The sequence below is a fragment of the Protopterus annectens genome, chromosome 12.part0, assembly GCF_019279795.1.
Source record: "Protopterus annectens isolate FY-2018-M chromosome 12.part0, PAN1.0, whole genome shotgun sequence".
Classification (NCBI taxonomy): domain Eukaryota; kingdom Metazoa; phylum Chordata; order Ceratodontiformes; family Protopteridae; genus Protopterus; species Protopterus annectens.
In genome coordinates, this window is record NC_056746.1 from 645360617 (window position 1) to 645648974 (window position 288358).

At 39.6% G+C, this 288358-nt stretch overlaps 1 protein-coding gene across 1 annotated transcript; it reads right to left on the bottom strand.

Moving 5' to 3' along the window:
• Positions 1–47387: 47387 nt before the first annotated feature.
• On the bottom strand, positions 47388–237210 carry LOC122816204 (vomeronasal type-2 receptor 26-like). Its single transcript, XM_044088952.1, has 3 exons — positions 237016–237210; positions 193026–193149; positions 47388–48316 (listed from the first exon to the last, which is right to left on the bottom strand). Exons 1-3 carry the CDS (start codon positions 237208–237210, stop codon positions 47388–47390), a joined length of 1248 nt encoding a protein of 415 aa, XP_043944887.1.
• Positions 237211–288358: the final 51148 nt, after the last annotated feature.

The following is a 288358-nucleotide window of genomic DNA, read 5'->3' on the forward strand; positions in this document are numbered from 1 at the left end:
GACTGATTTAAGATCAGACCTCACTAGGGAAGGCTGCACACATGTGATGGTGCAGCAATCACCCATGTTAGTTAGCACTACATCCAGAATATTTGGGCCCCTTGTGGGAGTGCCAACCAACTGGTCCAGAGCACTGGAAATGATGAAGTCCAAGAACCTTTGGGCAAGTGTGTTAGCACACATATAATTTACCCAGTCTATGGATGGGTAGCTAAAGTCACCTAAAACTAGGGTGTTTGGTTGTATCTTGAGCGATTCCAGTAGATCCAAGTATGCAGTGTGGGTATCTTGGTTCATAGAGGGGGTTCTATAACTGGTAATAACTTAGATAGAGGTCATGCCTACCATCAATTGGACCTGGATTAGTTCAAGAGAATTGTTTTGTTTAACCAGTCTAGAGGTGTATTTATCTTTGATGAATATTGATACTCCACTTCTTTTAGTTACCGCACTTTCAGTTTGTGGTCTGAATGTGTGGAAGGCATTATAACCCGGTATGGCCGAAATGCTTTCTGGGGCCTTAAACCAAGTCTCTGTGACTGCACAGATGTCAACATCTAATAAGGTGAGGGCTGCTTCCAGTGAGTGCAGTTTTAGGTTTAGACTCCTAGCATTTAGCAGCATAACCTTAATGTTGCTTTTTGAGGATATTTTTACATTGGGAATTTTATTGTTGTGACATTGCCTAAAAAAGGCACTATGGGAGAGGCAAGAGCCTTAGCCAGTAACCGAAATCCCAGAGGTGACAGATGAAGACCATCTCTGGCAAAGAGGCATGGTCTATCTACCATCTCATCCTAGGCTGATAGGTACTGGATCCCCTTAGAATGACACCAGAAGCTAAGCCAATTGTTGAAGTCAATCATGTTTTGTTTGTATTGTGGTATCATCTTAGGTGAAGGTAGTATGCTGCTCAAGGCTAGGGACATACCTGCCTGAGACACATATTCAGAGAGCTCAGTCATGTCTTCTTATAGTCCAGTGAGGTATGTCTCAAGTCATTCACACCAACATGAACTATGATGGAATCATAACAGTACTTGTTGTGAAAAGACTTGAATGCATGTGTCATCTAGCGGATCCTGGTATCCAACAGACTGCTGACCATAACCTTCTCCTTGTCCAGCCTGGTGAGTGGGGCATCTGTGTGTTTCACTATAGAGTTGCCTATGACCAAAAATTTTGGTTTGGATGTGCTTTGCCTTAAGGGCTTGTTTGGTGAGGCACTTGTGCTTGTAGTTTCATGTCAAAGTCAAGTCAAAGTAAACTGTATTGTCATACAGATCAACAGAGAGGAAAAAGTGTGTATCACTGCATGAAATTTCAACACTCAGGCTCATACCATAAGAATGACAGTTTACAGAAGGAAGATAGATTAAATTAGTAATAATGTAAAATACTAAAAATAGAAATCAAAGTAAGATACTAAAATATATAAAGTAAAAAATAATTGAAAGCTTTTTAAACAGAAACAAAACAAATACAACAACAGGAACGGACTCAGTAGAAATATAATGATATATAATAAACAGTACTATAAATAAATAAAGAGGTACACATATAAAAAAAAACTTACCCACCACCAATATATGCCATAAACTTACAGTTTACAGTTTTCATAGGCAGATAGAGACATATAACGTGAGCTATGCAGAGAGTTATGTAAATAATGACATATTGCACATAAATAATGTTTTACCCATTTTGCAGGTTAGGCTATGGGTTTGTCGCTCAGCAGTCTGATAGCACGCGGGAAGAAGCTGTTATGGAATCTGGATGTCCTGCATCTAATGCTTCTGTAGCACTTCCTTGTTGGCAAGAGTTTGAACAGTCCATAAGCCGGATGGTGAACATCCCTCAATAGTTTTCAAACTCTACCATAGCATTTATTTGAATGTATGTCTTGTAGGGTTGAAGGTTGGAGCCCATGATTTTTGTGGCCTATTTAATGATCTTATCCAGTGCCTTCTGATCAGCTTGAGAGCAATTTCCATACCAGACAGCAATGTTGTTTGTCAGTAAGCTCTCAATCGTGGCTCTGTGGAAGGTAAGTAGGACCCATGGGAGGAGGTTAGCTCTATGACGTCTCCTAAGGAAGTGGAGACATTGTTGGGCTCTCTTTATCAGGTAGGAAGTATTTGTGGCCCAACTTAGGTCTTGTGAGATATGTACCCCTAGGAATTTGGTGCTATTTACTCCCTCCACTGTGGCACCATTGAAGATGATAGGGGTATGTGGCTTAATTTCCTTCCTAAAATCGATGATGATTTCCTTGGTTTTCCCAACATTTAGTGCTAATTTGTTGTCAGTGCATCAATGAACAAGTTAGTTCATCTCTTCCCTGTAGGCCGCCTCTTCTTCCTTCATGATAAGGCCGATTATTGTGGTGTCATCTGCAAATTTGATGAGTCTGTTTGACTGATACATAGCTGTGCAGTTACGTGTTAGAATTTTGAAAAGAAGTGGACTGAGCATGCAACCTTGTGGGACCCCAATCTTTAGGGTGATGCTGTTTGAGTGATGTTTTTCTGCTCAAACTATTTGTGGCCTTTCAGTCGAGGATCCAGTTGCATATTTTGTTTTCTATGCCTAGATTATTCAGCTTAGACAGCAGTTGTTGTAGAATTACCATATTGAAGGCAGAGCTGAAGTCTATAAAGACCATACATACGTAACAGTCCTTATTTTCTAGGAGGTCCAAGCTGTGATTAAGTGTTATGGCTATGGCATATGCAGTAGAATGATTTGGTCTGTATGCAAATTGTAAAGGATCAAATGTAGCAGTGTATTGAGTGCTGTAGGTACCATATTAGGTGTAGCATGTTTGTGTTTTGGAAGTCTCTGTTGTTTAGGTAAAGTTCTGGTGAGTACCTCTGCCTATGATGGTTTATGTTTGGAGAGCATGGTTTGTGCAGGAGGTGTAGTATGTGGGCTGACAACCTGTTCAGTGTCACTGTTCTCTGACTGAGAGAGCAAGGATTATGAATGAGAGCAAGGATTCCAAATTCATAGTGTATATGCATCTCTCACAAATTGAGCTTGAGTGTTTAGGAGTAGTGGGTTGTCAGTGTACATGAGGCAATTGCTACACTTCCTCAGGCTAAACATGTCAATCAGGCTGGCAGGAGAAATGGAGGAAAACTCACCATCCATAATACTAGGTGTAAACTTGCTTACTTTAATGAGGAATTATGTGGTTTAACTGGGGGGCTTAATGCTGGGTCTATACTCTTGGGGTTTTCAAGGGGTATGAGACTATTAGGGACTAGGAGATTTCAGTTAAAGTTGCAAATGTTGTAGAAAGCCCAGCTGAGTTGCTGTCCCAGTAGCTAAGTGCAATTTAAGGGAATCCTCAGATGGAACACGGGCAGCGTCTAAGGGAAAATAAATCTACTTTAGCTTTTGCGCCTATAACTGGCAATGGTTATCTCCACTGCATGGTGCTACACAAAGGTGTGCTACTCGCAAACAAATGCCTCTTATTGTTCAGGTAAAGATAGTAGAGCAGTGGCTGGTCGCCAAACTCTGCTCTGTGGAGCTGTGTTAAAACAGGTACAAGCCCATACAAATGCGGGGCTTATGTAGCAACTGTGAGAATCCTTTTTAAAACAAGTTAAGCAATTTTTAAACAAGCTGGCCAATGGAAATGCTCAATACTGAGCCTTATTCCAACAATCTCCAACTCAGATGGGTACTTTCTATGCTCTTCTGTCACAAGGGCGCAGGAGGCCCTCTTAATGTAAGATGGCTAGTTTTAGTGCTGAGATAATGCCAAACAGTCTAGAGTCAGCAAATCTGAATCTAGCCTATGCAATAAAATGCACAAGTACTAGAAAATACAAAGTACAGGAAAAACAGTCTCAAACATTTGAAATAGTGAAACAGCAAAACAGTTCAATTGGCTAAAAACAGTTAAAAGTAGGCATCAATTAAGTAATACACAATTTAAAAGTGCAGTACAGTGAATAAACATACTTATTTTTCTGTAGATTTTAAAGGATGCTTTGGATTTCATTTGAATTCACTCCAGAGATCAGAGAGAGCACAACAATCCTAGAGCAGCTCCTATAAACATAGTCAATATGTCATAGCTAAAGATTTTCCTGCATTATAGTATGCTGTGCTTAGAATGAAAGAGCTGTCCACGCAAGCTAAGGTGCTGACCAACATGACCATACCATAAAGGTAGGGATTATATACCTGGAAAAACTAGACCATGCAGCATGTCAGCTGCTATGCCCTGTGAATTTAGCCCCTGCCATGCTGCATACACTGGCATAGCCCTGCTGGTCCTATGCAGAGCAATAGTCACATTCTCCATATTCTGTCTGCACTTTCCCAAACAAGGCCTATGGTAGAGCTACTTATACATAGCATAACCAAGGCATACTACATTTATGACTGTTCTGTCTTGTGAGCTATATCATTCTTCTTGTCCTCTGTATGCTGACAGATGCCTATGATAATGCCACTGGATTGGCTGCAATTGCATCACACAGGCATGGGCATATGTTGACTGGTAGCTTTGGTACAGGTGGTTATGTTTTACCAAGTCCTTCCTTGCCATAAGATGCAGCAGCAGGGGCATCCTTCCCATGTTTTCCATAATCTCCATTGTACCCCAGCAGACCACCTGCATTGTACTCCCAGCTAATCAAGGTGGCATAGTTAATATCCATGGTTTTTTTTGTCCCTTGGGCCCAGTTCCTGCAGTTGCATCATATATTGTAGCATGCCTGGCCAGACATATTTTCTGCACTACTATTTTGTAACTAGCAAATATTTTGTAGTTCTTTAGTTGCTTGTATAGCCAATAATCATACATAGACCTGGCAATAATTTTTTGTGTGCCTCAGTCTTTCTTGATATTCCTCTTTTATATATTCATTTGTTGTGTATTGTTTTTTTTTTTTGCTGTATATTCATGTTACATTTTTATGCAGTGTCATTTACAACCATGTATGTGCTGTGGCAATGGTCACCATAATGTCACCCTACCCTGCCTTCTCCTGCCATGTCTCCATCTACTGCCATGGTTGCTTGTCCATACAGTGACATTAACCATCCAGTGAAGATTTATCTGAAGGGTTCTGTAGTGGCCTCTGGGCCTCAGGTGGTGTTTCACTGGGTGCATTGCTGGTAGGTCCACTATGGTACCCTGCAGGAGTTTGAGATAATAGTGACAGTTGTGGATGGACAGCTTGACATCTTTGTTGGCCACCTGAAGAGTCACACCACTGCCTGGCACTACCTAGTATGCCAACAGATGCAGACCCAGTGGAGAGGGCAACCACTGAAGGGACCCACTTCTGGCTGGATGCTACCCTGTGTAACAAGAAGGTTGGAACTCTTATTCTACCCTATACCCCATCATGGTGTTCCCTTTCTTTGTGTTTGACTTCCCTCTCCTGTTTATTGTTTGGTCCTCCCCATTACCAAATGCCCTCCTTCTGCCTATATGTGTTTCTGTATTGTATTCTTCCCATTTTTGTCAACACCTTCCTTGTTGGTCTTAGTCCATGTTCTCTGAATGTGTTTTGTCTGCTCCAGCTCCATCCCTGCACACTCTTTCCTTCATCCACCTTCCCATTACTTCCCTCACCATTTAAAAAAAAAGTAAATAAAGAATTGGACACAAATTCCACCACCCCCAAAAATATACAGTTTCTTCCCTAACCCCATACCCACTCTTTCTTTCTTTGTGTTCCTCTGCTTGCTTTTTCCTTTTCCCTTTTTCTTACTGTCATTTGCTGTCATTTCCCCTCCATTTAAGAGCATACAATTAAAAAGGACTTAGTTGGGAGGCCCCTTATGCATAGTCATGTACATGCTACATGCATGTTACTGCTATTCGAGGATCACTTGACTGCTTCTATATTTGCTGGCAGTGCCATTTGCATTAGTGGATTCCTTAATTAGTTGATCTCCATAGTTCTAATTGTTGATACAGAGTTTGCAGTGTTTCTGAAACCCAGAATGTATTTTGCAACCACATGACTTTTATTACAAAATATAGCAGCTAATTTTCTGCTAAAGTACTTAAGTATGTGGTAGCATATAAACTCTTAACTATATTTCAAAAAGTTTAGTGATTCAGATAAATCATGGCAGTTGCTTTATTTGCTAATACTCTGTAGATTCCTATTAGATTAAAATGTCTGTTTAATTCCTGATATTTGTAGTGTTCATAATATCTGTATGTGTCTCTTCTCTGTTTTGCATGTCACAAAGTGAGATACTGCCAGCACAGTTATTTGGAATTTTGTAACTAATTGTATGCCATTTGTGAATATCAACTTGATTTGTATAGAAATGTGACAAAAAGAGATATTGCCAGCACAGATGTCTGGAATTTTGTAACTGGCTAGGTGTCATTTGTGAATGTCAACATGCTTCAAGTAAGATAGTGTGTTACAGCCTTTTTAGAACTGTATGTTATGTGTATATCAAACTAGGTTTGTACAGACATGTGTGTTGAAAAGGGTTTGCAAAGTACAGAGCTTAAAGATATTTCCACAGTATAACCTACTGTAAAAAAAACAGAAATGTATATACACTATTGTAACTGTTTAGATGTATATATTTTAACAGGGGAGAGTAGAACACAGGAGGTTAACTTGCAAAACTTCAGAAAAATAGTTGAAATTAAATTACTTTATGGTTGGGCCATTAAAAACATGTTATCTTTCATTGTCAGTGTAGCAGGAGACATAATGTCTGTACTACAAACATTTTCTGTATTGTCTTTAAATGTGGAGGAATGTAAATTATGTTATGACTTCCACCATTTGCCAAAAGCTCTGAGGTCTATGTATTTTTGCAGGTGGATGCTAAACACTGCTAGATTTCAGCAGCAGCAGTTTTACCTGGGATAGAGTCAGATGACAAGAAATTATGTCATTCTGCAAGCTATCCCAACAGTAATATTTGACATATTAATTTAAGAACTCTCTGAGAGAGAGCTAGTATTCTGTATTTTGTCTTTGACCTGACAGCATCAAGATCCACTCACCACATCTGCCTTGCTTGCTCTGAAGTAAGTTATTAGGGTAGAGTAATTCTCTTATATACAGTCAGGAATATAGCAAAGCTTAGCTTAGATGTTTTTCTTTATTTATTTGAGACTGTCTTGCAATGTTGTTTTAAATATTTCCTGTGATTTTGAACTCTGATGTAACTGTAAGTATATACTGAGTATTTCTTGTTCTTTTTTCTATTATTAAGTATATTAAAAGCTTCCATTGTGGCTGGTCTGTCAAGCTCTGAGAGTACTTGCATATTTATTTGGTGACACTGTGTAGGCCACTCCTAATAGCATTGCTCTTGGTCAAACTACTATTTGTATTAACAGTAACATTACACAGTAAGATTGGTCACCCTTTGTTAAGGGCCTTAAAGTATTTGATAAGGATTGGCTGGTGGCAGGGGAAACTACCTTATAGTGTGGGCAGAAGGGGGCATAGATAGTAAACCTGTGCCAGTCTTTCCCAGTTGTGTATGCATAACTGAAACCTCAAATAGTGTGTGTGTCAGTAACTTGGGCAGGGACACAAAGCACTGGTTGGACAGAGAGGGTGCTGGAGGTCTTAGCATGGTCACTCAGCTAAGATATCAACTCTGTAGCTGTGCCAGTGGGGATTCTTATTGGGGATCTGGAGAAAGAGAGAGAATATAGCCTCGGACTGACTGTGGTCCCTGTGTGCTCTTAAGTGAAATTACACTTGATGTAGAGAGCTGCATCTGGAAATACTGTGTGTGTACATGTCATCCTCTGAATGTACGTCCCCCATTGGTGCCAGTGGTGAGGATTGAGGCTCCTTGATTACTGGGCCAGTGGTCGGTCATCACATGCGGTCATGGACCTTTAAGTGCCCAAATGCCTTCTGGATTAAGTATGTTACATGTTCTATGCTTGATGCTTTTTTAATTATATTTCAGTCTTTTATCTTGAAAAGTTTGCTTGAAATTATACTAATTAAAAGACTGATGGTAAAATAAAGATTATATGTATTTTTTTGTTCTGACAGTTAACCATCAGCTTGCCCCCCAGGTCCTGTCCTCATTACTGTGACTGGTGAGGAGATCAGTGATCCTCTTATAGCATCATTCTGCTGCCTGGAAGTTTTTTTTTAATTATTATTTTTATGACCTAACTTTTCACCTTCCCTCACACTTACCCTTAATGTGCTAGGACAAACATGAAATGAGGAGCACTTGTGTATCGTCCCACCTGTGCGAAAACTCAGCCAATATCCAGACTCCTTAGGACTATGCCTCTCTATGCATCTTCATTATCCACTGTAGATCTACTCTGCATGAGTGAATGCCACCCAGGATAGATGTGCCCATTCTTTTAATGCTGGAGCCTCAGACACCTGAGCTGCTAATCAAACCTGGTTTTCCTGGGCAGTAGTCAAAGTTTTATCTCTCTGCACAACAGAGTTAGAATAGAAAATATTGCAGTTTACTTGAATGTCCACTGTCTTTGAGTTCATAGATTATTATTTAAGGGTTATTTGCTTCCTGTAATTCACACTGAATTAATACAGGTTCATGCACATAGTTCTGTTGTGGAAAGATATTGAACCACATTTATCCCTATTTTCCAGGTACACTTTGTGCATTTCTTCTGCTCAGACCATTATGGTTGATTGTGTCTTGAGAGACTTCAAGAAGGCTAGCTTCTGTTTTTCTGAAGCTAGTCTTCTTGAAGTCTCTCAAGACACAATTTCATAAACAAAAAAAAAAATAAAATGAATGTTATTTGCTTAGATATTAACTGTGCATTTGATTCCGTGAAATGGGATTACCTTTGGCTTGCACTGGTGAAGTATGGATTTTCAAAAAATTTTACCTCACTAATAAGGTCTCTTTATGATAAATCTTCGGTGTACATAAAAATAGGATCCTGCTTGTTGGAGCCTATTACCATTACAAAACATAAAAAACAGGTTTGCCCACTTTCTCCTTTGTTATTCCCATTAGTAATAAAACCATTAGCAAATTTCATACGTGCAAACCCAAACATTCAAGGAATTCAACTAGATGCTGACCTTGAGTTAAAGATTCAGCTATTTGCAGATGACATTTTATTGGATCATAGGAGGTTACTAGGCTATTGGCCCTGAGGCCCTTATAAGCCTAGCCAAGAGTTTAGTCCATGTTTAGACAAATCAGCACCCAATGCCCCTGTCCAGCAGGGACATGGGTGGAATCCCAGGGGTATATTTTCTGTTTCCCATCCAGTTATCCAGTTTGCACTTAAAAAGGGGTAAAAAGGTTGTCTGCTTGATGTGGAGAGGCAGTCGATTCCATAGATGAGGGAGTCTCTGGGACACAAATCTGTCCCGCCAACAAGTTTTGTAGATGTCACAGACCAGGTTGAGGCCATGCATGTGGGTTACTTGAATGGAGTTTGACTTGCAGATATGCATCAGTCCATCAAGGTGGGGTCCATGATCACCTTGAATAACAGACAGAGGTCACCTCTGAGGAGTCTGTATAAAACTGATTAGAGAGATAGGGCTTTTAGGTTATCTGTGTATGGCAGATGTTTGAGGCCCTGGATTCTTCTGGTGAGGAATCTGTGGTCTCTCCAGCTGCTGCATGTGCTTTGCGAGGTACATGCCGAAAGGTGGTTGTACTCAGTAATGGGCCTTATAAGGGAAGAATACAGGGATGTTATGACCTCCTTGTCCCTGGATGAGATACCCTTACTTATGAGGTGGGCCATGTAGAAGGCTTTCCGTAGCACGGAAGCAACATGGTGGTCAAACGTCAGGCTGCTATCAACCTGGGTGCCCAAATCCATCACGACTGATTGAGTGCTTAGAACATTGTTATTAATGTGATAATTTGTGGGGACACCACTCTCCCCAAAGGGGATAATGATGCATTTTTTGGTATTCAACTTGAGGCCATGTTTCTGGCACCAGTCATTTGTCTGAGTGAGACCCTCTTGGAGGATGTCCACATCACTAAGGGAGTTTTGGCCTGCATGTTAGAAAAGTATATCCCAAATCACAGATGCCCCAAGACCGAACCCTGGTGTATGTCTCTTGTTACGGGTCTACTGCTTGAGGTGGCTACTCCTATCTTGACTACGTGGGTTCTATTAGTGAGCCAGCTTGTTACCCATCTGGTAACATATGGATTGATGTCTAGTTGAGAGAGTTTATCTAATATGCCCGAGTGGGGAATAGTGTGAAAGGCTTTGGCCGGGTCAAGTTAGGTGGTGTGCACCGCCTTCCCTTCGTCCATGGCTTTGGTGACTATCTCAAAGAAGTTGACCAAATTTAGCAGACACGACCTCCCCTTGACAAAGCCAGACTGTGTGGGATCAAGTATTTGGAGGTTGCCAATGTCCTTGTTAATGTGGTCCATGATAATCCATTCCATGGCCTTGCAGATCAGGCTAGTTAGTCTGATGGTCTATAATTCCCAGATCGGTGGACACTCCACTTTTGTGTAAAGGGATGACATTGGCTGTCCTCCACTCAGCTGGGATGAAGCCAGTACTCAGGCTTTCATTGAATAGGGTGCCTAATAGTGCTGCAAGTTCCTGCCTGAATTCACATTGGATGCAGCATGGGATGTTATCAGGTCCCATGGAGGCTGTATTTCTTGCCTTTGAGAGAGCAGTGATGACCTGTTCCCTAGATATAAGGGGAAGGGGACAGGTACTGGGAATGTCCTGATTTACTGATGGGGGACAGAGGGGTAAAGTTTTCACTGAATCTGTCAGCCAGCAAGTTTGCTACATCTACGTCATTTGTATATGTGGTGTCCTTGACCACCAGTTCTGAGCAGATCTGGGTTCTTCCTTTGAGATTGTGGACATATGTGAAGAAGGCCTTATGATTGCCTCTAGTGTTGACTTTAAAAGAAGATAACATGCTAAAATAACTATGGAAAGTAACAAAACAGTTTAAGAAGATTTCTGGACTATTATTTAATGAAAATAAAACCAATATGTTACTAATAAATATGAGCAAAGAAGCATTAAATAAAATATCATAAATATCTGTCTAGAAATGATACAATCAAATACTTAGGAGTTAAAATTACAAATGACATAGATACAACAGTGCAACTAAACTATAAAGAGATTTTGGATAATATCAAAGAACTCATACCAAAATGGAATAAGCTGTTTTTTTACCATTGAGGAAAGACTATATATATAATTAAAATGATTATATTCCCCAAAATTCTGTATTTTATACAAGCTTGCTCACTACCTCCACCTAAATCATATTGAAAAAATTTGAAGGGTTAATAATGAAATTCTTATAGTACCCTAAAAAACCTAGAGTTGCCCTAAGACATCATTTTGACAAATGGGAAGAAAGTGGAATAGGCTTACCAGATTTAGAAGGATATATACAATTGTCAGCTTTAAAAACAGTTTCTGTATGGTTAAACAAAGAATATACCTCCAAATGGAAACTAGTACATGAAAAATCTGGTTAAAAACCACTCATGATACAATAAATAAATAAGCATATGGAAATAGTACTGAATAGCTTACTTTGGTTATTGAAGGAATATATGGCAACAGGGAAACACAAAAATATAAATTCTAAATACATTATCAGTACCCTAATATGCACTTTATAAACAAAAATTTGGATATAAAAGCATGGTCTTTTGTCATATTCCCAATAGCATATACACAAAATAATATTATAACTCAGGACTCAGTAAAACACTTCGTAAGAATGGTCTAATTTACTGGCATCAGTTGATAAACACTAATAAAGTACTAATAATAGAGCAAATTATTAGTGAGTTTAACCTTGAAAATAACGTGGTTAACACTGTGGGGATTAAGACAGTTTTAAACCATCAGGCAATAATGAAGACATCTGTTAGGGAAAAGGTTCCTACGTTCATAGAGCAGTTAATAACACTGATGGAATTTCCCACAAATGGGAAAGGAAGTTTATCAGTATTGTACAAATTAAAGAAACAAGAGCACATAATAAACAAAATATATGCAAATACTATGAAACAGTTAATGGTAAAATGCCAGATGATAAAAATAAAAAAATATTTTTTACATCTTCAAAACTAACATTTTTATCACTGTATTGGCAACTTTTCACATGGCAATTTAGACATAGACCATACTTAACATCACACAAATTACAACTAATATATAATAAAGAAAATAGATGTTGGAGATGTAAATCACGATCAATAGCCAATTGGCAACACATGTTCTATGAATGTCATTTACTTAAACAGTATTGGGAAAGTATTAACTATTTGTTACAGGCACTGTTCACTGATAATTACCAACTTACAAAATCTCTAGTTTTGTTGAATAGATCTGTACCATCTTGTGTTCCAAGGCAAAAATGTGTAATTTTGTGGCCTCTCCTTGCTATTGCAAGGAAAAATATTACACAGAACTGAAAAGCTGTAACTCCTCCCAATTTTAAACATTTCAAGAACATGTGACTCACAAATACATCCTTTAAATACCTAATCCAATTCGACTAAAAATTATTCAATTAACATTTCAAATGGGTATATAGTTCGATGATGAAGCTACGTTAGTGAAAGCGCTTATCCGTCTGTTTTTCTACTGAATAAATTGTTACGTGAAACTTCAAGCAATCTGCTTTATTTGAATTTATACCTCGTTTTCGCACTTGTTTTTCTCTTATATACTGTTAATATTTACTTCTTCGCCACAAGTGCGTTAACTTGTCAGCAACCAGAGCACATTATATATTTAGTATTTCAAGAACATGGTTTTATCAGTCTCGCAGTTGGAATTGAAAACAATCAAGGAAAGAACAGAACAACCTACTTCCTTAAGCATTGCCTGGCAGAAAGTAAATTAAGTGTTGGAAATAGAAGACTGTAATAAATTATAATCTTATTCAAAGATACATTCAAGAAAATAAAGTTTTTCAAGTATAGATATTCTATATAAATAGTTGGTTTGTAATTTTTGTTTTTTAAATTGTTTCTCCACTTTAAGCTTTGACTATGTAAATATTTCTTTAATGTACATACTGTATATGTGTTTATGTTTCTGAAAATCAATAAAAATTTATTCAGTAAAAAAAAAGAAGGCCAGCTTCCTTTCTATACTCAGCCTTCCAGCTCAGATTATCTTATATACTGACACTAGTTACACCCTCCATATCAACATTCTTTCTCAACTCCAAACTACTAAGTACTGTGCACTGTCATCATTTCAGCAAATAAAAATTGGCTCTCTAGACACAGTGAAACCCATGAACTATGCCTTCTGACAGTATTTGCCTCTGTCTGCTACTTCAGAATCATCTGTCCCATCCAAAAAATCTAACAAGTAAAACATGAATAGGTAATCATGTTATGGGATATCTTCATGGGACAACCCCACTCAAATTTAGGAACAGTAGAGTGAACTGTGCTGTTTATAATCCATCAGTCACCCCTCAAGTATAGCACAACTCAGGTCATAGGAAAAGCAACAAGAAAACCTAGAGGGCTACATATATTCTGTTAAATATACATATATACATACAAATCTAGGACTGGATCAAAACTCATCTAATCAGAGGCATGGTTAAATATTAAATTAGTGACAATGGAGGTAGTGCTTGGATAAATTCACCTTACTGGAAACGATTAGCCAGTATAACCTTAAATAAGATTTACTGGATCTTTAATGAAACCATATTATGTGCTAACTCCAATATCAGCAACCATGCCAGATATTTCAAATTTCCTACAAAAGCGCCGACAAAATAAATTCTGCTTTTAGACTCATGTTTGATATATGTCCTGTCATTCATACTGGAAAATAGATGCCAGAAATGAACAGGGGAGATGTTCACATTTTTATAGCATCAACACAACCAAACACTTAGCAAGGGAAATGCTCATAAATATATTAGGGTTTGAAATACAGACGAGATAGATTCAATATACCGGTAGCTGAGTCCACCCTGTTTTAGTACTGATTACTGGAAAAAAAATTTCTTATAAATAAGAAAGCAAGAAAGAAAAAAAGAAAGGAAGAAGAGTAATTTATTAGGCCTACAAATTTACAAGCTTATCTCAGTAGATTTGCCACATCAAGATGGCAACTTTGCTTGGAAAGATCTGCTATTTCACCTGTAATAAGTACTGCCTTTAGTAGTAAGTCCATTGTTTCTTGGAAATTGTCACTAAAATTTATTAAGATGGTAAATAATTCTCAAATTTATGGAATGCAATATATGGTATATGTTGTTGCCAATGAGCCATTATGAAAAATGAACATTATACCCCCCTCTGTTTTAACATTTTGTATTAAATCACATTTTAACTATGACATATGTACATGTACATTAATAGAAAACAAAACAAACCACAGTAACAGTTTTCATCAGTATTTTCATATAGTATACATTTTAACAATTATAATTCCAGCATCACATAAATTGCTCAGTTCCTGCCTTCCCTTAAACCTCACTGCTCCTCCTCTTGAACAGTATTCTGCAGATATTGTTACCATAAAATCCATATATTTCTATGTAATTTGCTCTTTGCCTTTTTAAAGACCCTACCACCAATTCATGTGCCTCCCTTTCAATATTTAGTACTTCCATTACAATTGGGAAATATTTTGATTTCCATTTTCTAGTAACTGCTTTTTGTAGTAACACACTTAGAAGGCCTTACTGCGTGTAGACAGTTCAGATCTCATGTTTAAGCTCAAAAGTGTAATTTCCTTAGTTACAACAATTTGCATCCCAAACATTTCTGGCAAAGTACCCTGTAGGGTATTTTTATAATCTGCCATCTCATTACATTCCCCAAAAACATACTCTCAATTACCTCTCTCTTTCTCAACACACTTCCAACGTTTGCTGTCTATTAAGAAAAAGTTCTTTTTAGTCTTCTTGATGTATAAAAATAGCTGTGTAAACACTTTTAAGCAAAATCTTTAACTTTCTGGATTTTGTTGCATTCTTGGGAGCCATACATGTCCTCACATTGTTCCATTTTAAATTGTCTTCCAGTCTCTCTGTCTCTCCCATCTTTTCTAAATTCCTCTGATTGATTCTTATAGTTTTAAAGTAATATTTGGTATATCCTAATAATTATCCCTTTTCAACAGCAATTTCTGTTCAAGACTCAAATAGAAGCTTTACCAGAGCTATTTTTTCACGCACTGCTTTATCCCTTTCTCTTTGCCTATACTCTGTTAATAATCCCTGGTGGCAGAACCAAAAATATCAGCCAGCACAAACTCTACCAACTATTAATGAATACCACTGTGCTAATGTCTCACTGTCCCTGTACAGTCATGGACAATGATTAAACCTCCTAATGATAGTTTAAGAAATACTTTAATCCACAAACAAAAAAAATATGTCCAGTGTTTTTTAAACCGTCGTTGGAGGGTATCACAAACTGTAGACCTATAGCCATCCTACCCCCTCCCCCTGTCCAATGTTCTTGAAAAATGTATCCAGTCCCAGTTACTAACTTACATCACAGAAAAGAACCTCTTATCAAAATATGGACATGGCTTTTGGCCCCACCATAGCAGCACTACCATCCTTCTCAGCTTTATCAGCAAAGTAAACCTACAAAGGAATGCAGGCAATCCTTTATATGCTGTCTTTCTAAACCTTTCAAAAGCTTTTGATATGGTATCTCACCAAAAAGTAGTGCATAATTTAAAATGGCATAATTCATTCTTATTGTTCCTCCCTGCATCTGTGGAGTTCCCCATGGGTCCATCCTCAGCCCCCTAATTTTCAATATTTTTATAAATGATCTCCATTCAGCAGCAAAGCATGGCTTAATAGTCTTGTAAGTAGACGAGCTTACACTCATATGGTTAACCCATAACCTAGAAAAATTATTAGAAATAAACCAAGACTCTTTTTACTTCTGTAGAGATATAGCTTACAGACTCACAATTACTGCTAATCCCCCCCAGAAAAGTAAATTAATCATATTTGCTCCAAAGCAATTAGCATAACACAAACCCTTTTTAATATTACCTCAAATAACAATACAAAAACTGAACTGATGAAAACCTAAAATCTGATCTTCACACCAGACAGGTAAAAAAAATTGGCTCCCTGTTTAAAATTAAGCTTTATGTAACTGACATATCAAGAAAGCATATTGCATCAATGTATCTACCTCTGCCTGTTATACACTGCCCCTACTTTTACAAATTTACGTTCCTTGAAAGATCTACTGCAGCAATGCTATAATGTTGTTGTTGTTTGTCTTTCGGCTTTTCCCGGTAAGGGGTCGCCACAGCGGAACTCCGGTCCGCTAATGATCGGCGGTAGATTTTCACGAAACGCCGAGTTGCCAGCTTGACGCCCAACCTTCAACGAAGGCATGCCCATTTATGCACGCATGTCTTTCAAACACTACCCAACCGCGGGGGGGACATGCAGACTCCACACAGAAGGCACTCCCAAGCCCAGCCGAGAATTGAATGGGAGAACTTCTTGCTGTGAGGTAACAACGCTACCGCCGTACCACCGCGGCATAAATTTGCTGCTAACCAGCAGTGTAGATCATATCACTGTATAACACTAAAACAACTGGATTAGCTAGAGTTATCTCACTATCTGACTGTCTCACAGCTAGTCCTAACTCACAATCTCATGAATAAAAAATATCCCATTTTGTTTGTGTCTGTAATATTACCTAGGTATTGTTTATTGCTCAGAAACCCTTCAGTACCTTTCCTTTTGTTTAATTTCTACTTGTTTCCCTGCCACATATCAAGAAGATCCCATCATTTTTATTCAAACCTCACATTGTTTCAGAAAGGAATTTTCCTCAGCTTGCCTGTCTTAGGCTAGACATCATGAGGAAAGGGAGTGGGTAATACATAATCAAAAACACCCCCCCCCAGATGGAAGCACAGAAGAGCTGAGTCCCCAGGGCACCCTTAGGATACATGACTGGATCCAGCAATACCAGAGTAAGTCCAGGGGTGTGAGGAGGATACCTGGTAGACCTGACCCTAAAGTGGGGCACCAGAAGCTCGGCCGGTATATACGAGGTCCAAGGGGACCAAAAAATTATTTTAAAAAAGGTAGATAAATAAATAAGTTTTGTGCACAGTATTTGTGAATGATAACACCCAATGTGGCAGACCAATTCAGAAATGTATAAAATGACATGCTGCATAATAGTAAATGCTCAATTGTGGTGTACATCATAAGAGAGATGCTAAAATTAGCAACGACAGTAGTGCAGCAGGACATGTTATCAGCCACTCTCGGAGTCAGTACCTACAATTTTGCATTTTGCTGCCGTATATAACAGACAGCATCAGACATGCCATCAGAGTAGTAGACTGTTGACCATTTCAGTGTGAACAGGGAAACTGAAAGGGTCCTTAGCAAACTGTGTTGTTCACAAGTGGGATCGAAGATAATCCATCGTGAGCCCATTCAGGTGTATGTTGCTTCATCAAAAAAGCAACATATTGAACCTCAAATCATCGAGCACAAATGCTTGAAACATAATATAAAAAAAAAAAACACAAGTAAAGTAAACTCTTTTGGGGGGGGGTACCCCCAACAGTCCTTGCTTACTATGTATACTAACTGTGAGATTGCACTACAAAGGGTAAGGACAGTCTCCCATAATAATGAAAGATGGCATGTGCGGTCAGCTGATTTTTGATCACACATACAAGCTTTTATTTTGTCCGACAAAAGAAGTTTGATAAAATGAACATATACCTCCCATTTCTATAGATATTAAACTATGTGTATCTTAGCTACAGAAACCTTTTAGTTATCTGATGGAGATGTGAGGGATGTCACAGGTATCAGCCTTATTAATTCTACAGGAGGAAGTATGTTTGCTTCTCTAGGACTGCACAGGAAAGAAACATCATCTTGCTGACATTTTACAACAAATGCTATTTTGTTGAGGGCCTGGGAGGCAGAGAACACACATACATTGTCATCAAGGCCTCACGTGGTTTAGAGCAATTGCAATACATTAACTGGAAGGGCTTCTCCTCCAACTGCTAGGTGGTCTGTAATACCTAGGGCATTATTTATAATATTTCCATGAACCATACCACCAATTTTCATGATTCACACATTTGGCACATGTCTGACCTACACCAAGAGGTACCATGTAAGCAGACAGCAGGTCACATACATTTCTAGTTTGTGCATCTGTTGCCAAATACCCTAGAGAACTGGTTGCTAACCCATACCAGAAGTGGCCTGTAACATAATACATGTGGAAACATGGAGCAGGATGTTTGGCCTTTTGAAGTAATGCTTCCATTGCCAAGACATATCAGGATGGACACTGCAGTATAGTCCAGAAAGATTTTTGTTTGGCACGCAGTGCTGCACAACATAACATTGAACAGCAACTAAACATCTTGGCAGGGCCTCCCAACAGAACCATAACTAGCTCTTCTGGAGCACTGCACTGCAATTTCCCAAACTGGCACCACTTAACTAAAGATTGAAGAGCACAAAAAAGAGAATGCTCTTCTCCATTCCTGTAACTGTAGCAAGCTGCTTGTTAAACCTGATGCAGTCAGTTTGCTGCAGTTATACACACTCAATCAGCCTTTCAGCACTTTGGTTGGGCTGTACCTACAGCATCAGCATTCATTTATGATTCAGAAATCACTGCTGTACTGCACTCTCACACCGTCAGAACCCTTTCTGACAGCTTGTGCCTGGTGTAGCTGCCTCCTAGCCTTACCCTAATTATGGCTGTGCCTTCCACACCAGTTGTACCAGCAACAGAAGAGCAGGGTGCAGAGCAAAAGAAGGAAAGTACAGCAGTAGTACCATAGTATGATGTAGCACTAGCAAAGAAGTGGCATGTGGTCCATAACTATGATCCATGCAGAGCCACAGCTGGCTCACCCAGCATGCCCAGAGTTGTTTCCTGATCTGGCACCCCCTCTAGTCTAGTTGATGAGAAAAAAAGGTCTCCTACTGAGAAAAACTGCAGCAAACTACTTGCTATATTAAAAACAAACAGAGTCCTGCAAGTTATACTTACATCCTCACATTCAGAAATACCCATGTGGAAATGAATGCACTACAGACTGATCAATTGATCATGCTCATAACACCCCTTTGTCCTCACCCTAACTATGCATCTAGGTCCATGACACAGATGACACAGAACAAAATGATGCATGCATTATCACACTCAGGCTGTGCGGGGTAGTGCATCTGACATCAACATACATGCACAAGTTAGGGAGTGAGCAAGGGACAGTCATTGTCTCTTGCATGGGGACACAATGACAAGTGACTGCAGCAGTATGAAATTAGACATAGTGACAGGAAGTGAAAACATTTGCCACATACTCCTGGAGGTTTTGAGGAATAGAGATCATATCCTCCAGTGATTGAGTCAAACTGCCATAATGTGACTGTTGAAAGTATCCAGTGTAATTTCTCGCATTGTCAGGAACTGATGCAGTCTGTGGCAAGGAAGGAATAGATCTATGAGACTTTGCTCTTTCACCTTGAGGGTGTGTACCATGTACTGATCCTGATAAGTATCATTGCTCATGGACTGCACATTGCCCACAGGAGGGGTGACAGGCCGTGTACCGGCAATTGACAGAGAACATTGGAATTATGGAAATGTGCATGTATATTCTGATGAGGCATTCATTGATGTTGAACTGTAGGAACACCATTGTCTATACTGTGGATCTTGACCATGATTAGAGATGGTAGACTTTGTGCCCACAGGCAACAGAGATGTCATCTCATCAGTGGTCTATGTAGTCTGACTTGGAATGTTTTTTGTCCAGCAACCCTAAACATCCAGACCTTCCCACAACCATGGGAGGCATGGCCACTGGCAGTAGGCAAGGTGGCAATTAAAATGTGTGACATGGAGGCACCTATGGAGGCATCATTTGCCACCAGTATCCTTGACAGCATTCTGTGCTTTCAGCCCATGACACTGTGCAGGTGGTGGTCATCATTCTGCAAGATATGGAACACGTTCACAATCTCCACACTGCTATAAGCAGCAGACAGCTATGTTTTGATCACTGACCTGTACATCTGCTGGTTAATACCATGTGTAGCAGCCACATCTTGGAAGAACTTAGAGTCATGGAAGTGCAGATCTCTCCTATGTCTGTCTGATATGGTAGATACGTGCACCTCAAAGGTGGTGCACATTTTAGGTGCTTTTTGCAACAGGGACACAAGTGGAGTCTGTGAGGGACTCTCAGATGAGATTGCTTGCTTGACCTGTATCTTATAGGAGCCTCTATAACAGTGCCTGTAGCTTATTCCTCCCCTGTAATGTTGCTGTCAGTGCCCCTTTGTCATTCAGATCATACTACTTCCATGTTGCCATCATCACCAACCACATGTACCCTGCTGATGTCAGAACTGTATTGACCTGTTGTGCTAGGATGTCTGTCAGTGGAATCTGTGAAAACAGGATGATACTCAATATAATTGTCTGTTCACACACATATTCCTTACAACCCTGTATGGCTTGCTTAGTACTACACAATAAAATACAGCAATAACATGTCTTGGCAGACATATTTTTATTATTCAGTTTGTTGTGACTGCCGATCAGAAAGAACAGATGTGCATGTGGGCCTTAATCAATAATTCCCTTCAGACATGCATTGGAGTGTATTATACTGCACTTGTACTGTAAAAGACATCGCTAACCTAGTGCTTCCATTGGTGGTCAGTACCCTCCTTGCTTCCACAGCTAAGCTCCCTCCCAGGTATGAGGAAGCTCTTCCTCTTGTAAACAGTGAAACCAAAAACTCCCGTTTCAGTAATCCACTTCAGTATCAGTGGTCCATCCCCTGTAGTGGACCTGTTTGTCTCAATGTCCCATACATTTTATTTTACATGGTGCATTAACTTATTAACATACAGTTTGTACAGACTGCCCTTTTATGACTACCTATATCAGTGAGATTCTGCCTCGTCCCTTGCCAAATCTTGTCCTGATAATTCTTGTCTGTGGTCATCTTTACCCAACAGGTTTTTGCCATGTTTGTAGAGGGCATGCACTACCACTTCATTCTCCTGGTTAGTAAACCTTCTAGTTGTTGCCTATCACCAGAGGCCATGCCAGTACTTGCATACCTGGGAGAAAACCTGTCAGTCAGTGGGTGTGCATGGTACACTGTGGGATGCACATACCTATGACCAAAGACTCTGTTTATGCTCCTATTTTTCAAATGCAGTTAGTGCTATGCATAACATTCTTCCAGTTAAACAATGTAGCCACACCTCAGCATATATCTCTGAACCACAGTCTACCTGTGGACTGTGATAGTTGCCCCCATCCCCATAGCACAGGAAAATGGTGCAGTGTGCCATGTCAGTGTTCTAGGTTCCCAATTATAGGTACATCACTAAATTTGCTTTATTGCATATGATATCTGCCACGAGGTTTCATGTTCTTGTTGCATTTTTTTTACTAGACGGGACTTCTTCCTTAACTCTTTAAAGCTGCAAGTCTACAGAAGTTTTACTGAAATGTGTCTGTTCCACAGTTGTTGCACAAAATAGTGCTGGTGCTTTGTATTGCACTATAAAGACTAATTAGTGAGTCAGCTGTGCTAATGAAGACATTTAGTATGACTTTTTCTGAATCGTTGCCATAGAGCATTGCATGACCCAAACATGCTGGTGATAGAAATGCACATCACATTGACCATGAAGCATATAATCAGTATGTACATGCATATAGTGCATGTATGCCTGTGGCACCATGATGCAGTGTGGTATCTGCAGTCAGCACTGTGATGCAGTGCTAAGGATATACAGTGTCACCACTCTGCAGCACTATGTTGTGCAACTCTTGATCCACAAGTATGAGTCTGTGTGTATGGAGCTACCATTTTGCTCCCCAGATGGACCTGAGTGAGTGACTATGGCTACATCAGACATTGTGGAATGTATGACTGTAATATGCTGTTCCAGAGAGAGCAGAAAGTTTTCTGTTTTCCTGTACAGGAATTTTAAGGAGTGCCTGCTGAGCCAGTATAATGGACCATTGTGGAAGGTGGATGCCTGGCATAAGCTTATCAGGATGACGAGTGATGACAGTGGTACCACACGGTCTGTTGAGCAATGCTGGCACTGGTACAGTGACCTGAGGGGCCAAAAGGCTTGCCTCTCCATACAGGGATGATGCTTTCTTTTCTGGAGGTGACCAGAAGGGAATCACTTGTGCCCAACGTGGCTGCTTCTCTGGAGGGAGTGTGCAGGCTCATCTTCTGAAAGTGGACAGGAGGGGTTGGCCCTGGTGTCCTGGCACCAGTTACAGAGGCTGGTGGCTGCTGAGGTAAGTGGATCATCTCATTAGGGCCATATTACCATCTTTAATGTCTTTAATGAAATTTACATTGTTTGCCAATGACATCATAATCATTATCATCTTATATAATGCCATTCCTGATCAGGGTTTTGTCTTCCTGAAGGAGTTTTTGGTACTGTATTTCCTGATCAACTGGATGTGAGTGGATGGAAAGGTAGTGCTAGTCATTCCCATGATATATTTAGAGGTTCTTGGAAAAAAAATGTTTGCCTACTGTACTCCCTTACTGAGCAGCTCACTACCTACCAGAAGATAGCATACAACTTAGAATCATCTTCTTCGGACATCCTGTAATGTTTTGAAAACGTTTATAATAATAACAAAGACAACTTTTTGTCAATATTTAAAGAAAACTCCACCATAAAACTAGAACAAGATATATATTTTATCATATATTGAGGTTCTGTGTACTGCTAATGTACCTCAATCACACTATGTCATACTATAATTTAATTTCTTCTACTGCAGAATAGCCATCTTGGAAACAGCCATAATAACATGATTTTATTTTTCAGTCTAGTACTGTAGAATTTCTTGTCCTTAGACAATGGATGCAAATCCTCCATCATAGGATTTACGAAGTTCTTAACAGCACCTGCTCATATAAACGGCTTTGTTTATGTTTCAAAGGTCATAAGGTATGAGGTGAGATGATATGCAGTTGATAGTGAGTGTTACATAGCTAGCTATTGAATCGTTAGCCATGCTTTTGGAACATAACTCCCTGGATACCAGACCTCTTTTGATGACACTACACATTGATCTGAACTCATGCGTTTATGTGTCTTTGCCTTTGGTTTGCAAATTTATGTCTTTGAAGGTGGCACAGCAATTAGCATTGCTGCCTTACAATGCATGGTTCTCCAGTTCATTTCATATGTCCTCCCTATGTCTTCATATATTTTCAGCAGCTGCTACATCTTCCTAGCACAAGATGTGCCTTAGGTGAACTGGCGATGCTACCGATTGCTGTAGGTGTGACTAATTGAGTGCATTAGTTAGTTAATATGTGTGTGCATACTTTGATAGGCAGGCATCCTATCCAGGAATAATTTCTCTGCCTTATGTAAATTAAGTATCAATATACTGTATGGCTTTCTGTAATCCTGAAATTGATAAAGCTGGCATCAGAGAATGAATGTTACATCAGAATTCCATGTGTTATTGAAAACTAATGACTTTGTTTCAGCTTCATTTTAGTAAAGTGAATCATTTTTCAGTTTGGTCGTAGCCGCAAAGTCCCATTTTGGTACAGTCTGCTAACCAGCTCTTTATATTCAGACAGAAAAAAAAAGAATCTTAATTGTAGAATATCATAGTTCTACTTTAGATGGAGATAACATGTCTTCCAGTTATGCTCACAAAAATGTATTTAACCCTTTTGGTCTTGCCAAAATACCATATTTTTCCCATTAGAATTGTAAGTGGCCCTGGTAGGCCAAGGCCTTGAAGATGGCGACCACTGTGTCTTCAGAATCTATGCATGTAGAGTCAGCATCTTTGTAACTAGGGGAATTCAAGCACTCTAGGACAGACAACTGCTGAGCCGTTTGAGAAAGTGATGATGAGAAGCTAGTGACAGCTCCCAAAACACACAAAACCAAACCATAACCACTTAAAGGAACAATGAGAATAATCTGAAACCACTGATACCACACACTGTAGTGTTTGTAGCATAAAAGGTGGCATACTTAGCCTTAGTGCAGAAGGCTGGGGCTTCTACTCCCACTCCATGTAGATGGATTGCTGATACTGCAGTGCACTTTAAGGGGGGAGATGTTTGGAGATTGTTTATAGTTGGTGGATGGCCTCATGATTAAGGTTTTACCACACACACACACACACACACACACACACACACACACACACACACACACACACACACACACACACACACAAGGTACAGGGTTTCATTCTCACATTCGGACATTTTTGGAGTTGGGGGTTGGCATAACAGTTACTTTGTCCTCCCCAATATTTTTGGCTTTATTCAGAATTCTTGCAGTAGAGGTTGATAAATAAGTGCTAAGCCCCTGTTTCATGATAGCAACACAGTATCTAACTAAAAAGATGCAGGATAGGACTCAGTGAGCAGAAACTTTGCATATGGCTGTTTATATCCAAGTGGGTATCCTACAGAAGGAATAAGTTCCTGAATGCTTGTTTTGTCAACTGCCATTCATATGCAATGTAAAGTCCTCACGTTTTTGGAAACTCCTGGAATAAGGTCTATATTACGAACTTGAACAGTCAAATTGCCGAGTACAAAAGGATCGACACATATACATCGATCTACTACTTCACTGAAATGCTTAAACACTGAAAATCATAACATCGAACCATCATAGCTGGCTAACACCACCTTCCTGGCTTCGCAGTGAATATGTAAAGTAAAAGATGTGATATCCAGATATATAAAGAAAAATGTAGATGCCTGTGCCTAAACGTTAAGCCACTATATGAATGGGGTACCTATTAAAGATGTGAGATGCAGATTTCCACACAAAAGGACAATGTCCTGAATAGCAAGTTCTTTCTCGGGATCTGGAACTTGAAAGTTTTATTGCACAGGATGAAATGGGTTGTGATTCTAGGTAGCTTTATGTCTGTTGTGCAGATCAAGTCCATTCACTTCAGAAGTCACAGAAGTAACTGAAGTGTGAACATTTTGAATTTTCTGTACACAATGTGTTAATTGTTTCTCTAAGCCAAAGGCAGTATAAAAATCAACAGTTTTTTTGGTGACCTTGAAGAACCTTCTGGACATATGTGTTCTGCATACCTTTGAGAATCTGTCCTGGAATGTGAAACAGTCAGCACACGGCATACAGATATATGAACCAAATGTTTATAATAAGATTCTCCTTAAAGTGGGGTGAAGTCAAACTAAGTTGGAATCTGTGGCTGACCACTATCTTGATGCAGAGAAGCTGGCATGGAAAAACTTCTAAATAATTAATTGACTTCTCAGGGGTAGTTTTCTTTGACTAATTTGTGTCTTTCGGCTTTTCCCGGTTAGGGGTTGCCACAGCGGAACTCCAGTCCGCTAATGATTGGCAGTAGATTTTTACGTGCTGGCTTGCCGGGCCTAACGCATAACCTTCAACAAAGGAACGCCCATTCACACATGTCGCCACACAGAAGACGCTCTAACTGAGAATCGAACGGGCAACGTCTAACTGTGAGGCAACAATGCTACCGCAGCACCACCACCTGCTGGTTCTTTATTTTTTGCTACTCTTCTGGTCAGTGGCTGCTTTCAACTGGTTGGAGGATTAAAACAGTTGCTTCTTCTTACCCTTGTAAATGGTTTTAGAACCTAGAGTAGCTGGCTTTTTGGTTTTAAAAAGTTGGTGGAGAGAAGAAGCGTTTTGTCCTTTATCTTTGAGATGTTTAAGGATTTTCTGAACCTGTTCAGCAGAGCAATGACTGGGAAATTCTTCAGCTATTTATGGGCACAAACTGCTTGGAGGCATAAAGCTGTATATGTCTCCTCAACTCAGTTCCTGATGCCACAGACTTGATCTGATCATTCACAGTGTCAGACACTAACTTTAATGATTTAGAGTAGGCATTACTATTCATATATCCATGTAGGTTTTGGAGAAGATTTTTCTTTATGTCTAATTTATTAAATGTCTGTCAGTTAGTGAAGAGGACTAAAGCTCTAATGAGCTACTTCCTGTGCCAAGGGTACAGGGTTTGAATCTTTCCATTTTCATTTGTCCTTCAGCAAATCACTTAAGCAGACAATATTTGGGGGCAACTGGAGATTTGGGCTAACCTCCTTAATGGTCTCCTGAGCTGCATATCAAGTAACTACCTACAAACCTAAAAGTTTCATTTAGGGTTCGCTGATTCTTTTGAAGATTGTCCCAGTGCCTCTGAAGGTGAAAATTCTGTCTGACATGCCAAGCAGAGGGACTGAGAGTCGAAGTGGCATATGCCTCTTTGCCTCATATCAATTTGCTTCCCTATTTGAGGCAGGTGAATAAATAAGTAAGTTGACCCTGTGAACAATCAGCAGTCATAGTCACAATAGGTTATGTCACTGACTGCTAGTACAAAAAGAAATAACCTTCCAGAGATGACTGTTTCTTGTCTGACCTATAAATCATGGCTGGGAACCTATCTCAGAATTTCAATGCAGATTTAAGTGGAGAAGTGCTATTCAGGTAAAAGTGGAGGGATTGGGTTCTGGGATTTCTAAATAATCAGCCATTTTCTACGAACATTTGTCAACAGTGGAATCTTGGAATCTTATCAGCTCACTGGCCTTACTAAAAGGTCATCAAACATCAGGTCATTTGACTAAGGGTGAGGTATTTTTTCTTGAGGAGGATACAGTGTAGCTGCAGAAACTTTGTTGAGGTTTTGCACTCTCTTTCTTATGGCTGTGTATGTACATTGTATACAGAAGCTTTCTTAGGTACAGCCAAGGGCATGCACCCCAGGGAGGCACTAAGTTAACATTCTTGATGTTTTTGAAAGCAGAGCTAATTTTGTGAACCATTGTTTGGGTCAGACTAGCCTTGGCCCGCGTCATTTCCAAGAACTCCACCTGGAACATCAAAGCTGCTCAGAAGATCTGGAGAGAGCCATGGAAGACATTTATACAAGTGTTTGGCTGTGCTCCAGACCCTGTGTAGGCATCAAGCAGCTATAGCCATCAGATAATTCCACAATGACTAAGCCTAATAAGGTGAAAGGGACCAGGGAATTTTGTACACATTGGTTTGGCTGATAAGGCAGACTGTTCCTCCAGTCATGAGGAAGCTTTTTGCCAAGCCATCAAAGGACTGCATGTACTGGCACTCAGCTTTGCTAGCACAAGTGTTGACAAAGGCTGCCTGCCCAGTGTGCTCTTTTTGTGACAAGTCTTTTTGTAAGGTGTTGTGATGGGGAAATGACTGGCGTTTACCTTCATCTCTTGAAAGGACATTCTTTGACTTGTGTTGATGGTGTTCCCCTGAATGAGAATGATGCTGCTTCTTTTTTAGTGAAGAGCTCAGAAGAGATCACAAGGTCTCTTCTTCCCCTGGACGTCTTAGAATAAGCTAGGGTTGGCATGGATCTTAAGGGCATCCTGAGGGGGCTTTTGCTGCTTAGGGAGGGTATTTATGGCCTACTCGTATTTCTTTGCCTCCTTCATATCCCTGCATTCATTGACAGTGTTTGAAGGCTCCTCACCTCTGTGGACCACTCCTTCCGTCAGGGAGGAGACTCTGACAAGCAGTCTCCCACCCAGATGGGCACACCCCTCCCTCCTTGCCAGAACCTCAGACACCCAAGCCACTAATCAATGCCAGGTCACTTAGGCCATATGTGAGGCCATAGAACTGGCCTTAGAAGAGATCTTTCGTAATAGTACAGTGGATATAAAAAGTGTACACACCCCTGTTAAAATGCTTTTTTGTGATATAAATAAAATGAGACCACAATAAATAATTTCAAAACTTTTCCCACCTTTAATGTGACTTATAACCTGTACAATTCAACATTATAAACTGCATTTCTGTGAATTTGTGCAGACCTGATATAGCAGAAAGCTAAATTCTCCTGACTGTGAGCAGAATTGTAATCTTTTCCCATCTGATATTCCAAAATTATAAGTACACTTTTTGCAACTCAGTTTGCACTGTGCTGTGTTCATATATTTGCTTTATTATTTATACATTTGCTGTATTGTTTCTGTCCTTTGTTGTTGTCTGCACTTTGTTTCTCAGGGTAGCTCAGAAGCTAGTTTCTGGTGGGGGTTGTTGAGCCAGCCCATCCTAGCTGTTAGTCATTGCCTGAGGTGTATTTTCTGTTGTACTTCCAGGAGAAGGTCAACACTTGCATCACACCACATGGAACACATAGCCCTCCAGAACACACACAAGCACTGCCTTCACATAAATACACAAACCACACACCCATCTTCGAGGAGGCTCGCAATAAAAATCTACCCAAACAGCAGAGACCTCCAAGGCAGAAACACACTCAACCACCACAACACTAATGATGAAACACAACTCTCGTAAACAGTGTGCCACTCAGCCAAAGCCCTTAAGGCATAACAGCGTGTCCAACACACTAGTCATAGGCGACTCAATAGTGAGGCGCACTGATGTCCCACTCACTAAGTTGAATAAGGAGAAAGTAGCAGTCAGCTGCCTGTCAGGTGCCAGGATCTGCCACATACCGCACACACTCAGGTCTCTCGACAACAGGTACAAATATGACTCTGTCATTGTACATGTGGGTGTGAATGACCTGAGATGTACCTTTCTGGACTACATGAAAAGAGACATGGAGGAGCTCTTGGATTATGTAGCCCAGGCGGGTATGACCCTAGCCCTGAGCAGCATCCTACCATCACCCACAATTATACCACAGTACAAGCAGAAAATTATTGATTTCAACAATTGGCTAAGTTTCTGGTGTCATTCTAAGGGATCCAGTATCTGTCTGCCTGGGATGACATGATTGACAGACCTCGATGCTTTGCCAGAGATGGTCTACCTCTGTCACCCCTGGGCTTCCGGATACTGGCCAAGGATCTTTCCACCCCTATAGTGCCTTTTTAGGCAGTGTTCCAAAGACCAAATTACCATTGTAACAGCTACAAACAAATGCAATCTGAGGGTCATGTTGCTCAGTGCTAGAAGTCAAAATCTCAAAATGCACTCGCTCGACGCACTCCTTAAAATGGAGAACATCAACATTTGTGCTGTAACAGAGACCCGGTTCAAGGCAGCAGAAAACTCTACACCAATAGTCAACTCCTCCCTGGTTATATCAGACCACAAACTAATCATCTTGGAAATCCACAGCCCCCCCACACCACCATGAAAACTTCTTCAAAGCTAACTTTGGGCTCCTAAAAACAGAGGTGGCTAACTTCACTGCACTCATTCAAATGGAGAGTAGTTGCATGACCACCGAATCATACACCATTGCACTGTATAGACACGTACACAAATGCATGATCTCGCCATACCCAATAGAACCAAGATGCTGTCCTCCAAAAAAAAGGAAGGCAATCTGGTGGTTCCCTGCCATAAACAAACTCTATAACAGAAGGAAGAAACTGATGCTGAATAAGGTGAAGTCCCAAGACTGGAAAAACTCCTTTATCAGCCTCAACAAAAAGTTGAGATCCATCATCACATCCTCTAAAGCTAGCTATGAAAACAGAATTGCAGCAGATAGTAAAGACAACCGCAAGGCCTTCTATAGTTATGTAAAGAATCTCTATGGCAATACCCAGATTTGCTCTGGGCTACTGCACAATGGTACCTCCTATACTGAACCAACAGATATTGCCAATATACTGGCCGACAGATTCAGTGCCAACTTTACCTCCCCCCACAAGAACCAATCACAATACCAGTAGATTGCCATGCACCCAGTATTACTGCTGCACAGGTTAAAACATCACTGTCCAGGGCCAAGAATACAGCTTCTATGGGACCTGACAATATTCCTGGCTGTGTTCTACATGAACTACAGAGTGAACTGGCACCTCACCTGTGTGCCCTGTTCAATCAAAGCCTCACCTTAGGCTTTGTACCTACCAAATGACGCACTGCTACAGTCATCCCTCTCCGCAAAAGAGGAGTGACTACAGACCCTGGGAACTATTGTCCCGTTAGCCTGACGAGTATGATATGCAAAGCCATGGAATGCATCATCATGGACCTAATAAACAAGGATATTGGGAATCTCCAAATTCTGGATCCCACACAGTTTGGTTTTGTGAAGGGTAGATCATGCCTGCTCAACTTGGCCGACTTCTTTGAGTCAGTCGCCAGAGCTGTGGATGAAGGCAAGGTGGTTCATACAGGCTACCTTGATCTGGCCAAGGCCTTTGATACCATTCCCCACTCAGGAATCATAGAAAAAACTCACTAAGCTAGGCATCAACCCCTGCCTTCGCCCACAATGATACCACAGTATAAGGACAGAATGATTGACTTCAGCAATTGGCTAAGCTTCTGGTGTCATTCAAAGGGGATTCAGTATCTGTCTGCCTGGGACGACATGATTGACAGACCACGATGCTTTGCCAGAGATGGTCTGCACCTGTTGCCCCTGGGATTCAGGATATTGGCTAAGGCTCTTGCCACCCTTATAGTGCCTTTTTAGGCAAAGTTCAAAGGACAAAACCACCACCGCAACAGGTACAAGCATGAAAAATCTGAAGGTAATGCTACTCAATGCTAGAAGTCTAAACCTTAAAATACACTCTCTCAAGGCACTCCTAAAAATGGAGAACATCGATATTTGTGCAGTAAGTGAGACCTGGTTCAAGGCTCCAGAGATCACCCCTGAAATACCAGGCTACAACTCTAACCACACTTTTCGGCCACCAAACCAGGACCAAAACACTGAAGGTGGAGGAGTGTCCATATTCACAAAGGATATTCACACCTCTAGGCTAGTTGCCCAAAAGCAATGCATCTGAAATTCTACAGGTGCAACTAACACTAAGTAAGACTGCAATCCAAATTGTAGCTTGCTACAGATCCCCCACCATACCCCAAGATTCTCACTACACTTTTCTAAACGTACTGGAAAATATTAAGATACAACCAAACACCCTCATACTGGGTGATTTCAACTACCCTGCCATTAACTGGGAAAACTACTCATGTACCAACACCTTTGCCCAGTGGTTCTTGGAATTCATAAATTCCAATGCCCTGGATCAGCTAATCCATAGTCCCACCAGGGGCTCCAATATCCTAGACCAGGTCATTACCAACATGGGAAATCGATGCTCCACACCTATGGTCATCCCCTCAGGTCTAATCATAAGCTAATCACCCTTGACATCCACATCCCTCTCCCACCCCCAAGGAAATTTCCGTAAAAAACTTCTCCAAAGCCAACTTCATGCTACTCAAGTCAGAAGTGACAAACTTCATGACATCCATGCAGATGGGAAATGAAAGTTCGACTGCTGAATCCTACACTAAGGCACTGTATGAGCACATCCACTTGTGCATGAATCGTGCCATCTCAAATAGAACCAAGATGCTCTCTTCCAAAAAAAGGAAGCCAATCTGGTGGTCCCCTGCCATAAACAAACTTTACAACAAAAGGAAGAAACTGTTGCAGAAAAGAGGAAAATCCCAGGATGCAAAAAACTCTGTTACCAACCTCAGTAAGAAGCTGAGATTCCTCATAAAATCCTCCAAAGCTAGTTACAAAAATAAAATTGCCAAAGATTCCAAAGACAACCACAAGGCATTCTATAGCTATTATTATATATTATATAACATATTATATATATTGCTATTTGTAAGAAATGTTCCTCATTTTATATTGGGAAGAGTGAGAGGAAGCTCAAGCAAAGAATTTATGAGCACCTATATGATGTCAGAGTGAATAACGAGAAAAATGCACTATGTAAACACTCTATGAAATGTGAAACCTCAGGTTATCAATTTTTGTGTTGGAGGTAGTTCCCACTAACCCTAGTGGGGGTATGTGGGAAACCCTCATCGAATACAGGGAATTATATTGGCAATTATTATTGGATGCAAGTAGAAACCTTGGACTTAATGACATGGTGTCCCTAGCACCAGTGTTGAAATTAAGAGCTGCAAAGATTTAATACTATGTTTCAAAACCACCTTAAGTATGGCTTTGTGAAATTATTAGATTTGATCATACATTTTTTAATACAATGTACTTTTTATATTTGCAAGAGTTTTTAAAATATATTTTTTATATATACATTCTACATAATTCTATTTATGATCTACTGCAAAAATTGCCTGTGATACCAATTCACATCACTAGATGGTGCAACACATTAGATTATAATGGGTTATATATTAAGTAGTCAGTACAGGATTTAATCTAATTTTTAATAAAATGTTTTTTTAACAATAATATATATACATATATATTTTCCAACAACTGTTATTGAGCAAACTGAATTTATTTGTTCAATTGACAAAGTATATTTATGAATTTTATAACTTACTAGAAGAAACTTGCATTGTACAAAATGTATATTTATTTCTTTAAGTATCAATCATTGTTCTAAACAGCTTGGGTCATGATTGGGTAGTTTGAATGTTGATGTGGACTGAAAAATATATAAAAGACATGTTTTTTTTAACAATGGTTGTTATTACTGAGGAAGTTGAAGACGAAAACGTTTTATCTGTGAACGTTATTGCTTGTTCTACTTGTTGGCATTTTTAAGGAGAATAAACTTTTGCATCTACTCATCTGGACCGGATTTATTTGTGCCTGGAATCGGTGGTGGTTATTTGGTTATCAGTTTATTTTTTCCACTACTTGCTCACGTCTTGGTTTACCATTCTATAGCTATGTCAAGAATCTAAATGGCAATGCTCAGATATGCTCTGAGCTACAACAGAATGGCATTAAATAGACTGATCCCAAGGATATTGCCAATATCCTGGCAGATAGATTCAGTGCCAACTTCACCCCCCCCACCCCCTAAAGGGCCCATTTCAATACTGAAAGATTGCCAAATTCCAGTAATAATGGCCACACAGATAAAAATTGCACTCTCCAAAGCTAAGAATACAGCATCCATGGGACCAGACGACATCCCAGGCTGTTTACTACATGAACTACAAAATGAACTGGCACCTCACCTAAGTGTCATGTTTAATCATAGCCACACCTCAGGCTTCGTGCCCACTGAGTGGCACACAGCTACAGTTATTCCACTCCACAAGGGGGGATCCACCTTGGATCCTGGGAACTACCACCCCATTAGTCTGATAAGCCTGATCTGCAAGGCCATGAAATGTATTATCATGGAACTTATGAACAAAGACATTGACAACCTTCAAACACTGGACCCCACCCAGTTTGGGTTCGTGATGGGCCGATCTTATCTCCTGAACCTGATTGACTTCTTTGAATCAGTCTCCAGAGCTGTGGATGAGGGTAAGGCAGTCCACACAGGCTATCTGGACCTCGCCAAGGCCTTCGACACCATCCCCCACTCTGGAATCATAGATAAACCTACTAAGCTGGGCATTAATCCCTACGTCACTTGATGGGTTGCCAACTGGCTTACTGACAGAACCACACTGTAAAAATAGCCAACTCAAAATCCAGCTCCAGACAAGTGACAAGTGGAGTACCTCAGGGTTCAGTCCTGGGACTGCTCTTGTTTGGCATGTACTTCTCTGAAGTGCATGCCAATACTAAGGGACTCTGGCTAACAAAGTTCACAGATGACTGCAAACTGGGAGCTATTATTGAATCCCCAAATTATGTGGATATTCTACAAAAGGGCCTTACAGAAACAGATGCTTGGTGCCAGAGCCATGGGCTCAAGCTCAATGCCAAGAAATGTACAGTTATCCCCTTTGGGAAAAAAACATGTACCCGTGAATTACCACATAGGTGGCAGTACACTAAACACCAAAAGTGTGATAAGAGACTTAGGGACACAGGTGGACAGTGGTCTCACCTTCGATAACCACATCATCACAACAGTCAGGAAATTCTTCCATATGGCACACCTCATCACTAAGGGCTTTTCATCCAGAAAAAAGGAGGTCATTGTCCCACTATACTCATCCCTCATTAGACCCATTATAGAATACAGAAATACCTCACTAAAAGAATCACAGGCCTAAAGCAGATGCCCTATGCTGACCGTCTAAAAAAACTCCAGCTATACTCTGTCGCATATCATCTACTCAGAGGCAATCTCTGCTTAACATACAAGGCCATGTCAAACCCAGACCTGTTGGACATGCTGCACTTAAAGAAATCCCAATCCCTCTGAGCCACATGCTCCAGGGATCTAAACCTTGTCATCACAATGAACAAATCATGTTGGAGGGATAGGTTCCTGACCCAGAGACTCCCCAGACTCTGGAATAGACTGCCATACATGTCAAGCAGAGCAACTCTTTGCCCCTCTTCAAAAGGAACCTTGACGATTGGATGGGAGATAGGAAATTCACCCCGGGGACCACCTCAGTCACCCTGCTAGACAGGGGTCCAGGGAAGTAAATATTGTACATGAAGAAATAACCAGGGAATTGTTATGGCTAGGCTTGTATAGGCCCTAGGGCCTATAGCCTAGTACTAACCTATGAACCTATATCACTAGGTGGGTTCGAAACTGACTCACAGATAGAACCCACAGTGTGAAAGTAGCTGACTCCAAGTCAGACTGCCGACCAATCACGAGTGGAGTCCCACAGGGTTTGGTCCCGGGACCTCTCCTGTTTGGTATCTACTTCTCTAAAGTCCAGGCCAACACAAAGGGACTCTGGCTGACAAAGTTCCCAGGCGATTGCAAGCTGGAAGCTATTATTAACTCTACAAGTGATGCTGACATCCTACAGAAAGGCCTCACTGAGACCAACGACGGCCTTAAGCTCAATGCTAAAAAATGTGTCGTCATCCTCTTTAGGAAAAACTCGGTTCCCATGAATTACCACATCAATGGTAGTCCACTGAACACAGAAGGTGTTATAAGAGATGTGGGAACACAGGTTGACAGCAACCTCTCTTTTGATCACCACATTGCCACTGTGGTCAGAAAGTCCTTCTATGTGGCACATCTCATTACTAAGAGTTTTGCATCCAGAAAGAAAGAGGTCATTGTCTCCCTCTACTCTTCCCTCATTAGGGCAATCATCGAGTACAATGTCCCATTTGGCATGTACCTCACTAGTCACCTGCAGCAACTGGAGAGGCCACAAAAGTACCTCACAAAGAGGATCCTAGGCCTTAAACACTTGTTCTTTATGGACAGACTCAAAAAACTCTGACTATTCCCTGTCTCATATCGCCTACTTAGAGATGATCTCTGCTTGACTTACAAAGCCATGTCTGACCCAGCTCTGTTAGAAATGTTACATCTAAAGAAATCCCAATCCCTCCACATCACATGGTCCAGAGACCTCAGCCTCATTATCACAATCAACAGAACGTGCTGGAGAGACAGGTTCATAACCCAGAGACTGACCATGCTATGGAATAGACTTCCTATACATGTCAAGCAGAGCACCTCGCTGACCCTCTTCAAGAGAAATCTTGATGAGTGGATAGGAAATAGAAAATTCACCCCTTGGATAACTCCAGTGGCTTTACTGGACAGAGGCACAGGGAACTAAGGTTGGGTGGCACGATGCCAGGGTAATCCTATGGGCTAGGCTTGTAAAGGCCCCAGTGCAATTAGCCTAGTACACACCTATGAACCTATTATTTGTGCAGAACTGATATAGCAGAGAACTAAATTCTCCTGACTATGAGCAGAGTTGGAATCTTTTCCCATCTGATATTCCAAACTGATAAGTACACTTTTTTGCAACTCAGTTTGCACTGTGCTGTATTTATATATTTGCTTTATTAGTTATATATTTGCTGTATTGTTTCTGTCCTTTGCTGTTGTCTGCACTTTGTTTCTCAGAGTAGCTCAGAAGCTAGTTTCAGATGGTGGTTGTTGAACCAGCCCATCTTAGCTGTTAGTCATCGCCTGAGGTGTATTTTCTGTGTTGTACTTCCATTACAAACTGCATTTCTGTGAATTTGTGCAGAGCTGATATAGCAGAGAGCTAAATTCCCCTAACTGTGAGCAGAATTGGAATCTTTTCCCATCTGATATCCCAAACTGATAGCTACACTTTTTGCAACTCAGTTTGCACTGTGCTGTATTTATATATTTGCTTTATTATTTATATATTTGCTGTATTGTTTCTGTCCTTTGTTGTTGTCTGCACTGTTCCTAAAGTTCAATTTGCTCACCCCTGCTGTAAATCTGATCTTGGTCACTGCTCCCAGTCCAATCTCATTTGATCACTCAACATAGTGCAGTGAGATTATTTGGGCAGGAGTACCCCCTTGCTTCTTTGACTTCTGTTTCCTCCTTCTCCCCTGAAAAAAATTGTACACTTTATTCATCTGCTTTTACTGTAATTGTGTTCTTCATACTTCATTACCGTAGTTTTGCTGTGTACTCATAAGTGTTTGAGTGCTTTTATTCTGCTGCATTTAATACTGCTTATTAATAGCCTAATTACATTTATATGCTATTCTAAGCATTTTAAGCTTTGGTCTTAGCACTTGTGCTTCAGACGAGTTACTTTACATTTAAGAAGGTTCTTGTGGTCTATGTTCTTGTGGACAAACCCTTAACAAAACCTCTCTCCATAAATTCCTGCACACCATTGCTAGAATCTCCTTGTGTTCTGACTGTGTGTGCTTCTCAAACAATCCGGAAATATAGAGCTGATATTTTTGGCACTTTTTAACTGCTCAGAGTTCTGCACTGTCTTAATTTTGCTTGGCTGAAGTATTTATATATTTGGTGGCATTGTTTACTGATACTCTAAGTGCCTCCATTTTTATTTTTTTCCTAATTTACTGCTTTCTGCACTTGTTTTTAGTCGTGAATTTATTTAAACTGTATTTGCTTTTATATTGCTACACACTCAAGTGTGCTAGCTTGCACTGCATTTGAATTGTTTTTACTGCTATTTTAGGTGCACAAAAAAGGTCTAAGCCTCTTTCCCGCCTTTCCTGTAACTAGTCTAGTCCAGATACAGATTTGCTGTATCCAGGACTGTTTGTAAGCTTCTGAGCCCTCCCAAGCCTTTCTGTGGTGAAGGGAAGCCTTCTAGCTTATCAGTGGGAGTGGTAAGCACTAGGTAGCCTATCTACCACAAGAGGAGTGGTTTCTGGCCCAGAAATTCTAGTTTATTGGATGTTTGGACAGTTTTTCCATCCCTTTCAACTTTCTGGTTTAAAAGCCCACATTTGCACAGGTTTGCACTTGTTTAAGCTCAGTGGATCCAATTTTGGCATCAGGAAGTGCCTCCATTTTGATTTTTTCCTAATTTACTGCTTTCTGCACTTGTTTTTAGTAATTTTTCAAATCTAATTGCATTTATTTAAACTGTATTTGCTTTAATATTGCTACACACTCAAGTGTGCTAGCTTGCACTGCATTTGAATTGTTTTTACTGCTGTTTTAGCTGCTTTTCCGTAAAAAAAAAAACGAAAAAACAAAACAAAACAACTTTTCCTGTAACTAGTCTAGTCCAGATACAGATTTGCTGTATCCAGGACTGTTTGTAAGGTTCTGAGCCCCCCCCCCCCAAGCTTTCTGTGTTGAAGGGAAGTCTCCTTAGCTAATCAGTGGGAGTAGTAAGCACTAGGTAGCCTGTCTACCACAAGAGGAGTGGTTTCTGGCCCAGAAATTTTAGTTTATTGGCCGTTTGGGCAGTTTTTCCACCTATTTCAGCTTTCTAGTTTAAAAGCCTGCATTTGCGCGGGTTTGCACTTGTTTAAGCTCCGCAGATCCAGTTTTGGCATCCTGCAGACTGCAAGAGCATCAGGAAGGAGAAAGAGATACTCTAAGTGCCTCCATTTTAATTTTTTCCTAATTTACTGCTTTCTACACTTGTTTTTAGTCACTTTTTAATTTAATTGCATTTATTTAAACTGTATTTGCTTTAATATTGCTACACACTCAAGTGTACTAGCTTGCACTGCATTTGAATTGTTTTACTGCTGTTTTAGCTGCTTTTCTGTAAAAAACAAACAAACAAAAAAAATTCTAAGCTTGTTTCCCGCCTTTCCTGTAACTAGTCTAGTCCAGATACAGATGTGCTGTATCCAGGACTGTTTGAAAGTTTCTGAGTCCCCCCAAACCTTTCTATGTTGGAGGGAAGCCTTCTAGCTTATCAGTAGGAGTAGTAAGCACTAGGTAGCCTATCTACCACAAGAGGAGTGGTTTCTGGCCCAGAGATTGTGGTTTATTGGCCGTTTGGGCAGTTTTTCCATCCCTTTTAACTTTCGGGTTTAAAAGGCCGCATTTGCATGGGTTTGCGCTTGTTTAAGCTCTGTGCAGTGGCGCCAAGCTGAGGTAAACTATTACTGATGCCAGAAAGTCTGCTCTTCATTTTTTTCCTTAGATCTTGCTAGTTCTTTCTCTCTCTCTTGCACTTCAAATAGCTTAATCACTTTGCACTTCAACAGGTTTTTGTAGCAATTATTGTAGCACACCTAAATGCTATCAGTACTAGTCATTCTTCATAGAAATAGCTCCAGTACTTATGACCACCTCTCCTGGCATGATTAAAGGGCAGTTCCTGTGCTTTCTCCTATTAACCTGGTACACTTGGGCATTCTGAGGCAGTGTAGCAACTGCCTTATGTACACAGACAACCCTCTCCTCTTACCTCCCTACACTCAGACTTGTGAGAAATGCACTTATATCACCTAATCGGAAGCTATGCACTCTCAAGGCAAGACCGGACTAGCTGGTCAAGAGGAGAAGGTCAACACCTGCACCACACCACATGGAACACATAGCCCTCCTGAACACCCACCATCACAGCTCTCACATAAAAACACAAACCACGCACCCACCTTTGCGGAGGCTCTCAATAGAAATTTACCCAAACAGCAGAGACCTCCAAGACAAAAATGCACTTGACCACCACAAAACAATACAAACCACAGGACACATAGCTCACCTCCACAGTGTGCTCCTCAACCCAAGCCTGTAAGACTAAACACCTTGCCCAATACACTAATCATATGTGACTCAATAGTGAGGCACACAGATGTCCCACTCACTAGGTTGAATAAGGAGAAGGTAACAGTCAGCTGTCTATCAGGTGCCAGAATCTGACACATAACACATGCACTCAGGTCACTCCACAACAAGTAGAGGTATGACTCTGTCATTGCCTATTTGGGTGTGAATGACCTGAGATGCACCTCCCTGGACAACATGAAAAGAGACATGGTGGAACTCTCAGGTTATGTGGCCCAGGCAGGTATGACCCTAGCCCTGAGTAGCATCCTACCATCACCCAGAATTATACCACAGTACAAACAAAAAAATTATTGACTTCAACAATTGGCTAAGTTTCTGGTGTCATTCTAAGGGGATCCAGTATCTGTCTGCTTGGGATGACAAGATTGACAGACCTCGATGCTTTGCCAAAGATGGTCTGCATCTGTCACCCCCTGGGTTTCCAGGTACTGGCTAAGGCTCTTGCCACCCCTATAGTGTCTTTTTTAGGCGGTGTTCCAAACACCAAATTACCACTGTAACAGCTATAAATAAATGCAATCGGAGGGTCATGCTGCTTAACGCTAAAAGTCTAAATTTCAGGTTGCACTCACTCTAAGCACTCCTCAAAATGGAGAACATCAACAAATGTGCTGTAATGGAGACCTGGTTTAAAGCGGCAGAAAGAACACCTGCACTACCAGTCTATAACTCATTCCACACCTTTCGGCCCCAAAACATGGACCGAAGCTCCAATGGCAGTGGTGTCTACATATTCATAAAGGATATGCACACCTCCAGACTAGTAGCCCAGCATAATGCATCTGAGATACTTCAGGTACAACTAACATTGGGTAAGACGGCGATCCAGGTCATAGTCTGCTATAGGTCCCCAACTATGTCCCTAGACTCTCACTCAATGTTCCTAAGCACCCTGGACTCTATCAAGGTCCAACCCAACACTCTCATACTGGGAGACTTCAACTACCCCTCCATCAATTGGGAAAACTACTCAAGCACCAATACACTGGCCCAACGTTTCCTGGAATTTATCATTTCCAATGCCCTGGACCAGCTCATTCTGACCCCCACCAGAGGAAGCAACATCCTTGACCTGGTTATTACTAACATGGGTGACTGTTGCTCTACACTAATAGTCAATCCCTCCCTGGTCAGATCCGACCATAAACTAATCACCATGGAAATCCACATATCACCCACAGCCCCCACAAAGGTAATCACCTTGAAAAACGTCCCCAAAACTGACTTTGGGCTCCTAAATAGCTGCATGACTGCCAAATCATGCACCAATGCACTGTACGAACATGTACATAAATGCATGGAACTAGCCATACCCAACAGAACCAAGATGCTGTCCTCCACAGAAAGGAAGCCAATCTGGTGGTTCCCTGCCATTAATAAACTTTACAACAGAAGGAAGAAACAGTTTCAGAAAAAGGTGAAGTCCCAAGACTGGAAAAACTCCCTTATTAGCCTCAACAAAAAGTTACGATCCCTCATCAAATCCTCCAAAGCCAGCTATGAAGGCAGAATTGAAGCAGATACTAAAAACAGTCACAAAGCCTTCTATAGTTATATCAAGAACCTCCATGGCAATACCTAGATTTGCTCTGAGTTACTGCACAATGGTACCTCCTATACTGAGCCAACAGATATTGCCAACATACTTGTCGACAGATTCAGTACCAACTTTACCCCCCCCCCCCCATAAAGGACCAATCACAATACAGTAAGAATGCCAGGCACCCAGCATTTCTGCAGCACAGGTTAAAGCTGCACTGTCCAGGGCCAAGAATACAGCTTCCATGGGACCCAATAATATCCCTGGCTGTGTTCTACATGAACTACAAAGTGAAATGGCACCACATCTGTGTGCCTTGTTCAGTCACAGCCTCACCTCAGGCTTTGTCCCTACAGAATGGTGCACTGCTACAGTCATCTCTGTCCATAAAGGGGGAACAACTACAGACCCTGGGGATTATTGCCCCATTTGCCTGACGAGTCTGATATGTAAAGCTATGGAGCGCATCATCATCATCATGGATCTAATTAACAAAAATTTAGGAAATCACCAAACTCTAGGCTCCACACAATTTGGCTTTGTGAAAGGGCGATCATGCCTGCTCAACCTGACTTCTTTGAGTCAGTCACCAGGTCTGTGGATGAAGGTAAGGCAATGCATACAACCTACCTCAATCTGGACAAGGCCTTTGATACCATTCCTCACTCGAGAATTATTGATAAACTCACCAAACTAGGCATCAACCTTTATATCACTAGGGGGGTTGCAAACTGGCTCACAGATAGAACACACAGTGTGAAAGTAGCAGACTCCAAGTCAGACTGCCGACCAGTCACAGGTGGAGTCCCACAGGGATCGGTCCTGGGTCCTCTCCTGTTTGGCATCTACTTCACAGAACTCCAGGCCAACACAAAGGGACTCTGGCTAACCAAGTTCGCAGATGACTGCAAGCTGGAAGTGATTATTAACTCCCCAAGTGATGCAGACATCCTACAGAAAGGCGTCACTGAGACTAATAACTGGTGTCAAAACCATGGCCTTAAGCTTAACGCCAAAAAATGCGCCATCATCCGTTTGGTAAAAACTCAGTTCCCACTAATTACCACAGTGATGTGAGCCCACTGAACAATGAAGGCATTATAAGAGATCTGGGGTTGCTGGTTGACAGCAACTTCTCCTTCAACCACCACATTGCCACTGTGGTCAGAAAGTCCTTTTATGTGGCACATCTCATTACCAAGGGTTTTGCATTCAGGAAGAAAGATGTCATCGTCTCTCTCTACTCTTCCCTCATTAGACTAATCGTCGAGTATAATGCCCCATTTGGCATGTACCTCACTAGACACCTGCAATAGCTGGAGAGGCCACAAAAGTACCTCATGAAGAGGATCCTAGGCATTAAACACATGTCCTACACGGACACACTCAAAAGACTCCAGCTCTTCTCTGTCTCATATCACCTACTTAGAGGAAATTTCTGCTTGACTTACAAAACCATGTCTGATCCAGCTCTGTTATAAATTCTACATCTAAAGAAATCCCAATCCCTCTGCACCACATGCTCCAGAGACCTCAACCTCATTACCACAATCAACAGAACATGCTGGAGGGGCAAATTCAACACCCAGAGACTGCCCATGCTCTGGAATAGACTTCCCATACATGTCAAGCAGAGCACCTCACTGTCCCTCTTCAAGAGAAATGTTGATGAGTGGATGGGTAATAGAAAGTTCACCCCAGGAATCACTCCAGTGGCTCTACTTGATAGAGGCACTGGGAATTAATGTTGGGTGGCACGATGCCAGGGCACTGCTATGGGCTAGGCTTGTAAAGGCTCCAGGGCTATTAGCCTAGTACACACCTATGAAACTATGAAAAACAAACAAATCTGTTAGGAGAAAAATATAAAAAATAAAAAACGTACAAAAAACTGGTTGCATAAGTGTGCACACCCTTAAATTAATACTTTGTTAAAGCACCTTTTGATTTAATTACAGCATTCAGTCTTCTTGGGTAGGAGTCTATCAGCATGGCACATCTTGATTTGACAATATTTGTCCACTCTTCCTTGCAAAAGCACTCAAAATCTGTCAGATTGCGAGGGCATCTCTTGTGCACAGCCCTCTTCAGGTCACTCCACAGATTTTCTATTGATGATTTAGGTCTGGGCTCTGGCTGGGCCATTCCAAAACTTAAATTTTCTTCTGGTGAAGCCATTCTTTTGTTGATTTGGATGTATGTTTGGGGTCATTGTCATGTTGAAAGGTGAAATTCCTCTTCATCTTCAGCTTTCTAGCAGACGTCTGAAGGTTTTGGGCCAAAGGTGACTGGTATTTGGAACTGTTCATAATTCCTTCCACCTTGACTAAAGCCCCAGTTACACCTGAAGCAACCCCAAAGCATGATACTGCACCACCATGCTTCACCATGGGGATGGTGCTCTTTTGGTGATGCGAAGTGTTGTTTTTGTGCCAAACGTACCTTTTGAAATTGTGGCCAAAAAGTTCAGCCTTGGTCTCATCAGACCATAACACATTTTCCCTCATGCTTTTGGGAGACATGATGTATTGTTTTGCAAATTTTAGTCAGGCCTGGATGTTTTTCTTTGTAAGAAAAGGCTTCTGTCTTGCAGCCTCCCTACCCCATAGTCCAGATATATGGAGAATATGGGAGATTATTGTCACATGTAGTACACAACCAGTACTTGCCAGAAATTCCTGCAGCTCCTTCAGTGTTGCTTTAGGTCTCTTGGCAGCCTCCTTGACCAGTTTTCCTCTTGTCTTTTCATCAGTTTTGGAGGTCATCCAGTTATTTGCAACATCACTGTTGTCCCATATTTTTCCACTTTTTGATGACTGTCTTCACTGTGTTCTATGGTATATCCAATGCTGTGGACATTTTTTTGTACTCTTTTCCTGACTGATACCTTTCAACAATGAGATCACTTTGATGCTTTGTAAGCTCTCTGCGAACCATGGCTTTTGCTGTAGCAGGAACCTGAGTAAATGTCAGGAAAAGCCTACTAGGACAGCTGAACTTTATTTGGGGTTGATCAGGGTCTCTTTAAATGATGGCAGGTGTGTAGCCAAGAAGACTGAATGCTTTAATTAAATCAAAAGGTGCTTCAACAAAGTATTAGTTTAAGGGTGTGCACACTTATGCAATGAGCTTATTGTACGTTTTTTATTTTTTATATTTTATATTTTTCCCCTAACAGATTTGTTTGTTTTTCAATTGAATTGTACAGGTTATGGGTCACATTAAAGGTGGGAAAGGTTTTGAAATGATTTATTGTGATCTCATTTTTTATCACAAAACCCTGGCATTTTAACAGTGGTGTGTACACTTTTTATATCCACTGTATTTCTTCTTTTAATTGCAGCTGATGATTGCTTACTAAGCAGCAGAGGAAATCAACAAACAGTGAACCTGATCATTACCTAATAGCTTTAGTCTACTATTCCATACAACATAGTCATACAACACAAATAAATCTCACACAGCTTTAAAATGTTCTATTCCATACAACATAGTCATACAACACAAATAAATCTCACACAGCTTTAAAATGTTCTATTCCATACAACATAGTCATACAACACAATAAATCTCACACAGCTTTAAAATGTTCTATTCCATACAACATAGTCATACAAAACAAATAAATCTCACACAGCTTTAAAATGTTCTATTCCATACAACATAGTCATACAACACAATAAATCTCACACAGCTTTAAAATGTTCTATTCCATACAACATAGTCATACAAAACAAATAAATCTCACACAGCTTTAAAATGTTCTATTCCATACAACATAGTCATACAAAACAAATAAATCTCACACAGCTTTAAAATGTTCTATTCCATACAACATAGTCATACAAAACAAATAAATCTCACACAGCTTTAAAATGTTCTTCTCTCAGACAGTAAATGCATAGCAAGTGCATATTTTCTGCAGCTTGGTACTGTTTGTATGACTAATATAGGGATTCTTTCATGTCTTCTTTCTTGATAACACCAAATATCAGTAAAAATGTCCTGTGCTCTTGAAGAGTATACAAACTTGAGATCGACAAATTATGTGAATTCAGACGAGACAACAGTTATTAGAAAACACCATTTGATTACCCTTTTAGCTAAAAAATTATCTTCAATTCTAAGGCCATGAAGGACATACAGAAGTCTATTTTGAGGGTGTAACAGACATATTACTGTCAAAATCCCTTTAAGAAGTGGCCAAATAACAGTGAATATTTGGCAGAAGGTCTCCATCTGGTGGCTAAAGAATAGTTCTACAATAAATTATCATGAAGGCAGGGAACTCAAACAGCATGTTGCCATGTCAGTACAATATTCCATTCAGTTTTATTCTACAAAGCTGGAAAGTAAACTTGACAACTTTTCGGCCAGAAGGTAAATGGAGGCAGCACAATCCTTGCATTGTATAGTTTTAAAACTAAAAAGACAAAGGCACACTGCAACAATCATGTCATTTAGCGCATGACAAATTGAGAAGTATTGCACTGATGTGTACATTTGAAATTACTGTAAATTAGAAAGTAAATGTCTACATTTTTAAAATATAATTTTTACACAGCTGTGTACAGCTTTATAAGTAAACAAGACAGCTGTATGCTACAAGAATATGTTTGTTCACAATGTACATCTTTAAGACTCTTAAGTATACTGTTATGTACAAAAAAGGTAATTAATATACGTGTGTATTTTAATTATTTTGTGATGCACTCAATAGAAAGGCATAGTTTTTCATAATTCCAAAATGAAAACAGTAATCCATTATGAATTAAAAAAAAGTTATTTGGCACGCATATTGCTAAACAGCTAGAATTCTATTAACATATATATTTTTAGATCTTGTTTTATTAACAAATAAATCAAGGTATCACATATTTTGTATTTGTGTTTTTTTTTCTCAAGACGTGCACATTTTTCATTTCTTTGTAGATTTTATTACAAAATAGAATATACAGTAAAGTACATGAAAATGTCAGATGTATTTCCCCCATGCTGTTTAAACATATAAACTACAGTTCTCCCTATGAATGGCAAGTGCCCAAGATGCCAACCACTAATTCATTGTTCACAAATGATTGACAGCAAAACCCCAGAAAAAAAAAATATCTGTATAACATTTAAACAATGTTCTTGCAGGGGGCAAGACCCTGCTACCCATGTGGAATATGGCAGGCTTTACTTCTCATTTCCCTAGTTGCATAAACGTGGGGAATGTGGAAGTACCCTGAAATGGTGAACAACAGAAAATATGCCTCCTGAATCATGCAGACTAAGTAAAACATTGAACTGTATTTGTATTACTGAATCAGAACACCATAAAAACACACAGTGCTGGGAATATAACTTAGGACTATACAAAATTTAAAACAACAGGACAGCATGTGGTAGCTGACATTATAATGCCTTCTAGGTGTTAGAGAATAAATATTCAAACCAATATAAATAGAAATAGAATAAAATGTTTCTACCATATAATGCCATACAGTACCTAGCATACAATATCTATCATAGAGTACTTTAGGTAGATAAAACTGCCAGTAGGTTACTTTGAAGTAGATGATGCAGGTGTAAAATTGCATTTAGAATAACTGTTGTCTGTCAGCTCCAAAGATTGGTTTGAAATACTGCTAGACAATGAAAACAGGAACCACAATAAATTGTTTAGTAAATAAATAATTTGAATAATTAATTTGTAGCAAGTATTAAAGCAGTTGCTACAATGTATGATTTGTAACTTCACACATTAAAGAAAAATATAAATGATAAACATTGCGCATTTTTGTCTTTTTTAAGAAGTAATTTTATAGCAGATGAAAATAGAGACACAAGGTTATATCAGTTAAACTTCTAGGAAAGGAGTGAACCACAAGCTTGGTATTCATATCCATGTACCATACTGCTAATACGTTGTTGGTAGCATCTTGTACTGCTGGATTTAACCAGACACACACACATCTCCATGGTGCCAAAGATGACTGCCAGTGATTCCTCTATAGGTGGTTGAGGTGAAATTCATTGAGCATCAGTAGTTAGAAGAAAAAAAAATGAGTAGCACAACTTCAGTCAGCATTTCCCACAAGAAATCATTGCCGATGTGATTTCTAAGAGTGCTCTGGCAATGATTCATTTGTTTGGATATATCACCCTTCTTCGAGTTGGTACGACTTTGGAGTTGATATGAATATATATATATATATATATATATATATATATATATATATATATGTTTGTGTGTATGTGGCAGGGAGGGGCTTGTCTTCCACTATAGGGGTATGGAGGGCTCCCCCTGCAAAAATGTGTAAAGTTCCTATTTCACCCTTCTGTCTTTCTGTCTTTTAGACATTATTTTTTGGCATTTCAGCTCCTCAGCATAGTGGAACTTGACATTTCATAGCTGAACCAACTGCCAATGCTGGCATCTTCCTTCAAATGCCCACTAATACCACAGCTTTTGTGTGATCTGCAGCATACTTGGTGCTACTCATATATTTCTGTTGACCTGATTTAGAAAACCATTTTTTCTTGCCCATTATTTAGAATTATCAAGTTCTATTTTCTGAAACTTTGCAAAACATTTCTTGTTATATGAATGAAAATTTTCAGATTGAATAGTTACCTTCATTTAAAAAAAAAACATAATCACCTCCAGAAGAATTCACAGTACTTTGCTAGATTATTAACTCTAGTAGCAATCTGTAAAGATAAATGGTAAATGCTGCATCATCTTTTGACAGTATGTTCATATACATGATTTTCATGTACTAATGTTTAAAATATTTTTTTAATAATAGCTTATTAGTTTTCTATTATATCATGCAGTAACACCCGTAAAACAAAAAATATGTGAACCAGTGATACAGTGTTAGCAACAAATGCATTTTCTTGGAATTCCAGGAGTATCAGTACAAGAGCAGCTTATTAATGCAGTCAAATTACTTTAATTGTTTTTGCATGCCTTTTCCCCATGAGATATTCCTTAACATTCATTTCTGGCCGCAGCAAGATAATATAGCATTTGGGAATGAATATACAGACAAGAAGACCATTACTAGATGATAGTATGGCAAATATCTCAACTGTAGCCATGTACTTTCCCTGTGTGCTAAGGTAGGCAGGGATGAATGACAGCCACACACTGCCAAACGCAATCATACTGAAGGTGATGTACTTAGTCTCACTAAAACTGTCTGGAAGGTTTCTAGACAAAAAGGCTAATACAAAGCTTATACTGGCAAGAATCCCCATGTATCCCAGAATGCACCAGAATACAACACCTGAGCCATCAGTACACTGAAGTATAATTTTTTCTTTCTGTAATTTCATATTACTTTCTACAAAAGGAGGAGCAATACCAAGCCATGTGACAGAAATTATGACTTGAATGAAAGTGCATATTAAGACTATGGTGCTGGGTAGAACTGAACCAACACCAACAAACTTCTTTAGCCTGCTGTTTGGTTTTATAGCTTTAAAGGCAATAACCACAACTGTTGTTTTGGCCAACACACAGGAGATACACAAAGCAAAGACTATAGCAAAGGTTTGCTGTCCAAGCATGCATGTCATTTGCGTTGGGCGTCCAATGAAGATGAATGAACAAAGAGCGCACATAATGAGAGCTAAAAGGAGGATGTAGCTGATTTCACGGTTGTTGACTTTAACAATCGTTGTATCTCTGTATCTGATAAAAGTAACTAAGATACCAGTAGGGAGCAGCGCACTTATAATGGTTGCAGCAGATAATGCAGCACCCAAGGGCTCTTCATATGAGAGGAACTCAATATGCTTCTTTATGCATCGATCATGCTTTTCGTCAGTCCATTCATCATCTGCACATGTCAGGCACGAAGCTGAATCTTAAAAATAAAACACTTTTTTTAAAATTCTGAGACAGGCATTTGGGTATAAATTTCATGTATTGCCTCACAGTGACATATACTTTTAAATTTGCTTCTTGATTTAGCAATCATAAACAGACATCCTTGAGTTCTGACTCTCCAAACATTTTGACTGTATCATTCACAGGTTTGTTACTAGCCAAATTCATATGATTCTGTACTGTAATAACTAGCAATGTGAAACCTGTATGTATAATAGAATATTGAGTTCTACTTTAATGAGCCCCCAAATAATGTCAATTAACTATCTAATGCTCAAAATATCAAAAGCCAGCTGAAGAAACATCAGAACTGTATCATTTCATTAGGTGCCCCCATCCCCCCAGCCACCAACATGAGGAATCTGCCAATCTATTACCTGTTGAGATTACACAAATGTAGAGAAAGGGAAATTATTTAAAAGCAAATGTTGCCTTTTCCTTTACTTCAAGTAGCCCAACCTTAGAAACACAATGTAAGTTCAATGGGTGATAATTTCCCTGTTAATAAAATGTAACATTGGCATTACAAGTGTTCATTTATAGCTACACAATGCTTTAAGTCTTGGCAAAATGAGTTATGACAAATGTTGTAGTGTTCCTATGTGAAGTAAATCAACAGGGTTTCTGATAGCACATAAGGCCTGCTTGGATAGGAAGCAACTTCAGCTTAAAGAATATCTCATTTCTGTCTGCCCTTATAATTGCTATATGTCTTTCTCATGCATTACTGAATCCCATCATTGTAGTGCTCCTAGAACATTTTCAAAATAATGATCCAGTCATTATTACCCTTTTGTGGAAAAATAATTTCTTGTATCTCCACGTATTTCTTCACCTTGTATTATCCATCTGAGTCTTTGTGTTTTTTTGTTTAAAATTTGTTTGACCCCCCTACCTCCACCATTAATCATCCATCGTTTTCTCCTTCCTTAACTGACTAGTTCCTTCCTCCTTACATGTCATACTACATCTTGCATCTGGGGCAGAGTTTTTTTTTGTGCAAGTGTACAAGTCAGATAGGGATGTCCCGCTCCTAACTGGGGAAAGAGCACACAGTGATGCCCTATGCATGCCCCATATGTGTCATATGCATGCTTTTGTATTTTTGACTGGAAGGTAGTCTGCTACAACAGGGTTGTCAAACTTATTTACCCAAGTGGGCCACATTTCATCAGAGTATACAGTACGCGGGCCAGGTCGAGACCACTTATTATGGAAGTAATTTAATAAAAATAATGATTATGATAATAATAATAAAGAAAGGTTAATTTAGCCAAGAAAATCACACTGATTGCCTTAATTCCTGGTACAACTGCTCCTAGAAACTTGCCCCCTCTTGGCCTGCACAAGTGCATTAGTGTTTGGCATTAAGGATTGAGCAGTGGCTACCTTCAGTGTTGAGTTGAGATGGTCATCAGTAAGTTGAGACCTTAGTCGAGACTTGTTCAAGATCATCACAGAAAAGAGGTGTTCACAGACATAAGTACTACCAAACATTGACATAATCTTTGAGGCCAAACATTTACTTTGGAGATATGTTGGCCCAACATACTGATAAAATGTGCCAATATCAACACTTGTAAAGTTATCCTTCAACTCTGAATTACACTGGAGCTCAATTAGTTCTAACTGAAACTGTTCTGGTACCTCATCAGCACTAAGAGAAAGGGTTGTGGAAAATAGAAAAAATCGTTCTCAAGGTTTTTAAAGTCTGCATATCTTTCTCTGAACTCATTAACTTGGAAGTCTTGGTGTAGTACTTTTTAGTGTTGATATCACCATCAAACTCAGGTGCATCTTGCAGGGACGTCAGAGCTGGAAAGTGTGCAGTATTACTTGCTGCTAGTTGGCATTCAAAAAGTTTAAGCTTCAACTCAAAGGCACGAATAGAGTCATAAATCTGTCACCAATTTATTGCAACCTTGCAGCCTTGTATTCAGGTAATGCAAGTGTTCTGCCATACCTGCCATGAAAGCTAGATCTTGAACCCATTCATTGTCTATCATTTCATTCCTTACTTTCTCATGCACAAACCTCTGTATGTCACTTCTTAATTCATAAAAGAGCTTCAGCACAACTCCTCAGCGTGACCAATGAGCATCGGTGTGATATGGCAGACTATGAGTGTGAATTTACTCCAATAAGCTGTTGAATTGTCTGTGGTTCAGATCTCACGCACAAATGAAGTTCACTGCCTTAATAACAACATCCATGATATGCTCCATCTTTAATAATGTTTTACTACAAAGCACTTCTCTGCAAGAGTGTCTGCAGGATTTTTTGCAAGGGGGTGCAAACCCAGAGGCTACAGCTCTAGGAGATATCTGTTTACATATGGATAACCAAGAGCTCCTGCTATATTTCACAATGTAGTACAGAAACCGATGCCGTCTCTGTGGATTTATAGTGTTATGGAATAAGACCTCAGTGGAACTGTAATACTGAACTTGTTCATGTAAAAATTATAAAGTTTCTGGGTAACTGTAATTTTTAAAAACAAAAACTGAATGTACTATATTGTTATAAGTTTAGGCCTATGACTCCTATGCTGCACAGACCAAAGATCAGAGTATAGCTCTGAACTAACCATGGATCAGAGCCGGATCAAGGTCAAATGGAGCCTTAGGCAAGGTATTTGATCAGGGCTCCCCAGTTATCATAAACACTGTTCAAAATGGTCAGCATGCATACTGTTTTCTGCTTTACTTCTGCAATGATTACAGATATCTGGATTTAATTTAAAACTTTTATTTCAAATTTTGTTTCACAAACACTGATAGACATTTACTAAACAAAGCAATACAGTCTCACAATGAAAACAAACTTAGTATTAAAACTTATATGCTCTTGAAACACAACTGAAACAGCATTGAAACCTACATTCAAAGAAAATGTATCTGGTCAGTGGTGGATTAAGGTTACCTTTGGGCTCTTTTCAAATTATAGGCCCCTTGCACACATTTTTAAGACCATGCAAGCATGCAAGAGTTCTTTGGTTCACCTTCCCAGTTGTATTAAATTATATCCCTTGTATAATACAGCACCAATTGTTAGAGTGTGTTTTATAGTTTTGAATATTTTTCCAGTAAGCAATGAAACAAGACATAAACCAATAATGACAAAACTGCCCAAGTGGCAAGAGTTCAATGATAAAAGGCCACTCAAACTTCTGTCTTTACAATCCACCAATTTCAGTCAGTATGCAAAATCTCTGCAGAAGTAAAAGAAATCTGAATAATTCCACATTAAAGAGATCTGTAACTATAGGGTGAATGAAAACAGATCATACAAGCATTATCATCTTTTTGCTGTACATCAAGCACTACAGAAAATTGCAATTATCTGATTTCCTTCTATTTACTTTAATAGCTAACTAATTTTTTTATAGCAGTATTATACTTTCTCCCTTCTCTGAGTACGTTTCTACCATTTTTCTGCCCACATATTTTACCACAGATTAGGAGATGTGAGATTTGAAGCTCCACTGTGAAATCAGATAATGTACTGTATGGAAAGCTTATTGTAAGATATGATGCAGGCTTGTCTTTGTTATATATAGACAATGAATGTATTTCTACAGTTCTGCAAAGGTAGCTTCTGCTAGGTAGTCATGCTTCTGCTAGAGAATGCATTTTATTTAAAGAAACAATGATATTTATTTGACTAGTAACAGCAAAACTGTTTCTCAGGTTGAGAGACACCTCCCTCCCTCTTTTACACACACACACACACACACACACACACACACACACACACACACACACACACACACACACACACCTACCTACCCCCTTCTTACTTACACACTAACACACTTACCTCTCACTTGTCGGTTCATGGTCTGCGTTTCAAATGTCTTCCAGCATTCAAATTTTGCGTGCGCAGAAGACAAAGATGTAAACATCAGGTCGCACAGACGCAGAAAATGAAAACAGGTTGCACATACCTTTTGCTTCTGTGCAACTGGGCAATTTTCTTAAAGAAGAACGCCCTTAAAACATTTTTTTTAATAATTAAAAAATAAATAAATAAATCTCCCAGCCAGTGCAAAATACAGGGGGGGGGTGCAAGTGCATCCCCTTGCACCTGCCTGCGGGCACCCATGCTTCTCTGTGAATTATGTAATGGACACAGTGAAATTGATGGTCTGAATTCATAGCTAGTAGTTTTTCCTTTAACTTTGTTGCCACACCAGCTTTTCTACCAGCCATTTCAGGTGCTCCATCTGTATCCAGACTCTCAGATTTTGTCCACTCTACAACTATTTTAACTAGTGCACATACCAAACTCACAAATATATCATCCCCTTTGTTGTTCCCTTCATTGGTACCAGTTCCACAAATTCTTCAGTTACCTGCATATTGTCATTTACACCATGTATATAAACTGCAAGTTGTGCTGTGTCACTTACATCCGTACTTTCATCAATTGCTATAGAACAGAGTGATCGGAGTGAGTGAGTGAGTGAGTGAATGCATGTATTCATACACGGATAGTTTGAAATGTTGACAGGATGAGTGTGTGATGAGCTGTGGTTTCGTATAAGGTTGCTCGGCTGGTAGCCCTGCTGTGTACAAGAGGGCAGGCTGACTCTGGAACTGGAAAGATGGGTGTGCCATGGGCTGTGGCACTGTGGCAAGCCATGTGTTTGACTCCCCTGTGCTACAACTCTCCCATTGCTGCAGTTAAGCAGCACACATGTAGCAATGGTATCACCTTTCCACTGTCCACTAATAGGTGCTCAGCTATGACAAAATCTGCTCCCTCCCAAAGGTAGGAGAGCTAGTGACTGCTACTCACTTCCCTAATTCCTTTACTGAACAAGACCACTGCTCATACTTTAGTCTTTTCAGCCACAGTCAGGTTTCTGTCCTCCTTTGCCACTACATCTGGTTTGAGTCCTCTTGTTTCTGTGCTTGTCTTATTTTACAATATAATACTTACTTGGATTCTGTGAATTGCTATTAGACACTTAAGTACTTTTGTAATGCCCTCTTTCTACCTACTTCCTTCAAGACTATACATATGCAACTTCTTCAGATCTACATTTATCATCTTCTGGTGAAAACTGTGAGCCATGTTTTTGTTCCTCTGAACTACCCGTATGTGTGTATATGTGTGAAGTGATAAAGTCACCAAAACTGAACACGTATTCTAATAGGGTCTGACCTTCTGTATGCCTGTAAAGAGGGAAAATGAGTAGTCAGCCTGAATTGCCTGAGGGACAGTTGGGATGGCAGTGCTGTGCATCTGTATTGCCCTTCTTTCTGTTGAGCAGGGTTGATGAATTAGTGACATTTACATGAATTCCACAAGTTGACTAGGAGTAATGATGGCATAATATTCTAATTATGCATGGGATGCATTGTATTGCATGCTTTCTGGGATGAGAAGGCTAAAAACATGAGGGCAGAGAATTCTTCATGATGCACTTAAACCTGTAGAATCCAGCTTTTTGATAGCGCAGAAAATCTACCTACTGTCAATAAGGTAAAATCCTGTGCCAGCACAGGACTTTTCCCACAGTGATGAATAAGAGTATGTTGGGCCCAGGGCTGTTTTCAAACATAGGCTTGGTACATGCATTTTTAGGACCAAGCATAAATGCATGTGTTCATTTGAGCCTGACCATCCTCATGTATTAGGTTATGGAATTAATAAATAAGGATGTAGGTCAACTGCAAACTGTCGACCCAAGCCAGTTCAGATTTGTTAAGGGTAGATACTGCCTACTTAACCTTGCTGACTTCTTTGAGAAGGTTGCTGAAGCAATGGAGGAGGGCAAATCAGTACACACCACATACCTAGACCTTGCAAAGGCATTCAACACCATCCCACACTCAGATATCATGTATAACTCTCCCAGATCAATGTAAATCCTTATATAACTGATTGTAACTGATTTTATCTCCCCTTCTTGGCTAAATTAGCATTAGCTATATTTAGCCATTTTAGACCTTTTCTTTTTGACTGCATTTCTTCATCAATTTAGGATTGTCTTCCTTGTTCTGTATTTTCTAATATTTATTAAACATTCATATTTTTCTTTAAAACTTCTCATTTAAGAACCACATTGATTCTATTTCTTTTTAGTTTCATATATGTTTCAAAAAAGGCCTTCTGTGATGGTGGTTTTATGTAATTCAGGTGTCCTCCCAGACTACATTCATGACTACTTGCTAGAGTTGCGGTCCTGAAGTCCAAATCTCTCACATCTGATGTAGTCAATCTTCATTCATTCTTGACTGATGGGTTCGGTTCTGACCTCTCGGAACCGACTCGGCCATTATACATAGCTTGTGCCAGCCAAAAACTCTCGAGCTAAGGCTCTACCCACAATGCCTTTCTCCCCATTACCTCAGATCTCATTTGCGGTATAGAAAATTGGATGCATCAGCCAATGCTCTCAGCTAAGTGCTTCAGATTTCTTCTTTTCTAAAAATGTTTGGTTAAAAATTTTTCCTAGATAGTTTTGCGACATTGTTGTTGAGTGAGTGATTGTTTTTCTGACGATTTCTACCCACTCCTTTTTACCTTTCCGTAACTCTTATTACCATCATTGGTAACAGGCCTCCTCCCTTCTACTAATACCTTTGGTAATCTCTTATGCTATTGTTGGTATCCTCTTTTCCCTTTTTCTTCCTTTATCTGTTTGGGTATTTTCTCTATACCATTGTTGGCATATCCAAAAAAAACAAAAAACATTTCCTTTCCTTTCCTTCCACTCTGTTATGTGAGAGTGTGTACGTGTGTAGACTGGTGGCCTAACTAACTTTTTCAGTATGGCAGAGAAGCAAAAGGGGACATCTGGATTCAAGCAATGTCAAGACTGTAGCTGAAAGATGCCCAATTCTCATGGGCAACTTTTCTGCATGGACTGTTTAGGTGTCCCTCACCTAGACTTGACTTGTACTATTTGTCAGGGCTGTAGTGCCCGTACTTTAGCAGAGAGGTGCAAAAAGCTTATTTTGAAAGATGTATTGAAATGTCCTTTTACTAAAGCCTTATCTAAGGTGGAGACTTTAAAATTTCCTAAACCTGATGTAAAGAAAAGAAGCCACTCTGTGCCAACCTCCGCTACGGCACATGAAAAAAAAGTCACAAAAAAAACAGGTTCTGATGGTTTCTTAGGAACCTGTCAGAAAAATATGTATTAATGTATGTGTTTAGTGCTTATTAGAAGCTAAAAGGGTTAACACATTTCATTCTATTTTATGTACAGCTTAGTTTTGTATGAAACTACAAGATGCTTTCTGAAACTGCAAGATGCTCTCTGACCTAGTATTTGCTAGCACAGCAAAATTCATGTTTATGCCTTTTGGAAATTTACTGAGAAGCAGGTGATTATCTGCTAGGTCAGGAAAATAATGAATAGAACAATACTGTTTTCTTTAACGTTATTGAACTTGAACAATCAGCTCTGTTCATGTTATGAGAACATGCACAGCTGCAGAAAAAGATAGATACAGCTGAACAAAGACTGCTTGAAGAAATGTACTATAATCTGTGCTTGCTTTGTTCTCGAATTAGTCATAGTACCTTGAATGGTAACATCATATAGTGAGAAGTTGTATCTAACCGGTGGTCTCCAAGGCCACGTTGTTTTTCTTAGGAAGTTTTTTTCATAAACTTGATAGTGTCAGCAGAAAATCATGGACAAACAGCTGCTATGAAATAATATTGTAAGAACTTGTGATTTGTTACGTCAGCTTAGTAGGCAATGTCTTGTAAGAAATGTATAAGAATGGCTTCACTTCCTGATTCTAGTTGGGCAAACTCTGTATTAGCATGTTTTTGTCTCCTTGCTGCAAGATTAAAGTGCCTTCACCTGAACCTGCTGTGTGTTGATCTTTTTGAAGTAGTTTTTTCCTTTGACAGATTGGTCCTTCGGACCGGAAACTCTCACTTTGCCTCAGGTCAGATGGGCCAGGTGGCATGAAACCATATGGGGAAGAGAGCACATCGGTTCTTCTGCTCTGAAAGACCACCGACTGAATTGTCATTCAAAAGAGGCCAGCCACTGTTCTGATCTGCGACTGGAGGATGAGTTAACATTTTTTCCTCGAACCAGACGATCAATCACGGAGGCTCAGGTAAGGTGAGATTTACCTTTTTCTGTTTTAGATCAGGGACTCAATGTGCATTGTCTGTCAGGAGATTTGTCTTGTACAAGTCAGGGACAGGAAGATTGCAGTCTTGTCATAGATCAGGGAAACAGAATAGGTAGGCAGTTATTCTAGATAAATTGTGAAAAAGAGAAATCGTGGTACCACATAAAAATAAGAAGGGTTATGTAACATTTTTAACAGTTAGAACAAAATGGGAAATAGGTGCACAAAAAATCCCAAGATCCGCCGTTAACTGAAGATGCAAAATATATGCAATTACAGCGTGACGACAATGTTAGGTACTATACAAAATGGGTTAATAAATATGCATTTGATGGCAAATTAGAAAAATCCTCACTTATTAAACTTGTCAAACAGCTTAAAACTGACGCAAAAGGTCAGGTAGAAAAGCAATGTCAATTAGGCATTCCTCAGGCACACAGGTGGAATGAGGAAGCAAACCGTAGGGAACAAAAGAGTAATAATTCAAAAGCAATGTTTCTAGATAAAGAGGACAATAATTTGGTAATAACATCAGCCCCTCCGCCCCCTCCACTTCCCTTACCAGAATATGAAGTGAGTGGACAAGCTGGTCCACCTCCGCTATACCCGGCTGTTCCCGTGAAGCCAAGACCGTTTGTCAGAGATCCCGTCGAGACTAGGTCTCGAACACGTAACTTAAGAGGGGATATTGAGTTATATCAAATGAACAAAAATTCACGAGCTATGAGTGAAGAAGAGATATGTCCGCTCATAGAAGTACCAAATCCTCAGGCAGGACAGGAAGAGCTGGACCCAACTCTCCTGGTATATAGACCATGGACACCGGAAGACATCCGAAAAGCCACAGTGGGAATTCCCCATCCAAAAGTTAATTTTAGAAAATTCTTAGAGGACTTACAGGGCATGAGGTTAAGTTATCATTTAAATGGAGAAGAAGTAGAAAAAGTAGTTAGACAAATCGTAGGTCCAGATTGGCACATGATCAGTGGCAACTGGAATCCCCATGACGCAGAACACAAGCCACTCCCACATAGCAACACAGAGCTGGATAACAGAGTAAAAGGTCTTACAGACCGAATCTCTGAGAAATGGAAGCCTAGGGCAGACTGGACCTGCATTAATCAATGCATCCAACAAGAAGGTGAAACTGTTGACATATATTATGCTAGATTATTAGAGTGTTTTAATAACCATTGTGGATTGCAGGTACCTGAAGACCAAACACATGATTCCCCGTATGAGCAGCAGCTAAAGAATGCATTTTTAAAAGTCAGTATTTTGCCTATAAGCAGCTTTATTACAAAGCACATGGTAGACCATCGTACAAGTAGATTACAGTCACTACTTGAATATGCTAGACATGCCGAAAGGCATTTTAACAGTAAAAAGAAAACGAAAGCCCAAGTATTTTCTGTAGAAGATGGAGCAGAAGTTTATGTAGTACAGTCCAGAAAAAAGGGTAAGAAAAATGCCCAGGGAAACAAACAATCTGATAAGCGATCAGAGGAGTTTGAAGAGAGAAAGAAAAGGGGTGAATGTTTTAAGTGCGGAAAAAAAGGGACATTTAGCAAGGGATTGCAAACAAAACAAGAAGGTAGCCATGGAAGATAAGGAGGGTGAGGACTGACTTTATGATAGTCAAGAATCACTAGAATGGAATAACCAAGACAAGACAAATGCAAGTGTGATAGAGGGAGTAGAGAATGTGACAGAAGAAATAGAGGAAGTGCAAGAAATCTCAGATAGTGAAGAAAGTGAAATTTTAGACTTAGCATTATTGAGCCTAGAGCTCTACTTAGCAGATACGAAACCGGAAGTTACACTTCTGGTAGAGGGGAGGGAAGTTAAATTTCTGTGTGACTCAGGGGCATCGCGGACCCTGATACATCCTTCCAAATTACCAGAAAATTCAGAATCACTCGATTACATATTAGTGAAAGCAGCTAATGGACAGCTGTATCGGGAGCCACTCTCCCATAACATTGCAATAACTGACCCTGTTTCAGGGATGACTCAGAAAAGCAAAATTGTTGTTTCTGCAAAATGCCCAGTAAACCTTTTGGGCAGAGATCTTATGCAGATATTTGGCATAGCAGTAGTTCCAACTATGCAGGGTATGGAAGCACAGCGACAAATGGATGCTTTTGTAGTGCGACCCGAGGGGTAAACATTTTATTGGTACAGCCAGGACTTGGTCACGACTGGTTCAGGAGCAGTAACCGAAGAGCTGATGAATGTAGCCATCAGTAAGTCCCCCTCCCTTGACACTGATAAACAGCATTTGTTGTACTGTACTCTGTATCATTGTAGCACACCAGGACCTGATAAGGAATATGAGCAAGAACTGTTTAGAAACCATGCAAACAGATTAGTATTACGTAATCTGTACTGGGACACAGAAGGGAACAGTGTAATTAGCTGTTCATTGCCCCAAGAATTCTTTGCACTTTATAAATCTAATCGATTACCACATGTTAGTTTGACTAAGGACAAAAATGTGAAATGGGCAGACCTAGGAAAAAAAGTCACAAAGTGGGAAAAACAGACAGAGTTAGAACTGTTAGAACAAGGAGTACAGAAGCAGAGGTTAAATTGGATAACACAGACACACCCAACTGTACACTTGCAGTCTAGCAAGGACAGCTGATTAGCACTCTTACTAGAAGAGGAAAAGAATGCCTTACGGAGCATACCAGAAACTCTCTGGTCAACAGGGAAATCAGATGTAGGACTCATTCGTACAGCAGGACCAGTTACTATCATGCCAAAATCAGCATTTAGACCACAGAAGAGACAGTATCCCTTAAGGAAAGATGCAGAAGTAGGAATCAAACCTATAATAGCAGCTGTACTTAAGGAAGGAGTACTGGTAGAATCTCCCGATTCACCATGCAACACACCCTTATTTCCTGTCAGGAAAGCAAATGGAGAATGGCGTATGGTCCAAGATTTATAAGCTGTAAATGATGCAGTAATACCTAGAGCACCTACGGTGCCAGATCCACACACCCTATTGAATGATTTGAAGCCTCAACAGAAGTATTTTTCTGTGGTAGATATTAGCAATGCATTCTTTTCGACACCAATACACCCTGACAGCCAACATTAGTTTGCATTCACATTTCAGGGGAAAAAGTATACATACACGCGACTACCACAGGGATATTGTGAAAGTCCAAGAATATTCTCACAAGAGATGGCAAGCAACTTGGCAGGATTTAGCCCACCGAGAGGCAGTCAGATTTTACTTTATGTAGACGACATCCTGCTGGCAGCCCCCACCCAGCAAGAATGCAGAGAAGATACCATAGCATTATTAAATTTTTTAGCCACTCAAGGACATAAAGTAAACAAGAACAAGTTGCAGCTTTGGAGAAAGCAGGTTAAATACCTGGGATATGTAATATCCAAAGAAGGCAGAACATTAGATGAAGATAGGAAAATAGCAATTTTACAAGCACCCAAACCGACTACCAAGAAGGAAATGATGTCCTTCCTGAGTACGACTAATTTCTGTCGGAGTTGGATTCCAAGCTATGCCTTGGAGTCTGCTCCACTGACCAACCTGATATACAAGAAGCCTATGGCAGCACAAGATTTATTACAATGGACACCAGAAGCAGAATCAGCTTTCTGCAAACTAAAACAATTGATAGCATCCTCATTAGTTTTAGGATTACCAAACTATCATAAACGCTTTTTCCAAACTGTAGATTGTAAGCAAGGTTATATGACATCAGTGTTAATACAGCAACATGGGGACAAACAACACCCCATAGCTTACTATTCATCACAGCTGGACCCAGTGGCGCGATCCTTGCCCCACTGTGTACAAACAGTAGTTGCAGCTGCAATGGCAGTACAGGCTTCAGCCTCAGTAGTGTTGTTCCACCCACTCACATTGAGAGTGCCTCATGCAGTCACGATTATTTTACTGCAAGAAAAAGTAGCATATCTTTCTCCTGCTAGACATCTTTCCTGTATGACTATACTGTTGAGCCAACCTCATATGACAAGTGAACGATGTACAACTTTGAATCCGTCTACCTTGCTCCTAACTCCTGCGGATGGCACACCACACAGCTGCCTGCAGGAGATTGAGCAAAAGACACCGCCTAGAAAAGATCTAATGGATGTTCCCTTGGATGATGCCGAGGTGACATATTACGTGGACGGCTCATGCAGAAGGGGTCCTACAGGGCAGAACCTAGTAGGGTATGCAGTAGTTTCTGATACTGAGATTTTAGAAGCAAAGTCTTTACCACACAACTTATCTGCACAAGCAGCAGAATTGATTGCCTTGACACGGGCATGTACCTTGGCAAAGGTTAAATGTGTAAACATTTTTACTGATAGCCAGTATGCTTTTTCTACTGTACATGTTTTTGCGCAACAGTGGAAGAATAGAGGAATGATAACACCTACTGGCAAACCGATTAATCATGCGTAGTTTATTTTAGATTTGTTAGAATCTATTCAGTTGCCTCAGAAAGTAGCTATTTGTAAATGCATAGCTCATACCAAACAACAGGATAGGATTTCAAAAGTAATGCGAGAGCTGATACAGCTGAAAAGCAGGCAGCTTCAGCTTCAGAAATATTTCTTTTGAGTGAGGAATTACAACCTTCTGAGATTTTAGATTTAGAAATGTTGAAAACAATGCAGACACTTACTACGAAAGTAGAAAAAATGAAATGGATAAAACGAGGAGCAATTCTTGAGAAAGGGCTGTACATCTCCAAAGAAGGAAAACCGATTTTGACGTCTAATTTGTATAGATTTGCAGCTTTGTTGAGCCATGGGCAGTGCCATGTCTCAACAGGGGGGATGGTACAGTTAGTGACTCGAGTGTTCACAGCATATGGATTTATAAACTACACTAAAAATTTTTGTGCGGCATGTCATGTTTGTAATAAACATGCACAAGGGGCATTGAAGCCTAAGCAAGGGAGTTTCCCTGCACCACCATACCCATTCCATACTATCTGTATGGATTTCATAGAACTGAACAAATGCAAAAATAAGTATTGTCTTGTCATTATAGATATGTTTTCTAAATGGGTGGAAGCTTTTCTGACCAAAAATCCAGATGCTGCTACTGTTGCAAAAGTCCTTGTTAGAGAAATTATTCCTAGATTTGGCACACTGGAAAAGATCTACAGTGACAATGGCACACACTTTGTAAATCAAACTATACAACAGTTGAGCTGATATTTCGGAATTTCCTTGAAAAAACATTGTGCGTATCATCCACAATCTGCAGGACTAGTAGAAAGGCATAATGAGGTTTTGAAAAGTAAACTTAGGAAGTTAATTAGTGAGACACAAAAGAATTTGGTGTACTGCCAACCTATGGCACTTTTGAGCATGAGAACTGTTCTAAATGCAAAGGGGTTAACTCCTTTTGAAAAATTATTTGGGAGGGCATATTATATACCTCAGTGGAAACCTCTCATGCCTGCAGACCAGGAGGCTGACAGTTCACTCGCAGAATATATGAGACGACTTCTAAGTAATAAACAACTTTTGCAGTTAAATTCTGTTTCAGATAAAGAACAAACCAGACCATCGGAAGCAGCAGTAGTCCCAGGCACGTGGGTCTGGGTGAAAGTCATCAAGAAGAAAAATTGGACGTCACTGAAGTGGGAAGGGCCATACCAAGTGCTACTGTCAACACCCACTGCAGTCAAGATCGCAGAGCGAGCATCCTGGATTCATTTGACACACTGTAAACTGGTTAAAAACTTTGAACTGGACAAAAAACTTGTTACTGTTACACAACAAGAACAAAATGACCAGATATGGAGGAAATAGGAATGCAGAACAACCTCAGAAGTATTGCATAATCATTCTGTTAACTATACTGATAACAATAATCTTTTTGCTGTGGCCTTTCCTTTTTCCAGCCACACACACACACAGCCAGCATTACTCATAGACTGGCATCCAAACTTTAACACTTACCAAGTGATCAAACGTGTATGCTGAGACTTTTAATGTTTCAAATTGTTGGGTTTGTACAGCTATACCAACAGCATACGGGGGATTATTAATGACTGCTGTTCCCCCTAGGGGTCAATGAGACCTGGGAAAATTTGATTTTTGATACTACGACTGTGAAATCACAAGACAAAATAGCATTGTACCCAACTGTTACACAAAAGGGAATTGTATGTTTTTACAAAAATGATACTGTTCAGGTGGGTTGGAGCAATTGTAATGTGACTGTTCCTTACAAATGTTATACCAAAGCTAATAATGCAGGTTCTATTTGTGATACAAACTATGACTCATTTCTTGAATCAATGCACAAAACAGTTAATGAAGTACAACATAATCCTGTTCTTTTTAAGAAACTATCTATCATTGATAGAAAAATGTTTCATGCAGGGCAAGTACATATTAATACTAAAGTAGAGGATTGTTATTTTGTGTGTGGGAAAAAAACATACAAATGGTTACCTGAGAATTGGTCCAGCAGTTGTTTTTTGGGTTACCTGGTTCTGGTCATATGACACACTGCAGTTTTGCCTCAGGGAAGAATTTGAAATGTCAGAGAGGTCATCAATAAACCTGAGAATCCAGTGGGACGAATGGAAGCAGGCTGGAGAAACCATAACTTTATGAAAAACAAAGATAAACTGACACACATGGACTTGAGTGACACTATTATATCGTGGGCAGGTATAGTCCCTGCATATGGCTTAGTAAAATCGATTTGGGAGCTGAGAAAACTGTCCAAACTTCTCAAAGTAATGAGCAATGCAACTTTTTCTGCCCTGAAATTAGTGACTGATGAACTGAATGTTATGAGAACTGTGGTGCTTCAAAACCGCAAGGCTCTCGACTTCACCCTAGCGGCGAAAGGCGGTACTTGCGCTTTAATAAAAGAGGAGTGCTGTTTGTATATTCCTGACAACCAGCATGAGATAGATGACCACCTTGAGGTAATTCAGCAAGAGTCAGCCATGATCAAATCAGGCCCAAACCCACTGACGGATTTTTTTCCAGAATTTGTTTGGGGGGGGTGGGGTACTATCCTAATGAACATCCTGATTGACATTTGTGAGGGATTACTCCTATTAGGAGTGTGTGTTTGTTGTGGTATTCCCTGCATAAAAAGATTAATTATAGATTTTATAGACACGTCAGTTTCTGAGACTTTGTATAAAAGTACCGAAATTGAAGAACTGTTGAAAAATGAAACGCTTTCATAAGTTTAAACCGAATGACTCTCTTAACTGCAAATTCTGAATGAAAGAGGTTAGGAGAAGAAGCAAACTGTTTATGCTTTTGAAAATAGAATAAAAAGTATTAACAGGGGGTAAATGTCAGAAAAATATGTATTAATGTATGTGTTATTAGAAGCTAAAAGGGTTAACACATTTCATTCTATTTTATGTACAGCTTAGTTTTGTATAAAACTACAAGATGCTTTCTGAAACTGCAAGATGCTCTCTGACCTAGTATTTGCTAGCACAGCAAAATTCATGTTTACGCCTTTTGGAAATTTACTGAGAAACAGGTGATTATCTGCTAGGTCAGGAAAATAATGAATAGAACAATACTGTTTTCTATAATGTTATTGAACTTGAACAATCAGCTGTGTTCGTGTTATGAGAACATGCACAGCTGCAGAAAAAGATAGATACAGTTGAACAAAGACTTCTTGAAGAAATGTACTATAATCTGTGCTTGCTTTGTGCTCGAATTAGCCATAGAACCTTGAATGGTAACATCATATAGTGAGAAGTATCTAACCGGTGGTCTCCAACATTGTTTTTCTTAGGAAGATTTTTTCATAAACTTGATAGTGTCAGCAGAAAATCATGGACAAACAGCTGCTATGAAATAATATTGTAAGAACTTGTGATTTGTTACATCAGCTTAGTAGACAATGACTTGTAAGAAATGTATAAGAATGGCTTCACTTCCTGATTCTAGTTAGACAAACTCTGTATTAGCACGTTTTTGTCTCCTTGCTGCAAGATTAAAGTGCCTTAACCTGAACCTGCCGTGTGTTGATCTTTTTGAAGTAGTTTTTTCCTTTGACAGAACCAAAAGCCAAAGTATTGAAACTGGTAGTATCATCACCTTCAGCACTGAAAACAATTAAGTCCTCATCGGTGCCATCAATCATTGAACTGTCTCAGCCTAAAACCTCTTCAGCACTGACCATTACTTCGGCACCGGCGAACTCTTTGGCACCAACAATAGTTTTTGTTCAACCTCCACTGTCCTGTCATTCAGTTCCACAATCCACTTCCATACAACAGCCTATGGTACCAAAAGTCGATCTGCCAGTTATTCCCAGGACTAGATATTCCCCTTCAGTGGACCCCTTGGGGTCAACAACTGAGCCCCTTTTTGGATAGCCCCGAGTCCCCTTCAGGACTGTCAATCCTTTCCTAAAGGAGTTTATCAGAATTGGACTTAGATTAGTGGATTCGCTTTTGGCAGCCAGAGGCCTCCCTGCACCATCATAAATCTTTCTTTCACTCAGGGCTGAGGCTTATTCTCCAAAGACTTCACCAGTTTATCCTCCTTCAACCTCGTTTTAAGGTTTGGAGCTCCCCACTTTGATGTTCCTGGTGCCAGTTACCTCAGTGCCAATTGTGGATCTTATCTTGGTGCCAGTGGTCTTCAGCTCCTTTGGATCCATTGCACCCCTAGGACTGTGATTTGGCTGTCAGTTCTGAGTTCCTTTGACCAGTTCCGGTTGTTTCCATGATGCTGTCTATGGCTCTCAGGGCCATGGCAGTTTCGAGCCCTCTTTAGGTTGTGGCTCATTGAAGTGAGGTGTGACCCCGACTCTGAGGCTGTCTTTCTCGGTTCTGGGCTCCCATCCCTCTTCGGGTGGGTCTGCCTTCCAAATTATGGTGAGAACTTTGGTCTCATCAGGCTCTCAGCTGATTCCATCCTTGTTGACATGCCACATTTTTGTTTCCTCTGGTTGGCAGCTGTCACAATCTGCTATGTCAGGACAGCAGGCACAAGAGCTGCAAGACACCCTCTTTGGAGTCCTTCTCTGAACCTCCCCCTGTGGAGCCACCCCATAAGAGGAAGCACCTGCATTCTCCAGAAGAATCTTTCACTGAAGACACAGATTATGATGAAGGGGAAGGGTCCCCATGGTCACCCCCGGAAGATGTCTCTTTTGGAGAGATCCTGGAAATATTAAAACAGAGAGGTGATTGGAAGCCCTCAAACCCATCCTCTGAGGAATCTGTGTTCTTGCAAACTTTTCATGCCTGGTCTTCTACTTCTTGGGTGACCCTGCGCACTGACAACCTAGTTAAGTTGATAGTCCAGTGAGTGTGGAAGGCTCCTGACTCTATACAGCCTATTCCCCTGAGACCAGATAAGATTATTTCAGCCCCCGAGGATCAGCCCCTGTGGTTTAAGGTTCTAGCAGCGGATGCCATGGTGGTGGCAGTGGCCACCAAAGAGGAACTCACCAATGAGACTTCAACTATCCATCCTCCTAACCGAAAGTCTCGGATGATGGATAGATTTGGAAAGTGGGTTTTTGCTTCATTGACCTTCGCCAGTCTGTCCTTGAACTTCTTGGCATACTTTACTAGACTCCAATGGGATATGATAACTGAGTTTTCAGACACCCTTGCAGGAGCAGTATCTGACAAGGTTTGAGATAAAGTAGCCTCTCAACTTGCCACCCTGGAGTTGATCTCAAATTTGTCCATGCGGCTTATTGCTTATACAGCTGAGGGGAGGTCTACAGCAGCGGGTACAGGCATTGCTTTTAGGCGTCACACCTGGATGGGCTTGTGTGATTTCACAGAAGCTGTTAAGTCTTCCTTTATTAATGCTCCCATTGATGGTATTTCCTTGTTTGGCCCAAAATTCAAAGACACACTAGCCAGATGTGAAAAAGACCTTTCTGCTGTGGGTGTTTGTTTTCCCACTCCACAACGACCTTACTCCAGAAATATGAGGAGTGGAAAAATGTGGTTCAAGAAAACCCAAATGCCTTTTCGGAACACATGTGGCAAGGATTCCTCTGGAGCAGAGTGGGAATTCTTCTGGAAGATGCCCCTCCTGTGGCAGAGGGGCACCGTGTAACCAGACCTCCTGAGATTCCTTTCCTGGACAACTCCATTAGCGCTCCTGAATGGAGGCCCAATTGCTTACCTCTGGAAGCAGTCAGGGGAAGGTTCTCTCTGCACCATTCAGTTTGGATTACAATAACTCCAAAACAAACTCGGAACCAAAGACAATCTCTTAATCACCAAAACCGAATTCAAGAAAACACTGCAGCTCCAGGAAAAGTTTTATTATACAGATAGATTTAGCACTTTTGTCTAGCTCATTCACAAACTTCTTCAGAGTCAATTAATCAATACAACCACCCCCTATTTATCTAATTCACTAAGAGCCACATGACAAAATTATGTTAATACAAATCCATAAAGACTATACATTTGTTTAAAATCATGAAACACGGTCAAAAAATAATAATAAAAAGACTTTCAACTAATAATAACATTAATTAAACTTTGTAAGACAAAAGTCTTAAAATACTACCTAATGAAATTTGTTCATTAAGACCTGGTGGCATACATGCATTTAGCTTAAGTTGCCACATAGTTTCCTTCCATTCTATCAAATCAACCCATGGTCCCCCTTGCAAATTTTGGCTCCCTATTACGCTGTCGCAGACGCAGGTTGTCGAATGCATCTTTGCCAAACTGAGAAGCGCGAAAAGGTAAAATAGCAAAGCGGCTTTTCAGTGAATTCTTTCCTTGGGAAAGAATTAGTTTGGCCACTTTGCCTTTTCGGCACTGTAGTGCGATCTTGGAGTTGGTATATTTAAGTAGTGGGGGGTGGGGGGCAAAGCTCCCCACATTATTTAATGTTTTACAGTTTTTTTTTTGTTTCGGAACAACGATTTTTTCCCTTGGAAAAAAATCGCTGTTCTGAAGTTTCGATGTTGTAAGCTTTCGCTTACATGTGTAAGTGTATGTGTAGTTCACTCTTCTGAGCATGCAATATCATAATATAGACGCACAAATTTTTATATACCACATACAACCCGAAAAACGAAAAACGAAAAACCATGATCTGGATACTTCTCCTAATGTTTATATAATGAGTTGTTTGTCTGTTTTTTCCTAATATCGAACATATGCTCATAAATACGCTCCTTGAATTTGCGCTGAGTCTTCCGTACATAAAAACTGTCCTACTCCTTACACTTAGCTAAATCAATAATACCTATAGGTTCTTAGGTAGGTACTAGGCTATCGACCCAAGGGCCTAAGTAAGCCTAGCCAACAAGGTTCCCTGGCTTACGCCACACAAGAAAGTTAATTTACTGTGCCCCTGTTGAGCAGAGCCACAGAAGTGATCCTCGGGGTGTATTTCCTATTTCCCATCCACTCATCAAGATTTTTCTTGAAGAGTGTTAATGAGGAACTTTGCTTGACATAGATGGGTAGCTTGTTCCAGAGTATAGGAAGTCTCTGGGACAGGAATCTATCCCTCCAACATGTCCTGTTTATTGTGGTGACAAGGTTTAGGTCCCTAGAGCGTGTAGCTCGGAGGGATTGGGATTTCTTTAGGTGTAGCATGTCCAACAGCTCTGGTTTTAACATAGCTTTATATGTTAGGCAGAGATCTCCTCGGAGTAGGCAATATGCTACAGAGTAAAGCTTGTGTTTTTTGTGACGGTCAGTGCAGGGCATCAGTTTGAGGCCAGTAATCCTCTTTTTGAGGTACTTCTGTGGCCTTTCCAGCTGCTGCAGATGTCTTGTGAGGTACATTCCAAAAGAGGTATTGTACTCTATAATGGGTTTAATGAGTGCTGAGTAGAGGGGAACAATGACATCTCTTTTCGTGGATGAGAACCCTTTTGTGATGAGGTGTACCACATAGAAGGATTTCCTGACTGCTGTGGCGATTTGATTATCAAAGGAGACAATACTGTCCACCTGGGTCCAAAGGTCTCTTATCACACATTCGGCATTAAGTAAGCTGCCGTTTATGTGGTAGTTCATGGCTACAGAGTTTCTATCAAAGGGGATGACAATGCACTTTTTGGCATTGAGCTTGAGGCCATGCCTCTGACACCAGGCATCTGTCTCAGTGAGGCCCTTCTGTAGGATGTCCACATCATTTGGGGACTCGACTATGGCTCCTAGTTTGCAGTCATCTGCAAACTTCATTAGCCAGAGGCCTTCTGTGTTAGCCTGTACTTCAGAGAAGTAGATACCAAACAGGAGAGGTCCCAGGACTGAACCCTGTGGTACTCCACTTGTCACTGGTTTGAAGTCAGATTTGGAGTCTGCAACTTTTACAGTGCAGGTTCTGTCAGTGAGCCAGTTGGCAACCTATCTTGTGACATAGGGATTTATACCTAGTTTAGTGAGTTTAGCTATAAATCCAGAATGGGGGATGGGGTTGAAAGCCTTGATAGGTCAAGATAGGTTGTGTGAATCACCTTACCCTTGTCTACGGCTTTGGTGACTGCCCCAAAGAAGTCGATCAGGTTCAGAAGGCATGATTTGCCTTTCACAAACCTGATCTGGGTAGAGTCCAGAGTCTGGAGGTTACCAATGTCTTTGTTTATGAGTTCCATGATGATACGTTCCATGGCCTTGCAGACCAGGCTCATCAGGCTAATAGGGCGATCATTCCCAGGATTCATAGGATCAGAGTTGGCTCCCCCTTTGTGGAGTGGGATAACTGTTGCTGTGTGCAATTCAGTGGTCACAAAGCCTGACATGAAATTATGATTGCACATGGTGTTTAGGTGTGGATCCAGTTCGTTCTGAAGTTCATGTAAAACGCAGTCTGGGATGTTGTCCGGTCCCATGGATGCTGTGTTTTGCATTTTAGAGAGTGCAGCTTTTACTTGCATAGATGTGATTGCAGGGACTGTGCATTCTTCCTGTATAGATATGGGTCCTTTAGGGGGTGAAAGGGGGATAAGCTGGCTTTGGAGGATCTTATAAGGGATCTCAGCTTATAACTGAGGCTGACTAGGGAGCTTCTAGACTCATGGGATTTTACTCTCTTTTGCAACAGTTTCTTCCTTCTGTTGTAGAGTTTGTTTATGGCAGGGGACCACCAGATTGGCTTCCTTTTTTTGGAGGATAGCGTCTTGGTTCTGTTTGGGATAGCATGATCCATGCACTCGTATAAGTGCTTATAGAGTGAATTTGTGTAGGATTCAGCAGTCGTAACTGTATTGTCCATCTGCATGGGTGTCATGAAGTTCTCCACTTCATGTACAGTGAAAATAAGCATGTATCATCTGATTGTTAATTTTAATTTTATCCACCTCCTTCAGATATGTACAGTGGTTACAACAGCCACATTTAAATGTGCCAGGCCTTTTGTTAGATAATAAAACAGATTTTGTGCTACTCTCTAGTAAATTTTTCAAGGTTCTACCTTTTGTGTAGACCATTCTCGGTCTTACCTCAAAAAGATCACTCAAACCATCAAAACATTGGAAAACTTTTCAATTTTTATCTAAGATCCTGTAAATAAATTCATGTTCAACAGTGTAAGTGGTGATAAATGAACATATATAATTACACGTAGGGTTTACTCAAGTATTCTCAGTTGAATCAGATTCCCCAGTTAAGATAATTGGTGTTAGTTCTCTGTTGTTTCCTTTCCTATTAACTTCAGAATACATTTTCCTCACCAATTCTAATGGGTACTGTCGAACTCTAAACATTTCCATCAACTTATCAGCTTCCAGTTCAAAAACCAAATTGTTGACACTATTCTAATTAACCTGACTAATTGGCTTTTGATGATGCCCCTTTGTTGATGCTGCGGGTGAGAACTATTATAATGCAGCAAACTATTAGAATGGGTGTGCTTTCCACATATATATATATATATATATATGTGTGTGTGTGTGTGTGTGTGTGTGTGTATATACTGGTCAGAATAGCTTGCTTAATAACAGTCTTACTTACAAAAAACGTCTAATTTATTAATTTTATCTACTTTGAAAACATAAGTACATTTCAAGCAGAAGTTGTAGAATTTAAATATTCAATGAATCTGTGGGCTTTAAGTTCGTTAGCCTCCCAAGCTATATCTTACATATAGCTGCCATGGGGCTGGTTCAAAAATGTACTCATTTTCCCATTGTAGCATGAAAATGTTAGCAAATACGGGGGCACAACATGCCCCCATAGCTATACTTTTCTTTTGCTGATATTATTGCCCATCTATGTACACAAAATTATAACACAGCACGATCTCTAAAAAAGGTGACAACTCATTAATATCATTGTTGTCAAGGACACCAATTTCAGACAAAAATCATGGAACATTTCCAAGTCCTGAGTGCGTGGTATTACATTAAATACATTCACTACATCTATTGTCATGAATGCCAGGTTGGCTGAATACTTAAGGTTCTCTTTGCACCATTCAGCCTGGATTACAATAACCTCAAACACCTGGGTGCAGAAAATAATTACCAGAAGTTACAATTTATTTATTATTATTTTTTTATTTATTTAACATTTGTTGACCGGGAAAGTCTGACTAGGTTCCACAGAACCTGTTTTCAGCGGAGGCCTAAGGAGAAAATGCTCCAGAAAATAATTACCAGTAGTTACCATATTCCCTTCAGTCTATGCCCAAAGTCCCAAAAATGAATCCCCAATGTTCCCACCAGTGAGAGGGATCTAGCAGCACTAGAGATTCAAAAGGTGCTTCAAAAAAGAGTCATCCAAGTAGACCCACCAGACCAAATAGGATCTGGATTTTACTCAAGATTCTTTTTAGTGCCAAAAAGACAGGAGACTTGAGGCCAATCTTGGATCTCAGCCTACTGCACAAATTTGTAGAACAGACAAAATTCTGGATGGTCATAGTTCAGTCAATCTTTCCCTTTCTAGAGAAGGATGATTAGATGTGCTCTATAGATCTTCAGGATGTATATTACCACATAAAAATGGACAAAAGCTCTAGAAGATATCACCACTTTTGGCTAGGAGTAGTAGCCAACACATGGTTAAGAAAGCGAGACAGTCACAAGATCACATACAAGAGTAGCCAACATGCAACTCAGGTAGACTTCCTCCTAGTAAGGAAAAGGCACTGGGGTAGAATCCATGATTGCAAAGTCATCCCCAGTGAAACAGTTGGTTCACAGCATAAACCAGTAGTTGCCACAATCAGCTGCAAGCAGTGGTCAGAGAAGGCTCTAAGGTCAACAGAGACCAGGCTGAAGACCTGGAAGTTGACTGGAGAGAAAGTACAGCAGTTCAAGGAATTACTCAGGGCTCTAACACCCCAAGAAGAGGAGGAAATAGGTGGAGTTGAAGAAGAGTGGCAGCGCCTAAAACAGCATGTGTTAGGACTACAGAAAAGATATGTGGCCAAGCCAGGTATGGAAATATGGTACATAAGGAAAGCTGGTGGTGGAATGCAAAAGTGCAGGAAGTAATCAAAAGAAAGAAGGAGTGCAGGAAGAAGTGGGAGATTGAAAAGACTGACCAAGCTAGGAAGGACTACTGGTTGGCTAACAAAGAAACTAAGAAAGAAGTTGCAATAGCAAAGAATAGGGCATCAGAGGCACTCTATCAGCTTCTGGAAAGTGACTCAGTAAGGGGTACAAAGAAACTATACCAGGTTGCAAGGCAAAGACAGAAAGATAAAGAAGATAGTCAGACACCCTTCATAAGGGATTCCAGCAACAACCTGGTTACTAGCCCACAGGACATCAAAGGCAGATGGAAGGAGTATTTCCAGCAGCTTCTGAATGAAGAAAACCCCACAGAAGCAGTACTGCACTAGAAACAGCCTACAATGAGAGTAGAAGAGGAGCCCAGCTTAGAAGAAGTAAGAGCAGCACTTAGGAAAATGAAGTCAGGGAAAGCAGCAGGCTCAGATGAGGTCACAGCAGATATGATAAAGATGCTGGGTGAGTTAGGGGAGAAATGGCTCCTGAGGGTACTAATTGCAGTGTGGAGAGAAAGGCATATTCCAGATGACTGGAGAATAAGCATACTCATGCCAGTGTACAAGAACAAAGGGGACATCCACAACTGTGGACAGTACAGAGGCATCAAACCCCTACCACATTGCATGAAAGTTCTGGAGAGGGTGATTGATAAACGGATACGCAGAATAGTAGAATGTAAGATGGGAGATGAACAGTTCAGATTCAGATCAAGATGCAGCACAACTGACCCCATGTTTGCATTGAGACAGATACTTGAGAAGAAACTAGAGAAGAGGAGAGAGTCAAACTGGGCTTTCCTAGACTTGGAGAAAGCATATGACAAGGTCCCAAAAAAGCTGATATGGGCAGTACTGCGGTGGTTTGAAGTCCCAGAAACATTGGTAGAATTAGTACAGGCTATGTACAAGGACCCAGTGACTCAAGTACAAACAGTGTTTGGCCTCACTGAGGGGTTCCCAGTGGGAGTGGGTATACACCAGGGTTCAGCTCTGAGCCCACTGCTGTTCATACTGGTAATGGACTACATCAGCAAACAGGTTAGAGGGGTCAGAGCAACAAAGCTGCTGTATGCAGATGATGTGGCAGTACAGGCAGACTCTGATCTAGAACTTCAGCAAAGGATAGGAGAATGGAATGCAAATCTGAAGACACATGGGATGAAACTAAGCACAGATAAGACAGTGGTAATGGCAGCAGATTGGGGAAATTAGAAGAAGCTGAGAATAGAGATAGATGGGAACATAGTGGAACAGGTAAACAGCTTCAAGTATCTGGGACGGGTGGTTGAGGAGAAGGGTAGTCTGAATGAAGAGATCAAAGCTAGAATCAGAGGGGCTGCAGCCAACTGGCATAGAGTATCAGGTGTAGTATATGACAGAAGAATGCCAAAGAAGCTGAAAAGTAAGGTGTACAAGACAGTGGTGCGACCAATACTACTGTATGGTACAGAAACCTGGGCAGTAAAGGCAGAACAGTTGAAGAAGCTAGAGGTGATGGAACTTAAGTGCCTGAGAAAGGTGGTAGGATGCACACTGCGGAATAGACGAAGAAATGAGGACATAAGAGCAGAAGCCAAAGTAGCTCCAATTGCAAAAGTAGCTCCAATTGCAGAAAAGATCAAAGAAAACAGATTACGATGGTATGGGCACATGTGTAGAAAAGCAGAAGACAATCTGGTGAGGGAGATTTGGGACAGACAGAAAGAAGGTAAGAGGAAGTGAGAGCATCCAGCAAAGAGGTGGATGGATTGTGTGAAAGAAGATCTGTGACAGTCAGGCATGAGTGTTGAAGAAGGCAGGAGAGTGGCACTGAATCGAGAGAGTTGGCAACAGTTAATACGATACCCCCACCCCATGTAAATGGGAAAAAGGGGATGATGATGATGATGATGATGATGATGATTTGGTCTAATCATATACCCCAGGATGTTCACCAAATGCATGGCAGTCATAGCAGCTCATTTGAGACTACAGAGATTCTGCATGTTTCCATATCTAGACAACTGGCTCCTTACCGCTCCCTCCAGACATCTACTGCTTTAAGCCATAGACTTTGCTCTACATCTTGCTGAGACACTAGGCATTTCAGTCAACAAAGAAAAGTCACAACTGACTCCCACACAGGATCTTGAGTTCATTGGAACAATCTTAAATACAGTATCCTGTGTAGCCTCCCTTCCTATCCACAGGCTGTTGAAACTCAGACCACAACTTCAGGTAATCATTTCCTAAAACAAAGTTGCTGCTCATCTGATCCATGGCAGCAACAATAACATTAGTTCCCCTAGTGAGGTATCACATGAGGCTGCTTCAATGGCTCTTGGTGTCACAATAGTCACTTCTAATGCACCCCATGTCCCATCCAGTCTTGATAACAAATCACTGGAAAAAGGATTTATCTTGGTGGATGAAGCCAGAAGAGATTCTATGGGGTTTTCCTTTTCTCCCTCTCAGCCCAAGGCCGGAGTGACCACAGATGCTTCCCAGATAGAGGGAGGGGGCATTTTCTGGGAAAGACTGTTAAAGGCACTTGGTCCCCGCAACAGGCCAGTTTGCACATCAATGTCCTAGAATTGAGGGCAGTGCTTTTAGTGTTGCAAGCATTCCAGGCTGCCCTTCCTTCGGGGACAATTGCAATCCAGTCAGACAACATGTCCGTAGTCTGGTATATCAACAAACAAGGGGGAACCAAGTCCTACACTCTATGTTGGGAAGCTCTAAGGATTTGGCAATGGGCAATTGCTTCCAACCTCTTTCTCATAGCAATGCATATCCCGGGGAACTCCACCATGATTGCCGACAAACTGAGCAGATGTAGCTTCTTGCCTCATGAGTGATTTCTCAATTCCAATGTAGCGAAGAAGATCTTTCATCAATGGGGTCAGCTTTGCTGTGACCTGTTTGCTTCTCCTATAAGCCACAAATGCAGCAACTACTTTGCCCTCATCCCCCCTTTCTGGGAATCCCTGAGAGACACACTTCATCTTGATTGGCCCCTGGGACTCCTGTATGTCTTTCTCCCAATTCCACTGATCCCTCAGTTTCTGAGGAAATCCCAATGGTTGAGAAGCAAAGCGATTCTCATTGCACCATACTGGCCCCTTCAAGTCTGGTTTCTCTTTCATTGGCCTCATCTGGTTCACCGCCCGTAGACTCTGACCCAGCTCCGGACCTACTGTCTCACCCTCAGGGTCTGGTGCTTCCTAATCTTCAAAATCTCAAGCTGATGGCTTAGTTTCTCCAATTCTAGTAATTGCTAGGCAGAATAACTTGTCCTCTCCAGTGTAAAAGATACTTCTGGCCTCCCATAAACCATCCACCCGAAGCTTTATCTTGGCAAATGGAAAAGAATTTCAGTTTGGGCATGTACAAATCACATAAACCCTTTCCTGGCATCAGTTGACAAGGTCCTGGAATATTTAGCTACCTTATTGGAAATGGGGGCCTCTACGTCTACAATGAAGGTTCATTTGGCTGCCATTTCAAATTTTCATAACGGTTTTGATGACCATTCCTTGCTCATTGTCTATGCAAAATTTTTCTTAAAGGTGCTCTGCATTTAAAAGCCCCTTTTAAAGACCTTTTAGTGCCATGAGATTTGATCTTAATCTTACAATGTCTAGTTTGACAGCCCTTTGAGCCAGCAGCTGCTTGCAACCCTGTGTTCTTATCTTGGAAGACACTCTTTCCAGTAGCTATCATGTCTGCTAGGAGAATTTTGGAGTTACAGGCTTTATGTGTGAATAATCCATACATCGTTTTTCACAAAGAAAGAGTATTACTCAGAACCAGTCCCACCCACCTACCTTCCCAAAGTGGTATCAGAGTCTAATATTATCCAGTCCATAGACTTACTGGTTTTCTTCCCAAAATTTACAAACAAAGGAGAGCACTGTTTACACTTGTTAGATGTCTACAGACAATTACGTTTTTTACTTGGACAGAATGAAATCTTCTTGAAAATCAGATCAACTATTTCTATCATTTTCAGGATCCAGATTTGGCAAGCCTATGTCAAAGGTCACCTTGTCAAAATGGCTAATAGACTGCATTACCTTTATATACAACCAAAATATACTCAAGTTATCAACTACAGTTATTCTACAAGATCTGTTTCCACTTCAGCTGTCTTCCATTCCAGAGCTTCTATGGAAGACTTATGTACAGCTGCAACTTGGGCTACTCCACATACCTTTATCACTCATTACAAGTTAGACATGGTCTCCAGGGGAAGAGCATCCTTTGGTTCTATGGTGCTCAGTAATATCCTTCCGTAGGGCCTCCCAAGATATAAAGTAGCTAGGGACTCTGTCCCATCTGTCAAGAATGAATTAAGATTGACAACATCAGATAAAGAAGTTATGTTCTTACCATAGTGTTCCATCTGTGTTGTTGATCTTCATTCATTGTTGACATCACACCCTCCTGCCCCTCCAAAAAAGACTCCTGGAGGTTTGGACCTAGTCCTGGGACGTTACAGGGTTATACCTTAGACAGGGCTTCTGTATTCTCTTAACTACTAGGCAAACTCAATATGAGGTAATGGGGAGAGAGGCATTGTGGGTAGAGCCTTAGCTCGAGAGTTTTTGGCTGGAGTAAACTATGTATAATGACCAAGTCGGTTCTGAGAGGTCGGAACAGAACCCATCAGTGAAGAATGAGTGAAGATTGACAACACAGATGGAACGTTATGGTAAGAACATAACTTATTTTTTTAATTACTTGTTTCTGCAGATTTTGATGGATAGTACTTATAAATATGCACTGATTTCTGTTGTGTAGCATTTGATGTGTATCTGTGTCTTTAAGTGAGCTGACGCTGGATTCTTATAAAAACAAGTTATAAGAAGAGTATTGCAAGCTAATATAAGCTAAAAAATATACCATAGTCCAAATGCTGATATTGTACAGAAAGGTACTAATTATTGAATATATAACTGTAAGTGCTATTAATCACAAAGAATGCGTCTGTAAGCAGAGTCTGCTGGTAATATTAAAAATATTCTTTTGCTGAATAATTGAATCTGCCTTGTTACTGGAGATATATGAAGGAACAGTTTTGCCTGCATGAAACTTAGGTGGTAAGAACTGTACTTATGATACACTATGGACCATGAGAAGTATAACTTCAATGTATATACTTTAGAATATTATTTAAATAGTTTGCAGTATGTCATTAAAAGGTAATGCCTCAGAGTAGGCAATATGATTTGGAACCTCTATAGCTTGTCAGAGTGCATATAAGCTCATGATTCGTTCAAGAGCCTATGATGGGAGATGCCTCTATACCTGCTACAAAGCTTCACTGTAATTTTTCTAAAGTTATTAAGAGTAAAAATTACTGCATTTTATAAAATTAATTTATAGCAAGGTATTTTGGATGTTAAAGGATGTTTACTAAAATGTTATAAGAAGTATTAATTCCCATTGAGGGTAAATAAGTAGCATTAAAAAACTAACATGAGACTAGTTAATAGTGAATTATGAACGCATATATCCAATGAGAAGACTTTAGTCAAATTGTGTGCTGAAATGTATGAGTGATAAGAGGTTCTGTCTGTCTATTTTCATTAAATTCACTGAGACACGAAAGCAGTTTAAGGCGAGATATTTATTGTTCAGAATAGAATGGCAGCAAACTTAGATTACACATAGTGTAAAATTAGGAGAAATCTGACTAACATGGCAGATTTAACTACAGACTTGAAGTACATAAAACAAAATATTGGCCAGTCTTCTGGAATATTCTTTCCAGTTATATATAATTCACATCTTTAAGTGAAAGCAGAATTCTGCAATCATATTGTAGACTGACATATGCTGAAAACAGTGATGCAACTATAATATTGTGTTTATACACAATGGCACTAAATATCCTCAAGAATGTAACTGCAAGGACTGATAGTATAAAGAACAGAGTTCTACACCGAGTCCACTGGTAACAAGAAGGAACAGCATGTGCTGAATAACTAATATAGGAAGGAATAGCTACTAGAGACACATAAAATGAGCAGCTCAAACTTTATGAAAATTAGGAGGTCTACATAATCCACACAAAGGTTTCAGTTTAATAAAATTCTGAATATTTATCCATAAAGTGTTTGATGAGTCATGATTTCTAACATATCTATGTAATGCAGTGTTGCGCAGTGATCACTTGTTTGCAAAATGGTTGCTTACTTTTTGATGAGGTATTTTCATTTAAGTCCTGTTTGAAAACATCAAGTCCAGGACTATTCTTTCTTGTATAAGTTTTTACAGATCTAAGGTCTGCTCCTTAAAGGGTATCACGACCAATCTTGTTCTGTTCTTATATTTGGTTAAAGCCACTGGACTCCGGTCATCAGACACATGGGGATGGAGAGAAGCTTGCCCCATGTAAAATGCTTTTTATTAGTGGCACAATTGCTTGTAAAGTGTCTAGCCTCAGTACATGCATTACAAGAATGTGTGTACTTAAGCTGCCATGTATGAGTTGTGACTTAACTAGTGGGATGCAGTGCAGTCTCTGATGAGCTGAGGGAATGTAATGCATCCATAAAAACATTCCCAAATACAAATTATAGTGAATGAGAACATATTAAATGAGGTATCTCTCACTTTAGGGTATGCTGTGTTACACCTGTATGTGAGTATGTGGCTTGCATCACTGAGGGCTGAGTCCTGCCTAATGTTGCTTACTGTCTAACAGGCTACTGCTGTAGTCAGCATGTTTAGCTGCCTCTGTGGCCTTCTGATGAGTATGTTTTTACTTAACAAGATACTAGCTTTAATGAATACTTGCCTTCAGTGTGTGAGACATCCTGACAGCCTTCTTTGTTCAGTTAAATAATAAACCTTACATTTATACTGTACATATATCTCTAGACAGTATGTTATTGCAGTTTCAGCATTTTAGATATTTCATAGTTTTTTATTTCAAAATTCAATATCTGTGTGACACTAAAGTCTTCTGATAACTCAGCGTCTTTAGACAAATACCTGTGAGGATTTTTGTCTGGTGTCACAGCTCCAGTTCTCAACTGTACACTGTCATGATTATATATGCATTGTTTGTATCAGTCTTGGGAAACTCCATCTCTTCAGTGGTCTAGATCAACACTCTGGAAGTGTTCAGTATCTCTTAGACACAGGATATTTTCTTAGAAATTTGATGTTCCTTCAACACTCTGGAAGTGTTCAGTATCTCTTAGACACAGGATATTTTCTTAGAAATTTGATGTTCCTTCAGTACTTCTGATCATCTTTAGTCATCAGTATGACCTGGTCTGTTCTGAAGTTTTCATGAACATCACTGAGTCCACATCTGATTTAGGTACATGTCCACTATTTAGCCTAGTTTTGTTTTGGCACTTATTTCACAGAAATACTTCCGCTCATATTGCATTTCTTTCTGTTCTTTCTTTATATTTTTGCATTATCTTTGCTTTCAATAGTTAAACATGACTACTAAATTGGTTTAAGTCTTCTTTCATTTGATATTTTGCTGGGAACACTCCCATGCCATCCAATAGTATGGTTCAAAGGTCCTACAGACCCACACAGAAATAATTTCTTTCTTCTCTATCCTTTTAATCATCAGTGTCACTGTTTTAATAATTCTTTCCACATTATTAAATGTGGATATCTTGGTTTTAAAGTTATGCTGTCTGTTCAGCCCTTCACACATTACTGAAATTCTCCAGAAGAAAATAATAGGTAATTAATGCAAAAATTGGTCTAAAACGCACTATTACTGAACTGGAATATGCTCCCTCTCACAGCAGTGCCACATCCAAATACTGAGTAGTAATATACTGTTAAGTATTTTGTCTCACTTATGAATTAGTATATTCGAAGTTTTAACTAGTTCTGTCAACAAAATCGTTGCCCACAATAAGCAACAGAGCATATGATTGCCTAATTTCAAACACTGTTTATGTTGTTCAAGCACATGCAGATTTCCCCAGTACTTGTGTATCTCATTAAAACTAAATTAGTCAAGTCAGAACATACCTTGATTAAAAAACGCTTAGGTCTAAAAATAAAAAGGCCAAATATGAAAATCTATGTAACAGTGCATAATAAAATGGAATTCGTAACAATTGTTGCTATATACTGTTAGTAACTGTTTGACTATTAAAATAAACAGTATAAGACAATTGCAGTGAAAAAGTTTCTTTGCAGGTGACAAGCCCCCCACTGCACCCACCTCCACATTGTTCTCACTGTTTATTTATTGTCAAGGTTGTGCCAATTTAGAGAAAGTATAAAGGTAGATTCATAAGTTCACATATAAGTACTAGGCTAGCTGCCCTTGTGTAGACCATTTTAAGCCTAGCTGATTTCCTTTTTGATGCTTGAATAAACCTGTCTCATTTGGTGTTTGATTGGCCTTGCCCATCCCTTGGTTAACAATTATATATTACACCTAGTGAAAATAACTGGGATCATACTATATATATAATTTGAGGGGACCCACGTGTGGTTAAAACATTTAGGAGCTTCCTCTGTCCATTAGTAGTACAGGGGGCAGTCCTGGTATACGTTTTCTATTATTTGTCTTTAGATCCAAGTTGTGCTTGAATACGGACAGAAATAAACTTTGTTTTAAGTAGATGTTGAATCTGTTCCAGAGCAATAGTATCCTCTGTGAGATATACCTGTCCCTACAAATTGTTCTGTGGATCTTACAGAAAAGGTTTAGATCACTAGACTGGTTTATGATGCCATTCAACTTGCTGATGTGCATTAGGTCCATCAGTACTGGGTCAGAAGATGCTTTGTATGCCAACAGGTCACCACTTAACAGTCTGTAGGATACTGTGTATAGTGACAGGACTTTGAGCCAGTCCTTGTAGGACACATTGTTTAGGCCTTGTATCCTTTCTCTATGGGCATTCCAGTTGTTGCATGTTTCTGAACAAATATATGACAAAGGAGGAAGTGTACTCAATCACTGACCTAATGACGGCCCAGTAAAATGGGACAATGATATCTCTAGATCTAGATGCAGTCCATTTGTTTATAAACTGTGCAATATAGAAAGATGTTCTTATGAAAGTGGACAAATGTTGACCAAAAGTTAGGTCACTGTCCAAATAAGTTGCCATATCCCAAACAACTGGGTCATCTCTTTGGGGCATACTGTCAATGTGGTCATTCCCTGGGGTTTATGACTTCCCAAGGGATACAATAATGCATTTTTGGCATTTAGTTTTAGTTCATGATTCTAGCACCAGCTATTTGTTTGGGACAAGCTTTCCTGCAGGATAGCAAAGTCATTTGGGGATTCAGTGACTGCTCCCAGCTTGCAGTCATCTGCAAACTTAGTCAACCAGAGCCCTTTGGTATTGGCTTTTAATTCAGTGAAGCAGATACCAAACAGGAGAGGTTCCAGCACCAAACCTTGTAGACTCCATTGGTGACTGATCTCTTTGTGAAGGTGGCTTCCCCATTTTGATCTACTGCATCATATCTGTGAGCCAGTTGGCAATCCAGTGGCTGTCATAATGGATTATTTCCAGTTTATTTAGATTTTCTACTGTGCCTGAGTGGGAGATTTAGTCAGAAGCTTTGGCCAGTTTGAGGTATGTGGTGTATACTGTTTTATTTTCATCCATTGCTTTGGTGACCTTTTCAAAAAAGTCCACCAAGTTGAGTAACCATGACCTGCTGTTGATGAATCCATACTGAGATAGGGTCAGTGTTTGGAGGTTCCCTTTGTCCTTTTTAATTAGTTTCATGTTAAGTCTTTTTATGGTCTTGCATATGAGGCTGGTCAGACTGTAATTATCTAGGTCTATAGAAGGTCCTCCCTTATGCAGTGGTATAACAGTAGCTGGTCTTCATTCACTTGTTACAAAACCTATATGGTGGCTGAGGTTGAACAGTGTTGTTAGGGAATGGCTAAATCATGCTTCATGGTGTTTACGGTGTATTCTAGGATATTGTCAGAATCTGTCAATGCAGTATTTTTAACTTTTGATAGTGTTTTAAGACTTTGTCTTTTGTGGTAGCTGAAGGCAAGTTTATTTCAGGTATATCTCATGGAGAGACAGAGGGGGGGGATAGTGGGGTAAAGTCTGAGAAGAATTTATCAACCAGTAGGTTTATTATATCTTCAGCCTCAGTAAAGGTAACATTGTTCACAATCAGCTGACTGCATTGTTTTGTTGTGCTTCTGAGATTACAAACATAACTAACAATGGCCTTGTGAATGTCTTTGCTTTGGGTAGCTATATTAGTCTCAAACAGCCTCTATCAGTCTCAGAATTCTTCTTCTACTTTTGGTCAAAATTCTCTTCCTTGTATTGTAACTCTTGTTAATGTTATGGTTCTACTCTTTTTTCCCTTCAGGTTTGTCCTCTGCTTGTTTCTACAGGGTATAGCTGAAATTTGTGCAGCTGTTTACATGCTGATATAGTGTTTACTACTTTATTAGGATCTGCTAATAAAAAGTAGTCCATTCTCCAGAGTTGCTTGACCTCATAATTACAATAAATAAATAGTAAGCATGGGAGACATAGCTTTTCACTAACAGGAAGGCTACTACAAAGTATTTTATGTTTACATTATATGGATATTGGTAACAGTACAATACAACTTTATTATGCCATTATTTTTGTTTTTCAGAGTTACAAAACTATCTATCTATGTAAACAAATAAACCTGCCATGGAGAGGTATGAACCACATTTTTTAAGAAAACAAATAATGGTAAGTGATTTCATCCTCACAGTTAATTGGCCTTCATCAGACAAAAAATGTAATTAAGTTAAAACTAATAAAACACTTCACAAAATCACAAGTTAAAACTCAACCAGCCACATTGCAGTTAAACACATTTCATTGATTGTGACCTTTTTGCCTTACATTCCAGATGAATGTAAATTGCTTCATTTAAGCTTGAAAACCTATCTGCTTTTAATAAAATCTATAAAATAATTCACTTCTATCAAGGGACAAAACGACATCCTCACCCTAAATCTATGTGTAGCTTGCTCCAATCCATAAGACATACATTTTTTTATAATTTTGGCACACCCTAGAATGTCTACACAGATGTTATACACATCGTTTCTCTTAATACTGTTTATATTCTCAGCTGTTCTTTGAGTCAATCTCCTGCTAATCCTGCCTACATCAAAAGCTGGATTTCTCCCACAGGTGGCCCCATATACCACATTTTCTCTAATACAAGTTTATCTCTGACTGTTTCTAAATGTATCACCTAACATAGAATTCTCATAGGTCAACCAATCCCCTATATAGCTGCACAATGTACATGCCTTACAAGGATATAACCCTCTGCCTTTAACAACAGCAACCTCAGGGCCAACCAGACCATTCACTTATACTAAAATTCTACCCCCTTTCTAACAAAATCTACATATTATCACAACTGTAATGATAAAAACGGGTATATTACAATCTTTCACATTAATATTATCATTGCACATAAGACGCTTCCATTTGTAATATTTTTTATACTGTGATCCTCATTGCAAAACTGGATAGCAATTTTATAGCAATATTCTTAACTATTGCATCCTCAACCTGCATCTATATCTATAAGGGTTAAAACAGGGACATATTTACTTTCTCTGTCCAAAACCACATTACATAAAATCTGTTTAACCTCATAATGATGGGTAACCCTGGGATAAAATAAAAAATACCATTTAATACACTTACATTTTCCAAAAGTCCCTGTTTGTCACTACAAATTCTTAACATTCTAATAGTATATCCCTCTATTATATTCCACTTCAGATTTTTGGGATGATTGCTATCAAAATGCAAACATTTCTACCTATGTAATCTAGAGGTTTGTTGTCATGTAATTACATTCTAAAAGACTGCTATGTCCAAAAACTGAATGGAGGGCTGTGAAAATCACATAGAACATTACAAATATTTAGAATTGTTATTATGTAAAATGCTAATAATTCTGACTCTACCCTTACAAATTAAAAGAAAATAAGAACGTAAAAATAAGTGAATATATAAGTGCTAAAACACTTTCACATACAAGCTATTCTTCGCAAGAAAACAAAAATAAATTTGTAAATGTTGGAGCTACGCTTGCCCCATGGGTACTCCTTGTTACTTGCTTAAAATGCCTATAAAAATTCAAAAAAATATTTTTTCCAGTGCTAATAAAAGAAAATCTCTCACAGTGTCAGTATAATACTCAGTTAACAAGTCATTATTGCTTAAAACCTCGCCAACTAGTACTACATCATCTTCTTGTGGCGACTGAAGATTTCATTTGTTGACTTATCAAAATATTTGGCCAGTTCAACTTTTAGGATTTACCTTTCAGTGAAACACATTTCTTTAAAGTTGTTTTCAGCAAGATACACCAAGATCTCCTTTTTATCTGCACGTTGATCAATTCATGTTATTAATTCATTTTTAAAACAATTTATTGAAAATTTACATACAAGGCAAACACATTAACATAATAAAACAATTGTGGACCTAGTATCTGCATCAATAGTTGCTATAAATATTACTAAAATGTATTAAATAGCTATGTACTGGTTATGTTAATATTTTTCTTTTTATGAGCTCGAGTCTTATCCAGTAATTATATTCTTTGGTTATTCTGTTTGTTTTCATCTTAATAGCAGATATGCATTTATTTATGTTTTTATACATAACAGTGACAGTATTTATAAATTCTGTAAATGAAGGTGTAATCTCATTTTGTCAGTCATCTTCTCTAAGAATTGTTAATAAGCCCCAGAGAAGTCATAATTGAGAATTTGGTACACATGTGGAAAGTGGAGCATCAAAAAACACCAAGTATTTAGTTAATATGAATTTAGCAGACCACAGTGCTTGCATGAAACATTATTTTTCCCATTAAAGGTAGTAGAATTTTGCAATCATAAACATATGGTGCCAACCTGCTTTGCTCAAGGATTTGTACCTACAACAACCGATACCTTCTTTTTGTGTATAGGGAGAGGGAGAAAGAATAAATGCAAATTTTTTTAAGAAAATAATCTCTAAAATAAAGATGGTGTCGTTTTTTTTTTTTTTTTTTGAGGATATTAAAATCATTTTATCAATTGCAGTTAAAAATGAGCCATTCATTTGAAGAACATAATCAATCATATTGCCCCTTGCCTTATAGGTGTATAGTATTTTGGGTAAAAATAGCTATTTTAATTAAAATCAACCCATCTTCCAATGAAATGAATAACTTATTTAATTTATTATAATTATATTATCGTATGGTCTAAACTATTTTTGTAACACATTATTGTTTTTTTATAGTGACTTGTAAGAAATGGTTCATAGATTAGTACTAAGCTAACTGCCCTTGCAAGCCATTTTAAGCCTAGCCAATTATCCCTTGTGAGACTCAAACCCTGCACCTTGTGTTTGTAAGGCAAACACCTTAACTCTTAGGCCACCCTCTCAACCCATAGCAACTCTTAAATATTTAATCTGTTTACTATCCTATTTAAATTCACTATTAGTTTCCATCAAATAATTTAACACTTTGCTAATTAAGAAGGTGGTTTATTCTGAGACCTGACATCAATTCAAAATATATTAATGATTTTTTTATATTTATTAGCAAAAAGTCAATATTACCTATTGTTAACAGTATATCATCATCATTCAGCAAATAACTGGATTTTGGAAGTACATTGACAATTTATTTTAAATTGTACTATATTAAGTTTTATGGAATTGGCTTGAGGCTCAATAGCCAAAGCAAATAATAGAAAAGACAAGAGACAACATTCCTGGGCATTCATTAAAGGACCTAGCAGGGTGCTGCTCACACAGTGTGGCATTTTGTCATTCAGAGACATTTTGACCACAATGAGGAAGGATCTCATTGTCAGCTAATTTGCATGTCTCTGAATCACAGTTACTATCACAGCATGCAGATCATTGCTGATGTGCACATCACAGTTGTTAACCACTGTGGACACATCATGTAGGCATAGGAATCACCTCTCAGTCACTTTCCAATACACACTCATGTACACATTCAACACAGTCTCCGCACCCGTCCTAAGTTGTCTGCTGTTACCCTCTCTAGTGGTTCCTCCAACTCCTAATGCCAGTACTAGTTGATGTGCTGTTAAGGCCTGAGAATTTAGAGTACTCTCTGGTGTTTAGTGCTATCCCCACCATTCATCTCAATGAGAGTTTAAGTGTCATTATGACATGAGTGTAGTGTGCCTAATGGCAAGTGCTTCCCCTACCCCCCATACCCCATGACAGTTTAAGTGCCATTATGACACACGTGCAGTATGTCTTGTGGCTAGTGTTTCCCTCCATCACAAATCCTCATCTTCATGTTGGTGCCATTAAGGCACATTAGTAGTGTTTCCGGTGGCCAGTACTGCCCCCCCAATCCTAATCCTTCTGCTATGTTCGATATTGATACTGTGACATGGTGGAGCCAGCATTGTTGTTCTACATATCCATGTCCTGAATTACTCAGTGTGTAGATACCTTCCTGGAGATTGTTCCATTAGAAGAAGAGCACATTATCCACCAAACTGCTTCATTAGCATACAGCATGCCTGCAAAGCTAGCCCTATGCATGTCTTCATGTTAGCGTACCATGCAGCACATTGTTAGAGCTGTTCCTGAATTCAAAAATGTTACCACAATGATGATGGACACATTGCATTATCTTTATGAATTCCCCCCTTGTTTCATGCCCTTGCTTATTTTTATTGACTGTGAAATAAAAGATCCTAGTTTAACACATAAAAATACATTTTGATAAAGATGATTAATAAAAACTGTAAAATTAATTGGAAATCTCTATATTTCTAATACTTTATATTATTATAAGAGGAAGACCAGTTTACTTAATCAAAGGCTTTATCTAGGTCCAGTCTAATTATAGATAGTTCTTGTTTATTGTTGTTAACATAATCAAAGTAATTGTTTATTTGGTATTATCCTGGGTCTACCTATTTAATATAAAGCCAGTTTGGTTTTTCTTTTTTAATGTAGGTAGTATTTTTTAATCTGTTGACAAGAATTAACATAATAATTATCAACATTCAGTAATGACAGAGGTCTTTAAGAAGAGATGAATCTTTATCCTGTTTTTACATGTGAGAAATTATTGCATATTTCCGTGAAGGAAGAACATTAGCTGTAGTTTTAATTTTTGTGAATGTTTTCTGTAAAAGAAATAAAACATTGTGAAGTAAAGTCTTATATGGTTATGAAATGATACCATCATTACCTGGATCTTAAATTTCCTTCTACCTTTTATTTGTTTCTATGTTTCTATTATATTTTCTGTTTTACTTATTTACTGCAAAAATAATATTTGCATATTTTTATTTTAAAAAGGCCTCAGATAATGTGTCATTTTCTGCACTGCTACTTTGTGTATTAATTTTCTCATGGTGTTTTTTAAAAGAGTCCACGATTTCTTCCATGTCCATATATATCCTATTACCAGGGGAAGATATATACTGTTGAGGTGATTATTTTTTATGATCATTTTGGATCTAACATTGATTCATTTCTGATATCTACTTTATCTATTTAAGATTAAGGGACCTAGGGCTTATCCTGTCAAACAAATGGCATGAATTGGAGAACTAGCCCTAAACAGGATATAGCAGTTTAATATCAGCATTTTGTAAATCAGGTATTCCTTCAGGTTTTCCAAAGATAGTATAATGTATTACATCTGATGGTTCCTCAGTGTCCAGTTAAATATCAATTGTTTTTCTTCAAATATGTGCTGTATCACAGCATTAATGTTCTGTACGGTGCATAGAGTCATTCCGAACTTAAGTAAACAGGTCTTGTTTCCTTCTGGTGCTTATAGATGTTCATTGTTCAAATATCACTTTTTATTATTTAACTGCAGTGATGTCTAGTATTTTATGCCTTTTCATAAACTGATTCAGTTCATTGCAATGCTTGCAATAGTTTCTAGAAGTAAGCATAACATTACCTTGCCTTAGGATCTGTATCATATCAGTTGCAATTTATTTTGTAACATGTACAAAACATTTCATGGTTATTTTTTCTGGGCACTTTCATCTTCTAGTTTTCTTTATTGTTCTGTCTAACATTTAGTACTGGAAATTTTTTTTTGTACATGTATTTTGCTTGCTGTTTAGCAACTTTGGTAATTTTTAAAACTATCTAATGCTTTTTCCAAAGTCAAGCCTTAATAGCAGCCTTTCTTTGAATTTTCAGTAGTCAAATATCACATACCAATCAGTAGGGCAGATTCAATAAATCCTACACAGTCTACTTACCCTGTGGGACAGTAGCGCACTGTTTTGGATTCAGTAAGCAGCTCTACATGGTGTGTAGATCCGCGCAAACAGTGTAAACACCATGGCATGCTAATTACAGCATAAGCAGCTGAAGTGTATGCTAATCAACCAATCCAAGATGGAGGAACTATTCAACAAGCTATAAAGCAACCATGTAGACTCAGTGCTGTTTTCCCTGTGAATTCCAAAACCTATTGGAATACAGCCATGGAAAGGAGTCTACACAGAAAGAATGTTAGGGGATGTTGTTGCTTTAATTCATGTGTATGTGCAACAGTCTGTAGTCTGTGCTGCTGCTGCTAATAGACTATGGCCAAGAAGGAGAAGAGTTTTCAGATCCTGTTTAATTTATCACAGTCTGCATGACATGGAAATTGTAGAGCAGTGCAGAATGGATACAGACACACTACAGGAACTCTGCAACCTCTGTTGTCTTCAACTCAGACCCAGGGCAAACTGAGGGGAACCCATACTAGTGGAGATGAAGGTATTTAGCTGTACGAACCTTTCAGAGACCAACAGAGGGCATGCTGGGTATGTCACAGGCATCAGCATCCAGGATCCTCCATCAATACCTAAATTCTATGTTCCAATATGCCAGTGAGCACATATATTTTCTCTGTATTACTGAGGACAGGGTCACAAATATGCAGGAGTTATACCCTTTAGCACACTACCCTGAAGTACTGAGTGCCATCGATTGTACATATACAGAAATTAAGGCACCACCTGAGGAACAGGGAAGGCTCTACATAAATAGAAAGGGCTTCCACTCTATTAATTGCCAAGTCATGTGTGATGCCAAGGGAATCATCTTGAACATGTGTGCTGGCAACCCTGGCAGTTACCACAACTCACATATCTGGCACGCCTCCCATCTGTATCAGATGTTCACTAAGGGGGATATCCCACAGGGTCATTTACTGGGAGATGCAGTACAGTGACTGATGACATACATCATAAATGCACACGTATCCACTGAAGAATGTCATAATGAGGAACATGCTCAATCCAGAAATATCAAAGAGTGTATGTTTAGGCTGCTGAAGTTGAGGTTCTGGTGCCCAGATACATCTGTGGGATCCCTGCAGTACAATCCATGCAAATGTACTGAAATATTCACTGTCTGTGCCATACTACACAACATCATCATGAGAGAGTCGCTTCAGCAGGATCAACAAGGGAAAGGAGCACACATTCCACCACCAATGCAAGGTCACCACAGCCACATGCAGGTGAGGAGTCAGAGGGTGATCCAGCAGCTGCTGTTGTTGTAGGCAGATGTAGGCATGTTCAATATGCCCTCTCATTGAGTAAGAGGGAATGCATAGCATACTCACTCACCACCTAAGGGGCTGAAACCTTTATCCTATGCACAAACATATAGTAACATTGATGCCAGGCAATGCTCACAACCTTAACCTTCCCATGTACTGGCTGTGTACTGCTAGCATCAGACAGAGTCAGTCCTGAACTAAAACTGTTATAATTGCTGGATTACAAGGTAAGTGTTGAACCTAAGTGTACTGTGTAATAATACGGATGAATGTCATATCCTTGCATGTTGTTACCTGGTAATGTAAGCAAGTAAAATGTGGGTGATTTATGCAGAAATGACTTTAACATGTGACAGCAGAGACCTATGTGATCACATGTGTCCTCTATCGAGTAGTAGGCCTCAGGCATGAAAGATTCACACATTCATACCTCTCAAAAGTACTAATGGTGACCGAATGTCCTCAGTTTAGTATCATACTTTTGTACTGGAAAATCATTACAGACAGAAGTTAGAAAGTAATGAGACACATTTCAGCTTCAGACTTCACAACCCTCAGAAGATTATTAAAAATACTGACCCAAAAAAATGTTTGATTCAATCAACTAACTTTCTAAGACCAAAATATGTCAAAGGAACAATTAGCAAAACAGCATCACAAACGTAGATATACTAAGCACTAAGTCAGCTATGCATCCTGAGCATCAGACACAAATGTTATGTATCTTTGAATCCAAAGTTTAGAAAACAAGGAAATGGCACAGTTATCATCACTTGCACAGGGTGTTTTGTGTGTGTGTGTGTGTGTGGGGGGGGGGGGGGGCTAGGCTGACAAAAAAGGTCAGTCAGGGTGTATGAGGAAGAAAGAGAAGCAGGCAGACAGTCTGATAAATTAACAAATGTCCAGTGAGACAAAATGAGCTTTAAACTTCACGGCTGAACCATGTAACTGTTGTGTGTCTGTCTATATGGGTCCTCCAGGTGAAACTGGTATGTGAGTGTCTGCATGAACAAAACCAAGCTCTGTGCTAGCTCTGCTTCTTGGTATTTTGGACAGGTATGAGCAGTGCATGGTAGAGGTGGCAGTTCATTGTTGTCATACCTGATCACGAGAACTGGCTCTGCCACTGGCATGTCCATGCGCACAGTCAGATGCACTGCTGCTACCTTAAAGTGACTCATGTCTGCTGGATGAGCTCCCCTCATGAGGGAGCACAGAACCATAGGATCATAGGAAGTTATTAGGCTATTGGCTCTAAGGCCCTTACAAGCCTAGCCAAGAATTTAACCCATGTTCTGACAAGTTAGCAGCCGATGCCCCTGTCCAGCAGGGACACAGGTGGAATCCCAGGGGTGTTTTCTGTTCCCCATCCAGTTATCCAGGTTGTGCTTAAAAATGGATAATGAGGTACTCTGCTTGACGTGGAGAGGGAATCTATTCCACAGAAGGGGACACAAATCTGTCTCGCCAACAAGTTCTATTGATGTCACAGACCAGGTTGAGGTCTCGTGTGCGGGTTACTCGAGTGGAGCTTGACTTGCAGATATGCAGCGGTCCCATCAAGGCAGGGTCTGAGATTGCTTTGTAAGCCAGACAGAAGTCATTTCTGAGGAATCTGTATGAGACTGAGTAGAGGGACAGGGCTTTTAGCCTATCTGTGTAGGGTAGATGTTTGTGGCCCTGGATTCTCCTGGTGAGGAACCTCTGTAATCTCTCCAGCTGTTGCATTTGCTTTGTGAGGTACATGTCAAAAGGGGCATTGTACTCAATAATGGGTCGTATAAGGGAAGAATACAAGTATGTTATGACCTCCCTGTCCCTTGATGGTATGCCCTTCATAATGAGGTGGGCCATGTAGAAAGCTTTCCGTACAATGGAGGCAATATGGTGGTCAAAAGTCAGGTTGTTGTCAACCTGGTTGCCCAAGTCCCTCACGACTGTTTGCATGCTTAGGACCTTGTTATTAATGTGATAATTTGTGAGGACGTCACTCTCCTCAAAGGGGATGATAATGCCTTTTTTGACATTCAGTTTGAGGCCATGTTTTTGGCTCGAGTCATTTGTTTGGGTGAGGCGCTCTTGGAGGATGTTCATATCACTATGGGAATGGATGACAGCACCCAGCTTGCCGTCATCTGCAAACTTGCTCAGCCATAACCCACTGGTTTTGGCTTACACCTCAGAAAAGTATATCCTAAACAACAGAGGCCCCAAGACTGATCCCTGGGGTATGCCACTTGTTATGGGTCTACTGTTTGAGGTGGCTTCCCCTATTTTGACCAGGTTGGTTCTATCAGTGAGGCAGTTTGCTACCCATGTGGTAACATACAGATTGATGCCAAGTTGAGATAGTTTATCTGTTATACTCGAGTGGGGAATAGTATCAAAGGTTTTAGCCATGTCAAGGTAGGCGGTGTGCACCATCTTCCCCTCGTTCATGGCTTTAGTGACTGTTTCAAGGAAGCCAACCAAATTTAACAGACATGACCTCCCCTTGATGAAGTCAAACTGTGTGGGATCAAGTGTTTGGAGGTTGCCAATGTCCTTGTTAATGAGGTCCATGATAATCCATTCCATGGCCTTGCAGATCAGGCTAGTTAGGCTGATGGGTCTGTAATTTCCTAGATTGGTGAATGTTCCACCTTTGTGCATAGGGATGACAGTAGCTGTCCTGCACTTGACTGGGATGAAGCTGGTACTCAGGCGTTGGTTGAATAGGGTGCCTAATGGTGTTGCAAGTTCCTGCCTGAGTTCATGTAGGATGCATCCTGGGATGTTATCGGGTCCTGTCACAAAAGGAGATACTGCCGGCCCAGCTAGCTGGAATTTTGTAAATAATTATATGTCATTTGTGAATATTAACATGATTTAAATAGAAGTGTAATAAAATGGAGATACTGCCACCACAGCTGTCTGTAATTTTGTAAATGGTTATGTGGCATTTGTGAATGTCAACATGCTTCATGTAAGATGTTTGTGTTATAGATGTATTAAAACTGTATGCCCTATTGTACAGATGTGTGCTGAAGAGATATTTTGTAAATTACTGAGTAGAAATGTATATACGCTATTGTAACTGTTTAGATGTGTATATTTTAACAATGGAAACTGCAACACAAGAAGTTGCCTTCAGAAGAATAGTTTAGATTGAATTACTTTATGGCTGGGCCATAAAAAGAGATGTTATATTTCAGTTTCAGTGCAACAGGAGACATAATGTCTAGAACTAGAAGATGTTCTTGTATTTCACTGTTGCAGTCATCACATTTGGGTTATCCCTGCCAGGGTAGCCCTCGGCCAGCCCAAATACCAGAGACTTAGTATGTCTGCATTGTTTGCTGTCGCTTGAGGACTGATGTCAGGTTGTCAATGGTATAAAGTAAGGCAGCCAACGTCATTACATCAGTCTTTCTTGTCATAGAGTCCAAAGCAGAAGCAGTTCACATGAGTGCCGGTCGGCCGCTACCCGAATTTTCATTTCCGAATTGAAGTTGAAGTCTTAAAGCTAAGTATCTTGTTGGGGATTCTTTTTTCTTGCACTAACTGATGTTAGAAAAAGTTAATAATTGTCTCGCCTGTGGAAAGCAAATACCACACCGAGACTTCCACTCTTACTGTGTCAATTGTCTAAGCCCAGACCACGATGTCCCCCATTGTCACTTCTGTGCTTTGTTTAACACCAGAACTATCCATCGTTGGGCCCTTATTGTAGCCAGATATTTTCGTTTACAGTCCTCGAATTCCGATATGGCTTTGGTAAACCATCTGACAGCAGATCTTCTGAAAAAACATAAAGATAAAGACAGAGACAGACTGCACAGGTCCAAACCTACCAATGACGCTTCCGTTAAGCAAGTCATCAGACCTCTGGTACTCATTGAGGCACTTTTGCAGCCCCTGATGCCCGATTCAGTTGATTTACAAGCCGCTACTGAGACCCTTTTGGAGTCCGATATGCTGCAAAACTCTTCTTCGTCAAAAGATCCTGCAGTTGTCTCTACCTTGGATGGGTCCAGAGTCACTAAGCGTGCACTGGCTTCCGAGGAAGTCCTTCACACCACTGAATCTTGACACAAACTGATGTCTTCTTTTGCGACTACCATTCTTTTGAAAACAACCTTGTTCCTTAGGCCCTGGGTTTGAAGCACACCCAAGAAACCGACTACCCACTCTCAGGTGCCTGCTACCTTGCCTTAGTCTCAAATGCTTAAAATGGCAGAAGACGTTATCATGCTGATCAGGGGAAGCCAAGCTACCCCCTCAAAAAGGAAAAAAAGATCTGTCCCCAGTAGTTTTGTCTGAACAAGAGTCAAATTAATCTGATGCATCTGACTATGAAGACATGCAACCCCTCTCCACTTATGAGGATTCTGATGCAGAGGAATCCATTCCTTCAGCCTCTCCCCCAGAGGACTTTTCCTTTGGAGAAACTCTGCATACTTTAAGGGAGCATTTCCAATGGGAGAATCAGGACTACCCTTGGTCTAAAAAGAGACTCAGAGAATTCATAGACCTTCTGCAACACAGACCCTTGGCCATCACCCCAGTCCTGGATGTGGTGGATGATGTTTTCCTTGAATCAAGCTTGACTCTTGACACCCTTCCTCCTGCTCCCAGAAAACCAGACAGGTACTACAGAGACCCTGACTCACACAAATATCTTTTTTTTTTAATCCTACAGCTAACCCTGAGGTCATTTCTCAAGGGCCTAAAGGGATTAAAGCAATTTCTGCTAAGAATCCCACTCCCTCAGACAGGGATTCCCGAGCATTGGACAGATGGGGTATAAAAGTATACATCTCAGCTATACTTGCTACCAGGGCACTAAATTGTCAGCTCCATATGCTTAAATATCAGCAACATACTTTGGAACTCCTTAAACAAAAAAATGTCTACCTTTCCTGCTTGCGCAGAATCTGAAGATTTACAAGACTTAATGCATTCTTCAAGTCAAGTAACTAAACATACTTTACACTGTGGTTTTGATGCCCTAGAAGCTTCTTGCAGGGCAGCAGTCACTGGATCTGTCATTAGAAGACATGCATGGCTTAAGGAACAACCCCTGCCAGACCATGTCAAATCTAAATTGTTGGATGCCCCCTTGCACAAAGATAACTTATTTGGCACTAAGGCAGAAGAGGTCTTAAAAAAGATGGAAGAAAAAGCAAAATCTATGCAAACAGTTAAAGATTTCTTACAGGTCCGGCCCCCTAGGTTCAGCAGGCTAAGGCATTGTCCATCAAAGCACTGGTCCTGTCCTGCTCTGAGTAAGCAGGCCCAGCCTAGGCCCCATGGAAGCAGACCCCCCTCCAGACTGCAGCCTCAGGGAATGCAGAGATCTAAGCAGTGGACTACCTCCACTTCTAAACCAGGGAGTTCTAAGCCACCCCCTTATGGAAAGAACTCACAATGATTCACCTCCTCCTGACCTCCCCTCTGCCCACCTCCACCTGACCCTAGGAGGAAAACTCTCCTTTCATTCAAGCACCTGGGCCACCATTACCAAGGACCAATGGGTTCTGAACATTGTGTCTTAGGGATACAAATTCTCCTTCCACACCATTCCAACCCCAAAAGGGTTCCCAGATCTACCACCAAATCAGTGGGTAGAGGCTCAAAAGCAAATCCATTCCCCGCTCTCTTTGAGGGTAGTACAGCACATTCCTGCAGAACAGATAGGCCAAGGCTTCTACTCCAGACTTTTTCCCACAACAAGGGACTGCCCTTCTCCCCATACCCCGCCACCCAGACCATAACCACAGATGCATCAGACTATGCTTGGGGCGCACACCTGGATGGCAGGTGCATACAGGGCCAATGGAGTCCACAGCAAATCCCTCTGCACATCAGTCTATAAGAGATGATGGCTATACAGCATGCCTTGATAGCTTCCAAACCCCTTCTCTCTCCAGGGGTTCTCCTGAAGAAATGGGGAACCCCAAAGGTCAACCTCTTTGCCTCCCACACCAACCATTAGCTCAGCAAATTCTGCACCAGGGAGCATCATTGCATGGCTTGGAAAGTGGATGCTCTGTCCTTCCCCTGGGTCATCCTCTCGGCCTGTGCCTTTCCTTCCCTTCCTGTTATCCCCAGGGTACTGCTCAAAATAAAGAAGAAAAAAACAAGGACCATTCTTATAGCTCCAGACTGGCCCTGACAGTGCTGGTACCCCTTGCTGCACAGCCTATCTCCACTGCCTCTATGGCATCTTCCTCAGATTACAAACCTACTAACCCATAGGGAAGGGGAATTCATGCATCCCCAATTGCAGACACTCAATTTGGCAGGTTGGCTTATTCCCTAACCCTGAACCAATCTGCCATCCTCAGTAAACTGTTTCTGGATGTTATCCTTGAGGCCAGATGCCCTAGCACCAGAAAGTCTTATGCAGATAAATGGAAAAGGTTCTGCACCTGGATCCAGGCTAAGGGGGCCAATATGGCACAGCCCTCCATCCTTCTCATCCTGGACTACTTAGCTAACCTACTACACAGTGGTCTCTCTTTCTCCTCTATAAAAATTCATGCCTCTATTATTTCTGCTCACTTTCCTAGTGAGCAGCCCCTTTTCTCACACCCTTTGATCAAACAGTTACTCAGAGAGGCTAGCAATTTGAGGCCCCCCAAGAAGCACACCAACACTGGCTTGGGACCTTAACTTTGTCTTGGAAAAGCTCACCCTGCCTCCTTTTGAACCAGCTTATTCTGCAGAGCTAAAATTTCTCTCCTGGAAGACAGCCTTCCTTCTGGCCATCACTTCAGCCAAAAGAGTCTCTGAGCTGCAAGCACTCATGGCCGTGGAACCCTTCCTCATCTTCCATGCACACCGGGTATCCCTCAGAACTAACCCATCCTTTATGCCCAAGGTGGTGCCCAGTGTGGCTCTCAATCAATCCATTCATTTGCCCACTTTCTTTCCTAATCCCCAGAACAAGGGGTAAAGGAGTCTCCACTCTCTAGATGTGCACAGACATCTCAGATACTATCTGGACAGGACTAAATCCTTCAGAAAGTCTGATCAATTGCTGGTTAGCTTTGCTACAGGTGCAGAAGGCAAAGCCACCTCCAAGCAAACAATTTCCAAATGGATAGCACACTGCATCCATTTCTGCTACAAACAGCATGGTATGCCTCCCCCCAAGGGGGTCAGGACACACTCCACCAGAGCAGTCTCCACCTCTACAGCTTTCCTCAAAGGAGTCCCCACCAGGGACATCCTGGAGGTTGCCACCTGGACATCTGTTCACACTTTCACCAAGCATTACCACCTGTCTCTTTTCTCCAAATCCAGGGCAGGGTTTGCCTCTGCAGTCTTGCAGGGCATCCTTAGCCAGCCCCTAACTTCCTTGATTACCTCCACCCATTTGTTCAGCTTTGGGAATCTACCCAAATGTGATGACTGCAACTGTGAAACATAAAGAACATAGTACAGTTGTGCACACTTACCATAAATGTAGATGTTCAAGTGTATTCACTGTTGCAGTCCTGGTTTCCCTCCCTCCATCCCCCTTTTTTCTCTTTCTCCTTTGGTTACCTTCCTTCCTTGTTATTTTCCTTTCCTTACAAGGGACATATTGGTATTTATTTTACACTGGTGGGGCTCTTCCACCAGAATATGGCCTCCTACTTTGGGGGCTCCTGACAGGTTAGGGCAAGGAAAACTGATGTAATGGCATTGGCTGCCTTACTTCATACTACTGAGGACCTGATGTCAGTCCTCAAGCGACAGCAACCAATGCAGAAATACTAAGTCTCTGGTATTCCGGATGGCCGAGGGGAACCCTGGCAGGGATAACCCAAATGTGATGACTGCAACAGTGAATACACTCAAACATCTACATTTATGGTAAGTGTACACAACTGTACTTTTTTTGTATTGTCTTTAAATGTGGAGGAATGTATATTATTTTACGACTTCCACCATTTGCCAAAAGATCTGAGGTCTATGTATTTTCACAGGTAGATGCTGAATGCTACCAGCTGCATCACTGGAGGTTTTCACCTGGGATAGAGTCAGATGACAAGAAGTGATGTTATCCTGCAACCTATCCCAGCAGTAATATTTGGGATATTAATGTAAGAACTCTCTGAGAGAGACTGGGTATTCTGTATGTTGTCTTTGACCTGATAAGAACATCCACTCACCACATCTGTCTTGTTGCTCTGTAAGTATGTTAACTAGGGTATAGTAATTATCTTAGATTCAGTCAGGAATATAGTGAAGTATAGTTTAGATGTTTTCTTTATTTATTTGAGACTGTCCTCAGATGTTTTAAATATTTCATGTGATTTTTGAACTGTGATGTAACTGTGATTATATACTGAGTGTTTTTTTGTTCTTTTATTATTTATTGTTAAATATATTTAAATATTTCAATGCCGCTGATATTTGTGACACATATTTAAGTTCTGAGAGTACTTGCATATTTGTTTGGTAACACTGTGTATGCCACTCCTAATAGCCTTGCTCTTGGTCAAACTACCATTTGTATTGATAGTAACATTACACAGTAAGATTGGACACCCTTTGTTAAGGACCTTGAAGTAGCTGATAAGGACATGGCTGGTGGCAGTGATAACTATCCTATAGTCTGGGCAGTAGGGTCATAGCTAGCAAACCTGTCCCAGCCTTTCCCAAGTGTGTGTGTGTGTGTGTGTGTGTGTGTGTGTGTGTGTGTGTGTGCGTGCATGTGTGTGTGTGTGTGTGCGTGTGTGTGTGTGTGTGTGTGTGTGTGTGTGTGTGTGTGTGTGTGTGTGTGTAAATCAAACCTCAAAGTGTGCGTGTGTTAACTACATGGGTAGGGACAAGAAGCACTGGTTGGACAGAGAGGGTGCTAGAGGTCTTGGTTTGGCCACTCAGCTGGGATCTCAACTCTATAGCTGCGCCAGTGGGGAGTCTTATTGGGGATCTGGAGAAAGAGGGAGAAACCAGCCCCAGAATGACTCTGGTCTCTATGTGCTCTTAAGGGAAGTTGCACTTGATGCAGAGAGCTGAATATGGAAATACTGTATGTGTACCTTTCATCCTCCCAATGTATGCCCCCCACTGTTGCCAGTGGTGAGGATTGAGGCTCCTTGATTACTGGGTCAGTGGTGGGGCATCACAGGTCCCATGGATGCTGTGTTTTTTGCCTTTGAGAGGGCAGTGATGACTTGCTCCCTAGAGATAAGGGAAGGGGGCAGGTGCTGGGGATGTCCTGATTTACTGATGGGGGGCAAAGGGGTGATGTTTTCACTGAATCTGTCTGCCCTGCGTATGTGGTGCCCTTTACCACCAGTTTTGAGCAGATCTGAATGCTTCCTTTGAGATTATGGACATATGTGAAGAAGGCCTTATGATTGTCTTTCGTAGATGTGGTCAGTTTGGACTCGAAGTTTGCTCTGGAGGATTTTACTAGTGCTATTATTTGCTTGTTCAGGCTAAGGAGAGATGACTTCCAATTTGGCATCTGCTTCTTCTTAGTCCTGGACAGCATTTTTTTCATTTTATTGTAGAGTTTATTTATTGCAGGTGTCCATCAGACAAGTTTACTCTTCCTTGAGAAGGAAGATTTTGTCCTGTCGGGTATTCGTGATTTCATGCAGCTATATAAATGCTTATATAGTACTTTGTTGTCAGTTTGAACATTTGTGCCAGTTCCTACAGAGGAGGAGGGGACTAAGAAGCTGTTTATACCTTCCCTCAGGAAGTTGAAATCAGCTTTGGCAAAGTTTTTTTGCTTGATTCTATGACCTGCCATGTCTGGATGTGGACACCTCAACCACTGACAGAGCAGTGGAAGAAGTGCCACTATGGTAGCATGATCAGGCACATCCATATTGGCTAACATTAGATGATGTGGCTGACCTAGACTCAAAAGGATGCCATCCCCCTTCCAGCAGATGTTCCATCACAGGCACTGCACATTCCAAAATGTCATTCATCCGACCCATTGATTCAGCAACATGGCGGAGGCAGCCACACATGGCAGCCTATGCCACATCTACACCCCTAAGCATTTCTCTAGAGAACCTATAGGAACATGCCTGTGCCTCCATGATGGCTCTAAACATATGTCAAGTGGCACAGGAAGACACACCTGCATCAGGTGGAGGATGGACAGCAGACCTCCTCTGAATACCCCTTACAACCCTCCTGTGTGGCATCTCTCTCACACTTTGTCTACAGCCAGAGTCAACAGGCACTGAAGCCACAGTAACCACACTTCCCTGATCGAGTGTCTCCACCTGTCCAATATCTGAGGGCTTACTGGAATGTTTTTTTTTTTAACATTTGCTAACCGGGAAAGTCTGACTTGGAATGAAGCTAATTTTCAGCAGAGGTCCAGGGAGAAATGCTCAAGATGCATGTCTTTGTAACATGGGAGGAAACCGGAGCAATTGGAGGAAATCCAGATGAATGCAGAGAGGACATGCAGACTCTGCACAGAAGGCACCCCAGCCAAGAATTCAAAATGGAAAACCTCTTGTTGTGAGGTGACAATACTACCATTGCACCACTGCACCATGACATAGGACAACTGGCTGTGTTAGATGGAATTACAAAGGATGGCTGAATATCAACCTCAGTGTCAGATTTAACTTCTGCACCTCCTGACTGTGCCTCTGTTTGGTCACCATCATCATCGGAGTCTGCCGATACCCTGACATCAGGTGGTAAGAGTCCTACACTTCCAATGTCAGGATCACTGTGATAATAAGCAACAAACATAGGAAAGAAATTAATAGCTACACTACTGCAGTCAAATTTATGCTAACAAACTAACAGTGATGCCACTACTATAGACAGTACAGCAGATACACAACAATCCTGACACCCACATAACACATATGGATAAAATATATATTTCTTTGAACTGCTTTTTACTACTGACAAAAAGAATTTGGCTTAGCATGTACAGATGATGATATGCTTCCCATGGATGATGGTCCTGGAAGACGTTAAACAAAAGATAAGGACACCATCATCACAATTAACAGTAATACAGAGGGTTACATTTTTTTGCCCTTTATGGCGTTCATTGACGATACATCTGATGTTGTCAAGCTTCATTTATCCTTGACCTTTGGGACTCACTTCCAATTCTCGGAACCAGGTCGGCCGTTATAACAGCTCATGCAAGCCAAAACCTCTTGAGCTAAGTCTTTTCCCAGAATACCCCTCTCCAGATTACCTCAGATCCTGTTTGCCACTCTTGTCGCAAGACATGTCAGCCAGATTCTGTCAGCTAAGTAAAAAATTTCTTCATAGTTCTTTTTCAACAAAATCCTATTTTCATATATATATATATATATATATATATATATATATATATATATGTGTGTGTGCATGTGTGTGTGTGTGTGTGTGTGTGTGTGTGTGTGTGTGTGTGCGTGTGTATATATATATATATATATATATATATATATATATATATATATATATATATATGGTTTAGTATTTCTCTACCTTTTTTCCTTACTTGTTTTATGCTATCCCTCTTCTTTGACACTTTGGTGTTCTCCCCTACCATTATTGGTAGTTTTTACTCATTTTTTCATACCTACTATCTCCCTTTAATTTCTGTGAGTGAGTGTGCTTTTTCCTACCTATTGGTAGTCTCTTTCTACCATTGTTGGTAGTATTTTCCTTCTCCCTATCTTTTTGGTAGTTCTGGCCTACCATTGCTGGTAGCTGTTCCATTTCTCTGTCTGTGTGTGCATCTCCTTTGCTGTTGGTTGGTTATTGCTTTTCCATTTTAGTATGGTGGATAAATCTAAAGGGACCAAAGGATTTAAATTGTGTCAGGATTGTGGTAGGAAGATGTTCAACTCAGATAGGCATTCTTCTTGAGTCTACTGTTTGGGCCCGTTGCACTTACAACAAGATTATTCAGTTTGTCAAGCGTTCAGTAACCGGGCACTTGTAGAACCCAAAAACAAGTAGATTCTGAAAAGTTTGATTAAGTCTTCATTTGAAGAAGCTCTGTTCAAGACTTACATTTCCTCACCTTCATCTCCTTCTTCTTCTAAATTGGATAATGGACAGAAGAGGAGTCATTCGGTGCCAACATCCTTCTTGGCTCCGGCAGCCAAGAAACACAGATTTTTGGCTCCCACACCTACTGCAGAAGCAAACCCTAAAATTAAGAAACTTTCAGAACCAACTTCTTCGGCTCCATCTGCCTTAACTGCCTTGGCACCACAGGTCTCAGTGCCACCCATTTAGGTACTGACAACTTTAGCTTCCCTGTCGGTACCAGCTCCACCTGTAACTTGACCAGAAATTTTGGAACCAATATTTACCTCGGTTTCAAAACTGAATATTACCAATGTACCCAGGACAAGATATTCCCGTTATATGGACCCCTTTGTGGGACAGCTCCCTAGTTCATTCCAAGAAAGACCAGAGTGCCCCTCAGGCTTCTCTGTCCATTCCTCCAGGAGTTTGACTGAAATCAATGTTGTGAGGTTGGTGGATCAGCTCCTAGTATCTAGGGGTCTTTCTTTCTCTTCCTGGGCCCCACTCCCTTCTGGAGATGGGGCTTTCTCTCTCAGGACTCCACCAAATGTTCCTCCTCTATCCTTCTCTGAGGGCTTAGAGCTTACAACTCTGATTCATCTGGTTCCAGCTGCTCTGGTACTGACAGCCTTTACCCCTTCAATTCCAGGAACTGCCTTGAGTTCTTTGATTCCATCGGAACAGACAAACTCCCGGGGCCATGGCTCAGCTACCAGATCTGAGGGTCCTGGATCAGCTCCAGTTTTTTATTCTGGGTTGTCCTTGAATCTTGGAGCTTCAGCTGATGTGGTCTCTGCCTTGGCTCCCGCTTTGAGGGTAAGTTTCTTGGAGCAGGGTGGGACCACGGTTCCAAGGTTGTCCTTCTTGGTTCTGGGCTGTCATCCCTCTTCAGGAGGACATGCCTTCCAAGTTATGGAGAGGGCACTGGCCTCTGCAGGTTCTCTGCTGGACCCTCCTGTATTAGAGTATTACCTCGGGACTCCCTCTTGCCCAGAGCTGCCACCAACCTACACAACAGGCAGAAAGCACCAAAGCTGCAGGATACCCCCGTGCAGGGCCCCTCTTCTTCTGAGTCCTCCTCAGAGATTCCCACTGAGGAGACACCCTGGGAGAAAGATGCGTAAGTGGAAATACTTAGATTCCCCAGAAGACATGGACTTTGATGATGGGAAGGGTTCCCATGGTCACCCCCTGAAGATGTCTCCTTTAGAGTCATTTTAGAAATTCTGAAACAGAGGTGTAACTGTAAGCCCAAAGACACTACCTCTGGGGAGTAAGCCTTTGGTGTTCACCCATCTACTTCTTGTGTGTCTCCTCCTGCTGACAACCTTATTAAATTGATCATGCAGCAGGCCTGGAAGGCCCCTGACTCCATACAGCCAATCCACAGGAGACTGGACAACTTTCTTTCATCACCAGAAGACCACCAACACTGAGCTAAGGGGTTAGCAGTAGATGCCATGGTGGTTGTGGCAGCCACAAAGAAAGAACTTGCAGAAGAAAGTTCCACTGTTCATCCCCCTAATTGAGAGTCCAGGGTGATGAACAGATTCAGAAAGCAAGTGTATGCATCATCAACCTTCACTTTAAGGCCCTTGAATTTTATGGCACATTTTACTAGGCTTCAGAGGGATCTGATCAACTAGTTATCAGATACCCTACAGGAGCTGTATCTGAAAAGGTCCAAGATAAAGTGGCTTCCCAGCGGGCTACTCTGGAGTCTATTTTCACTCATCCATGAGGCTCATTTCGCCTGCAGCTGAAGAGATGACTAGGGCAGTGGGATCTGGTGTTGCCATAAGGTGACACACTTGAATGCGCTTGTGTGAGTTTGTGGAGCCATTTAAGTCTTCTTTCATCAATGCTCCTTTTGACAGATCTTCCTTTTTTGGCCCCAAAGTCAGAGAAACATTAGCCAGGTGTGAGAAAGATAGAAAGACCCTATTTGCAGTGGGCATACATTTTTTTCTGCTTCCCAACGGTCCTAGTCTAGGTACCAGAGAAGCAGGAAGATGTGGTTCAAAATCTCCCAAGGGCCTTTTCAGGACACACATGGAAGTAGCTCCCCTCAGGACAGAGGGGGAAACTCCAATTGGAGACACTGACACTGCAGCAAAGGTGACCCGCAAAATCAGGGTTCCAGAGATTTTTTCTCTGGGAAACCCTACAAGTGCTCCTGAAAGGAGGCCCAATTGCATACCTCTGGAAGCAGTTGAGGGAAGATTCTCTTTGCACATGAGAGCCTGACAACAAATAACTTTAGATACTTGGGTGCAAAGGATCATTGCCAGAGGTTAAAACATCCCCTTTATTCTCAATCCAATTTAAAGAAGAGGACTTCCCAATGTTCCACCCAATCAGAGGGATCAAGCAGCTCTGGAAATTCAAAAGCTGCTAGAAAAAAAGAGTCATCTAAGAAGTCCCATCAGAACAGATAGGATCCGGATCTCCAAAAAAATGGGGTTGCCATGGGGTACCCCTGTGGTGGGAGCTTTGCCAATTGTGTTAAAGGATTTATCAAAGAACATGTATACATCACAAATCTTCAGAAAGAAAACATATTCTAACTCTTTTTTACATTTTAGTAGCTCCCACCCCCTGCATGTGAAAAGGCATAGTTAAGGGTCAAATGGTGAGAGCTGCTAGAATGATTTCTTTGGAACATGATTTCATTAATGAATGTGAGACATTGAGGGACATGTTCATCAAAAGAGATTACCCTATGACAGTAGCTGATGAGATTTTATTTGAAGTTAGAAATAAGAGCTATAATGGTTGGTTTAAACCTATTTTGAATGTTAATTCAGTTATTCCATCAGTGATTTGTGATGACCTTGATAACAGAACAACACAAGAACTTTTTAGTGACCCAGTATTAAATAATAATGGTGAGCCTGAGCCATTTCACTTAAAACCTATTACCACTTTTTCTCTAGATTCATATTTTTTGAAAGATATCATAGAGAACCTTTGGTTTATGTTGATGGAAGACCCTGCTATTTGTTCTAAAGTACCAGAGAAATTGAAAATAATTTTTAGGAGGGGCAGGAATTTGAAAAACATCTTGAAGAATAAGTTACAAATCCTCCTCTTTTTTCTGGTATGTGGAAATGTGGAAAATGTAACTTTTATAAATTTATGGCTGTTACAAAGACATTTTCCATTAACAATGGCACATTTAAAATTAGGGAGAAATTTAACTGTAACATTGTTGGTGTTGTTTATGTTGCACAGTGTCAGAAATGCCCCGGTTTCTATATTGGTAAAACCGAGAGGCATTTCAGACAGAGTGTGTATGAGCATCAAGGCAGCATCAACAAAAAGAACCTTAATAATGCTTTAGCAAAGCATGTGGTTGACTACCCAGAACATCATTTTTTGTATTACATTATAAATCAAGTTAAAAAGGGAGTTTGTGGAGGACCATGGCAGCTTTTACTGGAAGAGAGGGAACTACGTTGGCAGTTCAGTTTGAATGCCTTTGTGTACCCGGGTCTTAATGACACTTGTATAAAATGTGTCTTGAAAATGAAATCATTAGATAGATGAGGACACAAAATATATATACACATATGGGTATATATTAAACATATGTATTATTTATTTAATGTATGCTTGAAACATTTTTAAGTGTATGTTTATTATTGCATTCAAAATGGAACTGTTGATAAATATTAACAAATGTTTTTAGGGTGTTTTGTACCATTAACTAGTTAAAAAGTGACATAATGAGGGAGTATCTTATATATTTTAATATTTGTAAATGTGATTTTGCCTGATGAAGTTCACTTACTTATAGTGTATGAAAGCGCTTACATAAAAAGTTTTTGTTGGAGTACACCTTTGCCTTTGTTGTTTTTTTAGTTTGTTTGTGTTTTAGGTTTTTACAGTTTGAGATATGGCAAGTGGGTGCTCCAATTCTTTGTCATTATTCTCTCAAGAGAATGCAAATACTCCTACTGAGGTGAACACCGTGGGAGATTTAACTCTTTTAATACAACAATCGACTTCCAGAGTGGATGCCTTAACTAATAAAATTGACCGTTTTAACTCCCTTCCTTGTGGGCAAGAGAGAGCTGAAGCTAATTTAAGGGTTACTGCAGTTACTTCTCCAGGCTTGTCATCATCTTCAATTTGTTCGAGGCATGAGAACTGTCGTTGTTCCACTATTGTATCTAACCCTCCAAGAGGTAGAAACGAACTAGGTATTCCTTTAGAGGTGAGGGATCTTAACATTACTACTCCCTCCCTCATTGATTGCCTAAATTAAGTCATTTCCCTTGATGTTGGTCCTACTGGTAGTACAGTGGGGTCACAGGTTTCAGTATCTAACATTACCATTGTTGACAATTTAAAAACATTTGACAGTAAACTCTTTAAGTTTAAAAAGCTGTGACTTGAAGTGTCTTATCTAAATGAATGTGTTAGATTAAGCCTCATTCCTAAGGGCCTTCGACAATGGAAATATCTGGTTGGCCTTATCTGCAATTCTTCCTTACACAAGGAATTACTTCAATTATTTGACAAGCAAAATTGTGATTTCCTTAATGCGCTCATTAGGTATTATAATGAGCAAATGGAACAACTGAAAATGAAACTTTTGGTGCTTGAAGAAAACGTCAAAAAAGACATGGATTTTTTGCGGTATAAATACGAGTTTAACCGTATCTTTTCTAGCATTGATAACACAATTAATAAATTAAAAGAAAATAAAAGGAAGAAAATGGAAAGGGATAGGCGGGATTACGCCAACAGCACTGCCTATCCCCTTCCCACTGTTGCTAACACTCGAACGGCCGTGGACCAATCCACGTCCTCTGACGAGTGAGAGGATGGGTTTCTTGATGCTGATTCAGCTGACAACCAGGACATTCCCTCTAACAGCAAGCAGGGTAACGAAAATGATTTCAGCAGCAATAATGGGGTGAGATGAAGTGAAAGGTTGAATCAGAAGAATATGAAAAGTAGCAAACAGGTTTTTCAGGTTGGCCAGCAGGGAAATTGGCAGAGCATACCGAGAGGACGTCAACCCAACCAACCCAATGGTCAGAAGAAGAGGAACAAGTGGTGTTGCTGATTCCCAGCGACTATTTGATTTCTAATTCTCCAGGAGGAACTTTACCAGAATTACAGATTTTAAGTAACTCTACTAAAGATTTTAACATTTACAATTACACTAACTTTGAACCACCTGCTGAACTAATTGAGTTCCTTGCTAGTTTGTTCCTACAAAAAGGGCAGACTTAGCTGGAACCTTACTGGACCTGAAATTATTTATTTGTAAGTTAAACCTTCATATTTTGTTTAGTAATTTGAATAATTTCAGTAATGACTTTAGGGTTTCGAGTGTTATTAATCCCCCTTTGCATAATGTGTTGGCAGCATTTGAAAAAATATGTGAGGTTAACATCAGAATGGCTTTAAGTAACCAGCTTCCTGTGTTTGCTAAACCCAATGTTTCACCTGCTGAGAATGATATGTTGGAGCTATTAAGGTCACAAAATATACGAATTCTAAAGCCTGACAAGGTTGGAGGTTTGATCTTTATTGACAACAACAATTATGAGAAAAAGATTTTACAAATTTTAGAAACAAACACCTACCAGAAGGTTTCTTTGAATGAGTTTAATGGGGCTGTATGTAAAGTACATTTTTTAATTAATGAGCTATATATTGAAAATAGAATCAATATGGATATGTTAAACTATCTAGTTATGATTTCTCCTGTTACCCCGGTAATGTTTGGCTTACCCAAAATCCATAAAAATGTGGCAAATCCACCTTTTTGCCCCATTGTCGATAGCAGAAAATGTATGACATATGGGTGTGCAAAAGTAGTAGAATGTAAATTGAAAAAACATCTAAAAACAGAGGTACAAATATGCCGTGATTCTTGGGACTTTTTGGACTCATTGAACAGGGTCCGATTTGATGGAAACTTTAATTTCCTAACAGTTGATGCCAAGGATTTGTATTCTGTGATTCCCCAGATTTTGGGCATCAATTGGGTTAGGGAATTTTTGACTTACAAGGGGGTATGCAGTGATGAGATAGATTTAATCGAGTATTTGCTGGACATAGTGTTGTCCAACAACTATCTCATTTTCAAAGATGAATATTATCTCCAAAAAAAACGGGGTTGCCATGGGGTCCCCTGTGGCGGGAGCTTTTCCAATTGTGTTATGGCGTGGTGGGAACATGAAATACTTTTTGAATTTAAACCATTTAAAGAAAAAGTAGTGTGGTATACCCGGTTTTTGGATGACATTTATAAAATTCTGGATGGTGGTTATGGGACAGCTCTGGAATTGGTTGATTTCATATCTAACTCTACTTTCTTTCTTAGCTATACTTTTGATTTTAACAGCCAGGTTATTTCTTACTTGGAAGTTCTGTTAAGAAAGGATTTATCAAAGAACATGTATACATCACAAATCTTCTGAAAGAAAACACATTCTAACTCTTTTTTACATTTTAGTAGCTCCCGCCCCCTGCATATGAAAAGGGGCATAATTAAGGGTCAAATGGTGAGAGCTGCTAGAATGATTTCTTTGGAACATGATTTCATTAATGAATGTGAGACATTGAGGGACATGTTCATCAAAAGAGATTACCCTGTGACAGTAGTCGAGATTTTATTTGAAGTTACAAATAAGAGCTATAATGGTTGGTTTGACCTATTTTGAATGTTAATTCAGTTATTCCATCAGTGATTTGTGATGACCTTGATAACAGAACAACACAAGAAATTTTTGGTGACCCAGTATTAAATAATAATGGTGAGCACATTTAAAAGTAGGGAGAAATTTAACTGTAACAGTATTGGTGTTGTTTATGTTGCACAGTGTCAGAAATGCTTTCTATATTGGTAAAACCGAGAGGCATTTCAGACAGAGAGTGTATGAGCATCAATGCAGCACCAACAAAAAGAACCCTAATGATGCTTTAGCAAAGCATGTGGTTGACTACCCAGAACATCATTTTTTGTATTACATTATAGATCAAGTTAAAAAGGGAGTTTGTGGAGGACCATGGCAGCTTTTACTGGAAGAGAGGGAACTACATTGGCAATTCAGGTTGAATGCCTTTGTGTATCCGGGTCTTAATGACACTTGTTGTATAAAATGTGTCTTGAAAATGAAATCATTAGATAGATGAGGACACAATATATATATATATATATATATATATATATATATATATATATATATGTCAAAAAAAACCTTCAGCTACAGCAAGCAGAAATAATAGTTCATCCAACTGGAAAATCAAATTCTTCTCTGTCGATTAATCCACAAATAAATCGAAAAGCTTAAACTGTAAAAACTTTATTCAGAGCAATGGACCAACATAAGCGCTTTCACGGATTCAACCGCTTCATCAGACGTAACGTTACGTCTGATGAAGTGGTTGAATCCGTGAAAGCACTTACGTTGGTCCATTGCTCTGAATAAAGTTTTTACAGTTTAAGCTTTTCGATTTATTTGTGGATTAATCGACAGAGAAGAATTTGATTTTCCAGTTGGATGAACTATTATTTCTGCTTGCTGTAGCTGAAGGGTTTTTTTGACAAAAATTTCTTGGGTATTGCGTGTGTGTATATATATATATATATATATATATATATATATATATATATATATATATATATATATATATATGCACACACACACACATATGGGTATATATTAAAAATATGTATATATTATTTATTTAATGTATGCTTGAAACATTTTTAAGTCTATGTTGATTATTATTGCATTCAAAATGGAACTGTTGATAAATAAGAAGCTATGTACTTACCATAATGTTCCATCTGTGTTATTGATATTCATTTATCCTTGAAACCCCACCATCCTTCCCCCTTCTGCAGACTCTTTGGAAGTTCAGATGCTTGTCCTACTTATTTTATCAGATATGACCTTGGGCATAGCCTCTTCAAACCTATTTTGCTATTCTTCTGTCTTATTGTATAGCTGCAAACTTGATCTGAGGTAATCTGGAGAGGAATATTCTGGGTAGAGACTTAGCTCTAGAGTTTTTGGCTTGCACGAGCTGTTATAATGGCTGAGCCAGTTCCAAGAATTGGAACCGAATCCCAAAGGTCAATGATAAATGAAAATCGACAACTCAGATGGAACATTATGGTAAGTACATAATTTCTTTTTTTAACAAGAACTTTGATGACAAATGCAACCTAAGCCCATGTGTATTCAATAAGAATGTGTTGTTAACTATATCAATCTACACCTTGCCCCAAAAAGAATTGATTGTTAAACAGAACTTGTGTATTGCTGTCAGTATTCTACTATACAAGAGTATTTAACAATTGAGATACATAAGCCTACCTGGAAGCTCCTCCTGGAACATACTTGTTCTCCCTGAAACAGTAGCACCAGTGTCAATTACCTGCTGTTCTACACTTTCCAGGGAGTTGTTTGGATCCCTGACAGTGGACAGGAACTCATCATTTGCTGTTAGTGGTGGCTGTGTAGCAGGTCCCCCAGTATCCATCTGATCATGGGCCACTGCAGCTTCTCCACTCTATGTAGATGAAATCATGTCAGTGGCCCTATGGATCACCTGATCATATATCCTGCTGCATTCACATCAGCAACTATCTGATGCCAAATTTGCATTCTGACTGACATATCTCCACACCCCCTTTAAAGCAGAAAGGTACCATATTACCTAAATGCTTCCACAATTACCTAATTCTCAGGGTCAGTGAATGGGGGGGGGGTTTGGGGGATTGGGATGTCTGGGTGCTATAGTGCTTGGTGACCTAAAACACAGCAGAAGGATAATACACATAAGTATCACATAAATAAAAGTCCTATTTCCAGATAACACATAAAAAGGAAAATGCTTTATTTTACCCACTGGAGAAACATAAAACTGTCAAGATATTGAAATATAAAAAAGGAATTATGTGGTTGTAACATATTACAATCACACACAAAGCAAGGTTGGATCCAAAACAAGGATAGCAACAATAGCAAAACATCTTTTTTGTGCCAAAAAAGAAATGCAACTTTTCACCCCAAAAAGAACAGCTAAATAACACATTTTGCTAACAAACCATTAGTGAAATGCTAAAAGTGTTATCGAATGAACTGTCCCTTTAATATGTGTACAGATTTAACCAAGAACATTCCATTTCAAGCTATTGCCTTCATGTCTACCTGTGGCCAGCATTCACCTAGAGGTGTGTATTGTCCATCCTAGAAGGCTAACACATCTGTGTCATTGACAGTATAGGAGATATGCATTTTACAGAAATAAAAATAGAAGAGTGTATACAGAAACACAGTTTTAACATTAGCACTTGTGATGACAGTTAATAAGGCAGTGCATCTAAAAAAGTCAAATACCCTGACAAACATGGCCATGCCATCAGTGCACTTCTAAGAAATGCATACAGATAAAAGTAGCATTTGCTAATACTTCTGTATATATTAAAATATTTTTCTTAATGACATTTCAACATATGCAGTATATAGCTGAAAAAGCATACCTTATCTAGGTCAGTAGTCTTCTATGGAGATATATCTCAAAATAATATCCTCTTCTGTGTTATCCACATAAACAAATCTCCCCATTTTCAGGTTCCCTAGCTACACTGTTCCCTTTTTATAGTGTAGATTCAGGGCTATGAGCACAGTGAAAATGCAAATGAGGCGTGAACTCTAATATTAGAGTTGCTGAATCCCAATTACTTGGCTCCATGTATCAGATGTAAATGTAGATGCACTCCCTCAGTGTTTGATGTTAATAGATTGCAACTGTGAATGATTACTGGTAGGGAGAAGGAAAACACAACAGCAATTCAGACTGCCCTACCTTCAGTGTGTGTGTCAGCCTGGTTAGACTTACAAAGTGTAAATGTAATTGTATCAAGGTTTTAAATGTAAGTAAGCAGCACACATTTCACAGTTTTTGTTCAGTAACATCCAAACTCCCCTTCATTTGTTGACAACTGTATATTATTGCCATTTAATATCCTAACACATTTTTGGGACAATGATACCAAATGCCTTACAAAGTGCACGTCTCAGATTACTGCTCAGATAACACACAAATAAGCAACAAATGCTGAGAGAAAAGCCAGAGCTTCATTTCTGAAGCAGTAGTCATAAATGGTTTTGTGATCACCCAGTGCACTTCATCTGAAAGTAATACATGCACAAACAACTGTCATATGTTTTGTTAGTACTGTGGATGATGTTGAAGTTGGTTGTATGCAGTATGATTTCAGTTCCCTGCTGCAAAGCTGTTTGTGTGGCAAAGAGAGATAAGACACCCTTACTGTGTTCTCAAGGTTCATTGAGGTGAGAGTTCAAATCCAGACCTGTGTAAATATATTGGAGAATAGTGTAGGCACCACTTCAATGATCTACAAAGGTGCAATAGGTATAAACTCAACCAGTGGCTGACTGAGTTTCAAGTGATTACATCCCACAGTTGTATAAGTATGCTAATAATGAGAATGTTTAATACATAGAAATCTAAATATAGGCAAGACTGGTATGCATAATGCCCTTCTGTTCTTGTCTTTTCTTCTCACAATTAATGCCAAAATTGAGTTGAATTGACAGGCTCATGCTGTACGTCTAGAGAGACTGAGTGAAGCAAGTGGTATGTATGCAGCACACCAGAAGTATTATTGTAGTTTTAAAAGTTAATGATAGATTTTTTTTGTATTCTATACATAGTAGCAAAGTAAGCATGCATATCCTAACTGTAAAAGCAAATATGCATGCATAAGTCTGTAGCACAACCCACCTTTAGGAGTCAAGTGTAAGACTGTAGTCAGAGGTTCAAATACAATGAGTAGCAACTGTACAGTACTGCATTTCCTTCATAATATTATATAAATTAAACTCTATACAAGTGGCATAACTGACCTGCTGTTAACTGTATTCAGTATACTTGGACCAATCATATATGCAATATATGCACATTGCAAAGATTACTTTGAACAATCTGTAATTATAGTTTGTAGGATGTATACTTAAATATAATAGTTTAGATAAAATAGTTGTATAATTATGATAGTGCATTGTATGTCACATATGATGGCACTAATTTTATTTCTTTTCTATCTCATCCCAACCCTTATCTCTTCTTTTATTTTCTATTATGTGTCATCAAAATGACTACATGCCATCCATCTGTAACAAATCACTAAATGCTACACAGCACAGTGAGGTAAGCCACTGCCAGTGGGTCAGCCTGCTCTTGCTCCATTGGCTCCAGCACTGATGCACAGCACATCTGGGACCCAACCTGGCACCACTGTCTCTGATGCCCTGCAACACCTGCATCCTCAGATAGCACTGCCCCAGCAGCTGGTGTTGTGGTACTCTCTGGGAGTAGTGGTGGAGGTAGGTATTTCATCACCCACCAGGAAATGACAGGGTTGGTGTGTAGTGTTGTGCACCGCACCATTGGTGTACACCTATGCTGAATGGAGAGGCTGCTCTATCTCATGGTCCATAGAAGAAGAAGACTTCAAGAACTTCAGCAGCCAGCAGAGTAAGGGGACAGTGATGACAGTCCTGTGGGCGAGGACTAGATTCTCATTGTCTCCATGTTTGATGGGCATGAGCTTGCATTGTCCCCTCCCTCATCCCAGTCATGGTGTCTCCAAACTTTTGTGTCCCTCTGTCCCTGTGTATTGTCTTGTCTGTTTGCATTTGATTCCTCACCTATCCAACTTACCTGACCCAGAAATACTAACATCCCTTACCCAGCATTCCTCTTTTACTGAATTAAAAAAAGGGCACCTGTCCCACAAAAAATATTGTCCCATACATAGCTTTCCATTTTGCACACCTGTCTTCTTGACACACTCAGTTTGGTCAAATTGGCTATACAACATGATTGCATTGTTATCACCCCTCATTGTGGAGGTGGCAATCCAAATTCAGCTAATATTCTCTACATATTTTCAGATTACACTGTTAAAGAAAAGGATAAATGTGCTTCTTTCCTACCTCCCTCCTGCACATTTCTGTATTTTTTCCCTTTGTTCTTCCCCCTGCTTACTCCCCATTTCCCCATTTTCCTAGCTATCTCATTTTAACACCTATAAGCTAGTCAAAAAATATAATCACACACAACACACATAAGCACCAAGAAAACCAATGAAGCCCTTTACATTTTTGCCTCTGTGTTTGCACAGAGTTTGGCATCATACACCACTGCCAAGGGATGATGAACAGCTCTTCAGTGGTGCAGTTTACCTTCATGCAATGCTGCTTAAACATCCTGTGCTAAGGTAAAACTCAGTAACACACTCTGAATTTAATATAAAGAATAATTTCATTGCCTTATCACTGTTTATTTAAAAGTATTACATACACCTGGATTCAAACCCATTATCATAAGGCTCAAAAAGAAATGTGTCAATGCATTTACACCTCCTGCCACAGTCCGCTAAGCAGCAGGTGTGTTTTGTACACTCATTATTAACTCTCATAATTTTAGCAATGAGCCTCATGTTTGCATAATGCTTAACTACGTGCAAACAGGGAAAACAGTAGAGACGTGTATCCCGCATGCACAAACACTTTGCCAGCCACTATACAAATCTGCTGCCCACTGTTGTACTATGCAAAGTAAATGATAACAAATATTAGTTTTGTTTACTGTCCATTTAGTCTTCATGCCATGAAATTACATATGGAAACATAAAAAAATGAAGACCGTATCTAAGAATATGCCACATATTTACAATGCAGCCATGTATTACCTCCCCCCCATGCACTACAGCCCTGGTCTCTCAGTATTTGTTGATAAATATGTCAACTACACTGCATAAATTGATAGCAAATGTGTGATATACCATGCACATCTTTAGAATGAGAGTGCTTATTCAGATTTTCAAATACTTGTAGTAATGTGGACACCTGTTTGCATATAGTTTGTAAAACTGTCTCTTAAACTATACCTGCACATTGGAACACAACCACCACTTACTACTGATTGCACACACATCAGCCTGTTAACATGCAGAACTTGAACTATCTTGACACTTGCACTAGCCTACACATCCATTCCATGCAGGCCTCACAATATCTTCTCTCCAGCATCCATTGTTGACGTCATCCACTATAAGCTGGCCTGCAGCCTTGTGAAAATCTGACTTGTGCCGTGGTCCCTGAGTAAAGTCCTGAGTTCTCTAGTCTGTGTACTCAGGTAGGGATTCTGTTCTAACTGCAGACAACTGTGAAGTATGTGTGAGTGTGTGTCTCTCTAGCCAGAAGAATATAAGTATGTATCTGACAGTTACCACTCCAAGTCCATGGTTCGACAGTATTTTGACACCTGCGGAAGCCTATAAATCTATTTCATGCAGGCCTCACAACATCTTCTCTCCAGCATCCAGTGCTGATGTCATCCACTATAAGTTAGCCTGCAGCCTTTTAAAAGTCAGACTTGTGCTGTGGCACTTACATAAAGTCCTGAGTTCTCTAATCTATGTACTTAGAAAGGTAGGAATTCTGTTCTCAACTGCAGTTAACTGGGAGATGTGTATGTGTCTATCTAGCCAGACAAGCATAAGTGTGTATCCAACAATTACTGCTCCAATTCCATGGTTTGACAGTATTTTGACACTTTTACAAGCCTACATGCCCATTTCATGCAGGCCTCCCAACATTTTCTCTCCAACATCAAGTGCTGATGTCATCCACTATAAGTTTGCCTGCAGTGCTTGCATTAAGTCCTGAGTTCTCTAGTCTGTGTACTTGGTTGGATAGGTAGGGGTTTTGTTCTCACTGCAGTCAACTTAGAGGTGTGCTTGCATGTGTGTGTCTCTCTCTATCTGGCCAGAAGAGCATAAGTGTGTATCTGGCAGTTACCACTCCAGTTCCTTGATTTGACAGTATATTGACACTTGCACAAGCCTACACATCCATTTCATGCAGGCCTTCCAACATCTTCTCTCTAACATTCAGTGCTGATGTCATCCACTATAAGCTGGCCTGCAGCCTTGTAAAAGTCAAATTTGTACAGTGGAGCTTGCATAAAATCCTGAGTTCTCTAGACACTGCTATTATCATTTTCTCCTCACTAGACACTGCTGATGTTATCACCTATAAACTGTTGTCTGACACTCTCCAAGTCAGATTTGATCTGTGGCACTTGTATTAAATACAGAGTTCTCTAGTCAGTGTACTTAAATAGGCAGGGGTTCTGTTTCTGTTGCAGTCAACTGGTGTGTGTGTGTTTGTGCATTTGCTTGACATTAGAGAGAGAACTTTACAACAGCATGTGGGACACTGCTATTACCATTTTCTCTGCACCAGACTCTGCTGATGTCATCAGCTATAACTGATTACAGATCTGCGCTATTCCCATCAGGGCAGGGTTAGACACTGTAGGCCTGGCACAAGTCATGTCATCTTATATGATACAGATTACAGTGACAGGTCTTTCGGTCTATCCACAGACATCATGGCATGGTTTCTAGGCCCTGTATTTTCTTGGTAAGAAACCCCTGTGATCTCTCCAGCTGTTGCAGGTGTCTGGTGAGGTACATACAAAAGGGAGAATTATACTCTGTTAGTGTTCTGATGAGGTTTAAGTACAGTGCTGTTATATCATCCTCAGATCTGGATATGATGGCCTGACTTTTGAGGTGCACAACGTAGCCTTTCCATCCCACTGTTGACACTTGGTGGTCAAAGTTCAGATTACTATCTACATGTGTTCCCAGGTATTATACCACTAGGTTTCAGCATAGGAGGAGTATTATTGATGCTGTAATTAGCAGGGAATTCCACTTTGCAGAAGGCCAGAATAATGACACATTTTTGCATTTATGTGTAGACCATGTGGCTTTGTCACTAATCATTTGTCTGTGTTAGCCCATCCTGTAGTATGTTATCATCATTGGTGGACTCAATGATTACACCCAATATGCAAGAATCAGCAAACTTAGTAAGCCAAAGGCCATATACTATAGCCTGGACTGTGAAGAAATAGATTCCAAACAGTAAAGGGCCAAGCACAGATCCTTGGGGTGTGCCAGTGGTGACAGCTCTACTGGTAGAGTTTTATACATCAACTTTCACAGTATGTGCTCTGTCAGTGAACCAGTTGGTTAACCATGTAGTGATCCCAAAAAAGTAGAAAAGAAGAAGAAACCAGGTACAGAATATGAAACATCTCCATTTATTCCAGTAAAAGATGAGCGCTTTCATTTTAAACAATGTTAAAACTTCATCAGCATAGAGGTTTCATATTCGGTACTTGGTTTCTTTTTTTTGGATTTCATAGTTTGTTTTGTTAACCATCTAGTGATGTAGGGGTTAATACCCAACTGGGATAGTTTTGCAATAATACCTGAGTTGGGGATTGTGTCTATTCCCAGTCCAGATCAAGACAGGCAGTATGCATTGTCTTACCTTCATCCGGGCCTATCACACAGAATCAGTGGGCTGTGACAACATCCCAGATCACCTATAGCATGACTCATAACATACACCTACCTGACACAGTTGGATACACACTTCAACACACCCTCTACATGGACTAAGTTCCTATAGATGGGTGTACATCAACATGCATCCATCTGAGTTTTGGGGGGGGGGCAGCACATGATGCATGCATGTATAGACACATTCTGACTCTTCTTATCTGTGAGGAAGACCAACATGTCATCGTGGACCTTTTATAAATGGACACCAGTAATATCCCAGGTGTGTGTAACAGACATGTCTGAGTTGTTAATGATGCATCCATGTCTGTTACATCTGTTAGATGTCCTCAAAGAGGTCATTAAGGGCATGCATGATGACAACACTATCATCCTGTGAAACTTGACCAGGCCAAAGGATTTGATGCAAATCCACACAGAGGTATTCACCCAACACTGTCAGATGTGGCCATTAACACCTATATCACTAAGTGGGTAGACCAGTGGATCACATATGTGGGATCTAAATATGTTGAAATGTGTGAAGTGACCTATATCTCGGGTCCAGTGATCAGGTCCATACATCAGGGCTGTCTACTAGGCCCTTTCCTGTCCATTACTTAAGTCACAGATATCACAAATGACATACACATCCTGTGTCCAAATAGCTGCCTGAAAAACTACAGATTGTGGGCAATCATTGACTCCAACTGTAATATTAGTATAATTCAGACAGTATCAACACAAACCAAAGATTGCTGCCAAAGCCATGACAACACGAGATAAAAAAAAAAGCAGGAGGGATTATTTACATTATGAAAACAAACACACAACCCAGTTATAATGTAGGCATTACACCCTATACGTAGGCCAACTGGTATGTGACCTGTGGTCTTGGGTCGATGCTATGTGGAACATCCACCAGCATGTGTCCATAGTGCTGACTACTCCCTTGTATGTAACACAACTGCTGAGTATGTGAAGGGCATCCACTAATTCACAGCCTTCATCACAATAATAACTGAGTACAATGTACCCTTCTTCATGTACCTCCCTACATATCTTCCATGATGTGAAACTGAAGTGTACCACCTTTGCCACAGTGAATTGTCACACATATTATTGGCTATACCTAGGTATTCTTTTTGTTGCATAAACATTACTGTCTGATGACACAAAATGCTCATCAAGTTGTTACACCAGATGCATGTGTGATACCTGTTCTGGTGATGCACACAGTACATACACAGCTGTTTGGCAACATGGGTTACATTTGTGACAGTCTGGAGTGTGCCATATATATCTGCCATGCACACTAGTCAACTAGCATGTAGTGATCCTAATGTCACATACAAGTATAGCAGTGTCCCTCCTAACACATCCAGCAGATGTTATGGTGTCAAGACGGTGTGCTTGATTACCCTCATAGATTGCTCACATGTCATAATAATTGTACAAGTGTGTTTGTGTAGAACCATCTATGATCACTCGGAGTGACATATGTTGTGTCAGAGACATGGGATTACTGATGGTATTATTCTGATATTGTGCATGCTTCTATTACTGTTGTCCATGAGCCTGCGACTGTGTCCCAATTGTCAGAGACCTCTGCTGGCACTGCACTCATATTCAGGCAAATCAGTTTGCACAGCTTCACAATATCCACCCATCCACACTTGTATATAATATCCTTGACAGATGTCCTCTGCATTGTTCATGTCAGGATGCTTATCTCACAAAGACATCTTCTCCATTGTTATGTCACCTTATGTGACAGTCACATAATACACATTTTCACTGTGCAGTCCCTACTGTACTATATTGATATGTGTTTAGTGTTCCTGCTACAACTGTCTTTGACATGCCCTCTTCTGCTGTACATTAGGATGTTTCACCTGTCCTCTTTCCCTGTGTTCATTCCTACATTTCATCTGTGTGTCCCTACTCAATACACACACTTCCCTTAACTGTTTGTTTAAATGGCAGTCCATCTACCCTTACAGACCATTTACACACCTTTTGTACAGAATGCCTGGAATGGGATTTCACAATACTCTGCACTGTATACACTGTCATGTACTGTGTTTTGACCATATACATTACTATATGTTATATCCTGGTAATCATTGTAGCATTCTGCTCAATCCCACTAACCCAGTTTGCTCTATTGTAAACATGCTCGCTATCTGTATTGCTTTATATGGCCATGAAACCATGCTTATTTATATTTAAAATGCATCGAGCAGCATGGATATGTAATTAGTGCTGCTGCTCACCATGCAAACATGTAAAGTCTGTGTAGGCTTTGAGCTAAGCCTACACGGAGTTTATTGAATTCCACAGAGTATCTTATTTGCAATTCTTTCAAAACACAATCTTAACACCATTGTGATCTTCCCCTAGATTTCCCCTAGATTTAATAAAATCTGTGTAGGCATAGTGTGGAGCTTACATGGAATGTTACCATGTCCGTATACACGGTTCCCTCTCGGCAGCACTCCATGCATATTAATCATGGAGTGTTGTGGATGGAGAGCCATAGAACATGATTATTGAATCAGTGTACGGAGTGTAGCACTAACTTTGTCCGCAGATGAATAAGACACTCCCAGCACTGTTTAATAGTAGTAGTCCCAATTTTATTTTTAGGCATTTTTTTTTGCTTAAAAAAGCATGTTTGCACAGCACGGAGTGCAGCAATGCTGAGCGGCACCCGAGACACCAGGCATCTAAAACTTGAAACCGGATAGATGCAATTATTTATGTAAAGGTCACATTTAAGCATAGCTGAGCAGTTTGCGTGGTGCGGCAAGGTAGCTCAGAGGTATATGTAAAGGTATAGCAAAATTTCACATATCCATGTAGCTAAATGGGTAGAGTTATGGCCTCATGTGAGTAGGTGAAGGGTTTTAAAACATGGAAAAGCAAGTAAATATTTATTTGCGAAATACAAATTATGCAAATTATTTTTAAATACTGGCCTGCTGTGCTAAGCTAACAAACTAATGGCTGGAAATGTTTATGCACTGCTCGGCTATGCTTGGCTGATTTGCACACTCCTAAGCATTGCCAAGCATTTAGTGTATTCCAGTTTTTGCACCCCTTAGCTCAGCTGTGCTGGTTTGTATGGTGGTAAGTGACACACCGCATTTTTAAATATTGCCTAATGGTGTGTAAGGGTGAGAAAACAGGCTATATTAAGCCCAATAGGTGGGAATACCATTGGAGTTCTGTCTCTGAAGGATACTGTGGCAGGTGTTGGAGTGGGTTCACACTTTTGGATGTAATGTTGGGGCATTCAAACATCCAGGGTCATGGTCGGACTCCTTCTCAAAAACCATGATGACTGACCGATGCAGGGAGGTTACCAGGGCTCAGAGTGCAAGCTGGAGGCCAAAGACCAGCTGGCAAGGGGCCTCACCAGTGCAACTGGTATCCCCCACACAGATGAGCAGTGTTGCCACCATCATGATGACCTGAAAAGATGGAAAGGGGCTCACTTGGACACCTGGGTCCAAGAATTCAGGGCAGGGAATGTCCCACATGTATGTAAGTACTTTTACCATTGTTTCACCAATATCTAATCTTGAATGTCTACTAAACTGGTATGCATAATGGTGCACTTCTCTCCCAACAGCTGCAGAGGAGAGGGCTCGCAACATCGTGGCGCATGCCGGGTGCTTGGCCAGGTTGCACCATGAGTGTGGTGAGTACAGATGTATTTTGTTGTCTATAGTCAAATAAGCAAGAAAGAGTAAAACATTAACTGTGATTAGGTATATACAGTAAAGACTGCATTGCAATGAATGTGGACTTACACCTGTACTGCTAGAAGTAATACTGCCAACTGTAATGCCATAAGCAGGGAAGACTAAAGCATTAACCGCAATAAAGTATATGCAATAAAATTTGTAGTGCACTGACTGTGGAATTACAGCTGCATTGCAACACCTGCATAATGACAACTGTTGTGCAATAAAAACTTGAAACTATATTAGTAACTGCATGAAGGTATCTCTTATAAAGTCTGTTGTTCAATAAGTGTGGAATTAGGGCTGTTTTGCAAGAAATCAATCATGACAAATGTTCTGCAGTAAAACACAAAATAATATCAGTACCTTCATGAAGGTATATCTAATAAAGTCTGTTGTGCAATACATGTAGAGTCAGAGCTGTTTTGTAAGAAATGAAGTATGACAACTGTTCTGCAATGACACATGAACCAATAGGAATAACACCAAGGTAAATTGTGTACATCAGGATTGTCTTGTTTTCACCAGTGCATGTCAGCTACTTGCATCCAGGCTGTGAGGTACAGTGCTGCAGTCAGATATAACAGTGTAATAGCTGTAGACTGCAAATAATAACTAATAATCAGATACTGTTTGTTGACTTCACAGATATTTCAACACACTAACAATACATTCTGTACACCTGCATTTTATATAGTAATGTTTAGGTTACCTAGTATCTCTGTCATGCTTGAATTTCATGCACGTGTGTTCAACTGTCACTGCAGTCTAGTATAAAAGTGTACTACTATTACCAGTTCATATTTTGGTACTAGGTGAGCTCTAGGCAAATATCAGTCAGTCAGCAATCAGCAATGACTCAGAAGCTCAGTTTTCTAAATACTCTGTATGAAGTACTTTTTGCCACACAGACCAGGGTTCAAATCCAGTGCTATGTAGCACTAAATATTACAGTATCAACCATGTAATGTTTACAGATATTCTCTCCACAGGCACTACAGGTTGGGTGAGGTAGCCCATATTATGAGTAAATTATTGTGTGTTTACATGTCACGGACTGTTACAGTCATTACCAGGAATGTAAAGATACAGCATAAAATAAAGGAAATACGTATAACAATAATAAAATAAAATAAAAGAAATAAAATGTGTAAACTTTGGTATGGCTGCATGCCTTGAGTGTCTGTTAAAGGTTGCTGCAGTCAGTTAATACAGTTGATGCGGATATCCTCTGCAGTCACTGCTATTGGGTTCAATCCCCATGCCTGCCAAGCAAGGCATGATAGTTGTTTACTCTCTGTACTGTACACATACATATCTCTCAAGTGTCATGCTGTCATGGAATGTAATTACTAGTGTGTAATCCCTCTGTCACAGATGCATTATCGACATGATTATGCAAATAGCAAAGTAACACTACATCAGCGCACAGTACACCTTGGTAGTTATATAGGTACACCTGATGTGCAAGTGTTCTGTGTAGTTGTATACCTTCAGTTGTTACTACTTGGCCCATACTGCCCCATGCAGAGAACTTGAGAGATACCATGCTACAGCAGCTATAGGGCATGTTTACACATAAAAAAGGACAGCCCTGTAGAGTAGATAGCAGTACTGTTGCCAGCTGTATAGCCTGTAATGGTATTAATGGACTGTATTTCTCTCTCTCCCCACCCCTTATCTTTATATATTTATTATTGTTATTCATTGGTTATGGTTTGCTATTAACATATTTTGTTCCATAAACTTTATTTGGGGCATGTCTTTTATTATTGTTATGTATTAAAATGGTTGCATATTAACATATCTTGTTGAATTACCTATTCTGTTGGCCTTATGCCATAACTAACTTTTATTGGCATGCTGTTAATATACTGACTGTTCTGTTAGTTATTGTTGTGTTTCACATAATATGCATTGAAATGTAATGGGATTATTTCCAGTGTTCTGGCATGCTGTTATTAATAACGGTTTTGTTCATAACTAACCTATATGTATGCTTTACCGCCATAACCACAGCACATCAGGGTACTGTCCTGCTGATCTGCCTACTGTACCTCAGCCAGCCATGGCACTGGGTCCTAGCATGTCTTTGACCCAAGTTGGTGGTGCCCCCTTTGCTGACCCTGCACCACCTTCAGGTGGAACTGCCTCAGGGGATGGGGCCCATCCCCCCGGGAGCAGTGGCTAAGGGGTGGTAGTCACCCAGGATCAACTACTGGCCATGGTGCGCAGGATGTTTCATAGGAGCTATGAACGTCACCTGCGCCAGATTGAGGGCAGACTGACAACCTAGTGCAGCTAACTGGCCCCGGTGCCCAGCCTACAGCACAGCCACCTTCAGGGCAGTGAAGTAGCAGTGTCAACTTCCTATGGATGGGGATGTGAGTCACACTGCTGCTATCTGGAGGCACATGCATTTAAGATTCCATAAGACCCACCCCATGCAAGGTGTTTGCCTCCCTCATCTGTCACACACCACCCCTGTCTGTTGTCCTGTCTGTCTGCAGTTGCATCCTGACCTACCCAACTTACCTCCCTACATGTACCTTGCATCCCTTCCTCAACATTCTACTCTGTCCTTATTAAAAAAAAGCACCTGTCCCACAAAAAAAAAAATCGTCCCATACATATATCTCCATTTTACACGTGTCCACTGGACGCAACTAATTTGGTCCAATTGGCTTGTCGACACATTTATGTTGTCCTCACCCCTCTGTCTGGGGTTTGAAAGTCCAAATTCATCCACAAAATTTGTTGAAATGCACATCTGTTGCTGTACAAGAAATGAAAAGCTATGGTTCTTTCCTACACACTTCCTTCACATCCCCACCTGCCTATCACTGTGTTTTTCCCCTGCTTGTTCCCATTTCACCACTGTCCCATCACCCTATTTTTATTTTCTTTATAATTTTTAGTGCAGGGTTGTTTGGAGCTAAGCGGAGCGCTGCTATGGGGTACAACAAGCTGCACCATGCAAATCCACTTAAATGAGCTTTAATGTACCTTAATGATCTGATGTGTTTCTCACAGTATTAGGCACAATTACAAAATAATCACTCCTGCCATGTTTCAAACCCAGGCCCCTGTCAATTGCAGCATACTGCACTAACCCACTACACCACACAGACCTTAATTAAAACGGGTGTTTTCAGCAAAACATACTGATTGTCACTGACAGACTGAAATTGAACCTATGGGAAAATGGGAGTGTACCTGGGACTCTGATGCCAAAATACACCAGTAGACAGCCAAATAAATAATAATGGCAGTATGTGAGGCCTGGGATAGCAGGTAAATGTTCCCTTTTATGTACAACATCTTTAAACACACCTACTAAGGCTTCAATACATATGTTCAGCTGGGAACCTGCTGCAGAACAACTGCCTGTGAAAGTCATGCACATACTGATGGATGCAGGCAATGTGTGTCACAGCTGTATGTCTGCACATGTATCTGGCAAATACAATAGTTGCAGCACTGACTCAGTAGCTGAGTCTATTAAATGCCTTCCATGCAGTACATTTGCCACACACAGTCCTTGGTTCAAATCCAGTGTGTTGCACTTCAGTTACATTGTTGTGAAGACAGCAAGTAATGACTGAGTCATGCAATATTATTCTCCATAGGTTACTGCTACTGAATTATCCTCCACCCAGTTTTGCAAGTCAAAGGCCTGTAGGTGGGGGCACACTGCTCATATTCATACAGCCTGCGTATATGTTGCCTACTACTCTGTTATTGGCACTGTTGCATAACAGATGTACCTAAAACACATGCCTCGACTTGACTGTAAAGGGTACCCTCACCCTGGCTCTGCTATAATGACAGAGCTGCCACTGCTGCCACAGTTACATGTACAGCTTGATGGCCTCAAAAGTGTTACACTCCCCCTATGTGTCCTAGCCTGCATCAGCAGCTGCAGCCTCGAACATACCCAGCTATATGTTAAGGTACCTACTACAGAATGACCATATCTCCCAACCCCCTATAACACATCCATACATAAAGGGGGGGCAAAGGCCCAGAGATAAGACATGTTTAATAGTTTGCCCCTACAAAGATAGTAAGTAGAATAGGTGCTAATGCACTAGCATGCATATTCTAATGGGTATGAAGTGTAACACTCACATGTCTCACTCCCCTTACTGACCTCAACCCACATTGTTTGCCAGTGAACTGCCAGATGACCACAATGTCATGGGACACTGGCCAAACATATGAGGCAAATCTGTGCACATATTTCATACATCTCTACAGTGGTACATATTTGTGTTTACCTTCTGTGATGCTGTAATCTCCACACCTCAGTAATATCCATCTCAAAAACTAAAGGGCCAAGGCCTACATGAAAGGCTTATATATTGCACTGTGGTGCCATTTCATTGGCTAATGATAGTGCAGTTCAGCTGTTTAGGATGCAGTTAGCAATTCTAAGCCAGAGATTGGTGCAGATGCAATAACCTGTTAATGAGCATTACCTACAAAAGGCAAGCAACTGCTGATGGGAAGCAGGCCTGTATGTTGTTTTATTCATGCAGACAGTGTATGTGCAAAGCGTTTGCAGGGGAACACTTCAAAAAAAGAATATATCACTCTACCAGGAATGTACTAGATTTCCACATAAAATGGGATGCAGATGGCAGGATGGAAGTATGGGGAAAAGGGATTACAACAGTAGGCTTGTATTAGATCTATGATATTGACATGTCAGTTATACTGTGCTGTCCAACACCTACAGGCATGCCTCTCTACTGTCCCTGCTTTGAATCATATCTCTGCTCTGTCCCTGTCAGTAACTCCTACAATAGTCGGCTGTTGTAGTAAAGATGGTGGATTGCACTTAAGACATAGTGACACTAAGTAAGGATGTACACTCCTGTAACGTCAAATGATGTACTGTAATTCACCTCCTCTCAGTCTGCCAGAGTCACACATAAATAGTTCTAACATTGTACAAGTGTCTCTGAGTGTCTCCGATGTCTTCTGGCTAAGTCCCTGTGTCGTGGACATTTATCCCTGTTTGGTTGAGAGCTATGCCTAACATACCTCTCAGTCTGCTACAGTAAGAAATCGTGACAAAGCCATAATTAGTGTTGGGACAAAGGCCGTGGCAGAATATACATATTGGCCATACAACATAATAATGTGAATAGACTAACAGATATTACTGTAGCATAAGTGTTGTCTGAGAGGTCTGACATGACAGTCAGATTCTGTTTCACTATTCTGATAGCAACCATCAATGATTGGACAACCATTTGTCAGACATCCACAAGTTTGTGCAAAAAGGGCCACATCTACGAGGCAAACATGTTGACATTCTGCAAACATCTGTATAGCTGAGAAGTATGATGCTTACAGGGAACATATACTACAGCAGGTTTGCATTGCTTTCTGTCATTGTGGCACAGTGATGTTGCTGGACTGTCCACATATAGTTGTTTTAATAGCACACTGCTATTTGTCTGACAGTGGCTGTATGATATATTAGTGGTGATTTGCCTGTAGGGGACACACCACAGTATGTTGCAGTGATGGGTGTAAAGACATACAGCGGAATCGGTCATGGCACACAGGGACATTACCCAGTATTCCTACTATCTTGGTGATAGCCACACATGTAGTTAGTTGTCAGACTGTGGGGTATGACATGTGAGGGAGCAATGGATAGTGCAGGCCATTATGTGTGTGTAGGGTCTGTATATAGTGGACATCCACATATCTGGTCCTGTAATGTTTCCCACTTGTTGTCTTGCAGGAGCAATGTACCAATGGAGACATCCACCATTTTCATCTGCAGAGAATAATGCTATACTGGATGCCCTCAGACTCCACCATCACATCTTGCTTTCCAGGGGTCAACACAATCATGAACAACGGCCAGCCTTGTGGGACGATCATGTGAGGGCTGTTAATCAGTTTGGCCAACAGGACAGGACCTATGAGCAGGTCCAACACTGGGCCATAGATATGATCAATGCTGCACATCAAAGGGCAGCTGCTGTTGCCAGGGATCATGCTGCCACCTGTGGAGGTACTATAACAGAACATCCACTCTTGGCCACAGAGGAATTCCTGGTGAACCTAGGATCAATGAACAGCTCCCAGGCATCCATCACGTCATGTATTCTGGAACTCGGTGCCATAGTGTCCGCATCACAGGAGCATCCAGGTAAGCTTACTGTATTCATCAGTATAATACTGTATCAGTCATTGTGGCAGGCTCTACATACCATTACATGGGTGTACAGGTCTATCTGGTTTGGTGTGTGGGTTTGGCATGTACGCACAGTTGTGCACATATACTCAGAATGTCAGCAATATAGCAGGTATCACATTAGCTACTGTACATCTGGATATACACACATATCACATTGTAACACTGCAACGTTTGATGTTGCTGACAATAACTTTCCCTCACCTTTTTATAGGCCCGTCATGGGTGGCCAGAGTCCATGGTTCTGTATCTGGAATGTGTGATACTATTGCTTTATGGATCATATATACCCTATGAAAGTTAAGAGCTGCCATTTTGCCTTTGCACAACTGTTGTGCTTAGCCAGAGTAGAATAGTTGTGTATTCCATTTCGGAGCAGTTAACTACAGTGCATAGCTTAGAGAATGACAGATGTGTATTTGTACAAACATTAACATGTTTGCACTTATAGTTTTGGGCAACTATGCAGCCTGCTATACATGAGGCAATTACTCCAAGATGCCCATTCAAACACAATAGGTGTTGGTATATACCTGAGGCAGTGATACTACAACTGGCAAATCATTCTCAAGATAGGTGTACTGGGTTTTATGTGTAGTTCTATCAGATACACTGTCATATTGCATATCTTACAGGTGTATTGCACTGGAAACCTTATGTGGATATAGGTGATGTGCATGTTCTACAGGGCCTGACTTGTCTATGTATGTAGTTGTGAGTTTGTGTGTTGGGCATGGGATAAGAGATGAAAAAATGTAGAACATGTAATGCAGTTGTGGATCCTCATCTTTATGAGTCTGTGTAGATTACCATACATAATAGTGCAGGTGGTAATGTACTGCTTTTGTCTTGCTTCTCACAGATGAACAGGGGGGTTGGAGTCTATCCCCCCACAACCTGATGTCAGGGTCTTATCAGACTCTGATGATGACGGTGACCATAGTGAGGCACAGGTGGGGTTGTCAGTGGCTGAATCTGTCCCAGAGGTTGACATCCCGCTTCTGCCCCCATTGTCCCCACATGCAGTCAGCATGCCCACACATACCCAGTCATCAAAGGCCACAGATATTGGACAGTCAAAGGGTGGTGACATAGTACAGGATAGTGTGAGAACTATGGTGTCAGTGAGTGTGCACACTGGCCATAGCCAGAGAGCTGGTGAGGTCCCACACAGGCAGATTGACAGGAGTGCTCGAAGGAGGACTGCTGCTCATCCACCTCCTGTTGCAGGTATCACATCATGGGTCACTCGCCGCATGTTTTGGGCTGTCATGGAGACACAGGCATGTTCTGAATTCAACACCAGATGGATGCTTAGGGTTATGGAAGCAACACAGTCTGACATCCATGACTGCCTCCACTGCATTGGTGATGCCCTGGATCATTTCACTGATGTAGTGGACAGACAGTGGGCTGAGACAGTGTCTATCTCTCAGCGTGCATTGTCTGTGCTGGAGCATCTGGTTGGAGTTGGGCATTGGACACTTAGACTTAGGCCAGCAACACCATCTGCTGAGAGTCCACGTGGCTGTGCACACTCATGCTCCCATAGTGGCAGTACCTCCAGCGCTGCAGAGGGAAGTGTGCTGTCCACACCACAATGTGGCAGGCCATGGGCACGTAGTCCAGGGTGGTCCCATGGGGGATACATGCCCAGCAGACAGCAGCCACCCTCAGGTACTAGCACCCCATCTGACTTTGAGCATGATGGTGCCGGTGCTACTCCTAGTGAATCTAGTTCCCATGTTCATGGCCAGAGATGGTGAACTGTCCATTCTACCATATATGGTCCACAGCTGTCAACCATTCACACATGTAGGGCTAGCACTGAGCTTGACTGTGTACACACACACACACACACACACACACACACACACACACACACACACACACACACACTCCAGCACCACTGTCACATGCAGGTCACCAACAGACACACACGGAACCTCTCCATGGCCCATCTAACCAGCACCCCTTCCTGACTCACACACATGCTGTCAACTGTTTGGCACAGCCTAGGCCTCTGGCACAACCCACACCACACCCAGTGCATGTGATGATACCTGTGACACATCCCTGCCATCCATGCCATCAATGCAAGGATCTGCATATATGTGTCTGATGCACAGGGTGACTACATAACTTTACATGTATTTGTGTAGTGCAGTTGTGTTATGGCATGGCAGTTGTTGTGGGCCACGACAGGTACTGCATAATGGCATGTGTTATGACTACACATCAGACATTGTGTATCTTTGTTGCCTGATGGTACACTGGTGGTAGAGTTACAGAATGACAGGTGTGTCATGGACCTATGTATATTTTTGTCCCAGGAGTCTGAGCGGTTTGACTATGGACATATGGTGGCAATACAGCAGCACAGGATGGTAAGGCAGCACAGTAGAGTTATGACATCAGCATGGTATGCCATTATATGTGCATGGCTCCCTAGGTGCATATGTGTAGAATAGTGCATCAGGGGCAATGGGCACATTCTGAGTCATCATGCTTTCATATCCTTTGACACACTCTACTACCCTTGATACATGTCACCTGGGTATTCTGCACATACAAATATAGATGGTGGCAGACATCAGTTATGCTTATGTAGAGTGGGCAATTTAAGCCCAGCAGCTAGTCACCGAGCCATAAAATGCATAACCAATGTACAGGGGTACACTACATGGGCATATCTCTAGTGGTGCAAGGGGACTTATCTACCCACACACAAGTTGGATGCTGTGAGATTAGAACCCCTACCTATCTAGTAGTTCACACTATAGCTCTCAGAACTTATCGCATGCACCATGCTGTTTATCTGATATTACACTGTCAGCCAGTGCTCATAAGGTGGATGACATCAGTAGGCCTTGTAAAGGCAGCCAGTGTTGAGGCCAGCAGCTAGTCACTGGACATAAAATGCAAAACCACTGCACAGAGATTGCCCATACAGGCTTGTCTGAAGTGCTGCATGGGGATATATTTACACACACACACACACACACACACACACACACACACACACACACACACACACACACACGCACACACACACACACTCACATAAACACACACAATTGGATGATGTGAGATTAGAACTCCTATCTATCTACTCATACATATTGTAGGTTACAGTACTTATTGCATGTGCCACAGAGTTTATTTGTTGTTACATTGTCAGCCAGTGCTCTTAAGGTGGATGACATCCACAGGACTTGTAGAGGAGGGAATTAGAGGCCAGCAGCCAGTCAAAGGGCCATAAAATGCATACCACTGCATCATGGATACAGCCCATATGGGAATATCCATAGTGCTGTGAGGGGATATATCCACACACACACACACACACACACACACACACACACACACACACACACACACACACACTTGGATGATGTGAGATTAGAACTCCTACCTATTATTACACACTACAGCTCACAGTACCCATCACACATGCCACAGGTTATGTCTGTTGTATATGTTGATGCAGGCACAGTACTTGTGGAGTATGCTAAGTGGCCTTGTGTTAGCATGTGTGACCTGCAGAGTGATACTGCTTGGTACTGTTATTGTATCTAGTGTCATATGGGTGGGATACCTGGTAATATCCCTGCTATGTGTGTACACTTAGCAGTCTGGCCATATGTGGCTGTTTGCAGTTTGATAGGCAGACATGTGGCCAGGGACAATGTGGCATATCCAAGGCATGTGTTGCACCTGTTGTCCATTACACCACCTGCGTACCTCTGCCTGTCTACAGGGTGAGAGTCCACAGATACAGGGGTCTGTGGGTGAGTGGATTATGTACTGTTGCAGCCTTGGTCTGGTGCCATCGGACAGCTGTTGTGATGTATATGTGTAGATAACCCCAACATTCTGAGGTATGTTGAGACATTTGTACATCCCCGCCCATATCTATAGGTTCATAGGTTCATAGGTTCATAGGTTCATACTAGGCTATCTGCCCAAGGGCATTTATAAGCCTAGCCCATAGTTATGTGGCTTTCACCACCCCTTTAGTTTGAATAAAAACTATGCCTATCATTTTGCTGTGCCTCTGTCAAGCAGTGACACTGAAGTAATCCCTGGGGTATATCTGCAATCCCCCATCCATTGGTCAAGATTCCTCTTGAACAAGGCCAGAGAGGTGCTCTGCCTCACATGTACCGGGATTTTGTTCCACAGCATAGGGAGTCTCTGGGTGATGAATCTGTCCCTCCAGCACGTTCTATTTATAACCGTGTCAAGGTTTAAGTCTCCGCCCTTGTGGTTCTGAGGGATCTAGATTTTTGAGGTGAAGCATATTCATCAAATCTGGGTTTGACATGGCCTTATATGTCAGGCACAGGTCACCTCTGAGCAAGCGGTATGAGACTGAATAGAGCTGGAGTTCTTTCAGTCGGGCAGCATAAGACATATTTTTGAGACCCTTTATCCTTTTGGTGAGGAACTTTTGGGGCCTTTCAAGCTGCAGCAGGTGTCTGGTCAGATACATTCCGAATGGGGCATTGTACTCAATCATAAGTCTAATGAGTGATGAGTACAGGGCGACGATGACCTCCCTTGATCTAGATGTGAATACCTTCATGATCAGGTGGGCGATATAGAATGTTTTCCTAACTACTTTAGCAACATGAGTGTCAAGCGAAGGCTACTGTCAACCTGGGTCCCCAGATCCCTGATGACTTTTTCTGTGCTCAGTGGATTGCCACCTATATGGTAGCTAGGGGTAACCTTGTTTTTCCCGAAGGGTATGACTATGCATTTTTTGGTGTTTAACTTCAGGCCATGGCTCTGGCACCAGTTATCCGTTTCTGTGAGGCCCTTCTGGAGGATATCTGTGTCAGATGTGTTTTCGACTATGGCGCCCAGTTTGCAGTCATCTGCAAACTTTGTCAGCCATAACCCTCCTGTGTTTGCTTGTACTTCAGAAAAGTAGATGCCGAACAAGAGTGGACCCAGGACTGAGCCCTGTGGGACACCACTTGTAACAGGTTTTGAGTCTGACATGGCTCCAGTAACTCTGACCCTGTGGGTTCTGTCACTTAGCCAGTTTGCAACCCATCTTGTGATGTATGGGTTTACATTCAAGCTGATGAGTTTTTCGATGATACCTGAGTGGGGTATTGTGTCGAAGGCCTTTGCCAGGTCGAGGTAGGCTGTATGGACTGCCTTTCCCTCATCAATGGCCTTGGTGACTGTCTCGAAAAAGTCAACCAAGTTTAAGAGGCAGGATCTGCCTTTGACAAAGCCAAACTGGGTTGGATCCAAAGTCTGCAAGTTCCTTATGTCTTTATTTATGAGTTCCATTATGATCCTCTCCATGGCTTTGCAGATAAGGCTTGTCAAGCTAATGGGGCAGTAATTTCCAGGGTCTGTGGAGGCACCGCCCTTATGAAGTGGGACCACAGCCGTGCGCCACTCCTTGGGTACGTATCCTGAGGTGAGGCTAAGATTAAACAGCTGTCCTAACTGTGGGTTTAATTCCTCGTTGAGTTCGTGAAGCACACAGCCGGGGACACCATCCGGTCCCGTGGATGCTGTGTTTTTTGCCTTAGTGAGGGCAGTTCTCACCTGGGCGTTGGAGATGTTTGGGGGGCTACAATCCTCTGGAATAGATATCTCTCCTTTGGGGAGGGGAGAAGTTTGCACTGAACCTGTCAGCCAGTATGTTGGCAATGTGTGTAGGTTCAGTAATTTTCACATCATTTTGAACTAATTCTGAGCATATCTGGGAGTTTTCTCCTAGGTTTCTAACATAGCTAAAGAAGGCCTTATGATTGTCTTTAGAGTCCTTGGCGATTTTTCTCTCAAAATTTGCCTTGGATGATTTTATGAGAGCTCTTAGTTTTTTACTTATAATGCTCAAAGGTGTCTTACCTTTCAAGGATTTTGCTCTATCTTGTAGTAGCTTCCTCCTTTTGTTGTAGAGCTTGTTTATGGCTGGGGTCCACCAGACTGGACGCTTGCCTTTGGTACAGAGAGTCTTAGTTTTGTTTGGGATTGCCTGATCCATGCAGTCCTGTAGGTGCTGGTAGAAGGCATTTGTAAGTGATTCAGCTGTTTGAGTAATGTTTACCACTGGCTCAGGGGCCTTAAAGGAGACCACACTAGTTTTTAGAAGTGTGAAATCGGCTTTTGAGAAGTTTTTCACTGTGGTCTTTTTTGTTTCAGGTGGGGGCGGGATGAGGACCTCCAGCGAGATTAGTTTATGATCTGATCTCACCAGTGAGAGGTATACTTCCAGTGTTGAACATTTTGATCCCATGTTCGTGATGATGAGATCAAGTATGTTTTCTCCTCTTGTGGGGATGGTGACTAGTTGTTCCATGGCATTTGAGTTTATGAACTCCAGGAATCTTTGGTTTAGAGTGTTTGGGCTTGAGTAGTGTTCCCAGTCTATATTAGGGTAGTTGAAGTCACCTAGTATGATGGTGTTTGGAGATACATTTATCCCCTCCAATGTTTTCAGGAAGGCCATGTGAGGTTCCTGAGTTTGAGAGGGTGGCCTGTAACATGCTACAAATTGCAGAGCAGTCTTGCCTATGGTTAATTGCACCTGGATGGTCTCCGATGCATTGTGCGTTGCCACCAACCTTGAGGTGTGGGTGTCCTTTATGAATATGGACACCCCCTCCTTCTTGGTGTTGTCCGGATTTTGGGGCGGGCATGATATGAGGTGAAACCTGTTAGTGCTGGGGTGCTCTCAGGAGCCTTGAACCAGGTTTCTGTCACAGCACAGACATCGATGTTCTCCATATTGAGAAGGGCCTCGAGTGCGTGCATCTTGAGATTGAGACTTCTGGCATTGAGCAGCATTACCCTTAGTTTTTTCCTTTTGGTGTTCTAGGGTGGTAGGTTTAGAATTTGAGCCTTGCCTAAAAAGGCAATATGGGGTGGCAAGAGCCTTTGCCAATATCCGGAAGCCCAGGGTGACAGGTGCAAGCCGTCCCTTGCGAAGCAGCATGGCTTGTCCAGCATGTCATCCCAGGCAGACAGACATTGGATCCCCTTTGAATGACACCAGAATTTAAGCCAGTTATTAAAGCTGATCATCTTATCACTGTATTGTGGCATCATTCTAGGTGAAGGTAGGATACTGCTCAAGGTCAGGGTCATACCTGCCTGGGCTACATAATCAGAGAGCTCCTCGATGTCCCTTTTCATGTAGTCCAAGGAGGTACGTCTCAGGTCGTTGACACCAGAGTGGACACTGACTGAGTCGTACTTGTACCTGCTGTTGAGAGACCTGAGTGCTTGCGTTATGTGGCGGATTCTAGCGCCCGACAGGCAGCTTACTGTGACCTTCTCTTTACTCAGTCTGGTGAGCGGGACGTCAGTGTGTCTGACTATGGAATCACCAATGACAAGTGTGTCTGGCATTTTGTTTGGCCTTAAGGGCTGTGACTGTTTGACACTCTGACTGTGTGGTCTATGTGTTGCATGTGTTGGGTCGTGAGGTGGTAGTTGTTTGGGTGTCTGCTTTGGTGGCCTCTGCTGTTTTGGTAAATTTTTGATCAGAGCCTCCGAGTATGTCTTTGTGTGAGTATGTGTATGATTTGAAGTTGTGATGGTACCATGTGTGACTGGGTATGTATTGTGTGTGGTTACCTTCTCCTCCTGTCTGGTCTTGCCATTCCTATGTTGAGAGAGCTCAGCCTCCAGTTTGGCCGTATAGTTGCATCTCTCGCATGTATTTGTGTTTTGTGGGAGAAGGAGAGGATTGTCTGTGTACATGAGGCAATTGTAACATTGCCTCAATATTCCCAGGTTCACCAGTTGAGCTGGAGAGGACACTAGCAACTGATCCCTCGACATACTAGAAGTAGTAGATAAAGAGACTTTCAAAGGACTCCGGGGGAAGTGGGTTTTAGGCTGGTGGGGTACTATCAATAATAAGAGTGCTTTATCAAGGTGCAAGTACTGTAGGAGTAAGTGCTAGGCTTTACAGATAGAGAATAGTCTACTTGGGAATCAAGTAGAGATGAACTTTTCAGTTATAGGATATGCTGGTTAGATCAGCAGTACAGCTCAAGGAAGGTAGTTCTAAGGGAAAATTTGAAGAGTGGAATTTAGATGGCCCGAATAGTTTAACCTTGTTTAACCGCCGTGTATAACAGGGATGTCTCCTTAAATGTAGTTGTGTGTATAAGTAATGTAAATGTGTTATGTAGACATATGTGCGGAGTCTATGTATCATTGTATTTTATAAAGATATATATACATCTTGTTATTATACATATATGTGCCACATACTGATAGAGACACTAATCAAATGTGAGGGGATAGGGAGAGACAGATATGTATATGTAGATGTATATATGTACAGACATATTAGCACATTGCAGGTCACTGGGCGGTAGAGGCAACAGACCTGGGCTCAAGTTAGCTAAGTGTAGGAGCATGCCCAGTGTGATTTCCAGTATTTACAAGGTGATTCCAGGCCAGAGTTACCTGCACTCCCGTCCGGGATTATTGTGTGCTGCAGGCCATTGACTGCTGCACCTGTTACCACAACACTGCAGTTTCTTGATATTGTGCAAAGCATTCTCCAGCTGTTTGCTGACCTTAATATGTGACTCATACTTCAGATCTGTACAGAGCTTCATAGACTGTCCAGTCTTTGCCTCATATTTTTGGCTTTTTTCACATAGCATTGTGGTTTTCTGGCAAATTAGTGGAAAATCAGTGAAGATTGAAGTAAATAAATAATGACAGGTATTTGAGTTTCAGACTCCATGCACATCAGGAGAGTTATGTTAATGTAGGACCTGTTATTCTATTGACATTCTACGGTTGTAGGAGCAAATATTTAAAACCTGTCCCAATTTGTGGGCCTTGGTCCCACTTTTATTCATTTTATTTGGCTAGATTTCCTGCTCTAAGAGGTTGAGAGGTATGATATGACTGGGGTACATAACAAAACACCACTCACAGGGTGACAGTCTGCATACCTCTTCCTGTATATGTCTTTGCAGAATGTCCAGCATTTCACCCCATATGTCTGCTTTGTTGCTCATACATTTGTGGTTTTCCAGTACTGTACTGTAACAATGGTCACTGAATTGCTGTACCTACGGACACATTTAAGTGATGGCCTTTACATCCTGCAGCTAATCTGATCCATTGCAGCCTACTCTTATGCTAGCCACCTGCTAGGTTACTCAGAGTGTCTATAATGTCTGTCTGTAGGTATGGTCCTTTGTGCCCCCATTCACTCTGGCTTTGTCCAGCTTTCTTGCAGTAACATATTGAGGGGTTATGGCAGTCTGTGGGACTACCACCATATGAATACCTCACATGCAAACGATGTTGGATGTTGCCAGATTCGAACCATCATCACCATCACATATACTATTGTCCCTGGCCCAGTGAACCACAACAGCCACCAGACAGGGAGGTTTCATTCCTCACACTATCAACATGATAGAGGAATTGTCTGGTCTGCTAGTATATCATTGCAGACTTACTCTTACAGACGTTGTATGGGAACACTGATGTGTTTGGGGTGGGGGATGACCAGCCTATGCTCTGCTGGCATAGACAGTCATGTAACTGTCCTGTGACCCCACTATTTGTCATCTCCCTGGAATAATGTTGTGGAGCTTCCAGCCATGTGGTCTAATGGATATTATGGGGCACATACTAGTGAACAGAGTATCTATTGTCCCAAGTGGCTGTTAGATCTGTACAAGTAGCCCAGTAGCCTACTATAGATCTCTGCAAGAAGCCCAGTAGCACACTATATATAGCCCACTATATTCTCTTGCATACGTGTGGCAGGTCCGTACATATGCTACCATATTACAGTACCCTTTACAAGTGATGCACAGCAGAGTGACTTAGCTTGCGAATGCCACAGTTGACAGACCTGTAGTTCATGACTGACTCTGTCTGATGCATGCAGTCCACAGCCAATACATGGTGAGGTACAAGTTGTGTGGGCTGGCTTGCATCATTTTTACTACTTTGCATGAGAGTCTGAGTAAGGTGTCAGTCCCTAGGGCCCTAGGTTGTCAATGCATGTGCTATGTGTTGTCTCTTGCCTAAGGCCAGGGCATATTCAGCACACCTACATCTGCTTTCAGGGACAGCCTCAGGGGGTTCCTCCTCCGAGTCCCCTTGTGGGTGTGGCTGTGGCTATCTAGACAGTGGTGGGGGGCTGTGGATCCCTTCCCTTTGCTGATCCTGCTGCAGCTGTTTCCACAGGATCATATTGTGTAGCACGGCACATACCGTGAACATCTGTGCACATGTTTCTGAAGAGTACTGCAAGGCTCCACAAGATATATCGAGGCACTGGAGCAGTATCTTCAACAGCCCAAACACACACTCTATGTTGTTCCTGGTTTGTGCGTGTGCCTCATTATGGCATTCTTTGGTGGGGGTATGTGCATTTCTGATGCGTGTCATCATTCACGGTTCCAGTGTGTAGCCAGCATCCCCAAGTAAATTGCCATGTGGGATGTCACCCCTAGCAAACATCTGGTAGAGCTGTGATGTGTGCCAGATATGGGAGTCATGATAGCTGCCAGGGTTGCCAGCACACACATTCATGATAATGCCCTGGGCATTGCACATGACCTGTGAGTTGATGGAGCGGTACCCCTTGTGGTTGACATAGATTCTATCCTCTTCACTGGGTGGTACATTGATGTGTACATGAGTGCAGTCTATGGCACCCAGTACCTCAGGGTAGTATGCTACATGGTAGAAGAGTCTCATACTGCTGGCCCTCCCCTCAGGGGTGTGGAGAATATAAATGATCTCACCGGCATGTGGCAGCATGGCATCAAGGAACTGGTGGAGAACCCTGGAAGCAGATGTCTGCGAAACCCCCATCATGTCTCCAGTTGGTCTTTGGAAAGTACCTGTAGCTAGTATCCTAAGGGCTACACATATCTTTGTTTCCACTGGGATGGGTTCCCCTCTGTTGGCTCTGAGTCTGGGTTGAGGTCGGCAGAGCTCAGTGAGTTCTTGTAGTATGTCTGTCCACCCTGTAGCGCCCTACAGTCTTCAGCTCATGTAGCTCCTGGTAGGTTACCCTGGGCCTGAACACTCTTCTCCTTCTCAGTCTAGGCCTATGGTCAGCATCAACAGCAGCTGCACTGACCTCAGCATCTAGCACATACATATGTAGCAGACCTGCAGCAGCTCCTAGCATTCTGTAGGTTAAAATTCCCAAGACTGTACTCCACTGGTGCAGAGTATGGGGGGAAATCAGACTGTATACTTTATTTTATTTTATTTTATTTATTTTACATTTGTTAACCGGGCTAGTCCAACTGGATACATGTCCATTTTCAGTGGAGGCCCGAGGAGAAAAGCTCCACTAACTACTACTTAACAAGTTAATGAAAACATATACAGAATTATGCGATAAAAAGAAACATTTGCTTAAAATATCATCCAGAATGTATATACACAAGAGTACAATATGAGACTTAGCAGGTGAGTTAGATTAGATAATTTTACTCGGTTACAGTATTACTGCATTATATTGAGAAGTAGAGTTAGATTATGATAGATCGAGATGAAAACCTGAAAGAGGAGAAGGAATATTACAGAGAGGTAACTCATAGATCGAGATGAAACCTGACAGAGGAGAAGGAATATTACAGAGAGGTAACTCATACAAAGAAGTGGAAGTAATACATGCACATAGAAAGAAGGTAAATGGAGAGTGAGAGGGATAGGTAGAGGAAAGGAGTGGGAGTTTGAGTTTAGTCGGGGTTAAAGCATGGACATATCCAGTGATTTTTAAGATAAATTCTAAGTTTTTGTTTGAACAAAGCAGGGGTAGGCATTGAAGTAAGTTCAATAGGAAGTTGATTCCAGTGTTTCCCAATGGCGTTAGAAAAGGAGTCACCAGCAAGGTTGTTGGATTTAGTTAAAGTTACTAGGAGTTTGCTAGAGGAGCAAGTGAATTCAGGTTAGAGTAAGGGGTAAGAAGTTTGGAAAGTGCAGGTGTGTTGTTAGGTTGATAGAAGGCTTTTTGGACAAAGGAAAGTTGGGAAAGAAGCAACATATTTTCTAGTTCTAGCCAGTGAAGTTTCTGAAGGTTCAGACAGTGGTGAGTTCTGAAAGGAGTGCCAGTTGCAAATCTGGCAATGCTATTATATGTGTTAGTCAGTTTAGAGAGATTGTTTTTCTTCAGGTTAGTGAAAATTGATGAGGCATAGAGAAGAGTTGAAATAAGGTGAGAGTGGGCAAGGGTAACTTTGGCTGTGGGGGTTAAGAATGTTTTAATTCTGTAGAGGGAGCCCAATTTTTTGTTTACAGTTTTAATGGTATTATTAATGTGACAATCATAGGTAAGGTTGTTATCAATCATGACACCTAGTAGTTTGGTAGTAGAGTCGGCTGATATGAGGGTGCCATTAATAGATAAGATGGAGAAGTCTAATGTGGGGGACCTAGTAGTAGGTTTAAAGAGGAGGAGTTTTGTTTTTTTAGCATTTAAAAGTAGGCAGCGTTTTAAGAACCATGCTTCTACTGTGTGGAATACATTTTGAGTAATAGTTTGAAGCTCAGGTATGGTTTTAGCTGAGCAAATAAGAGTGGAGTCATCCGCATATTGTATACATGTAGCTTGGGGAATAGCTACTTGTAGGTCATTTATAAAAAGGGAGAAAAGGAGGGTCCAAGAATAGAGCCTTGAGGGACACCAAGAGAAATTGGGAGAAGAGAGGAAAGTTTGTTATCCCAGAGGACTGCCTGTTTTCTGTTAGTGAGATAGGAAGTGAACCAATGGATAGCCTTCGGTTGTAAAGCAAGAGATTCCAGGATTTTTATGAGGAGGGGGTGGTTGACCATGTCAAAGGCTTTGGACAGATCGATAAAGAGGGCTGAAGATAGAATATTATTGTTGCGGTTTGTGTTTATAAAGTCAGTAAAGGAAAGGAGAGCAGTGGTGGTACTGTGAAAAGGCCTAAAGCCGTGTTGACAGGGAGTAAGAATTTTATTTTTAGTTAAGTGATTCATTAGCTGGTAGTGAACACATTTTTCCATGATTTTTGCTAGGGGAGACAGGAGGGCTATAGTTCTGTAGTTAGAGAATTCATTGGAGTTTCCTCCTTTATGTAGGGGTATAATGTGTGAGATTTTCCAGATGTCAGGTATAGTTCCTTCATTAATAGTTCTGTTGATAAGGATAGAAATGGGATAGGCTATTTTCTTAGCAGCTTTTTGGAGGAATTCAGATGGAAGTTGGTCAGCAGAAAGGGTACATGGTTTAAGTTTTTGGAGGCATTTTTGGATGAAGGTGGTGGAGATGGGTTGTATTATAAAGGTTGGTTGATTAGAAGATGCAAGATCAGGGATGCTAGAATTGTCAATGGGAAGGTTGGAGGCCAGTGAATTGATAGTATTAGTAAAGAAGGAGTTGAAAGCATTGGCAGTTTCATGGGAAGAATTATTATTGGACCCAGAGGGAGAGGGAGTGGTAGTCTATCCGGGGTGAAGAAGTCTATTTAAGGTAGACCAGAATTTTTGGGGATTATTGTAATTTGCTTGTTGGAGGTTACTATAGTAGTTTTTTTTGTCAGAAAGAATAGCTTTTTTGGTACTGTTTCTTAGGTGTCTGAAGGTCAGTTGATCTGAGGGAGATTTACTAGTTCTCCATTTTATCCAGGATTTGTTTCTGAGTAACATTTTTTGTCTTGTTTCCTTAGATAGCCAGGGGGCAGGTTTAGTTTTGACTCTGATAGTTCGTTTTGGTGCATGATTGTCAAGGATTGATAAAAATGTGGTATTAAAAAATTGAACAGCTTCTTCTAGAGGAAGAGTTTCTAGAGGTTTCCAGTTACAGGCATTTAGTTCAGTGTTAAATAGGATAGGGTTAAAATATTTATTACTACGAGAAGTTCTGATGGTGGGGGCATTAGTAGTGGTGTTCTTCTTTCTTATGATATAGATCAAGTTGTGATCACTAATGTCATCTGGCAAAGTGCCAGTTTGATATTGTAGTTGTGGTTTATTGACAAGAATCCAATCTAGTATGCTTTCTTTGTTGTTAGGTTTGTTAATCCTAGTGGGGTGTTTATTGTTTGTGTAAAGCCATGGAGATTAATAAGAGAGAGTGGGTTGTTAGTATTGACTGAGAACCAATCAAGGTTGAAGTCTCCAAGTATTACAGTTTCTTGTGGGTAGGTGGATGAAGCCCAGCTAAGGATATTTTCTATAATTAAGGAGTTATTTCCAGGAGGTAGATAGATACAGATAATATAGATGGCTTTATTTGGGTTCAGTTGTAGTTTTGATATAAGGAGTTCAGTCTTGGTGTTCTCCAGGGGGGTATAGGGTACTAAGGATAAATTTAGATCAGACTTAAATAGGAGTGCTACTCCCCCACCTTTGCGGGTATTGCGGTCCAGTCTCAGAATGTTGTAACCTGGCGGAATGATTTCAGTATCTTTAGTGAGGGGTTTTAACCAGGTTTCAGTTAAACATAGGATGTCAAAAGAGTAATAATCAAGAAGGGAGTGCAGATGGGTGACTTTGTTGTTAACACTTCTGATATTAAGGTGTCCTATGAGTAAGGTATTTGCATTAGAGGTTGGTAATGGAAGGGATGAGTTAGAAATGGTAGGTGTGGCTTCAGAGGAAATAATAGAGGGTCCTGGGTTAGGATGTATATCACCATCTATCAGGGTAGAGGGGTAGTATTTTAAGTGGTGTTTACTGGTAAATAACAGTAAATATTTTAGTTTTCTTAGCATGAGATTATTGGGTTTAAAATGGGATAGTCTGTGGTATTTAGCTAAGAGGTAGGAAGAGGTAAATGTAATGTTAGAATGTGTGAAATTTGAGGTTGTTAAATTTGAAGCAGTTTGTTTGGAAGAAGTTTTAAAGTGATAATTATACTTTATTTCATAAGAGGTCAGGAGATAGGGTAGTATGAGTACTAGAAAAGAGATAGACAGGGGTAGTAGCTTAGCTGGACTTTGTTTAATTATATAGGCCATGGATGGCGTTGTGTAAGTTTTAGAGGACATGTTGCGGAGGGGATAAAAGGAACTACCAGGCCCAAGATAGGATATAAGTATAGCAGAAGTTAACGAAATGTGGAAGAAGGAGCTAGAGTATAAGTCAAGGTGTAGGAGGGAGGGGAGATAAGAGGGAAAGGGAGTAAGGTAGTTACTAGTGGGCGGAGATTAACAAATTAGGACAGAGGTTTGGATAGGTGTGTTTGTGTAGGGGGTGTGGTAAGTGAAGTATAAGGGTAGGGGTACGTGGGGTGGGTGGGATAAGGGGGTAGGGAGGGGAGCGAAGCGGGGCAGAAACAGTTAGAGTAGAGAGAGCGTAGCCAATCAGTTCAGCAGAGGAGCTGAAACACTACGTAGATAGGAAAGTAGGAATAGGAGCTTAGTGAGATAAATGATAGCTAGATATGCAGGTGAAAAGCATAGAAGGAACAGGTAAGTATACAAAAAAAAGGTACAAGTATTATACAGGGAAGAAATAAAAAAAAAGGTATGCTGAGGGAAAAGAAAGAGGGGTTAGAAAGATAGAATACAGTCAGGATTCAGTCACGTAGTGTGAGTAGGAGGAAACAGAAGGAGATACAGCAGCCAAGAGTGTGCAAGATGGGAAAAGAGAGATTGAAAAGGATGAAGGAAATCAGGACAACCTAGAGAAAGGTGAGGGTAGCGGACACAGGTGACTCTAGTCAGGCAGGAGCATGAGGGAGTATGACACCTGGCTAGATATGAGTGGAGAGGGAGAAAAGTTACTATTACAACGCTAGCAAGCAGGGGAGAGTAAGCAACCTTAGGTGGTTCCACGTAGGTGCTGCACACGATAGGGTTGTAATAAATTACAGTATAAACAAAAATGGACATACAGCAAAAACCACTTTTCTGCTTTGACAATAGGACCAGCAGATGAGAGGTAGTTAAGGTGCTTCCTGGGTGCCGACACAAAAGGCCTGTATTGTAGCTTCAGGGAGACCACTGAATACGTCAGCAGGGAGGGGACAACCCAAATGAGGAGCACTAGGCTTCGAAGCTAATATATATAGTGCTCTGCTGTAGGTGTAGCCTGTGTGATTGGCTACCTGTGATGCATTCCACTTGCCAAGTACATCATTAAAGGGTTTAATGACCCTAGTTTAAGTGAAACAGGGCTCATCAGTAATTAATATATCATTGGGTTTCTCAGCCAATTTTTTTTTTTTGAGAGCCTTCATTGCTGAGCACTGCAGCATGCCACACAAACTACGCTGCATAGACAAACAAGGCTTAGCAGTGAGCGGACACTCCCCCATGGAAGGTCACACTCAGCACAGCTGCACACCATGCAAACATGCTCAAACACACTGAAACATGTGCCTCGAAGGTAAACAAAGCTTAGCAGTCACTGGACACCCCCCACTGAGTAGAGAAGCATGCCACCCAAACTGGTGCTGCTGAGCTCCAATGAGCTTAAAAGTTTGTGGTTACACCCCCTTTTGATGTCAGCTACCTCTTCTATGGACACCAATACCATTCTGTCCCAACATGGATGGGATCTGTGGACACAGATACCCATTTGTGCTATTCATTAATCCCATCTCATTTGCATACAGATCCATGCACAGTACCTGGAAACTACACAGTTTCAGCCCTGCCTTGTTAGCAACCATAGCAGTCTTACATTGTACATACCCCACACAGGGTCCTGTAATGCATTACTTTTACATACTCACAATTTTTGGTTTTTACAATCTTTTTATATTTTGTTTCTGTAACGGCATGTTTGAACACGGTGGTGTACCACGCAAACATACCCAGGGTATTAAAAAAATTAAATTTTACATTACATTATTTTCCATATGGTTCTGGACACACACTGGTTAGTTTTGCACATATCTGTGTCCTCTATACTACTTCTGCCACTGTAAGTACACTTTTAAAGCCCCTGGTGTCATTTTTACATCCTGTACACAGAGTTTTTCTGTGTACATTATGGACACTAACACTGGGTCTGCACGACTGCCTATCTGCATGTTGGATCACTCTACATGCCTCATTTGCATGCATTTCACCTGCTTATGAACTTTTGTGTTCACACACACACATACACACCTCAGCTCCTTTTACTGGATCGCACTTCTGATTACTTTCTTGTAAGCAGTGTGCCACTATGCCTACATGGAAAATAAGACCATGTAGGCTTTAGTAAATTCCTCCCCATATCTTTACTCTAGTTACATAATGCATACTAGTTTTGTCACCTTGCACACAAGTAAAACATCTATATATGTTATTTAACATTTTCTTTTTGTTACAGTAAACCACACGCTTCAGAATTATCGTATTTAAATAAATTGTGTGCTCATATTTATTAAAACAAGAAGTACTTTGCACTTCTAATGCTTCTATTCTTATTAACTGAAAAAAGTAATTTTTTTCCATGTAAATTTCTCCTGTTACTTATAATAGTGCCTTGCAACGTGGATTCTTTAGTGGGAACAACTCAGAAGTTCCGTTCTACCAGCTTTTAGTTTTGGTGTGTTCTTGTTGTAGCTTACTCAGTACAAACTATTATGATGAAGAGTTTGTGTATAAATATATCTATACATTATTTTCTATTTCATTTTTGGCCTCCTGTTTTATAATTTTATTTATTTATTTTTGGGAAGCATACTGTAGAGTTTTGTTTAACAAAATAATGTCAGCTATACTATCTTGAATGTAGTTTCCATGCTTAGTTTTAATAAATTAGATTTTTTAGTGGGTAATCCTTCAGTGTTGGTAACATTTCAGATGTTCCATTTTGTATTGTGTACAGAGTTTGGTTTAGTGGTGTTTCTTTTTGCACATACACTTTTTTGCTACCCATAATAATCAATGATAAAGGTGTAATTAAATGTGTATAAACTGGAGGCCATCCTCTTTTTTTACACAGATATTTGTAAGCAGCACCAACTCATCCATGCCTCCACATGGTCACACTAAACCAACATATGCTTATGCTTTAAAAACTCACTTTGCAAACCTCCAAAGATAAGTACTAAAGAGCTTTGGAATCTACCGACACAACTCCACCATACCAGGCTGAAGACTGCAAACCCTCAATGCCACTAAGTCTGTGCATCCAAGTAGAAATGTCCTAGCACTCAATAGGCTAGACAAAGGCAGGGTAGCAATTAGTTACCTCTAGCTACCTCAACTGCACTGGTTTTACTGCCTAGGTTTCTGTGTCATATGGTGGTAATGGTCACATCACTGTCTTGCACACCTTACTTTTCAGCTTCTTTGACATTCTTCTGTCATATACCACTCCTGACACTCTGTGCCATTTGGTTGCAGCCCCTCTGATTCTAACTTTGACCTCCTCATTCAGCGTTCCCTTCTCCTCAACCAACCCTCCCAGATACTTGAAGCTGTCAACCTTTTCAACTATTTTCCCTTATTTCTGAATTCTCATCTTCTTCTGATTTCCCTGATTTGCTTCCATTACAACGGTCTTATCTGTATTACATTTTGTCCCGCATGCCTTCAGTTTTGTATTCCATTCCACAGTTTTTTATTCCATTCTCCTATCCCTTGCTGAAGTTTTTACTCAGAGTTTGCCTGCAATGCCACATTGTCTGCATATAGTAACTTTATTGATCTGTCCTCACTAACCTGTTTGCTAATGTAGCAGTATGAACAACAGTGGAATCAGAGCTGAATCCTGATGTACACCCATTCTTACTGGAAAACCCTCTATCGAGTACAATGCCCCATTCGGGATGTATCTCACCCGACATCTGCAGCAATTGGAGAGACCCCAAAAGTTCCTCACCAAAAGGATAAAGGGACTCCAAAATCTGTCATATGCTGCCAGATTGAAGAAACTCCAGCTCTATTCAGTCGCATACCGCCTGCTCAGAGGTGACATGTGCCTGACATACAAGGCCATGTCCAACCCGGAATTAATGGACATGCTCCACCTCAAAAAATCCAAATCCACCAAAACCATTAGAGCAAGCGACTTAAACCTTAGCACGGATATAAATAGGACGTGCTGGAGGGATAGATTTATCACTCAGAGACTCCCTATGCTGTGGAATAAAATCCCGGTCCATGTGAGGCAGAGCACCTCGCTGACTCTGTTCAAGAGAAATCTAGACCTGTGGATGGGAGATCGTAGGTTTACCCCAGGAATCATCTCTGTGTCACTGCTGGACAGAGGCACAACAAACTAATGGGCACAGTATTTTTTCATATAAGGGGTGGCGTAAGCCACAATAATTTGGGCTAGGCTTATAAATGCCTTAGGGCAGATAGCCTAGTATAAACCTATGAACCTATGAACCTATGAGCCTGAACACTCTTTATACTTGAGTGATTGGGTCCTTGTACAGAGCCTGCACCAGTTCTACCAATGTTTCTGGGACTTTAAACTACCACAAGACTACCTAAATCAGCTTTCTTAGGACCTTCCTTCTGCCTTTGATTTCCTATGGACTGGTGGTGATTAGGTTGTTGCTGGCATCCCTTATGAAGGGTGTCTGACTGTCTTCTTTATCTTTCTGTTTTTGCCTTGCAACCTGATAGAGTTTATTTGTGCACTCTACTAAGTCAATTTCCAAAAGCTGGTAGAATGCCTTTGATGCCTTGTTCTTTGCTACTGCAACTCTTATGTTAGCTTCTTTGTTAACCAATCACTATTCCTTATTTGCCTGATCCATCTTTTCTATCTTTCAGTTTTTCATGCACTCCTTTATTTTGATGACTTCTGCATTCCCCCACTGACTTTCCTTATGTACCTTATTTCTGTACCTGGCTCAACCGCATAACTGTTCTATAGTCCTTACACATGCTTTTATGAGGAATTGCCATTCTTCTTCAACTCCACCTATTTCTTCTTCTTCTTGATGTAGTAAAGCCCTGTGTTATTCCTTGAACTCTTGAGCTTTTTCTCCAGTCAACTTCCAAGTCTTTAGCATATTCTCTGTTGACCCAGAGATTTCTCTGACCACTACTTAAAGCTGGTTGTGGCAACCAGTGGTTTATGCTGTGGGAATATTTGTTTCACTGGTGATAACTTTGCAGTCACTGGTTCTACTTCAGTGTCTTTTCCTTACTAGAAGGAAGTCTACTTGAGTTGCCTGTTGGCCTCTCTTGTATGTGATCTTATGAAAGTTTCCCTTGCTGAACCATGTGTGGTCAGCATCAAGCCCTTGGCCAGACAGAAGTCTGGAATGGCCTCTCCTTTTTATTCTATTGCCCCATACATGTAGACCCGGGCAGTTCTCATACCTTGCTCTTTCTGTCCCAATATGTGTGCATTCAGGTCACCCATTATTAATATCAGTTCATGTTGTACTGCTTTATCTAGTAGGTCCTGCAACTGCTGCCTGAATGCACTTTTTTCTCTTCACTATCATAACTCTGCTGTGGGACATAGGCTGAGATTATGAATATTGCCCTAACCTTACATTGGAGTCTGATTGCCATGAGCCTATCCCTAATTCTGATGACACCTCTCATCGTCTTCTGAAGCCTCTTCCTCAAGACAATTCCCACATCATTTCTAGTCTGTCCTCATTCTGAGTAGTAGACTATGGATCCCAAGCCAAGTGGCTTTGCTGCACTGCCTTCCATCTTGTTTCTTGGATACACAGAATGTCCAGCTTCCGCCTTACCATCATGGTTTCTACTTTCAAGCTGCGTCCTGTCAGTGAGCCTACATTTAATGCTGAAATTCTTATTTCATGTTTTATAGTTTCATAGTTTCATAGTATAGTACTAGGCTATCTGCCCTGGGACATTTGTAAGCCTAGCCATAGTGATGTGGCTTTTGCCACCCCATGAAATGGTACAAAAATGTACAGAATAAATCTAGAATACTGTGCCTCTGTCTAGTAGTTGACACAATGAAGGTCCCCTTATATAATAGAGTTAGTTTACTGTGCCCCTGTCTAGCAGTGACACAGATGTGACCCCTGGGGTAAACTTACGATCTCCCATCCACTCATCAAGATTTCTCTTGAAGAGAGTCAGTGAGGGGCTCTGCCTAATACGAACTGGGATCCTGTTCCAAAGCATGGGAAGCCTCTGGGTTATGAATCTATCCCTCCAGCATGTCCTATTCATACTTGTGCGAGGTTTAAGTCTTTAGCTCTCGTGGTCCTGATGGATTTGGATTTTTGAGGTGGAGCATGTCCATCAGATCCTGATTGGACATGGCCTTGTACGTCAGGCAGAGATCACCTCTGAGCAGGCGGTATGCTACTGAATAGAGCTGAAGTTTCTTTAGCCTGGCAGAATAAGGCATATGTTGGAGACCCTTGATCCTTTTGGTGAGGTACTTTTGTGGTCTCTCCAGCTGTTGCAAATGCCGGGTGAGGTACATACCAAATGGGGCATTGTACTCAATCATGGGTCTGATAAGGGAGGGATATAGGGGTACAATGACATCCTTGGATCTGGATGTGAATCCCTTCATGATGAGGTGTGCAAGGTAGAATGTTTTTCTAACCACTTTGGCAACGTGGGTGTCAAATGAGAGGTCGCTGTCTACTTGGGTCCCTAGGTCTCTGATTACTTTTTCTGTACTCAGTGGGTTGCTGTCTGTGTGATAATTTGTGGGTACTTTGTTTTTTCCAAAAGGGATGACTATACATTTTTGGCATTTAGTTTAAGGCCGTGACTACGGCACCAGTTGTCCATTTCAGTGAGGCCTTTTTGTAGGATGTGTGTGTCTGCTGGTGTATCGACTATGGCGCCTAGTTTGCAGTCATCTGCAAACTTTGTCAGCCACAGCCCTCCCATGTTTGCTTTAACATCTGAGAAATAAATGCCGAACAAGAGGGGTCCCAGGACAGATCCCTGTGGGACACCACTTGTGACTGGCTTTGAGTCTGACATTGCTCCAGCAATTTTAACTTTATGGGTTCTGTCCTTTAGCCAGTTTGCAACCCATCTAGTGACATAAGGGTTTACTTTTAAGCTGTTTAGCTTATCTATGATGCCTGAGTGGGGTATTGTGTCAAAGGCCTTAGCCAAGTCCAGGTATGCTGTATGGACTGCTTTGCCCTCATCAATGGCTCTAGTGACTGTTTCGAAAAAGTCAACCAGGTTTAAAAGGCAGGATCTGCCCTTTACAAAGCCGAACTGGGTGGGGTCAAGTGTCTGTAGGTCCCCTATGTCTCTCTTTATGAGTTCCATAATGATTCTTTCCATAGCTTTGCAGACCAGGCTAGTTAAGCTTATGGGGTGGTAGTTTCCAGGGTCTGTAGAGGCACCCTCCTTGTGGAGTGGGACCACTGTTGCTGTACGCCAGTGTTCAGGTACATATCCCGAAATAAGGCTAAGGTTAAATAGCATTTTTATGTGTGGGTTTAGCTCCTCTTGGAGTTCACGTAACACGCACCCCGGGATACCGTCAGGTCCCATTGATGCTGTGTTTTTTGCTTTGTTTAGGGCGGTTCTCACTTGGACATCTGAGATGACAGGGAGATTACATTCAGCTGGGATAAGTATTTCTTCTTTTGGGGGTGAAGGAGGGGAGAAATTTGCACTGAACCTGTCAGCCAGAATGTTAGCAATATCTGTGGGTTCAGTGTATTTTTTGTTGTTGTGAACCAACTCTGAGCATATCTGAGGGTTTCCGACCAGGTTTCTAACATAGCTGAAGAAGGCTTTGTGGTTATCTTTAGTGTCCTTAGTGATTTTTCTCTCAAAGTTTGCCTTGGGTGTTTTATGAGAGAATGTAGTTTTCTGCTAATGTTGATCAGAGATGTCTTCCCTTCATGGGATTTCGCTCTGACGTGCAGTAGCTTCCTTCTTTTTATACAATTTGTTTATGGCTGAGGTCCACCAGACAGGACGCTTACATTTGATGGAGAGGGACTTGGATTTGTTTGGGATTGCATGATCCATGCATTCTTGGAGATGTCCATAGAAAGCATTTGTGAAGGATTCGGCATTGTGGGATGTGGTATCCACTGGCACAGTGGGCTTAAAGGATACCATCTCAGTTTTAAGAAGAGTGAAGTCTGCTTTTGAGAAGTTTTTCACTGTGGTCTTTTGTGCTGGGGGTGGAGGTGGGATATGTATATCCAGGGTGATTAGTTTGTGGTCAGATCTCACTAGTGAGGGGTATACTTCTGGTGTGGAGCATTTTGTCCCCATGTTTGTGATGATCAGGTCTAGTATATTATCTCCCCTAGTGGGAGAGGTGACTCGTTGTTCCAGTGCATTTGAATTTATGAATTCCAGGAACCTTTGGGCTAGGGTATTAGGGCTAGAATAATGTACCCAATCTGTGTTTGGGTAGTTGAAGTCTCCCAGTATGATGGTATTTTGTGATACATTCATATCCTCCAATGTCTTCAGGAAGGCTGAGTGGGGTTCTTGAGATTGGGAGGGTGGTCTGTAACATGCTACCAGTTGTATAGCAGTTTTGCCTATGGTTAGTTGCACCTGTATGGTCTCTGATGCTTCATGTGTTGCTACTAACCTGGAGGTGTGGGTGTCCTTTATGAATATGGACACTCCCCCCCCCCTTGTGGTTCGGCCCGGGTTTTGGGGCCGAAAAGCATGATACGAGGTATAGCCTGGTAGCGCTGGGGTGCTCTCAGGAGCCTTGAACCAGGTTTCAGTTACTGCACAGACGTCGATGTTCTCCATGCTGAGGAGTGCATCAAGTGCCTGCATCTTGAGATTTAGACTTCTGGCATTGAGCAGCATTACCCTTAGTTTTTTCCATTTTGTTTTCTAAGGAGGTGGGTTTGTCTTTTGAGCCTTGCCTAAAAAAGGCACTATGGGGTGGCAAGAGCCTTAGCCAATATCCGGAAGCCCAGTGGTGACAGGTGTAAGCCATCCCTTGCGAAGCAGCATGGCTTGTCCAACATATCATCCCAGGCAGACAGATATTGGATCCCCTTAGAATGACACCAGTACTTGAGCCAATTGTTAAAGCTGATCATCTTGTCTTTGTATTGTGGTATCATTCTTGGTGAGGGCAAGATGCTGCTCAGGGTCAGGGTCATACAAGCCTGGGCTACATAATCGGAGAGCTCCTCTATGTCTCTTTTCATGTAGTCCAGGGAGGTACATCTCAGGTCATTCACACCAGCATGGACAATGACGGAGTCATATTTGTACTTGCTTTGGAGTGACCTGAGTGTGTGTGTTATGTGGCAGATCCTAGCTCCCGATAGACAGCTCACAGTCACCTTCTCCTTGTTCAGCCTGGTCAGTGGGACATCAGTGTGTCTGACTATGGAGTCACCTATTACTAGTGTATCAGGCAAGGTGTTTGGCCTTAAGGGCTGCGATTGGTCGACACACTGATTTATTGAAGTATGTGTTGCATGTGTTTTGTTTTGAGGTGGTGGATTTTTGGATGTCTGCTTTGGGAGCCTCTGTTGTTTTGGTAAGTTTTTTATTAGAGCCTCCGAGTATGTATTTGTGTTTTTATGTGTTTGGTTTGCAGTTGTGGTAGGTCTATGTGGGACTGGGATTGTTGTGTGTGTGGTTGCCATCTCCTCCTGTCTGGCCATGTTTAGCCAATTGATTAGTTTTACATCCAGGTTTTGCTCAACAGAGCTATCCTAGGTAACCCAAGGTGGGCAAATGGACAATAGCCAGCCAGTAGCTTATTGACCCAGGGATGCTGGCCTTTATGGTGGGCACACACTAGCCAATAACAGCACATATGCCTATTAGCATAGTCCCTGGTGTAAGTCAGAGCAGGCCATTAACCCACTTACAAATTCCCATGCCCATTTTTTGTGGACATTAGTCAGTGTAACAAATTGCCTGGATTTAGCCTTTACACGATTCAGTGGCTAGCTCTGACATGGTGCACAAACAGTAGGCGATACATGTTCTATCTATGGGATAATGCGCACCATGGTTGATGCCCAAAGCTGTTGGTCAGTATAACTGCTTCTCATATAGGGCACCATCTACAGTTTGTGCTGATGCCCACAAATCCATTTTTTGGTGAGTTTGAGATGAAAACACTCAGCACGTATTTGGGAGGTGGGGTGAACCACAAAGAGACACAGGGAAAACATGCAAACTCCATACAGATATTGACCGGAGATCAGGATCAAATCTTGTACCTTGTGCATGGAAGGCAACAACGGTAACCATTATGCCACTTGATGTCAATCACCATGACTCCAAATATATTGTTAATATACTTGAAGATAAATTTAGTGCCACCCACAATACAGAAAGCCAGTGAATTTCCACAGACTCCCAAGTCTTATTAAAGAACATGTAGTATCTACATGAGCCCCAGTAATATACGTTGCTGCTTAATTAACAGCACCAAACATGCCCTGTCTTAACCCCTATTAAAACTGTTCATCTTAAGCATAGTCACAGGCTATGTTCCAGAATTATGGAAAATGTCTGTTGTTATTCCACTTGATCAAGGGAGAGCCTCTTCATATCCCAGAAACTATATAATTATCAGCCTAAAAATCCTAATTAGTAAGTCATGGGACTTATTATATTTAATTTCTTAAGTGCTGCTATAAACAATCTTATTGCCCTAGACCCACAACAATATGTTTTATCCAAAGGGAGGTCATGTCTGTTTAATTTAATAAACTTCTTCAAAAAAGTTAGAGAAGCTGTAGATACTAGCCATGCAGAGAGCAGAGTGTACCTAAATGTGGCCATGGCCTTTGAGACTATTCCCCAAGGTGGAATTGTAAATAAGCTTGAAGGCCTAAAGGTAGATGCTTATGTTGTAATTTGTGTAGCAAACTGGCCGACAGATAGAACTCATGTAAACATAGCAGGTGCCACTTCAGAAAGCAAAAACTGACTAGTGGTATTCCTCAGGATTCAGTGCTAGGACCCCTTTTGTTTGGCATCTACTTCTTACATTTCCAAGCCACTAACCCTGACATATATCAACTAAATTTGCCAATTACTGTGTTGTCATTCACTCAACATTTGATATCATGTTACTGCATCAGTGACTGAACCATAATAATCAGTGATGCATTAGAAACAGATGTAAATTAAATGCAAATAACTGTATCACTGTTATCTTTGGTAAACAAATCTCAACAGCATCTTACAATATAGATAACACTTCTCTCTAGACTGATATGGTTATTAGAGAGCTTGATACCATTGCAGATAACTCCGTATCATTTCACAATCATATCTTTCTACCTAGATTAATCAATAAAGTTATCTCATCCAGGTCAAAATAAGTTATCATTCCTCTAGGCTCTGCCCTGTTCAGACCAATTGTCTAATATAAAAACTTTAATATGTATCTATCCATACACATCACACAGATATTACAATCTTAGGTGTTCCTTGGTAAAAGGATCGCAAGACTAAAGACCATCAGCTGCTGCAACAAGCTTGAAACTCTGTCCTTATATTCTGTGTATCATAGACTCCTGCAGTGTGATTTATGTCAAGCATTCCTTGCTGTTAAAGGCCTAACCTTCTTCGACCTTCCACATCTCCATAAAACAAATGCCTCCAAAAAATGCTCAAGCTAATGACTAGAATCTCCATCAACAAATAAATATGATAAATGGGAAGGAGAGGAATTATTACGCAGCACTTCCTCCATCTTTGGAATAACCTTCCATCCTTCCATTACATGTAAAATAGAGTGATACCTTCACTTAAAGGATAGTGCTTGTTACGTCTGTAGCAAGTAGCCTGCTGAAGTTTCAAATCTTGATGACCGGATGGTTGCTCATTAAAATCATCCATGGCCTGACTTGTTTTGCCATTCTAAAGGCAAGAGGTACCCTGTCAGGGTGAGTATGGGCAAGGTCATTCTGACCTGTGATCTGACTCTTCCTTGTAAACTGTATGAATAATCATTTTCCTTTTTTGCCAATAAAATGTATTGTTTTACATTTCAACCAGCTGCTACTTTACTCTATTTGTGCAAAAATGGAATTACTGATACCATGTTGTACCTTTCTGCTATGAAAAATTAATTGAAGTTGTTAAATGACTAAGAGGCTGCTGTTTGATCTAGCATGCCTGGTTACTTTGACAATCCACTGCTGATTAACTACTTTCATGCCTTGCATGCAGTATTAATGTTACTGTACATGAGATTTCCTGTCAAACTCTTGTTAAAATATTTAGGCCAAACTTAAGACTGCAGACTTGGCAGCCATTAAAAAGACCTGAAAGATTAAAAAACACATATCTTTTCCATATCATTTTTCTTTGTATCTTGCTTGTACAGCAACTTTGATTCATCTTATAGGTTCATAGGTTAGTACTAGGCTAACTGCCCTTTTGGGCCATTTGAAGCTTAGCCATTTACCCCATGTGAGAATCAAACCCTGTACTTTGTGTCTTTAAGGTAAACACCTTAACCATTATGTCATCCTCCCACCCCTATCTCTCAGCTGTTTCTATGTACTTGTCTTCCTTTTTGTGTCCCTTTATATTCTTCATCCTTTGAACAAAGCTCTTTCTCTCTCTCTCTTTCTCGGTGCTTCTCTCACTGCTATGTATACACCAACTCTACATTATTTATATCTTACTGAGTTAGCTTTTTATGTTTGTAACTGTGTATGAGCCTCTCAAGTCCAACAGAAAATTCTGTAGTACATATAGTTATGCCTTATGGCTACATTTTTTTACCTGGTGTTCCATAGACCTTTATTAAATCACTGAATATTAAAGTTCATTGTATTCATGATTTTTTTTTTTTAATTTTTGCTTTTATACTGCCTTATCCCTGCAGCCTCCAGCACCACAGTGGTTCCCCAGTGCAATCAGACACAAGTCTGGGTGAGACGTGGTCTCTTCTTCCATTAATTGAATCAACAATTAATCACTCTTTCCATCATTTCTGAATGGTATAACTAGCAGCTTTCTCTCCCATTATAGAAGTGTTTGCAAAGGAGTCCCTGTATCTGCCCACTCAGTGTCTTCTGTCATGGTTCAAGGGTTTAAGGCTTTGAGCTGTCATTTCTGTGGTACATGGTTTAATTCCCCAGTCCTTATTTGCTTACTGTGTGACCTTGAGCAAGCCACTTAACTAGACATTGCTATGAGGTCACCCCTGAAAATGGATTGTGTGTACAGTGGGCCTATGTGGTTAACCAATCAGCATTAATATTATTATTATTACTGTATTTCTCTATTTCATGTTTGCTTTTTTTCCCCATTCTTACAACCAGAAAAAATGGATCTCAATGCCAATATTCTCTTTTTTCAATTTTCATTGATAAACTGTAACAACCCAAATTTTAGAGAATAAATTCCCTTCCTCAATGAATATAAAAATAAAAGGGCGTAACCCATTCTTTTATACAAGACACATGCTTCTAGTAACAAATCACATATGCTTCCATATAAAATTTAAGCAGAATACTTACAAATTTAAAGCAATAGCTTTAGTAAAACTTAAGAACATATCTTGCAATTCATTCCTTGTAAATATAAAGCAGAAGCATCAAAAACCTTAAAACTTCCCATTAATACTTTAGAAAATAACAAAAATCTCAAAAAAATACAAATAACACAATATTACATCAGTCTCATTTGTATACTTTTTAGAATAGGTTTCAGGCTGACAGGTATATTCAGACCTGGCTCCTTGTCAGCCTGTACCTTTAATATCCATTTATTTTCCACAACTTCTGTTTCATTCAGAATATCACCTCCGCTTGCTTTAAGAGAATTTTTTGTATAACCCTAAATTTAAATTTGTGTAACACACCATTCTCTTTCACATGTCTGAACAACAAATTGGTCATAACTCCTCTTCTTATTTCTGAAAGATGTTCCAAAATCCTTTCCTTCAACTTCCTATTGCATTTCCCTACATATAAACTCATACAACCACTACAGACAGCTTGATAAACAATATTTTGAGTATTGCATGTAGAGAAACAAATTCATAAAGTCTTTTACTTATGGAATGTTCAAAAGTATTGTCCATTAATAAGTGCTTACAGAAAGAACAATTATAGCATGGTATAGTTCCTTTTTCTTAACCTCTTTACATTCAGTATTATTGACATTTATTTCTTTATAACACATACTTTGCTTAAGGTTGTGACAGTTCTTATAAGCAAACTTTGGAGTCGTATCTATAAAACTATTCAACTCTGGCAATGCACTTAATATACTCCAATTATTTCTTATTATGCTGCTTATAACATCAGTATTGGTACTGTAGTGTGTCATATACCTCACCTTATTATTTATTGTTTTATTTATTACTTGACCTTAAATGCTGTGGATACAGAAAGTATGGTTTAACTAGCCCCTCCATTTCTTTAATAACGTAATCTGACATCTCATTCAGAAGGGACTTCTCATAGTTCCTAGCCTGAAATTCTTATCTTACTACAGTCAGGTGATTATCAAATAACTCTGAACCTGTAGTAAGTCTACTAACTCTAAGAAACTGACTTTTGACAATACCCTTAAATACATGTTTATGGTGCATACTTCTATGAGGAAACTTATTTGCCTGAATTTCTGTTTTAAAAATATTAGTAGAAAGTATGTCATTATATTTCTTTATCATTATATCTAAAAAAAATTAATTTCTGTCTTAGAATATTTCAATTTAAATTTCAGAAAATCAGTTGTACTGTCCAAAAAAAAGGACATATTCTAATAGGTTTAATTCATCCCCTTTCCAAATGAAAAATATGTCATTAACAAAACATTTGTAAAACAGAACATTCTTACTGTAATTACTGAAAAGATCAAAGCTATACATATTCTCCCTCTGATTCAGTACTATATTAGCGTAGGTATTTGCCACTGATATTCCCATCGCTACAACCAGTATTTGATGGTAGCAACATTTACATGCTTAGACTACTTATACAGGAAGGAAGACTGAGACAACTTGTCTTTTATTGGAGATAGTTCTAACCAGTAATGCCTTTTTATTTGAACAGCAATTCTACCATCAAATATTGTATGATACTTCAGAAAACTGACATACACTTTTAGATATGAGAAATCTAAGAAGGCCATTTTTAATAGCTGAGTATTTTGTATCGCCCATTCAGTACTGTGTTAAAATTAAGTGATTGCAGTGGAATGTATGTGTTGAAAGTCCCTTTACCCATTTTCCTTTGTGTTGTAGAATGTCAAGCAAGTTGCCTTTAGTCAGATCTTAAATCTCCTGCTTGCATGTAGCAATGAAAAAGTTGTCAAAGTTGAGGTTTAGAGTCCCTGTAGAATAATTTGGAACATGATTCAGTTGTATATAAACTGAACTAATTTTCCAGTGGTGTATACCTGGATGAGACCTCTGCTGGAAATTTAGGAGTAACACTGAATGTATTGGTAAATCTATTATAAACAATCTGTTGTAAACTAGTTTGAAAAAAAAACACAATATAAAAGTTTTGTTTTGCAATAGTACTTTGCCATACTTTCTTTTAGTCATGGCAGCAAGGTGCTGTCTGACTCTATAAAGCATATCTGTTCCATCTTTGATATAGATAACAATGTATGTTACCTGAAAAACATGCTTTGGTCACTGTGTACTCAGAGATATTTTATGGTATCAATATCTTCAAGTATATCTGTACAAATAAAGGTAGCTGTTTTAGGGCTGATTACTTTGAGGCTGAAGAGCTTGGTATCGGTCTTCCCTGAATTCAGGCCTAGGCCACTGTCCTGAAACTGCTTTAGCAGACATGTGATGCCATTCTGCATCTCCGATTGGAAAGCATTCAGCAAGTTATACTGTTAATATATTGTGTCTCGTGCTTTTTCACAGTATTGTCACAAATGATTGGCTACACAGAGGGTAGGAGAGGGTTCATTACTGAGGCCTGTATAAATCCCTTTAAAAACATTAACAGGTAAGTAAACATTTATTTTTTCAGGACAGACTGTTAACCATTTTAAACAAGACTTGTCAGTCTTGTCTTTGGCTAAATAAAAGTGAGTGTGGAGTAGTGGCAAATATTTTAGGTACATCTAAGACCATTGTCATAACTCTAACCCTATCAGCATTTGAGATTACCCTGTCATTTAAAATGACCAGTGGATTAATCATGCCTTGGACCAACTCTGAAACCATTTTGAACATCTGATAACACAAGCTGTTGGAATCAAATAATTAAAGATCTGATTATGACTTATTTTCCTAAGACTTTAACTAACAAAGTGGATAAAGTCTACAGCTGCTCCTTGTTATGGTAGATTGGGATCTTTGTAAATGGATAGTATATAACATGTCTCCAAATAGAGTGGACATTTGGCTTCTACTGTGATAAGTCATCAGGCAAATTTTGCTATAAATTCAGTAACAAGATGAAGAAATTTTGGATTAAGACCATCACTAGAGTGTGAGCCTGTAGAAATTCCTTTTACAATTTTCCAGCCAATTTTTGACTTGTTTTATTTATTTCAATAATTATGTGCCTAAAGCTATGCTTTTTATTTAAAAACTGATATATAAAAATAAAACTGAATAACATGATGTTCATCATAAAAACTGCAGAGTGGTTGAGAATGAATTAACTAAAACTAATTTCAATAACTAAAAAAGTCTTTCTAAGGACTTAAAAAACAGCTCTTCTAAAGGATGGTATCAAAGGGACTTTTGGAAGGAGACCTTGCAATCACATACTCATGTCATGAGGTCTTGAGATAGATCCTAAGAACCATTAACAACCTATTACCTGAAAATCATAAAGGTCTAACTAGGAGATCTTGCAAACAGAGAGGACCTAGATTGTGTAGAGCTTGAAAGGTTAACAACAAGATTTTATACACTGTCCTGGCATGCCTGGAAAACTAGTGCAGAACTCTCAGCACATGGTAATGTGGCAGGTGTGAAGAACTCCAGAGAAAAGCCTGACTAGATAGATCTGCAGTCACAGCAGGCCACAGGGTGAAAGCCTGAAGTAAAGGGCATTGCAGAAACCTATGGAGGGGGATACTAGACTATGGATTACCATTGCAAAGTTTATAACTGGAATATTATGCTTGATCTGAGATATATTTTTCAGATAGAAATAAGATCTGTAGACAACAGTTGATACCCTTATTCAACAGAGTATTTGCTAGGATCACTCGCTGATCTTGCACAATAGAAACACTCCATATAATTGAACGTTCATAATTTTGAATGAGTTTAACATCAGCAGGAGTGATCAAAACTCATTTGATTGCTTCTGCTGGTGCTAAATCCATGCAAGATTGTGCACAGTATGGATCAGGGAATATGCCTTTTTCCCAACTGTAGAGTAGTCTTGGAGTTGGTGTATATATAATTGGCAGGGGACATGGGGATGCAAGTGGGCTTGCCCCCTGCAAAAAACATAAAAAGCATAAAAAACATAAATGTTTTGTTTTGTCAGTGTTTTAGCTTTCGATCTTTTAGGATCAATTGTCAGCCATTCTATATTTATGCACTTCAGTGTTTAGAAGTACATCCTGCACAACATATGCAAATTCAAAACAATTCTCATGTTAGAAAAAAATAAAATAAAATAAGAAACAGCATGCAAAGGATGATGGGTAATGTGTGCCAGCATTACATTTGTCATTGCTGGGATGAGTATAAGTCACATAAGAGTTATCCACTGAAGAATGTAGTCTGGCAAGTTTTTAAGAGTAGAAGAATCTTGCACAGCTAGCTGAAAAGTGACAGCTCTAGTTGGATGTCTTCATACCAGCATTAGTAGTTAATACCTTTGCCATAAATGACTTTTTGAAGCAGTAGCACACAGACTGCATAACACAGTGGAGCCAGGTTCTCTTTGAGTAGAGGAACCAGGCAGTGGTGTCATCTTTTTTATTTGATTATATTTAGAACCTTTGGCAAAGAAAACCACGGACTCAGAAAAATATAATTGGTATTGTAGTGAGGAAAAATTAGCTTTATTTGCAGATTATATTATTTTATACCCGATAAAACCAGGAAAAGGCATTTCAGTGTTGTGGAACATTCTAAGACAGTTTCAAGCCTTTTTGGGATACAAAATTAATGAAGATAAAACAAAGGCAGTAGCTGTAAATTATGTACCCACACAAGAATTGATTCAGCAATACCCATATTTATGGGAACACGAGAAAATGAAATTCTTAAGAGTACGGATTAAAAAGTATTCTGTTTTGGCAGCTAAGGATATGTGGGAAGAGACTAAATGAAAGATAATACAAAAACTGAGAAATCACAAGCTCTGTTTTATGGATATGGATATGGATATCAAGATACAAGCAGTGAAAATGTTTTTATTCCCTTTAGTTTTATACACAGGTCAGGCATATGTTTATCAACTATAGGAGAAGTTGTGGATAGCAATTAATAAAGAGTTGAAGGATTTTATCTGGGAGGAGAACCGGGCAATAGTCAAGTGCAATAAGTTGATCATGTAATAGAAGAAGGTGGTTTGGGATTATTTGATTTGAAGGGGTATTTCAAAGCTTTACCAGAAAGGCTCATCCAGACTCTGCTACACTTTGCTGTGAAGGAAAGGTTAGTTTGCTGTTATTTTTTTGTATTTCTGTATTGCCTTTCTATATTTTGAATACTGTAGTTTGTTTTCTTTACCTTGTGTTTTGCTTGCATTCTGTTTTAACAGCATATTAAAACTTCAAAAGAGACCACAGCTCTCTCTGTTCTGAGTCAGGCAGAATTTTTCCCTCCCTGCCACCCATTTAAGTTGTCTTGTTAAATACCACTGTCTTTCTAGTTGCCCGCCTCTTATGTTAATCTGACCATATATCTCATTTCTCTCTACTTTCACTGGCTTATGTGAGTAATCACAAAACCATCACTTTTGAAATCCCACCCCTTCAATTATTTAAATTTATTGGCCATCCTACAGTATTTCATACTACCGAAATACAAAAGTAACCACCCCTTTCAGTCCATCTTGCTGTTTTAAAAATAGTAACTCTCCACTAAACCTTAACTTTTTAAACAGGTAAAACTCAAGTTACCTACTTTCATATCTAACTTCTCTAGTGCACACTGCAGAGTGCATTCTTTTCAATCTTACCTTTAAGCATCCCTGTTACTAGCACTTTCTCTAATACCTAAAAAGATCATCTCTACTTGACTCCAAGTAGACTTTTCTCTATCTGTTAAACCTAGCACTTGCTCCTACAGTACTTATTACCTTGATACGACACTCTTATAGATAGCACCCCAAAAAGGCAAACCCCATTTCTCGGTCACCCACGTCCCCGGCATCTCTTTTAAAGTTCCTTTGTCTAGTCCTTCTAGCATGTCGAGGGATCAGTTGCTAGTGTCCTCTCCTTCTCAGCTGGTGAACCTGGGAATATTGAGGCAATGTTACAATTGCCTCATGTACACAGACAACCCTCTCCTCCTCCCACAAAACACAAATACATGCGAGAGATGCAACTATACGGCCAAACTGGAGGCTGAGCTCTCTCAACATAGGACTGGCAAGACCAGTCAGGAGGAGAAGGTTACCACACACACTATAGACCCAGTCTCACATAGTACCATCACAACCTCAAATCATACACATAAACACACAAAGACATACTCGGCTCTGATCAAAAATCTACCAAAACAGCAGAGGCCACCAAAGCAGACACCCAAACAACCACCACCTCAGAACACAACACCTGCAACACATAGACCTCACAGTCAGAGTGTCAAACAGTCACAGCCCTTAAGGCCAAACACAATGCCAGACACACTAGTCATTGGTGACTCCATAGTCAGACACACTGACATCCCGCTCACCAGACTGAGTAAGGAGAAGGTCACAGTAAGCTGCCTGTCGGGCGCTAGAATCCGCCACATAACACAAGCACTCAGGTCTCTCAACAGCAGGTACAAATACGACTCAGTCATTGTCCACGCTGGTGTAAGCGACCTGAGGCGTACCTCCTTGGACTACATGAAAAGAGACATTGAGGAGCTCTCTGATTATGTAGCCCAGGCAGGTATGACCCTGACCTTGAGCAGTATCCTACCTTCACCAAGAATGATGCCACAATACAGAGATAAGATGATCAGCTTTAACAATTGGCTTAAACTCTGGTGTCATTCAAAGGGGATCAATGTCTGTCTGCCTGGGATGACATGCTGGACAAGCCACGCTGCTTCGCAAGGGACGGCTTGCACCTGTCACCCTGGGATTCCGGATATTAGCAAAGGCTCTTGCCACCCCATAGTGCCTTTTTAGGCAAGGCTCAAATTCTAAACCTACCACCCTAGAACACAAAAAGGAAAAAACTAAGGGTAATGCTGCTCAATGCCAGAAGTCTAAATCTCAAAATGCACGCACTCGAGGCCCTTCTCAGTATGGAGAACATTGATGTCTGTGCAGTGACAGAAACCTGGTTCAAGGCTCCTGAGAGCACCCCAGCACTATCAGGTTTTACCTCTTATCATGCGTTCCGGCCCCAAAATCCGGACAATACCAAGAAAGGAGGGGTATCCATATTCATCAAGGACACCCACACCTCAAGACTGGTGGCAACGCACGATGCATCGGAGACCATCCAGGTGCAATTAACCATAGGCAAGACTGCTCTGCAAATTGTAGCATGTTACAGGCCACCCTCACAAACTCAGGAACCTCACATGGCCTTCCTGAAAACACTAGAGGGATAAATGTATCACCAAACACCATCATACTAGGTGACTTCAATTACCCTAATATAGACTGGGAACACTACTCAAGCCCAAACACCCTAGCCCAAAAGTTCCTGGAATTCATAAACTCAAATGCCATGGAACAACTAGTCACCATCCCACAAGAGGAGAAAACATACTTGATCTCATCATCACGAACATGGGAGCACAATGTTCAACACTGGAAGTATACCCCTCACTGGTGAGATCAGATCACAAACTAATCTCGCTGGAGGTCCTCATCCCACCCCACCTGAAATAAAAAGACCACAGTAAAGAACTTCTCGAAAGCCGACTTCACACTTCTAAAGACTAGTGTGGTCTCCTTTAAGGCCCCGAGCGGCGGAAAACAGTACTCAAGCCGCTGAATCACTTACAAATGCCTTCTACCAGCACCTGCAGGACTGCATGGATAAGGCAATCCCAAGCAAAACAAAGACTCTTTGTACCAAAGGCAAGCGTCCAGTCTGGTGGACCCCAGCCATAAACAAACTCTACAACAAAAGGAGGAAGCTACTACAAGATAGAGCAAAATCCTTAAAAGGTAAGACACCCTTGATCACTATAAGTAAAAACTAAGAGCTCTCATAAAATGATCCAAAGCAAATTTTGAGAGAAAAATAGCTAAAGACTCAAAAGACAATCATAAGGCCTTCTTTAGCTATGTTAGAAACCTGGTGGATAACTCCCAGATATGCTCAGAACTAGTTCAAAATGATGTGAAGATTACTGATCCTACAGACATTGCCAACATACTGGCTGGCAGGTTCAGTGCAAACTTCTCCCCTCCCCAAAAGGAGAGATATCTATACCAAGCGATTGCAGCCCCCAAACATCTCCAACGCCCAAGTGAGAACTGCTCTCTCCAAAGCAAAAAACACAGCATCCATGGGACCTGATGGTGTCCCCGGCTGTGTGCTCCACGAACTCAACGAGGAATTAAACCCACAGCTAGGACAGCTGTTTAATCATAGTCTTACCTCTGGATACGCACTCCAGGGGTGGCGCACTGCAACTGTGGTCCCACTTCACAAAGGCGGTGCCTCCACCGACCCTGGAAATTACCGGCCCATTAGCTTGACAAGCCTTATCTGCAAAGCCATGGAGAGGATCATAATGGACCTCATAAATAAAGACATAGGGAATTTGCAGACTTTGGATCCATCCCAGTTTGGCTTTGTCAAAGGCAGATCATGCCTTCTAAACTTGGTTGACTTTTTCAAAACAGTCACCAAAGCCATTGATGAGGAAAGGCAGTCCATACAGCCTACCTCGATCTGGCGAAGGCCTTGATACAATACCCCACTTGGGTATCATTGAAAAACTCATCAGCTTAAATGTTAACCCATACATCACAAGATGGGTTGCAAACTGGCTGAGTGACAGAACCCACAGGGTCAGAGTTGCTGGCGCCATGTCAGACTCAAAGCCTGTCACAAGTGGTGTACCACAGGGCTCAGTCCTGGGCCCACTCTTGTTTGGCATCTACTTTTCAAGTACAAGCAAACACAGGAGGGTTATGGCTGACAAAGTTTGCAGATGACTGCAAACTGGGCCATAGTAGAAAACACATCTGACACAGATATCCTTCAGAAGGGTCTCACAGAAACGGATAACTGGTGCCAGAGCCATGGCCTAAAGTTAAATGCCAAAAAAAATGCATAGTCATACCCTTCGGGAAAAACAAGGTTACCCCTAGCTACCAAATAGGTGGCAATCCACTGAGCACAGAAGAAGTTATCAGGGACCTGGGAACCCAGGTTGATAGTAGTCTGTCATTCGACACCCATGTAGCTAAAGTAGTTAGGAAGACCTTCTACATTGCCCACCTTATCATGAAGGGATTCTCATCTAGATCAAGGGAGGTCATAGTCTCCCTATACTCATCACTCATCAGACCAATGATTGAGTACAATGCCCCATTCGGAATGTATCTGACCCGACACTTGTAGCAGCTGGAGAGGCCACAAAAGTTCCTCACCAAAAGGATAAAGGGTCTCAAACATCTGTCCTATGCTGCCCGACTGAAAGAACTCCAGCTCTATTCAGTCGTATAGCGCTTGCTCAGAGATGACCTTTGCCTAACATACAAGGCCATGTCAAACCCAGATTTGATGAATATGCTTCACCTCAAAAAATCTAGATCCGTCAGAGCCACAAGGGCGGGAGACTTAAACCTCGACACAGCTATTAATAGGATGTGCTGGAGGGATAGATTCATCACCCAAAGACTCCCTATGCTGTGGAATAAAATCCCGGTATATGTGAGGCAGAGCACCTCGCTGGTCTTGTTCAAGAAAAATCTTGACCAATGGATGGGAGATCGCAGATATACCCCAGGAATTACCTCAGTGTCACTGCTCGACAGAGGCACAGCAAAATAATGGGTATAGTTCCCCATACTAAAGGGGTGGCGTAAGCCACAAAACTATGGGCTAGGCTTGTAAATGCCCTCGGGCAGATAGCCTAGTATGAACCTATGAACCTATGAACCTACACAGTTAAGTTTCCTATACACAGCACAAGGAGAAAGCTATAATTCCAAGTTAATTCCAAGTGGAAAGGACTGATGATGAAATGGGAGGGGGGATCAAGAAACAAGGAGAGTCTGGGATTTTGGATGCAGTTACTTAAGGAGAATAACAATAGCCATACAGAATATCATATTCATAAAGTAACAGAAAGTATTCTAAGAACTAAGAAACAATGAGCTGGAAGAAGCAGCTTTTGCCAATGGGGATAACTGCAGTTAAGGGTACAGAGAATAGGTAAGAGGGGGGCTGGAATTTACTGGAGAAAACCAGCAAAGGAACCAAAGTATTGGGAGCAAATAATTAGAGAAGGAAATGTAATCGAATTGGAAGAGGCCAATAATTCACTGGAACTGCAGGGTAGAGACTGCCTTCCATATCAAGGACTGATAGCAGATTACAGGCAAAGAGAAATCAATAGGGGATCCTAAGCAAAAGACCAGCAATGGTAGAATTTTTAGTAGAATCTAGAACACAAGCTGATGTTAAAAAGGGATAATTAGTAGGGCATATAACATATTACATGGTAACTATAGGAATCAATCAGAGGAGGTTAGAAAGGATTATGAAGAGAGATCGGATTAGCAATTCACAAAGAAACAGTCAGGGGATATATGTATGGCTCCCAAATATGCAACAAAGTCTAGAAGATTTAGGATATTTGGTTGGAACTGTTTGCACAGGTATTTTTATACCCCAAGCAGACTCCAAAGAATTTTTCCTCAGGTAGATTGCAAGTATTTTTGGTGTGTGTTAGATCAGGGGTTTTCATTGTACAGTAGTTATTAGGCATTAGACAGGCATAAAGAATAAAACAGGCCTAGAAATTATGTTTTATTTATGCATATATTTTAGAAAGCAGAAACAAAGAATCTTCCACTGAATGTTGACCTTGCTGAAGGAACAGTTTGTCAAGGGAAGATTGCAGAGAGCACTTGTTATGTTCTTTTCTCAAGGAAAGAATCAAGAGATAAGTTAAGCTAAAATAAGACGTAGCCTAAGGTTCAAGGATTAGGGGATAGATGTAGTCAATAGAGGAAAATTACTGAAAAAGAGAATATAGTATGCTATGTTCAGGATAGCAGAGCAGTTAAGGTTAGTATGTTCATTTGACCTGTTACTTTAGAGAATATGTCTAACACTTGAGCATGAGTACAAAAAACAGGTCATCTAGAGACTATGTCAGTTTATGTTGTTCAGGACAATCAGAATGATGTACAGCAACTTGAATTGTTTATCAGAACTGTTCATGGAGACAGTATTTCAGATATTGTGAACATCTAATAAAACCTTATTAAATAAACTACGGTGTTTGGAGAATTCATGCTGAACAGTGCATAAGACTTGGTTCATAAGGGAGAGACTGACACCTATTGAGCCACGAGCTTGGGCAATTAGGACTTTTATTTCTCAGTCTCATGGCTACAGTGTTTCCAGCTAATTATGGTAAAGTACCTTCATATCTAATCTTACAATGGTGCCCAACGTGGGGCTCAAACCTACATTCTCCACAGACTTTCATGTTTCTAGACTGATGTCATAAAGGTCAAAAAGCAACAAAAATGTTATAAGATAACAGACTTATTTGTAGCAAGCTTATTACATTACTCAGTCATTAGTTAAGGGAAAAGTAGCAGAATTATTTTTAGTTACAGGCTTATTATTTAAATGATAGATAGTAATAGTAATAGTGAAGGCATTGTACATTTCAGCCAAATCTCAAAATACTTCACATTATTAAGTCATTAGTTAAGGGTAAAGTAACAGAATTATTTTTACAGGCTTATTATAATTATTCAATGCACTCAAGGCATAACAGGGCAGGCTTAATATGTTAATTAGTTTACAGATTACAGTGCACGTTTACAGATTGCAGTGCACTTTACATTACTCAGGAATTAAGGACACTAACAGACAATGCAAAGGTATAGACTTAAAATACAGAAAACATAGGTTTTAGTAAACAATTTATAGCTCATAAATATTCATAAAAGTTAAAAAAGGTAAGTACCTTGGGTAATTAGGACTTTCATTTCTCAGTCTCATGGCATACAGTGTTTCCAGCTAACTATGGTAAAGTACCTTCATATCTAATCTTACAGTGTGATAGGGAATAAAGGCATAATTGGGAACATATTTTTGGAAGTCTAATGAGCTGGTAGACTTTAAAAATTCCCTGCAGACTTCTCTAACAGAAATACTGGATGAGCAAATATGGGTAACAAAATAAATAATTTTTTTTGAGCTGTGATATAGAATCAGAATTGCCTAGACATAGTAAGGACTTGCTGAGTTGAATTTTGGTGACTGCCAAAAAAGAAATTACTTGAAAATGGAAATCAAGTCTAAGCCAACTGTACTAGAAGTAATGACTATAGTAACAGAGATAAAACAACTGGAAGTGGGATCTATAGAAAAAGGTAGGAGAAAATGACATAGAATAAATGTGAATTGTAGGAACAATACATGCAGAATAATGTTTTGGAGGAGAGATGAAGTTTAAGGGAAGGCAGGAATTGAATGAGGTTTGTAATGTTTAACTGACTATGGATAAATTATAAGAGATGTATAACATTTGCAAATGAAAATATATCAGTATGGTTTGTTTTAATTTATAGAAATGTATGATTGCCTTTGTCATAAGTGATAATTTAATAAGGATATTCTGGTTTAAAGAAAAACACAGTGAAGCCAGGATAAACCTGTAGGGACCGCCATGATTCAGTGGGTGGCTGCTGAAGGAATTAGTTCACATCCTTACATTGAGTTAAAAAAAAACTCAAAAAAACTCATGCTGGCAAAATTAACAGTCTTACACTGAGTTAAAAACTTATGAGCAGTAAGGTAGTCTAAACTACACATGTCCACTATCCAAAAGAACATTGCTGGACAGTTTGACATGGCTAAGATATTGGGCATAAAGACTGCCTTCTTGAATCAGATCTCTGTTTGATATGCTGCATAATGTGCATCAGGCATGCAGTCTCTTCCATTTGCACATCAAGTATCCTCCCAAGTCAATGCATCTTATGAAGATAAATCTGAATGCCTTGGGTGTACATGCACTATGGCTACCTGTTCCAGAGTACCACTTACCAGCATATTACAAGTGGCAATCAGTCAGTCTGTCTAGGTTATCAACACCATTGTCTTCAAGGATCTGGTCCATCAAGGGAGTTATTGTTCCACTAGCGATATTATGCAGATCTGTATAAGAAGCCAGCTCAATATCAGGTGGTCTAATTGGTGGTAGGCAAAGCTTGAAGTGAACCAGGTGATGGTCAAACCACAAAATCGGTTCTACCACAAAGTCTTTGATAACATCAAGCTGGAAGACTGTGTCCAATGAATCACCATATGTGTAGCAAGCAGTGTGAAACACCTGAATTAAGCTGAAACTCACTAAAAGTAGTTCTACTGTCAACTCATTAGATTTGTTGTCACCCCAAGCTTTAAAATCATCCAAGATTAGCTAGCCACTTTGGGTGATCTTGTATCAAGTCACTGAGGAAATGTGAGAGGTGATTGTAGGAAATACCCCAAGGTAGCCATGTGGATGGTACGTCACAGGGAATCAGCAATTCACTGCTACATACAGGACATACTTAAACATATTGGACTTTGTAACATTCAAGTGGGATGGAAAATAGACAGGCAAAATACTGCAGATACTACTCTCTTGAGGGTTGTGAATAACATGGATGTCCAGGGAATAAAGACACTCAAATGATGTCCAGAACTGTCATCCAACCAAGTCTTCTTGATGAACATAATAAATCAGATATGATGATGGCTTTATTTTGAACTGACATTGCATTAAAAAGTTCAGACCTCGACACAAACATAGAAGCTTAGATCCTGTATAAAGGTTACAAATGGAATTTCAACACAATAGGTGCTGCTCAAGGCAGAAGGAATTCCTCTTATGTCTATACTTTGCTGTCTGGTAGTGCTTATCACACCAATACTGACCTTCAGATTAAGGTGTTTGAAATTAAACTCAGCCTCTCCCATGCTATGACACTTCACTGTCTCAAGCCCACAACATTTAAAAATACTATAGAGTTGATGTTCAGGTGGTCAGAAGGCTGAAAGGCTACCAAAACATCCCTAGAGCTGGCAAATCTAATAATACAAAGCAGAACAGAATATAACCGTGAAAGAGAAAAAAAATGGATGTTATCATCTGAGACCCAGCAGTACAGTAAGTGGAGTGTTAGAAGAGTGCTTACCTTTAAAAATTTGATCACAATCAGAAAAGAAAAACAAGACCAAGTACTATAGACAAGGGTAGCTTGTAGATGCCCCAAAGCAAAGGCATATCCCAAACCATTCAAATCATTGGGTATTGGGAAAATTAGGGCATAAATGGCTAGGCTTAAATGGGTCTAGGGCCATAAGCCTAATAACCTCCTACAATCCTATAGAAGTATCACTGTAATAAAGCTACACATAAATCATTATCAGCCTTCTTTTCCCCATTTTTTACATGGGGTCATAATATTGCTTCAACTGTCTCCACCTGTTTGGATCCATAACCACTTTTCTACCTTCTTCAACAGTCAATGCCTGACTGTTGCATGTCTTCTCATTTAATCCAGCCATCTCTTGCATGGATGTCCTCATCTCCTTTTGCCTACTTCCAGTCTCTCCAATATTTTCTTTTCCAGATTGTGTTCTGCTTTCCTGCACATGTGACTAAGCCACTGTAATTTGTTCTTGTTGACCTTACATGCAACTGGGGTTATTTGGTTTCCACTCTGATTTCCTCACTTCATCTTCTGTTCCACAGTGTGCATCATACTGCTCACATCACATACTTCATCTCTATCACCTTAAGCTTCTTTATCTATTTTCCCTTCACTGCTCAGGATTTGTGCCATACAGAATTACTGGTTACACCAGTGTTTATACACCTTAATTTTAGACTTTGGGGGATTTGATAAAGCCTACTCTGACTTATTTTTCTTATAGGCATAGTGGCACACTGCTTACAAGAAAGTAAGCAGATGTGCGATCCAGTAAATGGAGCTGAGGGACGTGCATACGCGACTGAACATTGAAGTGACCCTGGCATGCAAATCACCTCATAATCAGGTGAAATGCATGCAAATGAGGCAGGTAGAGTGATCCAGCAAGCAGATAGGCAGTTGTGCAGACCTTATGTTGGTGTCCATAATGTACGCAGAAAAATTCAGTGTACAGGATGTAAAAATGACACCAGGGATTGTAAAAGTGTACTTACAGTGGCAGAAATAGTATAGAGGACACAGATATGTGCAAAACTAACCACTGTGTATCCAAACCATATGGAAAGTAATGTAAAATAATTTTATTTTTTTAATACCTTGGGTATGTTTGCACAGAGCACTGCAATGCACAAACACGCTGTTATAGAAAAAAATATAAAAAGATTGTAAAAAACAGAATGCATGAGTATGTAACATTAATGTATTATAGAACCCTGTGTGGGGTATGACAGTGTAAGACTGCTGTGGTTGTTAATGAGGCAGCACCTTAAACTGTGTAGTTTCTAGATACTGTGCACAGATCTGTATGAAAATGAGCTGGGGTTACTGAATAGCACAAATGGGTATCTGTGTCCGCAGATACCATCTGTGTTGGGACAGAACCGTGTTAGCGTCCACAGAAGAGGTAGCTGACATCAAAAGGGGGTGTGTCTGCAAACTTTTAAGCTCATCAGAGCTCAGTAGTGCCTGTTTGTAAGGCGCACCGTTCTGCTCAGCGGGGGTGTGTGTGTGTCCGGTGACTGCTAAACTTTGTTTACCTTCAGAGCACATGTTTCAGTGGGTATGCATGTGTTTGAGCATATTTGTGTGGCGCACAGCCATGCTGAACATGACCTTCTATGTGGGCATGTCTGCTCACTGCAAAGCCATGTTTATCTGTGTGTCGCGGGTTTGCACGGTGTGCTGCAGTGCTCAGCAATGAAGGCTCTCAAAAAAAAAAATTGGCTGAGAAAGCCAATGATATACAGTGGATATAAAAAGTTTACACACCCCTGTTAAAATGCCATATTTTTGTGATATAAAAAAAATGAGACCACAATAAATCATTTCAAAACTTTTCCCACCTTTACTGTTACCTCTAACCTGTGCAATTCAGTTGAAAAACAAACAAATCTGTTAGGGGAAAAAGTATAAAAACAAAAAATGTTGAAGCACCCTTTGATTTAATTACTGCCTACACCCATCACCGTAGTCTACTGTGGTGTGTCCCCTACAGGCAAATCCCCACTAATATGTCATATGGCCATTGTTAGACAAATAGCAGTGTGCTATTACAACAACTATAGGGGACAGTCCAACAACACCAGTGTGCCACAATGACAAACAGCGATGCAAACCTGCTGTAGTATATGTTCCCTGTAGGCATCATACCTGTCAACTATACAGATGTTTGCAGAATGTCAACCATACCTCCCAACTGTACCGAATTCCTCGGTTTTACCGAGCTTTGGGGTCCAAATAATGAGGTGCCACGATTCCCAAGTGGCACCCCTTCATTCCCGATTTTTTGTAAATTGTTTTCTTTTCACGCTTTGGGACTGATGTCACCACGTACACGATGACGTCAGCCCCATCAGCCTGTCGGAATTGAGCACGCAAATGTCTGCTTTTTCAAGTTTTTGGACTAGCTAAGAGCGTGGAATGAACTTTCAACTTTGACGGAAAATAGCTGCAAGTGCTTAAGTCTTTGGAGCCAAACTTGCTACTGTATTTGCTTGCTCATGGGAAGGAATGGAAATGACAAATATGTCAACGACTGCTGATTTCAAGTAGTTTACTGCTTTGGAGCAGAACTAATGGGGAAACAACTGCTTTCTGTCACTACTTACTTTCTGCTGTGATTGTACATCTTGTTAATGAACAAACCAGTCAAGCATGTAGTGCAACATGACGCGGCATTGTTAAGTGTGTCAATATATTAACCTGAATTCCCTTCAGCCACCATGCTCACATTTGGGAAAGTTAAAAAGAGCAACAACGCTGTATGCATTTTATTTAGAAAGAAAAGTCTTTAATGCTATAATAGGTTTAAATTGCCTTAAGCTCAAAGTAATAAGGTTAGTTAAAAAGTGCTCTAATCTCTTGTCTAGAAACACTGTTTGTTCCTTTCCTTTTCTTTGCTGAAACGTGTATTTCGTTCGTACATTAAATGAATGGCTATTTTCAAATATTCTTTTTTAAATCTCCAATGCATCTGCCACAAGCACAACATGACAGCAGCTATATGCTTCTATTTTGTAAAGGCATATTTCACTCCTCACTTTAACACAGCAAGTTCTGTTTTTTAAACCTAGTCTGTGATTTATAAGGTGAGAAGTGCACAGGTAGTCATGCATATTGGCTATTATAAAGTTGTGCATGTCTAGTGTGAACCTTTTTAAAATGTTATATACAGTCTTGCATGCAGTAAGTCTGCCCCAAGGGCTTGTGTCATTATTTAGTGGACTTGTTGCCAGCAGTGGGTTATTAATGTTGGATCTTACGCCAGATGGCTGGTGCAGATGCTCTCTTTAATAGAATGAAGTCTATTTGCAAGGCATTTTCCCACTATCGTATTTGCTCGGCAGTCGGCATACTTACAAACTTGCTTTTTGTGAAATGGGGAAATGGCTTGTGTGTGTGTGTGTGTGTGTGTGTGTGTGTGTGTGTGTGTGTGTGTGTGTGTGTGTGTGTGTGTGTGTGCGTTCCTCCTGTTAAGTATGTACATTATTTATGAGCCCACCAGTGACACAAACCAGTAAAAACACTGCAGAACTCTTAACTCGTCACTAATACCATTGTTCTGTTAAATACAGGATATGCGCTTTTATCTTATTATTAGCAATGAGTTATGCATTCTGCAGTGTTTTTACTACACTATTTATGAGCTAGGTTGGTAGGGGGCTCAAATGACCACTGCTCCAGTAGTGCAAGTTACCAATTTATGAGGTCTTGCACTAGTGCTGATGCCCTTTACTATGAGTCAATAAATGGTGCAAATGCAAAAGTGTACCTCCTGTCATCTGTGCAGCATGACTTGTTTTGTATATGCATACCAACAAGTCATGTCTGCCTAATAATGAAAAATTATAATTTTTATATATTTAGCTATTTTTATTCAGTGTATTAGTAGTTCTTTCTTATGTAATTATTTAATAGCTTTAACTTGCTAGGTTGGTTAGACTGAGGCTTTTTTTCCCCTATGCCATAAGCTATTAGCAGACAGGATGTTCGAGTACAGACTGTTTGTGTGCGAGTGAAAATTCCCCCCAAATCAATACACCTGGTGGCTAGAGGTACTCAGGCTCAAACCCTGTACCTTGGGTACAAGGTAAAAAGAGTCTAAAGTCCCTAGCCACCACCACTTGTGAATTTATGCCTCATTATTGTTGTACTCCTCATTAAATCTGTGAGTTTTCAGGATTTTTGTGGCAATGCAGTGACAAATCTGTCAATTTAGGATTGAATTCACTAAATGACAGGCATTTGAATTTCAGACTTCACATTCTTCAGAAAATAAATAGTAACACAAAACATTTTATTTTAGCAATTTTCTAAAGATTATAAGATCAGTATTTGAAATTTGTCCCTATGTTGGGGCTGTATACCCACATTAATGGCTTTGTTCAGGTTTTTGTGCTAAGAAGTTAAGAGCTAAGTGAAAACTGAATTCTGTATTCTCCCATTATTGGCTTTGTCCAGGTTTTTTGTGCTAAGAGGCTGACATCTATGGTGGGAAGTGAGAAATGAATTCACTAAATGATGGCCATTTAAGTTTCAGTCTTTCTATCTTTCTAGAAACTGCTGATTTGGTGTAGTGGTATGTTGCTCTGATTACACAGGGTCTTGCTGGGTTCAAGACTTGGCAGTGAAATGCGTGGTGGTAACACAGCATTTTATTCTAGCAAATTTCCAGAATTATACAAGCAATGCTTAAAATGTGTCCCTGGTTGTTGGCCTTTTGCCCCCCCCCCCAAAAAAAAAAAACTGAAATTGAAAATAAGTGTAAGAAGCTGTGCAAGAAGCCTATGGCTTACACTACTGTCATTATATATATATATATATATATATATATATATATATATATATATATATATATATATATATATAGATAGATATATATATATTGTGTGGAAGTAGACTTTTATGATGGAAATGTTCTGAATTGGGCAGTTTTGTCAATATTGGTTAATGCATTTTATTTCATTGCCTACTGGAAAAATGTTCAAACAATACATTTTAAAATGTGTTCTAACTTGTCTAACAAGTGTGCTGTATTATACAAGGAATATAATTTAATAAAGTCAGGAAGGTGTATCAAAGAACGCATGTATGTTTCTTGTTTTGTGTGCAAGCCAGGGGCCTATGATTTGAAAACAGCCCAAAGGTTCTCTAGATGAATTTTCTTTGGATGTGGTGTGGGTTTCAATGCTGTTTCAATGAATGTGAGTTTCAAGGGCAGAGAAGTTTTAATGCCAAGGCTATTTTCATTGTAAGACAGTGTTGCTTTGTTTAGCAGATATCTATTCGTGTTTGTGCATTGTGCTATAAAATGTAAAAATAAAATCAAAATAATCATTATAGAAGTAAAGCAGTATGTACACATTAGTGCTTATGGTAAATGGGGCGAAATAGCCAGGTAATGGGACATTGGAATGGCTGCAGGGAGACTCTGGTGCCATATTTTATTTGTCTTTCTTCAGTTTGCGTTTGGAAGTTGGTATCCCACAATCCTACCAGAGTGGGTGGAGTTACTTAATTATCTATGCAAATTTTACGTTAATCAGCGTACGGATTTGTACCTATTTTTCATGGGCCTTGTCCAGATTTTTGATGTTTTCAGGTTGAAAGGTATGATGTCAACATATTTGCTTCATCGATGTGGTCCTTTTTGTACAAACTTGTGGATGTCTAACAAATGGTTGTCCAGTCATTGATGGTTGCTGTCAGAATATTGAAACAGAATCTGACTGTCACATGTCAGACCCCTCAGACAACACTTATGCTACAGTAATATCTTGTCTACTCACATTATTACTTTGTATGGCCAATGCGTATACTCTGCCACTGAGTTTGGGCCTCTGTCCCCCCACTAATTATGGCTTTGTCCTGATTTCTTACTATAGGAGGTTGAGGGGTATGTTAGGCATAGCTCTGAACCAAACAGGGACAAATGTCAATGATGCCAGGACTTAGCCAGAGGACATCAGGGACATTCAGGGACACTTGTACAATGTTAGAACTTTTTATGTGCAAAATTGACAGACTGAGAGGAGGTGAATTACAGTACATCATTTGATGTTACAGGAGTGTACACCCTTCCTTAGTGTCACTATGTCTTACACGTAATCCACTATCTTTACTACAACAGCCAACCATTGTAGGACGTATTGGAAGGAACAGAGCAGAGATGTGATTCAAAGCAGGGACAGTTGAGAGGCATGCCTGTAGCTGTTGGACAGCACGGTATCACTGACATGTCAATATCATAGAGCTGAAACAAGCCTACTGTTGTAATCTCTTTTCCCTATACCTCCATCTTCTCATCTGCATCCCATTTTATGTGGAAATCTAGTACATACATGGTAAAGTGATGTATTCCATTTTCGAAGCATTCCTCTGCAAATGCTTTGCACATACGCTGTCTGTGTGAGCAAAACTGCATGCAGACCTGTCCCCCAAAAGCAGGTGCTTGCCTTTTGTAGGTAATGCTCATTAACAGGTTATTGCCTCTGCGCCAATCTGTGGCTCAGAATTGCTAATTGCTTCCTAAACAGCTGAATTGCACTATCATTAGCCAATGACATGGCACCACAGTGCAATATATAAGGCCTTCATGTAGGCCTTGGCCCCTTTCTTACTGGTATCTATATAATTCAAAAGTGGAGAATGTAAATGTTTGGCCAGATAATAACTACACTGTATAATTATTGCTAATCTAACAGCTAAGAAGTTGTATAAACCTGCATTTGTCACTGTTATAGATGACAAGATTTGCTAGTATAGACTGTCTGGTCTGATTACTGCTTGAAAGAGAGACTCGCAGTTAAGGAAACATCTAACTGCTCTTAAACTCTTCATGAAGGTTCTTAATGGTCCATTTCTAGAACTTTTAAGTTAGTCTCATTGCTCTGAATGTAACCTATCCCCATTATTTGTACTGCATTTTTAACCTGGTTAACTATACTCCACCTATACTAAGCATTTAATGTTTTTAATTCTCTGCCTTTACAGTTCCCATTCACTAAAACTAGGGTGCTGACCCTCCCTATGAAAACATATTAACTTGGATAAAGCAGGACCCACAGAACCGTCTCGGTAAATACCTAACTTAATTAGCAGTGTATGTGTTGCTTTATGTTGCAAGTGATGTGATTTGTCTAAATTGTCACTAACTGGTGAGCACACAGCAAAGGGTTCTCCTTCTAGGGATCCCAGGTCCCCAGCAAAATATAGTAAAACACATAAGTGCAACAGAGATAAACTATCTCACTTCTATGTCTATATTATGGTAAAACAGAATAAGAAGGACATATAACACCAAAACTATAGCAAAGCCATTAAAATCTGAACTGTGGTAGTATATAAGAAGGTAACCCTGTATTTCTAGATAGGGCATATGTAAGTCAAACCTCATAGAAAACTCTACTGACATATAGAATAAATTGAACTTAAACCACTGATACTAGTAGAGACTCACTTGCAGGGTTTACAGTTGAAATGAGCCTAACTGATTGTTTCTTTTGAGGAAGCGCTGTCATGGCTTCTCACTCCAACCCGCTCCATTCGCCCTCACTAACACTTGGGCTCACACCAGTCCCCTACCCTACCCTCATTCCCACCCACCCCCTCTTTCCTTTAATTTATACTTAACTAGCCACATCCTCCCCAGTCCCATCCAATCAAAAGATCACCCTGCCCCTACCCTACTTATTACTCCCCTCATCTACATTTACACCTTCCACTCACAACTCATTTTAACCACATATTAAAATAACACATCACTAAGAATATACATTCATAACTACAATAATGAAACTAACCAACTCTACTATTCTCACCAGTATTAAAATATCATCATACCTTATTACACTTTCACTACTATTTCTGGCAACACATTGCTCCAGCTACCACACTACCATACAACAACCTATCACATACCACACCACCTCTACTCCTACAAATCTAACACACACAACTAATAACATCACCATATCACCATCCATCGTTAATATAGACATTCAACACATCACCCGCTTCTCCTTTCTACCTCATGCTACTACTACTATCCCCTCCACCAGATTCAACAGACAGGTACTAAAATTCCTTAAAACTCTAACCTCTATAACCTCCAACTTAGCTCTCAGTGGTGACATTCACCCTAACCCTGGCCCACACACAAAACCTCATCACCCAAAGATTATTAATTCCACCCAAACAAAATGCTCACTAATCCCCACTAGGAATAAATCTGACCTTCTAATTCTAAACCTTAATATTAGAAGTATAAACAACAAAATTCAAGAACTACATGCAAACCTAGCACTTTACTCCCCAGACATAATCCTTCTTACCGAAACCTGGCTCAAACCACATGCCTCCAATAATGAGATTCTCCCTTCTGGCTATAATATCTTATGGCTAGACAGATCAGGGAAAAGTGTGGTGGTGTTGCTTTTCTATATAAAAATCATTTAAAATTGAATCATCCAACCAAGACATCCCATCTTTTAACAATGCAGAAGTATTACTAGCTAAATTTACCCTGAACTCAAGTAAACATATCAATCTAATTGGCACCTATATCCCTCCTGGTAAAAATATCAAATCAATGGAAAACATGCTAAGCTGGGATGACAAATCCTTTCCCCAAGAAACCATTATCCTAGGGGACTTTAATATAGATTGGTCTGTCTGTAACTCTCAAAACCCACTAATCATATTAACCTATATAGCTTTACCCAGACCATACAAAGCCCCACCAGGATAAGTAGAATATCTAACAGACAATCCACACTAGATTGGATACTAACCAACAAACCATATCACATCCTTTGCCCTGGCTGTCTCCCTGACTCCTTAAGTGATCACCATCCTTCTTATATTATCAGATAAAAAAACAACTCCAACATACAAGTAATCTACAAACAAATAAGTACAAATCAATTTATCCCCAACAACTTTATCAGCTCCATAAACCATTGCAACTGGCTACCACTGAAACATCTTCCCCTGGAAGATACTATCCATTATTTCAACAAAACCTTCCTCTCAATACTAAACATGCAAACTCCTATCAGAACCATACATGTAAAATCTAACTATGCCCCATGGCTAGAAAATTAAACAAGGTCACTATTAATAGCAAGAGATAAAACATGGAATCAGTGGTATAAAACAAAAACTAATACTGACAAACAAAGCTACCAAGAGCTCAGAAACAAGGTTAAAAAACAGATCAAACAAGACAAAACAAAATATTACACTGAAATCCAAACTGAATACCATAGAAATCCTCAAAAATTCTGATCTGCAATAAAAAACATACTTCAACTAGGTAAACCAACTTCCCCACAACCCACCACCTCAAATAAAATAGACAACATAGCTACCCAATTCAACAAATACTTTACCGAGTCAGTAATAGCTCTATCCAGACAACAACCAACCTCCACTATGCTAGACAGACCAACTCCCAATGAAACTGGAACTACCTTCACTATTCACCCAGTCTCAACTAAAATCAAAACAAAAATGCTCGCTGAATTGAAACCTAAAACACTAGTCGCTGACAGTTTACCACCTCAATATCTAAAAATAGCAGCTAAAGCAATAGCATACCCAGTCTCCATACTGACAAACAGATCCATAGTTGAACAAAAAATCCCTACCTTATGGAAAATATCCCATATAATTCCCTTCCACAAAGGCGGTGGTAGTACTGACCTAACCATCTACTGACCTATTGCTATCTTATGCCCATTGTCCAAAATATTAGAGAGAATTGTCCACATACAACTCATGCACTACCTTCAAACAAACAACCTATTAACTCCGTCTCAACATGTTTTTTGTCCAAATCATAGCACAACCACTGCCCCACTAACTTTCACCAACATAATAAATTAACACAGATATAATCACAGATACGTATCCTCGATTTTCTTAGATCTATCAAAAACCTTCGACATGGTGTCCCACAGTAAACTTCTTTCCACTCTTTCTTCACTAAATTTTTCCCAGTCCTCACTTGCCTGGTTACAAGACTACTTGACTGGACATCAGCAAGCAGTACTATGGCAAGGAGAAGTCTCACCCCTATTACCTACCACCATAGGTGTTCCCAAGGGCTCTATACTAGGTACTCTCCTATTCTCTTTATTCACAAATAATCTCCATACATCAGTCCCACAAGCATCCCTAATTCAGTATGCAGATGATTCCACAGTGATCTGTGCTGCCCCCACCATTCCAGAAATACAGGTACTCACTCAGAACTCATTTGTTGCAATTGAAAAGCGGCTAACCAACTCCCAATTGATCCTGAATCCTAACAAAACAAAATTTATGCTATTTCATCCCACCAAAGCCATGGCAACCCCCTCCACATTCACTATTGAATCCGCTAACAAGACTATAATCTCACCCACTGCCCATACAAAACTGCTAGGAGTAGAAATCAACAATAACATGAGATTTGATTTCCACATAGCTCAAACCATTAAAAAAGTCCACAAAAAAATAGGTACACCATAGGAATAAACTATATTTTACAAACAATACCAAAGTCACCATAGCACACACTTAATCTTTACCCTCATGTATGCATCACCAATTCTAACCAACCTTAAGAAATCTGAACTCACAAAACTTAAAACATGCTACAACAAAACTGCAAGATTCACAGCCAATTCAAACTCCAAATTACATCACTGTACATCACTCAGACAGTTAAACTGGCCAGAGTTTCCTCAACTATTACATTATAACCAACTAGCTATGGCCCATAAACTATTCTATGACAAAGAAAAGACCCCTGCCCTGCAAAATTTACTACAACCATACCCCTGCACAAGAACATTACATTCAAATAATACATCCCTAATAAAAGTCTCCACTGCTAATAATCAGGCCGGGGAATCTCTTTTTTGTATAGCTAAGTCTGGAATACTGTACTTTCTAATATAATATCTGCCTCAAATCCACTGCAATTTAAAACTGTACTAAAAACCCACCTAATCAACAACTTGATATGTCCATGTAGGGCTTCTGATTAATCCAGTATGTTTTCCATGCTAGGGCTCTTGATTAATCCAGTATGTTTTCCAAACCTCTATTTAGATGTGAGTCTCTCTTAATAATCATACACAAAATGTGTGACACAAATAATACCTTGTGTTACAACTGAGTAGTATAATTCTAATTACACTAGGTGTCCTAGACTCCAGAATTTTAAATTTGTCTTGTATCAAAATGTATGTTTCTAATTACACAAGGTGCCCTATATTCTAGATTTCTAGTTATGTCTCACTCTTAAGATTATATTTTATTGTACATTTGGCTGTATTGATCTACTGTACTTGTTGTATGTATTATTTGCTGTACGTATTATTTTTTAAGTGGAGCTTTTCTCCCCAGGCCTCCGCTGAAAAAGGACTTATGTCCAGTTGGACTTTCCTGGTTAACAAATTTTAAATAAATAAAAATAAATACACATGGACATTACTGAGGTGTGAAGATGACAGCATCACATAGGGTAAGCACAAATACTTTCCACTGTAGAGATGTCTGAATTATGTGCACAGTTTTGCCTCATATGTTTGGTCAGTGCCCATGACATTGTGGTCATCTGGCAGTTTACTGGCAAACAATGTGGATGGAGGTCAGTAAGTGGAGCAAGACATGTGAGTGTCATACTTCATACCCATCAGAATATGCATGGTAATGCAGTAGTTGCTATTTTGTCTACTTACTATCTTTGTAGGGGCAAGCAGTGAAACATGTCCTTATCTCTGGGCCTTTGCCCCTCCCTTATGTATGGATGTGTCTGGATCACCTGTTATAGGGGATTGGGAGTATGGTTGGTCTGTAGCAGGTACCTTAAAATATAGCTGTGTATGCTCCAGGCTGCAGCTGCTTCTGCAGGCTAGGACACATGGGGGGAGTGTGAACACTTTGGAGGCCAGCAAGCTGTATGTGTAGCTGTGGCAGCAGTGGCAGCCCTGTCATTACAGCAGAGCCAGGATGAGGGTACCCTTTACAGTCAAATTGAGGCATGTGCTTAAGGTAAATCTGTTATGCAACACTGCCAATAGCAGAGTAGTAGGCGACATATATGTAGGCTGTATAAATATGTGTAATGTGTCCCTACCTGCAGGCCTTTGACTTGCAAACTGGGTAGCAGATAATTTAGTAGCAGTAACTTATGGGGAATAAAACTGCATGACTCAGTCATTACTTGCTGTCTTCACAAAAGTGTAATTGAAGTGCAACAAGCTGGATTTAAACACAGGACTGTGTGTGTGGCAAAATGTACTGTTTGCAAAGCATTTAACAGACTGAGCTAGTAAGTCAGTATTGCAGATATATGTGCAGACATATAGCTGTGACACACTTTACCTGCATCCAGCAGTATGTGCATGGCTTTCATAGGCAGTTGTTCTGCAGCAGGGTCCCAGTTGAACATATGTACTGTACCACTGATGTCTTAGCAGGTGTGTTTAAAGATGTTGCAGATAAAAGGGAACATTTACCAGCTATCCCAGGCCTCATGTACTGCCATTATTATTTATTTGTCTGTTTACTAGTGCATTTTTGCATCAGAGTACCAGGTACAATCCCGTTTTTTTTCCATTAGGTTCAATTTCAGTCTGTCAGTGGCAATCAGTATGTTTTGCTGAAAACACCTGTTTTAATTAAGGTCTTTGTGGCGTAGTGGGTTAGTGCAGTATGCTGTAATTGAAAGGGGCACGGGTTCAAAAGGTGGCAGAGGTGATTATTTTGTACATGTGCCTAACACTGTGAGAAACACATAAGTTCATTAAGGCACATTAAAGCTCATTTAAGCAGGTTTGTGCAATGCAGCATATCGCGCTGCACCTCGGCGCTTCGTTAGTTCTGCACAAACCCACGCTAAAAAATTAAAAAGAAAAGGAAAAGGGGGTGACAGGACAGTGGTGAAATTGGGGCAAGCAGTTGAAAAAAACATAGTGAAAGGCAGGTAGGGATGTGCAGGATGGGTGTAGGAAAGAATCATAGCTATGCATTTCTTGTACAGCAACAGCTGTGCATTTTCACTGATTTTGTGGATGAATTTATACTCTCAAACCTCAGAGCGAGGGGTGAGGGAAAGCCAATTGGACCGAATTAGCTGTGACCAGTGGACATGTGTGCGAAGTGGAGAGCCAAGTATGGGGAGATTTTTTTTTTTTTTTTAAGAAGAGAAAGTAGAATGTTGGGGTAGGGATATAGGGAGGTAAGTTGGGTAAGAGAGGATGGAATTGCAGACAGACAAGACAGGACAGCAAACAGAGCGGTGTATGACTCATGAGGGGGGTAAACTCCATGGATGGGGAGGGTGTTGTGGAATTTGAGATGCATGTGCCTCCAGATGGCAGCAGGGTGACTGACATCCCCACCCATGGGCAGTCAATACTGCTCCTTCACTGCCCTGAAGGTGGCTGTGCTGGAGGCTGGGCACCAGGGCCAGCCAGTCCCACCAGGTTGTCCAGTCTACCCTCAATCTGGTGCAGGCGACGTTCATATCTCCTATGAACAGTTCTGCCCACCATGGCCAGTAGTTAATCCTGGGTGACTACTGCCCCTCCACCACCTCTCCCGGGGGGGATGGGCCCCATTTCCTGAGGTGGTTACACTCAAAGGTGGTGCAGAGCCAGCAGAAGGAGCACCACCAGCTTGGGTCCTAGACGTGCTAGGACCTGGTGCCACGGCCAGCTGAGGTGGGGTAAGTGGATCAGCCGGAAATGGCCTACCCTGACATGCTCTGGTTATAGAGATAAAGCAATACATATAGGTTAGTTATGAACAAAACCATTTTTAGTAATAAAAGCATGCCAGAACACTGGAAACAACCCCATTACATATCAATGCATATTATGTGAAACACACCAATAAATAACAGAACAGTCAGTATATTAACAGCATGCCAGTAAAAGTTACGGCATAAGGCCAACAAAACAGGTAATTCAACAAGATATATTAATATTCAACCATTTTAATACATAACAATAATAAAACATATGCCCCAAAATAAAGTTTATAGGACAATATATAATAATAGTAAACTATAACCAATAAATAACAATAATAAATATATGAAGATAAGGGGTGGGTAGACAGAGAAATACAGTCCATTAATAGCATTATAGGCTATTAGGTTGACAACAGTACTGCTATTTGTTCTACAGGTTTGTCCTTTCTTTATGTATAAAAGTGCCCTATAGCTGTTGTAGCATGTACATACCTCTCAAGCTATCTGTATGGGATAGTATGGGCCAAGCAGTAACAACTGCAGGTACACAACTACACAGAACACTTGCACATCAGGTGTACCTATATAATGAGTCTATATTATATTAGCGAATGCTTGAAATTGTGAACGCTATATAATTGACCCAAACACTATGAAAATGTATAATGTCGAACACATGGTTCAGCCATTATTTTCCCCAGGGAAAAAAAATCGCTGATCCGTAAAAAAACAAAGCAAAAAACAAACACAAAATAAAGTGGGGTGCTTTGCCCCCTCACCTCCCCTACTTAAAAATACCAACTCCGAGATTGCACCACAGTGGAGTGAACGGCAAAGTCCTGAGAATGGCGTAGTGATTTCTTTCCCTAGGAAAAAAAATCACTGTTCTGTGCTTTCGGCATTTTGCCATTTCGGGTTAACACATTCGATGAAACAGCATTCGCAGCTTTAAGTGTTCTCTTAAATAATAGGAACCCTATATAGCTACCAAGGTGTACTGTGGGCTGATGTAGTGTTACTTTGCTAATTACATAATCATGTTGATGATACATCTGTGACAGAGGGATTATGCAACAGTAATTGCATTCCGTGACAGTGTGACACTTGAGAGGTACAGAGAGTAAACAAATATCATGCTTTGCTTGGCAGGCATGAGGATAAAACCCAATAGCAGTGACTGCAGAGAACATCTGCATCAAATGTATTAATTGACTGCAGCAACCTTTAACAGACACTCCAGGCATGTAGCTATACCAAAGTTTACACATTTTATTTATTTTCTTTTATTATTATTATTATTATTATTATTATTATTATTATTATTATTATACCTATTTCCTTTATTTTATCCTGTATTTTCACATTCCTGGTAATGATTGTAACAGTCTGTGCAAATAAACACACAATAATTTAATCATAATATGGGCTACCTCACCCATTTACCTGTAGTTCGTGTGGAGAGAATATCTGTAAATGTTATGTGACTGATACTGTAATATTTAGATCTACATGGCACTGGATTCAAACCCTGGTCTGTGTGCGGCAAAAATTTACTTCATACAGAGCATTTAACAAACTGAGCCACTGAGTCATTGTTGATTACTGACTGACTGATATTTGTTTAGAGCTTACCTGGCACCAACATGTGACCTGATAGTAGTAATACAGTTTTATACTAGACTGCAGTGACAGTTGAACACACATGCATGACATTCAAGCATGACAGAGATACTAGGTAAACTATACATTACTACATAGAATGCAGGTATACAAAATACATTGTTGGTGTGTTGAAATATCTGTGAAGTCAAAAAAACAATATCTGATAAAGGATTATTATTTGCAGTCTACATCTAGTACACTGTTATACCTGACTGCAGCACTGTACCTCACAGCCTAAATTCTTGTAGCTGACATGCAATGGTGAAAACAAGACAATCTTGATGTACATGATTTACCTTGGTGTTATTTCTATTGGTGCATGTGTTATTGCAGACCACTTGTCATAATTTATTTCTTATAAAACAGCTCTGAACCTACACATATTGCACAAAAGAGTTTATTAGATATACCTACATGTAGGTACTAATATTATTTCATATTTTCATTGCAGAACAGTTGTCATAATTGATTTCTTGCAAAACAGCCCTACTACCACAGTCATTGCACAACAGACTTTATTACAGATACCTTCAATCAATTACTGGTATAGTTTCAAGTTTTTATTGCACAACAGTTGTTATTATGCAGGTGTTGCAATACAGCTGTAATTCCACAGTTATTGCACTACAAACATTATTGCATATACTTTATTACGGTTAATGCTTTAGTCTTCCCTGCTTATGGCATGACAGTTGGCGGTATGCACTTCTTGCAATACAGGTGTAAATCCACATTCATTGCAATACAATTTTTACTTTATATACCTAATCACAGTTCAAGCTTTACTCTTTCTTGCTTATTTGACTATAGATAGCAAAATACATCTGTACTCACCACACTCATGGCACAGCCTAGCCAATCACCTGGCATGTGCCTCGATGTTGTGAGCCCTGTCCTCTGAAGCCGTTGGGAGAGAAGTGCACCATTATGTATACCATTTAGCAGACATTCAAGATTAGATATTGGTGAAACAGAGGTAAAAGTACTTACATACATGTGGGACATTCCCTGCCCAGAATTGTTGGACCCAGGTGTCCAAGAGAGCCCCCTTCCATCTTTTCAGGTCATCATGGTGGTGATGACACTGCCCACCTGTGCGAGGATACCAGTTGCACTGGTGAGGTCCCTTGCCAGCTGGTCTCAGGCTTCTGCCTTGCAGTCTGAACCCTGGTAACTTCCCTGCATCAGCTAGTCATCATGGTTTTTGACAAGGAGTCTGACCATGACCCTGGACTCCTGAATACCCCAATACTGTTCCCAAAAGCACAAACCCACTCCAGTACCTGCAATAGTATCCTTCAGAGAAAGAACTCCAACAGATTATGCTATATTCCCACTTAGTGGGCTTAATATAACCTGTTTTTCCACCCTTTCATGCCATTGGGCAATATTTGAAAATGTGGCTCATCACTTAGCACCACACAAACTAGCATGGCTGAGCTAAGCAGTTTGAAAACTGGAATACACTGAATGCTTGGCAGTGATTAGCAGTGCAAAAGCCAGCCAAGCAGTGCCAAGTAGTGCATAAACATTATCAGCAGTTACTTTGTTTATGCAATGCTTAACAGGTCTTAGCAGAGCTTAGCTGAGCGCAGTAGGTCAGTATTTAAAAATAATTTGCATAATTTGTATATTGAAAATAAATGCTTATTTGCCCTTTATGTTTTCAAACCCTGTACCTACTGCACATAAGGCTGTAACTCTACTCATTTAGCTATGTGGATATGTGGAATTTTGCTATACCTTTGCATATACCTCTGAGCTACCTTTAAGCAGTGCTGAGCATTGCATCACACAAAACTGCTCAGCTATGCTTAAACTTGCCCTTTACATAAATAATTAAATACAGCCAGTTTCTATTTTTAGATGTCTGGTGTCTCGGCACCGCTTAGCACTGCTGTGCTCCATGCTGCACAAACATGCTTTTTAAAACAAACAAAATAAATGTAAAAATAACATTGGGACTACTACTATTAAACAGTGCTGGGAGTGTCTTATTCATCTGCAGACACAGTTAGCATTACACTCCTTACACTGATTCAACAACCATGTTCCATGGCTCTTCCTCAGCAATGCGCCATGATTAATATGCATGGCCCGCTGCCAAGAGGCAACCGTGTATATGGACACAGTAATATTCCGTGTAGGCTCTACACTATGCCTACATGGATTGTAATAAATCTAAGGGTTAATTTGGCATTCTTTTCTCATAAATTATTCCTGACATTCTGTGCCATTTGGCTGCAGCACCTCTGATTCTAGCTTAGTTTTCTTAATTCAGACTTCCCTTCTCCTCACGTAATAGGCCAAAAGAAACATTAAATATATCACATATGCAACCAAACTACAATATATATTTTAACTAAATGCTCACACAAACTGAAAATGCACTGCACATAGCCACAACAATTCTTTAAAGAAAACATGGTAAATGTTCAGAAGTGTTCTTTAATCAAGCCACAATAAAAATCGGCAAAACAGAAAACGTACACATAAACACTCACAAAGCACACTGCATTTTTGTCAAAGTTAAGACTTCTTCAGATGCATGCATACCTTCTAATTGTGTCCCTATTTATGTTACAATCATCAGAATTCAACCAATTACCAAAGAACTAGTAAATGCTGCGGTGGTGGTGATGCGGTACCGTTGTCACCTCACAGTTAGACGTTACTCGTTCGATTCTCAGTTAGAGCGTCTTCCGTGTGGCGACATGCGTGAATGGGCGTTCCTTTGTTGAAGGTTGTGCGTTAGGCCTGGAAAGCCAGTATGTAAAAATCTACTGCCAATCATTAGCGGACCGGAGTTCCGCTGTGGCGACCCCTAACCGGGAAAAGCCAAAAGACACAAACAAACCAAAGAACTAGTAAATATTTTTGAGAGATGTGGGACTGAGATAGTAAAAGCCATTATTAAGGAAAAAGAGAAGGAGATGGATGTGATGTACAGTAATTTGGAACATGTTAACCAGAGCATTATTAATGATTTCTTGTTTCAGTTGATAAATAAAAACTTAGATATAATATATTAGAAAAGACTGAAGGAAAATGTACAATTGTATATAATAGAAAGATGAAAAAAATAGAGACTTAAAAGAGTATAGAGAGCAACCTTGCTATCCCAGACCTAAGAGATATCAGAACTTTAATGACCCAGACAAAAGAGAAGGAAGGGATTACATTAATTATGAAGAGCAGCATCAAAATGAAGGATATGATATGAGAAGACCTACGTACGATCTACACGACCCTTTAGAATTCCCTCCTCTCTGAAGGTCGGAGAGATTAAAAAACAGGGAACCCACACATTACAACTACAACAGAGGGAAGGGAAACAACAAGAACAATCAATGGAACAGATAAATGGGAGTTTTGTAGGACAGAATAACATTATAAAATAAGATTTTAAATATACTTTTAATGGTTACCATATTTTTAATTATAGTAGTATTTTAATAAATGAAACACATTTTAAACTATTTTCTAAATGTTTTAAATTTATTCCCTGAAGAAAAGCTGATATAAATAAACATTTAATTGATTTAAAATTATTTGTAAGAAAAAAGAATTTGGAGTTATTATTTCAAGGACAAAAGAACTTTAGTTACTGATAATGCACTTAACAAGAAAAGTAATTTTAATCCACCTCTACATCCACAACTGAAAAACTTTGAAGCCTTGGTTGAGAAAGAGCTAAGACTAGGTATAGAACAAAATAAGGTGATCCTTAATTTGTCCAGAGAAGAGAAACTACTATTAAATGAACTTAGGAACAACAAATTTCTAAGAATAATGAGACCTGATAAAGGTGGTGGTACAGTTTTTATGGACAGCAAAACATATGAGGCAAAGATGATGCAAATATTGTATGATGATACTAAGTATACAAGAGTTTCATTAAACTAAATTAACATTGCTAATAAAAAATTTATATAACATTAAACAATTTATTGTTGGAGGGAATATTGACTTTTAAGCATTTAACTATCTTTATACAGAAAAGCCAAGAGTTCCCTCTATATTTGGAATTCCTAAGGTACATAAAAACTATTGGATTCTCCTCTAAGACCTGTTGTGCTTCGGAAGGATCTAGTACTGCCTCTTTAGCAAAGCGTCTTGATTTTAAATTAAAAGAAATGTCTTTGATGGGTGGTAATGTGCTTAATGATTCATATGACATGTTGAAAAGTATTAAATCAAATGTATTTAATGATAGAATTATTTTTATTACTATTGATATAGTAGATTTATTCACCTGAATACCACATGAAGGAGGAATGTGTTGGTTTGAGGAGGCTCTGGTAAAATATGGGAAATTTACCGATAATGAATTTTGTATGATTTTAACATTAATGGATTGGTTCTAAGGAATAATTTTATTTTCTACGAAGGTGAATTCTTCCTGCAACTTCAGGGTGTGGCAATGGGGGACAGATGTGCCCCTATATATGCCAACATTATTCTGTCCCATTGGGAGGAAAAATTTATATTCAGGTCAGAGTTTGCAAATTGTTGGAATTTTTACAAACATTACCTGCATGATTTTTGTCTAGTTTAGTTGGACATGGAGGAAAGGCTTTTATAAATTTTTAACTATATCTCCAGGACTACTGGACTACTTCCTTTTTAAAATTTACTTCCAAATGAACTACTTAGACATCACTATAAGAAAGGACAATGGTAGTTTTATTTTAATAGTTTATAGAAAGGATACATTTTCAAACTCATATCTGTTTTACACCAGTACCCACCCATTGTATCAGAAAAGGGGTATAGTAAAGGGACAATTTGTGTGAGGCAGTAGAATGACCTTAAAAGATAGTGATTTTATAAAGGAATGTGAATTTCTGACTTGTTTATTTAACAAAAGGTGTTATCCTGATACTTTAATAAAAGAAAGTTATGGAAGGTAGAAAAGGTAGATTTTCACCTATCCTAGAGAATGAGAACTTGCCCACTATGGGTAAAAGAGAGGGATTAAATATTAAGAAAATGATTTTGAAGATGCTTTTGTTGCAGATTACAATGGTGATGCAGCTATGATAAGGGACATTATAAAGAGAGAGAGTGGGATAGATTTAATAACCTCTTAGAATTGGAGGTTATTAAAAAAAAGTTTATTTATAAAAAGGTCTGAATATTAAGAATATATTAGAAAGAAACAACAGTGGTAAAATATTATATAAGGAAGGTAAGGTGGGCATCCATAAATGTGGTAGTTGTCCACAGTGTTCTTTTGTACATAAAGGAGAAAATATATATCTGCCTTATAGAGACAAGCTGATTAACAGTAGAAGTTTTGCAAACTGTAATATGAGTGAAGTGGTTTACATAGCATTGTGTGACAAATATTTTTCTTTTTATGTAGGAAAAACTGAAAGAAAACTGAGGACCAGAATATATGAACATGATTAGAATATAAGGAACAAAAGTGTTAATACAGTGGTATGTCAAGATGCTACTAGAAGTAGTACCAAAAGAATTAAGAATTAAGAAGGGGCTATAGGAGACAAGACTAGAATATAGGGAGCTATACTGGCAAATAATATTGGAGGCTACAAAACTACCTGGGCTTAATGAAGCAGTCTCCCTGGCCCTTGTCGTAACACTAAGAGCAACAAAATTGTAAACTATCCGTACTTTGACCACTAGATGGCATAATAAGACAACGAGGCTGAGATGAGACTAGTTATTTTTTTAAAATTGTTTATTTTAATAAATATTTACGGTTTTGTAGTAAGTTTATTTATTGAAGGTTTTAAGGACTATTCATTACACATAATAAATTATTTAAGGCAGTTCTATTTTTAATACACATGCTTTATGTACATATTTAGATTTGGGGTTTTTTTTGTTTTATTTGTAGTCTTTTAACAATTTTTAATTGAATTATTGGTTTAACTCTGTAACTGGTTGAACTCTGATGATTATAACATAAATACTGGCACAATGAGAAGGTATGAATGCATCTGAGGAAGTCTTAACTTTGACAAAAACGTAGTATGCTGTGTGAGCGTTTATGTGTACATATTTTCTGTTTTGCCATTTTTCATTGTGAATTGATTTAAGACTTTTTGCTCAAGACAGTGTTGGTGGACTTCTATAGTGCTCTTTCATTCATTTTGACAGTAACAAATTTACTGTACACAGTATCTTGAAGTTAGTCTAATGAATGACAACAGCAGCAATGCTCTGATATAAGATTCTGTCTTAGAAAAGACTTGGACACTGCAGGACAAATCTCCTCGGATAGTACAACCTATAATTTCAGCAATAATAAGAAATGCAATCCAGGAACTGTGCATGCTACAGGCAGAAAGCAAAAAGCAGTTCATCTGCTTGGATAATGTCAGGAATAAAAAGAATGCTTATTGTTTTCAACAACATTTAATCAGACAGCAGTAGAAATGGCAGACAAGGGTAAAAACAACTCCAGAACTGAACAGATATAGGACCACACTGGAAAACATCCAGTTCCACTTTCAGTTTCTCTAACTTTGATTCCTCTCATTTGAAAGGAGTGGTTCATATATAACTTAAAACCATGGCCCAGTAAACAAATGAGCCGCAGACAGAAAGCACAAAGCACAGCATAAAAACTGTTAAACATAAGTCCATTCAGAAGAAACGAAAAAAAAATGCAGTTTCAAAATGTTAATGATATAGCTAAATTGCAGGCAGTGATAGTCACATGTGTGTTGCCTTGGTCATTCTGTAGTATTTAGGCAAATAAAAGGATCACTTTTGGCTAGTAAAAGATGTGTGTCCAATTTTGTGATGTTCAGAAGAGTACTGGAGGCTACAATTAAAGAAGGGCAGAAGTGCTCCATAATAACTGAGCACTTATACTTGGCTTCATTCTGTTTTGTTGATTTTGGCACACTTACATTTAAGTGGATTTAGTACACCTCTTAATATCCTCTTTAGGTCTACATTCCATCTATCTCTATATATCCATAATTTGGACCTGAGGGAGGCACTTTTAAGTCAGATCTCAGAAAATTATCTTTAGGTTCAAACAGTGGTGTAGCTATAGTTTGTGCCACCTGGGGCTGTCTTTGAGTTTGCTTCCCCTCCCCCTCACAAAATCATTGTCAAATGGGGTCCCCCCATACACAACCCCCCCACTGCTATTCTAGTGTCCCATTACTTGGCTATTTCTCCCTATTTACCATAAACACTGTAATGTGCATACTGCTTAATGCTTTACTTCTATGATGATTATTTAGATTTCATTTAAAACTTTTATTTTAAATTTATAGCACAAACACTGATAGACATTTGCTAAACAAAGCAATGCAGCCTCACAATGAAAACGGACTTAGCATTAAAACTTCTCTGCCCTTGAAACTCACATTCATTGAAACAGCATTGAAACCCACATTCAAAGAAAATGCATCTGGCCAGTGGTTGGTAAAGTTTACCTTTGTTTTTTTTTTTCAAATCATAGGCCCCTTGCACACATATTTAGGACCATGCAAACATACATGTGTTCTTTAATTCACCTTTCTGATTGTATCAAATCATATTCCTTGTACAATACAGCCCACTTGTTAGAGTATGTTTTAAATTTATTGTTTTGAAGGAGCTATACACACACACTCTTGAACGGCAGCAGCAAGAAACAGATACACACACCACTCTTGAATGGCAGCAAGAAGCAGCTACACACACCACTCTTGAATGGCAGTATAATTCTGGCAGCAAAATTCTGTACTGTAAAAACACACACAATTGAATAGCAACAATAAGAAACAGCTCCCATACTTGAAACAAGAATAATTCCAGCAGCACAAATGAACAGCAGCAATATGAAGCAGCATTATTTGAAGCAGGAATAATTCTGGCAGCAAAATGCTGTACTGTAAAATTTAAAATTGTGCATGGGCAGATAGGAAGGACAGGAAGTCTGTGCAACAATGCATGCACACACATATAGACATGATGTGAGTAGACCTGCTATGGGACCATTCTTAATGACGAATGATGCCCTTTAAAAAACATTTTAGTTAATTAAACTATTAAAGTAAATGTTGAGAGTCACAAAAGTGCCACCCGGGGGGGGGGGCCCTCTCATCCCAACCCCCCCCCCCAGCTACGCCACTGGGTTCAAACTGAGGAAGGTATCATTAAATCTAATGTAACACAGGTGTCTTTTCTATACATGTAATATTCTTGTATATTTGAGTCTTGCTTTGATAAATACCGAATACATAGTGAAACTATGCATTCAGTTTACATTTTTGATTTTTAGAAGAATATTGTATCCAAAGGGCAACTCATATTTAAAAACATCATGGAAACCATGTCAGCTATATTAGGTGGTAGTTTAAGGCCAAATATAATATAGTAAAGCTTTTTCAATATACATTCCAATACATCACATCATAAATTATCAAAGGCTACTGATTTTGAGTAATAACTCACCACTTTTGTTTGTAAACCACCCATCTGCACAGGGAACACAGTCAAAGCAACAGCTAGGCTTTCCTTTCTGCATTATTTGTTTGTATCCTGGTTGACAACTCTTACTGCAGATTGATACAGGAATCTGAAATACAGTGTAGGTATCACTGATATGACTTCTTCTGTAAATGCAAAGAAAGGCACTAGATGCATTTCTGTTATTATGTTATGTATGCCTATTCTTTCTTGTTCTCCATGGTTTTAACCAAAAGTACTATACAACACACAAATTTCTAAGGTCATTGTAACTGTGCCTCCATTCTCAGTGTTGGATAAAGCTTTTTCTCATTGTGCACCCTTTCTGCTACAACTAAGGAAATGGTTTTGGCAAGTCATGAAACATATATACACTGATAAAGCCACTGTAGATGTGAATGAGCCTTTGATACATGATTTGGGAGCTCCATCATAGAAAGTTTCTATCCCGACCTAAAAGACAAAGGTATATAATTAGCTTTTAATATAATGTCCATGCTTATTGATCTTTTATATATGTTCCTATGGGTACATAGCAACACAGGAACAATAATAAGCAAGTAATCACAAGGATCATGAGACCTAGCCATATACACTTTTAAATAGACAACTTTAAGTCATTCAAGCCTAAAGTGCCTTTTTGTATACTTCAAGTCAACACCCATAGTTCCTCAACAAGTTTTAAGAGTTAGCAAGTAAATGAAAAAGATTATTGAATATTATGAGGCTTTTTCTAGCAAATACATGTATGCTTAGTAGCAATTCTGCAGCTGGTCTTCATGTTTCCATGGAAACAATCTGAGAAAGAGAAACTGCCTGCCTGATTCTCATGTCTCCATGGAGACAATCTGATAAAGAGAAACTGGCTACAGTCTGGTGGAGAGTGATTGACTGAAGAAAAAAAAACTGAGAATAGAAATTTGCTAGAAGATAAAGTTCTCTGAAAGCGTTCAGGTGTTTTCCCATCTGGGAGAACCATAAAGAAAATACAAAACCAATTAGCACTTAGTAGAAGCACAGGCTGCACCATGCATCTTAGCATGTTTAACCTTTCTTTTATTTTAATTCATGTCTGTGAGTATGGTTGTCAGTGTGGGACATTTGTTCCTATTAAGTATGTAAAACCTAAGTATTTGAATATGTACATACTTTGTGTGTTAGTATTAAGTTAATAGGTTTTAGGGGGTTATCGGGGGTCTGTTTTTTTTTTTTGAGGGCTTTCAATAAAACAAAAAAATTTGTAAGATGTGACATAGACTCAAATAGATATGACAAGAAACAATGTTATAAAAGTTCGGCCTGTCAAGCAGTGCATGCATGTAACACAAAAGCTGGAACTAGACATTTAAGAAAAAAGTGTCATACATAAATGGTGAGAATAATAACTTGTTAATGCAATGATGCTTTCTTTAATACCTTTAAATGTCAATGGTCTCACAGATAAATACAAAAAAGAAAGAGTAGTGAACTATATTAAAAAGTGTAGAGTGCAAATAGCTATGTTACAGGAGACACACTTGGACAGAACTGAACATATGAATTTGATAACGAAAGGTTTTCAGGATGGTTATTCAGTGGAATTCCTGGGACAAGGGAAAAGAGGAGTACCTATATTCATTGCAAGATGAGCTACAATAGTGATAGAAGAGGATGAAAAGGATAATAATGGCAGATTTGTAGTGCTAAGGGGCTACTGGCAAGGGAGGAGTATTACACTGGTGTGTACTTATATTCTATCTAAAACTACTATAATGAAGCTTAAGAAAATTATGGGAGAAGAAATAAGCTTTCAGCTAGGAATATTGCTTATAGGTGGGGAATGGAATGTGATTTGCAACACTGAAGATGAGTCTGGGGCCCCAGAAGGGAAAGTATAACAAAGGAGGGTAGATTTTTGAAGAAATTTATGAAAATATTTTGCATGGAAGATGTGAATTCAGTAATAGGAATTTGGAGTGAATTTACATATTATTCCCCAAGATAAAAAAATAAATAAATAACTGGGCTAGGCTAGACAGAATTTACATTTCACAAGAACATGTGCATTTAAATGAAGGTCTTGATTCACACCCAATAACTACTTCAGATCATGTGCCAATAATAACCAAAATAAAAACACAGGGTAATGAAATAAAAATGAGACACTGGCACAGTGGGTAATGAAGATTATTCAGGAGTTATTAGAGAGGATAGAAATTTCTTCTGAAAATATAGCCAGGGAGTGGGATAAAATTAAGGTGGAGTTTAAAAATAGGGTGAAAGTAAAAGTAAGGTTAATATGGTTAAGAAGTAACAAGAATTATTTAGAGGGACTGACAAATGTTAAAGTATTGCAGAATAGGGGTGATCTCACAGAAGAAGAAGAGGATCAACTGCAGAATGCTATGCAGAAAATAAGAGATTATCTCAATAACATGCATGAGTTTAGAAAAACTGCTGTTAAGCAACTGTTTTTTTTTGATAATAGCAGTAGAGCACAAAAACTTTCAGCACAATGACTCAGGCAACAGAAAGTAGAAAGGGCTGTCACCAAGCTTAGGGAACCTAAAACAAGGAAGGTGACAGCAGAGGTATTAGAAATATTTTGGAAATTCTGTGAAGGTCTGTATAAAGAGGAGAAATATGGAAATCAAGAAAAGATACAGATGTAAATGTTTACGGAAGAATTAAATATGCCAAGGTTAGAGGTAGATGAAGCCCAATTACTAATGGTTAGTATAGGAGGAGATGAGATAACAATTGTGATGTATAATCAATCTATAGGAAAGTCCCCAGAAATAGATGATATTCCTGTGGAAGTTTGGAAGCTATTAAGGGAAAATTGATAAAGATCTGGAAGGTTTTGTTTAACAGTATTTTAAAAGGAGAAGTACCAACAACCTGGAAGAAAGCAGTAGTAGCTGTAATACCTAAAGAGGGTAAAAATCCATCACAGCCAGCTTCATACAAACCTATTTCAATATTAAACCATGATTATAAAGTGTTTGTTTCTATAATCACTAAAAAAATGACAAAAGTAATGCTAAAATTGATAGATCAAAGTGAAAGTCAACTTTATTGTCATTCAGAAATCACACAAGTGCAAAAACTGAATGAAATTCTGTGTCCCCAGACTCAATGTGCAGGCAACATATTGACTATTTTCACAGACATTTACACATGTAAGGCCTTGCTATTACATCACAGACATGCAGGTAGACAGACTAATATTGCACATAATTAGAAACCCATTTTAACACATTTTGAACTGAACACTTACATGAGACTTTAGTATTGCACAGGTACTTGGTTAAGACATTGCATTGATCCTTGCACAGAAAGAGACATTTGAATGTTGCACTATGAACATTAGAGTATTGCACTATGGACCTTAGAGTATTGCACTATGGTTAATTTATGAATTTGCATGTTTTGCACTGAAATAAGAAATATATTACTGCATTGCTAGTGCCCTAGATGGCCTAGAAGTTACAGTTATGGTGAATATTGCACTAAGTATTAGGTGAGACTGCTAACTAGGTTCTTGCACAATTTGAGACAGTTTCTACTGACCCAGTTGGACATCATGGAGTGTAGTGGTTATTAGAGTTCAGCAGCCTGATGACATTAGGGAAGAAGCTGTTCCTGAATCTCATAGTTCTGCAACATATGCTTCGGAAGCACTTTCCGGATGAAAGATGCAGGAACACTCTGTAAGCAGAGTGAGTGCAGACTTTAATTATCCTTCTGGCCCTGCTGAGACATCTGGAAAAGTACAAGTGGATAGGTGATAAGTTGGTCTTAACAATCCTCTTGGCTGTCTTCACCACTCTCTGGAGGGATTTGCACTCAGAGTTAGAGCAGCTTCCATACCATACTACGAGGTTGTTCATCAGGATGCTTTCTATTGTACCTCTGTAGAAGGTAGTGAGAACTGTAAATGGGAGCTTCACTCTCCTCAGCCTTCTTAAAGAGTGCAATCTCTGGTGTGCTTTCTTGACTATGGCATTTGTATTTGTGTCCCAAAACAAGTCCTCATCGATGCGCACTCCCAGAAACTTTGTGCTTCTCACTCTTTCAACTGTTTCCCCATTGATGGTGAGGGGAGAATGTTCCTTGTGATTTTTCATGAAGTCCACAATTATCTCTTTTGTCTTGTTCACATTTAGTGCTAGGTTGTTATTTCCACACCAGGTAATCAGTTGTTCCACCTCATCTCTATATACCGTTTCATCTTCATTACTGATGAGGCCCACCACCATTGTGTCATCAGCAAACTTGATGATGTGATTTGTATTTTACCTGGCTGTACAATCGTGTGTTAACAGGGTGAACAGCAAGGGATTAGTACACATCCTTGTGGAACTCCAGTGTTAATAGTGATGCTATCTGAGGAGTTATTTCCTATGCACACTTTCTGAGGTCTGTCTCTGAGAAAGTCAAGAATCAAGTTACAAAGTGGAGTGTTGACACTTAGTTGGAGTAGCTTCATTACCAGATGAAGAGGAATGACCGTGTTGAAAGCAGAGCTGAAGTCAATGAATAGTACCCTCGCGTAGGTGTTTTTATTCTCAAGGTGATATGGATTAATGTGGTTTTGTAGAGGGAAGGCAAATATTTGATAACAACAGAACACTGAAGATCCAGAAGGAAGCAGAATGTAAGAAAATACCATTGTTGTTGGTGGGTCTTGATGCAGAGAAAGCATTTGACAGAGTGAGCTGGGACTTTATGAGCAGGGCAATGGAAGCATTTGCATTTTCTAAAAAAAATATAAGGTTGATTAGGAGGATATATGAGGGATCGGAGGAGAAAATTAAAGTGGGTGGGGTTCTTTCTGATAATTTCTGCTTGAATAGAGGAAACAGGCAGGGTGTCTTCCTTCCTCTTTGTTATTTGCATTATATTTAGAACCACTGTCAAAGAAAATAAGAGACTCAGAAATTCAAGGATATAATTGGTATGGTAGTCAAAAAGCTGGCTCTGTTTGCAGATGATATTATTTTATATTTGACAAAATGAGAAAGAGACATTACAGTGTTGTGGAACATTTTGAGACAGTTTCATATCTTTTCGGGATACAACATTAATGAAGCTAAAACAAAGGCAATAGTGGTAAAATATGTGCCCACACACAAACTTGTTCAGCAATATCCGTATTTATGGGGACATGATAAAATGAAGTATCTAAGAATATGGATTAAAAATGATTCTGGTGTGGTAGCTAAGGATATGTGGGAAGCGAATAAACAAAAAATAATACAAAAACTGAGAAAATGGAGGCTGGGTTATATGGATATGGATAGTAAGATACAAGCATTCAAAATATTTTTAGTCCCTTTAGTTTTATACACAAGTCAGGCATATTTTTATCAGCTGTACAGCTGATAAAAATATGCCTGACCTGTATATAAAACTAAAGGGACTAAAAACATTTTGACTGCTTGTATCTTACTATCCATATCCATAAACCAGTGGAGACGTTGTGGATAGCAATTAATAAAGAGCTGAAGGACTTTGTCTGGGAGGGGAAGATGGCAAGAGTCAAGTGGGATAAGCTGATTCTTTCAGTAGAACAGGGTGGATTAGGATTACACAATTTGAAGGGGTATTTCAGAGCTACACAGTTAAGACTCTTGTACATAGCACAAGGAGAAAACTATAATTCAAATTAGAAAGGGATGCTGTTGAAATGGGAGGGACTCAAGAAACAAGGAGAGACTGGGATTTTGGATGCAAGCCTTTATGGAGAATGACAATAGAATATTATATCCATAAAACAGCAGAAAGTATTCTAAGAACTAAGGAAACACGGGAATGCAGAAAGGAGATTCTGCCAATAGGGATGACTGCATTTAGGGATATAGACAGTAGGCAAGAGGGGGCTGGAATTTATTGGAGAAAACTGGCAAAGAAACCAAGGTATTGGGAGCAAATAATCAGAGAGGGAAATATAATAGAATGGGAAGAGGCCAATAATTTATTTGGACTGCAGGTTAGAGATCCCCTTCCCTATCAAAGATTCATATCAGAGTATAGGCAAAGTGAAAAAAATAGGGGGGTCCTAAATGAAAGATCAGTACTGGTAGATTTTTTTAGTAGAATCTAGAACAGAAGCTGCCATTAAAAAGGAATAATTAGTAGAGCATATAAACTATTGCATGATAACTATAAGAATCAGAGAAGGCTAAAAAGAATTGGGAAGAGAGACTGGATAAGCAATTCACAAAGAAACAATGGGAGGATATATGTATGTCTCACAAATATGCAATAAAATCCAGAAGATTTAGAATTTTTGCTTGGAAATGTTTACATAGATATTGTTATACCCAAGTAGACTCTAGAGAATTTGTCCTCAAGTAGACAGCAAATGTTGGAGGTGTAAAGGGAAAGAAAGAGGTACTTGTGAACATATTTTCTGGAGTGCGGTGGGTTGGCAGACTTTAAGGAATCCCTGAGGATACACTGTCGGAGATGCTGGGTGGGTGGGTTGGTGTGATGAGGGAGATGATTTTTCTGAGCTATGATGCAGAATTGGAATTGCTTAGACATGGTAAGGCCTTGCTATGTCTAATTATGGTGGCTGCCAAAAAATCACTTGCTAGAAAATGGAACTCAGAATCTAAACCAACTATATTAGATGTAGTGAATATAGTAAAGGAGATAAAATAACTGGAATTGAGATGCTTAGAAAAGGGTAGGAGCCAACTACATTGGAAAAATGAGAATTGTGGGAATAATACATACAGGGGAGGAATGAGGTTTAAAAGAAGGCAGGATATAAATGAGCTATCTAATGTTTGGCTGAAAATGACTGGGTAGATTATAAGTGATGTATAATGTTTGCAACTGGGAGTGTGTCAGTATGGTTTGTGATGTAAAATGCTTGCAACTAGGATTGTGTCAGTGTAGTTTGTTTTCATTTATATAAATGTATGATTGCTTATATCATAAGTGATGGTTTAATAAAGATGTTTCTTCTTCAAAATAAGAGACAGGAATTGAATAATCTATGTAATGTAGCTTAGGTTATATGATATAAAGCAATATGTGTGAAAGTACAATGTTTGTTAATGTTAATTTGTTAATACAGTTTGATTACTTTTGTATAAATGTAAATCTGCGTATGTCATAAGTGATAATTCAATAAAGGTGTTAAAAAAAAAAAACATCCATAGCTCCTTATGGCTTTGAGTCCTTTCTTGGGTCTCACTTTTTAATTAAGTGACTTACCAGTTTATAATAGGCATGATTAGAAAGAACAAGGATTCATTAAGTAAACGACAGAAAGATTGTTAATCTAGGATGTCCCGCAGTAGAAAAGGCTTGATTATCTTATACTTTTTAAGTTGATTTTTCAGAAAATGCTCTTGAATACAAGGATGTACGTAGGCTGTAAGAGGTACAACACTCCCCACCACATAGGTGTTAATGAGTTAAAAGTTCTTGCCACCCTTTACAAGTACTTAACAGTGCCCACCTCCCAAATCCAGCAGGGATGTACATTGATAACCCTAATATTATTTTCATCTATCCATTCACTTATCAGGGCTGGCCTTAAAGGCAGACAAAGCAGTATTTTGCTTGACCTATATTGTCAACTTAATCAATAGATTGGGAATACATACCAAAGGGGCATTGTATTCAATGATAAGGGAAGAGCACAGTGGTAAGATGATTTCTTTGGATCTTGAAGATGTTCCCTTGGAAGTTAAGTGGGCCAGATAGAAAGATTTCTGACTGTTGTGGAAACATGATTACTGAATGAGAGAGAGAGAGTTGTCCATATAAGTATCTAGGTCTTTTATGACTGTGTTTGAAAAAGAGTATAATTTATTACATATGAAATGGTTACAACTTTGTTTTTGCCAAACGCTGCTAAGCTGCACATTTTTTGCATTTAGTGCAATCTTTCTAATCATGCCTATTATAAACTGGTAAGTCACTTAATTAAAAAGTGATCATTTTCAGTGCAATAAGTATGTATGTTTCTAATCATGCCTATTATAAACTGGTAAGTCACTTAATTAAAAAGTGATCATTTTCAGTGCAATAAGTATGTATAAATTCCAGCTCTTTTTGGAGCAGTTTAGTATCTGAGCAGATAACAGTGCCCAGATTGCAGTCATCAGCAAACTTGGTCAACCACACTTTAGGGATATTGGCTTGAATATCTGCAAAGTAAATGCTAAACAGGAGATGACCCAGCATTGATCTCCATTGTAATCTACTAGTTGCAATTTTATGTTCAGAGAGGGTACCAGTAACTTTCTAGGATAGACAGCTTGTAAATCAGCATACGACATGGAGGTTTACACTAAGTTTTCTAACTTTGTAATAATACCAGCATGGGAGATAATGTCAAAAGCCTTGGTCAGGTATAATAAGCAGCATAAACACATACTCTCAACCCCTACGCCTGTGAAATCTGGCCAAAAATAATAGGGGGACAAAGGCTCAAAAATAGGGACAGATTTTAAATATTGCTCTTATAAACTTAGAAGGTTGCTAGAATAACAGGTTTTGCATTGGTATGGATTTTCTGAAGGATATGAAACCTGAAATTTAAATGTCTGTCATTATTTACTGACTTCAGTCCTCAGTGATTTGCAAGAAAACCACAAAATTTATGAGGAGTGGAACAAAAATATGAGACAAAAATCTGGAGAGTATGCATAGAGAGAGTGACCACTTCCACAGCCTCTGTAGCCTTCCCAGGAAAGTTTACTAGGTTCAAGAGACAGGATCTGACCTTCACAAAACCAAAGTGAGTGGGGTCTAGATCAGGCAAGTTGCCTATGTCTGCATAAATGAGTTCTGCTGTGACACATTCCGTGACCTTGTAAAAACTTCATCTGAATTATCATTGTAGAAATGAATATTATAAGTTAATATATCTTAAAACTTAATTTATGTTGTTACTATATAAATTAATAAGTTAATATATGCCTGTTCTTTCATGTTCTCCACAGTTTTAACCCAAATTACTTTGTGAATACTTGCAACTCAGATACCCTTCTTGCAGAGGTCAGAGCATCAGTAAAACTGTTTTCCATGTTAATAACATCCAGTCAATCCGATTTGGTAATTCAAGTGAAGCAAGTGTTAGCTTCTCTAACCCAAAATTAAGATCCCAAGGATGGGCCACTTGTTTTCTCGTTAATAAGGATGTGAAGTTAATCTATCACTATACAACTGAATATTATAAGTGAGTAAGGTTAAGAACTTAATCTGACCTACCACTGTATAAGCAGGAATTCTATTGCTCAAAGCCATCTATATGTGTTAAATATCATCTCAAATGTAAATAAATATGTAATATACTGTTACAGAAGTTTCCCACTTATTGTTGTGGAATTATGCACAGTAACTGACCGGTGTTTAATTAAGGTTCAAACAAAATTTCCTAGATAATCACTGCAAATAGACTGTTTATTGTTACATTGTGTGATAAAAATGTTTCCTAAGAAAGAAAGTACAGTTGTGTAAGTTAAACTTAGCATAACAGTAGATGTTCAAATGATCACTGCTGCAGTAGCCTTAGCTATATGGGTTATATCCTGCCAAGGATGTAAAATCCGGTCAGGTTCCAAAGTTTCAGGCCACCTTCCATGTGCCCAAACAGTCAAGTAGCTGAGCGGACTAAAAGACAAGTTTGGGCGTAAAGGCCTTCAGAGCTTTCCTGCCAGCCGAGAGAGAGGGAGGCTGAACCCTAGAAGGACAATGCTAAGAACAAAAAATAAATAAATAAGTAAATGTCCACACCCTGGCATAAAAAGCACACAAAAAATGAAGAAGGGATGGAGGGAGGGAGTGGCTACTGCATCAGGGATAATTCAAACATCTACTGTTATTGTAAGTTCAACTTACACAACTATACTGTGTTCATCATATTGATCACTGCTGCAGTTCAGCAACCAAAGGTAGCTCCAACAGGTAAAACAGGCCAATATACAAAAGTCAGCAAACACACAACTGTCCCAAGTAACTCTGTAACTTATTGCCTGAAGAAGTACCTATCAGTGTGAAAGGTTGCATTTTTCTGTTCGATAAATTTGGTATGGAGTTACTTGACAAAGTTGTGTGCTTATTGACTATTGCTGTAGTAGCCTTAGCTATATGGGTAGATTACCATAGCTAATTACATTTGGGAGATGGAAGGAGAAAAGTCCAGGAGCCCCAGGAAAATGGTCCTAGCAAAGCTTAATCTGGACCTAGAGAAGTAATCAAGCTTGTAGTGCCTTGTAAAAGTACAGAGGACCAAGAAGCAGCTTCTAAAATACTTCTAGAATCCAACCCTCTCCAAAAAGCCATAGATGACGCCAAGACCCTGGAAATGAGGGCCTTGACCCTGTCTGGAATAGGTTTGTTATGGTGAGTATAACAAAAGGTAATAGCCTTTGACAACTATTTGCAAATGTTCTGTTTTGACATAGGTTGTCTCTTCTTCTTACCTTCATGAGAAATGAGCAATCGAGCCAAAGTTCTGAAAGATTTAGTTCTGTCAAGAGAGTACCTGAGTTGTCTGTGAACATCCCAGTTATGGAGTATCCTTTGTCCCTCATTTTTAGATTCAGGAAAGAAAACAGGGAGGTGGATAGTTTGGATTAAAATAAAGTCAGATACTAATTCAGGCATAATAGAAGGATTAGTTTTCAAAGAAACCCTATCCTGGGGTTGACTCACCATAAGACAATGCAACTTAGACACCCTTTTTGCAGAGGTCAGAACAATCATGTTAAGAATGTCAGGTTAACCTGATAAGATGGTTCAAATGGAGAAAATGTTAGCTTCTCTGTTACAAAATTAGGATCCCAAGGATGTGGCATTGGTTTCCTCGGAGGCCTCTTATGCAAAAAAGCCTTTCAAGAACATTTTGGCATGAGACTGCATTGAAAGAGGAGGCTCCAAGGGCAGACATGCTGAAATGGCTGATAAATTAAACTTGACAGAGGAATAAGAAAAGCCATATTATAGTAACTCACACAAATATTGTAAAACCAGAGCATAGCTGGCTCTGAATGGGGGCTTTTTTTGTTGTTGGCACCAACTAGAAAACCTTTTGTATTTGCTAATGTATGATTTACTAGTAACATGATTTTTTACCTCTATTAGTACCTGCTTCACATCTCCAGAAAACAGGTGTTTAAAAGGAATTAAGACCCTATCATCCAGGCAAACAACTGAAGATGATTAATGTAATGCTGTTTCAAACACCCCTGATCTTATGTGAGTAAATTCAGTGTGTGAGGATACTTAAAGTTATTTTCCCTGGCCACTTCCAAAAGAAGGGAGAATCACAGTTGTCTGGGACAGAAGGGAGTCACCACAATGATCTTGGCAAATTCCTTCTGAATCTTCAGAAGTACCCTGGATATTAGTGGAAAGGGTGGAAAGGCATACAGTAACATTCCTGTTCATAGAAAAGAAAAGGCATCTGTCTTTCAAGCCTTTTTGCATGGAGCTGTGGAACAAAATGTTGCCAGTTGATTGTTCAGAGAAGAGGCAAAGAAGTCTACTTAAGGAACTCCCCACAGATAGATCAATTCTTGGAAGCCCCCCCCCCCCCAGTCTAGTTTCCATTACTGAGAATACGGCCTGGTCCTATTCAGCTTGTCTGCCATGCAGTTTTGCTGTGATAGAATCTAGGATGCCTGAAGAGTGAGATTGTACTCTGAAGCTATATCCCAAGCTAACATGGCTAGTCTGCAAAGGGGGTATGACCTGATTCTCCTTAGCTTGTTGATGTACCACATGACATGATATTGTCTGTAACCACTTGAAGAGGTCCTGAGGGCCAATGATGGTGCAGAGACTTGAGTGCCACAATCAGGGCAGTCATCTCCTTGATTTATATGCGCCTTCATCTGTCCTTGGTATTCCATACCCCCTGCACTTTTGTTCATCCTGAAACTGCTCCTCAAGCAAAGTCTGAAGTGTCTGTGGTAACCGACTGCTTTGAAGCAGGAAAGGAGAAGAGGAAACCTGAATTTAAGGATATCAGTTGTCGCCACCAAAAGAGTTTTCTTCTGTCAAACTCAGCATTGGGATTTGAAAAGACATAAAGTGTTGATGCTGGGACCAAAGAGGTTTCAGATACCACTGTATCTTTCTCACATGGAGTCTACCCAGTGGTATCATGAGAATCATAGATGCAGTGAGACCTAAAATCTTGAGGTGTTCCCTCACAGTGTGACCAAAGTCTGAGTGCAAAACTTTAGAAACAGATCTAAATATAAATCTATTTTTCCTGTGGAAGTAAAAAAATCTTTGAACTAAAGTGTTAAGCTGACATCTCAGTAACGCAATCTTTTGTGAGGGAGTCAAGAAAGACTTTTGAACGTTCTTTTGGAATCCCAGCTTGTGTAAGAGAACTCTCACCCACGAGAGAGAGATTCCCAACACTTTGAAAAAGACTCTGGAAAGATAAGCAAGTCATTTAAATATGGAAAAATGTGGATACTCTTTAGTCTGTAATGAGTTATAACTGGAGCTAGACACTTTGTGAACACTCTTGTGCCATGGATAGTTCAATAGCTAAGGCAGATAATTGATAATGTGATCCAGAGACACAAAACCTTAAGAAACACCTAAACTCTGGATGAATAGGGTTGTGATGATAGGCTCCTTTTAAGACTAGTGTTGCCAGGAAACATGAAATTGGAAGAAGAGTTAACAGGTTTGAAAGTGACATAATTTTGAATTTGGGCACTATTACAAACAGGTTTAAGAAAGAAAGATCCAGAAATGGTCTCCGAGCATTTTCTTTCTTTGGTACTAGGAATAACCTTGAAAGAAACCCTGCCCTACCTGGGAAGGAGAAACTGGTTTTATCACACCTTGAAGCTGCATGTGGTGAAGAACTGGTGAAAGCAAGAGTCTGAGCTGGAGGATGAAGAATGGCACCCTAGAAAGCAGGAAATTCCTCCAACTGCCATCTGTAACCTTGATGAATGATTCTGGGAAAAATGGTGATTCAGACTTTCTGGAAGAAAAAAAAGGGGCCAAGGTGAAACTGTCACAAGGTCTCTTGAATAGTCATTCAGACTTGTTGGACTGGCCTTGGTTTTGAGAAGTTTAAGAATTCTTTTTTTAACCCCTTGCCATTTCTTCTTAAATGTTTGTTTATCTAAATTCTGTTGAAATTGTTTATTCTTTTTTTTTTTTTGCCAAATTTGGATGAGGAGAAAGACGATTCCTTGGAATATTTGGAAAAGGAAGGCTGAAAATCTTAGAGATTCCCTGGATCATCTTACCCTTTTCATCACACTTTTTGATCACCTCTGCAGCAGAGAGGCCAAATACTGAATCTCTATCCAAAGGAGAATTTAAAATCTCCTTTTTAGCATAATCTGGAAGATTCTGAGATTGCAGCCATACAAATCTTCTTATAACAGTGGTCATAGCCCTGGAAGAAGTATCAACAGAGTCATGCACACACACACACACACACACACACACACACACACACACACACACACACACACGCACTTGCCTGCCACGCCTGCAGCACATGCATACACGCACACACACACACACACACACACACACACACACACACACACACACACACACACACACACACACTCTGCAAAAATGACTTATGCAATAAAATAAACTAAATTATTTAAAGCAGATTTTTGCTCACAAGAAGAAGCTGCAGATAAAACATTCCTCATACTTTCATAATTTATCAAAATACACTTTAACACATGAGCTCAACAATTCAAACTTCTGAAAATTAAAGTTGCAGAAGTGTACACTTTTTTCCATACCTATCAACAATGTCCCCATCCTTATTAGAAAGAGTATGATTGGAATTAACTAAGGACTTAGAAATAGTGGAATGAACTAAGGCTGTAGCTGCTGGGTCAGATTTGGGAATAGTGCATAAAAATGTAAAAGACTGAGGAGCTTTGTGCATCCAATTTGCCTTTTTAGGGTCAGCTGTTTGATTAACAGGAAAATTGCAGACAGTAACACACACCTCTTCTAGAGCAGACAGAACAGGATGAATGGGTGACGGTTCTGGAAAATAATTCTGTAACAACTCATAGTATTTTCTGAGGGAATGAGAAGCCTCAGTATTCTCCCACAGAAAACAGTGGAACATTCTAGCAAGTCTCAGAGAAAGAGAAACCCTCACAGGGAGATTAAGAAATTGAGCTTTCCGATGAGTCTGAATCAGATATCTGAGGAAAAGACCCTGGGTCCGTCCCTTCATCTTCCTGTTCATATTCAGAATTTTGAATATCTTCAGCAAAAGAGGAATCCTTTCTTTTGACAGAAAATACTTTACAAGAAGGATCAATAGCTTTAATTAAACTCATAGCCAGCCCCAGTAAACTACTTCTTTCCAAAGAAATTTGAGGAGGAGTAGATACATGCTTGGTTTTCTGTTTCTTTTTTGACAGGAAAAATGGGGCCAGCCATGTTACTAATTGCAGCAACTGCTTCCCTAGGGATGGGTGCAAGATTCTGACATAACAGGAAAACCTTTTCTGATCCCTCTCCCAAGACTGACAAGACTGGCTCTCCCTTGCCCATTGGGGGGACTCAACAGCCACAGAGGATAGGTTCATAGGTTCATAGGTTCATAGGTTCATACTAGGCTATCTGCCCGAGGGCATTTACAAGCCTAGCCCATAGTTTTGTGGCTTACGCCACCCCTTTAGTATGGGGAACTATACCCATTATTTTGCTGTGCCTCTGTCGAGCAGTGACACTGAGGTAATCCCTGGGGTATATCTGCGATCTCCCATCCATTGGTCAAGATTTCTGTTGAACAAGGCCAGCGAGGTGCTCTGCCTCACATATACCGGGATTTTATTCCACAGCATAGGGAGTCTTTGGGTGATGAATCTATCCCTCCAGCACGTCCTATTAATAGCCGTGTCGAGGTTTAAGTCTCCCGCCCTTGTGGCTCTGACGGATCTAGATTTTTTGAGGTGAAGCATATTCATCACATCTGGGTTTGACATGGCCTTGTATGTTAGGCAAAGGTCACCTCTGAGCAAGCGGTAAGCGACTGAATAGAGCTGGAGTTCTTTCAGTCGGGCAGCATAGGACAGATGTTTGAGACCCTTTATCCTTTTGGTGAGGAACTTTTGTGGCCTCTCCAGCTGCTGCAAGTGTCGGGTCAGATACATTCCGAATGGGGCATTGTACTCAATCATTGGTCTGATGAGTGATGAGTATAGGGAGACTATGACCTCCCTTGATCTAGATGAGAATCCCTTCATGATAAAGTGGGCAATGTAGAAGGTCTTCCTAACTACTTTAGCTACATGGGTGTCGAATGACAGACTACTATCAACCTGGGTCCCCAGGTCCCTGATAACTTCTTCTGTGCTCAGTGTATTGCCACCTATTTGGTAGCTAGGGGTAACCTTGTTTTTCCCGAAGGGTATGACTATGCATTTTTTGGCATTTAACTTTAGGCCATGGCTCTGGCACCAGTTATCCATTTCTGTGAGACCCTTCTGAAGGATATCTGTGTCAGATGTGTTTCCTACTATGGCGCCCAGTTTGCAGTCATCTGCAAACTTTGTCAGCCATAACCCTCCTGTGTTTGCTTGTACTTGGGAAAAGTAGATGCCAAACAAGAGTGGGCCCAGGACTGAGCCCTGTGGTACACCACTTGTGACCGGCTTTGAGTCTGACATGGCGCCAGCAACTCTGACCCTGTGGGTTCTGTCACTCAGCCAGTTTGCAACCCATCTTGTGATGTATGGGTTAACATTTAAGCTGATGAGTTTTTCAATGATACCCGAGTGGGGTATTGTATCGAAGGCCTTCGCCAGATCGAGGTAGGCTGTATGGACTGCCTTTCCCTCATCAATGGCTTTGGTGACTGTTTCGAAAAAGTCAACCAAGTTTAGAAGGCATTATCTGCCTTTGACAAAGCCAAACTGGGATGGATCCAAAGTCTGCAAATTCCCTATGTCTTTATTTATGAGGTCCATTATGATCCTCTCCATGGTTTTGCAGATAAGGCTTGTCAAGCTAATGGGCCGGTAATTTCCAGGGTCGGTGGAGGCACCGCCTTTGTGAAGTGGGACCACAGTTGCAGTGCGCCACTCCCTGGGTACGTATCCAGATGTAAGACTATGATTAAACAGCTGTCCTAGCTGTGGGTTTAATTCCTCGTTGAGTTCGTGGAGCACACAGCCGGGGACACCATCAGGTCCCATGGATGCTGTGTTTTTGCTTTGGAGAGAGCAGTTCTCACTTGGGCGTTGGAGATGTTTGGGGGGCTGCAATCGCTTGGTATAGATATCTCTCCTTTTGGGGGGGGAGAAGTTTGCACTGAACCTGTCAGCCAGTATGTTGGCAATGTCTGTAGGATCAGTAATCTTCACATCATTTTGAACTAGTTCTGAGCATATCTGGGAGTTTCCTCCCAGGTTTCTAACATAGCTAAAGAAGGCCTTATGATTGTCTTTTGAGTCTTTAGCTATTTTTCTCTCAAAATTTGCTTTGGATGATTTTATGAGAGCTCTTAGTTTTTTACTTATAGTGATCAAGGGTGTCTTACCTTTTAAGGATTTTGCTCTATCTTGTAGTAGCTTCCTCCTTTTGTTGTAGAGTTTGTTTATGGCTGGGGTCCACCAGACTGGACGCTTGCCTTTGGTACAAAGAGTCTTTGTTTTGCTTGGGATTGCCTTATCCATGCAGTCCTGCAGGTGCTGGTAGAAGGCATTTGTAAGTGATTCAGCGGCTTGAGTACTGTTTTCCGCCGGCTCGGGGGCCTTAAAGGAGACCACACTAGTCTTTAGAAGTGTGAAGGATGTGGCTAATCTCTGGTCTGTACTGATTGCAAGTGCTACACCAACTTGATCTGGAGTTAAAGATGAGTGGTCTCTGAGGTACAATAAATGGCCACAGCAGAGTCACCCACTTGTGGCTGAGGCAAATTGCTAGCCTGCTGTGGTGGCAAAGGCTGTTTGCTTAACTTTTTCTTTTTCTGATTGGAAGAAGGATCAACCATGGGGCTGGTAGTCAATTCAGAGGTCAAGCAGAAAATAATGCCTCTTTCCCCAGGGAAGACAAGCAGCAAATGCCAGTAAAAAAAACAGACTGGAAGAGTTATTTTTTTGACAGAAAAAACATAGTGAAAAGCCCTTTAAAACACTATGCCAGTTCCAGAAAGGAAAGATAAACACAATTTCTCCACAAGAAAATATGTTTTCAGTTAATTTACACTACTCTTAAACTGTCAGAAAAAAACAAGTGCTCTTTTTAAAAGTACATTACAGTTTTGAGACAGTCTATTAAAATGCAACAGTCCTAGCTTAAAATAACTTTTCTGAAGAGGAAACTAATAAAACATCAAGAAAAATTAAGAAAATGAAAGCTTTAAATTAAAGGAAAGCACAAGCCAAGCATGAATCCTAGAAAGCTTCAGTGGCCCACACTCTTCTGCAGCAGTAAAGCTCTGAAGTGCTTCATGCCCAATCTTATCTTTTAGTCAGCTCAGCTTGAGCTGTTTAACAGTTTGAGTGCATGGAAGGTGTCCTGAAGCTTTGGAAGCTGGTCGGCTGTTATATCCTTGGTAGGATATAACCCACATAGTTAAGGTTACTGCAGCAGTGATCAGCATGATGAACATTAAGACTGTGACGTTTCAAAGGTCTCATTTTAACAGCAATGTGTCCTAGAACAAAATGATAAAAATGTATTTGGTAAATACACTGATAAGGCTGGTGACATTAGATGCCAGTATGTTTCATACTTTAATGGTAGTATTTTCCTTCATTCATTGTAGCATCCATTAGTTTAACCAACTCAGTCAGCAGGCAACAGAGGTTGAAAAACACACAAGTGGCAAAGTGCTGACAAGATCAAACCTCCAAAACACGATATCTGCACCAACAGCAAACAAAACTAAATTTATTAAAAATGAGCGCTTTCGGTAGAGAGCATTCTCCCCACCTTCATCAGATAATGATTCTGTTTAAAAGCATCCTTTTATACAAAGCTGATTGTTTTTTGATTAATTAACATAATTGCTAATGAACTGTTAAATGAGTCTGTTAAAAACTGGAACTAGCAGGTTTAACCTAAGCTGCACCAGATTCATTGGAAGACATTAATAAAAACCTGAATGGCATAGATAAATAAATAAGTGCATTACTCTTTTATTATTCTACTATTACCACTGTTATTATTGTTGTATTGTAATTATTGTTTCTCTCTTTCTTCACATTATTATTATTATTATCATTATTATTTTTACATTATTCTTAGTAGTTAAACAAACTCTAACAATAGTTATAACAACGGGATCTACAATAATTACAATACAACAATAATAACAGTGGTAATAGTAGAATAATAAAAGAGTAATGCACATTAAAACATTAAAATGTGTAAAAATGCATAGATGTATGTGATTTTCTGCACTTGTACAGGTTGTTTTTGTAAAGTTTCAAAAAGATACATATATTTTCTTTTAAGAATTATTTATGTTAGTGATGTTTAGGTAGTTAAATATTTATAATATCTGTAATTTGAATCATGGAACAGTTTTTGCGTGCCATGCTAGGAGTATTTATGTATAACTTACTTATTTATTTATCTATGCCATTCAGGTTTTTATTAATGTCTTCCAATGAATCTGGTGCAGCTTAGGTTAAACCTGCTAGTTCCAGTTTTTAACAGACTCATTTAACAGTTCATTAGCAATTATGTTAATTAATCAAAAAACAATCAGCTTTGTATAAAAGGATGCTTTTAAACAGAATCATTATCTGATGAAGGTGGGGAGAATGCTCTCTACCGAAAGCGCTCATTTTTAATAAATTTAGTTTTGTTTGCTGTTGGTGCAGATATCGTGTTTTGGAGGTTTGATCTTGTCAGCACTTTGCCACTTGTGTGTTTTTCAATAGTTTACTTGGCTTTTTACTTCGTGAGGCAACAGAGGTTGACAAAACAGACTGTAGACACCAATGGTGATTCTCAGCTTTCAGGTTGGTACTTGCAAATACTGGATATTTAGAGATGAAGATATAGATAGGTATACTGCTCATTTCTCAGAGGCAAGGGTTCAAGACTCCTTAAAAGATGAATAGTTTGGCCTTTGACTTTGGGCTTGTTGATTAATTAACTGTCTGTCAAATGTTTTTGCTGGATTTTGTATTTCATTAAATACACAAGCTGCATCATAAGTAACAGAGGGAAAACAGACATATGTATGCCCTGAGTTTTAGAAGCATTTAATGGGTTGTGGTAGCTGAATTTGTGGAAAGAACAGATGTAAGTATAGAAGGAGCAATTCAGAGACACATTTATTGTGAATCTAATAAGCAACTAAATAAGACAGCCTGCATAAAATACAAATGACAGTAAAATGAAATGGAAATGAATAGCGCTATTAAAATGTGAGAAATCTCAAATGCAAATATGTTAAGCAATATGGCTGCATAATTCAAAATCATATATAGTTTGAGCAATGATATGTTACTGCCAGAGTTGCTGGCCATGGTAAAATCATAGCATTATGTGTGAGACATCGCAAAAAAACAATTTTTATATGCGAGAGAGGGTGTTTTTGCTCCCAGTGGTCATGGAGGTGTGAAGTGTCACCCACAAGACTGCTGAGTCATCCTCTTCTCCTAACATACATACTATGATACAGAAGTAGTGCACCACTATCATGTGGCTAGAGGCACCATGCAGGAGCTCATTGAGATATGTCCCCCACATATGCAGGCTTGTGGAATGCAAGGAGTACACATCCCTGTGGGCAGCAAGGTATGTACAGTTTTGAGAATTTTGGTTTCGGGGATCTTCCAGTAACCAATAGAGGACACAATGGGTAAATTCTAAGCAGGGCCAGCCTTAGTAATTGCAGGGCTCAGTTCGGACCATTTTTGCTAGGGCCCCTCAAATGATCCATCGTCTTCCATGCTGGCTTCCTGGGCTTAACAAGTTTTTAAAATGAGGTATTGGGAATGTATGCTATTTCTGAGTATTAAATACAAAACAATTTATTGCTTATATTATGTCATATGATGTTAAAACAGAACTCCCTGACTACCCCTCAAACCCAACATCTCCTGCAGATCTTCTCTTAGGGTATGCTTAGCTCACTCTGGCATACTATAAGGGGATTGCTTGATAGGTCTTTCCAATATGCTGTTGCATCAGGCAGGTGCACTCTGGCATACTAGTAAACATGTTTCCAAAGTCCTGTAGGACTGCCCAGACCTCCTGACTTCTCCAGTGAACCACATCAGCTAACAAAGATGTAAAACTGTAGCAAGGATAATATAATGCACAGTATCAGCAACCAAAATAACACTCAAGAACTTCACAAATGTAAAAACATCCTTTAATCAATCTTAGCGCTTTCATCCTTCTAGCAAAGATGTCATCATCTCTGATGACAAAAACAGTAAAAAACTGAAGGACAAATGAAAATGAATGTGTTTCATGGTTATGAATTTGTATTAATTTAAATAAGTTCTTGAATAGTTATGAACAGGTGCTGCATATTACTTTTTACAACACAAATAATTTCTTTATTTCCCTACTTCAAATGGTTACTAGTTCCCCTTTTTAAAATGTTAGTGTTTGATTCTTTTAGCTATGCATGAAATTAAGGCCACATATTTTCACTTAGAGTTTAAAAGGTTAAAATATTCATCTTATTAAATGTTAATCATTATTATGATGAAACTTGTGTTAGGTGGTACACTTTCTGATATCTTGGCATAGTTGAGTAATGTACTATTAAATAGAATACAAGATTCAACAAATGACACTAAAGAGGCATGTTAACTTACATTCTGGGTTCTTAAAATGGTCCAGTAGTGTGTTACTGTTAGTATACTTGGCATGCAATAGCACCTAGGAAAGACATGCTATATTATAAACAAAGTATAAGAATATATATTTTTACAGGGTCTATATCAAATATTCGAATGCTGGAAATGTTGAATGTCATATGGTCGAGACCATATGATCGACATTTCAAGTGTTCAAATATTGACTTTTAACAGCGCCGTATGGTGCAGAATGGGAGAATTTCCCTTTTCTGCACTGAAGTGCGGTCTCAAAGTTGGTATATTTAAGTAGGGGTGTGTGTAGGGGGTGCAGGGGGGCTTGCCCCACTGCTTGCACTGTTAAGGTGTGTTTTTCTTTTTTCTTATTATATATTCGAACTTCTGAATGGCGATCATATGGTATTCGACATCTTGGACGTTCGAATATATAACACAGACCCTTTTTACATACATAAAAGTTACTACTGGAATGATATAAATAATTAGAGTGGCACTCACACTTTTGCCAGTTAAACCTGGATCACACAAAACTGTCATTCTTTTAATACAAGTCTATATGGTATGTCTCCTTTTAAAATGACAGTCTGCTTTATTTCAAACATCAAATACAAATAGTGCTTGCTGAATCATTAAATGTTATTTCTTTGAGTACAATGGGTTTTTGGTGGTTGGGATACATTGAGATATTTTTTTTTGGTGGTTTGGAGGGGTTTGAGGGATTGGTGTGTGGTATGGAGTTGGCTTGGATTCGCTTGTGGGCATTTTTGTGTGAATTGCAACTCATTTTCAAGCCCTTATCATGAAAATCAGCTTGAAACAACTGAGTCATGAGCACGTTTGTGATGGTGCAAGAGCTGTAAAATTCTAAAAACTGCTTAGGTTACTTCTTCCTGTCCAAAAGTAAATAATCATAATATTTTGAATCAAATGCCAAGATGTCAATGAATGCAAGTAAAATAATATGTAAAAAAAGACAGTGAATTGCATTTGAAACCACTGTTAGTTATTAAATAGTTCTGAATGCTTGCTACTGATAATATACTTGACATACAATAGCACCAAGGAAAGTTATAGTATGCTATAAACAAAGTATAAAAATATAGTTTCTTACATATATAAAAGTTATTATTGGAATGCTATCAAATAATTAGAGTAACATTCATACTTCTACAAGTTAAACCTGGATCATATATAACTGTCATTCATTTAATGCAAGTTTATATTCTATGTCTCCATTAAAAAAAAAATGACAGTCTATTTTATATTAAACATCCCATAAAAATAGTGCTTACTGAATCATTAAATGTTATTTCTTTAAATACAATAACTTTTTAGTGGTTAACATACTTTGAAATGTTTTTTATTTTTTTATTTAGTGGTTTGGAAGGGTTTGGGGGATTGATGTGTGGAGTGGGAGTGGCTTGGATTCACGCGTGAATGTTTTTGTGTGAATTGTAGCTGATAAACTATTCATTTTCAAGCCCTTGTCATGAGGACCAGCTTGAAGCACCTTAATTAGACTCATGGGCTCATGAGTACTTTTGTGATGCTGCGGGAGTTTTAAAATTCTAAAAAGTGTCCAGGTTATTTCAGCCTGTCTAAACGTAAATAATCAGAATATTTTGAATAATATGCTAAGATGTCAATGAATACAAGTTAGACAATAAGCAAAACACTGAATTGCATTCTAAACCACTGTCATTTATTAAATAGTTGTGAAAGCTTGCAGTATGCCAAAAGGATAGTTTATATACTAGCCTATAGAATCAGACTTCTGATAAAAAATTAGGATTGTGTTTCCTCTGTTATTGTCACTTTTTAATGATAACAAAACTTAATATCTTAGAACAATTTATTATGGAAAGTTTGAATCTTAAAAGGGAAGATTTTTTAGATATTTGCTCAGATACTATTAGATATAACATTTAAGGAAAAAAATGGACTGTTTCTAACACTAGTACTAGATTAAACAGTATCAAATATATAAGGGTAAATATAAATGTTCTATTAGATGACACTCTACACTAGGATTATAGCTAAAATATAAAACTTAGAATATAGTAATAATACAAGACATAACATACAAACAGAAATACAGATCAGAATAAGTAAATATGCATATAATTAAAGAATGTAAATTTGTCTACAAGGGTGGGAGTTTGGCATAGTGGTTAAGTTGTTCATCTTATAAGCACATGGTGCATGGTTTGATTTTCACATAGGGTAATTGGGTGGGCATTGAATGACCAACAAGGACAGTTAGCCTGGTACTAATTTATGAACGTATGATCCTATGTACAACTTTACACATAGTAAATAAAATAAAAAAATCTAAAATCATCTGACCTATAAATTAATAAATATGAAAATAACAACTGACTTCCTCCCTTTAGTAGACCAGGGAGATAATGTGAGGTACATTGAAAAAGGACTGTAGAGATATTCAGTTTGGTCAACTTATAATAAAGAATTTGAACACGTTTAACTTTGCTTATGTATAATAACTCACTGATGGGCTTTTTTTAAGATGATGCATACTAAAACCTTTGTTAGTTTAATGGAAGTTTCAGAGGTAGTTTGTTTGTCTTTTTCAACGGATCTACATTAGAACACTGAACATTTAAAATATCGAGTGTTCTAATATAGAACCCTAGCAATCGAAAAAAAAAAAAATCAAACATTCGGAACAGCGAATTTTTTCCTAGGGAAAAAATTTGCTGTTCCAAAACACATACACACAACACAAGCACACCAAACAAACAGCAATCCACACACATACGCCTAAACTCTAACACCTAACTCTACACTAAACTATACAAACACCACTAACTATCCACTTACCTTAACCCAAACCCTAACCCTAAGGTCCATCACTATCGCAGAGTCATCTCACCCACGCCCTAACCCTAACTCACCTAACCTGCCCTAACCCACACGTCCACACAATCACACACATACCTGAACCCGACTCGTAACTTTCCACCAGAGCACTGAAAATACCAAAGCAACAGAAACGGACAACCAAATTCTTTCCCTAGGAAAGAATTTGTTTTCCTGTTACTTTGATATTTTCAGCGTTCGCTGAAAACGGGTCGATATTAGAACACCCGACATTTCAAATGTTCGGTGTTCTAATATAGATCCTTTTTCAACAAACTAGGAATATGTTATTCCATGGTAGAATGTTTTATGATTATATCATTAGGTAATTTTTTATTTGTTTCAAAAGTTTTGTCAATACCTGAAGATTTCATATTGTTGCATATAAAGTATATAATACGTTCTGTACATAAATGCAGTTTCATCATACCTGTGTTTTTTTTCTCTCTTATATAAATGTCTGATTTTAAATGCATATCTATTAATATAAATGGCTTGAATAATCCAGTAAAGAGACGGAGTCTGTTCAAATACTTGCAATTACATAAAAGCTCAAATAGTATTTCTACAGGAAACACATTTACTCAATAAAGTTGTAAATAAACTTTCATTATAGAATTATTTGATTTTAGCAGGTTCTGGCTTTTGAGCTAAAAGAAGAGGCACCTCCTTTTTGGAAGAACTCATCAGTAATGCCTAAAGTTAAAAATACGTATGTTGATAAAATGGTGTGTTAAGCATTGTTATAACAGAGTGGAACAGAAAACTATATACACTGGTGAATTATTATTGGATGCCAGGGGTTGGAGCTAAAGATGCAAAAAATTACTTAGATATTATAGCTTATACCATGAAAGGAGAAGTTGTGATGGCTAGTGATTTTAATTGTATTTTATCAGACAAAGATTCCACTGTAGATAGAATGTTGAGAATCACATCTTCAGCTAAATACTTAATGACTTTTGTAAATCTAATGAATTTAAAGGCTATATATGAGCTAAGGAGAACAAACTCACTTCAGTTTACCCATTATTCATATAGATATGAAACACAAACAAATATTGATAACATTTTTGTCTCAAACAATCTGTTATCACATAGAGAAGTTTCCATAGTTTCATGTCCAGTATCAGACCATAATGTTATAATATTTAATATTATTTTAAAAACTGGCAATCTAATATATAACAGGAGATTACCAGCATACATTATTAAAATATATAATATTATTCATATAGATATGGAACACAAACAAATATTGATAAAATTGTTCTCAAGCAATCTGTTATCACATATCAGAGAAGTTTCAATAGTTTCATGTCCCTTATCAGACCACAATGCTATAATCTTTGATATTATTTTAAAAACTGGCAATCTAATACATCACATGAGATTACCAATGTATATAATTAAAATAAAAGGATTCAAGGATTGGTATGTTAAAGAGATCAGAAATTTCCTAGAAATAAACATGAATGGTGAAGTAACTGACATTGTCCTGTGGGATTCACTAAAGGCTTACTTAAATGGAAGAGTTGCAAGCTAGTATATTAGTAAAACAAGAGAATGGAACAAAGAATTGAATACACTGCAGGCCAAAATAGACACACTAAAGTTAATTCTAAAGCCAAATGACATTATCAGTCAGTCTGAACTTAAAAACTTAAATACAGAGTATGTTGAAATTCTAAATCATAAAGTTTCAATAAACCTGGAAAAACATAAACTTCAGGCATATTCAGTAAACCCTTTAAGCTTGCACAAACTTGATCTTAGATCTAAGCAAATGAATAAACTAAATCATATCAAAGAAATTATAACACATATAAATAATAAAAAAGTAGAACAGATATTAAAAGTATTCTTGAGGGCTTTAAAATATTTTATGAAAATATAAATAATAATAAAAATAACTTAGATGATGATATAGTCAAAACTTTTCTAAAGGAAAATATAAATAATAAATTAACAAGTGAACAAATAAAAAAATTGATAGGTCATTTTCACTTTAGCAGAAATAAAAGATCAAATAAAAAAGTTAAAAAATAATAAGGCGCCGAGGTTAGATGATCTTATACCAGAACTATATAAAATACTACCAGATGATACAGTTAAAATATTAGATAAGGCCTATAGAGAAATAAAAACAACTGCTAAAGTCTCCCCATCATGGGAATATTCTCTCATATCACCTATTTTAAAACAAGGTAAGGATCTTACAAACTGTTCATCATACAGACCCATTTCACTTTTAAATGTGGACTTTGACATGTTCATGTCCATTTTAGCTAAAAGGGTTTGTTTTAAATAGGCAAGTGCAAAATAATATAATAAGATTACATACATTAATAGACTATGCAAATAAAAATAAAAAATAACTTTCTAACATTAGTCTTGATTTAGATGAAGCGTTTGACTCAGTTAATTGGTTATACCTGTTTCAAACATTTAAAGTGTATAATTTGCACCTGAACTAATTACATTAATTTCTAAGTTATACAATAACTATTGTGCTTATGTTAAAATATGTTATTTTCTTTCTAATTCCTTTAAATTACAAAAAGGCACAAAACAAGGCTGTCCATTATCACCTTTACTTTTTTTGCATTAGCTATAGAACTGTTTGCTAATAGTATTAGATCTAATAAGAACATTAATGGGTATCAAAATAAAAGAAGATTTCAAGCTAAAGACTCACCTCCTTGCTGATGATATTTTACTAACAATAGGAATATAGAAAATTTATTAAAACATATAATTAGATTGGTGAGTCATTTTGAAGAAATCTCAATCTTAACATTTAATCATAATAAAACAAGCACATTATTAATTAATACAAAAATAAAAAAAAAACATGCAAAAATATTCTAACTTCAACTGGAATCGCAATCAAATGAAATACCTTGGTATAACCATTATGTCTTATGGTAAAGAAATGATACAAACAAACTTTCAACAGGCTGTTGATAAAATTTTAAGTTTAGTCACAAATTGGAACAAATTTTTCTTTATTTTTTTGTTTTAATTTCTCCAAATCTTTTGAGTTTCTAATACCATGAGAGAAATGGACCCTATTCCTAAGTCAAAGTACAGTTAAGGTTCATGAAATTAGTACTGTTTCATTCTATGATGTCAGCCAAAAGTGCTCTTTGCAGCACCTGCAATGTGCCCAGTAATGACTCTTTCTGTAATTCATATGGGGTTACATGTATTGGTAAAATATCTATATATGACTGTAGGCTCTTTTCCTTGTTTATGAGCTTATTCCTTGATGATTTAAGATATGTACCTTTATTTTTTGTTATATGCCTTTTAAGATTTGCAAAGGGAAGTGATGTCATTGTGATGTGGACTTTCAGGCATTTAAAAAGTGCACCTTTTTAGTTTGTTTTGTATATGGTTTGATAAAGCCCTTTTTGGGTGAAAGCACTTGCCTATTTTCTCAATAAATCGATTTACTCTTGGATTTTACCACAATTGTCCATCTTTTTGTTAGAATTTGTGGGCTATTTGCTGCCGAGCTGATTTTATGCTACAACTGGTTTGCAGCCTTATTTTACTCTCCTGTGATTTATTTACTTAGATTAATCACCTTTTTTATTATAAAAAAGAATATATTTAAGTGGTAGTTGGTTCAAGCAGAAATAATGTACTCCACCTTGTCCAGTTTTAAAGCAGAAGTGAGTAAGATCACAAAGATGTTTTAGAGAGGCATTATCCATCCAAATTTATTTTCAAAATAAGTGAAGAAATGTTAAAGGAATGGGGGAAGAGGTTTAAACCGCTACTGAGTAACAATAGCTCTGCACCCCCAGCCTGTAGGAATCAACAAATATTGACAACAAACTTTACTACTAGTATGGTGGTATCCTTTGGAAAGGGGTAAAACGAAATCAAAAATATTATGAGAAGGAATTGGATGATTTTTTAGGCAAACCCTGAGTTGGTTGAAATTTTAGGTGAGACCCCATATTTTGTCTTTAAGATAGGTAAAAATCTGAAGTTCCTATTTGAGTATCTGCAGAAGTTTACTGATTGTAGTAGATGAAAGCGCTAACAATAAACATGTTTGTTGGAACTATCATCATCTTTTTTTTTTGTTTTTGAAGTTCGTTTTAATATTTAGTTGGTTTGAGTATCCGAAAATTCAGATTCAGATTAACAGCAAAGGTACCACCAAGTGTGGGTTGTGTAAGCAATATTCATACATTTCAGAAGCACCTAGAATTTCTTTACACAAAATTCCCTTTGATATTTTGTTGAGGAATTGGAATTGTAGTAGTAAAGGTATTATTTACATTGCAGTTTGCTCAAGTTGCAATTTTTTTTACATAAGCAAAACAGAGAGACAATTAAAGAGGGGAATTTATGAACATCTTTACACCATAGCAAGGAAGAATGTTAATGCCCCATTTAAACACAGTGAAAATTGCCAGGAGTTTACAAAATGTAGGTTTGGCATTTTGGATATCATTCCTGTGAATCCAAGGGGTGGTTGGTGGGAATTAGATTTAAAGAAACAAGAGCTGTTTTGACAGTTAAAACTTAATGCCACAAACCCACCAGGAAATAATGAAAATGTATCTATTTTTGCATTTACTAAAAGTGAAGGTACTGGAACTATAGATTAAATATAGGATAAAATTAGAATAAATGGGTGTTAGTAAACACAACCCTGGGGGATTGCTTATATCTTATGCTTTTTATGTCTTTTATACTCTTTATGCCTTTTTGTATGTTAAACATACTTTTTTATTTGTTGTATTCTTGTAACAGCTTGAAGTCTTAAACACTAAAGTGGGATGGGAATGATAAAATTGCACTGTTAGAATTTCAATACTTTTAGATACTTGTGATGTATTTCATTTATACTGTGCATTCTGTGGCAGTGTAACAGCTGCCTCATGTACACAGACAACTCTCTCCTCTTACCTCCCACCACTTAGACTTGTGAGAGATGCACTTATATATCCAAACTGGAAGACATGCACTCTCCAGCCAAGACTGGAATAACTGGTCAAGAGGAGAAGGTCAACACCTGCACCACACCACACAAAACACATAGCCCTCCAGAACACCCACCATCACAGCTCTCACATAAAAACACAAATCACACACCCACCTTCATGGAGGCTCTCAATAGAAATCTACTCAAACAGCAGAGACGTCCAAATCAGAGATGCACTCAACCACCACAACACAGCACAAATCACAAGACACATAGCTCAGCTACACAATGCACCCTCAACCTAAGCCCTTAAGGCAAAACAGCTTGCCCAATACACTAATCATAGGTGACTTGATAGTGAGGCACACTGATGTCCCACTCACTAGGTTGAATAAGGAGAAGGTAACAATCAGCTGTCTGTCGGGTGCCAGGATCCGACACATAACACGCGCACTCAGGTCACTCCACAACAAGTACAAGTATGCCCATATGGGTGTGAATGACCTGAGATGCACCTCCCTGGACTACATGAAAAGAGGCATGGAGGAGCTCTCTCATTATGTGGCCCAGACAGATATGACCTTAGCCCTGAGCAACATCCTACCGTCACCCAGAATTATACCGCAGTATAAGCAGAAAATGATTGACTTCAACAATTGGCTAAGTTTCTGGTGTCATTCTAAGGGGGTCCAGTATCTGTCTGCTTGGGATGACATGATTGACAGACCTCGATGCTTTGCCAGAGATGGCCTGCATCTGTCATCCCTAGGTTTCTGGATACTGGCTATGGCTCTTGTCACCCCTGTAGTGCCTTTTTTAGGTGGTGTTCCAAAGACCAAATTACCATTGTGACAGCTATAAATAAATACAATCTGAGGGTCATGCTGCTCAATGCTAGAAGTCTAAATCTCAAGATGCACTCACTGAAAGCACTCCTCAAAATGGAGCACATCGACATTTGTGTTGTAACAGAGACCTGGTTTAAAGCAGCAGAAAGCACCCCTGCACTACCAGGCTATAATTCATTCCACACCTTTTGACCCCAGAACATGGACATAAGCTCCAAAGGTGGTGGTGTCTCCATATTCATAAAGGATATGCACAGCTTCAGACTAGTAGCCCAGCAGGACGCATTGGAGATACTTCAGGTACAACTAACAGTAGGTAAGACACCGATTCAGATTGTAGCCTGCTATAGGTCCCCAACCATGTCCCAAGACTCTGATTCCACATTCCTAAGCACCCTGGAAACTATTAGTGTCCAACCCAACACACTCATACTGGGTGACTTCAACTACCCCTCCATCAACTGGGATAACTACTCATGCACCAATACACTTGCCCAACTCTTCCTGGAATTCATTAATTCCAATGTACTGGGCCAGCTCATTCTTACCCCCACTAGAGGAAGCAACATCCTTGACCTGGTTATTACTAACATGGGCAATCATTGCTCAACACCAATAGTCAATTCCTCCCTGATTAGATCTGACCACAAACTAATTACCATGGAAATCCACATCTCACCCACACCACCAGCAAAGGTAACCACAATGAAAAACTTCTCCAAAGCTGACTTTGGGATCCTAAAACAGAGGTGGCTAACTTCACGGCACCCATGCAAATGGAAAATAGGTGCATGACCGCCGAATCATACACCAATGCACTGTACGAACACATACATAAATGCATGGAACTAGCCATACCCAACAGAACCAAGACGTTCTCCTCCAAAAAAAGGAAGCTAATCTGGTGGTCCCCTCCCATTAACAAACTCTACAACAGAAGGAAAAACTGTTGCAGAAAAAGGCGAAGTCCCAAGACTGGAAAAACTCCCTTATTAGCCTCAACAAAAAGTTGAGATCCCTCATCAAAACTTCTAAAGCTAGCTATGAAGGCAGAATTGTGGTAGACACTAAAAACAACCACAAAGCCTTCTACAGTTATATCAAGAATCTCCACGGCAATACCCAGATTTGCTCTGAGTTACTGCACAATGGTACCTCCTATACTGAGCCAACAGATATTGCCAACATACTGGCCAACAGATTCAGTGCCAACTTTACCCCTCCCCCCAAAGGACCAATCACAATACTGGAAGAGTGCCAGGCACCCTGCATTACTGCAGCATACCTCTCATCCTCTTAGAGCAAAAAATCTGGACAAAGCCTAAAATGATGGGGGGACAAATAGGGACAGATTTTAAATATTACTCTTACAAACTTAGGAAGTTGATATAATAATAAACCTATGAGCGTGACTTTTCTGAAGGATGTGGAGTCTTAAACTCAAATGTTTGTTTTTATTTAATGACTTCAATCCTAAGCTTTTTGGGAGAAAGGTACAGATTTTAGGAGGAACACACCAAATACATGAGGCAAAAATCTGGACATTCTGGGAAAATCTGTACAGTTGAGAGGTATGTGCAGCACAGGTTAAAGCTGCATTGTCCAAGGCCAAGAATATAGTTTCCATGGGACCCAACAATATCCCTGGCTGTGTTCTACATTAACTTCAAAGTGAACTGGCACCACACGTGTGTGCCCTGTTCAATTACAGCCTCACCTCAGGCTTTGTCCCTACCGAGTGTTGCACTGCTACAGTCATCCCTGTCCATAAAGGGGGAGTGACTACAGAACCTGGGAATTATTGCCCCATTAGCCTGATGAGTCTGATATGTAAGGCTATGGAGCACATCATCATAGACATAATTAACAAGGATATAGTGAATCTCCAAACTCTAGCTCCCATGCAATTTGGTTTTGTGAAAGGTAGATCATGCCTGCTAAACCTGGTTGACTTCTTTGAGTCAGTCACCAGAGCTGTAGTTGAGAGCAAGACAGTTCATACAGCCTACTTCGATCTGGCCAAGGCCTTTGATACCATTCCCTACTCAGGAATTATTGATAAACTCACCAAACTAGGCACCAACCCCTATATCACTAGGTGGGCCGCAAACTGGCTCACAGATAGAACCCACAGTGTGAAAGTAGTGGACTCCAAGTCAGACTGCCGACCAGTCACGAGTGGAGTCCCATAGGGATCGGTCCTGGGTCCGCTCCTGTTTGGCATCTACTTTTCAGAAGCCCAGGCCAACACAGAGGGACTCTGGCTGTCCAAGTTTGCAGATGACTGCAAGCTGGGTGCCATTATTAACTCCCCAAGTGATGTAGACATCCTAGAGAAAGACCTCACTGAGACCAATGACTAGTGTCGAAACCATTGATTAAGCTTAATGCCAAAAAATGCGTCATCATCCCCTCTGGGAAAAACTCAGTTCCCACTAATTACCACATCAATGGGAGCCCACTGAATACTGAAGGCGTTATAAGAGATCTGGGGACATAGGTTGACGGCAACCTCTCTTTCGACCACCACATTGCCACTGTGGTCAGAATGCCCTTCTATGTAGCACATCTCATTACCAAAGGTTTTACATCCAGGAAGAAAGAGGTCATCATCTCTCTCTACTCTTCTCCCATTAGGCCAATCATCGAGTATAATGGCCCATTTGGCATATTCCTCACTAGACACATGCAACATCTGGAAAGGCCACAAAAGTACCTCATGAAGAGGGTCCTAGGCCTTAAAAACATGTCCTACATGGACAGACTCAAAAAACTCCAACTATTCTTTGTCTCATATCATCTACTAAGAGGCGATCGTTGCTTGACTTAACAAAGCCATGTCTGACCCAGTTCTGTTAGAAATGCTACATCTAAAGAAATCTCAATTCCTCAGCACCACACTCTCCACAGACCTCAACCTCATTAACACAATCAGCAGAACATGCTGGAGGGACAGGTTCATAACCCAGAGACTGCCCATGCTCTGGAATAGACTTCCCACACATGTCAAGCAGAGCACCTCACTGTCCCTCTTCAAGAGAAATCTTGATGAGTGGATGGGAAATAGAATGTTCACCCTAGGGATCACTCCAGTGGCTCTACTTGATAGAGGTACTGTAGACTAACGTCGGGCAGCACAATGCCAGGGCACTTCTATGGGCTGTGCTTGTAAAGGCTCTAGGGCCATTAGCCTAGTACACACCTATGAACCTATAAAACACAACAATTTTACAGATAGCCAATTCTCTAAGTGCAGTAATGCCCTCCAGGATGTGTGTTATTGTGGAAATGTCTACCAGGGGTGTAGATAGTACACACCCTGTTAGGCATTGGGCATTATTGCTTGCTTATAATTGCAGCAGTCTCCTTAAAACAAGTTTCAGCAAGCCTTTTCCTGCTTGTAACTTTGTCTTCAGTCATAGAGATGTTGCTTCACTTCATCCATTCTCTTGAGTGTGCTGTTTATTTCTCCTTTAACAGATTACATTTTGTAAGTAATTTTGGATAACAAAATGTTTAATTGAGTTAGTGCTTATCTCGTTCTTTAGTATTGCAACCAATTCATTTTTCTTTTTTTTTCTGCAGCCAGTAATGTCCAAAGCACTAGTTGCAAAACATATCCTTCTTTTTCAACGATTTAGTTTTTGTACAGTCTACTGTTTCCATTTGAATTTTGATTAGATTAGTGATAGTTTGAGTCACCTGTTGAGAAGTAACAGCATGATATTGAGTCTTCCTTGAAATTTCTTTAATATTTTTAACTTTCAATGGGAAAAAGAGGTGAACCTCCAACTTTCCTAGAATATCCATGCAGAGTTTTTTAGCTGTTGCCACAGTCTTGGACTTATGCAAAGCAGTAAAACTAGTTGCTTTCATACAGATTCTTGTCCACATATGTCAAACATATAAAATATAAAATTTATTTGAATATCATCATTGGGAAAATACACTCTGTAAGAGGAAATAAACCAAATGTAAACTGAACAGAGGCCGGAATGCCATCAAGAATTGTTTATGCACAAGACACTATCTTCAAGATCATACAAGCAAATATATACTGTGGCTACTTCCTTTCCTGTTGTACATATTAATGTACTGACAGGGGTGTAGCCAGGATTTTCAAATTTGTACTCACAGCTCCCAGACCGCTGCCCCCTCAGAAAGCCACACCCACATTAACACTGCTGACCAAGCCACGCCCCTTCATATTGCTGATCTCTGAACAGAGCACTTGCAAGTGTATGCCAGGGTAGTAATTACTTACATGCTGCATGAACATTTCATTCCAAAGATACATCTTCCATAAGTCAAAAAACAAAATACCTTTCCAGTTACAGTAGGACAGATCAGTTTGCCCTCTCCAAGATTACCCTTCTTCTCCTTGCAGCTCCTAACTCCTGTAGTGGCTCATTAGGGCTCCAGCAGTGCTGCCAACTAAAGGAGTGGCCGGTTCTGGGCAGCACATGCTCCGCAGAATTGTAGTCTGAGGTACAACATATAGAGCTCTCCTGAGGAAACACCCAAGCTATGAGCCGCAGCTACCTCCCTTCCACCCGCATGGGTTACCTGGCAATTGCAGCTCACTCCTATGGCCTACACTCACACCCTTCCACCCGCATGGGTTACCTGGCAATGGCTGATCACTCCTACGGCCTACCCTCACACTAAGCCTTTTGGAATGGTAAATCTTACATTCCCAACAACAAATACATTTTAGCTGGACTCAGTTTATTTATTTTTAAGCTCCAATTACACTAATAGTTCAGGAAAATACTGCCACTGACAATAAATAAAGATGTATACCCATGGGAGTCAATCAAGCAAAAACTAAAGCTGTTGAAATTTACATCCTTACTATCCTGCTTACATTCTGTGAATCTCAAGCCTTTGCTGAAAAGAAATTGGTCAAAGCAAGAAAATTGCCCTAGGTCCCAGAACCAGTGGGACTGTTACATGCCCTAAGGAACTTGTCTGGAGTTTTTTCTAGTCTTATGATCCAGTGGTAGTCTGAACATCATTACTAGAAAGAAAAGAAATTCAAGGAAGAAATAAGTTTTGCTCAAAGTTTAATGTTCAAAGCTGACATGAAACCATCCGATATCCTGAGAAGGCAACAGCTTGAAAACACAAAAAACATATCTACAAATGCAGACTGCCTCCCTACCCTCCCACAAAATGAAAACAATCACTTTATGTATAGCCCTATGCTGTTACATGCTGAAAAAACAAATGAAAACACTCAAGTTTGATTGAAAATGTCAAAGAAAATTACCACACCATTCTCATCCCCCTTGTAAGCTAGTGTAAGTGATCTCGTGTGCACATACTATATCTGAGTGGTGCTGGTTTCTGATTATGTTGGGTACTGGGCATTAGTTGGGGATGGGGTCCCTCTACTAAGCCTGTTTCAAGCTTCCACTGTAGAGAATAAGTTACTGCCAAGCTCTATGCATATTTAAATAGTTCCATAGACACGTCTTCCCCCATCAGAAATAAATGCAACACCAAATTCAAAAATAAAGCCCTGTGGGCAGCATAATCAAGAAAAAATACTCACTGCATGTAAAAATAAATGTAACTTAGAAAGCTAAAAACACTCTCACTAAACTAAACAAGGAACTCGGGACTGTGATCAAATCAACCAAAGCCTGATATGAGGTAAAAATATAAACCCAGGTGAAAGATAAACCACAAAGTATTTTTTTTTTAACTATGCTAGAAATCTCAAACAATGACTGGCACTACAGTGAGCTGATAAGAAATTATACCACATACTTGGACCAGAGGATATATGGCCAATCCACTGGCAAACTAATTGAGACTGAACTTCATCCACCAATCTTCCAGTATTCGCACATCAAATACCTGCATCTATAACCCCCTCAAATATCTCAACAATTTCTGAAGTTAGTACCCAAAGCCAAGAACATAATGTCTATTGCGACTGGATAACATAGTAGACTGCCTACTTGTTAGTCTGAAAACTGATATGTCGAACCTTCTACAAAGGCTATTCAATGCCAATCTCAAAACAGGTTTTATGCTGGATGAATGAAAGACTGCAACAGACATTCCCTTGCATGAAGGTGAGACTTCAAAGGGCCCAACATACTCACTATTGTAGGGAAATCCTTTTTCATTGTACAGCTTATATCTAAAGATATATCATCCAGATCCGGGCATATAATTACTCCCCACTACTTGGCACTCATTAGGCCAATCATTTAGTGATTATAATGCCCCTTTTGGTATGTACCTTTCCAAACACTTGTCACAAGTGAATGCCATCTAACCCTCAAACATTTAGAAATTATTCCAAAGCAAACCTTGTACTAATGACTTTATACCATGCTAAAATTTCCATCCCCCAAAAAGATGTGAACTCTGCTACTGTTATGCAAATTGTTTACAGAAACCCTATACCATCATGTAGGCAGCTGCAGTGAGGTAGCTGTACCCACAAGGAACAAGCAGAGAACCAACTCAAATAACAAGCCACCCTGGTGGAATCCCAATATCAACAAGTCATATAACAAAAGGATGAAAAACATGACCAAAACTAGGAAGTGCAATACCCAGAAAGGTATGAAACCCCTCAAACTAAATAAGCAACTCAGAAATCTTATCAAGCCCATCAAAGCCAAATTTGAGGCAGAAATATCCTCAAAGAAAAAGGATAACCATAACCACAAGGCCTTCATCAGCTTTGTTCACAACCTCAAAGGTAACACGACAGTGTGCTGAACAAATTGTAAATGGGACCACTTAAAAAGAATCAGAGGATATAGCAAACCTATTGGCTGATAAATGTAATTCCAGTTTCACTCCCTTTTTCCCCTCAATACCTCTCAGGAGATGCCTCCTACCATAACTCTTCTGACTATCACTAGCAAATAGGTCTTCAATGCACTGTCCAAGGCAAAGAATACCATCTCAATGGGCCCTGATAATATCCTGGGATACCTCTTGGATAGCATGAAACATGAGCTATCAAGCACTCTAAAATCACCGTCCAACATTAGCCTGCTAATTGGTTTCATCCTTAGTGAATGGAGGACTGCAGCAGTTAATCCTTAGCACAATGTTTGGCCTTCTACTGACCTGGATAACCACAGACCATAAGTCTGACTGGTCTTGTATGTAAAGCCATGGAAAGAATTATCATAGATATTTTAAATAAAGATATAGGGAACATGTTTTCTTATTTACTTCTACAATGATTACAGATATTGAAATAAAATAGCACTAACACTGATAGCCATTTGCTAAACAATACAGTCTCACAATGAAGACAGACTTAGCATGAGCAATAAACTTCTCTGCCCTTGAAACTCACATTCACTGAAATGGCATGAAATCCACTTTAAAAGAAAATGCATCTGACAGTGGAGGATCACGTTTAGCTTTGAACTGTTTTTAAACCATGGGTTCCTTGCACACATTTATAGGGCCATGCGCACATGTATGTGTTCTTTGATTCACCCTCATTATGAATTATATTCCTTGTATAATACATCACAATTTGTTAGAATGGTGTTTTAAATTTGTACTTATGAACATTCTTCTAGAAAGCAATGAAACAATAATGATAAAACTACCCATTTCTGAAAATTACGACCATAAAATGCCACTAAAATTTCCATCATTACAATCCATCAATATTATTCAAAAAGCATAATCTTTGCAGAAGTAAAAGTTGTCTAGATAATTCTACATTAAGGAGATCTATAACTAATGAAGTGGTTGCTACTGGCAAACAACTTAGCATTTCAGGTGTTTCATGTACAAATTCAGTGCCTGCTGCCTTTGAAGAATTAATTGCCTATGTTACATTAAAAAATGGTAAATTGGTAATATTGCAATAGGGAATGACTGACAAACCAACAAGAAGTTCATAGTTACTAGGCATCTTATACAAAGGAGGACACACTCAGGAGTGTAGAACCCCTATACCCCCTTAAAATGCACCAAATAATCCGCAATCAAAATGGCACTGCAATACCAGCACTCCATCCAAATAGTGTGGGAGTAGAATCCACAGCCTTCTGCACCAAAGGCAATTATGCTATTAACAGTGCTTTCAAATTTTACAACACAAATAGTGACGGCCATTTGATAAAACAGTTAGTGGCACACTGAAAACAGACTTAGCATGAGCAACAGTAAATTTATCTTCCCTTGAAACTCACAATTCCATGAAAATTAAATGAAGCTCAGTCCCTTGAAAATGCACTGAAACTCATAATACCCTGAAAATGTATTGAAACCCAAACTCACAATTCTGTCGGCAGTCTGGTAGTCAGGCTCTTGTCTTCGTTGGAGCTCACAGTTCCTTCAGCAGTCTGGTAGTTGGTAGGGAGAATTCAGGCTCTGTCTCCTGTAACCAAGTTACAGGGTCAAGCCTGATCAAGTTAAGTGACTAACCTGCCCTCCCCCTTAACTAGAGCATTACACACCATACCTTCATACCTCTCAACCTGTTAGCATAAGAAATCTGGACAAAGCCTAAAACAGGGACAGATTTTAAAAATTGCTCTTACAGACTTAGAAGATTACTAGAACAACATTTGTCTTAGCATGCATTTTCTAAAGGAAATGAAGCCCAGCTCAGCTGTAAGACATTTATTTATTTCAATTTTCAGTGATTTGCCAGAAAACCACAAATATTGAGGAACAGGCCAAAAATATGAGGCAAAAATCAGGGAATTCTGTAAAAATCTGGACAGATGAGAGGTGCGCATATCTCTCACTTTCATAGTGCAAGAAATCTGGACAAAGCCTGAAATAATGGAGATACAATGGCCCAAAATATGGATCATGCCTCTCAACCTCTTCAAGCAAGAAATCTGGACAAAGCCAGTAGTTATGGGAGAGACAAAGGCCCAAAAATAGGAAAACTTTTTAAAGATTGCCCTTACAGGCTTAGAAAGTTGATATAATTCCAGGTTTTACATTAGCATGAATTTTCTGAAGCATGTGGAGTTTGAAATTCAAATGCCTGCCATTATTTTCACACTTCAGTCCTCAATGGTTAGCCAGTAAATTTGCAAGAAAATCACCAATCGTAGGAGAAATGGAACACAAATATGAGGCAAAAATCTGGACATTCTGTGAAAATCTGGACAGTTGAGAGGTATGATAGGGATAGATTTTAAATATTGCTCTTTTTAACTAAGAAAGTTGCTAGAATAACAGGATATGTGCTGGAATGTACTTTCTGAAGAATATACTAACTCCAGTCCTCTGTGATTTGCCAGAAACCCACAAATTTTATGAGAAACAGTCCAAAACTATGAGGCTCAATCTGGACAGTTAAGAGGTATGTTGAACACACACACACATACACACACACACACACACACACACACACACACACACACACACACACACACACACACACACACACACACACAGGAAATGGGCAACAGTAATAAACACAATAAATATCTTACTACTTTGAAAAAATCATTGATTTTTTTTCAGTTGGATGCCTTTTTGTTGTTGGTGTATCTTTGATTATGACAGTAGACACCATCTCCCTGTTCCTCTTGTGGTACCACCATATTGTGCAGGGATATATGGAATGTGTCAGGTTATTCTAGTTCAGATTTCTAGAAATACCACACACCTCTTTTGCTATGTCACAATTACCTAAGTATCCTGTAGGTTATTCTGCAGATGTGCTTTTCTCACCTCCCATCCCAGTATGCAGACAGAGGAGGAAAGAAAGCCAGGACAGCATACCGAGATAACTTTTTTACAGAAAGAACATGCCAAATCATTTTGAGGCCACAGATACTTAGTGTTGTATAATATTTACAAATTACTTATTTTAATAGCTATAAAAAGCATTAATTCACAAAGCAGAGGCAGAGTAACTGCTTTTGCTGCATATGGGAACAGCCAGCGCATGTAATATGTATCTTGCACTTATCTGCACTATATTTTTATCAGTGTTTAGCAAAAATGTGTTAGAGGAATGGACTTAACCACATTCATGCAACTGACAGTGAGACATGAGCTTACCAATTTCAGCTTATGCTTTCAAACACACACATATGCACTTTATCTCTCATTCACACAAAACGGCTAGTTCAAATTACACACACACACACACACACATTTTCTCACTCTTACAGAAACAAATAGAACCTCCAGAATAAATAATATAATTGTACACACATACACCTACTCTCTCACACAGTAACTAACACACACATGCACTTTATCTCTCATTTAAACAGAACGGCTAGTTCAGCTTACACGCATACATATATACACACACACACACACACACACACACACACACACACACACACACACACACACACACACACACACACACACACTTTCTCACTCATACAGAAATGAATGGAACCTCTAGAAATTAATAAATAACATAAGCGTACACACACACTTTCCCGATCTGTTTCACACATACTTTCCTTACCTGATTGCTCCATACTTTCCTGATCCGTTCCCTGCTCACACTCCTATCTGTTAACGAACGATCGCTCCATTCAAGCTAATTTCCCGCTCGCAGCCAGCCGGACATGACGTCAGCTCCCGTTCGCCTTCACCACAACACCCAGCAAGCATCCTTAAAGAGCCAATGTTTTTTTTAGTTGAAAAGCTACCACACCCAAAAAGCATCCTTAAAGAGCCAACGCTTTTTTTTTTTTTTTTAGTTAAAAAGCTACCCCCTTTCTAAATAAGTTGTACTGAAATCAGTACAGTGCATATGCCTCCCGACGTCCCTGTGTACTGAAACAATTGCCATATGTTAACATGGTGCTGCTTAAAGAAGATAAGGAACTTATATGTTTATAGGTTCCTAAGTGCTTACTGGGCCTATTGATCTGTGAGGACCTAAAGAAGCCTAGCCTTACATTCCCATGGTTTTTAACCCTTAAATTTTTTATACAAATAACCCAGATATGGACCAAACAAGGATATATTGGGACATTAACATATTTCCCTTATCCGTGAAGCACAGGGGTGCTAAACCAGTTGTGAATTGTTAGTGATCCATATCCTCATCCAAATTATATTTTGAATCGAGTAAGGAAGCATTGTGTTTTAGGTGGAGTGGAAGGCAATTCCATCAAGGCAATATTTTCTGTGATACAAATCTATCCCGCCAACATATTTATTTGTTTTGCAAACGAGATTGAGATTCCTTGAGTGGGTGTTTATAATACCATTGGGCTTGAGAATGTGCGATAGGTCTGACAGAACAGGGTCTGTTGAAGCTATATACACTAGGCATAGGTCACCTCACAGCAGCCTGCATCATACAGAGGGGAGGGACAAGGCTTTAAGAAGGTCTGTATAGTTTTTATGATTTAGGTGGTCCTTAATTTTTTTTTTTTTTTTTTTTTTTTTTTTTTTAGTGAGAAAGCATTGCAGTCATTCCAACTGTGGCAAGTGTTTGGACAGGTACATACTGAAAGGGGTATTCTGCTCAATGATCAGCCTAAGCAATGTGGAACAATTACATTCCTGAATCTGGATGCACTACCTTTACATATAAGCCGTGCAATGAAAAAGGACTTATTTACAGTAGTAGGTAGGTGGTGACCAAAGGACAGTTCATTATGAACATAGGTTCCCAGGTCCATACCTCTCAACCTGAAATCATCAAAAATCTGGACAAAGGCCCATGAAAAGTAGGTACAACTGGCCAAAAATATGTATTCTGATTAACATAAATGTGCATAGATAATTAAGTAACCCCACCCACTCCAATGGAATTGTGGGATACCAACATTTAAATGCAGATTGAAGACCAGATAAAATATTAAACACAAAATATAACCAGAACAATGCAACATTTCCAAAGAAACATTGCGGTCAAGCTGTGGGCACATAGAATTAATATGGTAACACAACCTAAGAATTTGTGTATTTAAAAGAAAGAGGACAGTTTTTTTTTTCTGTAAACATTCCTAATTATTAATTTGCAACTATTCCTCATTTATGCATTAGCATTCTAAACTTGCCAGAGTTCAAAAATACCTATCATTCCAGATACGCATTTCACTAGTTCTGTGCATTTCAGATTTAATGACATTGTAAATTAAACTCATACTAGCATGGCAATTCAGCAGTTAACAGTACAATTAACGAATGTAGTGGCATTCCAGACTAAACCTTTATAGGTTAATGCAGCACTCCTATGCTCTTTTATTTAGAACAAAGACCATAAAATCACTTGTTAATAAACACAACTATGTAAATATTCTACAAACCATTTGATTTAACTGAAGGGCCACATATTAGCATCTTAGTGAAACAAATAAAAACTTTAAATTAATGCTACTACTCCATTGATGGTTCCGAACAAGTTCTTGCCCATACCTTTCCCAGTTATCTCCTTTCTAGGCTCATTGTGTTCCTGTCTGCTCCTCATGAGTACTCTTCCACTCTCACATTTACTGCCAGCACATCAGTATTTGCTCTTCCTTTCTCTCTAATATTATTGCCTGTACTTTGTTCACATTTGAATCTTCTACTTACAATGGCACCTTCATACTTATGTGTTTACTTATTGGGTTTGTTTGCTTATTTATTTATTTGTTTGTTTTGTTATGTTGGTTTATTTTTCATTTCTTAATTGGAATAATGATTTGATCACCTTAGGCTCTTTTCAGCCACTAGGGAAATGTGAATGCAGTATATGTGAGCATTTTACACAAGTCACTCAATCTGGATGTTTTGGGGAAGAACCAGGGGTACCTTGATAAAGCCCACAAAGACACTGGGAGATCTTGCAGACTACATACCGGCAGTGACTGAATCCAAGATCATGGAAGTATGAGGCAGAGCCCCTGATCACTGAGCCAGCATGCCATCCATCTTGTTTTGCTTATTAACTAGCTACTAACTAACTAACTAACTAACTAACTAACTAACTAACTAACTAACTAACTAACTAACTAACTAACTAACTAACTAACTAACTAACTAACTAATTCAGTGGGTGATCTGGATGAAAACACCTTTTTATTCACAGCTTGGTTAAATTTAGTTCAAAAACAGAGAAGTTATGCAACATCAACCTGAGGAATTTATGGTGCAAAATATCCAGGCAAGAGAAATAAACACATATGGTACAAAAATTGGACAACATAGTAAACATATGAAACAAAAGAAGCAAATAATTTTAGCTCCAATCCATCCTAGTAAGTCAGCCCTTTACATGTAATTATTTTAGCAGTCAGTGAAACTTTTACCTGGAGGAGCTAGTCGATATAAATTTTCTCATTTTCTGGAGACAGGGTCAGGGTGAGTGTCACTGCACTGCAAAGAAACAAAAGGTTATGTCACTGGCCTGGGTGGACCCCTCCGAGTTTACAATTATGCACTCTGCTCTGCAGCTCGACTGCAGCTGCTGTTGCACTTAACTCTTAACTAAGTAAAAAGTATTACTAGTAATAGTAGTACAGAGTGGATGGACTGTGTACAGACTATGGCTATGTACGGACCTTAATTAAAAGTAAAAAAAAAAATCTCGAAAAACTCGAGAGAGTTGACCTGAGGTCCTGTCCCCACTATGTTCACTGGTCCGCAACTTAACAAGTATGTGTGGTCAAGCAAGCATCCAGATCATCCAGGCAATTACCTTAACAAGTTGACGTCTGATGAATAACCGAACGTTGAAGAAGAAAAAAGTAAATAGAGTACTGTAAACACACCCCTCACATTCTAGCCAAATTCCAACATGCTGGCAGTCTGGCATGAAGTTGATGTCATTAAGCACTCCCTGCATGTGATGACATCAGCAACAACTTAATAAAAAAAAAAAAAAACAACTGGGAGATTTGAAAATTGAAGGGGCCACTTGGGAATTCATGATACCTCATTATTTTGCCCTCAAAACTGGTAAATCCCAAGGAATTTGGTACCATTGAGAAGTATGCCCAGGTCTCTAAGTATGAGTTTAGTTTTCAGGGTTATATTGTCAATGTGATAGCTACAAAGGGAGTAATGCCTGACAAAGGATACAGTTATCCACTTCTTGCCATTTAGTTTTAGTCCATGGTTTTGGCACCAGCTATTTTTTGGGACAGGCCCTCTTGGTGACTCATGGTGTCCTCTGGGGAGTGCATGATGGCACAGCTCTGCAATCATCTTAAATGGTTGCCAACCTGTGAAAGTCTAAATAAAATAAGTAGCCGGCACTGTGCTGTCCCTCTCTTCCTCCATCCTTCTCTGTCTCTCCTGTTTCCTTTCACTTCCTGATTTGGATTGTTAACTGCAATTTATATTTCTCATCCAGTACATTTCCAGATAAATTAAGTATATTCTTTGCTGTTCCCAACTCCAGTAACATCTCAGTGAGGCAGATATTCAAATGTCAAACTGTCTTGGGGTGATCAGTGTTATAACACTCCAAGTCTATACCTCACAGTGTAAAGCTGTGTCATTGTAAGTTAAATTACTATATCTTATATAACATACCAAAAGCAAATAAACAAGTGCCTGGTATTTTTTAAAGCAGACTTTATGCAACCATAAAAGTTTCCTACCTGTCCATCATGGGTTTTCCATATGATATTTGTCTTGTTAATCACAAATTCCTGACCTGGCAAGGCAGCAAAATCATATTGGCCCACCTTCACTTGCTGGAAGTAGCTCTCATCAGTTGCCTGCCAGTTTAAGATATCATACACAGCTGGAGGATTGCCATTGGCATCAAAAAAGAATTCTTTCTCTTTGTTCATTTGGAATCTTGTTTTTTTCAGGAAATGAAACAGCTGAAATAAAATGGAAGAGATCATTCAGTAATAGCAGTGGCTGCTTGGTGATGACATACATTCATTACCTGACAGTAATTTCAGCTATGTTTTGGTACTCTTATGGAGAAGTTCCTATGATGCACCTTTAAGTACGGTTGCTTTTGATAATAATGGATATCTCACTCAAAATTGTATGTTATTGCCAGCCAATATTCCATTCCAGGATTAAATGTTGATGCCTGTGGTGCAAACAAGCATCATCACCATTGGAGGAAGCATGGTCATCCAGGGTCATCTGGGTCGAAGTACTATCTTAATTTCCTTCTGCTCATTCAAAGTGAACAGATTATCTTATATGACACCATTTTGTTAGCCTGAAGATGTACTGTTGTCATATTGGAGGCCAGATGTAAACCTTTATAACAAGAATAATGGAAATGTATGTATCTGCTGCTAGCCACAATCACATATATTCATATATTTGCCAAGAAAAATACAATAAACAAGAACAAGAAATACTGGAGAAGAAATAATTCCCTCTGTCAATAACTGCTTAGGTCAGTATATATGCAGAAAGTTATGCACATTTCTGTTAATTAATGAGCGATGCTACCATGTTATTTAAATATAGTGCTTATCATTTGGCTGGACTCTGTCTTAGATCTTTGTGAGCACTGCTAGGTAACACTCTAAAAGTTTTCCCTGACTTATTAAATAGCCCATGAGTTCTACAAAAGGTGTACTTATGAGATTATGAAGATGGAATTAGAGAGTGTTAGACAAATGTTAGTACACTTGTTTCAGGTTGATTAAATAAACATTGACAGTGCTGTCTTTGCAAATGTGACTTCTGGGCTGTGCTGTCAGTGACCGCTACCCATAGCACTAGCACTGATATTGTAAAGTCAGTCATTTGAGTTACAAATGCTCTTAGTGTGCTCTGATTTTGTGCTGAAGACGTCTGGTAATTGTGTGGTTAAATACAAGGCATATTCTTTTACAGTCTGCTCATGTCACAATGTGTGGTTTGCAAGGTGTCCGAGAGTTCCATGTCTGCTTTTAAGGTGTAAAATGTAACAGATCTTCACTACTATATCAGTGTTTAAAATGAGCACTTCTATAGGCAGTGTGGTATGGCTCATATACTAAATACAAACATAAATATGACTTTTACTGTGCACAAAAATTTGAGATTTCTCTCAGCTTTCAGAAGGCTGGTCATCATTTTGCTGATGTAATTGTGCCATAAGCTAAAACATCATGTTTTGCTTCAAGGAGGATCAATGTGGCAGTAAATCATAACCACCGTGGACACAGCAGTACTCCTCTCTACTACACGTGATAGTCTAAACTCTGACCTCTGACCTCTTTTACTCTTAACTTCCTGCAAAGTGTATATCTGTATAATTTCTGCTATTTTACCACCATTTTCACTAGTACGTCAGTAAGCGATAATTACAATAAGGTATAGTCATGTTCCCTTCTCACTTCAAACTGCCACATGTGGTTTCTTGCTGTGTCTGTACTTTCTGATGTATAGTCAACACAATTTATGGCTAACATAATATATTAAGACTACGCCATGCTCACCATACTATATTCATATACTACTGTACCAATTGAAATGTAATGTAATATATGAATGTGTGTTTTGATGTGTAGCAGCTTTTATTCCCGGGCCTCCACTGAACAGGAGCTTGGTAGTTATCCTAGTCAGACTATCCCTGGTAAACAAATGCTAAAGAAATAAATTAATAAATCACATACAGGCGTAACCTCACTGGTGTAGCTATGGATCCAGACAGTTTTCTCAGTTCTTTACTCCCTTACATGAGCCAGTGCAAATGTCATACTGAATACAATAATGACAAGCAGGTGTGAACTTCTTGCACAAGTGACATTTGCGGGTGTCATCTTCAGTACTTCTTGCCACATAAGAACTTTTGATCAGTTGATTATAATTTTGTTTTCTGAACAGTTTGGTCAGTTTAACATAATTTTCTGATTCTGTAAATATATTTTATTCATTCTTTAGTATCTCCATCCACTCATTACCACTATTAAGAAATAAGTATATTATAATAATATAATGTAAATAAGTGTACCTGTGACCTACAAATTACTTCTAAAGATTTTATTCTAAGTATTTATATAAGAGTTACCCACAATATAAAGAGGTGTAAACACTGTAAAAATGAATGCAAGTCTGGGAATTTAATGTTAATGTTTTGTAACTCTTTTTACAACAAAAAAGTCTACATAGGCTCAAAAACAAAAAGAGCTAAGGCTAAAATATTTAAAAAGACAAACCCATGATTCTTCTGATATTAGGAATACACCTTTCGAGTCCAACCCTATTCAATCTACTTCATAGGTTCAAAGGTTCAATGGTTCATAGATGTTTACTAGGCTAACAACAACAAGGGGCTTTTTAAGCCTAGCTATGCATCTCAAATCTTTGTCAAGTTCTGGTACCCTTCATAAGTGTAAGCAGGGGCTTGGGAAATGAAACATTTATAAGCAGGGGGCTGGAAGATGAAGCATTTACAGGTTGCCTGTGTCCATTAGAGACATGGGTGCCAAGCCAGGGATGAATGTCCTGTTCTCCATCCAGTTGACCAAGTTACACTTGAATTGGGTTAGAGAGGAACTCTGGTTCACATGGATGGGGAGCCTGTTCCAGAGACGGGGTAATCTCTGGGATACATACCTGTCTCTCCAGCCTATTCCTTTGCAGAACTAATGACACATCAAATACTTGATTAAAGGAACTAAGCCTTCATCAGCAGATAAATAAGACATGTTGGCATGATAGATTCATATCCCAGTATATCCCTCACCTCTGGAACAAACTTTCCCTACATGTTGAGCAGATTAACATCCTTTCCACCTTCGGGGTAAACCTAGATAATTGGATGGGCAGTGTCAAATTCTCTCCCTGTCTATTTTGCCTTACCCTCCATGAGGCTAGAGGGGAAATTTTGAACAAGGTTTTTTGGCTAGCATTGAAACAGTCTATAGACTGATTGCCTAGTACTTACTTATGAACCTCTGAATTTATAAGGCTGATACTTTAGGGATAACAAAGGCTTTCAAAAACAGTACCAGACACTGAAGAAAATGCTTTTGATTTCACATTCCATTGGTGGGTTTCATGACCTAACTCTAATGCTGCATTTTGTAAGATGTGGTTGTGTTGTCTGTCTCCTCTTAATAAAATATTGTAGTCTTGTGAAACTTTATTCAGCTTGGCTAATGACAAATATTGTATATACAGAAACATAAACTATACTGGCTTTAACTGTATGCTAAATATTATTTTGACAATATTTCACTTACTGAATAATCAGGCCATTCTACTTCTTTTCCTATAATTCATACCATTGTTTCTGTACATGATGTTTGGTTATGGTGCCTCTGTGAAGAATTTCTGTCTAGGTCTGGGGCTGGAATGGGCTGGCATCCCATCCAGCATTAATTCTATGATTTTATACCAACTGTGTTACAGCAGTGCCCTGCTCCCTAAAACCCAGTATAAGACAACATGCATATCAGAGAGAATAAGTAAATGAATTAATTAATTAATCTCTTGCTATGAATTAGACACAGTCCTTGGTAACTTAAGATTGCCTGCTGCATTTCTTAGATATGGTGAGAAAAGAGTGATCGTATTTACAGAGGTTTGCTTTGCGGTTTTCTACAAAATTTAGATGTATTATGGTTGTAACCTCAATTCCCATCTCTCTTTGATTTCAATCTTTTTTTACATAAAAGCTACTTTGTCTCGTATTTAAAAAATCCATCTTACACATATCAAATGCCTGGCAGCTGATCCTTTGCAGGTATTCAGGCTAAAATCACATGATTCTTATGTTATACATGGGAATAGGCCCAGCACTGAGAGCTACAATTTCAAAATAATTTACAACTCATTTACCAGTCCATGCAATTTTTATCTCAGTAAACCATCCTTTACATACTAGGTCCTGTCATTACTATTTAATCTGGAATTATATAAATTATCATCGGCCATGTTTACTGAACACTATAAATGTACAATCCAGTGGCAAAATTTTCTTTGCCTTAGGATTTTGGGCCTCATTCTGAACCATTTGTTGCAGGGTGCTCAGAGTTTCATTCCATAGTTGCCGTTTTCTCCTATGGTACTAACTTTCATCCTTTTAAGGGACTTAGTTCATATTCTTTTAATTCACTCATTAATGATACAATATCTTGCATCCTAGGCACTTCTGAAGTTTTAAACCAAAAAACGGACACAAGCGAACCACAGGCACCTAAGGTCAAACCACAAATGAACAGAGGGTGTGAATTCACCCAGCACTATAAGCACTCGAAAAAATAAATAAATGTCCAAGGCAAACTGCTGTAAGGAAGTAAGAAATAGTATAGTCCACAAGCTCTTGTCTTTAACGTTTATTTAACATCCGTTTTCGTCCACAACTTCATCAGAAACATTTTACACCCTCCCCTTCATGCCTTATATAGTAAAACCAATTAGTACCCAAAATCAATTGACGTACAGATTGTCAGCATTTAAAAGATATATGCAACCTACAATAAAAATGTGTAAAACTGTTCTAAAATATAATTATATTAATATTTAATGTCACAATACCATTAATGAAACTTCTGAAGTTTTTCACTTTCTAGTTTTTGCCATTTTGGAGAGAGTCCATAGAAGTGATACTAATTCATCTTTGTTATCCTGGGTTTTGAGTAATTTCTACATGTTTTAATAAAAAAATCTATTTATTTAGTTTGCAAGGAGGTGCTTAATATAGCCCTTGTCATCTGAGGTAGGTCTGTATGAAATCCTTGTAGTTTGGAGAAGCTCAAGGAAAATATGTCTCCAGCACTTGTTAATCATTTGGAACATTTTCATCAGCTTTTCTGGCATGTACAAATATTTGTGCAAATGCTTTCATCCAAAGATTCTAAATTTCCTTGATTTGGTCACTTTCCATGCAATTTTACGTATACCCTGCCACTTCTCTCCTAGATCAGCTGAACCAAGTGTTCTTTCCCGTTTATCACTAGAACATTCACCTTTCCTGTATTTTCTTATTGCTTTATAAAGCATACTTACCAGTTTTACATTGTTTGCCTGAGATGTCATAGCTTCTATTAAAAGTTATATTAATTGCAGTCTTTGTCTTCTTTGCTCTGCAACTTTTTAATCAAATTTCTCCAATATCATCAACAACAAGGGGTGGGAGGTTGGCATAATGGTTAAAGTGCTTATCTTGCAGACAAAAGGTGCAGGGTTTGATTCTCACATGGGATAATTGGCTCGGCTTAAAATGGCCCATAAGGGCAGTTAGCCTAGTACTAACCTATGACCCCCCTGTATAGAATCCATTTATATCCTTTGACCCTATTCCTCCCATGTCATTCTCCTTCCACCAATATACAGTTTTTCCTAGTATGTTATTGTCCCTTTTTATGTTTCCAGGGATTTTACATGATTGTATCTATGTTAAAAACCTGATTTTCAATAACCCATGGGACAAAGTTCCGAGTTCTGCCAGTTTTCTGTTGTTCCCTGAGTTTTCCTAACTTTCTTAGTTGTCCTATAGCATTTGTATTCACTAATCTCCTATTTAATAGCCCCCATATACCTGTTTTGTATTTATTTAAATTATCCAAAGTTGTCATTAATATCAGGTGTTTCCATTTTGATATATAGTTATTATCTTCTAACTTATAAGCCAGCCTTAATTTTATCGCTGCATGGTAGGAATTTCAGTCCCTTTTCCTTCTTTAACCCATACATTTTTTCCCATTTAACTCTAGGGTGATAACTTCCCCAGATATATATTAGCTATTTATTTCTTTAACATCCTCTCTGTTTTGGCAAAGAAATAAAAATTTGACTAATGCAAAGTATCAATGTACTATAAACATTTTAACAACTTGAATCCTTTGTTCACAATTAACTTTTACTGTTTCCCATTTCCTAAGCAGGCCTTTTGTTTTTCTTTTATGCATATCTATCCAAGTTTCCTCAATGGGATCTTGTGATTTTGCTGCCATCCACACCCCTAAATATTTCATCCTGCAATTACCCCATAGATTTGGGAACTCTTATATTAACCTGCTGGAAAGAACATAATTAACAAAAATCGTTTTTGTTTTGTCTTCATTCATTTGAACCCAGCTACATTCCTATATTGTTTGAAAATCTGTCATAGATGGTTCAAATCCCTTTCTGGGTCTGTCAGAAAGACTATCACATTATTTGTGAACATAGCTAATTTACTTTGTGTATCCTTCAGTAGCCAACCTTTTATAGTGGACTGCTTAAACTTGTTAGCCAGTAGCTACCTAAGCAAATAATAGTGGGGAGGGGGGGTACCTCTGCCTTGTGCCTCAGTAAACCCGAATCTCCGAAGTAACTCTTCCATTTACTTTAATACTGGCTTTTGCTCCTCATACAATTTTTGGAGTAATTGGATTAGCTGTAGGGGAACCCCATTTTGTTAAGACTACCCATAAATAAGACCAACAGACCTTATTGAATCCTTTTCTCTGGATCTAGTCCTTATAAAACTAGAGGTTATTTTGTCTCTTTAGCTGCTCTTTGTATTAAGTCCACTAAAATGATATTATCAGATACTTGTCTGTCCTTGACAAACCCACATTGGTCAAGGCATATCAGGTGAAGAAGTAACTGAACTAGTCTATTGGCTATAGTAACTGGTTCAATACTGCTCTAGGCTGTTAGGAGCTTAGGTTAGAAGTATCTTTCTTTCTTTCAGTATCACTGAAACGACTGCATCAAACCAAGAGGCTGGTACTTCTGTTGTGCCCAGTATTGTGTTAAATAACTCCACCCAAAGCAATATGAGATCCTTTCCTCCTTCCTTTCATAATTCTATAGGACACCCATCCCAACCCCGGTATTTCCTCCTTTCTTGTTTTTTTCATTTGGTTTATAATTTCCATTTCCAAGATTGGCCTAATTAAGCTATCTTTCTCTTCTTTACACCGTTTCTGGAGATCCATCTCATCCATGAAACTAATATTCTATCCAGTTGCTTACTGTTTTTTGTCCTAAATGTAGTTCCTGATAATTTTGAAAAGCTTTCCTAATATGTCCTGGTTCCCTTGTCAGAGCACCTACTTTGATGTCCCTAATCTTCTGGAGTTTGACTGTATTAGAGAAGTACAGTGATCTAGTGGCTATTTTACTCCTGGCTATCTGATCCTCTAAGTATCTTTTCTATTTTTCTTTTAACTCAGTTCCTTTTCTGCTTCAGTTGTGAGCTGATTCTCCATATGTTGCAAAGTTTTATCCTTTCCTGACTTTTTTTTCTTACTAATATTTATTTTTCCTAAGTTATTGTCTCCTGTTCCTTTAGAAAAAGTCTTACGGCATTTTAACTCTTTCCGTTCTTCCTTTCTTCAATAGGACTTTCTGATCTTCCTCTTGCCTGCTCTAAGAGCCTTCCCATGTATTTTTGTAATTTATATTTAAAGTGAAGCTTTGTCAACCATATCCCTTCAACTCACCAATGTCTAAGCATTGAACTGAGGGTTGGATAGTTTAATGTGAATTCAACTGGTGAATGATCAGACAGCATCCTAAGATCTGTGTACATTCCCTTTGTTAAATGTAGATGCTCCTCAGACAAGTAAAATCTATCCAATGTGGACCAACTATTGTACTTCCTAATGTAGTATGTATATACCCTATCACCTTCTTTCCCAATGTTATACAGGACAAATACTTTTATTACTTGTTTTAATAATTTACCTTCAGTGGTGACCATGCTTCCCCTTGGCCCACCACTTATGTATTGCACATCAGTAATAACAATTCAGTCTCTTCCTAGCAGTAAGAGCTCTTGGTGAAAGTCTGCCACTTCATCTAGCAGGGTTCAGGCTCCTAGGCAGCGAGACATTTCCCTGGGGTACACTTGGTTGTGAACACATGCCTGATGTGATATTCAACTGCAGTGACATGTGACTGTTGCAGATTTCCTGTGCACCAAAAAATGCAAGCAGCACCATGCCCACACTTTCAACAAGTGCATTGGGGTTTTGGAAGAAAATTGTGTTATAATTGCTGTACAGTTCATGCTTAAGTAAGAAGAGCATGTAGAAGTGTGCTACAGCATGGATTAATTCTGCAAGCTACTGTAATCACCCTTATACTTTAGTATGCATTGTAGGTAGTATTCCCTAGATACCGTGAAGGGGTCATGGTCTATACATACCAATAATAAAGGCACTGCCCACTGTGCACTGCGTTTTGACTGCCACTGACGTGCAAGTGCAGCTTGGTTTCTCAACTTATAAATTCATAGGAAGACATTTCTATGATTAAAAACAGAAAATAGAAGATAAAAAAGCACTGAAAACCCAAATGAGTATTCAAAGACATCACACTGGACACAGCAAACCATGGCCAAGAATCTGCTCAAGAACTGCACTGGAGGGAAGCTTTCAGAATTTAGGGTTAAAATAGATTGTACTCTGAGGTGGTAAAAACTGGGGATACTGTGATGGATTATGGGAAAAAGACTAATTTAAAGACTGAAAGTTTGAAGCCACACTATCCTCATGTGCTGATGATTTACTAGTGTTGAAAGAGGGGGAGAAGGAAATGTCACTAGCTGGCTGATTTAGAATCGGCCAGGGCTGAGCTGACAGTAAAGATATATGAACTGGATGACCAGGAAAGGACGGAGTGTTAGAAGACACTGAGACTCAAACATAATGCAGGCTACTGGACATTTACATTCTGATTATGATACTAAAGCTTGTGTCTTCTTAAAGTTAATTGAACTAGAAATGATTTACAGTAAAACAGGGCATTTCTTTTATGCAGCCTTAAAATTCACAGTTTTGGGAGAGTTTCTCTGAAGGGTAAGAGGGTGGCAATGGTGCACATGATTCCATCCATTCACCTTTCACTTTTGTTTTTTTGATGGAATACGGTTTGGATGATTGTTTTTTTTTCTTGAATTATCGTTTATGCTGGTGAGATGACAGAAGATGAATGTGGGGCCTATTTAGTGGTTCCTTCATAAAAATATGCCAGTATTGCAAATCTTTTAGTCTGTGTATGGAGGGATGCTATGGCTACAAACTTGTTGCACAAGCATTTAAATGCCATAAAATATACCAACTGGCTTGCTTTAGGTGTTGGCTATGACCTCCAAGTCCCCAAGAAACAGTAGGTAGTTTGGCATTCATCATTAGCAAGCTGTCCAGTGGACATGCCAGTGGCAGTACAATGCAGTGCACAATGAGCAGTGCCTTTATCACTGGTGTGCGTGGATCATGACCCCCTTCACAGTATCTAAGAAACATTACCTTAAACACATACTGCAGCATGTGTGATTACAGTAGCTTGCAGGATGTTCTCGATACTGTAGCACACTTCTACATGCTGTACTTACATAAGCATGTACTGTACACCAAGAACAGCACACTTTACTTCCCCTACCCCAAAGCACTGGTTTATCGAACCTGTGGGCATGGTGCTGCATGCTTCTTTTTGCACACAGGAAATTTGCAACAGTCATATGTCACTGCAGCTAAATATCACTTCAAGCATGTGTCTGCAATCAAATGTACCCCAGGGAAATGCCTCACTGCCTAGGAGCCTGAACCCAACTAAAAGTATTATAATCTTCCAGCATAAAAAGTGAGTGTGTTTTAGTTTTATTCCCATGCCAGGAACTGAGATTCACTGTGGTGCAGCATGGAGGAGGATGGATTTCTGCATTACAGAGTATGACATCCATTGCTTGAGTGGTTAAACTGAGGCCCATCTGCCTGAGTTAGTGGTAGCTCAGGTAGAAGTAAAATATTCCAGTTTCATCAGTGCCTTGGTCAGATTTCCCCTAGTCAATATGAATACTATCTAGGGCCTAACCTGATTAGCAAAACAAATAAACTAAAAGGTTTCTTTATTGTAATCAAAATATGTCATTGTTTTCTTCTGTATTAAATACTTTTTTTAATTTCTAAGGGTTTAAGTGTGTATTTCTGAACATTTCCAACCCGATGATTTTGTAATTCAATTTCTTATCGGTTCTTCAGTTACTGCTAAGTTTGGCATAAAACTATGACAATAGTGTCTGACTGGTATTTAGTTTTTAAATGTGGAGCTTAATGTATACCCTCGATTTTGTTAAGGTCTGTTGAGATACCTGAGCTGAAAATATAAGCCCACAGAACTCTAATTTGCTTTTGCTAAAATCAACACTTGTCTTTAAGTGCTGCCTCACTTTCTGTGAAAATTTGGAAGGTTGCCCTAAAATCTTTGTTATGATCCATCTATATTTTGCCATACGTCATACATTCTAAAATACCCCAGTTGCAGAGTTAGTTCAAAAGATGAGTTTCTTGTGCTGCCTCACTCTTTGGTCTATAGTGAATGTGGTTATGTCCCTGCTGTTACAAGTCAGCTGAGATTTATTGCAGCCAAATTTACTGACTGCTGTTTATGTCCATGATAATATCATCCGCTATCATGATATGCCTTTCTTTTGTAAAATCACTGTTAGTTTTTCTCATTTTTATGTAAATATGAACTTCACCATGATTCTTATGGATAGGTTGGGATACAATGGTGAGCATTTAGAGTATTCTTCTTCTTTTCATGGTTAGGGACACCACAGTGGATCACCTGTCTGCTCATGATTGGCAGTGGAGTTTTACAGTGTCGAGTTGCCAGCCCAGTGCCCAATCTTCCACAGAAGGCACATGCATGCACACACTCACACCCAGGGCCAATTTAGTGTGTCCAATCCACCTACAGCATGTCTTTGCGATGTGGGAGGAAACCAGAGCACCCGGAGGAAACCCACATGACCACAGGGAGGACATGCAGACTCTGCACAGAAGGCACCCCAGCTGAGGATTGAACCAGAGAACCTCTAGCTGTGAGGTGGCAACACTAATCACTGCACCACTGTGCCCGCCCGATGGTGAGCATTTAGAGTATTAGACAGAAAGTTTCTCTTGACTTTACGTGGAAAGGAACTTAGCTATGTGGTCACTAAACCAAGTATACACTGTGATCTTTGTGCAGTTTCACTTGAAACTTTTTTGGAACAAATCACCATACAATTTTCTGTAACTCTTAAGATGTATTATTAGCATAAGAGTATAAATAATTTCTTAACATTAGCTGATTCATTTACAGCAAATGTTGGAGGTGTGAAGGAGAAGAAAGAGGTAATTGGGAACATATTTTATGGGAGTGTGGTGAGTTGGTAGACTTTAAGGATTCCTTGTAGGATGCACTGTCAGAGATGCTGGGTGGGCAGAGTTGTATGACAGAGGAGATGATTTTTCTGAGCTAGGATACAGAATCGGAATTGCTTAAACATGGTAAGGCCTTGCTCTGTCTAATTATGGTGGCTGCCAAAAAAGCAATTACTAGAAAATGGAATTAAAAATCTAAACCAACTATACTATAAGTAGTGAATATAGTAACATAGATAAAACCACTGTAATTGAGATCTTTAGAAAAGGGTAGGAGTAAACTACATAGGAAAACATGGGAATTGTGGGAACAATACATACAGGAGAGGAATATGTTTTAAAAGGCATCAGGACTTAAATGAGCTATGTAATGTTTGAGTGAAGAAAATTGGGTAGATTATAAGTGATGTATAATGTTTGCAACTGGGACTGTGTCACTATGCTTTGTGATGTAAAATGCTTGCAACTAGGATTGTGTCGGTGTGGTTTGTTTTCATTTATATAAATGTATGATTGCCTATGTAGTAAGTGATTGATTTACTAAAGATGTTTCTTGTTTAAAAAAGGCAGGAATTTAATAATTTATGTAATGCTGCTTAGGTTATAGGGTATATAGCAATATATGTGAAGTATAATGTTTGTCATTTTAATATAGTTTGATTATTTGTATATGAATGTAAATTTGCCTATGTCACAAGTGATAATTCAATAAAGGTGCTTAAAAAAACAGTATCCGACTCATTTAAATCCAGAGCGGTATAAAAACATAATATGGCAATAAGTTATTGTTTCAGAATAAAATGGCAGCTACTGAGAGTACACATAATGCAGATCTTTTTTATGCTATTCTGTCATTAATGTCCAATGCACAAAGCTTAGCAAAATTATAATTCTAAATGCTATAGTCAAGAACATTTCAAAAGTATTTTCAGCCTGGAAAAAGTTTGGTTATACATGCCCACAGTGGGCTAATAGCTCATTTGTCATGTGAAAAATCTATAACTTGCTAAAATATACCTGAATGATCTTTTATTTCATTTAACTATCTGGAATGATTGTGCAGTGTTTGTATCACATACATTCTCCCTTTTCTCATTGAGAGTGAATACATCTCTCATTTACCTGTGCTAACTTTAAAAATGCCTGTCTGTTTAACCTCATATTCATTTTACCTCCCTGAATTCTGCTGTATAGATATCCATGTACACACACACACACACACACACACACACACACACACACACACACACACACACACTCACACACACACACACACACACACACACACACATATATATATATATATATATATATATATATATATATATATATATATATACATGGTTTCACCTCATATACACGAATTGCTGAAATATCAAATTTCAGCAATTCGTTTCCATGAAGCTGAAACCTGAAAATAATGAAAGTGCATAATCGCGAATAGGACTATGTTGAATTCCTGTTTATGCATTTACGTTACCCTACGGAAGTGTTCGGCTGGGTTGGTGTCTGCAGTTTAAGGTGAGTGAATGTGCATGAGTGTTTTTGTAACTTGTACGAGTGGGTTATGGTAGGGAGGTGGAGGTATGAGTGTGTGTGTTGGCTGTGTGTGTTTTTTTTTACTGTTTGTGCTATCGCGGAATTAGCATATATAAGTAGGGGGTGTGTGCAGGGGGGTTTGCCCCCCTGCATTTGTGTAGTGTAGGTGTGTGTTTGTGTGGTGTTGTGTTGTATGTCATTGTTTTGTGGTGTGGGTGTTATGGTTTGTGTGTTGTGTGCTGTATGCTGTGTGTTCAGTGCTGTGGTTTCATGAATGTGAGGTGTCGGTGTTTTGATGGTTTCTGCTTTATACTGTCGAAATGCTGAAATTCGATATTTCAGCATTTTGGCAATATGAAGTGAAACCATATATATATATCTATATATATATATATATATATATATATATATATATATATATACACACACACACACACACACACACACACATATATATATATATATTTATGTATGTACATTAGCATATATTTACTTCATATATTTCCACTACTGTTATTGCACTTTTCCAAACCTATTTACCACTTGCAAGTTTTCCTTCTTTTTGCCTTGACATGGATTGAATGCATGTCTTTTGTAAATGTTTTCTTAAATAAAATACCCTGTTAGTATCACTTTCATTTTCCATGTTCTATAATTATTGGTCATTAAAATATATTACCTATTGATACCTGGTCTTCAATATTCTGAATGTCATTAAATAACCTTCACTGCTTTTTTCCTTAGGTAGTCATGTAAGTAATTTTAACCAACGTGTCACAATGAGTATGTTACTCCACTTTTCAAGTAAATACTTGGATAGTGTCATTGTAATGCTATTACTACAAAATCTTTTTGATCATGTACACATGCTATGCATATCATGAAAATCATATAATCTACCATGCATATTGTGAAAAGTGATTGGTAAATGTGAACATATCATACTGAGTATTAAAATATATGTGTGTTCTAATGACACCCATTTGTTGACCACTTAAGCCACTGGACACACAGACATTATCAGGGGCCACCTAGAAACAATGTCTGGTTAAGTGACTTGCTCAAGGTCACACTGTAGGCAAATAAAACTTGAGGAGTTCAAGTCCAGTACCCAAGAAACTGTAGTTCACAGCCTTAACCATCTTATTGTTGGTATTGTTATCTTTAAGATAAGAAAGTAACTAAATCTGCTTTAATAAATTAACCAGTCTCTTAACAGTGCCACTATAAATTAAAACTGTAACTACTAAAAGTATCTCACACTTTCTAAGTGACCATTCCTCCTGATGCACAGACATAGAAATGTTATTTAACACTGTCTGATGCATCACCTTGAATTCTGCAAGTAGCCCTGTTACTTTTATCTCATGATTTCAATGCACTTTTCATTATTTTCTCTACCCTTTTGTAACTATGTTACTTTTTTCCCTTTATCTCGAATCATTCAGTCAGTCAGTCATACCTCTCAAGTGTGCCTCATTGCGAGGAACGTACCTTATTTGGGGGTCTTAAAAAGTTCATGTTCCTCAAAGTTCCTCAGTGTTCCACATTGAAAGACCCTGTCACACATTCAGTGTTAGGAATTGTTTTAAGTGAAATCCATTGTAAATAGAAATGAATCATATTAATTCATTAAAAGATCTTCTTTATAAGTAAAACCAGCATATTTTAACCATCCTGTGGCCTTCCTAGTTGAAGTTGTTAGTAAGCCATTAGTATGTGTTCCACATTTTGCCCATTTGTTCCACATTATGAGGGCTAGTGTTCCTCATTTTGGAGATGGAAGGTTGAGAGCTATGCAGTCAAGTCAATTAGTCAACCAATTATTTACTCCTATTTTATTCATATTTCTGTCAATGGATTTGAAAATAACTGATACCACATCACTAAGCTCATAGAAAAAAATCTGTACATGAAATTTGCCTTTAGATTATATTCCTATCTAGTCTCCAGTATTTTAGGAAGAAACAAATTCTGCAAAATCCACGCATAGACATAAACACAAAGTAATTTAGGTGCAGTTCTAACATACTGGTTACCACTGGTTTAAAGCAAGTGTCTCTGCATGGGTAAGGTTTCCACATGTCCACCCATAATTTCACCAGTGCTGAAATCATTTTGTAAAACTCATGTTAATTTCTTTTCACAAACTCTGGAATAAGCTCAGAAACATCATTTATAGTTTTCTGACACAAAATAAATACTTTTACTTGACCTTACTGTATATTACAAAAACACGTAATCCCTTTATGTGTGAGATTATAGCAATAACCCGCGCTTGGGTGTGGGTAATGCGGGATTTAACCATGGTTGGCGTGGTTTGGTCCCGAGGGCGAAGCCCGAGGGACCAAACAAAGACAACCGTGGTTAAATCCCGCATTACCCACACCCAGACGGTTATTGTATATATAATGACATTATTTAAGAAAGAAATAATTACTTTTCTTAAATAATGGCATTGTATAATGCCTCTTTGCTGCCCTTCTGCAGCTGTCTGGTATTCCGCGGCAGTTCTGATGTACTGCGCATGCCTACGCAGTACATCAGAGCTGTGGGCATAAGCAACGGAGAACGCAAGATCTCCGTTGCTTTTTACTGTTTCGCTATGTTAAATGGGTTTAACATAGCGAGACAGGTTTAAAATAAGCAACGGAGATCTCCGTTACTTATTTTAAAGCTGTCTCGCTATGTTAAACCCATTTAATATAGCAAGACAGGTTTAAAAGCAACGGAGATCGCAAGATCTCCGTTGCTTTACATTGTCGCTATGTTAAAGTTGTTTAACATAGCGAGACAGCTTTAAAAAAAGCAACGGAGATCTGCGTTGCTTTTTTTAAACCTGTGTCGCTATGTTAAACTCTTTTAACATAGCGAGACAGTGTTTAATACTAATGGAAAAAGTCCGGGCGACCGGACCTTTTTCCGTTAGTATATTGAGGGATTTACAATGGGCACGTTGGTTGGGTTGGCCAATCAGCGTGCACGTTTTAGAGGAAGAATTGTATAATAACAGTTACTAGTTAGCTAGGAATCAAACTTAGAATTTTCTGATTTTACATAACCTGAATCTTTTATGTGATTTTTACTGTGAACACAGCATAACTTTGTAATTATATTTCAACTATAAAACAGCTTAGTTTGGTTTGCTTGCTAAGATTTTAACTGTAGCTGATAAATAACAGAAACAACAACATTTTCCTTGTTATAACCCTCTGTTTTCCTTATTTATTACTGATTTGCTTATCTTTGACTAGAATATGAAATAGTGGTGAATTTCTTACCCTTTTGTCTGTATCATATATCAAACTATGACTACTTTTCACTCCATTCAAAAGTCAATGAAATGTTTCCTTTATTTTGTATGAAGTGATCTCTCATTTTGTTTTTCAGACATGCCTAATTTGTTTTTACTTCTCTACCCTGTGAAAACATATTGAAAGATAACCGTGCTTGATATCACACACATGTGAACAAACTTGTCCCTCTTATAATACTGATCAGTTAAATCTTCTGATGATTTTAGTTTACCTGGGATATTATTACAGCAACAAAAAAAAAACATGTCAATCAGCAAAAACAGCTTTTGCAAAAGAAAATCTTATGACAATAAGAAAAATGTGAATTCAATCAAAACAGATTTTGCAAAAGAAAATCTTTTGAACATGGGGAATCTACAGTTGCATATTTTTTTCTCCCTTGGCAAATATACCATTTGAAAAATCCAGTCTGTGACTCTACTATTCAGCATAGTCTATTTAGCTTATGTTACATGTCTCGTGTATTTCAGCTTGAATATTCCACTCCAAACTTATTGTACAACATGTAACTCATATAATAATTATTTCTTTTTTCAAAGTATCAGTTGCAATCTATAGGAATTATGCCTCTCCAAAATCACAATATTTTCAAGTTGGGCTTCAGTGAATGTGCAATAAATATATTTTAAAACAATGTTGATTTTTATGACATCCAGAGTCCCTTTGAACATCAATAAAACCAACATGTTTTCCTCTGATTTCTATTTTCAAAGAAGTCTGAAAATGTTGATTCACTGTTCAGTGCTCAGAAATACATAACATTGTAAACAATGCCACAGATTCTCTATAGCTTGCATGGCCAGGAGCTCCAGCAGGCAATATGTCTGCCGTGCAATCCAGGAACAGCCTGCAGGGGCGTGCACAAGCGCTTCTGCACTAATCCTGCATGGACTAAGCCCCTTTATGCAAATCACCCCATTTTCAGGAGAAATCTATGCAAATTAGGTGATTTAGCAATCCAGGAAGCTTGCAACCGGCTGCGCAGGACTAGTGCAATCTGCAGAAATGTACTCGGTTAGTAACCAAGAACAATACTGCAAAATCCAAAATGGAGCTGTGACAGCTCCAAATAAAGGCTGCATATCATGTAGTAATCATGCCAGTGGTCAAGTATAAGGCTATTGACATTGCAAACAGTGAAAAAAATAAAATAATCAACTTTTGTTTTTGTAGCCGATCTCGGCTGTTTAAACGTAGGGCAGCAGCGTGCTAATGGGATCGGGGGGAAAATAACAAAATAAACCTAAATTAAATAAAATCAGTATTCTGCCATGCAAGTCAATGCAGGCAGAAGACAACATGGCCAGTGAGTAGTGGTTGCTAAGGGAGGAGGCTCAGTGTGAGACATGTGACTATGCATTAGCATGCAAATGAGGGGAAGGATAGTGAATCCCAGTTTTCCCCAGCATGTGAGTCAGGTTCCAACAGTGTAAGAGTAGGAATAGCTTGGTACAAGTCTAAGAGTTAGGTGACATCAGGTGGGTATGTGTCAGCCATACTGTAAGTGGATTGGAGCCCTGTGGCTCAGGTTTGCTCCTAGCTTAGCACAGCTAAGCTAAGGGGTGTGTCTAAACCTGCCTAGCATTCTTTACAATGCCTAAGCACGTGTGCTCGCCGCACCGAGCACTGGGTTTTAAAGGGAGGAAAAAAAAAGTTAAATCAGGAAATAGCAGCAGTGTGCACATTTGTGCGGCACGACCCCGGGCTTAAACAGGAAGGCAATGGGAAGGGAAAACAGCAGTAGGAAGGTAACCAAGCAGAACTAGCATAGCTGGGAGGTGAAATGTATCATAATCAGCCAATTACACAGGCAGCAGACCAGCTCAGCGCAGAACACTACTATAAACTATGCAAACACCTTCCCCTCTGTTTTTTCCCATGCTCTACACCACCAGTGTAAACAAGTGAGGAACATTTAACACTCACAACAGCAAAATGATAGGGGCTGCAATAGCTATCATACAACAACTTGTGGAAGAGGCTGAGAGTGGTGAGGATGTGAATGCTGTCGACCAACCCACAGTGAGGAGACGGAGAAGAGTGTAAAGACCCAGGGTAACCTACCAGGGGCTACATGAGCTGGAGACAGTGGAGCACTATAGGGTGGACAGGGACCTCCTACAGAAAAATGTTGAGCTGTGCTGGCCACTCCTCACACAGAACTAACAGAGGGGAGCCCATCCCAGTGGATACCAAGGTATGTGTAGACCTAAGAATACTAGCTACAGGTACCTTCCAAAGGCCAACTGGGGATATGTTGGGGATATCACAGGCATCTAGGGTACTCCACCAATTCCTGGATGCCATGTCAGTACACGTCGGTGAGTACGTATATTTCCCCAACACCCATGAGGCGTTGGCCAGCAATTTGCAACTGTTCCACCAAATAGTAGAATAACCTGAGGTAGTGGGTGCTATAGACTGCAAGCACATATGCATCAAAGCACCAACCAGTGAGAGGGGTAGGGTCTACATCAACAGCAAGGGCTTCCCCTCCATCAACTGCCAGGTCATGTGCAATGCCCAAGGCATAATAATGAATGTGTGTGCTGGCTGCCCTGGAAGCTATCACGATTCCCACATCTGGCATCTGACACAGCTGTACCAGAGATTTGACAATAGGGACATCCCTGATGGTCACCTAGTGGGGGATGCTGGATACGCACTGGATGACACCCATCAGAAATGCACACACACCTGAACAAGAACTCCATAATGAGGCACATGCACAGACCAGAATTACAGTAGAGCATGTGTTTGGAATGCTCAAGTTATGGTTCTGGTGCCTGGACACATCCAGTGGAGCCTTGCAGTACTCACCAGCTACATGTACCCAAATTGGCCTTGTATGTGCCATGCTACACAATATGATCCTGTGGAAACAGCTGCAGCAGAAACAGCACGGGGCAGGGCCACACAGCCCCCCACCATTGCCAAGGCCTGCACAGGCACAGAGTGACTCGAAGGAGAAACAACCTGAGCCTGCCCCAGTAGGCAGAAGAAGGTGTGCCCAGTATGCTCTGGCCTTGGCAAAGAGGCAACGCATAGCTCATACACTGACACAGGAGGGACCCAGGGAATGACAACTCTCTTTGACTCTCATATACAGTAAAAGGGATGCCAAACATTACACTACCTGTGCTCAACCATGTGTAGGGAGTGTGCTATATGCATCCGACATAGGCAGCCCTGCAGTACCACCCTCAATACTGGATCACCCACAAGGTAAGTGACTCACACATGCTAGTCAGGGGGGTTCACTTACCCAACAACAGTCACAACCAGCAGGACAGGTGTAGACAAACACAAACAAAGGCTGTGCTATGACCTCTGAATGATGCCTATGGGTAACCTCCCCCCCCAGGCCTACACAGGCAGACGACAGCAGGTCAGGCAGTGGGATGTTAGTTCTAAAGGGTAGGAAGTCTGAAACTAATATGTAGGTAAATAAAAGCTAACATGTGTAGTACACTGGTATGCCTCTAGGCAAGACTACAGAATGAAATGGAGTACCTGACATACCAGTATAGTCCTAGCAAATGTGTACAAGTGTCAGGTGTGCCCCCCATCCTATGTAGACATGTAGTAACAGGCAGGTGTGCCCCCCCAATCCTACGTAACAATGTAGTAACAGTCAGGTGTGCCCCCCCAAACCTGTGTAGAAATGTAGAAATAGTCAAGTGTGGCCCCCCATTCTACATAGAAATGTAGTAACAGTCAGGTGTGCCCCCCCAATCCTGTGTAGAAATGTAGAAATAGTCACATTTGCCCCCCTCATCCCATGTAGAAATGTAGTAACAGTCAATGCCATGTGATCGACGGATACCCTGCAGAAACAGTATGCTACCTGTAGGTGTACAATACATAGGTCAGCACTGCATTACAGACTACCTGGACTTGATCCACACATTCAATACATACGGGCATACTGGGCATGCTCACACACTTAGAGAAATGAAGGCAATGTCAGTCAACAACACACTGGATGACATCAGCAGCCTTGCCAAAGATGAGCATATCATATTGGGCATGCTCACACACTTAAACACATGAAGGCCCTGTCTGCAAAAACTAGTGGACCAGACATATCTGGCAGTCACAGATGTTAGTGCAGACACTCCTCAGTATGCACCACACATGCTTTGCACACACAGTGGACAGGAATACAGACATATATCTAAGGACAACACACTATAATAAGCCAAAGGTAGACATACATAGATGTGTGGAAGAGGGTGACTGTGACAAGGAGCCATCCAGGCCTGTCCCACCCAGTACACAGCCAAAGGGCCATTACCACATGAGGTTCAGATGTCACTCGCTGTAGATACTAGCCACCGGTATCTGTCAGCAGTGCAGAGTATGTGGTGCACGTGCTAGCTGTGCAACATGACTGTACAAGGAAGGTGTCATCTAGCATCTGTATACATGTACCTGTGAAATATGACTCTGTGTGTGCCTGCATGTGGTGTGTCAACCTCTAGAATGGTTTATGACCCATGCATACACACTGCCCTCCCCACAGCCCCACTATGACAAGCCTGCTGAGGTCATTCACTGTGAAATACACCTTTGGGAGAGTTGTAGCCCAGTAAACTCTGTGGCAAGTCCCATAACTGCGTATTACTGTAGTGTGAAAAATAGTTAGGTAGGAGTTCTAATCCCAGACTTGGCAAGTGTATGTGTTTGTGTGTGTGTGTGTGTGTGTGTGTGTGTGTGTGTGTGTGTGTTTGTAGAGCAATGCTTTTTAGGGTAGTCACACTCCCTACAATTGAAATGCACTACTTTGGTAAGGCTGCTGATGTCATCCACCTAGAAATACACCTCTGGGAAGGTTGTAGCCCAGTAATCTCTGTAGCGTGTCCTGTAACTGTGTACTGCTGTAGTGTGATAAATTAGTTAGGTAAGTGTTCTAATCCCAGACTTGGCAAGTGTTTATGTGTGTGTCTGTCTGACTCCGTTTGTGTAGAGAGCAATGCTTTTTAGGGTAGTCACACTCCTTACAATTCATATGCTCATCTTTGGCAAGGCTGCTGATGTCATCCACCTAGAAATACACCTCTGGGAAGGTTGGAGCCCAGTAATCTCTGTAGCGTGTGCCATGACTGTGTACTGCTATAGTGTGATATAGAACTCGGGTAGGGTTCTATTCCCACCCAGGGCAGATATGTTTTGTGTGTGTTTCAATGTCTGTGTAGGGAGCAATGCATTTTTGGTTAGTTACACTCAATACATTCCAAATGCCCTACTTTGGCAATCCTGCTGATGTCATTCATTGTGAAATACACCTTTGGGGAAGAAGTTCTCCAGTAATCCCTGTGGTGTGTCTTATAACAGCTCCATGCTGTAGTGTGATATATGTTAGGGGTTCTATACCCACACATGTCGGTTGTGGATGTTTTGTGTGTGTTTCAATGTCTGTGTAGGGAGCAATGAATTTTAGCCTAGCCATACCCACTACAGTTTGAATGTCCTACTTTGGCAATCCTGCTGATGTCATCCAATGTGATATACACCTTTGGGGAAGACATACTCCAGTAATCTCCATGAGAGCTGAGTACTGCTGTAGTGTAATAAACTAGTTAGGTAGGGGTTTTACTCCCAGACATAACAGGTGTGTGTGTGTGTGTGTGTGTGTGTGTGTGTGTGTGTGTGTGTGTGTGTGTGTGTGTGTTGTGCAACTTGTATCCTGTGTGGAGGTGGGTGTGAGTGTGTGATACCTGAGCCCAATGTGGAGTGGGTTTTGCAAATTTCTTATATGGTCGCCCTAGTATATATCACAATGTCCACCATACAGGGATAACAGATGAGAAATAGCCGAGAGGCTGGGGTGCAAATTCATACCCATACATGTGACATCAAGGCCAGGCAATCACAGTTAGCAACCCCAGTATTACCTAGAGCACACTCTCAACCCATGTCTCATACACACACACACACACACACATGCCTAGGCAACAGCCAATACATAGGTAGTACACTGCATACTGGCCACTGATAGTAACTATGGAGTGATTGCAGTGGGCTACAGAGGGCATGGCACCCTGTGTACATGCAGACAGTACACCTTCCCCATGTTCCCCACTGGACACCTGCAACACCTGTGTGCCGTCACATGTGACCCAGAAAGGACATACCATGCATGAAAACATGCCCTGTATGGACAGATTCCACTGACACCAGGGAATGCCATTAGCATGCTATCAATGTAGGTGCAGGGTAAACCTGCTGTCCATTACTACTTCCCACCACAGGTGGCCAAGACTGGCACATCTGATGATAATCTGTGTACACAACATGGGCCAGACACCCCAGGTACAGTTCCACATGTCACTGTACATGCATGTGGGAGGTGTGCACATCCCAGACACCGTCCATGTCAAGGAACACATACATGGCAAGTGATGCACAGCATTGGCCACACACAATAGTCACCCACGTGGCTGGATGGGGGTTACAATACCCACCTGTGTGGGAAATGCAAAAACTACAGCCCTGAGCCACAATGCAGACCATTGTCATGTGGCCTGATCCCAAGGTATACCCATCACCTAGCCTTGTATAGCCATTTGGCACAGTCGACCACCACACACCTGTGCAGAAATGCACCCTTGCCTGTCAGCACTGGCACCGTGTGTGTTTGTGTGTGTGTTGTATGATGCATATTATCACATCCACGTTCACTACAACCCCCATTGGCATACTGAAGCATGCTGTCTGATGTCAGACACTTTTGCCCATATAACCTCTGTATGACCCTTGTGGTGCATGTGATACCTGCTAAGTAATGTGTTGTGGCAATCTCACTAGTGATGAGTTGTAATCCTGGCCCTGCCAAGTGTTTCAATGTGTGTGTGTCCCTGTGAGAGTGTGGCTGTGTTGATGCTGGCACCTGTTCATGTGGACAGGCACGTGTACTTCACCTACCATATAGTTACCATATCCCTGTTACAGATGTCACTCACCATCACATATATGTTCTGAGGGCTCCACAACAGGTAACCTATGTGGTGCATCCAATAACTGCATAGAACTGTGATAGCACTACATAGTCATCAGGGGTTTGATACCCTGTACTAGTAGGTGTGTGACACAAACATGTTTAAGTTTTACTCTCCCACCCCTCACTGACTTGTCTTTGCCTCTGTCTGCCTCTCTCACTCCCTCATTGATGGACGTGGAGACCTACACCTGCTTTGCTTAGGCAGCAGCATGTGTATTTTAGGTAATGCTTATGATCAGCTGATGGCCTCTGCATGAATTGCAGCCCTCCCCTAGCTGATTGCATGTAGAACAGCTATGGTAACATTCCCATAGCCAATTGCATGGAAACACACTCCAATATCTAGGAACATCATGTTGGTTTTGGGCCTTTTCATTCAGTGTGAACAGAAACTCGATCTGTTGTTTGGCAAACAGCATCTCAGATGGATTGGGGATTTACCTTTGACAACATACACCGTGGAAACAGGCCAACACACAGGAGGGGGATGTGCCTGACCTGACTACAGACTGTAAGTGCTGTTATACTGCATTTGGAGTAATGTTGTTTTAACAGGATGTGTACAGATATGGCTATCCTACATGTATTAATACCTACCATGTCAGTTCTATGTTTATGAGGACTCCCCATCTGTAGGGTCATCTGTAGACTGGGCAGTGTGTGTTGCCTTTGGTTTCATGTGTTACCCATAGAGTATGCATAGTGTGTGTCTTGTCTGTTAACCTACCCAGCCTACCTCCCCAAATATACCTACTACCCCTCCCCAACATCCCACTCTCACCTGAAAAAAAGAGAAAAAGGGCAATCTGTTCCCACAAAAAAATCTCTCCCCATACATAGCTGTCCATTTTGCACGTGTCCACTGGACAAATGTAATCTGGTCTAATTGGCATCACAACTTATTATTGTTGTCCTCACCCCTCTCCCAGGGGTTTGAGTGTCCAAATCTACCTCCAAATTCAGTGTATATGTACATGTTGCTGTAGAAGAAATGGGCAGCTATGGACCTTCTCTACACCCTTCCTGCACATTCCTAGCTATTTTCCCTACTGTCTTTCCCTCTTTGTGCCTCTTTTTCACCACTTTCCTATCAACCCTTTTTTCTTTTCTTTTAAAGAAATTAGTGCAGGGGTAGGTGGGAGTAAGCACTTTTAAGCAGCAGTAAGTGGGTCTAAGCCTATTTGTGCAGGGGTAAGCAATGCCTACACTGGTTAAGCAATTTAGAAGCTAAATGAGTATAAGAAACTATAACCGGAAGTTAGCAGTGTTTACCTCCACACAAACCTGCGCAAACCCGCTTACAACTGCTTTAAAGTGCCTTAATTACTCTGTATCCAACGGCATGTGTTCTGCCCAGCAACAAAATAAACAGCCTCTGCAAGGCTCAAACCCAGGACCCTGCACACCATAGACAAAGAGATTTGCCACTAAGCCATGCCAGATATACATAAACCTGATGATTTCAAAAACATATCATCCAACCCAGTCATTAAACAGTACAGAGAATGTAGTCCAACATGTAGATCATCATCTTCTTTCAGCTGTTCCCATTAGGGGTTGCCACAGCAGATCACCTGTATCCATTTGCTCCTGTCCTCTGCATCTTGCTCTGTCACACCAACCTGTTACCTGGTAGCTTCATCCTTAGCATCTTTTTTCCAATATACTCAGCATCCCTCCTCAGTACATGTCCAAACCAATGTAATCTTGCCTCTCTGGCTTTCTCTCCAAACCTTCCAACCTGGGCTGACCCTCTAATATACTTATTCCTAATCCTGTCCACCCTTGTCACACCCAGTGCAAATCTAACATCTTTAACTCTGCCACATCCAGCTCAAACTCCTGCCTTTTTGTCAATGCCACTGTCTCCAACCCATATAACATAGCTGGTCTCACTACCCTCTTATAGACCTTCCCTTTCACTCTTACAGGTACACGTCTGTCACAAATCACTCCTGATACTATTCTCCACCCACTCCATCCTGCCTGTACTCTCTTCTTCACCACTCTTCCACACTCACCATTACTCTGAACTATTGACCCCAAGTATTTTAACTCATCCACCTTCGCCACCTCTACTCCTTGCATCCTCACCATTCTTCTATCCTCCCTCTCATTCACACACATACATTCTGTCTTAGTCCTGCTGACCTTCATTCCTCTTCTCTCTAGAGCATATCTCCATCTCTCCAGGGTCTCCTCCACCTGTTCCCTACTCTCACTACAGATCACAATGTCATCTGCAAACATCATAGTCCATGGGGACTCCTGTCTGATCTCATCTGTCAACCTGTCCATCACCATTCCAAATAAGAAAGGGCTCAGAGCTGATCCTTGATGTAACCCCACCTCCACTTTAAGCGTATCCATCACTCCCACCGCAGACCTCACCACTGTCACACTACCCTTGTACATATCCTGTACCACTCTTACATACTTCTCTGACACTCCTGACTTCCTCATACAATACCACAACTCCTCTCTAGACACAGTCTACAAAAACACATTGCAACTCCTTCTGACATTCTCTGTACTTCTCCATCAACACTCTCAGAGCAAAGATCGCATCTGTAGTGCTCTTTCCCAGCATGAAACCATACTGCTGTTCACTAATCAGCATGTCCCTTCTTAACCTAGCTTCCACTACTCTTTAACAGCAACAGATATAGACCAAAAAAACAGCTGCAAAACGTGGAGCAAGTAACACAAACTTGTAGGAAAAAACACCTTTAATAACAAAACAAAGCTTTCGGGCAGAACCCTTCTTCAATACTAATATTACTATTGAAGAAGGGTTCTGCCTGAAAGCTTTGTTTTGTTATTAAAGGTGTTTTTTCCTACAAGTTTGTGTTACTTGTTCCACTACTCTTTCCCATAACTTCATGCCGTGACTGATCAATTTAATCCCTCTGTAGTTACTACAGCTCTGCACATCACCCTTAGTCTTAAAAATTGGTACCAAAACACTTTTTCTCCATTCCTCAGGCATCCTCTCACTTTCTAAGATTTCATTAAACAATCTGGTTAAAAACTCCACTGCCATTTCACCTAAACACATCCATGCTTCCACAGGTATATCATCTGGGCCAACAGCCTTTCCATTCTTCATTCTCTTCATAGCTATCCTTACTTCCTCCTTGCTAATCCATTGTACTTCATGATTCACTATCCCTACATCATCCAACCTTCTCTCCCTCTCATACTCTTCATTCATCAACCCCTCAAAGTACTCTTTCCATCTCTTCAACACACTCTCCTCGCTTGTGAGTATTTTTCCCTCATTATCCGTTATTACCTTTACCTGCTGCACATCTTTCCTAACTCGGTCCCTCTGTCTAGCCAATCGGTACAGGTCCTTTTTTCCCTCCTTAATGTCCACCCATTCATACAACTCTTCATATGCCTTATCCTTAGCCTTTGCCACCTCTCTCTTTGCCATGCACCTCATCTCCTTATACTCCTGCCTACTTTCTTCATCTCTCTGACAATCCCACTTCTTTGTTGCCAACCTCTTTGCCTGTATATTCTTCTGTACTTCCTCATTCCACCACCATGTCTCCTTGTCGTCCTTCCTCTGTCCCGATGTGATACCAAGCACCTTTCTAGCCGTCTCCCTTACTAGCTCTGCTGTAGTTACCCAGCTATTTGGTAACTCCAACATGTAATCCAACATGTAGATGTATGCGTGTAAATATATTAATATCTAAACAGCTACAACATATCTATATATGCATATATATATATATATATATATATATATATATATATATATATATGAGCATATATTCATGCGAATGACTATATCAATACATATATATGTCTAAACCTATATGGCTACATATACACAGCAAGTTACATATATGCAAGCAGATATATATCTATGTAGGTATATACGGACATATATATATATCTGCTTACATATATATATATATATATATATATATATATCCATATAGGTATATATGGACATACATGTGTAGATATCAATGGGAGATTAACTAAATAATTTGTGTCCACATGCACCATTAATGTGGTTGAGAGGCACCAAATGATATATGTCTTGTATAAATAGGTATACCCACCCCCTCACAGCCAAACACGCCCGCCCTGCAATACACTACTAAGTGTTGCAGATACCATAACCAGATCCTGACATGACATGGGCACAAGATGTCAGTACTACATCCCACCTGTACGATGTCAGGCTGGTATTGGTAACATATCATGCAGTACAGTCTGGCTCCCATAGGAAAAGTAAAATGTGGAAGCTATCAACATCCCCAGGATACATATACACAGACACATATATGCAGGTACAGAGATAATATATATATATATATATATATATATATATATATATATATATATATATATATGTATAATATATATATATATATATATATATATATATATATATGTATATATACACACATATATATAGATATAAATGTGACTACACATACACACGCAGAGATATGTACTGTAGGATACTTATGTAGTAGGCGCACACAATATGGAACAGCCACTATGCCTACAGTTAACACCCTAACAACTGGACACTGGATGAGCCACCTATACAAATGACATTCGGTGCCTGCACCATACACCCACAGAATGCTCTGTCCACTACACTATTGCTATGCTGCTTCATTTGCATATATCTTTCTTGTTATCTTCTTCAGCCTTTTAAGCTGCTTTAACCGTAGCTAAGCGATGGGCACACCCGAGCACCTATGGTTAGCTGTAATCGGATTTTTAAAGAAATAATGGGTTTCTTCATTTTATTTCTACATTCTGTTGCTGTTATACATAAGGGGGCTGTTGGTGGAGATATGCGGTCACCTGTGAGTGGTCTCGCTCATTGCATACCCCTTTCTGCTTTTCTACATTGTGGAGGCATGTTTATTCTGAGCGCTCTGCTCTCAGACATGGCCCCTGCACTCTTACACCCTCTGTGTAAGCCTAGGAGCTCAGGCAGCTCGCATCATTAATATGCATGGCGCGCTGCCGTCCTGCTCCTAAACAGTCACTTTTGTTGCAGGATTATGCTAGTCCTGCATAGAAGATTAGTAAATCTGGGGGAATGTTTTCCAAAAAAAAAAAAAAAAAACTTGAATATATCTTAATCCATGTTACAGATATTCTAACACTTCTGAGTGCATACTACATTCTTGCAATTAAATTCTGTCATTCAAGTCTCATTAAATGATATTGACTTGTACAATTAAATTACATTTCCTTCATGAAGGGTTCAGCATTAACATGCTATATAAAATAAACCCTCCAAAATATCTGCATAAACTTTAAATAGTCCTCCACCTCTCTTTCTCTCTCTCTCTCTTTCTCTCTCTCTCTGTGTCATAAACACAAAAGTACACTGCAAACTCCTGTTGAGAAAATCAAACAGAAAAGTCATGTTATTAAATAACAGCATTAAGTAGTACTGAATTACACTTCAGCACCATCATTTCTCCCTCATTTTTCATTTTACATCAATGGAAAATGATATATAACAACTCTGAAAGTCCTAATGTCCACAGTATAAACATGCAAAAGGGGAAATCATCAAACCTGAAATGTGACATTAACTGCCAATAAAATTATTTCCTCGTGTAAGTCTTTTCGTGTATAACTAAAACCAGTAAACTGTCAGCTTTAGAATGAACAAATCACTTGGCTTACAGCCAACATCTAGAACTCACTATAGTAAGACAAAAGTGACAATGAATGTTTTTCCTGATTCACTGTGTGGGAACCTGTGAATAACTTTTTTTTTTTACTTGTCATATTCATTTTTTTACAAAAGCAAATATTAGAAAAGGAACATTAATAAGTTAGAATTTTTCTCTGTGTAAAACAATGCAAATCTCTTTCTGTCTCCCTGCCTACTGAACAAGTAGATTAATGTCTCCATCAGGAACATCAGGATGTACAGCATGCAAGCTGGAAACAAATGGAATGCATTCTTTGCTTAAAAAAACAGTTCTCTTGCAGAGGAAATGTCAGTTTATACCCCCCTGGAGCAGTCTGTGTTAAAAAGATGAAGTGGATATATTTTTAAACTGCCCAGCATGTTTTTTAATGAGAATGGGTTTTATCTTGTGACAGTTAAGAGATCTGTGTACACAGTCAAGTCTTATCTGGGAAAATGCAGTCAGTTTTTCAGAAGCTGATTTACCATGCACAGTTACTTGACACAGTTTTTCCAGAGAATTGATCTCATCAGGCTGTTTAATCAACATGACTGAAAAGCACTGCCGTTTTAAGATTTTGTTACCATATGATGTCATTGTGCAGCACTGTCAGCATGATAACATGCAATCTGGTATTCATTAAGCAGCTCTACATGATGTGTAGAGCTGCACAACAATGGGAAACAGTATGCTAATGAAAGCATAAGGAGCTGAAGTACATGGTAATTAACCTATTCAATATGGAGGAGCTATTCAAGAAGGTATAAAGCAATCGTTTGTGGAAAAAAAATGTTCAACAAAAAAGTCAGTTATTAAAATTTTCTTGCCATAATAGAGGTAATGGCAAAAAAGTCCTGACTGTGTAGAACATGGAATTTGACAAATATTCTGATTTAAAATTTTGCTGATTCAAAGTTAAACTTTTGAAATTTCCTAGCCATAATATATTACTAGTCATTCTGCTTAGTATGTGCAAATCCTTTCTGTATATTCCTGACATGGATATAGCAGATAGTTTTTTACTTAATCTGTACTAAACTGTACAGCTTCCATTAATGTCTGTAACCCCCAAAAGCATTAATTTATTAGTTTCTTATTTCCAGGGAAACTTCCTATTAAACACCTAACACAGTTCATTGGTGATATGCAATTCTTCTTCTTCTTCTGGCTCTTCCCGGTTAGGGGTCGCCACAGCAGATCACCTGTCTGCTCATGATTGGCAGTGGAGTTTTACAGTGTCAAGTTGCCAGCCCGATGCCCAACCTTCCACAGAAAGCACACACATGCACACACACACACACACACACACACACACACACACACACACACACACACACACACACACACACACACACACATGCCTAGGGCCAATTTAGAGTGTCCAATCCACCTACAGCATGTCTTTGGGATGTGGGAGGAAACTGGAACACCCAGAGGAAACCCATGCAACCACAGGGAAGACATGCAGACTCCACACAGAAGGCACCCCAGCCAAGAATTAAACCAGAGAACCTTTTGCTTTGAGGCGGCAATGCTAACTGCTGCACCACAGCGACCGCCTGGTGACATGCAATTCAAAAAGTAAAATATGTTCACAGTCTATGCATGTGGAAGATAAATCAAACCAAAGACTGTAGTGAAGACTTTACTGTCATCTACTGCACATTATGCAAAGTGTCATGAGCCAATACCCACTGTTTTCAACCTCTTTATGCTCAACAAATTCTAAAAAGTGTCTAAGGATTTATTTTTTGGCTAGTTATAGAAACTGGATCCATCTTCCTCTTTTACTGCCATGGTATCCTCTCTCTATCTCATTGGTTGTCTGTGTCATAAATTTTACAAGCAGACAAGATATCATGTTAGGTTTTTTTTGGAAAAAAATAGCAGTGCCCAGTGTAAAGAGTTAACATATTGTCCATTTCAATTAAATTCACGGAGATTTAAAATCATATTATGGCAATAAGTTTATGTTCCATAATAAAATGGCAGCTATTGAAATTACAAAGACTTTAAAGATTAATGTAAATACATGATAAATCTCTGAGTTACTTGAACGTTTACTATTTTTCTATAGAATCTGTTTCTTATGTACAAACTGAACTAGTAATGTACTGTTAGTATTAGTTACTCATTGTTTTTTCTTTTGCAACAACTGCTCTACGTTATATAATGATTAAATAATGTACTATTTGGAGTTTTTCTCCTCGGGTCTCTGGTGAAAAAGGGTTTTGCCCAGTCAGGCTACCCGGTTAACAAATGTCAAATAAATAAATGATACAAAATGCTGGGCAGCTTAGGCGGCACTTTCTGGAACACTCTTTACAATCATAATTTACTCACTATAAACTGACATGAAAATAATGCAATCATCATCTAAAGCTAGCTTGGATAATTACATTTTGGAATGTTCATGTAACTCTGAGCAGATTTGCACTATATCACCTGTAATTTTCCCTTACACAAACAGTGCTGCATTCATTACAGAACTTGTAATAAAAACAAGAGCAAAATACAACAGCAGATGGTCTATGTTCCTAACTGCTTATCTTGACAAGCAATGTTTCATAATATTTCTTTGTTTACAACAGAGCAGAGCTGTGTCTCCTTATCTAAACCAGCAATATGCAGCTGCAGCATAATGTTTTGCAGAACACAAATTCTTCTGGCCTAATGTGCCAAGAAATAATTCTCACAGAACCCAAGTATATTCTCTAGCCTAGTTTTTTTTAAAGAAATAATATCTGAAATAACTCTACTTAAGAAAATCCATTCTGCCCTTATATCAGCATTTTCTTATATGTTAACAAAGAACACTCCCCTCAAGATGCTTAAAAATTTAATTCGGTCCAAAAATATTGTTGCTGCTGCTGTTCTGTAGATAAATGTACTTCACTGGCAGTTCTGTTTCAGTGGCAGATTTCTGCAGAACTTGTCTGTGGTATTAATGGCTCCTGCTAAAACTTCTTAACACTGATATTAGCATGTTCTGAAGCATTTCATTAATTGGTGACAGTGATTTTTCTATTGTACTTTGCTTGGTGTAAGACTCTTCACTTACAGAGGTTTGTTTGGAACAGCTTACAAACTTTGCACTTATTGGATATATGCAGCTGTTTTCTGGGGTTTTTTTTCTTTTTTTTGTATGGTTGTAACTATTTCACAATTTGGATTGTGCTTGCAATATGATAAACATTTTTACCTTTTGCTCAACAGTCATTTTTGTGTGGGTAGATAGTGCCACGTTTTCACATATGGAGCTGCATTATTGTTTTATGTAATCCCTGATATATTTTTCGTGTTGTTTTGTGTTGAAGTGCTGAGAGGTTGCAACAAAATGGATATTGACTTTGTATTTTTCTACTATTCTTGCAGCCTTATTTGTAAAAATTGTAATGTTCAGCCATGTTCTAATAATTTTTGAATACTAAGTTATGTTTCTGTCAAAGTTTTTCTTTAGTCTAATTGCTTATATTAGTTCAGTTTTAATTTCATTATCCATCATTTATATCTTTGGAAGTCAAACTTCTTAGCTTGCATTCTTAACTTTCTATAGTTTATGGCAAGTATTCATTAAAGGCTACACAAAGCTACTGCTGATGCTGGGCACTGACATATACCTCTAACTGTCCCCAAATTAGACTCATATTTTAGATCTATCCAGGTCTCTCTTCGTAATCACAATTCCCTCCTAAAACTGGTGACTTTTGGAGAAAAGGTGGTGAATCACTCAATATATAATGACAATAATTAGAGTTGTACACTTTTTTACTTCAGAAAATGTATATTAATTTATAGGATTTTATTCTGTCAATGTCTCAAATTAATATAGTGTGTATATATACTATATATAAATGGAGCCCTTTTCAACCAGTAGTTTTTGGACTTGGGTCCCAAAGTCTCAATCAGCCTACTGTGCAGCTTTTACTGCTGGCAATTCAAATGAATACATCCTAAGTGTCCGAAACTGAATGCATTAAAAAGTAAACTTACAATCGCAGCCAGAGACCCTGAAATCAAGTTCACCAAAGCATAACTCTCAACCAGTCAGGGACAAATTTCAACAGAATCAGGGGGAAATCCAGAAAAAAAATCAGGGACAAATGTAAAATATTAGTATTATTATCTTGAGAGATTAACAGAAGAGAATATTGATTAATATACATTTTCTGAAGTAAGAGAAGACTATAACTCTTAAATTACAGTCATTATTTATCAATCCTCCAAAAGTCACCAGTTTTAGGGGCGGTTAAGAGGATTTTGAGTCAAAATAGTGGATGTCCCTGAAAATTGAGGACTGTTGAAATATATGCACCAAAGCACATTGGAAATGAACAGTAAATCCATCAAGCATTTAGCATCAACCAACAGCACTTGTGCTAGTCATTCATTGAGATAAATGTGCACCACAAAGCTGCTGCAAGGGGTCTCGCACACCATACAGCTACTGCAAGGTTTCCCGAGGTCAAGCAAAAAAATCAATCTAATCTCGACAATGCCCAGGGCTGCACTGCTGTGTCGGGTGCAATACTCAAGATCTGCCAGGTCCTAGCTCTCACTGTACATCACAGCTGGTCTCACCTCCTGTAGAGGGTAAGATAATGGCAGCACTGACCAGAATATGTACCGTCACAGCTCTCAACAGTTCAGACCTTCACCTTGTAGTTTTAGCCTGTTTGTTCCTCATACCATTTTTAGTTCTTGGTCAAATCACTGAGGATTGAAGTCACTAAGTAATAAGAGAGATTAAGGTTTCGGACTACATATCTTTCAGAAAACGCATATTAATGGAAAAACCTGTAAAGGCAAAGTGGCTGAACAGATAGGTCGGCTTTAACAGCACTACAAATTAAAAAGTAGTCAGCAGTGTGACTGTTAAAAATACAGCAAGCTAAGTAGACCAACCTGCAGTGGAGCGGAGTGAAGTAAGAAGCCTCAGCTAATTCTTCCACCTATAGGTGAGGGATCAGCTGGTGGCTGACCCCCAAACATTTTGACGTATACCCAGAAACTGAATCTCTAACATTATTCTACCTAAACAATGCCAAGATTTTAAGCTGTCATTCACATTTATAGCCTTGATTCGACCCATTTCATGAGAAGATACTTTGAGGATTACACTGGCAACACCGCTATACAAATACCTTTTTCATGTATATGTATATAATATATACACGTGTGTGTGTGTGTGTGTGTGTGTGTGTGTGTGTGTGTGTGTGTGTTTATGTGTGTGTGTGTGTGTGTGTGTGTGTGTGTGTGTGTGTGTGTGTGTGTGTGTGTGTCTGTTTATGTGTGTGTGTGTGTGTTTATGTGTGTGCGTGTGTGTGTGTGTGTTTGTGTGGGTGTGTGTGTGTGTGTGTTTATGTGTGTGTGTGTTTTTGTGTGTTTTTGTGTGTGTGTGTGTGTGTGTGTGTGTGTGTCTGTATAGATCTGTCTAAACACACATGCAAGCATTATTTATTTCTTCATACTTGTGAGGGTAGGTAACATGACTATCTTAAATAACTAAAAAAAAAACAAAATAAACATAAATCAAGGCCATAGAAACAACAAAAATTCCTTTTGCAATCAAACTGAGGAAGCTGAAACAAGGCAATGATAACCCTTCAAAATTTACACTGAAACTACATTCTGAAGCAATCCAACAAGCACAGACGACCTGTACTAATGACTGTCAAATTTTAAAACACACTAAAGAGCATGTTTAGATAAACTGATGCATTCCCTAAACAGCTTGTTAAGGTTATGACTGCAATTATAACATTTAGAAGCAGTCTACCGGCTGTCTAATTAGTCAACATCTCTATATTACGATGATTTTTTTTTCTTGCTGATTGTTCCTGTGTTTAACCTGTTAGTTGATGTTACAAATTTGTTTCTGATTTGTGAAGTAAAATATTAAAACTCCCCATACCAACAACTATGTAACTGTCTAAATAATTGTTAATGCAAATCACATAGCAATTACCAAGGTCACTGATGACATTTTATTATGCAATATTATTTACTTAACATTGTTACCACAATTATTTGATTTCCTATGTGGTTTGAGAAGAACGAGATGTCTGTACTGTCTTTAGTTTTTGTAAGAAGAATGGACTTGCCTAGTCTTAAAAGTAGATATGGAATGGGCATCACGTGTGATGCAAAATGATACACACATTCACAAGCACACATGCACAAGCTCTGGGATACAGCCCATGCTTTAATTTTAATTGTTAACACAGATTGCTTTCCCTATTTTTACTACTTACATTGTTGTACTCACTATATGCTACGTTTTCTAAAACAAGCCTGCTAATTCCCCACAATCACAGGTTCAGATCCCATTGCAGAATCAATGATTGGGTGCGCCGATTTCTTTAAACCCTTCAAAAAAAGGAGACGCGAGCCAAGGACATTTTATGGTGTTTCACATTTTAATTGCAAACCTGGAGCAAAATGCGAAACAAAAGCTTCATTTGCTGCTGATCATCATTAAGTGGACTTTGCATGATTCTTACTACTGACACCTGAAATGCATAACAGCCTTCAAAATTCCAGGCAAATAATGAAGAGCAGTAATAATAACAGTGTGCGCGGTATATGTTTGCAAACAAATGTGCAAACCCCTCGAGCTCTTAGCACAAGAAATCTGGGCAAACCGTAAAATAATGGGGGGTGGGGGTTGGGGGGATAAAGGCCCACAAGTAGGGATGGATTTTAAATATTGATCTTATAAACTTACTAGAGTTACAGGATTTGTATTAGCATGTACTTTTTCTGAAGGATATGAAGTCTGAAACTCAAATGTATGTCATTATTTAGTGCTTTCAACCCTGAGTGATTTACCAGAAAACTATGAATTTCATGAGGAACAGTCTGAAAATATGATACAAAAATATGGACGTCCTGCAAAAATCTGGACAGCTCAGAGGTATGTGAAATGGGTTGTTGTACATTACTATGCTTAAACCATATAAGGTTTTGTGGATATTTAAATATTAAAGGGTTATGGATAAAATTGCTGTAATGCAGCTGGAAACACTTTCCAGCTGTTGATAACCTCGCTGGATGTGATGACATAACCATGACCCTAAAAAAAGAAAATAAAAATTAAAATAAATCAGGATTTAAAGGGGCCACTTGGGAATTCATGGCACCCTATTATTTTGAGCCCAAAACCGGAAAATTCGGTATGGTTGAGAGGTATGACAGGCATTCGAGTTTCAGACTTCATGTCCATCAAAGATTCATGTTATAGAAAACTCTATCAACCTTGCAAGTTTATAAGAGCAATATTTAAACTCTGACCATGATTTTGGGCCTTTCACACCCAATATTTTTGGCTTTGTCCAGATTTTTAGTGCTAAGAAGTTGAAAAGTATCCATGAGTACCTGTAGCACTTTCTTGAGATACACGTGGTGTCTGGCCTATTCCTCCACCACACATGAGGACACTCCCTATTCCATGTCTGGCTGTGTTCCCAGTGTATGTCTTGTAAGTCTTCACTATTGTGTCATGACTGGGGTGTGTGTGTGTGTGTGTGTGTGTGTGTGTGTGTGTGTGTGTGTGTGTGTGTGTGTGTGTGTGCATGCATGCGTGCAGTCATAGTGCACATGAGAATCACTGTGACATTGTTCTTGGCCTCCACCATTCACATGCGCTGTAGAATTGTCTCATGTATACCGTTTTGCACTCTAAAGATCTCTATCTGATTCTCAGTGGCAGAAACCTGGGCCTGAACTATGTCACAGCACATGTGGTGCTGGGCAGCCAGTACCTTGAATAATCTCTACAGCTAACTGTGGAATATGTCTTTGCATGGCACTTTGAGTAGAGGCGTGACACTAGATACTGCTATCTCCAAAAGGACAGTCTCTTCCTCAGGGGTTCAAGCTGTGTACAAGAAGCAGGTGTAAAGCTACATAATGCCCCATGCTGTGATGTCATCTCCTTAGTCTGTTGAGTACTTAGCCTGTGTTATCCACATACTGTAGGGTAGGGGTTCCTGCCAGTACACTTTCCAACTGCATGACACTGTCCTCAGGCAGTGTCATGAGTATAAGAGTTATGGCATCATTTTCAACAGCTTTTCTGCTGTTAACATCAACCTGCCGTGATGGTGCAAGTGTTGTTTCTGATGCCAGCACCATGAAGAAATAAGTCCTTATGTAATTAATGTGACTTAACAGCGGTGCAATGATTTATATATAAAGGTACTATGCCCCTGCTTACCATGCTTTCTCTGTAGAGCTTGTGCCTCAACTGACAACAATAGCATAGCTAATGAGGAAACGTCTAAGGATCATATGTACACAAGTATCATGCAAGGAGATCTCAGCATAATGTAATAAAGTCAGTGACACACTGACTTTCCACCCTGCTTCATTGTGATTGTTGCATGGGTCTGAAAATATTGTTCTCTGTGGCACCTCTGATGATTCCAGTAGCATTCTCATCTGCATCAACGTCAGTACCACTTACAAAGAGAAGGTGTTTTTCCTCTGGTATTAAAGGCTGGTGTGAGAAAGGACCACCACTGGTGCTGCAACAGGCAACTGAATTCTGCCTAGATTTCGTCCTGGTACACCCCACCATGTCCTGCCACCCTTTTTTTTACACTGTGCCGAGGTGCAGTTCCCTCCCCTTCAACATTTATGCCATCCACTAGTTGATTCCATGACTTAGCTCACTCTGCCTGTTTTGTCACACACCCCACCTTTTCCCAAAAGACATTTTTCTATGTGATCTAAGTGCATCCATGAGGATGTGATTCTCTTCTGGACTGAATTTGTCTCCCTGTGTCTTATTCCCTGCTGCTGCAACATTCTGTAACCTGCAAGAATGTTAGGCAAATATTACATCTGCCTCACACTGGTTAAATTGTTTAATTCAGTTTCTTCATTGTTTTAACACAGCTCCACAGAATTAGGTAACCAACCACTGCTCTGCTGTATTCATCTGAGCAATCCAAGGAATCTGTTTCAGTCTGCTAACCATAAGTACAACTTTATAGTGTATTTTGGACTTTTAAACTGTATTTTTGCTGTAAAGCTGATTTTTTTAAATGTTCGTGCTGATTTGTTGTACTTTTGTCTGCTGTAGCATAAACTAGATTCAGACCTGCTGAATCTGGTTCTGTTTGTTAAACTGAGCACTAAACCAGGCTATCTTTTGTTAGAAAGGCCCCCCCTTCAATCTTGTGGCAGGAGAGTGCAGTTAGGACTCATCTGATTGAAGGTTGCTGGCACAAGGCTTTTTTTATTGATTAAATTGTTTAATTCAGTTTGTTCACTGTTGTTACATAAGCCCAGCACTTCCTCAGGTTTGCACTAGTTTTAAAACAGCTCAACTGAGTTAGGTGACCAGCCACTGCTCTGCTGTATTCATCTGTTTATGCATAGCACACCTCCGTGCACCATCGCACACTACCGTGCAGTGAGGGTAACCATTGGCAGTTATAGAAGCAAAAACTTCAGTAGGTAAATGTTACATTAGTAGCTGCCCATGATCCATCCAAGAAGTCCTTAAATTGCGCTTAGCTGCTCAGAGAGCACCTCAGCTGCTCTTTTTCCCCTTAAACAGTCCCCAAACCACCAAATCTACAATAGTCTCATACCATTTAGAGAATCCCCACTAGTACACACCCTTTATAGAGCACCTCATTAGTATAGACCCCGTTTAGAGCACCCAATTATACCACACCCCTCCATTTTCTCTTCCTTCTATAAAAACAGGATTTAACCTAGCATTATGGATGGTCAGTTTCTCTGCATTTCTCCTACCAGCCTGATTGACATGGGTACCCTGAGACAGTGTAGCAACTGCCTTATGTACACAGACAACCCTCTACTCCTAAATCACCCAAATACAATTTGTGAGAGATGCATCTTCACTAAGAATCTGGAATCTTTGCTCTCTTGTACACAGAACAGTCAGTAACACTGAACAGGTTGTCCGCTCGCTGACATACTACACCTCCTACACAAACCATGCACTCAACACATAAACCATCATACGTGGAGGTACTCAGAAACCTACCTAAACACCAGATACCTTCCAAACACAAGCATGCCACATCTAATACAGCACCTATGCCACTCAGTACACATAAAACACAAGCATCACTGTCACACTAAATAAGCTCCTAAGGCAAAGCACATCTAAACCAAATTTTTTAGTCATAAGTGACTCCTTTGTGAGACACACAGATGTCTGACTCACCAGGCTGGACAAGGAGAAGGTTACATTCAGCTGTCTATTGGGTACCAGGAACCATCAGATCACACAAGCACTCAAGTGTCTCAACAACAAGTAGTACAGTTATGACTCTGTCATAATTCATGTTGGTATGAATGACTGGAGATGTACCTCACTGGACTATATGAAGAGAGACATGACTGAGCCCTATGAATATGTGTCTCAGTCAGGTATGGCCCTAGCCTTGAGCAGCATTCTACCCTCACCTAGGATGATACCACAATATAAACAAAAAATGACTGACTTCAGCAATTGGCTTAGTTTCTGGGGTTATTCTAAGGGAATCCAGTTCCTGTCAGCCTAGGATGACATGGTTGATAGATCACGCTACTTTGCCAGAAACAGTCTTCACCTGTTACCTCTAGGTTTTCGGTTACTGGCTAGGGCACTTGCCTCTGCCATAGTGCCTTTTTTTAGGCAAGGTCTCAAGAACAAAATTTCCAGTCTGAAAATATCACTGACAAATAAATTAAAGGTTATGCTGCCAAATGCTAGGAGTTTAAATCAGAAGCTGCAGTCTCTGGAAGCACTCCTCTCCCTGGAGGATGTTGCTGTCTGTGCAGTCACAGAAACTTGGTTCAGAGTCACAGAGAGTAACCTGACCTTCCAAGGCTATAATGCCTTCCACACTTTCAGACCACAAAATGAATGTGTGAGAACCAAAGTAGGAGGAGTATCTATCTTCATTAAAGATAAATACACCTCTAGACTGGTTAGACAGGAAAACTCCATGGAATTACTCCAAGTTCAACTAACTGTGGATAAGACCCCCCTTCAAGTCATCATTAGCCATAGGCCCCCTTCAATGAACCAAGATACTTAAGCTGCTTATTTGGACCTACTTGAATCAATCAAATTACAACCAAATACTCTAGTCCTGGGTGATTTTAACTATCCTTCAATTGACTGGTAAACTTATACAAGTATCAACATGCTTGCACAAAGGTTTCTGGGCTGTGTTAACACTAATGCCTTGAAACATGGGTGACCATTGTACCACCACAAGTAAAGGACCCTCACTGGTTAAATCTGATCACAAATCAGTCACATTTGACAAAGCTATAACACCTGAACCCCTTTTAGGTGAAATCAGGCTAACAAATGTCACCAAAGCTAATTATACCCTCCTAAGGGATGGCATAAATAATTTCCAAGCTCCTGTTTCCACAGATGGCATTGACAGCTATACTAAGATGTACACAAATGTATTGACACACCTGTACCCGATAGGACCAAAACACGATCCTCAAGAAAAAACAAGCCTCCCTGGTGGACAACTAGCATTAATAAATTATACAGCAAGAGGAAGAAGTTGCTGTCTAAGAATAAAAATGAGAGGTCCCAGCACTGGGAGAACATCCTCCTCTGCTTGAACACACAAGTAAGACAACTTGTAAAATCCTCTAATGGCAACTTCAAAAAGAATTTAGCAACCATAACTAAGGATAACTATAAGGCATTCTTCAGCTATATCTGTAATCTAAATGGTAAGACCCAGATGTGTGCTGAACTAGCTGCGGATGGCATCACACACACACATACTGATCCTCCGAAAATAGCTAACCTATTAGCCAGTAGGTTTAATGAAAGTTTCACCCCTCTGTCCCCTCCAAACATTCCACAAAGCATTCTGTCTACATCTCTCCCACCTTGCATCTCCAAAGAGCAAGTCATTAATGCTCTCTCCAAGGCCAAAAACACAGCCTCTATGAGACTGGATGGCATCCCAGGATGCATTTTAAATGGTCTAAAACATGAGTTAGCAACACCATTAGGCACTCTCTTCAACCACAGCCCGATTACTGGTTTTGTCCCTGCTGAATGGAAAACAGCAACCGTCATCTCCCTTCATAATGGGGAACTACAAACTCATAAGCTTAACCAGCCTTATCTGTAAGGCCATGGAATAAATCATTATGGACCTTCTAAATAAGGATACAGGTGTTCTCCAAACCCTTGAACTGATACAGTTTGGTTTTGTCAAAGGCAGGGCATGCCTGTTAAACCTAGTGGACTTCTTTGAAAATGTCACCAGAGCCATAGACGAAGGCAAATCTGTGCATATAGCCTACCTTGACCTAGCCAAGGCCTTCAACAGAATCCCACATTTTGGCATCATTGATAAACTCTCCCAGTTGAATATCAACCCTTATGTCATCAGGTGGGTTGCTAATTGGCTCAACGATAGATCACACCCAGTCAAGTTTGTGGACTTTACCTCAACCAGTAGACCTGTCGCCAGTGGGTTTCCACAGGGGTCAGTGATGGGTTCCCTATTGTTTGGAACGTACTTCTCAGAAGTTCAGCCAAAACAGAGGGGCTGTGGCTGACTAAGTTTGCTGACAACTACAAATTAGGTGCAAGTATTGAATCCCCAAATGATGTTAATATACTTCAAGAGGAACTTACACAAACCAATGACTGGTGACAAAGCCGTGGACACTCAATGCTAAAAAATGCTTTATCATCCCCTTCGGTAAAAACAATATCCCTACAGACTCAGTAGTGACAGACTTGGGAATGGAAGTTGACTGTACCCTAAACTTTGACCACCATGTGTCTACTGTGGTAAGGAAGGCATTCTATGTCACACACCTCATTAGCAATGGCACTGCTTCAAGAGTGAAAGAGGTCATAACACCCCTGTACTAGACCTTCATCAGGTCAGTAATTGAATACAGTGCTCCCTTTGGTATGTATCTTACCAGGCACTTGCAGCAACTTGAGAGACCTCAGAGATTTCTAACCAAGAAAATTCAGGGTCTCCATCACATGTCATACATTGAAGTCACTGTCACTGTACTCATTAGTTTACAGACTACTTAGAGGAGATTTGCACCTGGCCTACAGAGCAATCTTAGATCCAAACCTAATGGAAATACTGCACATCCACAAATCAAATGGGACAAGGGTCACCCACTTCAGGGACCTTAACCTGGCCTGTGACATAAATAGGACCTGCTGGAGAGACAGATATTTCTCTACCAGTTCACATCAAACAAAGCCCCTCTATGACCCTGCTTAAGCATAGCCTGGATGACTGGATGGGAAACCATAAATTCCTGCCTGGTATTTCACCTATGCCCTCCTTGATATGGGCAGTAGTTGCTAACTAAGATCTCAAGTTTAGACAAACTCCTTTATATTGGGTTTCTGTAGTATTATATTGGGTACACACAGTAAGGCTTATAAAGACCTTCAGGTCAATAGCTCAGTAACCACCTATGAACCTATGAACATAAATAATACTTTAAATAATTATGGATAAAGCATGCCAGTGCATTATAAAAAAAGTTATATATAGCACATTAAAGTATTAGTTCTGAGTTCTGAGTTTTGATTTTCTTTGCATTTATATCTATGTAAGGGGTTCCTCTGCTACATTACTGAAATGTATGCCAATAAGTGTTTGCTGTGAGGGTGTGATACAGTGTGCATTAAATATCTCATGGACGACAGTCCTTATTTCAATTGCAGTGGCCTGTAGCATGGTCCTGGCCACTGCCCATGGCCAGAGACCTTTGTACGCTGTACGCCACTTTAATGTAAACAGTACTGAAAATGGCACCTTATTCTTTCCCAAAGATGTCATGGATAATCAGACAAATATTATAAAATGTAACAAAAAAGGACAGACCCGTTCTTTGACTCGGAGCACAGAATTTAATCCAATAAGATACGTAGTAACCAAAGTCACAATGGTAAAATACAAAGACAAAGTAGTTTAAGCGTTTTTCGTCTGACTAGTAGCAAACTTCCTCAGAACATACTTAATGAGACTTAGAGTGCTATTCTTAAATGAAAAAGTGCGGGAACATTCAATTTAAAATTTAAAGCTGTATACAATAATAATGTTAGAGTGTCACAATAATCTACATACAAATAAGATCATATCTAAATTCCAAAACATAGTATATTATATTTAAAATATACACATGATACTAATGTAAAAATAAAAATATATATGAACAGATCAATGAATTTGTAAAGATAAAAAATTATCTCCTAAGACTGTTCAGTTTTAAAATACAGGCTATAGAACAGGATTCATTTATACCAGGGTAGTTAAAGGCATTCAGCCTTATCTGCCACAAAAGTTCAAGTTCTTCCAATTTAAATGAGGCAGGACCACCTCTAAAATCCTGTACATATTGATCAATAACTAAAAATTTAAATCTGTGACCAGTAAATAATTGAGAATGTTTGGCCAAAGCATTGTCCAATTTAGAATGAGATATAGCATATTGATGCTCGTAAACTCTGTCACGCAGACGACGCTCGGTCTTACCGACATAGAATGCGTGACAGTCATTACATTTGGCCAAATAAACTACAAATTTAGTGTTACAGTTGTATTTAGCTTTTAACTTAAAACAATTTCCATTAATCGTAAATTGATTAGTACAATCTACGTATCTACACTGGTTACAGTTCTCACATTTAGACATCCCAGTACGTCTAAGGGTAGGTTTTTTACCACTTTCAATTATGTTTTTGATGTTCCTACCTTTACTAAATATCACATGAGGTCTGTTTCCCAACAAGTCCAAAATGAAAGAATTGTTCCTTAACAGGTCCCAATTCTTTGACAAGATCTCTACGATAAATTTAGATTGGGCACTGAAAGCTGTAATAAAGGAACGCTGGAAAATTCTTTCTGGTGCTAAACTGACACCCTCCAAAGATGTGTTATGTTTGATGACAAATTTTACTTACAAAAAGTTGGTTTGGCCATGGGCTCGCCATGCGGTGCCAGTGTGGCGAACCTTGTTATGGCGCAGTGGGAAACTAATTACGTTTTTCCTTCTTCTTCATTTGAAGCCATTATCTATTATACTCACTTCCTAGACGACATTTTTATTCTTTTTCAGGGAGACGAGAATCTGGCAAATACTATGGTCAATACGTTTAATTCTACCACTGACTTTTTGAAGTTTACTTTTTCTTTCAGTGATCAATTTATATCTTATTTGGATATACTGTTGGTTAAAAACTTGGATCTATGTTGCTTTACAGGCCAAGTTTATAGAAAACCAACATATTCCAATTCTCTTTTGCATTACTCAAGTTGCCACCCATTCCATCAGAAAAGATCTGTTGTAAAGGGCCAACTTGTGAGGGCATCTCGTATATGTAGCCTGGATGAGGATTTTTACAACGAATGTAACACCTTGAAACATATGTTCCTCCATCGTGGTTACCCTGAGTGTCTAATTGATTCATTAATAGACGAAGTAAAAACTAAGAGACAATCTAAATTATTTTCCCCACTGTTACATTTAAACACACTGACTGTTACTGATACACCTACGACTGACGTAGACCACACATCTTTGGAGGGTGTCAGTTTAGCACCAGAAAGAATTTTCCAGCGTTCCTTTATTACAGCTTTCAGTGCCCAATCTAAATTTATCGTAGAGATCTTGTCAAAGAATTGGGACCTGTTAAGGAACAATTCTTTCATTTTGGACTTGTTGGGAAACAGACCTCATGTGATATTTAGTAAAGGTAGGAACATCAAAAACATAATTGAAAGTGGTAAAAAACCTACCCTTAGACGTACTGGGATGTCTAAATGTGAGAACTGTAACCAGTGTAGATACGTAGATTGTACTAATCAATTTACGATTAATGGAAATTGTTTTAAGTTAAAAGTTAAATACAACTGTAACACTAAATTTGTAGTTTATTTGGCCAAATGTAATGACTGTCATGCATTCTATGTCGGTAAGACCGAGCGTCGTCTGCGTGACAGAGTTTACGAGCATCAATATGCTATATCTCATTCTAAATTGGACAATGCTTTGGCCAAACATTCTCAATTATTTACTGGTCACAGATTTAAATTTTTAGTTATTGATCAATATGTGCAGGATTTTAGAGGTGGTCCTGCCTCATTTAAATTGGAAGAACTTGAACTTTTCTGGCAGATAAGGCTGAATGCCTTTAACTACCCTGGTATAAATGAATCCTGTTCTATAGCCTGTATTTTAAAACTGAACAGTCTTAGGAGATAATTTTTTATCTTTACAAATTCATTGATCTGTTCATATATATTTTTATTTTTACATTAGTATCATGTGTATATTTTAAATATAATATACTATGTTTTGGAATTTAGATATGATCTTATTTGTATGTAGATTATTGTGACACTCTAACATTATTATTGTATACAGCTTTAAATTTTAAATTGAATGTTCCCGCACTTTTTCATTTAAGAATAGCACTCTAAGTCTCATTAAGTATGTTCTGAGGAAGTTTGCTACTAGTCAGACGAAAAGCGCTTAAACTACTTTGTCTTTGTATTTTACCATTGTGACTTTGGTTACTACGTATCTTATTGGATTAAATTCTGTGCTCCGAGTCAAAGAACGGGTCTGTCCTTTTTTGTTGCTTATCTGGTTGAAGTGCCGTTTTAGCTTTAAATATTATAAAATGTCATGTTTTACCAGTAAATAAAGGTGCAAGTACAGGCTAATGTTAATCAGGTCACATTACATTAGACATATAACTGCATTTTCCTAATAATTCCAGGTTATCCCTTTTCTGTTAACTGTTTTAGTTTGCTCCTGTTTTTCTTCAGCTTTAGTGGCAGTGTTGAGCTCAGTGATGCTTAAAGTGGCAGACAGAAGCAGTATGATATAAACTGGGGCTGATTTGAGAAGGTCATATGCAAATGAGGCTCAGCCATGCTAAATTCTATGAATCAAATGCACTACATATGTGTACCTGCATTCTGCTTATGCATGCATGCATGTGAGTGCCATTCACAACTCCACTGAACTCCAGTATGCTATATGTAATGTATGGCATGTATGCATTCATAAATTGGCTGTGACCAGGCCATAACTTCTCAGGATGTTGGGATACCTTCTCTCCTTATGCACACTGCACAATTCCTACCACAGAGAGGTTGAATCTTGGGGTCTATATTAGAACACCGAACATTTAAAATGTTGAGTGTTCTAATATTGACTTATTTTCAGTGAACACTGAAAATATCGAGGAAGCAGAAAAACAAATTTTTTCCTAGGGAAAGAATTTGGTTGTCTGATTCTGTTGCTTTGGTATTTTCAGTGCTCTGGTGGAAAGTTACAGTTCAGGTTCAGGTAAGTGCGTGATTGAGTGCGGGTTAGGTATGTGTGCGATTGTGTGGACATGAGGGTTAGGACGGGTTAGGTGAGTTAGGGTTAGGGCGCGGGTTAGGTATGTGTGCGATTGTGTAGACGTGAGGGTTAGGGCGGGTTAGGTGAGTTAGGGTTAGGGCGCGGGTGAGGTGAGTTTGCGATAGTGATTGACCTTAGGGTTAGGGTTTGGGTTAAGGTAAGTGGATAGTTAGTGGTGTGTGCATAGTTTAGTGTAGTGTTAGGTGTAAGAGTTTAGGTGTATGTGTGTGGATTGCTGTTTGTTTGGTGTGCTTGTGTTGTGTGTATGTGTTTTGGAACAGCGAATTTTTTCCCTAGGAAAAAATTCGCTGTTCTAAATTTTCGATGTTTAGTATTTTCGATTGGTAGGGTTCGATATTAGAACACTCAACATTTTGAATGTTCGGTGTTCTAATATAGACCCGAATCTTGTCATACAGCTTGACAAATGAAACATTCCCTGCTATTTACATCCAGGAATTATTGTGTGACTTCCTTGTTACTGCTATAGGAAAGAATTTCACTTTATGTGTGTGACATTGTGAAGTATTGCCAGCTGTACCAGGAGAAGCGAGACAGTGTATGTGTTTCATATACCAGCATAGCTGGCTGAAGTTTTGTAAATAATCATGTCATTTGACTGTCACATTGGTTTGTGCAGATGCTTTTACTGAGTATGTATTTGCAAAAGTTGCTTATGTTAAAATGCTGCAACAGAATCTTAACAAAGTTCTGAATGTGAATTGCACCAGAGTCAGGTGACTAGATGTGATATAATTCTATAACCAGTTGAAGGATGGAACTCTGGCAACAGCAGTTTGTTTGTTTTTGTTTTTCTTTGGAATCTGATATATGAAAGATCTATGACAGTTATCACAGTTTAGTTGTTCAATTGTTCAGTAGTTGTTAGTTGCACAGTTCAGTGTGTGGAGTATCTCATCTTGCCCTGTGGAAGTGTGCACAGCAGTACATCTTGCCTTGTGATATTAAGTGAGTTAACTAGGGACAGTTTCTCTTTAATTTAGTTAGGAAAAGTACCGTGAGATTAGTGTAGTATTATTTCTTTTTCTGCATGTGAGATTCTATCCAACTATTTTATTTATTTATCCTTTGTTTACCAGGAAAGTCCGACTTGGAATGAAGCCAATTTTCAGTGGAGGCCCGGGGAGAAACGCTCCAAATGCATGTCTTTGTAACATGGGAGGAAATTGAAACACCTAGAGGAAACCCACACGAATACAGGGAGGACATGCAGAAGGCACTCTAGCTAAGAATCGAACTGGAGAACCTCTAGCTGTGAGGTGACAAGAACCGGAGAACCTCTTGCTGTGAGGCGACAATGCTACTGCTGCACCACTGCGCTGTCCAACTAAATTATTTTATATTTCCTGTGACTCAGAACTCTGATGTGTACTATAACTAAATATTAACTATTTCCCTGTTTTCTATTTTTATTTTCCATTATTAAATATTTTTATACCTTTTTCATTTGGCTGGTCTTTTAGTGAATATTTTTGATATCTTGAGAGTACCCGTGCTTATTTCAATGTCACTGTGGCCACTCCAGAAAGTCTTACTGCTCCCCTCACACTCTACCATTCATATCAGTATTAATTTGACATAGTAATTGGTAATCTGGAGAGAGGGGACACAGATAGCGAATCTGTGTCAGCCTTTCCCAGGTGTGTGTGTGTGCGTGCACGCGCGTGTGTGTGTGTGTGTGTGTGTGTGTGTGTGTGTGTGTGTGTGTGTGAAAAATCAGATATTCAAGTGTGTATACCAGATACTTGTAACTGGGACACAATGCTCCAAGCTGAGTCATATTTGGGATCTGGAGAGACAGAGAGTCCAGTCCCAGTGGAGCATGTTCCCTGTGTGCTCTTGGGGAAATTGTGTTGAAAGCAGAGAGCTGCATTGCACCAGGTTATCCTGGTTTTCCACCTGAGAAATTAAGACAAGACTTACAGTTTCAGAGCAGTCCTTGGTAAATTGTGATTGTTCTTAACACATACTTGTCTTGCTTTGTGATTGTTTCCAGCCCCTCATACAAGAACCTAACAGGGTCTCTACCCGCTTCGCTCCCCGCCCTGTCCCCTATTCCCTCCCGCCCCCAGTGGTCCCACCTTTATTGCACTCAAACCCCTCCCATCTTTCCAATAGCCGACCACAGCGCTAACCCAACACCACCTCCTCCATATTCCCTCTACTATCACACCTCCTCAACTGACATGTACAAGCATACCTTTCCTTTGCTCACTGCATGCACTCTCCTTGCATATCTTACATCCTACCAAAGCTCCATCATTCCCCCACTCAACCACTACCACTGTACTACTACTCACACCACCACCCATGTCTCACCCATACTCAGCTCCCCTCCCACCAGCTCAAGAACCATCCCTATGCACCCCCCACATATTCTACCAACTATATTACTCAAACGTAAAGCATCCCTACAACTTAACATAGTAACCCTCCCACCATACCTATTACCCACAGAGAACAATCATAAAATTTCCCTTATAAACAAACACATTCAAAAACTGAGAAAACTAATAATCTCATGCATATCAAAACTAGCCCTAAGTGGAGACATCCACCTCAACCCTGGCCCTACCATCTCCAACCCCAATCCTCATAATCAGACTAGAAACCACAACTTCTCCCATATTACAGCCAATAGAAAGCCAAGTGACTTCCTTCTACTAAGCCTAAATATTAGAAGTATATCCAACAAAGTCCATGAACTCCATGCCACCATAGACTTATACTCCCCAGATATAGTCGTCCTGACAGAAACCTGGCTAAAACCTCACATTACCAGTGAGCAAATACTCCCTACAGGTTACGGCATACTAAGAGTAGACCGGCTAAACAGAAAAGGAGGTGGTGTAGCTATAATATTTAAACAACATCTAAACATCCAGATCTTAAAATCATCAGCTCCACAAATAGGCAATGAAGAAATAATATATACCAACCTCAAAATTAACGAAACAAAACCATCAACATAATTGGATGCTACTTCCCACCTGGCCAAAACATCCCTCCACTAGAAAACCTCCTCAGCTGGTCTACCCACCATCTCCCCCAAGAAACTATCATCTTAGGTGATTTCAATATTGACTGGCAATCCTGTTCTGGCAACAATCCAACCCATCATGTACACCTTCATGGCTTCACCCAACTAGTCCAGTCACCAACAAGGATAAATAAAAACTCCAGCAAGCACTCTACCCTGGATTGGATACTAGTCAGTAAGAACCCCCAGTCATATATAACAGGCTGCTTATCAGATAGCCTCAGTGATCACTCCCCAACATTCCTACTCAAAAAAATACCTGTACCAAGCTAAACCTGTCATCTATCGTCAAATACGTAAAAAAATAAACTTTAACCCACTCACATTCATCTCATCCCTCAAATAATGTAACTGGCATGCTCTAAAGTACCTCAGTCTAGATGACGTAGTTGAATCTTTTAATACTACCTTCCTGAACATCCTTAATTACCATGCCCCCATAAGATTTTCCAGAACCAAAGCACAACCCTCCCCATGGCTACAGAAAACCACTAAATCAGAAATGAAAAATAGGGATAAAGCCTGGGAGCACTGGTGCAAAACCAAAACCGCCGCAGCTAGACAGAAATTCCTAGAACTACGCAATAGAGTCAAAAAGCTAATAAAATGGGACAAATTCCAATACTACCAGTCTGCCCTAGACTCCTCACAACACAGCCCCAAACAATTCTGGTCCTCCATAAACTCCATCCTCCACCCAGGTAAAGTCAGTACCCCTCCTCCTAACATCCCTCACTCCTCAGAAAATATTGCTACCTCATTCAACACACACTTCACCCAAACCATATTATCACTAGCTAAACAACACAACCCCCCTCCCCTCCAACCCACACCTTCAACTAGTAATCTCCCACTGCCTTCTCTTTTCTCCTGTACCTACCTCCAACATAAAAAAACTCTTAACTAAACTTAAACCCACCAAATTAGCAGCAGACAACCTCCCAAGTGAATACCTACAAATCGCAGCTGATGCTCTGGCCTACCCAGTATCCATCTTGATTAACCGATCTCTGTCAGAAAGTTACGTTCCCACATTGTGGAAAATCTCACATATAATTCCCCTCCACAAAGGCGGACCCTCTGCAGAACTAACCAATTACCGCCCCATAGCTATTCTCTCTCCACTCCAAAATACTAGAGAGATGCATACAATCTCAGGTCTCACACTACCTCCTTACTAACAACCTCCTTTCCAGTACTCAGCATGGTTTCTGACCAAACCATAGCACCACCACTGCCTTACTCTCCTTTACAAACACTATCCTTCAGCATAAAAACAATGGCTATCTCTCCTCTGCTACTTTCCTAGATCTATCTAAAGCATTTGACATGGTCCCACACAAACAACTTATGTCTGTCCTCAATAAACTATCCTTCTCACAATCAGTCACCAACTGGTTTCAGAATTACCTGTCTGACCGCCAACAATCCGTTGTATGGCAGAATGACATATCTCCCCAACTACCTGTCTCCATAGGGGTTCCCCAAGGATCCATCCTTGGACCCCTACTTTTCTCTGTTTACACCAATAATCTAGCCTCTGCCACCAAACATGGCACACTCATCCAATACGCAGATGACTCTACCATCATCTGCTCAGCCCAGTCCCTACCCAAACTGCAAAAAGTCACACAGGAAGCCTTTTCCTCTGTTGAAACATGGTTAGCCGATGCCCAGTTAATACTCAACCCAAACAAAACTAAACTACTCATCTTCCAACCCACCAAACATACTCAAAACAACTCTCACTTTAACATCACAGCAAAAGACAACACCACTATATACCCAACTGAACACACCAAATTGCTAGGAGTGGAAATAGACAATAAACTAAAATTTGACATTCACATATCCATGACCATAA

Coding starts and splice junctions, on each gene's coding strand:
- LOC122816204 (XM_044088952.1), bottom strand. CDS start 237,210: ATGAACAAAGAGAAAGAATTCTTTTTTGATGCCAATGGCAATCCTCCA. Junction 193,150..237,015: donor GGAAAACCCATGATGGACAG/GTAGGAAACTTT, acceptor ACTGTATTTCAG/ATTCCTGTATCAATCTGCAG. Junction 48,317..193,025: donor GTGGTTTACAAACAAAAGTG/GTGAGTTATTAC, acceptor TTTATTTTTAAG/ATTCAGCTTCGTGCCTGACA.